This window comes from Myxine glutinosa, chromosome 2 (assembly GCF_964187855.1).
Source record: "Myxine glutinosa chromosome 2, kmMyxGlut1.1, whole genome shotgun sequence".
Classification (NCBI taxonomy): Eukaryota; Metazoa; Chordata; class Myxini; order Myxiniformes; family Myxinidae; genus Myxine; species Myxine glutinosa.
In genome coordinates, this window is record NC_136262.1 from 102,297,121 (window position 1) to 102,585,478 (window position 288,358).

General features: G+C 46.6%; 5 protein-coding genes across 18 annotated transcripts; 3 read left to right on the forward strand and 2 right to left on the reverse strand.

The window, feature by feature from the left end:
- Positions 1 to 12,407: 12,407 nt before the first annotated feature.
- PGPEP1 (pyroglutamyl-peptidase I) lies at positions 12,408 to 36,983 on the reverse strand. 4 transcript variants are annotated; one of them, XM_078772723.1, is made up of 6 exons: positions 36,823 to 36,975; positions 20,591 to 20,783; positions 20,335 to 20,387; positions 19,009 to 19,125; positions 17,946 to 18,178; positions 12,408 to 15,346 (listed from the first exon to the last, which is right to left on the reverse strand). In XM_078772723.1, exons 2-6 carry the CDS (start codon positions 20,691 to 20,693, stop codon positions 15,160 to 15,162), a joined length of 693 nt encoding a protein of 230 aa, XP_078628849.1. In that variant the 5' UTR covers positions 20,694 to 20,783; positions 36,823 to 36,975; the 3' UTR covers positions 12,408 to 15,159. The 4 variants fall into 4 exon arrangements, with proteins under 4 accessions (XP_078628849.1, XP_078628848.1, XP_078628851.1 ...); XM_078772722.1 differs by lacking the exon at positions 36,823 to 36,975 and adding an exon at positions 34,227 to 34,289; XM_078772725.1 differs by lacking the exon at positions 36,823 to 36,975 and adding an exon at positions 21,010 to 21,099 and having other exon boundaries at positions 20,591 to 20,903.
- An 8,501-nt stretch (positions 36,984 to 45,484) lies between these two features.
- Positions 45,485 to 117,593, forward strand: FAM169A (family with sequence similarity 169 member A). Of its 10 annotated transcripts, none has more exons than XM_078772731.1 (14): positions 45,968 to 46,022; positions 46,288 to 46,328; positions 57,264 to 57,406; positions 59,674 to 59,770; positions 62,504 to 62,589; positions 66,099 to 66,270; positions 80,528 to 80,707; positions 80,981 to 81,100; positions 106,881 to 106,993; positions 109,151 to 109,217; positions 109,325 to 109,436; positions 111,533 to 111,623; positions 113,172 to 113,325; positions 117,041 to 117,593. In XM_078772731.1, exons 3-13 carry the CDS (start codon positions 57,272 to 57,274, stop codon positions 113,316 to 113,318), a joined length of 1,320 nt encoding a protein of 439 aa, XP_078628857.1. In that variant the 5' UTR covers positions 45,968 to 46,022; positions 46,288 to 46,328; positions 57,264 to 57,271; the 3' UTR covers positions 113,319 to 113,325; positions 117,041 to 117,593. The 10 variants fall into 10 exon arrangements, with proteins under 10 accessions (XP_067963737.2, XP_067963740.2, XP_078628856.1 ...); XM_078772729.1 differs by having other exon boundaries at positions 46,007 to 46,063; XM_068107636.2 differs by lacking the exons at positions 45,968 to 46,022; positions 46,288 to 46,328 and adding an exon at positions 45,485 to 45,589 and having other exon boundaries at positions 109,148 to 109,217.
- Positions 117,594 to 117,771: 178 nt separating this feature from the next.
- SAC3D1 (SAC3 domain containing 1) lies at positions 117,772 to 131,864 on the reverse strand. Its single transcript, XM_068109314.2, has 2 exons — positions 131,131 to 131,864; positions 117,772 to 118,686 (listed from the first exon to the last, which is right to left on the reverse strand). The coding sequence occupies exons 1-2, from the start codon at positions 131,732 to 131,734 to the stop codon at positions 118,190 to 118,192; spliced, it is 1,101 nt and encodes a 366-aa protein (XP_067965415.2). The 5' UTR covers positions 131,735 to 131,864; the 3' UTR covers positions 117,772 to 118,189.
- Positions 131,865 to 132,037: 173 nt separating this feature from the next.
- LOC144890854 (uncharacterized) lies at positions 132,038 to 215,910 on the forward strand. Its single transcript, XM_078772733.1, has 5 exons — positions 132,038 to 132,054; positions 203,423 to 203,589; positions 206,336 to 206,463; positions 214,531 to 214,598; positions 215,434 to 215,910. The coding sequence occupies exons 2-5, from the start codon at positions 203,474 to 203,476 to the stop codon at positions 215,557 to 215,559; spliced, it is 438 nt and encodes a 145-aa protein (XP_078628859.1). The 5' UTR covers positions 132,038 to 132,054; positions 203,423 to 203,473; the 3' UTR covers positions 215,560 to 215,910.
- A 26,347-nt stretch (positions 215,911 to 242,257) lies between these two features.
- Positions 242,258 to 273,418, forward strand: CWC15 (CWC15 spliceosome associated protein). 2 transcript variants are annotated; one of them, XM_068107634.2, is made up of 7 exons: positions 242,258 to 242,341; positions 242,611 to 242,749; positions 260,938 to 261,047; positions 261,207 to 261,295; positions 262,090 to 262,185; positions 270,273 to 270,376; positions 273,160 to 273,418. In XM_068107634.2, exons 2-7 carry the CDS (start codon positions 242,619 to 242,621, stop codon positions 273,287 to 273,289), a joined length of 660 nt encoding a protein of 219 aa, XP_067963735.1. In that variant the 5' UTR covers positions 242,258 to 242,341; positions 242,611 to 242,618; the 3' UTR covers positions 273,290 to 273,418. The 2 variants fall into 2 exon arrangements, with proteins under 2 accessions (XP_067963735.1, XP_078628858.1); XM_078772732.1 differs by having other exon boundaries at positions 242,275 to 242,490.
- The last annotated feature ends 14,940 nt before the right edge of the window (positions 273,419 to 288,358 follow it).

The following is a 288,358-nucleotide window of genomic DNA, read 5'->3' on the forward strand; positions in this document are numbered from 1 at the left end:
TTCGGTTATTGTCACCCATTTCTTTGAAAGTAATTAAGTAATTGCACATTGTAAAGGCTTGAAATATTCTGTCTGCACCACTCCACTCCAACTCCAATTCATCTGCTCCCCTAACATTAAAGATATCGCTCGATTCCACGGCTGACGAGAGCCATGTTGCTCAGTTAACTGTAGTCTTCCAATACATGGAGCACGCGCGACACCAGTTGATCAATTTGTCACGTTTATGCCTAACCAGGGTCACAAGGCGGAGGACATATTTGATGGCTTGGTGGAATTCCGAGATACACACGAGATTGATATAAATAAATAGCCCTGAGTGGTGTGATATTGGGATTGACATGAATATTAATGAATGCATGATGAACCGGAAAGAATGAGGTATGACCAGTAGTGACGTGTACGAGCTGGGTGAGGAGTTGAGAAGGAGACACCATTGAAAGGTTGAGCTGGAGAACCTGCGTGTGGGCTGTCATTGTTATACAACATATTGGCGACGAGGATGGGATAGCTTACCTTGCTTGTACACCACCTGCTGTATTCCTACCGAGTACGGGTGAGCCTTCGATACATTTTACCTCATGGATGCGCATGTTTGAGAACTTCATTCTGGCAGTAAATGACGACGCACTGATGCGAGGAAGCGCACATTGCTTATACACCGCCTAGGAGCTGAAGGGCAGCGTTTATTCTATACTCTACCAGTTGCTGACGACACGTACTCTGCTGCTCTCACCGCATTAACAGTCTTTTTCATGCCAAAAGTGAACGTTGTTTTCGAACTGATATAAGTTTGCCAGCGAGCGCCAAAACCGGGGGAATCGACTGCTCAGTTCGTTGCTGCGTTACGTGAGATTGCAGTAAATTGCGAGTTTAGAGATCTCTCTGATGAAATGATACGAGATTAGCTCGTGGAAAAAACCCTTACAGCTCGCATACGTGAACGGATGCTTTTGGAACCAGAGCTTACACTGGAGAAAGCCCTTGTAATGGCGGAACAAATCGAATCAGCCATGGTGGAAGCGAAAGCGATTACATACGACACATGAACATCCTCTCAGGATGTAAATACAACACCTGCATCACTGCACATACCAGAGCGGAGCAATACAGACGTGACCCCATACACAGGGACACATCAAATGAACCTGCAAACCCAAAATTTTCACAGGTACGCCAAGAGAGTACCGGTTTTCGTTGTGGATCTGCAATGCACTTAACCAATTACCCCAAATTCCCTGCAAAATATGTAAATTGCAGGCAGTGTGGCAAACCTGGACATTTTGCTGAAGTATGTCGCAGTAAAGACCACAAATACCAAGTGCATAAAGTGACTGTGCCAGATGTAACTTTTTAGCATAAACACACATGCTGCTGAACAATTGGAGGGAACCTATTTTGTGATGTTCGTCTTTGCACACCTGATGGACAGGCATGCTCAACTAAATTACTGGTGGACACAGGTTCAGTCGTTTCAATACTTCCAGAGTCTACCAACCTGGAGCATTTCAAGAGTGCACTTCTTACAGAACCAAAATTATACTTGGTGACTTACCTGAAAAAATCAATCACTATGGCTTGTTGTCTTCACGTCCAGGTGCGACACAGCCATGTTTCTGTGCCTGCTAATTTCTTCATTGTGCCTTCTGGAACACCTATACTTGGCATGGACCTTTTCATGCTCTCAGACTGAATATTGTTAATGGATGTGTTGCTCCTGCACCAGTGCTAAGTACCTCTGTTCATCAAACATCGGCTTGTCGGACATCTAATCCTAACTCCATTGGAACTCATAAGACTCCTGATGAACTTCTACATGGACCTACATTGCACACCAAGTTGCACATTTGGGACCGTCAAACCAGCGTACCTGCTGCAAGACACGAGGATGTGAGATGCTGCGTTCAACAGAAACAAGAGAAGTCTAAACGATACACAGACAAGCGCCGGGGAGCAAAACCTTCCACCTTTCAATGTGGTTCTTTTGTGCGAGTTCGGAAACCTGGACTTCACAAGAAAGGACAAACCAAGTTCACCCAACCCCTCAAGATCATTGAACAGAGAGGTCCTGCTACCTACAGACTCTCTGATGGGAAAGTGTGAAATGCAATTCACCTCGCACCTGGAATACAGACCCCAAATGGACATGCTGGAGAAAGTATGACAGGTTTTGAGGATTATGGTGCACATGATCCTGTCCAACAAATGCCTCCACAAGTTATTACCCCAGGTGCTCATCGTGCCCCTGAATGGACCAAGGACTTTGTCATGTGACATGTTTACCTTCAATTCCATGCTTACTATGTTTTTTGTTTTCTTTACCAGTTGTTGTTATCTTCACGAAAAAAAAAAAATGGGATATGTGGTGTGGTGATACAGTATTCATTATATTTACCATCAATTACATGCTTACTATGTTCTTTGTTTTTTTTCATGCTTAGTTGTTATCTTCACGAAAAAAGGAATACGTGGTATTGGGAGTTACATGAATATTAATGAATGCATGTAGAACCGGAAAGGATGAGGCGTAACCAGTTGTGACGTGTACGAGCTGGGTGAGGAGTGGAGAAGGAGACGCCATTAAAAGGTTGAGCTGGAGAACCTGCGTGTGGGCTGTTATTGCTATACAACAGGTGGGCAGACGTAGTTGTTGTTCAGACCACTGCTGATTTTGGGGGGAGCAAAAAGTTAACGGACGGACGACCGGACAGACATCTGTACATCACGACCCATTTTATCTTAACAAAATGTTATTTTAAAATCTTATTATCTTTAAATAAAGTTAATCTCTTCGAGAATCGAGGTGAGATGACCTATATATTGTGGTCGCCAGTCGTACCATAAATGCTTCAGCCATGAGCGGAAAGTACAATGGCCTCAACGCCTGTTGGCAGTGGAGAACAACCTGGCGATATGGATGCTTTGTGCAGGGAACTCACTAAACCTGGTTAATTAATTAATACTGCAGCTTCCTTATGTGGAATGTGATAAACCAAAATGATCGTCATAACATCGTCAGTTGATAATTAACTACAAAGAATCTAGAAGAATTCTCATGTTTCTAAAAGTCATGTTAAGGTGTATTGGGCGGGTTAATAGGCCCTTCCATGGCATGGTATTCTAATTACAAATTAAATAACAAAATGAATGATAACATTGTAACAAAGCATTTATTTTCAATTAATACTAATAATATTAACAACAATAATAATAGTTGTATCATGTGGCAATAATAACAAGAAAAAGAGCAATCAGAGATTGCAAACCCTCGCCAGGATGTATTTTCAGTGGTTTTTAAGGCTTTTGTGTTAAAACAAATATGGCGGCCGAACCACGTGACCGATGACGTCATCATTATTTTTTTTCTCCACCAATTTATTCCTAGATTATGCTCAAGAAATTTTATCTTGATCGGATGACATTTTGTACTTGTCAAATTATGACGTCATAATGGAGGCACCTATGACATCATCATTCACAGATGTTATTCCACATGGAGAGTTTTTTTACAATGAGCCATGTCTCAATTTTTTCTATCCAGTGCTTTCGGAGATAGAGGTGCAGATTTTTCGTTTTTTCCAAGATGGCGGCCGAACCACATGACCGATGACGTAATTATTTTTTCCCCTCCACCAATTTATGCTGACATGACGCTCAAGAAATTTCATCTTGATAGGATGAAGTTTTGTACTTGTCGAATTATGACGTCATAATTGAGGCACCAATGACATCATCATTAACATCTTTTATTCCCCATGGAGAGTTCTTTACAATGAGCCATGTCTCAATTTTTTCTATGCAGCGCTTTCGGAGATATAGAGGTGCAAAGTCTTTCGGTTTTTCCAAGATGGCAGCCGAACTACGTGACCTATTACGTCATAATTATCATTAAAAAATTATATAGGTGGAGTTGAACTTATGGTGAAAATTTCCTGTCAATCGGACCAACGGTTGCAGAGAAAATCATATTTATTCTGTGCAGACAAACAAACAAACAGACAGACAAACAAACTCAAATGCGATACCCTCTCCTCAGGTGAGGGTAATAAGTGTATTTCAGGCGAATTCCCCTCCCATACCAATCCCTCCTCCCTCCTCCCCCCAACCCAAGAAGCACATCTGTGTTTGGTGAAAGGTAAGCCAACGCTCAAGCAGTCATTGCAGCAGGCAGGTATGCTACAAGGCTGTGAAGGCCCACAAAGAGACTTCGTCCGGCTTGCATAGACGCATTCGGTTCGGACTTCAGACCCTAGAAACGCTCGGGTTCACTTCCTTGTATTGCGCTCACCACACCAGGCACTGACAGACCAACACCAAAACCATTCCATGTTTAAACCTCACACAGACCTCACTTTTCGCAATTAACCAGAAATTAAAAATACATTCTTCTCACCTCTAATGACTACCCAGGTATCATTCCAGCACATGCCTTATGATGATCTGGCCCACCACTACAAAAAGGTGGCCGGCCACTGTTTAAATGACAAAAAGTCGTTATGCTCGGAAATCAAAATTGTAGTAGGTAGGGAGGAGTGAGAACTATTGTAATGGGATGACTTGTCAATCAATGCCCAGGGGCCTCCACAGTCCTAAACTGACCATGGGCCTCCAACAAACCCTTCACCTAAAGCTGATCTTCATCCAATCAGCTGCAAGGTCACATGATAGCCCACAAGCCAATAAGGCAGCAAGCAAGTCACAAAAACAACTGCTGTCAAACCCAGAATGAAATTCATTTTTCCTTTGGCCTTCATTGGACAGAAATGACAATTTCCATTTGTCAACTTCTGCACTACATCCTTCCAGCTTCCTTGACAAATATGAACTTCTCACAGCTCTAACATTACCTTTGCCCATAGCTAAATGGAGCACTGGTCTCCCCCATGGGCTGGTGACCCGGCTTCACACCTGTCTCTACCATAAATAAGTAAAAGCACAGTGCTTCCTGTTTAAAGAATGTAATTTGAGGGGTTTTGGGGTGGGGGACATTTGCTGCACAAAGTACCAACATCGCAAACCCCGAAGCTGTTAGGATATGACAGATTCATAGAGGGGAACACTTGAATATTTGAAAATTTAAGGTAATATTTGAAATTTAACTCGAAGTATAAGATACCACCTCCACCAGCACCACGATTCAATGTAAAAATTACATAACATACAACAACAACAACAACAACAACAACTACAACAACAACAACAACAACAGTGTTTGACAGAAAATATGGTGATAGTATGACGAGTGGTTAAATTAGATGTAAAACTATTCTGATTACATGAGACAACTTTGTCAAACTGTGCGCAAGGCCATTTTGGGGTGCGCTATTTTAAAGTAGGCCACCTGGGGGTGCTATGGTACAGTTGGTCGACTTGCAGACTCGTCGACATCCACACAGCACACATCTTGTCCTTCAGCTACCATTTCGGCCACACCACCACCCCAAGAAGGGGGAACAAAGTCAGTTTCCAACATGATACGTCACTGCGGTTTGGGACTGAACGAATGCACCGATCGAGTGGATCGAATCTGGTATATAGGAACATACCAGATTTGGTTGCTGCTCAAGTGTTTGTTGTTGCCGTTCTCTGTAGGGGGGGTCTCTTTCCAGGTCTAGCCTGCAGGTGGCATGCCATCTTGCCCGGGATGCAAATGCCAGCTCATATCACTTATACTTTGGCACTTTTGATTTCCTGAAGATCTTTACGAATCGCATCTCTTCACTTTCTCTTTGGACTGCTAAACTGATAATCTATCTACACATACAGTCACGTGAAAAAGTAAGTACACCCCATGTAAAGTTTTGACTTTTTCAACATATTTCAACATACAGCTATTTGATCTTCATTTCAACAATATTGGTAGATAAAGGTGATATAATATAACAAATATCATGAAACATTTACATTTTGTAGTCCATTGTATAATTTAAAGAAACATAAATGCAAATTTCGCATGTGGAAAAAGTAAGTACACCCTTACATTTACCACTACTTCAAATACCTAAAATTAGAATCAGGTGCACCAGCTCAGGTGCAAATGATTAGAACATCGTTAGAAAGGATCTTGGAGGAACCTGTCTTATTTAAACCTCAAACATTTAGTTTGGTTTGCTCTTTGTTGTTGAAGTGTGCGGCGTCACCATGCCTAGATCAAAAGAGCTCTCTGAGGCCTTCAGAAAGAAGTTTATAGATGCCTGCGAGTCTGGGAAGGGATTTAAAAAGATCTCTAAACAATTTGAAATCAATCATTCGACTGTCCGGAAGATCATCTACAAGTGGAGAAGATTCCAAACAACTGCCAACTTGTTCAAGCCAGGTCGCCCTAGCAAGTACAGCCTGAGAGCAGACCGCAAGATGCTGAAAGAAGTCTCTAAGAACCCCAGAATGTCATCACGGGACCTACAGGGAGCTCTTGCCACTGTTGATGTCAAAGTGCACGAGTCTACCATTAGAAAGAGGCTGCACAAATTTGATCTACATGGGAGGTGTGCCAGGAGGAAACCTTTGCTGTCCAGAAAGATCATCAGGGCAAGACTAAAGATTGCCAATGAACACCTAGGCAAAGACCAGCACTTCTGGAACAATGTGCTCTGGACAGATGAGTCAAAGGTAGAGCTATTTGGCCACAGTACCACAAGGCATGTTTGGCGAAAACCAAAGACAGCATTTGACCACAAGAACCTGATACCAACTGTAAAGCATGGTGGTGGAAATATTATGGTTTGGGGCCTGCTTTGTTGCATCAGGGCCTGAGCAGCTCACCATCATAGAATCCACTATGAATTCTTCATTGTACCAGAGGGTGCTTGAGGATAATGTGAGGCCATCTGTCGGAAAGTTGAAGCTCAACCGAAGGTGGACCTTGCAACATGACAATGACCCTAAACATACCAGTAAATCCACCAAGGAATGGCTGAAAAGAAAGAAATGGAGGGTTCTGGAATGGCCAAGTCAAAGCCCGGATCTAAATCCCATTGAGATGTTGTGGGGGGATTTGAAACGAGCTGTGCATGCAAGAAACCCCTCAAACATCGCACAGCTGAAAGAATTCTGCGTGGAGGAGTGGGCAAAAATTTCTCCCAGTTGATGTCAGAGACTGGTAGACAGTTATAAGAAACGCCTACTTGAGGTTGTTTCTGCCAAAGGGGGCAATACCACCTATTAGAGCCAAGGGGGTACTTACTTTTTCCACATGCAAAATTTGCATTTATGTTTATTTAAATTATACAATGTACTACAAAATGTAAATGTTTCATGATATTTGTTATATTACATCACCTTTATCTATCAATATTGTTGAAATGAAGATCAAATAGCTGTATGTTGAAATATGTTGAAAAAGTCAAAACTTTACATGGGGTGTACTTACTTTTTCATGTGACTGTATAAAAGAAAGTTTTTGTTTGTTTGTTTGTTTGTTTGTCTGTACGCGCTAATCTCCTGAGTGAAAGATAGGAGGAAACCTCTAAAACAAAACATGTCGGGACGGGCCCCGGGAAGGTTATCGGCTCAGTGGCGAGGCCGGTCGAGGCCGCTTCGGCCGGGCTGGGCCCATTTCGAAATTAAAAGCTGAGCTGAATTATAGTAGTCAATCTTCTACGGCCATGAGTAAAAGCTGAATTGTAGTAGTAAATTCATTCAAAAAGAACCCGGGCTACGCCGGGTGTTTTCAGCTCGTCTACTATATAAGAGAGCTGTTGGTCTATCTGTGTTGCCATTTTTCGCAGAGATGGCTTAACGGATCTTTGTCAAACTTTCAGAGGTTCATCAGTGAGTACCTGGGAGTGTTCTAGGCAAAACAAACAAAAAAAATTCTGAAATAAAAAAGGTCCATTATTTTTTGTTTAAAATAAATAAATAAATAAATAAATCGCTCAATAGTGCCTAAGCCTTTTTTATTATTATTAATTACAGTTATATGCAAGAACACATTCGCATAAATAAATACAAAACAATCACCAGACATTTGAACACAAATGAATCAAACAATTCCGGAAGTGTACGAAGTTGGTAGTAAGGCTTCTTCTTCCTGATATGCATCATACTTAACTCAGAAACGTGATGAACGGCACATTCACCCACCAGCATATATTCAACGAAAAGGTGATGAACCCCATTCCACTCCCCCCACTCCCTTCCTCACCCCTCCCTCTCCTGCCTCCTCAACTGAAGAAATTTCAGTATCTATTGCACCCCCCCTATCTAACACGTTGCATTGGTTCTTTGTACCTGTTGTTTGTGTCCTTTATGACGTCCTTAAAAACAGTACATTTCCTGTTTGGAATGATTTTCATGTTTGTTTGATTTCCAGGCAGCAGAGAGGGTAAAAATAATATCTCACTCCTCTCTGCGCATGTGTGATCAGGACGAATTCAGAAACAAAGTACGGTAAACAGCAAGTTTGTTTTCTGATTCATGCTCAAAATGTATTTCTGGTTTGTTCACAGCTAACAACGAGAACGGCACTCAGTCGAGAGCATACCTCCACCTGGTTGGCCCTATCACTCAATGGTGAAGAATCACTTAAAGAAATTCTACAAGCTGGAACCGGATCTTCAACAAAATTGAATCGATTCTTCCTTGTCACACACCCAACCTCTCCAACAAGTTTCGTCCAAATCCATCCATAACTTGAGATATCCTGCTATTTATCGTTTTGGCCCTATCTCCCAATGGTGAAGAATCACTTAAAAAATTCTAGGAGCCGGATGCGAATCCGGATCTTCACCAAAATCTAAACATTTCGTCCTTGTCACATACTCTACCTCTCTGCCAAATTTCGTCCGAATCCGTCCACAATTTTTTGAGATATTTTGTTCACAAACGGACAGACAAAGACAGACAAACAGACAGACAGGGGTGAAAACATAACCTCCATCCACCTTTGGTGGCGGCGTAACAACTGCAACAAGCCCCATGGTACTGCTCTCCCCTCGGGCTGGCACATCCATCGCTCTAGGATTGCATAGAATCTAAAGCTCAACATTATTGGCATCTCCCGCGATGATGCCGAAATACAGGATCCATTGCTCTCACATCGCAGAGAACACGATGGACTTTCTTTTTAATCGCTTCTGCTTCGGTCATGCTTATTCTGCTCTTTTAGCAGCAACCTTCACCAGCACACAGCACATGGCCACTTCCCAGTTCTTTCCACCTCACCACATGCTTTACCACTTGCCATCACCTTCGTCTTTCCGATATTCACCTTCAAACCTTTTGTCTCCATACATTCCTTCCACTTGTTCATCTTTTCCTTCAGTCCATCCATACTTTCCGCAATCAACACCAGATCATCTGCATACAACAACTCCCACGGTAAACCCTCCTTTACGTTCTGAGCCAGCACCTCCATCACAGCTACAAATAGTAGTGGACTTAGTACCGACCCCTGATGCACTCCCACCTTCACCTCAAACTAACCACTGTTTCCGTCCTTCGTCCTTACAGCTGTGCGCGCTCTTCTGTACATTGCCATCACGACTCCGATCAACCATTCCTCCACTCTTAACTTCCTCAATGCCCATGTCAATGCTTTGCGTGGAACCCTATTGAATGCTTTCTCCAGATCAACAAACCCAAGAAACAACTTCTTCCTCTTCTCCATGCACTTCTCCTGCAACTGCCTCACAATAAAAAGCACGTCTGTCGTTCCTCTTCCTGGCATAAATCCAAACTGCATTTCGTCGATCTTCACTTTCTTCCTTATCCTCCTCTCCAACACCCTTTCCAATACCTTCATTCCATGCTCCAATAACTTTATCGCTCGGTACGAGCCACACTCCAGAGGGTCACCTTTCCCCTTGTATAGAGGGACGAGGGTACTCAGTTCCCAATCCACTGGAATGCAGCCTTCTTTCACCACCAGATTACAGATCTCTGTCATTCTCTTCACACCCCAACTTCCTGCTGCCTTCAACATATCTCTCACAACTCCTGTTGGCCCTCCCACTTTTCTACTCTTCATTGCTTTTATCGCTTCCTCAACTTCCTTCTCAGTTATCTTCTCTGCCGGTCCTAAAACTGGGTTACTCTCTATGTTGCCATCCCATTCATTCTCTGTATTCAACAGCATTTCAATATATTGTTAGGGTTTTGAGAACCCTGCACTGTGTAAATTGTGTAAATATGCCCTTTGTAAATAATTCTTTTTGTAAATACCTCCATTCATTGTAAAGGTCAAAGGTCGTCCCCTAGTTAGTCCACATTGCAACACGTAGCGAATCATAGGCCCTCTTCATAGTTATTTCATTATTATGTGTTCCAGGTAAGGCTGTGTTTCCAATAGTTTGACCCTACGTTGCATCAATCAAATAAGATAGGCCCCATTTGGTCCATTTGCTCTCCCTCTCCCAATTGTGGTATGCGCCTCTGCCCGCCGCAGTCGCCTCAGCGCTCGCCCCAGACGCCATTGCCCATGTGCTTCATCTCAGAAAAGAAGGGGGGAGGAGCCGCCATAGCACAGGCGTGGCACCTCATCATCATCAAAGGTTGAGTCAGAAAGCCCTTAACCACCAATCAGCACTGTGGTGAGCCCACCGGTAGGCGTGTCAGCGGGGCCGGCGGCTTGATACGGCCAAGGCCAATAACATGGACTGCGAGGGACTGCTTAGGCAGACGAGTGAGGAGAGGCAGCAGATGAGCTTCAGAGAGACGTGTAAGGAGGCTGGTGACCAAGGAGGAAGAACCAGCGCTGATGACCGGGTTTTCGCCGCTGAACCAAGGGCGAGGGCGTGCCGCGATCCCTGGACCTCCCTGCCACCAGTTCCGTGGACCGTCTGCCCTTCTCATCCTTCCTGCCATTCCTGCCTGAAATTCCCATTTGTGCTGTTTGTATTGTCCTGGGTATAAGTAAGACTGTTTAAGGATTTGCGCTGTATCTTCTTCTTCTGTATATTGCTTTCGTTCCTTCTCTTTCTTTGGTTTTGTATAGTTAATTAATAAATACCTGTTCCGCCTTATTCTTTTGGTTTCATTCTCATCCGATCGCTTTAGTGATTTCCCAATTGAGTACCTGTGGCGCGATTTCGGCAGAACCGCTTATAATCGGGTCTGGTCCTTTGATTCAACAGCATTTCCATATATCTTTTCCATCTTCCATTAATTCCATCTGGGTCCACAACGATTTGTCCCACTTCATCCTTCAAGGATGACATCACACCAACGCCTCCCAACAGACTAGCTTTCATTGACATCCAACCACCTTCAAGCTCAACCACATCATCCTCGACCCTTCTCACCCTCTCTTTTAATGCCTCCCTTACTGTCACCTCTTTCAACCTCCACACCTTCATTCTCGGTTGGTACTTCACCCGCCGAGCTCTCCTCACACCTTTCACCCTTATGTCGCAGACAACCAAGTGGTGCTGTGAAACAGCCTCCTCCCCCCGGGATCACCTTTGTGTCCCGGAGGTGCCCCCTATCTCGCCTACGCACCATCAGGTAGTCAACGGTTGTCGTCGACCCACCTGACGTGTATGTAACAAGCTTATTATCCTCTTTCTGGAACTGAGTATTACAAATCAGCTCCATCAGCAAACTCCAAAATCCTTTCACCTTCTCCATTTGTCACACCATATCCGTAACCCCCATGAACTCCCTCAAAACCATCCATACTCCTTCCCACATGTCCATTTAGGTCTCCTCCAACCACAACAACTTCCTCATCTTTCACGTTTTCCATCAGCTTCTCTATCGTACACCAGAACTTGTCCTTCTCTTCGCATCGTTGAGAGAGAGGAAGACAAATGATGAATTGCGAAAGATGATGGGAATGGAGCCTGTGATTGATGCTGTGAAGAGGAACAGGTTGAGATGGTTTGGTCATGTGTTGAGGAAGGATGAAAGTGACTGGTTGAGAAGAGTGATGGAAATGAATGTAGAAGGAAGTAGAGGACGGGGAAGACCGAGAAAGACTTGACTAAAAATGGTGGAAGAAGAAATGCCGGCAAGGGGGTTAACAAGGAGAGATGCAGAAAATAGGGAAAAATGGAGAAGATTGTCATGGGACTGCAAGACTAACCCCCGCTCTTGCAGGGAAAATGGCCTTAAAATGCATGTTGTTGTCTTCACCAGCTCTTCCAGGAGACATATTCTTACAGTAACTCTCTCTTGGTTAAATTCCCAAAATCCAGGCTCAGTGTAAACCTACACTCTTTACTTAGTTCCTTTCTTCCATTAGTGGAACAGTCTTCCTGAGGCCGTGCTGTCACACTTCCTTCCAGGGCTTCAAGGAGGCGATACACGATACACCACCATCTCACATCACTCCCCCCTCTTATCCCATGATATTTATTACTCCCCATTAACTCTACCTACCTAAACCAACCCTCTTCTTTGGCATAAAATTAAATGCTGACTTTCTGGGAACCAGACCTCTCCCAAAAATTCATGTCGACCCAAATCAATCACTTTCAGGCCTCAAGTTTATTCATTTCCTACAAAACATACATTCAACACAAACAACAAACAACAACAGGCATTTTAAGGCCATTTTCCCTGCAAGAGCGGGGGTTAGCATTTAATTTAACATTTAACTACATTTAACACAGACACCAACAACAAATCAAATAGACGTTTTAAGCAATCCAAAATAAGCCCTTGAAATGTGATATAACGCTTGGCCGTCCCAAACATGACCATACTTATATGTTGCTGCAAAATATTGGACATTCCAAATGTTCAGATATCCAGCCATCTCGACAAGCGAATACCGAAAACAGAACGTCGTAGCACTTTGAACGCGGAAGCAAGAAAAATCAAAGCTAAAGTTACACCTAATTCATGTTTGGGCTTCTTCTAGCATTTCAATCAGAAATACCCATCAGGGCAAATTTCAATCCGATACATGTATACCTCACGTGGCGGTTGGTTGCCTCATTGCTAGGGGCATGGCTATGCTGCTGATGCTGTGACCCACACGCAGGTTAAGCCAGGAATTTGGAATTGGCCAGGGTGTCGACCATAATTTACCTACTCTTCGTCGAAAGACTACGTGGGATCATGAACCTCCGTCCTCCACCCGCTAATGGTGGGAGATGTCCATGTGAGGGAGAGCACTCCGAATCATGCAAAGGCCTTCTTATGAAGTTCCAGGTTGACGGTTTATAATCGGGTCGGGAATAAAATCCAGCTCATCCAGATGATATCCGGCTGAACGGCGAGATCACTATCTCCGAGATGTCCTGCCTGTTCAACAAGCAAATAGCACAAACTCCAGTCACTTCCATGTTAGGGCAACACCTTCATCCAATACACTAACTTCTCAAAGCGACGGTTACCTTTATCACAGAAGGTACGATTCTATGTATAATGCAGTGGCATCCTTTCATTTCATTGTTTATTTGTTAATGCTATATCAGCCTGTGGTCACCTCGGGTCCACCTGTTCCACACGGCCAATATTAGCAAAAATAAACTTCATCTTCCATCCTTTAGCTCGTCGATAAATATTGTTCAGAATTCAGTAAAGGTTTCTTCTTGTCCCGGTTAACAATGTGAAAGGAAGGATCTCTAAGGGTCGACTACCAAAAATAAAAATTAGATTAATGAACAGGATTATAAATAATTAAATTGATATATGTGGGAAAATTACATGCCCAGACCAGGAATGGAACCCAGATTCTCGGGAAAACCACACCAGTCCTCTGCCATCTGAGCTATCTGGGCGACCCTGACTGAGCATGCAATTGGCCCGCACATATGATTGCCACTCTCTTTCCGTCAATGCTTCCGGGGCACTCACTGCCAACCACAGGAGCACCAACAGCTTGAACACGAGAGGGTCTTCCCCCAATGGAGGGACAAATCCATGTCCGCTATTACAGACACCACTGGGGGCGTAGTGAAGCAATTATATTAATGAACAGGATTATAAATAATTGAATTGATATATGTGGGAAAATAGCACAGATGGCAGAGCACTGGTATGGTTTTCCAAAGGGCCTGGGTTCGATTCTTAGTTTGGGCATCTAATTTACCCACATATATCAATTTTAAAAATAAAAATGATAGAGAAGGAAAACACCAAAACGTTGCTTTGTGCTAAAAAAAAACAAAACAAAAAAAAAACAATTAGTTGAAAAGAAATTAGTAATACATCTGCCAAAGTGGTTGTTTTACTAAACAGCGCAACATAAAATGCGCAATCATGTTTAACATGGATAGTAGCTTTAGTGCCAATTTGCAGTGAGAATCGGCTCGTGATAGTTAATGCTTCCTGTAGGTGAACCAGGGACTCCTGCTGTCGATTTGAAAAGTTTAAATTGGTGTGACTATCTGTTCATCCCAAGCCAAATAAATTACTTTAACCTGTTAATGCTAATGCTGATCACCTGTGTAGTGTAGTATTAACACAACTTGTGGGAGGGGGTTTAAAAAGAGAAAATAAAAACGTTCTATGATAGTATATAGTATGAAAATGAAAAAAACTACAAATATAATCAGACCTTTTAAGTGGTGTATTAGCAGCTGCTAATACACCACTTAAAAGACAAGTTTATCACATTCGCTTATCTATACCTTTGTGCAAACATACAGCTCCACACATTGTGCAAGTGTCATAAGATGTGCATTAGGCAGACCCGCTTACCCCGCACACGTCCGATCGGTCTTACTGACCTGCTCGAAGCAACATTTGTTCAAAGCATCCGCTAGTGCGACTGGTTACAACCACCTTGTGAGTATTTTAGTCTCGAAGCATAAAAATATATTTTTTAATCTTAATTTAAGTGGGAAACCGAATTCTGCGAATTCCCCCATCAAATATAAGATTTCTGTTGCTTTGGGGCTTGTGTGTACATCCCTATTTTAGGCAAAATACACATTGCTTCCACTTTTTTGCGTATAAAAACCACTATTTCCACTGAAATCAACACTCAAGTGGGGTTGGGAGTTGTCGTAATCAATGAAACAAGAGTAAAACACCCCTATTTTCCCCAAAATTGGTTTGAACAGTGCAAATTTACCCACAAGTCTTATCGCAAGAAAATCTAGCAAAAAAAACAAAACATAACTTGAAATCTGTCAAATGCATAGCAATGCCATTGCTTATATGCTTCAGACAGGGAACTCTGATCGTAATAAAAATTATAATAAAGTGTGAAGGCCGAGCAGTCATTGCAAGTTTATAATGAAGGGCCAAGTTGATTGACCAGGTCCATCAGATGGAGCAGACATTGGACTCCGCTGAAGCGTCCAGCTGCTCGAGCATAGCCCAGATGATGGTCTGCAGGGCCTGAGCGAGCTCAAGAGCTGTGTAGGGTTTTCCCAGTGGTGGTACATGAATGAATGCAGTCATGCCTTTCCCAAAGTAAAGTGAGGTATAGTATGCATAATCACAAAGGTATCTACAAAGAGAAAGAAAGAACAATTTACGATTTGTACTCTGGGCAAGAGATTAAAATATGCTCACAATGTATTTGTTTAAAAAATAAAAACAAAAATTAGAACGACACTCTTCAACGTCACGACGTCGACCGATACGCCTCTGCCCACATTATTACATCATTATAATACTTGTACCAAGTTTGATTTAAATCCATTCAGCTGTTTTCAAGTTATCACATTTTACCTGACATGACCTTTGAACTTGAACTGATGTTTTTGACCGTGTGTTTACCTCTTGTAAATCTCTTGTAAACGAAACGAAACTTTACCGGTTTACCTTTGACCTCTGGACCCCAAAATTTATCAGTTCATGTTTACATCATTATACGAGGGTCAGTCAATAAGTAACCTTAAAATGCCGATATAAATTCGAGAATGTAATGTGTGTAGTTGTAGACGACATATGTTATATCTATGGGTAAGAGTCATGTTTTGCCTGTTTTAGATCTGGCAACATTGAGCGTATGATGTCAGTGAAGCAGTTCCAAGATGGCGGCTCCCTTTGAAGCATGCACCAGGGAGGATTAACGTGTCTGTCACCCGTTTCTTGGGAAGTGAGGGTATGAATCCCAGTGAAATCCATCGCAGAATGAAGATGCAATATGGTGACGCATGTTTATCGCTGCAGCAGGTGTACGACTGCGACATTAAGTTTACAATGGAGTGTCCAGTGTGACAGACGCTGCTCGCTTGGGCCAGCCTCACACAGCCGACACACCAGAAATGGTTGCAGGAGTTGAGCGCGTGCTAAGGGAAAACCGTCGCATTACGCTGGATGAAGTGGTCTCCGAATTGAACATGAGCCATGGTTCAGCACACCATATCATTCACAATGTGCTGGGGTTCCGCAAAGTGTCTGCAAGGTGGGTGCCTAGACAACTCACACCCGAACTGAAAGAACGGCGAGTGGACGCATGTGAAGAACTTCTGCGACGTTACGAAACAGAGAGTGACGCTTTCTTACAGCGTGTAGTGACTGAGGATGAAAGCTGGGTCCACCACTTTCAGCCAGAAACGAAGAAGGCAAGCAAAGTGTGGCGCCATTCAACTTCACCGAAGCCCAAAAAATTCCGCACACAGCTGTCCGCTGGAAAAGTGATGCTGCCGCTCTTCTGGTATAGCCGAGGCCCACTTGTAGAGCATTGCATGCCCAGAGGGTCCACAGTCACCAGTGCATCATACTGCGACCTCCTGAAAAAATCATCTGAAACCAGCAATCAGATCAAAACGTCGTGGACTACTCACTACTGGCGTTTTGCTGCAGCATGACAATGCTCGGCCCCATACTGCCCGCGCTACAGCTGCAACAATCGAGGACCTGCATTTTGAGTGTCTTCCTCATCCACCCTACTCGCCAGACCTCGCCCCTTCAGATTACCACATCTTTGGGCCACTTAGAGGTGCTTGGTGGAGCCACTTTCCGATCCAACAAAGAGGTCCAAGAGGCGGTGCATGAATGGCTACAGAAAGTCAAAATATTGTTGTTTTTTTTAGAGGAATCCAGGCCTTAGTAAAGTGTTGGGAAAAATGCATTGAACGCAATGGTGATTATGTTGAAAAATAGCAGTTGTTACACACGTACATGCAATAAACAAGTTGTGAAAAATATTTTAAGGTTACTTATTGACTGCCCCTCGTACATACCTGTACCAAGTTTTAATTTAAATCCCTTCAGCTGTTCACAAGTTATCACATTTTTACCTGACATGACCTCTGACCTCGGGACCCCAAATTCTAATCAGTTAATCTTTACATCATGATACACACCCTAACCAAGTTTGAATTAGATCACTTCAGCCGTTCTCAAGTTATAGACACATTACAGCCTTTGACCTTTGGCCTCTTGACCCCAAAATCTAATCAGTTAATCTTTACATCATTATACATAATTTTACCAAATTTGGTGAGAATCCCATCGCTGGTTCACAAGTTATCGGGGTAACAGGATTTGAACCTAACATAACCTCTGACCTTTGGCCGCGTGACCCCAAAATCTAATCAGTTAATCTTTACCTCATTATACATACCTGCACCACGTTTGAATTAGATCACTTCAGCCGTTCAAGTTATCGCGGTAACGAAAACCTATGACGGACAGCCAGACAACCTGAAAACATAATGCCTCTGGCGACTTCGTCAACGGAGGCATAAAAATCTTCATTTGAACATTCCTAAGTCACGGATTTGTTCACCAACACATGTCCTTTGTTTTGTCTTTTTTCTCTTCCCATTCGCTACCCTCCCCTCTCAGCAAAAGAATAGAGTTAACTCCGACGAAGGGTTAACAGCTAAAACGTCAGATCATCTTTGCTTCCCACGGAGGTTGGCATACCTCGATCAACGTTCTGTTCATTCCATCTATTGCTATACCTGCCTGCAGACACAGATCGACACTGCCCACATTCTATGGAAATATTACACCCACCCTTCATTTGTGAATTAAGCAATTCAAGGAGCAGTTTGTTTGGGGGCGTGGGGGCCGAATGTAATAAGGGTTGTGGGGAACGAGATAAATAGTCCAAGTGATACTTGTTAAAGCCAATCCAGAGTCAGAAATACCTGCCAGCATCATGTGACACACTCAGCTCGACATGCAGCCCAGCTGCCTGCACAGTTTGACGCACGTTCTCCATATCGATGGTGGAATCCAGGCAAGCAGGGCCACCCTCGACGCAACAATGGCTTCCGGGAGCCGAACACACATTATCTAGGCCCATGTAACCATGATTCTTTCCGCACTGCTCCAGCGCGACGGCATTAGCGACTCCTGAGACTCCGACGTGGACAACAATCTACGAAATGGCATGTAAAGACAAGTTGAGGGCAATCGGTGGTTTACATCTCTTTCACTGCAGTAAAGTTACTGTCAGGACTGTGGGCTATAACAGCTCAGTCATGTCAAACTTTTATAAATAAAAACAATTAAAAATAATAATAAGAAATCGGTTCAGTTTGGAATATTTAATATGAAATAGGCAAAGTCTAGAAAGGAATGAAACCCATTCGAATTCGCCTTTACAATTACCCTTTAGATCCCATTATAATTAGCCTTTAGAACTATCCTTTAACTCCCATTAGAACCCTTTAGAATTAAACACGGCGGGTTGAAAGGTTCTTCTTCTTCATTTTTGATGGAGGGACAGCAAAATATTGAAGTGGATAAACCGTTAAAAATAAAATGTTTTACCTACAAAAAGAAAACAAAGCCAACAGGATTGCGAACACATATCTACAACTTTACCAACATCCAGGTACTTCTCAAAGTGTGGACACTGGACAGCCCTGAAGTACAGCTGACGGAACACACCATTGACTTGGGAGCCAAACATTTGGACATCAGGGATTAAAATAAAATAAAAAGCAATAAAACATTTCACTCTCAAATCATTACTCACCACAATCCTCTTCAAGCATACACTGAGAAATCCAAACAACGCTACACCGTCCTGACAATAGTGCAGACAACAGAGCATACTCCGAAAACGGCTACACGAACACCAATAGGTAAAAACGATTACACAATAGCGTACAATCATTGGTACATCCCTCGACGCGCAGGGTAAATAGTTGGACACACCTGTGGGGCAGCACTTTTCCTGCACAGACCACCCATAATCCATACCCTGGGTTGATGCTCTTTCCATATTCTTGGCACGAGCTCTTGTACCTTCTGGTACTCTACGGGGATCTCGTACACCAGCAGCTGCACATCTTCTCCGAGACCCAGCTTGTTGAGCTCCTACGATCACACAACAGTCGCGGCTGCCTAGATGGGTCGAGTTTTCAAATCCACCACTTAGATCTATCAATTGTAAACGAAACAGTTAGCACCAAAATTATTTTACAAATCGCTCCATATCTATCTATAATTCCAGTAATCTCTGTCTGTACGTTTGTTTGTCTGTGACCGCTGTTTCTCGACAACCACGGGTCCGATATACTTTTAACTTGCCAGGTATATTGCTGGGGACCCGAGGATGTGCCTTTTCAAGGTTTCATATTAATCGGACAATTACTTACCGAGCTATGTCCAAAAAACGATTCAACCAATCAGAGAGCAGCGAACGATCGCGTGTGCCGGCGTTGCGAATGGACCAAACCATTCCATGTAAATAGAGGGGGGGGTTCTGTGGTCGTTGCGAATGGACGAAACCATTTCATGTAAATAGAGGGGGGGGGGGATTGTCACTGTACTCGCAAGCCGTTCGCCGTTCGCTTTGGCGTTGCGAATGGACCAAACCATTTCATGTAAATAGAGGGGGGGGATATAATTTTAGATAGATATATAGTACGGGCATATATATAGTACGGGCATGCCCTAGTCTATCTATAATTCCAGTAATCTCTGTCTGTACGTTTGTCTGTGACCGCTGTTTCTCGACAACCACGGGTCCGATATACTTTTAACTTGCCAGGTATATTGCTGGGGACCCGAGGATGTGCCTTTTCAAGGTTTCATATTAATCGGACAATTACTTACCGAGCTATGTCCAAAAAACGATTCAACCAATCAGAGAGCAGCGAACGATCGCGTGTGCCGAACGTGGCGGGCACACTCTGCCTCGGATGGCACATTTGAGAGCGTATTCATTTATTTCACGTTTGCAAACTATGTTGGCGTTAAACTATGTTTTACAACTAATAAAAACGAATTTGCGATTCATTCGCTTTCCTGCGCGTTTGTGCACGCGATGGCGATTTCTTTACCAAACTCCGGAAGCCGTTCGCTTTGGACCAAACCATTGCATGTAAATAGAGGGGGGGGATTGTCACCACTCGCAAGCCGTTCGCTTTGGACCAAACCATTTCATGTAAATAGAGGGGGGGGGATATAATTTTAGATATAGATATAGTACGGGCATGCCCTAGTTCACCAAATGGCAGCAATGCAAGGGTGGTTGACAAGTAATGAAGCAGCAAGATCACAAATGCCATCGCTGTAGCGTACCTGCACGGCAACCCAGCTTGCATTGACGTCATGCTCTCGGAACGGGCCGAATCCTGAAATACACAGCACCACAGAGGAAGTTGGGCGATAGCGCAATAACCTTGAAAAACAAGGCACTCTAAAGTGGCAGAGCGAGAGAAAAAGCAACAGTACATCTACAGCATGGTCCAACGTCATGCAAATGATGCGCACAAGCGGAAAACGTTTGATTACTTGTACAACAGCATAAGAAATGTTTGTTCTTGTGAGCAATTACCGTGATTTTCCAATTCATTGTCGTCATCTTGTTCATCCAAGTCACCTGATGCGTCATTTGATGGAAAAAAACGAGTTTCCCTGAAGCTGTTAACGATTGTCATTTTCTCCTCCCAGTCATCAGGCAGTTTGTGACCCAGAGGTGTTCTTGTTTGGACGCTGAGCGAAGAATACGATTGAAGAGACTGGGGAAGCTGGTTCCTCATGTGGGAAGAGAGAGGAATGAATGAGTTGAGGGTATCAGTGATTCTGGATTTTGGGAGTTTCACCAGAAAGGAGTTACTGGCAAACCAGTTACTGCACCCTGCACAAACCTAGGAGTTGGGGATGGGTGGACAGGAAAAGGCCAAAATGGAAATGGTGGAAGACAGACACCACCAACCTGTCTGCGATGTGAAAGAGATAGGCCCAAAGACTCACTTTCATTGTGAGAGATTCCAACAATTTTGAAAACCATCGTTTCCATGGCGTCAAGCTGAGCAAGGTGTGAAGCAGGGGCCCCAGTCCTGAGGGAGCAACAATATTCAAACAAACTGCAGATTAAGGCCTTGTAGGATGTAGGCGGATAGGAGTTCAGGTGTGCCAAGGAAGGACTTTGGTCATTCACCATCATGCAGTCGATGACTGGCTATGAAGGCCAACTTTGAAATGTGGTTTGTCCAAAAAGGATCAAGGCTGATAGTGAGACCCAAAAGTTTGAGTGACTGAACCTCAAGAGGAACGTTAAGAATGTAGATGGGAGGGTTTGTGGAATGGTCCTTTCAGAGAGAGGGAGAGTGGGTGTGTGGGATTTCTCAAGGTTGAAAGACTTATTCCAAGTGTTTGACCAGTTTGTGATTCTATCAAGGTCTGAAGAGAGGGAATAGATTCCTACCTGCCTATCAGAAGGATGAGGAATGTTACCGCAGAAGGTTAAGTCATCAGCAGAGTTAAAGAGGATTTTCCATTGAGGCAAAGAGATCGTTGACAAAGTGCAAGAGCAGTTGACAAAGTACAAAGATGTGCAAGAGCAGCAGAGCAGGTTTTTAGGACATGTGAGCTGATGCAGTCTGGGATAGTTGCCAGAAATTTATATGACAACCCAAGGTCGAGGATTGCACGAAACTTTTGCAGCTTCTTAGGTGCAAAAGACAGAGTCCATGAGTATTTGGGTACGACAGGGTAGGTTGCGCAAAGAGGTTGGTGACAAGAGTTGGAAGCAACCAGAATTGAGGCGTTTGGCCTTTTCACAAGCAGTCGGGCTTTCGTGCCATTTGAAGTGAAGGAAGGGATAGAGATGGGGAACATACTCCAGAGACAGACTTACCAATGCACAACCAAGTTTTTGAGAAAGAAGACAAGTTTGAAAGTTCAGTGCACCAAAGGCAGGAGGAATGGTATGATAACTAAGTCTATAACCCCACTTTGAACCTCCATTACCAAACCGGATGTAACACAATAGTGAAGAGGTAGAACACTTGCTTTTGAGCAGTTTAGACTGGAATAGATTCCTGACAGATTATAAAGTCAGATTGCCACTTTCCAAGCAGGGTGTTGTGTCACAGTGTGCCATCTCTTGGATGGACGTGAAGATTGGATTCACGTTATATCTGGTTGGCACGTTATATCCCATGGCATCTATCTTGAAGAACAGGTGAGGTATCACTGGTACATTGGGACAATATCCTAAATTCCTGAACTAACTACTTCTGCGAAGGTAAGGGCAAACCACCCAGTGCAATTCTTGCATGGGGCTGCTGTCGAGGTACTAGAACTGTCGGGCAGAGCACTGGAGAGAGAGAGAGATGGAGACGGAGACGGAGACGGAGAGAGAGAGAGAGATGTTGGGGAGAGAGAGATGTTGAGGAGAGAGAGGAGAGAGAGGAGAGAGAGGAGAGAGAGAGAGGATAGAGAGAGGAGAGAGAGAGGAGAGAGAGAGAGGAGAGAGAGAGGAGAGAGAGAGAGGAGAGAGAGAGAGAGGAGAGAGAGAGAGAGAGGGAGGGGGGCATAGAGAGAGAGTGAGAGAGAGAGAGAGGGGGGGGGGCATAGAGAGAGTGAGAGAGTGGGGGTGTAGAGAGAGAGAGTGAGAGAGTGGGGGTATATACAGTCACGTGAAAAAGTAAGTGCACCCCATGAAATGTTTTTTATCTTTTTAACATATGTGGACATATCAATATTTGATCTTCATTTTAACCTGGTGATGGGCTAGCGGCTAGGGTGCCAGCTTAGGATCCTAGGATCCTGGGTTCGAATCCCGGTCGATCGCTGAATTAACGCCAGGGGGGTTGACTCAGCCTGTCATCCTTCCGGGGTCAGCTAATTGAGTACTAGTTTACTGGTAATTCCCTGTTTGTCGTAAAAAGGTGACAAAAAAAAGAGTTGGCGGCAGGAAGGGCGTCCGGCCGTAAAACATTGCTTCAAAAAAGGGGACCAACAAAAACAACAACCACGGTGCCCGAAAAAGGCCAACCCCCGCTTTGCGGGGAAAAATGGCCTATAAAGGTGGTTTTATTTAAACAGTATCTATAGATAAAGGTGATCTAATTGAACAAAAAACAATGAAAAATTGACTTTGCAATAATTTATTCAACAAAAAATTAACAGAGATGCCATTTCCTTCTGTGGAAAAAGTAAGTACACCCTTGGCTCTAATAGGTGGTATTGCCCCCTTTTGCAGAAACAACCTCAAGTAGGCGTTTATTATAACTGTCCACCAGTCTCTGACATCGACTCGGATAAATTTTTGCCCACTCCTCCATGCAGAATTCTTTCAGCTGTGCGATGTTTGAAGGGTTTCTTGCATGCACAGCTCGCTTCAAATCCCCCCACAACATCTCGATGGGATTTAGCTCCGTGCATTGACTTGGCCATTCCAGAACCCTCCATTTCTTTCTTTTCAGCCATTCCTTGGTGGATTTACTGGTATGTTTAGGGTCATTGTCATGTTGCAAAGTCCACCTTTGGTTGAGCTTCAACTTTCCGACAGATGGCCTCACATTATCCTCAAGCACACTCTGGTACAATGAAGAATTCATAGTGGATTATATGATGGTGAGCTGCCCAGGCCCTGATGCAGCAAAGCTGCCCCAAACAATAATATTTCCACCACGATGCTTTACAGTTGGTATCAGGTTCTTGTGGTCAAATGCTGTCTTTGGTTTTCGCAAAACATGTCTTCTGGGACTGTGGCCAAATAGCTCTACCTTTGACTCATCTGTCCAGAGCACATTGTTCCAGAAGTGCTGGTCTTTGCCTAGGTGTTCATTGGCAAACTTTAGTCTTGCCCTGATGTTCTTTCTGGACAGCAAAGGTTTCCTCCTGGCACACCTCCCATGTAGATCAAATTTGTGCAGCCTCTTTCTAATGGTAGACTCGTGCACTTTGACATCAACAGTGGCAAGAGCTACCTGTAGGTCCCGTGATGATATTCTGGGGTTCATCGAGACTTCTTTCAGCATCTTGCGGTCTGTTCTCGGGCTGAACTTGCTGGGGTGGCCTGGCCTGAACAAGTTGGCAGTTGTTTGGAATCTTCTCCACTTGTAGATGATCTTCTGGACAGTCGAATGATCGATTTCAAATTGTTTGAAGATCTTTTTTAATCCCTTCTCAGACTTGTAGGCATCTATAACCTTCTTACTGAAGGCCTCAGAGAGCTATTTTGATCTAGGCATGGTGACGCCGCACACTTAAACAACAAAGAGCAAACCAAACTAAATGTCTGAGGTTCAAATAAGACAGGTTCCTCCAAGATTGTTGAGATGGTTGGTTGAGATGGTTTGGTCATGTGTTGAGAAAGGATGAAAGTGACTGGTTGAGAAGAGTGTTGGAAATTAATGTAGAAGGAAGTAGAGGACGGGGAAGACCGAGAAAGACTTAGCTAAAGATGGTGGAAGAAGAAATGCAGGCAAGGGGGTTAACAAGGAGAGATGCAGAAAATAGGGAAAAATGGAGAAGATTGTCATGGGGACCGCAAGGCTAACCCCCGCTCTAGCAGGGAAAATGGCCTTAAAATGCATGTTGTTGTTGTTGTGGTATATTTGTTATATTATATCACCTTTATCTTTCAATATTGTTGAAATGAAGATCAAATAGCTGTATGATGAAATATGTTGAAAAAGTCAAAACTTTACATGGGGTGTACTTACTTTTCACGTGACTGTATATATAGAGAGAGTGGGGGTGTCGAGAGTGGGGGTGTAGACAGAGAGAGAGAATGGGGGCATATATATTGTTGTGGTTTTGGAATAAAGGATAATTCCCCCTCGTAGGTAGACGCACCACAACATGAAGCCTCGCGATAGTTAAATGATTTCTTAGTGAATGTAAGCGTAGTCCTGTCCTGTGTTAGTTTTGCGTTGAGCAGGCCCGTCAGTAGGGCGGTCTTTTGGTGGCGATAGCATGCCACGTAGCAGGCCTGAACAAGTCTGGCGAGGCCGAAGGGAGGCGCTGCAGGAGGGTGTGGCCGGTAAGCAACGAGCCGCCAATCAGGGCTCGAGGGGAGTAGCTAACCACGACGATGAGAGGTGGGGTTTTGAAACATTAGAGTAAGGCCGGGGCGGAGCCATAAAACCCTGCTCCGAGCCCCCCCCCCCCCCCCCCCCCCCAGCTCAGATGAGTTCGGAGTTCAGTTGAGTCAGAGCCGGAGAGTATCGTGAGTTCAGTTTTTAATTTCTGAGTTCCCTGTGAGACGAGAGGAGATGAGTTCTTAGTTCAAGTCCTCAATTCAGTAGCTTCGGAGCCCCTGTGAGAGTGAGTGGAGTTGAGTTGAGTTGAGCATGAGAACGCACCGCAGAACGAGTGCATTGAATTGCCGATTACCGAGATTGCACACGAACTTGCCCCGTGCCCTGCGCTGTATTAATCGCGCGTTCGAGAGGACGACCCGTGCCGGGCCACAGACGCGCGATTTCCTCCTGCCTGCCTTCGCCTGCATATGTGCCGTGACCGCCAGAGAGCCACGCCGGGCGAGCTGCCCCGGAGCGACAGACGGCAAAGCGCGTTTGGCGCGCGAACTTCTTCTCTTCTTCTCCGCGTGTGCGTGAGTGGGCCCTGTGGCTGGGGATAAGTTAAATTGATTAAGCTTCTGCTCTGTGTCCCCTTTCCTTCATCCTGAATCATTGTACATTGTAAATAAATCGTGTTATTCCTCTGATTTGACCGTTCCCGTCTCTTCCATCAATTGGCCTCGCATGGTATGACTAAAACCGCTCAAATCAGGTTCCATAAAAGTAACGGCACAAGTCACGTGATACGCATACCACTCGGGCGTACTCGATTAAGCGTGGCTTGTGCGAGGTTCGGTCCCCGCTTTCGTGGCAGCGTGGGTTAAAGGTACGTGCGACGTTGACCCGATACCCTTTTTCACGCTTGCTCCGGAAGTGGAGATTCGGCCTCGTGGACCCAAAGACCCAGTGGGAAAAAAGGGGTTTAATCCCCCCTTTATAACGGGAACGGGCTTCGGGAGAACCGCAACAAATTGGTAGTCAGGAGTGGGATTTGAACCCTGGAAAAAAAGTTTGGACAAATTGGCCGCAACAAATTGGTGTCTAGGAGTGTGAGATAATTGGACCAAGAGTGCGCTTCACGCACTCTAAATTACGAGTGGATGAAATTTAGTTTTAAAAGCCAAATTAGGTTTGTACCATGGCTGGCCAAGGCGGTCAAATGGCGGTGGGAATAATAAAAGAAGAATGAATGACCCAGGACCAACAGGGACAGTTGGTAGTGGAGGAAGTTGAAGTAGGTGTGGCAGTTGGCGAAGGAAATGGCGGCGGCTCGCACGTGGCAGCGGCAGCCAAGCCCGCTGTACGAGCCGCATTTGACATTGAATTGTTCCTAATCCAAATGAATGCAAAAATGGACGCATTGGGTGTACGAAACAAAAGAATTTGGGTGCAACATGGACACAATGGGGGAGGAGATTGGGCGCAGGCCGAGCGGGAAGGTCGCGGTGGTACGCGACGAGGTGACGCGGTGTGGGGAACACATGGGGAGCGAGGTAGAGCGAAGAACAACTAAGTTGACCGGGGCTATGGGGGTCGCGACGCGGGGTGTCGAGGAGCCGACGATCGTCGAATTGGGAAATAAAATTTCAGGGGCGCCGGCAAAGGCAGAGTTGGAAAAAGAAATTTTATGGGCGCCGACGATCGTCGAGCTAGAAAAAGAAGAAACAATTGGAGCTGAAGAGACGGGAGAGCCAGAGAATAAACCACGGGAGAAGGAAGAAATGGAGCATGAACAAAGTCTGTGTTTGCACCGTGATGCCGGGCTTGCTAATGAAATAAAAAGTTTGCAGGTGCCGGCGGAAAAGGAGGGCTCCGAGGTGAGTGGAGAAAATGGCGCGAATGTGTTTGGCGCGAACGGGTGTTCGGCGCGCTTGGGACAGAGGCGAGACCCGGGCGTTCGCGATGGGCCCATTGTGCGGTGTACGAGGGCGACTGGTACGATTTGCGAAAGGCCCATTGTGCGGTATGAGAGGGCGTGCGTGGAGCGCGAGTGTGAGAGAGTGTGTGTTACTGAGTGTGTGTAGGAGTACACACCAGAGTGTGTTACAGAGTGTGTGCAGGAGTGCACACCAGAGTGTGTTACAGAGTGTATGCAGGAGTGTACGCCAGAGCGTGTTACAGAGTGTGTGCAGGAGTGCACACCAGAACGTGTTACGGAGTGTGTAACGGGAGAGTGCGCACCTGGGGGTGTGGAAAAAGAGTGTGCGATGGCCGAGTGTGCACCAGAGTGTGCGATGGCCGAGGGTGTTACGCAGTGTGTAAGAGAAACATGCACACCAGAGTATGAGCGGGACTGCGCACCTGCGGGTGTGGAAAAAGTGTGCGATGACCGAGTGTGTTACAGAGTGTGAGGGAGAATGCACACCGGACTGTGTGCGGGAAGAGTGTGTAAAGGAGTGTGTGGGAGGCGCGTGGGCGCCTGGGTGTGTGAGTGTGGAGTGGGTCGCGAGGTGTGAGGACGCGGCTCAAGCATCGACACCGACCGGGGTAGCGCCTAGCGGGACGGGTAGCAGACGCGAGCCCCCGGTGAGTTGTGTGCAGCAGGGACCGGAGGGAATCCGTGCTGCGTCGGTCTCACAAGGACCGGCGTGCACGATTCGTACCGCCCCCCCCCACTGTATGGTTGGTGCCGTGCCGTGGCGGCAAAGGCAATCGGCGAGGTTCAAGGGGAGATGGGAGTTTTCAGAGCCACGCACCCTTTCGGGTGCGGTGCTCTGACCGTGGCCGGCTGGGTCATCGCGCGTGGGACCAAAAGGCCCCACGCAGGGATGGAGCCCTGCACCTCGGCCCATCCATCCCTCCCCCCTTGGATCGAAAATGCCGGACGGACACCACATACAGGCGACCAACCACCCGCATGGATCGGTCGGCCCTTCGAGGCTGAGCCGTGACAATACCTCCATAGATGGGGGCTCAGAGTGTAGCGGACTGATGAGAGTAGTGTACCCCACGTGGGGGAATGGTAGTGTCACCATTCCTCACACGGGAGGGCCCAGGAGCATTAGTTTAGGGGGATGGCAGTGATAGGTCCATGGAGGGGCCAGCAATGGTTGCCTCCATGAGGCACCGAAGCTCGCCGAGGGAGGGCTAGGATAATTGTTAGGGAACTAGAAGACAGTAGAGACAGAGATTTAAGTAGTGACACCTGTACTGTAGAGGGGACGTAGGTAGCTAAGATGGATGTTGAAGAACAGGGAGTGCATAGTGTAAAGGGACGACGAGGGAAGCACGAGTTTTAGGGGAAGTAGATAGGTAGATGATGCTGTGTGTTTGAGAATAAACGGAATTGTGTGGGTGAGAAAAAGTGGAATTGTGTTTGAGGTGTGTGAGCACAAAAGGTGTGCGAGATAAGTAGTGTGGAATGCTTGGTGTGGAATGAGTGGCGTGGAGTGCATGGTGCGAAGGAGTAAATGGGGGAGAGTGGAACCCATTCACGGGAGCCTGGGGGGGGGGGGGGGGGTAGTGTAAAGCCAGGTAGAGGGCGTAGGTAAATTGCATGGATATTGATGCCTGTGGTGCGAGTAGTGGAAAAGAAGTGCTTTGTTGGGTGCAGTAGTCTGTGGAATGGCTGGGCGTGTGGCTTAATTGGTGCGTATAGTTATTGGGGCACTCCGCCACTGGTAGTTTGTCGGGCAGGTGAGGCCGCAGGTAGGCTCTGGGAGCCGGTTAGTGGTAGTTGTTGAGTGGGGCCGGAGGATCCCAGGAGAGGACCCGGGTTGCCCGATGCCAAGGTGGGTACAGAGGGGGTAAGTGCCAGGGAGGGCCTTCCCCAGTTAGGTAGTCGCGAGGAGCAGGTAAGCTCGGGTGGCGGCTTCAGTGGCGGATGTGCGCAGGTAGGTAGACCTGCTAGTGGAGCCACACGACCCAGCCCCGAAATTGTGCGAGGGCACAGATTGAAAATTTGTTGGGGGTGAGACCCAAATTCAGGATGGCACCACAGTGTGGGCAATGGGAATTCGGGTTCTTAGAACCACATAGTTTAAAGAGGCCGATTGGCAGGGTACAACCCCGCGTAGTTTAAATGTGTAATGTCAGTAGTGTAGTTAGGAATTGAGAAATCCCTTCGCACCATCCACAGCCAGTCACCGAGGAGGACGAGTTCCACACCAAGGCTCTGTGAACTGTTTGGATGTAAGACGCATCACGACGTAAAGGAGACTGTGTTTGTTCCATCCCTTCCTTCCTGGGAGGGTTTGGGAGACTAATTTGGAGATAGAGGATATGGGAGACAAGACATAGTGACTGATTGTGAATACAAGGGGGGCTAGGGTAGTGTAGCCAACGGTAGGGGGTACGGACGGTTAGGGACGAGACTGCTTTGCTCGCTCTTCCGCGTCCCTCATGCCACACCACCTTGTTTTTCTATGTGCCACTGTGTGCTTTCCGCTTGCTTGTTGTGCCTTGTCTCTTCCCCCCGCCCCAGGACCATTTTGGAGGCCGAACTGTGCAGCACCATCGACATGTGCAGCATCCCTTCTGCACCTTGCTGCCCTGTCATTGTTTCATCAGTGCAGCCGAACTGTGCAGCACCTTGCTGCCAGTCCTTTTGCTGCACCCTTGTTGCACCAGTGCAGCTGACCTGTGCAGCACTTTGCTGCCAAACACTTGGCTGCACCTTGTTACACTCATGGACCACAAGCCTTGTGGCCTTGCACCTCTGCTGTGCAGCATCTTGCTGCAAAATCATCTTGCACCTTCGGACCACTTGTTTGAGTGGCATTGATCCCACGCAGTTGGACCACGTGAGAACGGCCCTGCTGGCCAAATAAAAAGCATTTTTAAAATTATTGTGTGCTAGGGATAACGAAGCTCTGCAAGTTTAGATGGCCCTGATGCTTCAAATAGCCTGTATGCCGGTCAAGGGGCCAGCCGGTTTGTTAGACGCACACAGAAGAAGCAAGAAGCAAGATGCAAGATGCAAGCAGCAAGTGCCATTTTTGAGTGTTTTGTTGTGTTTTCTCTTCCCTCCAATCTTGTCTTCCAAAAAGAACAGGTCCTGGGTCATAGAATTGTAAATATACGTGCTTGTAAATATAAGAATGCTGCCCACCGGCTATGTGTTTAGTTTGAAAATTCCGGAAATACTCGGGTAGTTGTGGGCGTGAAACTGTTAGGTAGCTGCTCAATGCAATAGGAGGGACATATTTAGTGTTAAAACTGTCGCACACATGGGTCAGAATAAATGCTAGGGGGAACCACACCTATGTGTCACATCTAAAAGTAAGGTGAATTTTGCATGTCAGGCTCTACCGGTCGTTCCATTGGTGGGTTCGACTCGGGCCGAGTCTGGCGAGAGAGGGGTGTAGTGTTGTGGTTTTGGAATAAAGGATAATTCCCCCTTGTAGGTAGACGCACCACAACATGAAGCCTCACGATAGTTCAGTTATTTCTTAGTGAATGTAAGCGTAGTCCTGTCCTGTGTTAGTTTTGTGTTGAGCAGGCCCATCAGGAGGGCGGTCCTTTGGCGATAGCATGCCACGTGGCAGGCCTGAACAAGCCTGGCGAGGCCAAAGGGAGGCGCTGCAGGAGGGAGTGGCCGGTAAGCAACGAGCCACCAATCAGGGATCGAGGGGACTGGCTAACCACGACGATGAGAGGTGGGGTTTTGAAACATTCGAGTCAGGCCGGGGCGGAGCCATAAAACCCTGCTCTGAGCCCCCTCCCCCCCCCCCCCCCCCCCCCACCTCAGATGAGTTTGGAGTTCAGTTGAGTCAGAGCCGGAGAGTATCGTGAGTTAAAGTTCTGAGATCCCTGTGAGACGAGAGACCTGAGTTCCCTGTGAGACGAGAGGAGATGAGTTCTCAGTTCAAGTCCTCAGTTCAGTAGCGTCGGAGCCCTTGTGAGAGTGAGTGGAGTTGAGTTGAGCTTGAGAACGCACGAGAAAGCGCCGCAGAACAAGTGCATTGAATTGCCGATTATCGAGATTGTACACGAACTTGCCCCGTGCCCCGTGTCCTATGCTCTGCGCTGTATTAATCGCACGCTCGAGAGGACGACCCGTGCTGGGCCACAGACGCGCGATTTCCTCCTGCCTGCCTTTGCCTGCATACGTGCCGTGACCGCCAGAGAGCCACGCAGGGCGAGCTGCCCCGGAGCGACCGACGGCAAAGCGCGTTTGGTGCGCGAACTTCTTCTCTTCTTCTCTTCTTCTCCCCGTGTGCGTGAGTGGGCCCTGTGTCTGGGGATAAGTTAAATTGATTAAGCTTCTGCTCTGTGTCCCCTTTCCTTCATCCTGAATCATTATACATTGTAAATAAATCGTGTTATTCCTCCGATTTGACCGTTCCCGTCCCTTCCATCAATTGGCCTCGCATGGTATGACTAAAACCGCTCAAATCGGGTTCCATAAAAGTAACGGCACGAGTCACGTGATACGCATACCACTCGGGCGTACTCGATTAAGCGTGGCTTGTGCGAGGTTCGGTCCCCGCTTTCGTGGCAGCGTGGGTTAAAGGTACGTGCGACATTGACCCGATACCCTTTTTCACGCTTGCTCCGGAAGTGGCGATTCGGCCTCGTGGACCCAAAGACCCAGGGGGAAAAAAGGGGTTTAATCCCCCCTTTGTAACGGGAACGGGCTTCGGGAGAACCGCAACAATATATATAGAGAGAGTGGGGGCGTAGAGAGAGTGAGTGGGGGCGTAGAGAGTGAGAGAGTGCGTGGGGTGTAGAAAGAGAGTGGGGGCGTAGATGGAGTTTGGGGGGAGGGGGGCGGAAAGAGAGTGGGTGGGGGGGGGGGGGTGAAGAGAGAGAGAGTGGCGACATCGAAAGAGAGAGGTGGCGGTGTAAAGAGGTTGGGGGAAAGGGAGAGAGATTGTGTGGGGCGTAGAAAGAGAGTGGGGGTGTAGAGAGAGAGAGAAAGTGGGGGGGGCATAGAGAGAGAGAGAGAGAGAGAGTGGAGGGGGCATATAGAGAGAGAGTGGGGGTGTAGAGAGAGAGAGAGTGGTGGCATAGACAGAGAGAGAGAGAGAGTGGGGGCGACATAGAGAGAGTGTGGGGCATAGAAATAGAGTGGGAGGCGTAGAGAGAGTGGGTGGGGGGGCGTAGAGAGAGTGGGTGGGGGAGCCGAAGAGAGAATGGGTGGGGGGGGCAAAGAGAGAGAGAAAGTGGGGGGGGCAAAGAGAGAGAGAAAGTGGGGGGGCAAAGAAAGAGAGAGAGAGAGTGGATGGGGGGGCGAAGAGAGAGAGAGTGGTGGTGTAAAGAGATTGTGTGGAGGTAGAGAGAGAGATTGTGTGTGGGGGTAGAGAGAGAGAGATTGTGTGGAGGTAGGTAGAGAGAGATTGTGTGGAGGTAGAGAGAGAGAGATCGTGTGGAGGTAGAGAGAGAGAGATTGTGTGGGGGTAGAGAGAGAGAGATTGTGTGGAGGTAGAGAGAGATTGGGGGGTAGAGAGAGAGAGATTGTGTGGAGGTAGAGAGAGAGAGATTGTGTGGAGGTAGAGAGAGAGATTGTGTGGAGGTAGAGAGAGAGAGAGATTGTATGGACGTAGAGAGGGAGAGATTGTGTGGAGGTAGAGAGAGAGAGATTGTGTGGAAGTAGAGAGAGATTGTGTGGAGGTAGAGAGAGAGAGATTGTGTGGACGTAGAGAGAGAGATTGTGTGGACGTAGAGAGAGAGATTGTGTGGAGGTAGAGAGAGAGAGATTGTGTGGAGGTAGAGAGAGAGAGATTGTGTGGAGGTAGAGAGAGAGAGATTGTGTGGAGGTAGAGAGAGAGAGATTGTGTGGGGGTAGTGAGAGAGAGATTGTGTGGAGGTAGAGAGAGAGTTTGTGTGGAGTGTTACGGATTCATCACTTCCATTGTTGTGGTTCTCATCCACTGTAAACATTTTTGGTTGCATGTACTATTATTGTTATCGTTTAAGTGAGATATAAATAACTGTTTTCAAAAGGTAAAAAAGTTAGTGTTTGAAAAGAAACCGGAAACCAGATCGGGTACCAGACGAGGAAGAAGAGGAGGAAGAAGAGGAGAAGGAGGCGGAGCGAGTAAGGTGGAGCAGAAGCCGAGCTGTGTTGAAGTTTTTAGTCAGGTTCACTATGTTAACAAATATAATTTCGTTCAAAATTTTGGTAGATTAGCAAAACTATACATTTTTGGAATATTCAGAGCATGAGGAATCCAAAAATTAATGTTTACATTTGCGTAGACACCTTTGCGAAAATGACACTCAGGACAGTGATGAAGATAGTCAGGTTCACTATGTTAACAAATAGAATTTCTTTCAAAATTTTGGGATTAGCAAACCTGTACATTTTTGGAATCTTCAGAGCATGGAGAATCTGAAAATCAATGTTGGCATTTGCACAGACACCTGCATGGCCGCCATTTTGGATTTTTTAAATGGCCGCCATAAAATACATATTTTGCGTGATCTCGGCTTCTAGTCAACCTAGAGACTTAATTAAATATGCTAATCCTATGTTTTCTGGGTCAAGGAATCCAATAAAGGCCTCAAAATAGTGCTCAGGATTATAGAAAAGCAACAAACAAAGGTAATTGAAAACCATTGTCTTTATATTTGTGATATAACTGTATTACATAATACATGATATTGCAAGTCCTTTGAAGTTATAGGTTGTTATAGGAAGTTATAGGTAGTATCAGATTGAACTATAAGTCCTATACACAGGATCGACGAGGTCTATACCGTTCAGGAATATGCTTTTACAGATCTTCATCATTGTCCTGAGTGTCATTTTCGCAAAGGTGTCTACGCAAATGTAAACATTAATTTTTGGATTCCTCATGCTCTGAATATTCCAAAAATGTATAGTTTTGCTAATCTACCAAAATTTTGAATGAAAAAACATAGTGAACCTGACTATTTGAGCAAACGCTAGCGAACCGGGGTCACGAGTGAACTTTGGGGTTTCCTGGGAAAGGGATTCCTGCGACCGAGTTGTTATCGCTGTGACAGATAAACCTGCGTGACAGGTTTTTGTGGTCGATTCCGAAGAGAATCATTGGCGTGCCGTTACGTCTCGAGAACGGAACATTGGCCATTTTGCCTCGCGCCGGATTTCGCATCGCTCCAGGTTCTTCACCTCGCTTCAACCATTTTCACAACCATCCAGACGTTAATCTGGTGTGTGTGTGTAACGTGGATTTTGAGTGGGAATTTGCGGTTTGCCGTCTGTGAGCCGTTGAACATCCATACCCGAAGGTTAATTTGCGGTTCGCCGTTTGTGAGCCGTTGAACATCCATACCCGAAGGTGTGATTTCCCAATCGCCTCTTGAGGGCACCTTTGCCCATCTTTGGCAGTGTGACTGTCAACCGAGCAGGATTCTGGTCTCGATACAGCATCGTTCTGACGATCACTGGAGCATGGATCGACCTTGGCTTGAAGCCGGGATAGAGACATTGGGAATGTTATTTTCGCTCACTTGGAGCACAGTGAGTTATATTGTACGAAACTGATGGTACCATCACAGGAATGATATATTAGTTGTACAATTGATTAATATTGTTATTGTACTGTTATTCTTGTGGGACCTTAATACAATATTTGTTTGTTGGTAACAATTGGTGTGGTTTCACCATTGATCTTTGACACACAGAATAACACATCTTTCGGCCGTGACTCCTCTCGGGGCTCGGAGGTACACCGTGACCGGGGTTTGGGGAGGAGCATGTAACAGTAGGTAGAGAGAGAGATTGTGTGGGGGTAGAGAGAGAGAGAGAGATTGTGTGGAGGGACAGAGAGAGAGATTGTGTGGGGGTAGTGAGAGATTGTGTGGAGTTGGAGAGAGAGAGATTGTGTGGAAGTAGGGAGAGAGATTGTGTGGAAGTAGGGAGAGAGATTGTGTGGAAGTAGAGAGAGAGATTGTGTGGAGGTAGAGAGAGAGATTGTGTGGAGGTAGAGAGAGAGAGATTGTGTGGAGGTAGAGAGAGAGAGAGATTGTGTCGAGGTAGAGAGAGAGAGAGATTGTGTGGAGGTAGAGAAAAAGAGAGATTGTGTGGAGGTAGAGAGAGATTGTGTGGAGGTAGTGAGAGAGAGAGATTGTGTGGAGGTAGAGAGAGAGAGAGATTGTGTGGAGGTAGAGAGAGAGAGAGAGAGAGATTGTGTGGAGGTAGAGAGAGAGATTGTGTGGATGTAGAGAGAGAGATTGTGTGGAGGTAGAGAGGGAGATTGTGTGGAGGTAGAGAGAGAGATTGTGTGGAGGTAGGGAGAGGGAGATTGTGTGGAGGCAGAGAGAGAGATTGTGTGGAGGTAGAGAGGGAGATTGTGTGGAGGTAGAGAGAGAGATTGTGTGGAGGCAGAGAGAGATTGTGTGGAGGTAGAGAGGGAGATTGTGTGGATGTAGGGAGAGAGATTGTGTGGAGGTAGAGAGAGAGATTGTGTGGAGGTAGAGAGAGAGATTGTGTGGAGGTAGGGAGAGAGATTGTGTGGAGGTAGGGAGAGAGATTGTGTGGAGGTAGAGAGAGAAATTGTGTGGAGGGAGAGAGAGAGATTGTGTGGAGGTAGAGAGAGAAATTGTGTGGAGGGAGAGAGAGAGATTGTGTGGAGGTAGAGAGAGAGATTGTGTGGAGGTGGAGAGAGAGATTGTGTGGATGTAGAGAGAGAGATTGTGTGGAGGTGGAGAGAGATTGTGTGGGGTTAGGGAGAGAGAGATTGTGTGGGGGTAGAGAGAGAGAGATTGTGTGGGGGTAGAGAGAGAGACATTGTGTGGGGGTAGAGAGAGAGAGATTGTGTGGCGTTAGGGAGAGAGAGATTGTGTGGAGGTAGGGAGAGAGAGAGATTGTGTGGGGTTAGGGAGAGAGAGATTGTGTGGGGTTAGGGAGAGAGAGATTGTGTGGAGGTAGGGAAAGAGAGATTGTGTGGGGTTAGGGAGAGAGAGATTGTGTGGGGGTAGAGAGAGAGACATTGTGTGGGGGTAGAGAGAGAGACATTGTGTGGGGATAGAGAGAGAGACATTGTGTGGGGGTAGAGAGAGAGAGATTGTGTGGCGTTCGGGAGAGAGAGATTGTGTGGGGGTAGAGAGAGAGATTGTGTGGCGTTAGGGAGAGAGAGATTGTGTGGGGATAGAGAGAGATTGTGTGGAGGTAGAGAGAGAGAGATTGTGTGGCGTTAGGGAGAGAGAGATTGTGTGGGTGTAGAGAGAGAGAGATTGTGTGGGGATAGAGAGAGATTGTGTGGGGGTAGAGAGAGAGAGATTGTGTGGAGGTAGAGAGAGAGAGATTGTGTGGAGGTAGAGAGAGAGAGAGATTGTGTGGAGGTAGAGAGAGAGAGAGATTGTGTGGAGGTAGAGAGAGAGAGATTGTGTGGGGGTAGAGAGAGAGAGATTGTGTGGGGGTAGAGAGAGAGCGAGAGAGAGAGAGAGAGAGCGAGAGAGAGAGAGAGAGAGAGAGAGAGCGAGAGAGAGAGAGAGCGAGAGAGAGAGAGAGAGCGAGAGAGAGAGAGCGAGAGAGAGAGAGAGAGAGAGAGAGAGAGAGAGAGAGAGAGAGAGAGAGAGAGAGAGAGAGAGAGAGATTGTGCGGGGGTAGAGAGAGAGAGAGAGATTGGGGGGGGGGGGTAGAGAGAGAGAGATTGGGGGGGGGGGGGTAGAGAGAGAGATTGGGGGGGGGGGGAGCGGAGAGAGATAAAGATATAGTTATAGGGGTAGGGGAGGGGCTGTGGCAGGGAGAGAGAGTTGACCAAACTGGCAATCTAAGTTACGCTAAAGAGTTGCCGCATTGCCCCATGCACACAGTTATCTTCGATCCACCTGTGGTATCACACAGACACAGCGACCCCTTCGATTCGATTCGTACCTGTAACCACTACGGTTCTCTCCCGTGGAGCCATCACCACGTACTAATCCGTCATGGGGAACGCTGGATTTCCTGGACTTTTACAAGAAACATATATGGACGCGTGCGCACAGACACCAAACATCCATCGGGCAGTTCGTGCTGACGTGCAGCATCGCGGCGGGGTGACGTCATTACGCCGCCCGGAAGGTAAAGGCGCGACGTTGACATCGCACGAAACTTAAACTGCCGTAAATACTTTACTAGTACCCGACTGCAAAGCCGCAATGAGCCGGCGAAGCCAAAGCCTCTTGCCACTATTTTACCCATCACTATGGCATCAGTAGGTTAGGTAGTTGGTAGTAGGTAGGTGTAGTAGGTACCGTACCTAGTTCAAAATGACACCATTTCATTTGCATTCTGGATGAGATTAAAATTTATAAAATTTCCTTGATTAATTCGGTGAATTCCGTCTCAATTCGGATATTTCCGGCCGTGAAAAACTTTCCCCTACGGCCGCGAGATTTCTAAAAAATAATTCTTCGTCAATTTTAGAATATTTGACGCCGTTTTCAGCCTCCGAAACGCGTAATAAGCTTTTTTGAAATAATTTTTCAAATGCTCGAATCTCATTGGTTCCGGTAATTGGTGAGGATTTTCGTTGAAGATAACCAGGCCCGTTCGGGCCCGGCGAACGAGCTTGGTCTTAAAGTATTTTAATTACAAATTAGAGGTGCATAAGATTGTGAATCAAAAAAAGACGGGTGAAACAAACTCCTATTGAACTTTTTTCAATTTGTTATGCAAACTTACGCATCCGCAAGATGGCGGCCTCCATTGAGCGATTTGGTGCGTCAAAGCTTCGAAATTCTCAAGGGATCCAGCAAAATCGGGCTTTTCCACATAATACGTACGCTGAAGGAACTGCGCTCCAACGCGAGTCGAAAGAATTGACGCGACCAAAGACGGAATTCGTCCGAGTTGCTTTATTGAAACAAAACAGCTCAGGTATTCTGACAAGCCCGTTTTTCGGGCAACAATATATATACACATTTATGTCGGGAAGTTTGCCCGGCAAAAGCTATACCGGGCATGCCCGGGTATCAAGGGCGAGCCTTGGAAAGGCGAGTCTGGACCTGCCCGGGCGTGTTTGGCTGCGGCCTGGCAAGTCGAGGCTGGGCGTGCCCGGGCGCTCTGGGCGAGCACTGGAAAGGCGATAGCGGGCATGCCCGGACGCTCTGGACGAGCCCTGGAAAGGCGATAGCGGGCATGCCCGGACGCTCTGGGCGAGCCCTGGAAAGGCGATAGCAGGCATGCCCGGACGCTCTGGGCGAGCCCTGGAAAGGCGATAGCGGGCATGCCCGGACGCTCTGGGCGAGCCCTGGAAAGGCGAGAGCGGGCATGCCCGGGAAAGACGAGACCGGGCGTGCCCGGGAGGTTCGGGCGTGCCCGGGAACAGTGAGTCCGGGCATGCCCGGGAGAGGCGCGTCTGGCCGTGTTCTGGCCGGTGCAAGGCGATTATGTACATCCAGCGGTAACCGCTACACACGCCCCTCCAGAATCGACCTGCACCGGCAGGGTCAATTTAAGGGGGGTCCGGATGACCCGGCCGAAGCGACCCCTGGAGGGTCGTGGGGAGGGGTCTGACGTGGTGGTGGGTGGTCGAGCGGGGGGAACTGTGGACGGGGGGCGGCCTCGCCGCGGAGGAAGGGCCAACCGTGGTGGTCGGTCGACGTCCATGTGCGCCGGTTTGAGGAGGTCCACAGAAATCCGGTCCGGCCGGCCGCCGAAGTCGACGATGAAAGACTTGACGCCCCGTCGCAGGACCCGGAAGGGCCCGTCGTACGGCGGCCGGAGTGGCCCCCGGTGCGCGTCATGACGCACAAAGACGTACTCCGCTGTGCGAAGCGCCGGGGGGACGTAGGACTGGGGGCCACCGTGGCGGGACGTCGGCACGGGCGCAAATCGTCGGGCGGCCTCCTGGAGGTCCGAGCGCTGGCGAGCGGCAGACCAGGGACTGGTAGCGTCAGGCACGAATTCGCCCGGGACGCGGAGTGGCTGGCCGTAGACGAGCTCGGCGGCGGACGCCTGGAGGTCTTCCTTGGGGGCCGTGCGAAGGCCCAAAAGGACCCACGGCAGCCGGTCGGCCCAACCGTCGTCCTGAAGGCCGGCCATGAGTGCGGCCTTCATGGAGCGGTGAAACCGCTCGCACAACCCATTGGCTTGGGGGTGGTAGGCCGTGGTGCGGTGCAGCGTGACCCCCAACGAACGGGCGACCGCGCCCCAAAGCTCAGACGTGAACTGTGGGCCGCGGTCGGACGAGATGTCCGCTGGTGCGCCGAAGCGCGCGACCCAGGTGGCGATGAACGCCTGCGCCACGTCGGCGGTGGTGGTGGAGGTGAGGGGCACGGCCTCCGGCCACCTGGTGGTCCTGTCCACCATGGTGAGCAGGTGGGTGAACCCCCGCGAGGGGGGCAGGGGACCCACCAGGTCCGCGTGGACGTGGTCGAAACGCCGTTCAGGCACGGCGAAAGGTGCCAGCGGGGCCTGGGTGTGGCGGTGGACCTTGGCTCGCTGGCAGGCCGTGCAGGCGTTGGCCCAGTCGCGGATGTTTCGTCGAAGGCCGTGCCAGATGAAACGTGCCGACACCAGCTTCTGAGAAGCTTTCCGGCCCGGGTGAGAAAGGCCGTGGATGGAGGCGAAGATGCGGCGCTGCCAGGAAACGGGCACGATGGGGCGAGGCTGGCCCTGGGAGACGTCGCAGAGCAGGACGGTGCCCGCGAAGGGGATGTCGGCCAGGCGGAGGCCCGTGTCCGCCACGCGGAGTGCCTGCACCGAGGCGTCGGTGGTCTGGTCAGCCGCCATGAGCGTGAAGTCCACGCCGAGGTGGACCGCGTTCGCGCTGGCCCGCGAAAGGCAGTCGGCCACGGCGTTGTCTTTGCCGGCGACGTGCTGGATGTCCGTGGTGAACTCCGACACGGCGGAGAGGTGGCGCTGCTGGCGGGCCGACCACGGCTCCGTGACCTTAGCCATTGCGTAGACCAATGGCTTGTGGTCGACGAAAGCCGTGAACGGGCGGCCCTCCAGGAGGTGTCGGAAATGGCGAACGGCCAGGAATAGCCCGAGCAGCTCGCGGTCGAACGTGCTGTAGTTTAACTCGTTCGGCCGGAGTTGCCGGCTGAAAAAAGTGAGTGGCTGCCAAACCCCGTCCACCCATTGCTCATGGACGGCGCCCACCGCGTAGTTGGAGGCGTCCGTAGTGAGGGCGATGGGCGCGTTGAGCACCGGGTGAGCCAGCAGCGTTGCGTCGGCGAGGGCCCGTTTGGCACTGGCGAAAGCCGCGTCCATGGCCGCGGACCAAACAATGTCATGCTTGGCCGGCTTGCCCCGGAGGGCCTCGTAAAGGGGCCGCATGAGCTGAGCAGCGCGGGGCACGAATCGGTGATAAAAATTCACCATGCCGAGGAACTCTTGGAGGGCCTTGATGGAACGGGGACGCGGGAACGTGGTGATGGCCTCGACCTTGGTCGGCATCGGCACGACCCCGGTCTTGGTGATGCGGTGGCCCAAAAAGTCAACGGTCGTCGCGCCGAAGTGGCATTTGACCGGGTTGACAATTAAGCCGTGCTCGCTGAGGCGACCGAACAGTGTTCGGAGGTGGAGGAGGTGCTCGGCGCGGGACGTGCTGGCGACGAGGATGTCGTCCAGATAGACGAAAAGAAACGGCAGGTCGCGCAGCACGCCATCCATCAAGCGCTGGAACGCCTGCGCCGCGTTCTTGAGGCCAAACGGCATCCGCAAAAATTCGAACAGGCCGAACGGCGTGATGACGGCCGTCTTCGGGACGTCGGCCGCCCGGACAGGTACCTGGTGGTAGCCCCGTATCAGGTCAATTTTCGAAAAGATGACCCGTCCCGCCAAACGGGCGGAAAAGTCCTGAATATGCGGGATCGGGTACCTGTCGGGGGTGGTAGCGTCATTGAGACGGCGGTAGTCGCCACACGGGCGCCATCCACCCCCCGGCTTTGGCACGATGTGCAGTGGCGAGGCCCACGCGCTATCGGAGCGCCGCACGATGCCGAGGTGCTCCAACGCGTCGAATTCGGCCTTTGCCACGGCGAGCTTGGCTGGGTCGAGGCGGCGGGCCCTGGCGTAGACCGGCGGGCCCATAGTGGGTATGTGGTGCTCGATCCCGTGCCGCACCGCGACGGCCGAAAACGTCGGCCGCGTGAGGGCCGGGAATTCCACGAGCAGGCGAGCGAACTCGTTCGTTGCCGGGAGGGCGCACGCCAGTTCGGTCGGCGCGGAGCTGCTCATTGTGCACGCCAGGGAGCTGAAGGTCTCGGCGTGGACAAGGCGACGTCGTTTGACGTCGACCAGCAGCCCGTGCGCGCAGAGGAAGTCGGCGCCCAGCAAAGCCACGGGGACGCTGGCGGTAACAAAAGTCCATTGAAAGCGCTGGCTGCCGAAGCAGAGGGTGACGACGCGTGGGCCGAAAGTGCGTATGGCCGAGCCATTAGCAGCGACCAAAGAGGGGCCGCAAACTGCGTCCAGCCTGTCCTGCTCGGAGGCAGGTATGACGCTCAGTTGGGCGCCGGTGTCGCACAGGAAACGCCGTCCAGACGCTTTGTCCCGAATAAACAGCAAGTTGCCCGAGTGGCCGGCGCTCATGGCTGGGAATGAACGCCGGCCCGGCCGTTTCCCGACCTGCCGAAAGTGCACGGGGGCCGGCACGTCCGAGCCTTGTGTCCGAACCTGGCGTGGTAATAACACCACGCCCGGTCAGGTGGAGGCCCCGGCCGTCGTGTCGGAAGCGGGCGGTGCGGCGTGGCGGCCGCCAGTTGCACCGGCAGTTCGGCCTCCAACCGCGCAGGGCGCTCGGGCGTCGTGGGCGTCGCCTCGGACGGCGGCGGGCTCCAGGTAACCGCGCCGATGTGCTGGCCCGCCGAGGAGATCTTATCGGCTTCCCTGGCGAGGGCGCGGGAATCCGTGATCAACGTGCCAGCCAGGGCGAGGCGTACCGGGTTAGGTAGCTGACGGAGGAACAGCTCCTGGAACAGGAATGCCGGACAGTGCTCGCCGAGCAACGAGAGCATATAGTCCATGCGCTCGGACGGGCGCGTGTCGCCGAGCTCGGGCAGGTCAAGCAGGCGCCGTGCGCGTGCTGCCGGTGAGAGGGCGAAAGCGCCGAGGAGGAGCGTCTTCAGCGCGTCGTATTTGTCAGCAGCCGGCGGTTGCTGGAGGAGGCTCAAGGCGCGGGCTGCGGTGGCGGAACCGAGCGCCGCCACAACATGGTGGAAGCGGGTGTCGTCCGCGGTGATGCCTCGCAGGGCGAACTGGGAGTCCGCCTGGGCAAACCAAACAGCCGCGTGAGCCTCCCAGAAGGTAGGCAGTTTAAGCGTCACTGCCGTATCCATGTCGGTAGGTCACCAATGAAGGAACTGCGCTCCAACGCGAGTCGAAAGAATTGACGCGACCAAAGACGGAATTCGTCCGAGTTGCTTTATTGAAACAAAACAGCTCAGGTATTCTGACAAGCCCGTTTTTCGGGCAACAATATATATACACATTTATGTCGGGAAGTTTGCCCGGCAAAAGCTATACCGGGCATGCCTGGGTATCAAGGGCGAGCCTTGGAAAGGCGAGTCTGGACCTGCCCGGGCGTGTTTGGCTGCGGCCTGGCAAGTCGAGGCTGGGCGTGCCCGGGCGCTCTGGGCGAGCACTGGAAAGGCGATAGCGGGCATGCCCGGACGCTCTGGGCGAGCCCTGGAAAGGCGATAGCGGGCATGCCCGGACGCTCTGGGCGAGCCCTGGAAAGGCGATAGCGGGCATGCCCGGACGCTCTGGGCGAGCCCTGGAAAGGCGATAGCGGGCATGCCCGGACGCTCTGGGCGAGCCCTGGAAAGGCGAGAGCGGGCATGCCCGGGAAAGACGAGACCGGGCGTGCCCGGGAGGTTTGGGCGTGCCCGGGAACAGTGAGTCCGGGCATGCCCGGGAGAGGCGCGTCTGGCCGTGTTCTGGCCGGTGCAAGGCGATTATGTACATCCAGCGGTAACCGCTACAACGCGTTCATTCACAACACCGGCTTCGCCGGCTACTAGTACCCGACTGCAAAGCCGCAATGAGCCGGTGAAGCCAAAGCCTCTTGCCACTATTTTACCCATCACTATGGCATCAGTAGGTTAGGTAGTTGGTAGTAGGTAGGTGTAGTAGGTACCGTACCTGATAAGACTTGGTAAAAGAGAAGAGCAGACAGTCCTCCCCAATATCTACATACAATAAATGTCACAAGAAGCTTAAGGAAGTAACTATACGATGTGCTAGCTTCAGGCCTATTTTAAGAAATTTTAACTGGGCTTAACATACGTTTTCACAATATGTGTGTCGTCTTCTAACTTCAGTCGCTGTCAGGACTGGTTCTCTCAGGGCACTGCGGCTTCCCCCACCAGAAGAAGTTAGCTTGCAGTAAGATCAGTGCTGATAGGTCAGACGATAGCGCCGTTTCAACGGCAATGTGTGACTGTCGTTAATCAAACCGTGTCGATGGCGCTGATTGGCTGACCTAAAGTGATCGCTGATTGGTCAGCTTACAAAATTTCGCAAATTCAGACCTAAAATGACCTCATTTGCATTCTGGATGAGATTAAAATTGATAAAATTGACTTCTTGATTAATTTGGTGAATTCCGTCTCAACTTCGGATATTTCCAGCCGTGAAAAACTATTCCCTACGGCCGCGAGATTTCTAAAAAATAATTATTCGTCAATTTTAGAATATTTGACGCCGTTTTCACCCTCCGAAACGCGTAATAAGCTTTTTTGAAATAATTTTTGAAATGCTCGAATCTCATTGGTTCCGGTGTTTTGTGACGATTTTCGTTGAAGATAACGAGGTTGGTCTTAAAGTATTTTAATTACACATTAGAGGTGCATAAGATTGTGAATCAAACAAAGACGGGTGAAACAAACTCCTATTGAACTTTTTCGCAATTTTTTTATGCATACTTCCGCATCCGGAAGATGGCAGCCTCCATTGAGTGATTTGGTTTTAGAAATATTTTTTCAAATGCTCGAATCTCATTGGTTCCGGTGTTTGGTGACGATTTTCGTTGAAGATAACCAGGCCCGTGCGGGCCGAGGTTGGTCTTAAAGTATTTTAATTACAAATTAGAGGTGCATAAGATTGTGAATCAAACAAAGACGGGTGAAACAAACTCCTATTGCACCTTTTTCAATTTGTTATGCATACTTCCGCATCCGCAAGATGGCGGCCTCCATTGAGCGATTTGGTGCGTCACAGCTTCGGAGTTCTCAAGCCATGGGAGCCAGCAAAATCTGGTTTTCAACATAATACGTACGCGTTTATTGATATTCACAACACCGGCTTCGCCGGCTATGAGTGTAACAGAATAACAATGCAATGGCGTAATTGGATGGTACCTATGTTATTAAATGGCATTTTTCGTGTTCACGTCTGACAAGAAAAAAAATTTTTTGTAAGATTCCAGGAGCGATAAAACTACAAATGATTCTTCTTACAAAATGCCATGGCAAGTTGCTCATTTATTAGCCAATCATGCTGCTCGGGTTGGAAGGACTTGTGCTGTGAACGTTCGCCCCCCTTTTGTCGGTCCTTGGTCCACGGTCCAATTTTATTCCAGGTTAAACCTTCATTATTCCTTTTAATGGTTAAATTGAAATGCAGTTGGTGAATTGAAACAATTGCAGTTGGTTGGTGAGTTGGTTGGTGAGTTGGTTGGTGAGTTGGTTGGTGAGTTGGTTGGTGAGTTGGTGAATGCAGTATTGCAGTTGGTTGGTGAGTTGGTTGGTGAGTTGGTGAATGCAGTATTGCAGTTGGTTGGTGAGTTGGTGAATGCAGTATTGCAGTTGGTTGGTGAGTTGGTGAATGCAGTTGGTTGGTGAGTTGGTGAATGCAGTATTGCAGTTGGTTGGTGAGTTGGTTGGTGAGTTGGTTGGTGAGTTGGTTGGTGAGTTGGTTGGTGAGTTGGTGAATGCAGTATTGCAGTTGGTTGGTGAGTTGGTTGGTGAGTTGGTGAATGCAGTATTGCAGTTGGTTGGTGAGTTGGTGAATGCAGTATTGCAGTTGGTTGGTGAGTTGGTGAATGCAGTTGGTTGGTGAGTTGGTGAATGCAGTATTGCAGTTGGTTGGTGAGTTGGTTGGTGAGTTGGTGAATGCAGTATTGCAGTTGGTTGGTGAGTTGGTTGGTGAGTTGGTGAATGCAGTATTGCAGTTGGTTGGTGAGTTGGTGAATGCAGTTGGTTGGTGTTGGTGAAATTGAATGGTTAAAATGCAGATTTAATATTAGATTTTTATGAATGATACTCCTTACCTTACGTCGATGCTGCCGACGCAGTTTCTTGTCAAGGGCTATACACTAGGTGGTTTGCCGTTGCCTTCCCAGCGTTGATTATCCATTGTCTATCCTTTTGAAAATGCTGGCAGATTGCGGCTGCTGTTCCAACTCGTTAGTAAAAACTCGTTTATCTCACCTTTATCTTTAAGTTAAAAAACAAAATATGCTGGAAACGTAAATATTATGTTAACCGTTCGACATGTATGTAGGCGAAATCAAATTGACCAATAAAGAATGCAACGTACGGTCGTTATGTTGTTTCTGATTGGCTAATATAATAACGAACACGTGCTCGGCATCGCCGCCTTCACTGGCTCGAATACCAGAATCCATTGACGGTTGTGTTTTGTCGAGTTAGCTCGATGTTCGTGAGGTATAACTACCTTTAAATGTGAATGTCAAGATATTGCTTCCGTGAGTTTATCAGATACGAATTGAAAATTTCGTGCGGTGTATGATGAGCATATTATTGCATTGGTTTATTTTAGATATTTTTTTCTTCCAATGGAGGTAGATTACGTCCACCTGTTCAAATTCACGGTACAGGATGCTTTCCTGATGTGAAGTGTATATTTTACTATTCATGTATTTTTTTTTACATAGTTTCTAAAAATATGTTTTTCTTTCCAAAAACAATTTATCTTGATTTGTTTACCGATTACATGTCTTCATCATGTTGTTGTTAAAATTATTCATTACGTTTGGCCGTTTTGGGTGTTCAAAATGATGAACTTCTAATTTCCATGACCCCCGCCCCCAACCCTGAAGGAAAATATGAGGAAAGATAACGTCACGTGATGACGCGGGGATAATTCGGGCCGATCGTGAATGCAGTCGGAGGTGAAAGGTGATGCAGGTGCAGGTGCAGGTGTAGCCTCCTGAATAACGGTGCGTGTTGGGAGAGAATGTGGGGAATGAGCGTCGAATCCCCATGGAATGTATGGGTTGGGTGTTTTCCAGGCGGATTCAGCTGTCATCACTTTCAAGTTTGGGAGAACGATGGGGAGTCGGGGGGCTATGGGGAAAAAGATGGGGAGTCGGGGGGCTATGGGGAAAAAGATGGGGAATATTACTATAATTCACCAAATGTCTGTCCGTCCGTCTGTTCCCAGGTACCGCAAAAACGGCTGAACCGATCGCATCGAAATTTTGGGTGGGTAATCCTGGGACCCCCTGGAGTAAAATGGGCTAGATTGTTTTTCCAATTTTTTCCCGAAATTTTCCAGTTTTTCCAAACACGATGGAATAATATTTACCGATATGCACAGTGATGTGGCTTTTAATTTTATTGAAATTCTACAAATACTGTTTAGATTTTGATGATTTGCGTGTGATATGATTTAACGGATGTTTATATAAATCGTTTAAAATAATTTTTAAAAAGCCTTCAATTTCTGATATTTTGCCTTTTCATTTGGGCCTCCCAATTGAAGCCCCGCCCTTGGGGGCGGGTACCGTTGCTTGTAATAATGTACGGAGGAAACAGCAATGGGGATAAGGGCTCAAATTGTACAGAATTGAGGGGTAGGTGAAGGGGAGGGGGTGATATTGTGGGAAGGGGGGGGGGGGTGATGATATTGTGGAGTGGGAAGGGGAGGGGTGATATTGTGGGAAGGGGGGGGGGGGTGATGATATTGTGGAGTGGGAAGGGGAGAGGTGATATTGTGGGAAGGGGGGGGGGGTGATGATATTGTGGAGTGGGAAGGGGAGGGGTGATATTGTGGAGTGGGAAGGGGAGGGGGTGATATTGTGCGAAGGGGGGGGTGATGATATTGTGGAGTGGGAAGGGGAGGGGTGATATTGTGGGAAGGGGGGGGGGGTGATGATATTGTGGAGTGGGAAGGGGAGAGGTGATATTGTGGGAAGGGGAGGGGTGATATTGTGGAGTGGGAAGGGGAGGGGGTGATGATATTGTGGAGTGGGAAGGGGAGAGGTGATATTGTGGGAAGGGGGGGGGGGTGATGATATTGTGGAGTGGGAAGGGGAGGGGGTGATATTGTGGAGTGGGAAGGGGAGAGGTGATATTGTGGAGTGGGAAGGGGGGGGTGGGTGATGATATTGTGGAGTGGGAAGGGGAGAGGTGATATTGTGGAGTGGGAAGGGGAGGGGGTGATATTGTGGGAAGGGGAGGGGTGATATTGTGGAGTGGGAAGGGGAGGGGGTGATATTGTGGGAAGGGGGGGGGGTGATGATATTGTGGAGTGGGAAGGGGAGAGGTGATATTGTGGGAAGGGGGGGGGGGTGATGATATTGTGTGAAGGGGAGGGGGTGATATTGTGTGAAGGGGAGGGGGTGATATTGTGGGAAGGGGAGGGGTGATATTGTGGAGTGGGAAGGGGAGGGGGTGATATTGTGGGAAGTGGGGGGTGATGATATTGTGGAGTGGGAAGGGGAGAGGTGATATTGTGGGAAGGGGGGGGGGTGATGATATGATATTGTGGAGTGGAGTGGGAAGGGGAGGGGGTGATATTGTGGAGTGGGAAGGGGGGGTGGGTGATGATATTGTGGAGTGGGAAGGGTAGAGGTGATATTGTGGAGTGGGAAGGGGGGGTGGGTGATGATATTGTGGAGTGGGAAGGGGGGGTGATGATATTGTGGAGTGGGAAGGGGGTGATATTGTGGGAAGGGGAGGGGGTGATATTGTGGAGTGGGAAGGGGAGGGCTGATATTGTGGAGTGGGAAGGGGAGGGGTGATATTGTGGAGTGGGAAGGGGAGGGGGTAATATTGTGGAGTGGGAAGGGGTCGGGGGTGATATTGTGGAGTGGGAAGGGGTCGGGGGTGATATTGTGGAGTGGGAAGGGGTCGGGGGTGATATTGTGGAGTGGGAAGGGGTCGGGGGTGATATTGTGGAGTGGGAAGGGGTCGGGGGTGATATTGTGGAGTGGGAAGGGGTCGGGGGTGATATTGTGGAGTGGGAAGGGGTCGGGGGTGATATTGTGGAGTGGGAAGGGGTCGGGGGTGATATTGTGGAGTAGGAAGGGGTCGGGAGTGATATTGTGGAGTGGGAAATTTCTGGAGTCTGTCACAAATATCTGGGGTCTTGTGGATACTTAAAAGTACAGTAACATCCATAAAGTGGCAAATAAAGTTTGCGAATTCTGACATCAACTGCATCAAATTTAAATTTCAAACCCGTCTGACAGATGAGCATCTGAAGGACTCAATCACAATTGTCCTCAGGATACACACCAGGTTACGCAACACTGGTGGATAGCATGCGGTGTCACGTTTCAGACTGATGTAAAGATAAAGATTTATTTTCCTTCACTTTAAATATGAATTTTTCGTAATTTAACTGTAATCAAAAGTAGCTCGCATTGAAAAAAGGTTGGCGGCCCCTGGCCTAGAGCAAGGCCCATTTACACTTGATTTACATCATATCTCTGAGTAGAAGGCCAGGGTTAAATGGCAGTCTGAAAAAAGAAAAGGTGTTTTTTTGTCATCGCTTAATTTTGCCAATGTGGGAAAAAAAAAGACCGTCATTAGACCGTGGGCCGGGGGAAGCTTACCCTTGGTGGTTGTTTTGTGGTCACAGATATCTATGGTAGTTTGGTATTGTTGCTGCAGTGCTTGCCTCGTCATTTCATTCCACGTTGAAGGCTCATCAGAGAGTACGCGGAAAAAAAATGTCGCTCCCATCTGCTACATACAAAACTAAAGTTGGATTATCTTCTTTAAAAACTCACTTCGGCTACATAAATGAGAGCCTACCTGGTCTGTTCAGCTGATTGTCGAGGTAGGGATCACTTTTCAGTTCTCCAGAACAAGGCAAAAGCAAAATAAAGCGAAAAAACGAGATCGGTCAAACCCGGGAATTCATCTTCTTGTTCATAATAATAATCTTCTTCAGACGGCATATTTCTGAGCTGCCTCTATCAATGGCAATGATTCTGCTACCATTCAACAGAGTTTTACTTCTTGCACCATCCTTTGGTATTATAATTCTCGTAGCTTGAAAGGATTCCTCAAACTATAGAAAACTACATTCCTATGTAAAATAATAGGGCTGGGGTAGGCGTGGCTATGACTGTCAATCAGGTTGATGGGGGCGGAGCCACTAGACACATTTGCCTCGGTGTTGGCGTTATGCGTGATTGTCGCGGCTACCGCTGGGTATACACAATCGCCTTGCACCTACCGAGGACGCGGAGCGATCACCATGCCGGGCTCGCCCAGGACGCCCGGGCATGCCCGCTCTCGACTTGCCAGGCCTCGTCCGGGACGCCCGGGCATGCCCGCTCTCGACTTGCCAGGCCTCGCCCGGGACGCCCGGGCATGCCCGCTCTCGACTTGCCAGGCCTCACCCGGGCGCGCCCGGGCATGCCCGCTCTCGACTTGCCAGGCCTCGTCCAGGACGCCCGGGCACGCCCCCTCTTGCCTTTCCCAGGCAAACGCTCCGGGATCATGTGTATATATATTGCTGCCCGATAACCGGGCTTTTCAGAGTACCCGAGTTGATTTGACACAATAAAGAAACTCGGACGAATTCCAGCTTTTTGTCGCGTCCATTCTTTCGATTTACGTTGGAGCATAGATAGCTCCTACATTGATGACCCGACATGGACACGGCAGTTGCCCTCAAACTGCCTACCTTCTGGGAGGCTCACGCGGCGGTTTGGTTCGCCCAGGCGGACTCCCTGTTCGCCCTGCGAGGCATCACGGCCGACGACACCCGCTTCCACCATGTGGTAGCAGCACTCGGCTCAGCCACCGCGGCCCGCGCCCTGAGCCTCCTCGAGCGCCCGCCAGCCGCTGACAAATACGACGCGATTAAAAAGCTCCTCCTCGACCCTTTCGCCCTCTCATCAGCGGAACGCGCACGGCGCCTGCTCGACCTGCCCGAGCTCGGCGACACGCGCCCGTCCGAGCGAATGGACTACATGCTTTCGCTGCTCGGCGAGCACCCTCCGGCATTCCTGTTCCGGGAGCTGTTCCTCCGTCAGCTGCCTAGCCCGGTACACCTCGCCCTGGCAAGCACGACGATCACGGATCCCCGCGCCCTCGCCAGGGAAGCCGACAAGATCTCCGCGGCAGGCCAACGCATTGGAGCAGCGACCTGGAGCCCACCGCCGTCCGAAGCAATGCCCATGGCGCCCGAGCACCCGGCACGGTCGACGACCAAACTGCCGACGCAATTGGCGGCCGCTACGCCGCGCCGACCACCTCCAGCACGACGACCGGAGCCTCCACCTGACCAGGCATGGTGTTATTATCATGCCAGGTTCGGACAGAAGGCCTGGACATGCCGACCCCCGCGCACCTTCGGCAAGCCGGGAAACGGCCGGGCCGGCGTTCATTACCAGCCATGAGCGCCGGCCACACGGGCAACTTACTTTTCATCACGGACAAAGCGTCTGGACGGCGCTTCCTGTGCGACACCGGCGCCCAACTGAGCGTCATACCCGCCTCCGATCAGGACAGGCAGTCCGCGGTTTGCTGCCCCTCCTTGGTTGCGGCCAACGGATCGGCCATCCGCACCTTCAGCCCGCGTAACGTCACCCTCTGCTTCGGCGGCCAACGCTTTAATTGGACTTTTGTAACCGCAAGCGTGCCCATGGCTCTGCTGGGCGCCGACTTCCTCTGCGCACACGGACTGCTGGTGGACGTCCAACGGCGTCGCCTCATCAACGCCGAGACCTTCAGCTCCCTGGCATGCACATTGAGCAGCTCCGCTCCGACCGAGCTGGCATGCGCCCTCCCGGCGGCGAACGAGTTTGCTCGCCTGCTCACGGAGTTCCCGGCCCTCACGCGGCCGACGTTTTCGGCCGTCGCAGTACGACATGGGATCGAGCACCACATACCAACCACGGGCCCGCCGGTCTATGCCAGAGCCCGCCGTCTCGACCCAGCCAAGCTCGCCGTGGCCAAAGCTGAGTTCGACGCTTTGGAACACCTCGGCATCGTGCGTCGCTCCGATAGCGCGTGGGCTTCGCCACTACACATCGTCCCAAAACCAGGGGGCGGCTGGCGCCCATGTGGCGACTACCACCGCCTTAACGACGCTACCACCCCCGACAGGTATCCGATCCCGCACATCCAAGACTTCTCCGCCCGTTTGGCAGGACGGGTCATTTTTTCAAAGATCGATTTAATACGGGGATATCACCAGGTACCTGTCAGGGCGGCCGACGTCCCAAAAACGGCCGTCATCACGCCGTTCGGCTTATTCGAATTCCTGCGAATGCCGTTTGGCCTCAAGAACGCGGCTCAGGCGTTCCAGCGCTTGATGGACGGCGTGCTGCGCGACCTGCCATTCCTCTTCGTTTACCTGGACGACATCCTCGTCGCCAGCACGTCCCGGGCCGAGCACCTCCTCCACCTCCGAACACTGTTCGGGCGCCTCAGCGAGCACGGCCTCATCGTCAACCCAGCCAAATGCCACTTCGGCACGACAGCCGTTGATTTTTTGGGCCACCACATCACCAAGAACGGGGCCGTGCCGCTGCCAACCAAGGTCGAGGCCATCACCACGTTTCCGCGTCCCCGCTCCATAAAGGCCCTGCAGGAATTCCTGGGAATGGTGAACTTCTATCACCGCTTCGTGCCCCGCGCTGCTCAACTCATGCGGCCCCTCTATGAAGCCCTCCGGGGCAAGCCGGCCAAGCACGACGTCGTCTGGTCCGCAGCAATGGACGCGGCCTTTAAAAGCTCAAAGCGGGCCCTCGCCGACGCAACACTGCTCGCTCACCCGGTGCTCAACGCTCCCATCGCCCTCACCACGGATGCCTCCGACTATGCGGTGGGCGCCGTACATGAGCAATGGGTGAACGGGGTTTGGCAGCCACTCGCTTTTTTCAGCCGGCAACTCCGGCCGAACGAGCTCAAATATAGCACGTTTGACCGTGAGCTCCTCGGTCTACACCTGGCCGTTCGCCATTTCCGCCACCTCCTGGAGGGCCGACCCTTCACGGCGTTCGTCGACCACAAGCCGTTGGTTTACGCAATGGCCAAGGTCACGGAGCCGTGGTCGGCCCGCCAACAGCGCCACCTCTCCGCCGTGTCGGAGTTTACCACGGACATCCGGCACGTCGCCGGCAAAGACAACGCCGTGGCCGACTTTCTCGGGCCAGCGCGAACGCGGTCCACCTCGGCGTGGACTTTGCGCTTATGGCGGCGGACCAAACCACCGACACCACGGCCCTCCGGGCGGCGGACACGGGCCTCCGCCTGGCCGACATCCCCTTCGCGGACACTGTCCTGCTCTGCGACGTCTCCCAAGGCCAGCCTCGCCCCATCGTGCCCGTTACCTGGCAATGCCGCATCTTCGCCTCCCTCCACGGCCTTTCCCACCCGGGCCGGAAAGCTTCCCAGAAGCTGGTGTCGGCGCGATTCGTCTGGCACGGCCTTCGACGGGACGTCCGCGATTGGACCAGCACCTGCACAGCCTGCCAACAGGCCAAGGTCCACCGACACACCCAGGCCCCGCTGGCACCTTTCACCGTGCCCGAACGACGTTTCGACCACGTCAACGTGGACCTGGTGGGCCCCCTCCCCCCATCACGGGGTTTCACACACCTGCTCACCATGGTGGACAGGACCACCAGGTGGCCGGAGGCCGTTCCCCTCGTCTCCACCACCACCGCCGACGTGGCACAGGCTTTCATCGCCACCTGGGTCGCCCGCTTCGGCGCACCGGCGGACATCTCGTCGGACCGCGGACCGCAGTTCACCTCCGAGCTGTGGGGCACGGTCGCCCGCAACCTGGGGGTCAAGCTCTACCGTACTACGGCCTACCACCCCCAAGCCAACGGGTTGTGCGAGCGATTCCACCGCTCCATGAAGGCCGCGCTCATGGCCGGCCTTCAGGACGGCGGTTGGGCCGACCGGCTGCCGTGGGTCCTTTTGGGCCTCCGCACGGCCCCCAAGGAGGACCTCCGGGCATCCACCGCCGAGCTTGTCTACGGCCAGGCGCTACGCGTCCCGGGCGAATTCGTGCCCGACGCTACCAGTCCCTGGTCCGCAGCTCACCAGCGCTCGGACCTCCAGGAGACCGCCCGACGGTTTGCCCCCGTGCCAACGTCCCACCACGGTGACCCCCAGTCCTACGTCCCCCCAACGCTTCGCACAGCGGAGTACGTTTTTGTGCGTCATGACGCACATCGGGGGCCACTCCGGCCGCCGTACGACGGGCCCTTCCGGGTCATGCGACGGGACGACAAGTCGTTCGTCGTCGGACCGGATTGCGGTGGACCGCCTCAAGCCGGCGCACGTGGACATCGACCAACCGCCACGGTTGGCCCTTCCGCCGCGGCGAGGCCGCCCCCCGTCCACGGTGCCCCCCACTCGACCGCCCACCACCACACCGGACCCCCCCCCCCCCCCCCCCCCCCACGACCCACCAGGGGTCGCTTCGGCCGGGTCATCAGGACCCCCCTTAAATTGACCCTGCCGGTGCAAGTCGATTCTGGGGGGACGTGTGTAGCGGCTGCCGCTGGGTATACACAATCGCCTTGCACCTACCGAGGACACGGAGCGATCACCATGCCGGGCTCGCCCAGGACGCCCGGGCATGCCCGCTCTCGACTTGCCAGGCCTCGTCCGGGACGCCCGGGCATGCCCGCTCTCGACTTGCCAGGCCTCGTCCAGGACGCCCGGGCATGCCCCCTCTCGCCTTTCCCGGGCAAACGCTCCGGGATAATGTGTATATATATTGCTGCCCGATAAACGGGCTTTTCAGAGTACCCGAGTTGATTTGACACAATAAAGAAACTCGGACGAATTCCAGCTTTTTGTCGCATCCATTCTTTCGATTTACGTTGGAGCATAGCTCCTACATGATAATGTTATGTGGGATCAAATATCAGCAGAAATATCATGTCTCGGGAAATGCCTTGTTTTTCATTGTTGCATTTCTGAAAATAAAATAATAGCATGGTACCAGTGCTATACACCGCACACGGGACACATGATCACGAACCCTCTAGTCACTGGTCAAGGTAAAAGCAAACCACGTGATCAATAAACCTTCTCGAGTCACGGTTTCTCGGCACCTGATTCGTTACGTCGGTGCATCACTGATGGTGTCGTTTCAACAGCCTGAACAAGGAATCCTCGGGAATTGAAGTGTGTGCGCGTGTCATACTTTTTCACTTCTATTAATTCATTATGCACTATTCAAATGTGCCTTTTAACCCTTTAGACTGATGAGACACCTTAGACCTTGGCAGACCCTTTAACACTTGACCCAAAGGACCCAAAGTCCCCGGGGATCCAAATCGCCCAAAAGTCCCCGATGATCCACATCACCCAAAAGTCCTTTGACCCAAAAGTCCACGAGGACCCAAAAAACCCAGATGACCCAAAAGACCCAGATGACCCTGATGACCCAAAAGTCCCCGAAGATCCAAAAGTCCCCAATTAAAATTTGGTACAATGGACCATTTTAATAAATATTTGAACTGACATTTAGTGTTCCTTTCATCTTTGTTTTGGCATACTGCATCGCCTGGAGTGGTCAATGGACAATTAATTGATATAGGCTCCACCTCTTCCCTCTGTCCCCACCCTGGTTAAAGGGAAACCACACCAGTTATTTTGGCATTTCTAAGTGCAGGTCCTTGTGTGGCATGAGGCTGGATGAAGACATTACTCTTTGAGAAACGAGCAATAAGACAGAGCTGCAAGATACGGTCAGGGTTACGTAAGACAATATAGGAACACATGTGCAGTATTTGACATTGCTGACCAAGATATCTTGGCATTTTTGCTCCAGGATTGGGTATCCTCTGAGTACCATATACCATTGTGTTATTCTACATTGTAAAAAATTACAGAAACAAGTAAAGCTACATTCAAAGTACACCGCCCACATGCGAAATAATTAAATATCCTACAGCGCGCGGCATTGCCGGGGCGCCTCCGGCGCCCGGCAATACCGCAGTGCAGCTCATTGAGGCTGCATTGGGAGGGAGAGGTGTACACTAGTTGATTGATTAATTGTATAATTAAAATCAATAAAAGATTATCACAAAATATTTTCATAATCAATTGGCTAATAGCATAACTAAACCACCACTAGTGCTTCATCCGAAGATGTATCTTTTAGAAATGTAATTAAATAAGTCATTAATAAAAAATTAAATAATTGATTGATTAATCAATAAATAATTAATCGATTAAATGATTAATCAATAAATCAAAAATATCCTTGATAGCCACATCACTTGGTCACTGTCATGTCCAAATATTAGCTTCCCAGCTCAAAAGGTGCCTGAGATATTGGCCAAATAAGAAAGAAAATAAATAAATAATTAATAATGAAAATAAATAAATAATAATCATTAAAAAATTAAATTATTAATCAATTCGGTCACAGAACACATAAACCACCACCATTTCATCAGAATCTGTAACTGAAATTTTTTATTTTTTTTTAGTAATTAATCGAATAATTAATCGATACATTGATTAATTGATTAATCAATAAATCAAAAATATCCTTGATAGCCACATCACTTGGTGACTCATGTCCAAATATTAGCTTCTGAGCTCAAAAGGTGCCTGAGATATTGGCCAAATGAGAAAGAAGACAAATAAATGATTAATAATGAAAATAAATAAATAATAATCATTAAAAAATTAAATTATTAATCAATTCGGTCAGAGAACACATAAACCACCACCATTTCATCAGAATCTGACTTTAAAAAAAAAAAACTTTTTTTGTCATTAATCAAATAATTAAATAATTAATCAATTAATTGATTAATTGATTAATTAATAAATCAAAAATAGCCTTTGCAGCCAAATCACCTGGTCATTGGCATGTCCAAATATCAGCTTCCTAACTCAAAAGGTGCCTGAGTTAATTGTCAGAAGAGAAATGAAATTTAATTAATTAAATAAGTACTTAATTAATCGCTAATAATTAAATAACTCATCAATTAATTGATTAATCAAAAAACAAAAAATACCGTTTTTAACAAAGGACTTGCTCACTATTGTGCCGAAATTTCAGCTTCCTAGCTCAAAGGATGGCTGAAATATTGCCCGGACAAACAAACAAACAAACAAACAAACAAGAAAGAAAGAAAGCAAGAAAACAAACAACCAGAGTGAAAACTGAGTACTCCCTTTCAGCATGCGTCACTGCCGAGCCCCCTTCGGTGCCCAGCAATGACGATTTGCAATGCCTGGAGATGGCATAGGAAAGGAGCGGTGTACAACAAGTGAATGAAAAAATTATGCCAAATTAAAAAGGCAATGTAGGGAAGACAAACTACAGTCTAAAAAAGGTCCTAAACAAGATAGGGATGATGTTGGTTTAGAGAGTAGCTAACAGTATTGCCATCACATAACAATCCCGACATCACTTCCCCCAGACTATTGTCTCGGGCTAGGCCTAGCTAAAAGTATTAGAAGCTCCTATATTTCATTTCTGCATAAGTATAAGAAGCTCCAATATAATTTCAGGGACTTCTTGCAGCTTCAGTTGTCTTTCCTACTTTTCTTTTTTTTATCAACTTAGAGTAACCAATCACAAATGGAGATGATTATAGAATGCTGTTATTGGAGATGTTCATGCAGTTTGTAAGAAGTTGATGATCATGTACTGATATTATAACATTGTACTCCGGCTGCTAATTTGTAGAGTCTTAGTATGTTGCTACACTACAGGAGTAATCAAGTACTGTTGTAACCAGTGGAGTGTTTGTAGAAGTTTGAAGCAATAACTGATGAAGTGTAAATGAGGCAGTGATGTGGGGATTGTTATGTGATGGCAATACTGTTAGCTACTCTCTAAACCAACATCATCCCTTTCTTGTTTAGGACCTTTTTTAGACTGTAGTTTGTCATCCCTACATTGCCTTTTTAATTTAGCATACATTTTTTTATTCACTTGTATACTTTGTTTTGCACATTAGCTTCAAGTTATTGCTCTGCATGTAATATGTGTACAAGCTCCTCGACGAGATTTATTTGCCATTAAAATATAAACCGTCAATAATTTTGTTCATCTTTTGCCAGTTTTCCTAAATTTCCATGTTTCTTTTTTTGGGGGTCTTGTAAGGTGAAATGTAGCGTAATGTTGCTTTTTATGTCATTGGCACAGGCACTTTTTAAGAGCGGTGAAATTGTTTCCTACAGGCGGCGACATGCTTTACCCGGTGGATCTCTTATCCAGTTTGTCCTTCAACGATTTGGAGGAAGAAGCTATAGAGTACCAACAATCGCTGCTCTTCGATAACCCTTCCAAACCTACAACCCTAAACCTGAACAAGGGACACACGGTAACAATAGAAAATATCAATTTTCTTACACAGCCTGAGCAACATCTATCTATAATTCCAGTAATCTCTGTCTGTCTGTCTGTACGTTTGTTTGTTTGTCTGTGACCGCTGTTTCTCGACAACCACGGGTCCGATATACTTTTAACTTGCCAGGTATATTGCTGGGGACCCGAGGATGTGCCTTTTCAAGGTTTCATATTAATCGGACAATTACTTACCGAGCTATGTCCAAAAAACGATTCAACCAATCAGAGAGCAGCGAACGATCGCGTGTGCCGAACGTGGCGGGCACACTCTGCCTCGGATGGCACATTTGAGAGCGTATTCATTTATTTCACGTTTGCAAACTATGTTGGCGTTAAACTATGTTTTACAACTAATAAAAACGAATTTGCGATTCATTCGCTTTCCTGCGCGTTTGTGCACGCGATGGCGATTTCTTTACCAAACTCCGGAAGCCGTTCGCTTTGGACCAAACCATTGCATGTAAATAGAGGGGGGGGATTGTCACCACTCGCAAGCCGTTCGCTTTGGACCAAACCATTTCATGTAAATAGAGGGGGGGGATATAATTTTAGATATATATATAGTACGGGCATGCCCTAGTCTATCTATAATTCCACTAATCTCTGTGTGTATGTGTGTGTGTATGTATGCGACAACGATTTCTCAACAACTACCGGTCCGATATACTTGAAACTTGCCAGGTATATTGCTGGGGACCCGAGGATGTGCCTTTTCAAGGTTTGAAATTAATCGGACAAGTACTTACCGAGCTATGGCGATTTAGCCGTTCGCCGTTCGCTTTGGCGTTGCGAATGGACCAAACCATTCCATGTAAATAGAGGGGGGGGTTCTGTGGTCGTTGCGAATGGACGAAACCATTTCATGTAAATAGAGGGGGGGGATTGTCACTGTACTCGCAAGCCGTTCGCCGTTCGCTTTGGCGTTGCGAATGGACCAAACCATTTCATGTAAATAGAGGGGGGGGATATAATTTTAGATAGATATATAGTACGGGCATATATATAGTACGGGCATGCCCTAGTCTGCTAAATGTCACCACTTACCTGAACAGCTTGAACAACAAACTGGTACTTTAATGGACTAAGTGGCACCTGCTACCAGTTAATAGACTATTGTATTGCGAGCACTGCTTGTACAGTACCCACGAACAATCAAACTGTACACCACCAAACGATCTCCACACAAATGCAACCACGACCTGAACAACACATGCTATAACAATCCATAATACTGTTACCTGTAATGCCTGAACAACAGTTGTGACAATCACTAAGCTATGCAACACCCACAAACCATCAACAAACTATTCACAACAAACTATAGCAATTGATAAATTGTTATATTTACTGCCTGAAGAACAACCATGAACAGTCGACAAACTGAATCGTGCACTTCCTGAACTACACCAGATAGCAAGCGGTGCAAGATGCCAGATTGTGTCGAATTTTCAAGATATGTCCAGGGAGACGGACCTGATCTCATCTTTGAGCTTCAGGACATCCAACCCTTGCTGAGTGAGAAGAGCATCAGGATGTCCATAATTGAGTGGCCAGGATGGAATCCACACTGATGATCAGAGATGAGGCTGTTTGAAAATAAGGAAGATGACATCGACAGCAATGATGGATTCCATTATTGGGAAGTAAGCATTTGAGGATTTGTTTTTACACCCTTGTGGTGAATAGAATGTGATGGGCTACATTTCGATTAATTATCAGATTTCTGCTTTTTTGTCTACATTTGGTCAATTTATAGTTTATAAAACCACCTTTCTGTTGATGCCATGACGAGAGCCCGCTATGTCTGTTTCGTGATTCTTTTAACCAAATGTTAAATTCCCCTTTTTGCAAGTTCGATATTTTTCTGTCTGTCCTGATGCAGAAGGATTCAAACACATTCCTCTTCATTAACCCTCCGTTAGAGCGCCGGGGCTTCGGATATGGTTTCTAACATGCAAGAGGGGTTTGAGATACACCGCAACACTAACGGTTAAAAAACAAAAAACGATTTTCCACTTTTATATCAAACAAATAGCATTACCATATACTTTATTCACTTGCTGAACCACAAGTGACAACACCTGAGTAGTCCGTTTTGTCGCAAAATTGATCAGCCGTATATTATCGTGTAAACGTAATATGGTAAATGATGAGTTTGTCACATTCATAAGATATTGGAATTCTTTCTAGATGATCAATGAGTTTTTATTTATTTATAATTTTTCAATGTCTCTTGCTCAGATTCCCATCAGTTCAGGCACCACATCATTTGTCCCTCTGTTTGGAAACTGCACAGAAAGAAAAGTCTTGGCACTGTTTACTCCAGACGAATACACAGGTGAACGTGTGGATGCATTAAACAAAGGTGTTTGCCCTGCGTGAATTTAGATTTGATTACACAAATAGAGTTGAATATGGTATTAGCAATAACAATACAAGTTCCCTTGCAAAGAACTTCAAAACAGGAGGAGGCCATCAGGCCCATTAAAGTATGTGCTATAATTGCCAACCTGTGGTTGTTTGTTTGTTTGTTTCTCTTTTTCTTTTTTTTCTTCTTTTTTTCAAACGCTGAGCAGCCAACAAGGAAGCAGCATTTTTATTACTTGGTATGACTCTGTCAAGATTCCAACCACCGACCAACCAGACTTAGAGCGGACACTCTCACCATTATATCACCGAGTCTGGTATTGAAATATGTCTTTTATTAGTCCCCTACCTGGAGGGGACTCGGTTTTCTCTCTCTCGCTCGCTCGCTCTGTCTCTGTCTGTCTTTCCAAGATGTTCTATGGTAGTCTGTCTATCCATCCCACTTGTGTTTTTTCTGTACCTTTTCCCCATAACCTTTAACATATTCAACTGACACTTGGTTGGTACAATGCAAAGTTGCAGGCTTTACTATGCCAAGTTGCAGAACAAGCTTGAATTACGGGCCGTTTCGCCAATTTTTCACGGAGTTATTTCCTTTTTGCTTGGAACAAGAACATTTATTAGGACTGGTAGGGGACATGTATTACAAAGCGATTCTTACTCTTGGTTATTATACGGTACTTGAATTATGTTGTGCAGGTTGTGCTAAAAAAAATCCACAATACTCATTTTTATTCCGAATTACAAAATGTATCAATAAATATGTGCTACATTTTTTTGTGACAGGTGTATTAAATATCAGAACCGTAACTTGTAAGACTTTAGTTTGGCACTCAGTCGATCACATGCTCCAAATGTCCACCTCTGTGCTGAATACAGATTTTAACATGACGGTCGAAGTTGTTGATTACTTGCTGACATTCGGCAAGTGGGAAGGTCCTAATTTTGTCCATGATTGCTCATTTCATATGCCTCTTGGGTGATCCTTGTACACATTCTTTGAGATATCGCCAAAGAAAAAAACAAATTGGTGTGCCCACATCAGAGAATGTGGAGACCACCCGACGCTGTAGCATTGGCCAATCGCTCTCACCGAAGTGGCTTCTCACACACTCGCTGGACTCATTTGCGATGTGGGGGGTTTCCCCATCCTGCTGAAACCATTGTTCTCCTCGGATAAAGTTTTATGTCATCATGGAGAATCCTCCTGAGACTTGACACTGTCAGTCCGCATCCTTGACTGCGGCAGAAAAGTGACTTTTTTGGACTGATTACAAACGACTGTTGGACCCTCTCAATAATTTCAGGAGTTCTCAGCGGCAAAGGGCATTCAGAATGAGTCGGTCTGTCCATTGATTTTTTTTTTTTAGTTTAAGTTGTGCACAGTTCCTTGCTCTCAATTTCTTCATCCGTTTGACTATTCTCTCTTTGCAGAGAACATCTCTGCAGTTAGATTTTTCTTGAACTGTCTGAGTTTGGATGAAGGATTGCGTTTCGATGTAGGATTCTAGAGAAAAAGCCATTTCTTCATTTGTCCAGGAAATCGTTTCCTACAGGGCCTCAGCTATCATGATCTGAAATAAGAGGGAACAAAACGTGAAAAATAAATAATGAATAAAACAGAGGGTTTAGTTTTTTTTGGTTGTTTATTTTGGCACACCCAGCACATCCTCCCATCGACCTTTCACTTGTAAGAATAGCAAGGCACTATCCCATGGGCCTTTCATTGGTTTGATGGATGATACGCTGTACAGTCATCGCACCTATAATAAAGTCGTCCCTGCAATTATCAGTTTTAGGATCAACACATATCGTGGCCATCACTTACATTATGTACACCTGATTGAGGGTAGTGAATGGGAGAAAAGGAAGGGTAGGTGCTCTGGGCAGGAATTGGGAGAAAATGAAATGTCAGTCTTTCAGCTGACTTGATGAATTTGTTTGCTATTTGTTGGTGATACATTTTCTTTTGAAGCTCCATTACCTCCACCACCAAAGGTGGATGGAGGTTATGTTTTCACCCCTGTGTCTCTGTCTGTCTGTCTGTCTGTTTGTTTGTTTGTGAACAAGATGTCTCAAAAAGTTGTGGACAGATTCGGACGACATTTGTCAGAGAGGTAGTGTATGGGACAAGGATGAAATGATTAGATTTTGGTGAAGATCCGGATTCGGATGTGGCTACTAGAATTTTAAAGTGATTATTCACCATTGGGAGATGGGGCCAAAAACGATACATAGCAGGATATCTCAAAAAGTTAAAGATGGATTTGGACAAAACTTGGCAGAGAGGTAGAGTATGTGACTAGGAAGAATCTATTCAATTTTGGTGAAGTTCTGGATCCGACTAGTAGAATTTAAGTGATTCTTCACCATTGGGAGATAAGGCCAAAAACGATACAAAGCAGGATATCTCAAAAAGTTGTGGACGGATGATTTTGATTAAATGTGATTCTGTATTGTGATTTTTCTGGTCTACTCTAGGATACAAAACGTAAACTGTTCACCTGGCAGAGGTATGCTCTCTACTGAGTGCCATTCTAGTTGTACTTGTGCGGATTCCTTGTAAATTGTGATTTGGTGTTTTCGATGGTCAGAGCATTTTTTTTTTAGTGGTGGCTCTTTTGGTAGTTGCTGTCGGTAGATTAAGGGAATCATCATTGTTGTCTTTAACTTGCAACCGGGTTTGAACATTTGTGTTTTGCAGCTTCAGCGATTTATCTCGGGAAGAAATGGTGGACAGTAGAGGATATCTTAAGGACTTCAGATGATTCCCGGAAGGGCTTGGTTCCGGTAAGGGTAACCACACTTCATCAGAGTTATACTTTGCCTCTGTTTTTCATGTCTCGGTGCTTTCCACATGATGCCGTGACACCGGCTTGAAATCCCATGTACTCTTTTAATTTTCCCATTATCTTGCATACTCTGACTTCAAAAGGTCCTGCATATGACGTGATGCATTTTCATTCTTCAATAATCGTGAAATAGGCACTTGTTTTGTTAAATTTCTTTTCAGCTTATTCTGAAAAGTCAAATATTGCTGTTACTTAAAAATACAAAAGCTGTCTGGCAGAAAGACTCCACGGCATCACCAGGCATGAGATTAAAGCAACACCTGGTACTCATATATTACTAAAAGGTGTGTCTGTGTGTGTTCTGGGGACTAACCATCCTCAGAGGATTTGTCTTCCTCGACAAGGTAGTGCTGTAGTTAACTGAGATTTGGTGGAGATGTTGGGTATGTGACGAGGCCGAAATTATTAGATTTTGGTGAAGATCTGGATCCGGATCTGAGACTTTTTAAAGTGATTCTTCACAATTAAGAGATAGGTCAAAAACCGATATATAGCAGTATATCTCAAAAAGTTGTGAACATATTCAGACGAAATATGGTGGACCGGGTGGGTGTATAACAAGGAAGAATCAATCGGTTTTCGTGAAGATTCAAATCTGAAACAACTTGCCTTTGCCTCTTGGAAGGCTAATCCAACTGAAGGCAATCTCAGTTCCTTCCACCAAGCTCAGAACAACTACCCTCAGGAGTGCCAGGAAGCACTATCTCTCCACACTCAAGAATGAACTCTCAGACCTGTCTCCTTCCTCCAAATCCTGGTGGCGTCTGGTCAAATCCGTTTCTGGTGTTTGTTCCCCCTCCATGCCCTCCCTTACCTCAAATGGCTACACAGTTGACACCGCACGTGACAAAGCCGAATGCCTCAACTCTGTGTTTGCCTCAAAATCTTGTGTCCCAAACCCATCTCTCTCTGTTCCCACCTCACCCAGTCGAACCCAACTGCTCCTGGACTCTGTGTCCTTCTCTCCTGACAAGGTGGAGGAGTTTTTGTCAAACCTCGACTCTGATTCTGCAACTGGACCAGGCGGCATCAGCCCACGGGTCCTAAAATCCTGCTCTGCCGCTCTATCTCACCCTCTCTCTGTTCTTTTCACCCTCTCTTTTGCTCAAGGTCATCTGCCAGCATCCTGGAAATCAGCAAACATTACCACTTTACACAAAGAGGTGCAAAAACAGATCCTTGCAACTACAGACCAATCAGCCTGCTCCCAATTATCAGCAAAGTCATGGAATCCATCATTGCTTCGGATATCAAATCTTTCCTCTTCTCCAACGGCTTGATCTCTGATCATCAATTTGGATTCAGACCAGGTCATTCTACTCTGGTCATGCTGCTTCTGTTGTCTCAACAATGGATGGAGGTCCTCAATGCCAAACAGGAAATTAGAGCTGTCTCCCTTGACATATCACGTGCCTTCGATACGGTCTGGCACCCAGCTCTGCTCACCAAACCCTCCTCCTATGGTATCCATGGAAATCTCCTTGAATGGCTTGCAGACTTCCTCTCTGGTCGTAGTCAACGTGTGGCCCTGAATGGATTTCTCTCATCTCCCCTTCCTGTTCAGGCTGGAGTTCCCCAAGGCAGTGTTCTGGGCCCTGTGCTTTTTCTGGTCTTTATCAATGATCTCTCCGACTCTCTGGAAAATCCTCTCTATCTCTTTGCTGATGACTCCACTCTCTGCCGCTCCATTCCTCTTCCCTCAGATCGGCAGTCTGCAGCCTCCTCGCTCTCTGAAGACCTGGACAAAATCACAGCCTGGTCAAACAAGTGGAACATGTCTTTCAATCCTGACAAATCTGACACTCTTACTATGTCTCTCCGAAAAGATAGACTGGACAACCCTCCCATCTACTTTCTCAACAATCCTCTCCAAGAAGTTCTGTTGCTCAAGCTTTTGGGTCTCACTATCTGCCATGATCTTTCTTGGGAAAACCACATTTCCAAGCTGGCCTCCAAAGCCAGTCGCCGACTGGGCATCCTCCGTCGTGCGAAGTCCTTCCTTGGCACACCTGAGCTCCTCACCACATACAAGGCTTTCATCCACAGCTCAATGGAATACTGCTCTCCCCTCTGGGCTGGTGCTCCTGCCTCACACCTAGCTCGGCTTCACGCTGTTGAAACCAAAGCTTTCAGAATCATTGGAATCTCCCGCGATGAAGCTATCTCCGAGGGCCTTTCACCCACTCACCGTGAAAGTGAAGTGAACTTCACTTCACTTTCACCGTGAACTTCTCACTTTCACTCACTCACTCACCTCTCTGACCTTGCTCCCCCAGCTCTCTCTGTGCTTTGTCCCCCAAATATTCCTACAGGTCGCACAAGATCTGCCAGCAACCCTCTGATGGTTAAACTGCCGAAATCTCGGCTCTCTGCTCACCTTCACTCTTTCATTCCTCTTTTCTCCCGCCTCTGGAACAAACTCCCACACTCCCTTCAATCCCACTCCTCCCTCCAGGTCTTTAAAACAGCTGTTCACCACCATCTCTTATCTTCCCCCATCCAAAACCTTGATCTTTTCTGCCCCCGCTAATTCACCCCAGATCCACCTTGTTTGAAATTCCAACTTCTTTCCTGGAAGTCCTGGCAGTGTCCATATGTTTTATACCTCTCCCACCCTCCCTCCCCCCCTTCCCATGCCCCCCCCCCAAAGCCCTCTCCCTCCCATAGATCTCTCGATGTCCCTGCTCTTAAATGTTGTGTTTGTGTCCTTCCCTCTCTCTCCCCATCTTGTCTACCGCTCCCCATCATGTTATATGTTTTATGTGTCGGTTTGTCTTTCTGTGTGATTAATGTTCGCTCTTCCACGAGCCTCGATCTTGTACACAAAAAAGATATATATATATATATATCTGGATCAGAGAAATTTTTTTTTTTAGTGATTCTTCACCATTGAGTGATATCACAAAAAGTTGTTGACACACTATGACAAAACAAGATGGATGAGTTGGTTAGGTGACAAGAACAAGCCAATTTGATTTTGGGTCAGATCCGAATCCAGGTCTGGCCTATCAGTGGGATACAAAATGTAAACTGTTCAGCCTGGACTGAATGAATTGAAAACTGGTGGTTGTACTCTGCATGTGCCCAAGGTTTTGGGCAGCAACATAAGTTAATAGACCTGGGGATTTGCGGTGGGTGGTGCATCCCAATTCTCTCTCTGAATGTGTATCACATAGTACCGCTCCCGGTAGAATAGGGTTTTACAAGTCATCCCGTCGGTCACCCTGCATGAATTAACCCATACATAAGGACAGGTTCCTTGCTATTTACTCATTATTTTTGAATACCTCCTCTTGCTGATGGTTGCTTTGCACAGTGCAAGTCGATTGTTGTGATTTTTAGGTTGCCCTTCCAATTTACAAATTGAAGCATAGCACAGAGTGCAGTCTATCGATGTAAGGCAGGCTTGCTGTTTGCCTCTGTGAATCTCCTCCTGTGTATGACCAGGTGAAGAGCATGGGAGAGCATATAGTTCTGTACGTGTTGAACCGCATCATGTACAGAACTCGAGAGATGGAGCCCGGAGGACGCCCATTCCTTTTGCATGGCTCAGAAGATAGTGCCTCGGTGATGTGGCTAGATGGCGAGGCCGTGGGTTTCTACACCGTCAAAGCTACAGGCAAGCAATTGTGAGACAAATGCTTGTTTTATCTGTTAAAGACTCGGTATCATTATAGTTGAAGCGTCTGCCCTGAGTCTGGGAGGTCAGCGGTTCTAACCCTGGTCGAGTTGTACCAAATATTTTTAAATGGTCTATGCTGCTTCCGAGCTCGATATTCAGCATTTAAAAATGATAGAGCACAGACAAACAATGATCATGGTGTGTACCCCGATTTAGAATAGGTACACCATATTCCTGCGCATCGTAAGAGGCGACCAAGGGTTGGCGTCAGGAAGGGCATCTGGCCATAAAAACATTGCCACAAACAGGGAACCATGATTGTCATGGGGCCCGCGAGGCTAATAGTCTAGTAGGAAGACTAGGTCCCCCTGCACCCCCCGGAGATATACTTCTAATCAGTGTTTCTAGATTGGAAACAATGTGTAGAAAATGACTAGCTATGGCCCCAAGCTGAAAAAATGTCCCACATACCATTTTTATGCAAATTACTGCTGCCATTATCAAAAAAAGACTAGGTCCCCCTGCACCCCCCCGGAGATATACTTCTAACCAGTGTTTCTAGATTGGAAAAAATGTGTAGAAAATGACTAGCTATGGCCCCAAGCTGAAACAATGTCCCACATACCATTTTTATGCAAATTACTGCTGCCATTATCAAAAAAACGATTTTTGACATATCTCAGCCAATATTGCAGATAATTGAAAAATGAAGGTGTCTAGACCCATGTTTTGAAGGGCATAGATCATGATAGAACTATTCATAACATGATTACATGTGTCTATGGTATACTAGTATGCTAATTAGTGCTTTATTTACAAAATAATCACAGTTTTACGAAATAATAGACTCATATTAAGGTCCGTCTACACAGACGTTAACACAAAGTTTTATTTTTCTAAATACCCTGTGAAATTCACCGAATGCCCTGTGAAACCTGGGATTCTTCTCCAGCTTTTTCAAGGGCCCGACTTTTCCCTTCCCTTTGAAGGCACTGGTGCAGTCTTCTCCGCTGAACACATAGTACCCCAGGAGAGTGGCACAGTAGTCCTCTCCCAGGGATTCTGCCAGCTCAGAGACGTTGACAAGTTGGCGATGCTTCCCTGACCCTGTATCCAGGTACACCGTCAGCTTGATGTTGTGGGCATGGTGGAGCAGGATCAGGAGGATGTCTGTGTCCGGTGTTCTGACTACAGCGTTCTTGTATCCGATGGTAGCAGCATGATGGAGGTACAGAACCACCCTGGTATCAGTCTCTTCCTGGTTGCTGTAGATCGTGGGGAGTTCACGTACCTCGACCTGAAACACAAAAAGGCACCGCATTTCAATCACCAGTCACTGCCAGTTTCAGTATATCTCCGGGGGGTGCAGGGGGACCTAGTCTTTTTTTGATAATGGCAGCAGTAATTTGCATAAAAATGGTATGTGGGACATTTTTTCAGCTTGGGGCCATAGCTAGTCATTTTCTACACATTTTTTCCAATCTATAAACACTGATTAGAAGTATATCTCCGGGGGGTGCAGGGGGACCTAGTCTTTTTTTGATAATGGCAGCAGTAATTTGCATAAAAATGGTATGTGGGACATTTTGTCAGCTTGGGGCCATAGCTAGTCATTTTCTACACATTGTTTCCAATCTAGAAACACTGATTAGAAGTATATCTCCGGGGGGTGCAGGGGGACCTAGTCTTTTTTTGATAATGGCAGCAGTAATTTGCATAAAAATGGTATGTGGGACATTATTTCAGCTTGGGGCCATAGCTAGTCATTTTCTACACATTTTTTCCAATCTAGAAACACTGATTAGAAGTATATCTCCGGGGGGTGCAGGGGGACCTAGTCTTCCTACTAGACTATAACCCCCGCTCAGCGGGGAAAATGGCCTTAAAACGATCATTCATTCATTCATTCATTCACAGACAAACTAGCATATGTTGGCAATTAATGGGACTAATGGCCTTCACCTGCATTGCTGTTCCTTGTAAGGGAACTCGTATCAAAGACAGAATGTACCCCATCAGAGTGTGGCTCAGAAGATAGTAGTGGCTCAGTTCTTTACTCTTTCAAATTCAAATTCAATATTCAAATTCAAATAGCTTTCAAATTCTCCACTTGGTGTGGTTCGTTTAAATTTTTTTACTGCGTAGCCTATAGGGTAAAGCCGTCTAGAACAGTGTATGTAAGTACAGTCACGTGAAAAAGTAAGTACACCCCATGTAAAGTTTTGGCTTTTTCAACATATTTCAACATACAGCTATTTGATCTTCATTTCAACAATATTGATAGATAAAAGTGATATAACATAACAAATATCATGAAACATTTACATTTTGCAGTCCATTGTATAATTTAAATAAATATAAATGCAAATTTCGCATGTGGAAAAAGTAAGTACACCCCATGAAATGTTTTTTTAATCTTTTTAACATATGTGGACATATCAATATTTGATCTTCATTTAAACAATATCTATAGATAAAGGTGATCTAATTGAACAAAGAACAATGAAAAATTGACTGCAATAATTTATTCAACAAAAAATTAACAGAGATGCCATTTCCTTCTCTGGAAAAACGAAGTACACCCTTGGCTCTAATAGGTGGTATTGCCCCCTTTGGCAGAAACGACCTCAAGCAGGCGTTTCTTATAACTGTCTACCAGTCTCTGACATCGACTGGGAAAAAATTTTGCCCACTCCTCCATGCAGAATTCTTTCAGCTGTGCGATGTTTGAGGGGTTTCTTGCATGCACAGCTCGTTTCAAATCCCCCCACAACATCTCGATGGGATTTAGATCCGGGCTTTGACTTGGCCATTCCAGAACCCTCCATTTCTTTCTTTTCAGCCATTCCTTGGTGGATTTACTGGTATGTTTAGGGTCATTGTCATGTTGCAAGGTCCACCTTCGGTTGAGCTTCAACTTTCTGACAGATGGCCTCACATTATCCTCAAGCACCCTCTGGTACAATGAAGAATTCATAGTGAATTCTATGATGGTGAGCTGCCCAGGCCCTGATGCAGCAAAGCTGCCCCAAACCATAATATTTCCACCACCATGCTTTACAATTGGTATCAGGTTCTTGTGGTCAAATGCTGTCTTTGGTTTTCGCCAAACATGTCTTCTGGTACTGTGGCCAAATAGCTCTACCTTTGACTCATCTGTCCAGAGCCCATTGTTCCAGAAGTGCTGGTCTTTGCCGATGTGTTCATTGGCAAACTTTAGTCTTGCCCTGATGTTCTTTCTGGACAGCAAAGGTTTCCTCCTGGCACACCTCCCATGTAGATCAAATTTGTGCAGCCTCTTTCTAATGGTAGACTCGTGCACTTTGACATAAACAGTGGCAAGAGCTACTTGTAGGTCCCGTGATGACATTCTAGGGTTCTTAGAGACTTCTTTCAGCATCTTGCGGTCTGCTCTCGGGCTGAACTTGCTGGGGCGGCCTGGCCTGAACAAGTTGGCAGTTGTTTGGAATCTTCTCCACTTGTAGATGATCTTCCAGACAGTCGAATGATTGATTTCAAATTGTTTAGAGATCTTTTTAAATCCCTTCCCGGACTCGTAGGTATCTATAACCTTCTTTCTGAAGGCCTCAGAGAGCTCTTTTGATCTAGGCATGGTGACGCCACACACTTCAACAACAAAGAGCAAACCAAACTAAATGTCTGAGGTTTAAATAAGACAGGTTCCTTCAAGGTCCCCTCTAACGATGTTCTAATCATTTGCACGTGAGCTGGTGCATCTGAATATAATTTTAGGTATTTGAAGTAGTGATAAATGTAGGCCGTAGGGGTGTACTTACTTTTTCCACATGCAAAATTTGCATTTATGTTTATTTAAATTATACAATGGACTACAAAATGTAAATGTTTCATGATATTTGTTATATTATGTCATCTTTATCTATCAATATTGTTGAAATGAAGATCAAATAGCTGTATGTTGAAATATGTTGAAAAAGTCTAAACTTTACTTGGGGTGTACTTACTTTTTCACGTGACTGTATGTATGTATGTCCCCTCAAACATTCACCAATCAGAGCTGAGGATATGGTCACATGACAGGGGTGATGTGATGTGATTATGTCAGTGATGCCATCACAGCGTACGACGGATAACTCCACACACCGCCATTTTGATTCCAATTTCGTTCAGGCCGAACATATCATCGAACTTGTCATATATCACAATCGCCATGCTCTACCTTGACGTTTTTTATTCAGTGTGAAACACAAACAAACCGATTGCTGAAATGACCATCAAATATTGAAAACATAGGCATTGCAGGTCTTCCAACGACACAGTACATATAGGCCTTGGGCTTCATGCCATCATGCCTCACCGTCGTGCCGCTTTGTACAAATTAGCCCAGGTTTCTTAATACAGTGGTATCGTTTTCGTAATAATCTATATTATAAAAGTAGCCGTGTTTGTTTGTTTGTCATGTTACAACTTGAGAACGGATTAACGGATTTCAATAAATCCAACTACGGTGGATTCGTGTAACTCCCGGCAGTGTTTTTGATCCCAGAATGTATTTTTTTTTTTTTTGTAATGGGTACGTGGACACGTGTCAAAACTGTAAATGCCAACACGTGACATTGGTTATCCCTGCACGGAGAACAGGGTCTCCCAGGAATCCTTTCCCCCCCCCCCCCCCCCCCATGGATTACCTATCGCAGCAAAGATTGGTATTTCCGTCAGCCAAGCGACGGGTCTTGTATTCTAGTAATAATAATAATAGCGTTAATACTAATAATATAGTAAATATAATCATAACACTGCAATCTCTTTGTTATTCCAAAGTTGCTGGATTGAAGCGGCGTATGGTTCGTTCATAGCTGACTGGAAACATTGAATAAACCAGTGTCTCAATGCAATCTCTTCACTTCCATGGTGACAGACAGCTTAGAGATTTGGAGTACTTCAAAATAATTTAATACTCACATTATTTGCTAACTGGTATCTCCACCCAGGTCACACTACCCTCTTCAACTAAAGTATCAAACAAGCTCGGCTACGCTGCTGTTAGACTTTCGGTCTCGTTATTTCGTTTTGGAGTGTGTATAAAAAGCTATGATGAACAAATTTCCAACTACAACGGCACTCGGTGGAAAGCATACCTCTGCCAGGCTAAACAGTTTACTTTTTGTATCCCACTGATAGACCGGATCTGGATCTGGACCTAAACCAAAATGTAATCGGCTTGTTCTTGTCAGTTTAACCAACTAGTCCGCCTAGCCTGGTCAGCACCTGTCCACACCTTTTTGAAATATCGTGCTATATATCGTTTTTGGCATCATCTTTGAATGGTGAAGAATCACTGAAAATATAGTATCCGGATCTTCATCAAAATATCATCATTTCTTCCTTGTCAAACACTCAACCTCACCAAATTTCATCCAAATCTGTCCAACTTTTTGAGATATCCTGTTCACAGACAGGGGGGGAACTTAACCTCCTCCCTCCTTCAGTGGTGGAGGTAAGCACCATGGAATTAACAGGGTAGAACAATGTTCATGCCCAGGTTGTCAGATGATGTAGAGATTTCTAACAAGAGAGAGATGGAGCCGGGATTATTAAGAGCCCAATATGTTAAACGTGCGTACAAGTAACCTGGCTCCTTGAGTTACCATCGAGCCCTTGATATTGTTGCGAATATGGAATTTGGCCTCCATATCCGCTTGTAAATATTCCCCTATTTTCCCCAATACTCCCCAACTATCCCCAATCCCCCATTCCCTAGTCCCATTGTCTGTAAACAACAATCAGTAGAGCCGACCTTCCCCTTATTCCCCCATTAAATGTCGTGCCCAGGTCCACCGCACCACACGTAGACAACTTTCGGACATCTTCCTAGTTATTCTTAATCTATGTCAGTTAAGGACTCGTTTCCATTAATTCTGACTCTTCGTTGCACCAGAATGTGATTATATGGCATCAGTAGTGAGTTTAGGACCTTTCCCATACCTCCTTCCATCTTCTTCCCCAACAATTACAACAACAACAGAGGAGATGGCGGCGGCGCGGGGGAGGATGCGTCCTCACACCGGCTCGATTAGCGCCATAGACCATGCGCTCCACGGGGTTACCACAAAGGGGCTCCTTGTCAGCTCCTCGTCAAGGGCGGAGCCGGTAACCCCCCCGCACGCACCCAATGAGAAGCAACGTGCCGATTCCACGAGGCGGAGCTAACGAGCCGAGGGCGTGTCACTCCCCGCCGGATATACGCGGCCCCGCGCCGGATGTGACGTCAGATGCGCCCCCCCAGCTGAGGAGAAAGAAGTACCTGCGCGCGCTGAGTCAGAGGCGCCCCGCCTGAGAAAGAACGTTGCCTGCGATCGCGGAGAGGAAGCGAACCCACCTGAGAAAGAACGTTACCTCCGAGCGCTGTGACCTCCCCGCATCTTTGGACCGGACTGTACCCTGCTTTGAGCCAAGAGTGCACCTTGAGCCATCGCTATCTGCCTTTCCTGCCATCAACCCCCGTGTGAGTCAGCCTTGTCCCGTTTACCTGTCGTCTGTCCGGGGTTAATATAAGAGTGTCTAAGTGCCTGTCTTCCTGTAATATACCTCTAGCCCCTGTAATCTAACCTTTTCCGTACGAATATACTTGAGAATCGAAACATTGGTGTCTGTCATTATAATCCAGCCGTGTGTCTTCTTTTTCCTTATTGAGCCAGCGTGGCGCGGCTTCGTCAACGTTCGAGTACAATCGGGTAATTTGTGCGGACACGACGGCCATTCCGCTCGGCCCATCTTAACATCAAAGTCGTGTCTGTAACAATTGGTTGTCAGGAGTTGGATTCGAACCTGGGACTAAATTTATTTAGCCCAAATTTTGGACACCAATTGTGTTAGTACAGTAACAATTGGTGTCGAGGAGTGAGATTCGGACCCGGGACTAAATTAGTTAGGCCCAAATTTTGGGAGGGAAAATCGAGCCGGAGCGCGTACGGCGCTCGACCGAATCGATTCGGAGCGCGGTCCCGCGGTTACTGCGCTCGCCGAAATTATAACAAAAAAAAAAAAAAAAATATTGGATTTGTTTTACGAAACTCGAATTTTGCAAGTCGCGCTATGGCGGATCAAGACGGCTGGGGTCCGGTAGGGGAGAGTGAAGCAGGGTCGGTCCAGGACCAAATTGAGGGACGCGAGGAGAGCGAAGCAGTGAGGGTAGCAGGTTCGCAAAATAGCGCCGTCACGCACGAAGTAGCGGGCGCGCAAAATGGCGCCTCGCAGATGGCCACGGCGTCCACGCCCGCGACCGTGGCAGCGCCCCCGATGGATTGGGGCCTTTTTTTCATACAAATGAAGGCCCTTATGGCCCAGAATAGCGAGAAAATGAGGGAGGAAATGAGGGCTGATAATGAGCGGTTGGGAAACCGGATGGATGCTCAGAGTGAGCAATTGGGGGTAATGGGGAACCGGATGGATGCTCAGGGTGAGCAATTGTGGGTAATGAGGGACGAAGCGAGGGCTCGGAGTGAGCGATTGGGGGTAATGGGAAACCAGATGGGGGTAATGAGGGACGAAGCGAGGGGTACTGGTGAGAAGGTAGACAAAAATTTTAAGGGATTAGACAATAATTTTAAGGGATTAGACAATAATTTTAAGGGATTAGACAATAATTTTAAGGGATTAGACAATAATTTTAAGGGATTAGACAATAATTTTAAGGGATTAGACATGAAATTTGGGAAATTAGATGATAGATTAGGGGAAATACAGGAGGGGTTAACGGGGGTAGAAAACAGAATGGCCGCTCAAGAGAATCAAATGGAAGGGATGCAAAAGGGGTTAGAGGGGGTAGAAAATAGAATGGCTGCCCAGGAGAATCAGATAGAGGGAGTGAAAAATGGGTTAGAGGGGTTAGAAAACACCATGGAAGGCAAATTGAGGGACATGAGGGACCAAGCGGAAAGGGAAGTTAACCAAATGGGGCAGCAGATAGAGGGGGTCAGAATGGGGGTAGAAACCAAACTGGATGCTCACAGGGAGGAAATGGAGCAGATGAGGGTGGCATCTGGGCAGGAGATGCAAGTGATGGGAGAGGAGATCAGAAGAGGAGTGAGTGAGGAGGTCGGAGGAGTGCGCGAGGAGGTGAGGCACTGTAAGGAGCGCATGGAGAAAGAGGTGAGAAAGGGGACTGTAAAATTGCAAGGTGGTATAGAGGAGTTGACGCTGGGAGTAGAACAACTGACAGTGGGACAAAAGGAGTTGGGGGACCAGGTAAAGAAGAACACAGCGGTAATAGAGGGTTTAAAATCGACACAGAAGGAGATGAAAAAGGACGTAGGGGTAATTAAAAAAGAGTGCCAGACGGTACATGAGGACCTGACGAGGAAAATGGACAAGGTGGTAGAGGTAATGGAGGTTAAAGAGCGGGAGGTGCGGGAGCACATAGAAAAAAATAAAGTGGAGTTAGAGGAAGAACTTAAAGGGGCGCACGAAGAGATGAAGGAGATGAAGCAAAAATTAGAAGAAGTGGAAGAAGGGGTGAGCGAAATTAAGAAGCGACGGAGAGAGGATAAGAAAGAGATAAAAGAGGAGATGAAAGAATTGGTCCAAAGTCTGTGTTTGGATCGTGATGTGCTCATTAACCGGATGAGGGATTCGCAGGTGATGGAGGAGAAGCGAAGAGGAAGAAGACCTGGTGTAAGTGGTGACCAATATGGTCGTGCGTATGATGCGCCAGGTGATTTAATCAGCTTGGGGGTCGAGATAGACCCGGATGTTCGTGAGAGGCCACTGGTGAAGTGTGCGACAGGTCTGGTGTGCGAAAAAGGAGGTGTGCGAGAAAGTCCGACTCTGGGGTGTGTGAGGAAAAAGTGTGTGCCAAGGAGTGAGGGTGCTGGCGAGAGTGAGTCGGTCGTAGCGCGTGTGCGAGGGGGCACATGGAAGCGTGGTGTGGTGAGTGTTACAGAGGGTGTGATGGGAGAGTGTGCGCAAGAGTGTGCGCGAGAGAGGTGTGGGACGGACAGGTGCATGGGGAAAGAGTGCGCTGTCAAAGGCAAGGAAGAATGCACACCTGTGGTGAGTGTTACAGAGGGTGTAACGGGAGAGTGTGCGCGAGAAAGGTGTGTGACGGACAGGTGCATGGGGAAAGAGTGCGCTGTCAGAAGTAAGGAAGAGTGTCCACCTGTGGTGAGTGTTACAGAGGGTGTAACGGGAGAGTGTGCGCGAGAAAGGTGTGTGACGGACAGGTGCATGAGGAAAGAGTGCGCTGTCAAGAGTAAGGGTGAGTGCGCTGTCAGGAATGGAGGTGAGAGTAGTGAGAGTGACAAGGAGCGTGAGTTAGTTGTGACAGGTGAGCGAGGATGTACACCTGGGATGGAAGGATGCACACCTGGAATGGTAGAGCGTGAGTGGGAATGCACGCTGGAATTGGTAGTGAGACACGTGGTTGGGTGTGCGAATGAGGGCACACCTGTGATTGTCACAGAGGAGGTGACCGAGGAGGGGGCGCGAAGCGGTGTATTGGTGAGGTGTGCGAGCAACGAATGTGTGCCAAAGTGTTCGGTGGTCAGGTGTGTGACCAAGGCTGTGAGTGGAATGGGTGTACCTGGGTGTGTAAGGAAAGGTACGAGGAGCATGGGCACGGCTGGATGTGTGAGCAAGGAACGGGCTGCGGGGTGTAAGAATCCAGGTGAAGCATCGACGGTAACCAGGTTAGAGGTTAGGTCGACTTTTAGCCGAAGCGGGCCCTCGGTGCGTGCCGGGTTTCGCGTGCCACGAGAACCAGCGGGGATCCGAGCCACGGCGGGTTCGAAAGGACCGCCGTGCGCGACCCACGCTGGGCCTCGCTTTGAACGGCCGCGTCCGTGCTCCAATAAGCGGAGCAGGCAGCCCGATAGAAAGAGTCGTCATGGCGACCACTTTTTGTTGAGGCAGTCCGGCAGGTCGAGATCGGGACATTGGATGGCTCCGTGCCGAGATGGTGCGTGGGATCTCGGCCCGGGTAAACCTCCTTCCCTGCACCGAGTGCCGGACGCATCCAGCCGCTGGCACAAAACAACCAGCATCCATTGCTTGGCTTTACGAAGCCGGGCTTTGGACAGGGATTGGCGCACCGAGAGGTATTAGTGAGTCGACTGGGTGATGAGGTTAGTGTTTTGGACCCAAAATTAGAGAAAAACAAAATTTGATGATTGGCAAGGGATTGGCAGTAGTGATTGGCAGATGATGGGTAGTGATTGGCAAATTTTTGATTTATTGAAATTTGATGTGCAAAATTGGTAGTGAGAGACCCCCGATGTGGTGGGATGGCAAATCCACCATCCTTCCCATGTGGGGGCAAAGGAGCAATAGCTTATGGGGTGTATGGCAGTGAAAACTAGCCCGGGTGGGTTAGGATATGGTGTGTAGGGATCTAGCGAGGATTGACATTAGGTAACGTTAAGATTAGTTAGTGACTGATACCTGTAGTGGGGACGCAGGTAGATTAGTATGGATGATAATGACGAGGGAGCGCAATAGTTTAAAGGGACGACTGGGAAGCGCAAGTTTCAGAAGGGAGTAGTTAGATGAGATGATGCCGTGTGTGTGTGAGGATGGAACAGGTGTGATTGCACAGGTGTGCAACTGGACAGGTGTGTGGAACAGTGTATGAGTAGTGAGTGAGTGGATCAGCGCGAATGCGCTTGGGGAGAGAAGGGTGCAGGTGGCACCAGGTGTGAGAGCACAGGTGTGCAGGTACAGGTGTGTGGAGAGAGTTGGAGTAAGTGGTACGGAGTGGTGTGCATGGTGCGAAGGTGTGGATGGGGGAAGAGTGGACCCCTTTCACGAGTACCTGGGGCGGGTAGTGTAAGTGTTAGGTAGAGGGTACAGGTAAATTGTGGTTGGATATTGGCATTTGTGGTGCGGTTGCAGAATGGTGTTGTGGATGGGTGCATTAGTGTTGTGGAAATGGCTGGGCGTGTAGCCTGTTAGTATGTGTAGTTGGTTGGGCACTCCACCACTGTGAGGATGTCGGCCAGGTGAGGCCGCAGGTGGGCTCTGGGAGCCGGTAGTTGTTGTGGATGGGGCCCGAGGATCCGGAGGATGGACCCGGGTAGCCCAGTGCCAGAGAGGGCACCGAGTGGGGAGAGTGCCAGAGGGCCTTCCCCAGGTAGTTAGGTTAGGGCAAGGAGCAGGTAAGCTCGGAGGCAACTGCAGTGGTGGAGGTGTGCAGGTGGGTAGACCCACTGGGAGAGGTACACGCCGCAGCCCAGAAATTGTGCGAGGGCACCGGGAGATGAATCGGGGGAGTGAGACCCCAAATTGAAGCGCACCACAGTTTGGCCAATGGGAATTGGTTTTTAGAACCCATAGTGTAAGAGGGCCAATGGTTTGGCCGGAGAAAGACCCCGGGTAGTGTAAAGTTGTTAAAGTCACTTAGGAAATAGTTAGGATTGATGAACCTGTCGCACCATACGCAGCCACTTACCTGTGGTGATGATGATGACTCCACACCTGTGTTTTCTTTGTTCTGTGTGCAGGAAATGAGATTGCTGTGGATTTGTGAGACGCATCACGACGTGGATGAGACATTGGGGTGATTCCATCTCTCCCTCCTTAGGAGGGACTGATGATGAATTGGTGATGGCAAATTTTGATGTGCAGTTGAAAATGGCAAATTTGATTGGTTAGGAGGGAGAGAAGACGAATTTGGTTTATGGGAGGAACGGGGAAGACAGTAGGGATGTTTGTTGATTTGTAAAATAGATGTTTATGGGTAGTGTTGTGTTTTGTGGATACAGTAAGGGGTAAGGGAGGGGCCATGTAGGTTACCTGGTGGGGGGGGGCGTACGATAGGAACGTACCTGTCTCACCTGGTTCCCATGTGCCCCCAGTGTGCATCACCTTACATTGCGTGCACTTTTGCGCCCTTACCACCTTACTCACTTGTCTGCTTCTTTTGTCTCCCACCTCCGAGGATCTGGCTTTGGGGTAGAGAGAGAGGAGAGAGAGGTGCTGGCTGCGCAGTTGTGGGCCTGCACTTTCGCTGTTCGCTGCCTGGATCGGTACACCATATGGACCGCAATGTTTGTGGCCACCCACAATGGACCGCAGTTCGTTTGCGGCCAAGCACCACCCGTTGATGGACCTATGGGTCAACGTGGCACCTATGCCATAAAGGTGAACCACTGTTAATTAACACCACTGAAGGCCACACGAAGAGCAAGAGACACCTGCAGGGTTAGGGGTTGTCGAATTTATTTTTATTCCAATGAACAATGGTGACTGCACCGATTGGTGGTGGGGTGGTGCTTTTGATGCTGGGACGGGGTGCTCTGCACGTTATTAAAGGCCGTCGGCCACAGAGCACTCGTGGGTTGGTGTATCGATGCTGGCAAGCGCGCTCTCTCTATGCATAACATCTGCATGTGTTCCTCCAAAGACAGGTCCTGGATCGTAGTGTAGATATCAGCGTAATCTTGTAAATAATGCTCCCTACCGGCTGTATGTTTAGTTTGCGAATTCTTTCCGGATTCGGTTATCCTGTGGGTGTGTTTCTGTGAGGAGAAGGGTGCAACGTCGCAGGGGGACATATTTACTCATTTGTGAATATCTGTAAAACTGTCGCACTCAGGGTAGAGTTAATAGTAGAGGGAACTACATTGCGTGCCACACTAAAGTAGGTAAAAATTTATCGGGTCGGGACGCCCCGAGGGTAGAGAAGGGTGCAATGTTGCGAATATGGAATTTGGCCTCCATATCCGCTTGTAAATATTCCCCTATTTTCCCCAATACTCCCCAACTATCCCCAATCCCCCATTCCCTAGTCCCATTGTCTGTAAACAACAATCAGTAGAGCCGACCTTCCCCTTATTCCCCCATTAAATGTCGTGCCCAGGTCCACCGCACCACACGTAGACAACTTTCGGACATCTTCCTAGTTATTCTTAATCTATGTCAGTTAAGGACTCGTTTCCATTAATTCTGACTCTTCGTTGCACCAGAATGTGATTATATGGCATCAGTAGTGAGTTTAGGACCTTTCCCATACCTCCTTCCATCTTCTTCCCCAACAATTACAACAACAACAGAGGAGATGGCGGCGGCGCGGGGGAGGATGCGTCCTCACACCGGCTCGATTAGCGCCATAGACCATGCGCTCCACGGGGTTACCACAAAGGGGCTCCTTGTCAGCTCCTCGTCAAGGGCGGAGCCGGTAACCCCCCCCCGCACGCACCCAATGAGAAGCAACGTGCCGATTCCACGAGGCGGAGCTAACGAGCCGAGGGCGTGTCACTCCCCGCCGGATATACGCGGCCCCGCGCCGGATGTGACGTCAGATGCGCCCCCCCAGCTGAAGAGAAAGAAGTACCTGCGCGCGCTGAGTCAGAGGCGCCCCGCCTGAGAAAGAACGTTGCCTGCGATCGCGGAGAGGAAGCGAACCCGCCTGAGAAAGAACGTTACCTCCGAGCGCTGTGACCTCCCCGCATCTTTGGACCGGACTGTACCCTGCTTTGAGCCAAGAGTGCACCTTGAGCCATCGCTATCTGCCTTTCCTGCCATCAACCCCCGTGTGAGTCAGCCTTGTCCCGTTTACCTGTCGTCTGTCCGGGGTTAATATAAGAGTGTCTAAGTGCCTGTCTTCCTGTAATATACCTCTAGCCCCTGTAATCTAACCTTTTCCGTACGAATATACTTGAGAATCGAAACATTGGTGTCTGTCATTATAATCCAGCCGTGTGTCTTCTTTTTCCTTATTGAGCCAGCGTGGCGCGGCTTCGTCAACGTTCGAGTACAATCGGGTAATTTGTGCGGACACGACGGCCATTCCGCTCGGCCCATCTTAACATCAAAGTCGTGTCTGTAACAATATGTTTGAGTTACGTTTCATTTGTTGTAGTTTCCTGGGGGTTTTGTTTTTGGTTTTTTTCCCCTGTGAATGCCTTTTACATGAATGTACTAATTGTTCTTTCTGAAAGGACTGGAAATATACACGTGCTCCAAAAGATTAGCTTTTCTCATAATGGAGTTACTCGTCTTCTTTTTTCGTTGGAGTTGAATATTTAACACAAATGCATTTTCAAAATGATTTTCACCACATGCATCTGAAGCAAGATGGTGGATACATGTATCGATTGTGAGGTCTAGGTACATATTGCTGAAGTGTTGTTAAACTGGTGATTGCCCTTAAATTGGCCTTTCTTTGGCTCGTATTTAGTTGAGGATGTAATTGATTTTAGTATACCCATTGATGGTCTTTCCTCTCTCCCTCCCCTAACCCCTCTACACCCCTTCTCCAACGTTTTCGTCCGACTGCTAGACACTCTATGCACGGGCTTTGTGAATCAGTGCTACGAGCTGCACGTGTTGTACTCGATATATGTGCGACGAGCTTGGAGACGACGGGGATTTGCACTACGTATGCTCGAGGATTACGTGGACAAATTTGATGACGAACGGTTGGGAATCAAATTCCCTCTCTCGGCCGCCATGTATCATGGTGAGTTTTTACTGTGTTATCAACATTTCTCCACAGAATACACAAAACATCACTGTTGAAACGAGGCATCATTGCTATCTGACGTTTTCTCTTTAAATAAACTGGTTTGTTTATGTTTATAGGTGGTAAGATGCAAATCAAATATAATTGGCACGTGTGTATGTCTGTGCGGCACCTGTGTTGTCTAAGAGGCGGAGAACTTCCTGCATATATTGTTCATGTGCTTGTAACAGCCCTGGCGTTGCATGTGTCTCTGCGAACGTCTCTGTGCAGTGTGCAAGAAGCATCTGGAGATGCATCCTGGTGACAGAGACGTTCTCTGGGAGGTGATCATGAGGCAAGGGAAGTTATTCCACCATGAGAATATCTGGGAATGTCTCCAGCAGACTTGGAGTGAGCGACGTCTTTACATTTACACGAGTATCGTTCAGAATCCATTTAAAGTGTCATTTTTTGGGGCTCTTTTGTTCATTACTTTGTTTTCTTTGTTCAGTGCGTGGGATATATCGGCTTTGATTTGCAGTCCATGAGACATATAACCCTTGGAGGGAATGCAAGGATAGGTTTCACCCCACATCTGGTTGCAGCAAAGTGAATGTGGTAAACTGTGCATGGAATCGTGCTGCTGTGATTGAACTCGTTTTGAATTACAAAGAAAAAGGTTTTTTTTTTTTTTTGTTTGTTTTTTTTGTAAACCGAGTTTGGAGCAAACAGAGCAATTACTACAGACCCACAAAGGCACGCAAGCTTGAGTTTTTATTGCTATTTATTCATAGCATTAGTATTGTTATTTTTATCATGCTTCCAAGCGAACAGGCGGGAAGCCTATTGTTCTTGTTAGGATTATTATTATTATTCTAGTTATTATTATTCGTATATACAGATACGAAGGCTCATAGACCATGTATTAAATGTATATTCTGCCATCTTGTCTTTTGAGGCCATCCTGATTTCCTGTACAAGCTCCTCTCTCTGAAACAGTTATTGGGGGATTAAAACGGTCAGTCTTATCTGATTGATTATGAAGGATAGCTTCCTCGTGGTTATTTTTTAGGTTTACTCTCCATGAAATGGAGAGTAACCTATTATTACTGCTAGAGTTTTTCTTATTATTATTCTTCCGCCCTATTTTGCACCTCCGAAAACTTCATAATTAATGTTCTCAGCAACCGCTGGTCGGATTGACAGGAAATTTTCATCAAATGATCGTCTCGGCTCCGAGAATTTTTTAATGCTAATTATGACGTCATAGGTCACGTGGTATGGGCGCCATCTTGTAAAACAAATTCAACTTTTCCCCTCTGTATCTCCGAAACGCCTCAATGGAAAAATTTGAGGAATGGCTCATTCTAAAGAACTCTTCAATGGGAACAAAAGACATGTGTATCGAGTATATTAAAAATGCTAACGTTAAGAGGTTAGAATTCGTCAAACAAAAAATTTTCTCCCCCGAAAATGGGATTTTTTCCCCAGATGCTTCGTTAAAAAAAAACTCAGAATGCAAAATTTTTCGAAGTCATACGTCACATGGTTCGGCCGCCATCTTGTTTTTCGTGAAAAAGCACAAAAAACCATTTTTCACCGCAACGGCTGAACGGATCGAGCCCAAGCTTGGCATGCATATTCGCATACCCATGACGAACAAAAAAGTCAGCGAGCACGACGTCATCCGACACATGGTTTCAGAGTTATGACGTTTTAAAGCTCAAACTAGAAATGGAATCACCTCCATAATTTGTGGAGATATCGAGTGGAAACTTTACACAAATGTTCCTCATGGGGGGATGTTTCAACGTTACTTGAGACGTTTTGATAAGTCACATAGTTTGGCCGCAATAAATAATGGAAGTTAAATTTTAAAAAGCTTGTAACTCTTGAACCACTGCATGTATCGACTTGAATTTTTAATGCAATGTAGCTCTCATCAAGCGGAACAAGTGTGCAAAATTTCAAGATGATTGTATGTACGGTCTCGAAGCTATAAGTCTTTATTGTTGAAAGAAGAAGAACCACACCGATTGTCTTTCCAGAATGTGATCACGATAACGCGATCTCCCGCGGTCATTTGAACCTCCAAAAAAATTATAATTGCAGATTTGTCAATAGATGAGGCATATTAACAAATGAATGAAATAGATTTGCTCAAATTCTGACTATTTTTAACTCGATCGTATTTCACTCAAAGTTGTGAGCGACTGAAGAAGAAGATGTCCATCCAGGACGTCATCACTATAACGCGATCTCTCGCGGTCATTTCAACCTCAAAAAAAATTATAATTGCAGATTTGTCAATAGATGAGGCATATTAACAAACGAATGAAACAGATTTGCTCAAATTCTGACTATTTTTAACTCGATCGTATTTCACTCAAAGTTGTGAGCGACTGAAGAAGAAGATGTCCATCCAGGACGTCATCACTATAACGCGATTTCCCGCGGTCATTTCAACCTCAAAAAAAATTATAATTGCAGATTTGTCAATAGATGAAGCATATTAACAAACTAATGAAACAGATTTGCTCAAATTCTGATTTTTTAAAATCGATCGCATTTCACATAAAGTTTGAGGTACTAAAGAAGAAGAAGATTCGTTTAGCTTCTCAGATAAAATAAATAATTCTGTCTGCAATTTCAGGTTAATTTTCTTTTTAAAATGGCTTTTTCTGCAATCAGTGCATGGATTGACATGTGTGGGTGTGGGGGTGGGGGGGGGGGGGAGGGGTGTGTGTGTGTGTGTGTGTGGCGGGGGTTGGTGTGGGGGTGGGGGGGGGGGAGGGGGTGTGTGTGTGTGTGGGGCGGGGGTTGGTGTGGGGGGGGGGGAGGGGTGTGTGTGTGTGTGTGTGTGGGGCGGGGGTTGGTGTGGGGGGGGGGGGGTTGGTGTGCGCATGTGTTAGGGGGGAGGTGTGGGTGTGTTTGTGTGGGTGGGTGTGGTGGGGGGGGGGGGAGGGTGTGTGTGTGTGGGCGTGTATGCGTGTGGGGGGGGGGGGGTGGATATGTGTGCATGTGGAGGAGGGGGTTGGATGTGTGTGTGTGTGTGTGTGTGTGTGTGTGTGTGTGTGTGTGTGTGTGTGTGTGTGTGTGTGTGTGTGTGTGTGTGTGTGTGTGTGTGTGTGTGTGTGTGTGTGTGTGTATTAGGGGTGGGGGGGGAGTGTTTTGTGTTGTGTTGTGGGGGGTGGGGTGTGTTGTGTTGTGTTGTGGGGGGTGGGGGGAGTGGATATGTGTGTATGTGGGGGGGGGGGGGGTTGGTATGTGGGGGGGGGGGGGGTTGGTGTGTGCGTGTGGGGGGGGGGGGTTGGGTGTGTGTGTGTGTTAGGGGTGGGGGGGGGGTGTTTTGTGTTGTGTTGTGGGGGGTGGGGTGTGTTGTGTTGTGTTGTGGGGGGTGGGGGAGTGGATATGTGTGTATGTGGGGGGGGTTGGGGTGTGCGTGTGGAGGAGTATGGGGTTGGATGTGCGTGTGTGTGGATATCTGTGTGTGTGTGTGTGTGGGTGGGTGGGGGGGGGGGGGTGGGGGGGTGGGTGTGGGTGGGTGGGTGGGGGGGGGAGAGAGAGTGTTTTGTGTTGTGGGGGGTGGGTGTGTTGTGTTGTGTTGTGGGGGGGTGGGGGAGTGGATATGTGTGTATGTGGGGGGGGGGGGTTGGGGGTGTGCGTGTGGAGGAGTATGGGTTGGATGTGCGTGTGTGTGGATATCTGTGGGTGGGGGGGTGGGTGGGTGTGTTGTGGGTGGTGGGGGGGGGGTGGGTGTGGGTGTGTGTGGGTGGGTGGGGGGGGGGAGTGTTTTGTGTTGTGTTGTGGGTGTGTTGTGTTGTGTTGTGTTGTGGGGGTGGGGGAGTGGATATGTGTGTATGTGGGGGGGGGGGGTTGGGGTGTGCGTGTGAAGGAGTATGGGTTGGATGTGCGTGTGTGTGGATATCTGTGGGTGGGGGGGTGGGTGGGTGTGTGTGGGTGGGTGGGGGGGGGTGGGTGTGGGTGTGGGGTGGGTGGGGGGGGGGGGGGAGTGTTTTGTGTTGTGTTGTGGGGGGTGGGGTGTGTTGTGTTGTGTTGTGTTGTGGGGGGTGGGGGAGTGGATATGTGTGTATGTGGGGGGGGGGGGGGGTTGGGGTGTGCGTGTGAAGGAGTATGGTTGGATGTGCGTGTGTGTGGATATCTGTGTGTGTGTGTGTGTGTGGGTGGGCGGGGGGGTGTGGGTGGGGGCGGGGGGGGGGGGGGGGGGGTGTGGGTGGGGGCGGGGGGGGGGTGTGGGTGGGTGGGGGGGGGGTGGATGTGTGTCGGGGGGGGGGTGGATATGTGTGTGTGGAGGTTGGAGGGGGTTGGGGTGTGCGTGTGGAGGAGGGAGGGTTGGATGTGTGTGTATGTGTGTGGAGGGGTGTGTGTGTTTGTGTGTGTGCATGTTTGTGTTTGTGTGTGTGTGTGTGTGTGTGTGTGGAGGGGTGTGTGGTGTGTATATGTGGAGGGGTGTGCGTGTGGGGGAGGGGTGTGGGGGTGTTTGTGTGTGGGTGTGTGGGTTTGGGGGGGTGGATATGTGTGTATGTGGGGGGGGGGGGGGTGTGTGAAGGAGGGGGGGTTGGATATGTGTGTGTGTGTGTGTGTATGTGTGGAGGGGTGTGCGTTGTGAGGGGAGGGGGGATGTGTGTGTGTGTGAAGGGGGGTTGTGTGTGTGTGTGTGTGTGTGTGTGTGTGTGTGTGTGTGTGTGTGTGTGTGTGTGTGTGTGTGTGTGTGTGTGTGTGTGTGTGTGTGTGTTTATCAGGGTTGTATCCAAGGGGGTTGTGGCAAAGCATGTCCAATGAAAGTGGGGTTGTATCAAAAGTGGGGTTGTATCAAAAGTGGGTGCGAGTAAACCGGTCATCACTGCCAGCAGTTTTAAAGTGGCAGTTCTAGTTATTATTATTTTTTTATTTTTTAGAAACATCAAGGGTGAGATTTTTATGGTCATCTTCTTTCGTATGCATGACTGCGGGTAGCATCGACTTTTACTGGGGCACAGCTGTGCCACTGATGCAGAGCCCCTGTAGGTTCGAGCAGCCGTTTGACATTTGGCCAGTGTGCCGGTGATTGCTTCCTGAATCTTTGCAAAACTCTATAATGTCCACTGATTAAGGATGCCCAGTTGAACTAATGCTGGAAGAAAGGATGCTCAGTTGAATCTTCATCCAAGGAATGGTACAGACATTGATGAATCACCCTGCCTGTAAAACAGTTTGAATGACAGTTTTATAGCTGGGTAAGGATTTGAACCCAGGCTCGAGAGCTCAGAAGTGAATATGTATACCTCTGGGCTATGCTGCCAGCCAGCTATTTGAAGTTGTGATGGGATTGCGTTAAAAAAAACTGGAGAGTTCATGGAACATGATGCACTCCATGCAGTGTTGAAGTATACACTTTAGTTTTAATGAAACAATTATTTTAAATAAAAAAAAAATCCGGAAGTATAGCGCTAGTTATGCAGTGTTGTGCACCACCTTATAAAACATGTCCAAGTACTGTAAAAATACACGATTAGGCAATTAGGGGTTCTACAGTGTTTAACTATTTAATTCAACTTAAATAAAGGTTTGAAGGCGTATAAATAAATGAATTCTGGGTTTTACTGCCGTTGACACAGTGTCTATTGCACCACCCTATCTAACACATTACACTAGTTATTCGTGTCTGTTGTTTGTGTCTTTTAGGACATCATTAAAAACAGTAAGTTTCCTGTAAATTATTTTCAATTACGGGCAGACCGAGTAAAAAATATTATCTCGCTTCTTTCTGCACATGCACGATCGGGATAAATTCAGAGACAAAGTACAGTAAAACGGCAAGCTTGCCTTCCGATTCGTGTTCAAAATGTAACATTCAATTTTAGTAAATTGTCAAAAAAAAATGGGGGGGATATTGCAATTGGCTCTATCTGTCTGTCTGTCACGCTATCTCCTCCTAAACATTCGCACAGAAATTCACCAAACTTCGTAGTTCTGATTACCACATAGCCAAGAAGGTGTAAGCAGTATAATTTCCCCCTTCCACCCCCTCCCCTTTCCCCACCCCCCGTGACATGGGTGGGATCAAAAGGTGAAAAAATCCCAAAAATGTTATTAAGGGCACATTTAAAATATATATTCCAATGAAACTTTGTATATGCAATCGACATTGGAGGACGCATGAAATATGTAAATTTTTTGGATTTGACCCTAGCTCATGTCCAATGGGGTAGGGACGTAGGGTCACAGTGGTCAAAACAGAAAATTTTATTTTTAACTCAAATTTGATATTGGGTCATTCCTGGTGGAACGTTTTGCCATCTTTCAATTTGCTTTCGGTGGGAAGTATGGGGATTTGTGATGGCGCTCCATCGATTTCGCTCTCGTTATGTTTTTATAATGCCTGGTGTTGGGCTAGTGGCTAGGGTGCCAGCTTAGGATCCTAGGATCCTGGGTTCGAATCCCGGTCGATCGCTGAATTAACGCCAGGGGGGTTGACTCAGCCTGTCATCCTTCCGAGGTCGGCTAATTGAGGACCAGTTCACTGGTAATTCCCTGCTTGTCGTTAAAGGCGGCAAAAAGGGTTGGCGTCAGGAAGGGCATCCGGCCGTAAAACATTGCTTCAAAAAGGGGACCGAAAAACAACAACAACCACGGTTCCCGAAAAAGGCCAACCCCCGCTTGCGGGAAAAATGGCCTCTAAAGGTGTTTTTTTTTTTTTGTTTTTTTTTTATGTTTTTATAATGCACCGACTTTTTCAGGATTTTACACTCGTACACACCTTGTTAAATCCCCAACACCACAATATGATGGACATCTCATGAGAATGTCAATAATTATGAACAGCCCTTCAATTAGATCATTTGAAATTATTTCTTGATAAATTTTCATCAAAGTTTTCAATACAGAGCACGAGATCTTCTACTCGCCTCAACTTTGTATGTGAAAATTTCTAAAAAGCCTGGGGATTCCCTCACATTTTCCAACCATTGCATTGCTGATAGCACCATTTTAACTGCAAACCTACCCTCGTATTGAACATTAAAAAGTAAACATAAGGTCTCCTGCAGGCTGACACAGTAGATGCTGCCTGCGACAGTCCCCAAGAGGTAATCTGCAACCACACCATTTTTGTTAGTCAGTTCGCTGGGGGAAGGAGGGAAGGAACGTCACCTGCGTACACATTTCGGGCTGTATTATAAACCCGAGAGCTCTTATTCATGTTTCGTGAAACGGGATATTTTCTCTAAAACTGTCCTGTGGGCCAAATAACATTTGCATGTGGCAGGTACTCTAGAATCGATGCAGGTACTCGAGAATCCATGCAGCAGTGGCCAATCTCTCCTTTTTCTCCCTTTCCCCCCCCCCCCCCCTTCCTCTTTTGAGCAACCTATATACTTTTACTGTAGATAATATTGGCAGCACAGATATGCAAATAGCAACAAAATATTTACATTAATTTCCAATTGGTGCACTAACGACCACTTTCATTTTTATATCCAAGCATTTAAGGCTTATGGAGAAGCTTGTACACATTGCAGATAGGATAATGACATCAGCAGACTACGTACAAATCAACATGGTATATGGGACTTGAACCTGGGCTACTAGCATCATCCATGCCCTCACGAAGGAACGTCAAGTAAGCAAACTCATTTGGAAGCTTCAATCAAAGAATTTCACCATTGTAGTGTACAGGACTGCTAATTTGCTAATTCTAATGGACTTTCTTACCGACATGTTTCGTACTGTACCCTGTTTGTCCACAATATCTACTGTTACAGCGTGTTTATCACTCGTCTGAAAAGCTACTCCATTCAAATTCTTCTTCTTTTTTTTATTACAGGAACGAGGTCCATGGAGGAGCATGGTAAAGCTGACGGTGTCACATTGGGACAAATGTCAAGGGAATGAACAAACAGGAAATAAGAAAGGGAGGAGGGGAGAAAACACTGAAACTGGCAAATAAAATCGGTAAAGGTTACAATTGAAAAAGAGCCGAAAAAGAGCATACATGAAAAAGAGCTAGTCGGTAGAGCCGACATTTCGGTGAGAATCCACTCTGCTTTGTCAAGGCAGATGTGATAGTGAAGAAGAAGCTTGAAAATGACCGTGACCTCAAGCGTTGGTAGGGTGAATTGGTCTGTAGACCAATTCAGGCGTCACGTGAGTAGGTGATAAATGTTGCTTCTGGGACACCTCCGTTTAACATGGGAAATCCCTATCTAATGTCATTTACCCCCCTGTTTTTAAAAAAATCATAAACACCTCTATTTCTCCCTCTATGAACCTATAATCCTTCTCGCCTTATGAACCTATAATCCTTCTCGCCTTATGAACCTATAATCCTTCTCACCTTATGAACCTATAATCCTTCTAGCCTTATGAACCTATGATTTTCTTCCTTTATGAATCTATAATAATCCTTCTAGCCTTATGAACCTATGATCCTTCTCACTTCCATGTAATTTTTACCCTATTCCCCCCACTACTCCCTTAATGTAGTTCCTTAGACCACTCTACTAATGAGCCTATAAATATATTATCTCTTTCTAACTTTTTTAAGAGTTCCATTCTCCTATATAACTCATCCCCATCAAGTATATTTATAAAGTATACAGGTTCCTTAACCTTTTGTTGTGAAAGTATAAAGTGGTATGTTTCACGGAGGGTTCTTGTTTGACCTCCTCCTCTCCCACATACCATTTTAAAATTATAATATTTATTATCCGATTGATAACCATTAAAGTTCTCACTCCACTCTAATATATTTTTCTTCCCGCCCTCCATTACCCCACTTAACAAATGAATACGTTTATCCGTCTTGAGAACCTTCTGACCAGTGATTCTCTCAACCTCTTGAATCTGATATTTTTCACATTCGTTATGTTTTCCATTTATATACCAAGGTTGATTACACCTCCACTCTTTAGTCTGGTTGATACTTGGTTCTATCATTTATATAATAGTAAAAAAGGTGGCGGTAGCCCGTTAAAATCCCTAACCCCCCTTTTTAACTTATCACTTATATATATATCTTATCACTTATATATCTTATCACATATATCTTATCACTTATATCTTATCACTTATATCTTATCACTTATATCTTATCACTTATATATCTTATCACTTATATACTTATATAACCATAAGGGAGACTATCAATTCCATTTTCTAAAATAAACCTCTTATCATCAAAAGCCCCCAATGCTTTCTTATTCACCTCTTCTGAATATAATTGATGTTTATAACTTCTTATTCCATTAATCTTTCTAAACTCTTCTTTCTTTGTTGTTAAACAGTTATAATAATCCTTAAAGTTTATTGTTTCTTTAATGACATTTTTCTTTACACCTTTTAACTTCTTATCAGTCTTTTCAACGTTATTCACAATGTATTTATAAGCATAAGCCTTCGACCTCAATCCCACAAATTCACTCATAACATTTCCCCCCAATTCATCCTTGAACTTTCCAATCACCTTTTTATTTTTAGAAGAGAACAACTCACTCTCTGGACTGTAATTACTTGTATCATAGATATTAATGTCCTTTTTCATGTCTGAATAAACATCATCAGTATTAATTTTCAAAATAAAACTATCAGTATCCATATACAACAATGACACATTATCCTTATACTTTGATTTTAGATTAATATAAAAGTAATCATACATTAATGACTTTGACAAGTCAAGAATTGATGTTCCAATGTAAATAGGTTTGTCCATTTCAATACTCTCTTTAACCAAATGGATCGCACAAAAGTTCTCAGTAAAGACCTCAGCTCTAGTAAAACTCGGTCTATTAATTAATTTTGATGCTTGTTCCCAAGATGTTGCTAGTTTGATATTTTGTCTTTTCCTCACATTCTCCATGGTCTTACCAAAGACCGCATTATTCATCAATTTATAAAAGTCTTTCTCAAAATCTGTTTTTGACTCTGTTCTTCTTTGTGTATTAAAATCAATGTACCCCTTTAACCAATGACTTTGATTGAACTTTAGAACCCTGTGGATCTTCTCTACTCTTAGACCTTTTGATAAATATTGTCGCAAATTTCTTTGGTGTAGTACATAATTTTTCTTGTTATATAATGTAGTAAGTAATTTTTCTGTTGATTCACCTATATCAAACGATCGTTGATAATCACTCAACCATTCTTTCTTTGGACTTTCTTTCTCACAAGCAAATGGAAGATCTTTATGTTTGATATGAAGTTCTTCAGGATATTTTAAATCGACCTCAAAATAATAACCAACCTTTGAATCATCCAATTGTTTTTGTGTAGAGATACATACATCTTGTAAAACCTTTGTGTAGTCTTTTTCCTTTACCCATCTTAGTTTCCCATAAGGAAGAGCTTGAGACATTGCCCAGCCATACAAGTTGTTTGCGTCATAGTACATCAAGTAAGAACTCTCTTTCGTTGAATCATAATTTGGAAGATATTTGTTATTTGCTTTTGCGTATCTGCTCGAGCATACTTGTGAAATTCCACCTCTTTTTGCCTTTTCAATCATCAAAAGCATATCGACATCGGTTATCAAATCCAAATCTTGTTTTGTCATTTTCAACATCGCGCTCCAAGCCAATCCAGGTGCTGTGTAGTAGTGAGCAGGATCCAATCCATATCCAGTGCGACAAACAGATCTAAAGGCTTCAAATACATCGGCCAATAAAAGCACATCAGTTTTGAGATACAAATCGTGATACTCACCAAGATTCTTGATGTTATATTTTTCCCAAACATTTTGTGCGTGTACATAATCTTTATCAGATATATGACTGTTGTTTAATTTGTTATCGAAATTTTCTTTTAAAGGAAGTTGTGTTTCATTGAATCTCTCAAATGAGTCCATATAGTCATAGGGGTAAATTCCCTTTTGTGTTAGAAAATCTTTATCTGAAAAATACTCTGAAAGACATGGAAACTCTTTTAGATTTTGAACCAAGTTAGCCAATGGACTTGCCATGAATTTAAATGTATCAAGAAATCTGATATGAGTAATAGGAGATGTGTGAATTGTTTTTGTGAATGAAATGTATTTCTGATCTGTGTTAGGAATTGCTGAAATGTGTCCAGATGTCTTTGAAAGTTCATTAATAAATAGATGTGTATCATAATGAGCATTGTTATGAAGAAAGACAGGAATGAAAGAGGGGAGTTGATAATTAATATTACAACTTTGATGAGCTGGACCTCTATATTTACCAGTGAGATGACAATGATCTCTAACCTTTAGACCTTCACCAATTTTTTCCTCACAAATATGACAAACATTGTTTTTTCTAAATTCCCTTTTCTGTTCACTCGTCAAGGACATTGGTTTATTAGTTTCTCTCATTATCTTGGTTAATCGAACACAGTCTTTTTCTAGTCGTTTCACAAACTCCTCTGGGGTATTTGAGCCTCTATACTCCTCTAACTTGTTATATTTATCACCAACGGATGATTTGATATAATAACAAAAACCGCAAGGAGTATGTTTTTGATATTTATTTGTGTATGAATCTTTTGGATCTGGAGAAGCAGTATCTATTTTTTCTAGAATACTTTCAAAATCAGCATATATAACAAATGGATGTTTGATCTTTTTCTTTTCATCTTTGAATGTGATATTTGAGCCTTCTTTAGGCATATTGATTACCGTTGATTTATGTTCACCACAATAATTTGAATGTTTATCTAATCTTTCTTGTGTATGGAAGAAGTTAAGACAACGCAAACAAATATATATTTTATTTGTTCTTTTACATACTTGTGGTTTTATTAATTTAGCAATATCTTTAATGTATGTATAATGTGAATTTTCCTCTGAATTAAAATATAGAAGATTAATATGAGTTTGTTTACAATTGTCAGAAAGCTTTAAAACCTGAATGCTGTTTGTTTCTGTTAGACCATAAACATTAACTGATAAATTATTTATCTTTTCAAATTTAGGAATATCATTTAAAGCCATCGGAAACTTTAGATCTTTCGTATTTAATGTATTCTCATATTTTTTATAATGAGATACTCTTTCATCATGAAAATGTGGAGGATGTAAGTGTGCTAGAATAGACCAGAGAAAACATTTATTGTCTTTATTTTTGATATTGATAACTGCTTTTCTATTTTTGATAACACTGGGTAAATCAATGTAGGAAGAAGCTTTTAGAGGATCTGATTTAAGAATATGAATGTCTATGTAAATAATTTTTCCTATATTGAATCCACTTCCTACGATTGAATTATCCACATCTTGCTCTTGTTTAATAAGTTCATCATAGACTCCTGATGTTTTAAAATCTTGATATGAAGATATAAAGTGTGGCTCAGTTCTCATGTATGGTGTATCTATAACTCCTTCGTCCTTTGTCATTTCTAATTTTACTCCCATATAAAATTTAAGTGGTTTCATTTCTTTTAGTGTTTTTTCAATCAACGTTTGAACAACAGGTTTAACTATTTCTACAGCATCAACTATAGACTCTGGTTCAGGAGGTTTGAAGTTAAAGACTTATTTTAATATGTTCTTTGAATGCGCCATCAGAGTTTTTAGTTGTGATAAAATTTGATAAATGTAGAATTGTTTTAAGATGTATTTCGAAGCCTTTCTTGAGGATATTTTTATTACATGCAGAACAGTGTTTTGTTTCCTTCTGAATAGGAGATAGTAGGTGAAGTAGATTAAATGTGTGTTTGTTAGTTTTAAGGTGTCTTTTGTATTGTTTATATTCTTGTTCACAAACATCGCAATACGTTGCTTTGATCATATTTATTTATATAGTAAAATTATACTTAAAACAAAGTGCCTTTTTTAGAGGCTTTTTTAAAGATGAAACTGTGCTTAAAGTAAACACCTTTGAGCTTTTCAACTCGTTTTATGTATATAACTTTACTTAAAGTAAAATACCTTTGAGCTTTTCAACTCGTTTTATGTATATAACTTTACTTAAAGTAAAACACCTTTGAGCTTTTCAACTCGTTTTATGTATATAACTTTACTTAAAGTAAAACACCTTTGAGCTTTTCAACTCGTTTTATGTATATAACTTTACTTAAAGTAAAACACCTTTGAGCTTTTCAACTCGTTTTATGTATATAACTTTACTTAAAGTAAAACACCTTTGAGCTTTTCAACTCGTTTTATGTATATAACTTTACTTAAAGTAAAACACCTTTGAGCTTTTCAACTCGTTTTATGTATATAACTTTACTTAAAGTAAAACACCTTTGAGCTTTTCAACTCGTTTTATGTATATAACTTTACTTAAAGTAAAACACCTTTGAGCTTTTCAACTCGTTTTATGTATATAACTTTACTTAAAGTAAAACACCTTTGAGCTTTTCAACTCGTTTTATGTATATAACTTTACTTAAAGTAAAACACCTTTGAGCTTTTCAACACGTTTTATGTATATAACTTTACTTAAAGTAAAGCGTCTATGTATTAGCCAGAAAGTTTAGATACTCTAGTTCATCAATTTCAATTTCACTATCTGAGTCATCAATAAAGCTACTCTCATAACTATCATTTGAACACAAACTATTAGTATCATAACTATCTTCAGATCCTAGACTCTCAGTATAATAACTCTCAGAGTATTGACTGTTAATATCACTCATTTACATACCATTAAACTTCCATCAATATCTATATATTTTCTTTCATTAGAACTAATAACCACAATATTTTTTACATTAAATGTTATTTTCAAATAATCTCTAATAATCAGAGTACGGAATGATAGTTCACCACTAATATTCATATTATTAATTTCACCCACATCTTTGGGTCTATTAAAGAATATACAAATGTTTCCTCTAGAATCGTTGATGGTCTTATCATTCATTTTCAAAGCTTCTTTATCAATGACCTTTTCAAGCTTTGAGTAAATTGTTAGTAGTAGTGGAGAAACTTTTGCCAAATTTACTTTAATAGAGTTATTAATTAACATAGCTTGTCCCGTAAATTTAATAAAAGGACACATGTTATTCTCCATTATGGGTTTAATCCAAAAATTTCCATATTTATCTTTGTTCAATTTAACATCTTTAACATATTTTTCTATATCTTCCACCGAAGTAGAGATTGATTGAAATTTGTCTTTTGTGTTTTGAAACATTGTATTTATTAGCTATTAAATTTGCGTTTACTTTAAGTAAAGTTATATACATAAAACGAGTTGAAAAGCTCAAAGGTGTTTTACTTTAAGTAAAGTTATATACATAAAACGAGTTGAAAAGCTCAAAGGTGTTTTACTTTAAGTAAAGTTATATACATAAAACGAGTTGAAAAGCTCAAAGGTGTTTACTTTAAGCACAGTTTCATCTTTAAAAAAGCCTCTAAAAAAGGCACTTTGTTTTAAGTATAATTTTACTATATAAATATGATAAATTCTGAAGGATATTTAGAATTTCCAGACTCTCCATATGATAAATTAGAGAATTGTCCGGCTTGTGGTAGAGTGGGGCTTAATACAGAATCAGAAGCATATAAACAATGTATTTTCTGTGATTATCTTCTAATTAATGATAATAAAAAATATAGAAAAATATATAACTCTTTTAAATTAGAACCAAAAATGAATTACTTTACAAGATTAATAAGAGAGATGAATGTTAAGTATTATGGTGATAATACACCATTTCTTACAAGGGAAGAGACTATTTGTATTGAGGAAATGTATAAGGGTTTAATGATATTTATTATTCAAAATAATTTTAATGGAAATGTTAATACAAGATACTATATAAACAAAATAATGGATTATTTTGAAATTAAACCTGAACTCAGGATAAAATATAGAGTTTCTCAAAAAACTCAAAAAAAGTTAGATGACTTGTTTTCCAAATATATAAATGAATGATTTTTTACCTGTTTGGGAAAATAAGATAAAATTTAATAACCATAAAAATCTTCCAAATTCATTGAGATGTCTAATAGTCGGTTCAAGCGGATGTGGAAAAACCTGTTTACTTTTAAAGATGCTCCTTAGTCCTAATTTTTTAGATTATGATAATTTAATAATTTTTACAAAGTCAAGTTTTCAACCTGAGTATCAACTACTCTCACAGGGTTTTAATGCGGGTCTTAAAAAGGAAGACATTATCGGTTTATTTAAACTTCAAAACAAACTAAATGATTATAATATTGATGATATAATACAATTATTTTGTGATACACAGAAATCAAAATCAAAACTAAAACCCATAACTTGTATTCTCAGTGATAATACGGATGATATACCTTCACCTCAAGATTTAGATAAATCAAAAAAGAACCTCGTTATCTTTGATGATTGTGTTAATGAGAGAAACCAAACAGTAATGGATAGCTACTATACAAGAGGGAGACATTCTTCTTGTAATTGTATTTATCTTAGTCAGTCATATTTTCAACTCCCTCGGCGCTCAATAAGAAACAATGCTAATACTTTTATTTTATTTAAGTTAAATTCAATAGATACAAATAATTTTTGGAGAGATAATTGTTCTACATTACGTAGTAAGAAGGAATTTGAAAATAATATGAAACACACGATCGGAAAATATAAATATATTGTTGTGAAACAAGATGAGATACTAAATGATATTTTTCAATAAATAAATACAGAAAATGAATACCGAAGAAAGAGTAAGAAAGTTTAAAGAACATCAAGAGTTGGTTTCAAAAGTTGTAAAGCAACAGGAAGACATAAAGAAGAAAAGGAGACAGAAACTAACTGGTGAAGAAGCCTTTGAAAGAAAACAAGAGAAATTTTTTAAACCACTTTTAAAAACTCAACAAACGATTTCACCTACAGTTCCCATGGTAGAATTTACTCCAAAAAAATTTCAAATGCTCAAAGATTTTAGTCAAATGACAGAGCAAGAACTTGGAGAATTAGAATATGATGATGAAGGATTATTTCGGCATCTTGAGAAGGTAAATAAACTTTCCAATTATATTGTAGAAGCTCTTCAAAACAATGAATATTTGAAGGGTTCAAAAACCAGAGCAGGTCTCATTCCAACAGAAGAACCAGCACAGTTCCATCTTGTGAAAGAAAAGTTATTGATATTTAATGATAAATTGGTGTTCTTAAGTTCTGACCAACCAAATGTTGAATTAACCCCAAGATTAATGTTTCTTCTAACAAAAGATGGACATTCTAATTCACCTTATTTTGATGAACCGCTTGATATGGAAAGAGAGGAAGATAGAGAGTATATTGAGTTGCTAAACGCACTTGATTATGGAGTTTCTGTTGCTGGTAAAAGTAAGAAGAATGAGAAGGAGAAACATATTATTGATGCTTTAAGTAAGCTTGGTTCGGGTGTTAGTTTTCTTCCAAATGACCCATCACAATTAGTTAATAGGTTATTATTGTTGTTAGGTAGTAAGAAGGCTGGAAACAACAATTGTTTTAATGAAGCATCCGCCATTTTAGATCAGTTGATGAATATGAAAATAATTAATAAATGTCAATACAAAGATATTTTATTAGATATTAAATAAGATGAGAAGCACAATTCTTAGTTTTAATTTCACAACGAGTGATTACACAGCTTCATTCCCTTACCCACTACAACTTGACCCCAAAAAAGAATATGAGGCTTCTTTGTTGTCAATGGAGACTTACAATACCCTTTTTAATATCACAGAGAAAAACAACAAGTTTAGTTATAATCCAGGAAGTGGATATAAAACTATAACCGTTTCACCCGGTGCTTACGAGATTTCTCAAATATCTTCAGAAGTCTCTCGCCTTATGAAAGAAAAAGGTGATGAACCAAAAAATATTGTAATAGATATTCAAAAACACACTTCAAAATCAACTATTAAACTTAAAAATAATTATAAAGTTGATTTCACGATTGAAAATTCGTTCAGAGAGCTATTGGGGTTCTCTTCTAAAAAGATTGAAACTAACGGAACGTTTTACAGTGATAATGTCATTCAAATATCCTCCGGTATAAATTCAGTATTAATTCATTGTGATTTGATTGATGGTGCTTATAACGATGGAATAAGAACAAATACAATATTTTCATTCAGCGCATACTCAACCCCGATTGGTTATAAATTTAATATGGAACCAAAAAATCTTGTCTATTTACCTGTGTCAGGAAAAACCATATACAGAGTAAATTTTAGGATAACCGACCAAGATAATCGTATGATATCCTTTAATGATGAAATTATATCCATCAGAATTCACCTACGTGAAGTTTTTCAATAAATAAATAATGGTTATTGTGAGAAAACACGAGTTGGGAAAATATAAAATAATTACAGGGGATGGGATGTTCCTTTCACCATACTATAAGGGTGAAGGTATGTTTCTTGGGAGAGGATACTATAAACCAAAGAGACAACGGGGTGTGGGACATCAATTTAGAAATAAAGGAGATGGGATAATTGATACTCTAATGGGTATTGGTTCAACCATCCTTAAACATAAAGACCTAATTGGTTCAACTGCTTCAGCCGTGGGCTCAGTTGCGGGTGCTATAAAGAGTATAAAAGATGCTCAAAAGGAGTCTCATAAATTACAAGCAATCAAAGAAATTAAAAAAGGTAAAACTCAACTATCTTCACAAGAACGACAAAAAATCATTAAAATACTTGGGTCAGGGTTTCAACGATTTTAATGCTATATAAATACAAGTATGGAAGCGATTGATAGTATCTATGATTTGGATGATACGATTATCATTTCAAACTCCACTAAAAAGGAAGACTATTTTAAGGTAAATGCTATAACAGGAACAGACTGGAATTCAAACGGAACAAAAAGTTTTGAAATAAATAATCAACAAACTTACTTGAATATAGCTGATAGTTTCTTGCTGTGTAAATTTAAATTCACTAAGGCTGCGAATAATACTAATGCTACACTCGTAAATGATTTCTTCTGGAAAATGTTTGACAGTGTCCGCCTGTATATTGGAACACAAGAGGTTGAAGCGGTTGATTATGTCTCTGCTACATCTGAAATGATGAAATTTACACTATATTCGTTTAGTGATAGAATGGGTAAGGGAGCTGTTGAAGGTTTTATTCCTGATATGTCAACAGGAACAAACGCAGACCCTGGTTATAGTCAAAGGAAGTCAATGTATAATGATGACGCAAAAGCAGAGAATAGTTTTACGGTAGCAGTACCTCTGAAAGGTATATTTGGATTTTGTGATTATGATAAAGTTTTGTATGGGCTTAAAATTAGATTTCAACTACAAAGGAATGATAATGTAAATAGGTTGCTTTTTGGGGTTGAAAATGCTTTTGGAGAAAATAATAAATTTGTTATTAATGATTTGTGTTGGTATATCAGTGAATATACTCCTAATCTTAAAACGGAAGAGATGTTAAATAGAAGACTTAACTCAAAGAAACCGCTAAATGTATCATACCTTAAAAGAAGATGTCAACACGTTAAACTGGAACACACTACCTACACCTGGAATTTGGGTGTTCTTGAAGGAAAGCCACGATACCTCTGGCTCATTTTTAAGAAACCAGATGGAGAGGAGGGTACTAATAAGAATAATGCCCTGAGTGATAATGCTAAGGTGAAACAACTTCGGGTTTCTCTTGATGGGACATTTTATCCGCGAGATAGATTGGAAATTGATTGGGAAAAAAATGATTATGCGGAAGCCTACAAGTCTTACCAAAAGGTGTGTGAAAGCAACGGTAATAATGAACCTATTTTGGATATGGTTGCGTTTCAAAAACTTTATACAATCTACACAATTGACCTGAGTTCTCAAAAGGAAACTATAAAGTCTAATAGAGTGGATACTTCTCTATACATTGAAAGAGGAGAGAATGAAGAAGTTGATGCTTATTGTTTGCTTTTGGAGGAAACAGAATTACAGATTAATACAGATAATGGTGTTATGATTAATATCACATAGGTTTTTTCTCATAAATAAATGGTAGGGGTATATGTTAATCAAATCAATCTTGATAAATTAACATCTTGTATTCAAAATCAAAAGCCTTGTATTATTAATGTTAATACATTTCAAAGAAAAGGAGCAGTAAGAATTGATGTTTTACTCACAAGAGAGCAGGTGAAAACACTAAATGATGCTGGATCACTTAAAATTAAAATGACAAAACCTATGTTAAAGAAATATTCAATAGACGAGTCAAGAGGAGGATTTCTCCCATTTCTAATTCCTTTATTTGCTGGTTTAAGTGCGGCGGGAGCATTGACTGGTGGTATTTCAGCAGCGATAAAAACTGCTAACGAAAGGAAAGCACAACTAAAAGCTCAAAAAGAATTGGAAAGACATAACAAGGAGTTGGAGAAACAAATTAGTGGAAGTGGTGTAATTGTAGATTTTGCTCAAAAACTTGAAAGTCTACCTGATAAAGCTAGATTGTTAGTTGGAGATATGCTTTCCTCTATCGCTCAAGCGGGTGTTAAACTAACTAAACGGGGTAATGGATTGTATCTTTCTCATAAATAAATGGATAAATGGTTTAAACAATTTGGAAAGAATACAACGTCAAATATAGAACTAGCTAAGTATTGTAAAACACTAAAAATTGATAATGTGGTTATTTGTATGAGAGATGAATTAAAAAAGTTGTCCAAGAATACAATGAATATTATTATGAATTTAGACACACAGAATGGTTCTCATTGGGTTTGTATTCATAATAGTCAGGATAAATATTATTTTGATAGTTATGGTATGCCACCACCTGTTGAAGTAATACAATTCTTACAGAATGGTGTTTATCAAACATTTCAAGTTCAAGAAATTAATTCTAAATGTTGTGGTCAATTATGTTTATATGTATTATTTCAACTCAACAATAATGAAAATTTTTATGATATCATTTTTAATCTAATATAAATGACTTATGTTGGAAAAGATGGTTCTATCTTTGGAAAATCCTCTCAGGATATTGATTTATCAAATTATTATACAAAGGCACAGGCTGAACGACAAAAATATAGTGTAAGTAAAAATATTAATATGAAGAATACTTATAAATTAATCAATTATCCAAACCCTACAGATGCGAATGACTTAATTAGATTAAGTGATTTATCACAATATATATTTTTAAAGAAAACAGCACGTTTTGTTAAACAAGTAAAATTTACAACCACAACACCTGGTTATACTGACCATACACCTTTCCTCATTGAATTTAACTACCTGCTTACAATTGAATTTTATAAAGAAGGACATTTAGTTAATATGCGAATTAATAAATGGGGGTATGATATGCCTGATTTAGGGTATAATTGGTCTTTTTCAATAAACATAGAAGACCTACATGATTTAAATCAGTCTCGTAAAGAAGAATATTATCCACTTGGTGAAGATAAGGATTTATGTGGAAGTACAATTAGCAAACAACAAATACGTGATTTTAAGAAAAGAAAAATATATGATAGTATAGCGATGGTTCGCATGACAAAGAAGGAAGGTAATGAGATAAGGATAGAAAGCCGAGGAATACAAACCGATTTGGTAGTGGGAAGATGGGGTGGTATTACCTGTCATAATATTAATCTCACATATATTTCTGATACATAAATGGCAGGAAGAAGACTACAAGAGAATTATAATTTTTGTATTCAAGGATACCTACAAGAAAAGGGTGCTCGGTATTACATACCTTATGATTTGGAGCATATACATGGGAATTTTGTCATTAAAAACTGGCCTTATACTGATATTGTTAAACCCACAAATAGAGACTTGTTTAAAATATTAAATAAAAATGAACTTCTCAAAGTTATGAAATATAAAACTCTTTTAGAAATCGTCAACAAATCTTATTGGTATCCTATTATGAGAAAAATAATTATAGATACAAGAATATCTCAAAATCCAGATGAGTATATGTATAATATTCTTTGGGGTTCAAACTCAAGGGTAGCAAGGGATGAGGAAGGAGTTGAAGAAGAGAAGGAGGAAGGAGTTGAAGAAGAGAAGGAGGAAAGAGAGAAGGAGGAGAAGGGGGAAAGGGAGAAGGAGGAGAGGGAGGAAAAGGAGAAGGAGGAGAAGGATGAAAGGGAGAAAAAGGAGGAGGAGAAGGATGAAAGGGAGAAAAAGGAGGAGGAGGAGAGGGAGGAAAGGGAGAAAAAGGAGGAGGAGGAGAGGGAGGAAAGAGAGAGGGGGGAAAAATATAAAAATATGACCATTCCTGAGATTAATGAAAGATTGAAGGTATTACGACAAATAAATAAATCTCAACGCACTGAAGAGGAAAATAAAGAATTAATGACTCTTCCGAACTTATTGGTTTTTAAATTTGCTATAATGAATTCAGAGCGCAGATATACAACATATAGTTGATGATGTTGGTGTTATTGACTTTAGTTAGTTTTATTTGTAAATAAATGGAGGAGAGAGTGAAGTCATTTCTAAGGATTCTTTATGTTTTAAAAATCAAGATAGAAATGTATATGTTGAAAACCAAAAAGGTTTTGGCACTATGTAGAACTTTTTCTCATAAATAAATATGAGTTATTGTCTCAAATGTAAAAAGAAAACTAAATCTAAAAATATCTCTTATGTTAAAGCTAAAAATAATAGAGTTTATCAAAAAGGAATATGTCAAGTGTGTGGCTCTAAAAAGTGTCAATTCATCTCTCCTAAAAGTGGAGGAGACATACAAAAGTTTTTGTCAGGTAGCAAATTTACAACAACTGGAATTCCAGGGGAATTACACCTTCCAGGGTATTCTTTCTGTGGCCCAGGAACAAACTTGGATAAAAGATTAGATGAGGCTGACAATCCTAAACCTTGGTCTAAACCTACAAATAGGGTTGATGAAGTGTGTATGAAGCATGATATTGCTTATGGGAAAACCACTACATTGACTGAAAAACATAAAGCCGACAGAGAAATGTTGTATAATTTGTCTTTGATACAAAATCCAACGTTGAGAGAGAAAGTTGATAGGTTTATTGTGAGAAATTTGATAAATGCTAAATTGAAACTTGGCCTTGGTTATTCACCCTCAAAAAACTATTAGGCTCTCATGATGTCATCAAGACTGAGGAGCTTTTGGCTGATGAATTACATAAACCTATAATCACAAAGTTTAAAAGAAGGAAAGTTTATTCTAAATACACCGACCACATATGGTCCGCTGATTTAATCGAACTAAAAAATGATAAGGGATACAAGTATGCTTTAACCGTTATTGATTTGAGGAGTAGATTTGCTTGGGTTGTTCCTTTGAAAAACAAGAGAGGTTATACTCTGAAGTTAGCCTTCCAACAGATATTTAATAAAAGTAAAAGAAAACCAAAGAAACTGTGGACCGATGAGGGAACAGAGTTCTATAACAAAATATTTATGAAATTTCTTAAGGGGGAGGGTATTAAATTATACAGCACCTTTAATGAAGGAAAAGCAGTTGTTATTGAGCGTTTTAATCGTACTTTAAAAGAGAAATTATATAAAAAATTCACACAACTCGGTTCCCAAAAATGGGTGTATTTTATTCAGGATATTGTAGATAATTACAATAATACAGTTCATTCATCAACAAAATCAAAACCATCAGAAACATTTACAAAATTAGAATATGAAAAGGAGATTAATTTGAGAAAGCCCAAGTTCAAAGTTGGTGATATTGTAAGAATATACAGATGGAAAAGTCATTTTGAGAAAGGTTATACAAAGAGATGGACTAATGAATTATTCAAAATCGTTGATGTAATGGATACTATGCCTTGGACTTACAAATTATATGATATGAATTGGGAAGAAATCTTGGGTTCATTTTACTCACAAGAATTACAAAAAACAAAACTGATAATTCATTAAACAACAACCATCCATACTTTCATCCACCCAGATTAGCTAATTTAATTAGTAGTAATAAAAAAAATTAAATAAATAAATAAAAATCATAAGCCACACCCACACAGACCCCACCCACAAACCCCACCCACACAGACCCCACCAACAAACCCCACCCACACAGACCCCACCCACACAGACCACACCCACACAGACCACACCCACACAGACCACACCCACACAGACCCCGCCCACACATAAGAAAGCATTGGGGGCTTTTGATGATAAGAGGTTTATTTTAGAAAATGGAATTGATAGTCTCCCTTATGGTTATATAAGTATATAAGTGATAAGATATATAAGTGATAAGATATAAGTGATAAGATATAAGTGATAAGATATAAGTGATAAGATATATGTGATAAGATATATAAGTGATAAGATATATATATAAGTGATAAGTTAAAAAGGGGGGTTAGGGATTTTAACGGGCTACCGCCACCTTTTTTACTATTATATAAATGATAGAACCAAGTATCAACCAGACTAAAGAGTGGAGGTGTAATCAACCTTGGTATATAAATGGAAAACATAACGAATGTGAAAAATATCAGATTCAAGAGGTTGAGAGAATCACTGGTCAGAAGGTTCTCAAGACGGATAAACGTATTCATTTGTTAAGTGGGGTAATGGAGGGCGGGAAGAAAAATATATTAGAGTGGAGTGAGAACTTTAATGGTTATCAATCGGATAATAAATATTATAATTTTAAAATGGTATGTGGGAGAGGAGGAGGTCAAACAAGAACCCTCCGTGAAACATACCACTTTATACTTTCACAACAAAAGGTTAAGGAACCTGTATACTTTATAAATATACTTGATGGGGATGAGTTATATAGGAGAATGGAACTCTTAAAAAAGTTAGAAAGAGATAATATATTTATAGGCTCATTAGTAGAGTGGTCTAAGGAACTACATTAAGGGAGTAGTGGGGGGAATAGGGTAAAAATTACATGGAAGTGAGAAGGATCATAGGTTCATAAGGCTAGAAGGATTATTATAGATTCATAAAGGAAGAAAATCATAGGTTCATAAGGCTAGAAGGATTATAGGTTCATAAGGTGAGAAGGATTATAGGTTCATAAGGCGAGAAGGATTATAGGTTCATAAGGCGAGAAGGATTATAGGTTCATAGAGGGAGAAATAGAGGTGTTTATGATTTTTTTAAAAACAGGGGGGTAAATGACATTAGATAGGGATTTCCCATGTTAAACGGAGGTGTCCCAGAAGCAACATTTATCACCTACTCACGTGACTTGCAGACTATGTAGGAGAGATGTTGTAGTCTTGTCCCACGTGCATGACAGATTAAATCGCAAAATGCCTCTTTTGTTGAAATGGCGATGCAACTCTTCCCCAAATTGATTCCTTTACACCTTGAGCAAACTACTTTTTTATTTGTCTAAGATGAACACTTCACTGTTCTTGAAGCTGTGACCATGCAGGGTCAAGTGCTTACATACAGCATAGTTCAACGTGTCTTCATAAGAGATGGACCGCGATGTTGGTTCATCGATGGGGTTTTTTGTTGTTGTTTTTCGTGTTGCTTGTTCTGAATTGATGAAAAACGTTCCCTTCGTTTTTGTCCAGTGAAAGGACCCATAAACCCTTTTAGACCCTAAAGGGTCTAAGTGGTCTAAAGAGTTTAAAGGGTCTTAAAATGTATAAAGGGTTTATGGGATGGATCTAAGGGGTCTAAAGGGTATGTAAATTCCAATCGTAAAAGGTCTAAGGGGTTTAATGAATCCTAAAGGGTGAAGGGATCTAAGCATCCTAGAGGGTCTAAAAAGTGTTGTGTCAAAGTGTCTAATAATCTATAGGTCTCGCGGTCCAAATGATGCATTCCAACAGTAGTTTGGGTCTCAAATGTCGAACGATCTTAAAAGGGACCAAAAAAGGACCGTCACTTCTCTGCCCCCCTCCCCACGCCCCCAAATCTCTATCCTCCCCTTCCCCATTCCTTTTCCGTTCATCAAAGCAAGAGGGCATTAACGACATACAGGTTAAAATTTCATCAAGACATTCAATTATGTTCAACCCTCAGTTAGTGCGGCAGGTATCTCAAACCCCTGGGGATGTTGCTAACCATGGCCAAAGCCCCGTCGCACTAACCGAGGGATATGAAATAACTTCATTTCATTCACAATCTCATGCGATTACAGAATCTCATGATATGTGATGGACATGCAAACATAGATTACATTTTGAGTTAATTAGTTAATTATCTCACCACATTTTGGGAAATTGTAGAAAAAAAGAAAAGCATTTGTTTTTTGCGCATAAACGTCCTGAATCAACATGCTGAGCTTAAAAACAATCATCTGAGCCATCTCGGAGGAATAGGTAAAAAAGCGAAGAAATGTTAATGGACCTAACGGAAGGATGGACGGACAGAGTGACTAAAGGACATCACTCTGGCTTTAACGGCTCATCTCGACTCCATCGTAGACGAGCCAAAAACAGCTTTATATAGGTTTTCAGTTGCACCAGTAAAATGTTGAATTTGAAAATCTCTCAGTCCCTCCTCTTCCACTCGAAGTTGCTACTTGCATGAAAATTGTTTCAAAATGTGAATGGCACCCTTTTAATTGTAGATATTCATGATTAAAGGTTGGCAGATTTGTCTAAACTTACTTTTATAAATTGCATGTGTCATGCATTTCGTGGTGGGAGTGAGGAGGGGAGTTGAGCATTGAAATGAGGAAGATGGCTCGCTGCATCCGAAGGCGAGCATGATCTATGAAGTTGCAAAACGTGACTGATGCATTCAATAATACCACAGGGTGGGTATTTGTTGCCAGCTTGGTTTGGCTTTGCTGTTGATGGTCTCGTGAGTTACGAAGATTTGTCCCACATTGATCATCGTAATCATCCATGCCGTATATACAGTGTCGCTTCTTCTGGAGCAGTTTCTTGGCTGGGCCACTCTGAGGCAGGATACACTGGTGAGAATGCAGGAATTTCGAATTTGGCCAAGATGCTGGTGATTGCTCGTCTACTTTTGACGAAGGACACTGTGGGATCTTTAATGTCCACCAACTAATGCTTGCAGACACTCCTTCCGAGAGACGGTGGACACATGGAACCGCGCACATTGAGTCGAGTGTACATCCCTCTAAGTTATTATGCCAGCCTCCATAATCAAACGCCAATGGAAAAATCTCCAGTACAGTTATTTGACCTGGAATGGCCATTTTCTCGACTTGATCACATGATTTGATGCTGAAATGTGACTGGACAACTCGCACATAATTGATGCTGAAATGTGATTGGACAACTCGTAGACCCATCCTGGGTTACCAAGCATGAATAGTGTGCTTTGTTTACAGCCTTATTGTTTCTCTTACCATTGCCATGTATTGTTCTTTATTTATAATCTCCAGAAAAGAAACTCGCTTTCAGATCGTGTGAGGCAGACATTTGCTTTCCGGAAGGAATCCAGGTCACGATGTCGCCCAGACCGGCCATAAAATGTACTGCGAAAAAGCCAAGTATGGTGCGTACTCTTTCTTTCTTTCTTTTCTGTACAAAGTTTAGGCTCATGTTGGAGTGCGGTGACGGAGGGTAGAAGATTATGTACTAACAGGCATTGGAAAACGTGGATGCAACAAGGGGATTATCAAGTGGGAAAGAGAGAGAAGAGGAAAGGAAACGGTAAACTGCAAGTACATGAGGAGACATGGGGGGTGGTGAATAAGGATATAAAGAGACCATTGGTAGGGATGGAGGTATACTACCAAGTATCTTGAAACCTGACAAGGAAAAATGAGATTGAACAGACTGAGGAAGGGGTGGGAAAGGAGCAAGCCTGGGTTTTTATTTTGTGGGAAATGGCAATGTTGTGGAATTGCACAGCACAATGCGAATTTTTTTTTATACATGGTCGAGGCTCATGGTAAAGCCAGAGCAGAACAGAAGGGAACAAAATGGAAAGGGGGAAACGCCAACAGCCGAGTAGAGGCATGAGTGACATAAAGGGGAGGCGGTGGGGTTGAACAAGCTGTACACGAGCTGAATGAAACGCAGCAAAAAAAGGAAGGGAAAGTGGGGGTGAGACATAAAAGGAACATAAAAGAGAGACATAAAATGAGACATAAAAGGAAAGACCTTGCATTGTGGAGGATGCCTAGTTGGTGGCTAGCTTTTGGAGCCATCTTGGAAATATGGTCTGCCCAATAAAGATCATGGCTGATGGTGAGACCTAAAAGTATAAGTGACTTATCTTCAAGTGGTTTGTTTAAGAAGGAGATGGGAGGGTTTGCCAAATGGTGCTTTGAGAGACAGAGTGTGTGGAATTTGTTGGGGTTGAAAGTCATATTCCACGTGTTGGACTAGTACCTAATTATATCAAGGTCTGCAGAGGGCAAAGGCGAGATTATTCGGTAAGACATGAGGATTTTCCAGGAAATCAGAAAGATCATTGAAGAAGATTAAGGAGAATGACTGGGCCCAAGGCACCCCAGCCTTGAGGGGGAGAGGTGAGAGAATCCCATTAAGAGCTACACTCTGGTTATGTGAGTGGTGGAAGTCAGTGATTCATTAGAGGCGGTTCAGATAGACCAAGGAATGGCTCGGCCTTGGTTGCCATAAGCAGAAGGTTTGGAGATATATTTGCCAAACTGTATCAAATGCTTGAAATGTGTCCAGAGAGATGGCCCTGATCCCCATGTCTAAGATTGCAGGCTTTCATCCATCGTTGGGAGGGTAGAAGCAAAGCAGCATGTGCATTGTGCATGGTAGAATGTCTGAGTCTGAAACTGAACTGATGATCTTCAATCAGACCATTGAAGAATAGGAAATCGTCTGCAAAAACGAAAACTGCATTTTCCATATCAGAAATGTCGTTAATGTAAACCAGGAACAGGACTGGGTCCAAGCCACTACCTTGGCGTACCCCAGCCTTTACCAGGAGAGCAGAAGAGAGGATTTTGGTGAAATGTATACGCTAACCGCATAACTTGAATGGAGGAAGTCAGCAAGCCGGGAAAGAAGGTGGTCATTATTCCACAGTAAGAAAGGTCATCAATTTCCTTGGTTGTGCGGAATGCTTAGGACGTGTCCGGCGATACGGTCCTGACCTCTTGTTTGACATCCAGGGCCTCCAACCATTTATGAGAGAAGCAGCAGTATGTTTAGATTTGAATAACCAGGACACAATCCAAACTGATGGTCAGAGATCAGGTCGTTTGAGAAAGGAAAGACCATGTTAGCTGAGATGATGAATACCCTGGCTGTACTTGTAAGTAGAGGTAAGCTAAGTGACCAAGAGGTGAGAGGTTATGTTTCTGCATCCTTATTTTGGTGCATTCCTGTGACACTGCAGCTGTGAGTGGGGCTAAGGTGAAGGACAGGCTGATGATGGCATACAGTACAAATCAGAACATCAAACGAGAATTTGAGAATTCAGGCATGTACGTTAGAGACAGATTCAAACATATCACTTTTTACAACAAAAAAAATCTTAAGATTATATCATTATCAACCCATATTATCAATTACTTGTAATAATTTTCCCTTTGTCGATGAGGGGTATCACCACTCCGTTTTGGACTTTGATGGAGGGTGTCGAAGGATGATTGTTTTTCTTGCATTTAAGGTTCTAAACAGACAATCTGTTGATTTATGAAATTATTTTTATACTACTCTGAAGCAGGTTGCTTGTGGACCGATTGCTTCAACACCTCAGAAGCCACCAGTCATCGCACCACTCTGTGGTGGAGGTTTGTATTATTAACTGACCTTGTGATGCTATTTCTCACCACCAATCTATAACCATACCCCTCACCTTGTTCTTTATATATCATTGTAATACTATTTTTATTTTCAGGTGAGGACATCCCAGGTCCATCTTCGAGACTCGGGCACAAAGCTGAAATCCACATGGATGACTCGGCTGATTGTACAGACCGTCCTTTGGATGGACACCCATCAAGCAGCAGGTCATTGGTGCACTTGTGTCATCACCAAACTTACAAAGCAGGAACTGTTAATTCTCAATGTTATGTTGATTGGGAAGCTGTGATCTGGTACTGGATTCATCTGTTGATGAGTTTGGAGTTTCGACCATTAATTCATGTTGGTGGGGTTGAACTGTATCACAAAACAAACAAGAAAGAGCAATCAGAGATTGCAAACCCTTGCCAGGATGTATTTTAAGTGTTTTTTAAGGCTTTTGTGTTAAAACAAATATGGCGGCCGAACCACATGACCGATGACGTCATCCTTTTTTCTAAACTAATTTATTCCTACATTATGCTCAAGAAATTTCATCTTGATCGGATGAAGTTTTGTACTTGTCGAATTATGAAGTCATAATGGAGGCACCTATGACATCATCATTAACATATTTTATTCTCCATGGAGAGTTCTTTACAATGAGCCTTGTCTCAATTTTTTTCTATTCAGCGCTTTTGGAGATAGAGGTGCAAAGTTTTTCGGTTTTTCCAAGATGGCGGCCGGAGCACGTGACCTATGACGTCATAATTATCATAAAAATATTCCACCGGTGGAGTTGCACCTTTGGTGAAAATTCCCTGTCAATCGGACCAACGGTTGCAGAGAAAATCATATTTATTCTGTGCGGACAAACAAACGAAACGGACTCAAATGCAATACCTTCTGCTCTGGCGAGGGTAACTAGAGATTTCATAGAACACCTTACCCTGCGCAGTGTTTAAATCTATATTGGAATAAAATAATGGTTTTAAAGGTCGGATTGACGAAATGCGGAATTTTAGCGCCGTTGATGCAGTCTTATACACCACCTTGTTTAACATGTCCAAGTACTGCAAAGCTAGAGGTTTTTGGAAGTGGTAAGAAGGCAATTTGTGTTCCAGTGTTCAAGTATATCATTAATTAAATCGAAATAAAATAGATTGTAAAGGTCATATAAAAAATTCATTCAAGAATTTACCCCCGTTGACGCAGTGGCCGTTACACCACCTTATTTAAGACGTTCCGTGCCGTTAAATAACTCCAGGTGGGTTTCCTCAGCCTGTCATCCTTCCGAGGTCTGCAAAATGAGTATCGGCTTACTGGAAACGAGGCACTGTCGAAGGTAAGCAGATGTTGAAGACCAAGCAGCCAGTTACCAGCTATTCCTTAACAACGGTTACCAATGGAGTGCTTGCTTGAATACTGAAGCCACTTGGCGATCGATCAATCGCTCTGCAAGAAACTTTGTAACTGAACACAATCCCGACGTTCGAGGCCTGAGCCTAGATCTACTGTAATCTATATTTCCCAGAGGATAATAACAAGACCCTTCCTGCAGCTCCTTTACAGAGTGGATGTACTCATTCATCTAAATGTGGCATTATTGGTAGGGGGTGAATACTTTATCATTATTGTCTGTTTCATGACTATAATTAGTTGTAAGTGTTTTGCCTTGTTGCTGGATCGTAGAGTAAACAAAGGTGTTGAGGGTAAATTGCACCATTTGCAGTGAATAGCTTCACTTCATATTTCAACAGTCAGTGCAAAAAGAGTTGGACCCCCTGCCAATATTTTATACCCCCATTTTTTAGGGTAACCATCTGCTATTGTATTTAACCCAACACTCTTACTTGCAGGTTCTATTTTCTTATCTGCTCTGTCTTTTCATGTTCTGCGATTTCCTTACTTATGATTCCTATCATTGCCCTACTGCTCGACTGTCAGTATGCTAAGTTTTTACCCTGTTAAATCGCTATTCTATGAGCCTCTATTTTGGATTAAAGATAAAAAATGTTGGCTGGCACCACACGCAGGGCAGACCAAACTATAGACAGATTCCCTCTCCCCGATTAAGGTCATGCTTGGATTTCACCGACATCAGAAAGCAAAGGTTGATTCCTTCAAAAATATCTCGGGCACCAGAGTCTTGGGATTCCATCATTGATGCGGTTGCCATCAGTTGGATTTGAGCCCACAATAGATAGTACTGTTTAATTTTTTTTTATGAAGGGGGGGAGGGTGAAGGAGGGGGATTTTAAGGTGTTGGAGGAGTTGATAACCAGTGTCTTAATGTACCAATACTACGGCCTCCATCTCCCAGTGCCAAGCGGAGAAAGGGTCACTCAGAAGAAGCTTCAGTTCAGGAAGACCTGGTGAATGGAAAAACAGTTGCACATCTAGCAGACAATGGGGTAATGTACATTCTACTGTCATATGTTTTCATTTCAACCTTTTCCTTTTCATTTAAGTTGGCCAGGGCAATTTTTAACATTCATATTTGGAAGATGATATTTCTTTTGGCCTCGTGTATTCCCCAGAATGTTTTATTTTCACTCACAATGTACAACTTTGGAATGTTGTGCTCAAAGGGTGGTGCAACCTTGGCTAGGCTCGCCCTTGTGGGTGAGCATCCTGAGTTTGGAGCGCACCCTCGCGGTGTGCAATTTGAGCTTTGAGAGTGCCCTCATGGTGCGTGACCTGGGCTTTGAGCGTGCCCTCACTGGTGCGTAAAGTGAGCTTGGAGCATACCCTCGCGGTGCACAATTTGAGCTTGGAATGCGCCCTCGTGGTGCGTGACCTGGGCTTGGAGTGCATCCTCGTGTGTGCGTGACCTGGGCTTTGAGCGTGCCTTTGCTGGTGCGCAACCTGAGCTTGGAGCGTGCCCTCGTGAGTGTGTAACCAAAGCTTGGAGTGCATCCTCACGAGTGCGCAAACTGAGCTTGGAGCGCACCCTCGCAGTGCGCAATTTGAGCTTTGAGAGTGCCCTCGTGGTGTGTGACCTGGGCTTTGAGCGTGCCCTCACGAGTGCGCAAACTCAACTTGGAGCGCACCCTCGCAGTGTGCAATTTGAGTTTGGAGAGTGCCCTCGTGGTGCGTGACCTGGGCTTTGAGCGTGCCCTCACTGGTGTGTAAAGTGAGCTTGGAGCGTGCCCTTACGGGTGCGTAAAGTGAGCTTGGAGCGTGCCCTCGCGGTGCGCAATTTGAGCTTGGAATGCACCCTCGTGGGTGTGTGACCTGGGCTTGGAATGCGCCCTCGTGGGTGTGTGACCTGGGCTTGGAATGCGCCCTCGTGGGTGTGTGACCTGGGCTTGGAATGCGCCCTCGTGGGTGTGTGACCTAGGCTTGGAATGCGCCCTCGTGGGTGTGTGACCTGGGCTTGGAATGCGCCCTCGTGGGTGTGTGACCTGGGCTTGGAATGCGCCCTCATGGGTGTGTGACCTGGGCTTGGAATGCGCCCTCGTGGGTGTGTGACCTGGGCTTGGAATGCGCCCTCGTGGGTGTGTGACCTGGGCTTGGAATGCGCCCTCGTGGGTGTGTGACCTGGGCTTGGAATGCGCCCTCGTGGGTGTGTGACCTGGGCTTGGAATGCGCCCTCGTGGGTGTGTGACCTGGGCTTGGAATGCGCCCTCGTGGGTGTGTGACCTGGGCTTGGAATGCGCCCTCGTGGGTGTGTGACCTGGGCTTTCAGCATGCCATCGCGGGTGCGCGACCTGGGCTTTCAGCGTGCCATCGCGGGTGCGCAATCTGAGCTTGGAGCGTGCCATCACGGGTGCTCAACCCAAGCTTGAAACGTGCCCTTGCCGGTACACAACCTGAGCGGGTGCGCCTTCGTGGGAGCACAACTTTGGAGCTTGGTCAGGATTGCTTTGATAACCATGCACACAAAGGGCTCAATGTGGGATAGTCCTATTTGTTGTATTCATGGTGGAGCTGAAGAGCCGTCCCCTGGCTTGGTGCAGGGTGCTGAAACGCATTGCGAGACTCTGCTGGAGAAACAAAATGGTTCCAGTCCACCCGCTCAGATGTCACTACATGCTGTGGACATTTCAGGCAAGATGAGTCTGAAACTATCAAACGTCAGTTCTACTGCCTCAAATGGGAGATGAAAAAAAGGTAAAATAATTTTTTATTGCTGTGCCAATTAGAGGTTTTCTTTTCTTTCTAGTAAAGTTTGATCATCCAGCATTTCGTTGAAAAGTGTCTGCAGCACCACGACAATTAATTTTGCTTTTAAATTTATGCACGCATCGTCATTATCATGGTTATAATTTACGCCTCATTTGCACTGAAGAACATTCCAGCAGAGCTTTCTACATCTTCATGAAGTGTGGGCATTGTGTATGGTTCCAAAATATAGCATGGAGTAGTTTCTCATAGTACTGACATGTATTTTGCTCCTTTATATGCAAATTTGGACCACGTTTCATCCCAATATTGCTGTACAGGACGAGGTGTGCCTTTGGATACATACTGCAATGAAATGCAAATGAGCACCTTTTCACTATTTCATTGTGATACCAGTTCAGTCTGTGTCTTCTCTTATGCCCAAACCACCAAGTCTTAAATCTCCAAAGAGCCATGGAGGCTTTCCTTCATCTGCCATTTTCTTTTCCATGGTGTTACTGGGGGTTGTGGATTTGATATTGCTAGGACCTACAAACCTCCAACCTGCACTGGACCAAGATAGGAGAGCATCCCAAGGGAACACTTCACTTACCTAGTGGAGGGCAAGGTTTCCTTGTGGAAGATGAAGAAGGCAGGCTTAACCTGTTGCAGCACAGGAAAAGCTCATAATACGAATGAAGCATTTATATCTCGTTCAAACTGCAAAGCATTCCATTCCCGGAACAACTTGAGCACCACCACTTATCCACTTAAATCCCGCCTTCTGCAAGGAAATCCCACCTTCAACCTGGCTGTTCTGGCGGAACGCTTTCACAGCTTGTCCTGCCTAAGGACCAGCGTACATTTTTATCAAATGTTTCCAGCCCTCAGTCATCACACACATTGCAAGGCTGTACACCCTGCTGCTCCTGACACTGTAAGCTGTACTGCTTCATCCATATAATTTTGCTGTTTAGGATGCATTTCCTGCACTTTCAACACCTTATCTTTCTTTAAATGACTACATTAAATCTGTACTCCACACGATGAGCAGTTCAGGAAAAAAAGATTACTTTGTGGATCTGGAAGACGGTGGCACTAAGAGCAGCAACAATAAAGGCTGTGGGTTTGTGAGAACAATTGTCAGGAAGATTGAAGGAATGAAGAGGGTATATAGGAGGATGGCCGAACTTAAGGAGGAGATTTGTGTGCAGACAAGCTTGACTGGAGGATTGGTCAAGAACCGGCCGAAGTGGGAAGGGTACCTGGTGCGTATGGAGGAACTTAGACTTCTGAAGAAAGCAGATGTGTTGAAAGATTGAAGCAGTAGAAAATGTGGTGGACTGCACTTGAGATGGTATAGAATTGTGAGGGACATCATAAAGGTGGAGGTGTATGGAGAGTGGTGAGATATGGCTGGTTAAAGAGGGCAGTGGAGAAGTCTTGTGGCTGGCAGAGTAGCAGCTTATTACCTACAAGTTGACCGTATCTCATGTAAAGGGATTTTGAGGAAGAACGTGTGTCAAAGCATGTTGGGCATGTGTAATTATATAATTGATAGAGGGAGACTCGGAGAAATACAGTCGTCGCCAATAATATTGGCCCCCTTGCACTTTTTGCAAATAACTCACAATTTTCTCTAAAAATAAGTTGAAATTGACAAATGTTTTTGGTCTCCACAATTCTATATTTCACTGTTGATATTACAGAACCTTTGTTTTTGATTCAGAACTTAATATATCCTTTCAAATCAGAAAATAAAAATAAATGGCATTGACAAAATTATTGACACCCTTGACTTCTTATTTGGTAGCACCAAATAATTTGGTTTGTTGCCTTTGGACAAAGCAACTGCAGTCAAGCACTTCCTATAGCCATGAATACGCTTCCTACACCTCTCTACTGGCAGTTTGGCCCACTCTTCTTGTGCAACCTGCTCCAGTTCTCCCAGATTTGAAGGGTGCGTTCTCCCAACTGCTGTTTTCAGATCTCCCCACAGGTGTTCAATGGGATTTAGATCCAGACTCATTGCTGGCCACTTCAGAACAGTCCAGCGTTTTGTCTTGAACCATTCCTGGGTGCTTTTTGAAGTGTGTTTGGGGTCATTGTCCTGTTGCAAGACACATGACCATTGACTGAGACCCATCTTTCTGACACGGGGTTGAACATTGTGCTCCAAAATACCTTTGTAATCTCCTGATTTAATGATTCCATGCACACATTCAAGGCACCCAGTGCCAGAGGCAGCACAGCAACACGAAAACATCACTGAACCTCCTCCATGTTTGAATGTAGGGAAGGTGTTCTTTTCTTTGAAGGCTTCATTTTGTTTTCTGTAAACATAGAGATGATGTGTTTTACCAAAAAGCTCTAATTTGGTCTCATCTGTCCACAGGATATTCTCCCAGAAGGATTTTGGCTTGTTGAGGTGGGTTTTGGAAAATTCCAGTCAGGCTTTCTTATGTATCTCTCTCAGCAGTGGCGTCCTCCTGGGTCTCCTACAATGGAACCCCCTTTCATTGAGTTGGTGACAGATGGTGCGAGTTGAAACTGTCGTACATTGTGTCTGAAGGTCAGCTTGAATCTGTGTGGCAGTTGATCGAGGTGCTTTCTCCACCATTCAAACAATCCTTCGCTGCAATATTCGATCAAGTTTTCTCTTGCGTCCACATCCAGGGAGGTTGGCTACAGTGCTATAGGCCTTAAACTTCCTGATAACATTGCGTATGATGGACACAGGAACATCAAGGTCTCTGGAGATGGACTAGTAGTCTTGAGATTGTGCATGCTTGGTTACAATCTTGTCTGACCTCCTCAGACAATTCTCTGGTTTTCTTTCTTTTCTCCATGCTCATTGCGGAACACACACTGCCACAAAACAGCAGAATGACTCCTTTTCTCTATTCAAACTGGTTGAATGAATGATTTTTATATTGCATGCACCTGCAACTCACCACAGGTGAGTTCAATTGCAAAGTAAAGGAGAATCACCTGCTTGAAATCTAATTGTTTCTAACAACTTCTAAAAGGTGCCAATAATAATGTCCGGGACATTTTAGGATTTCTGTGCGGAATAAGCTAAGATTTAGTTTTTTTTTTTCAGATTTTTTTTTGTTTTGTTCCACTGCAAACCAAATAAACACATACGTGGATACCAAAAGATTTTTTTATTTCAACAATTTTCTGGAAGAAATGGTGCATTATTTGAAGAAAGTGCAATGGTGCCAAGGGCCACGACTGTGAGGGATGTGGGAAAGAAATGAGGACAAGGAGGATGCACGGGGTGGAGAAGAGGGAAACAGCCGCAAACATTCAATAGTACAAGTGGAAGGAAAATCCTCTTACAGAAGAGGATTTATCGAATCTTCTTCAATTTATTTGGCAAGTTCTCTCCATGAGGAATTCCATTTACTCAATTCTTACTTGTTCTATACTGCAGAATAAATATTTTGGGCACAGAAAGCGTCCATGCCAAATTTTGTCAATCCCTAATCCTGTGAATCCGTCCATGTCAATCCTCAATCCTGTAATTCTAACTTCATCCCCTCCCTTCATTACCGTTTTCTACCTGAAAACTGCACAGGTGCCCTGTTGATATTGTTTTTTTTTGTTGTTTTTTTTTACTTTAACTAACGTAATACTCGAAACCACAATTTTAGAGAAAAATAAATACACTGTAACCCACAAGTGTGATACACAGCTCTGCACTTTTCTTGCCTTGCAGTTCATGGTTCTTGAGGAGGCTTTGGCCCACGGGACAGTGAGCGTGGGAAGCGTGCTGTGAATCGCATGTGGCTGCACAAGATGGCTTTTGCCTTTATTTAATCAAGTTGTTCACTTTATCATTTATTTGGTTCAATTGTTGGAAATGCTTCATTGGTGGGATTATTTTTGCACAATACGTTTCATCTTATTTAACTGGTTTCAGATTTTAAGTAATTTATCGTGTTTCATTAAAGGCTTTGTCTCAAAATTGTCGAAATGTTTAATTTTGTACCAAACTGTGACAAATTAATGGGCAAACTATTTCTATCTCCCCTTTCTAAGACACATTGATCTACCCTTTTTAAGAGTTTTGAGTCACCATCTGTGCCACATCTGTCCCTATGTACTCGGAGTAGCGACAAGGCGCATCCCAAAAATATCTACTCATGAGTGCCATTTTGTTGCCATTGATAGCTCGTTATTCTTTGTAAAATCACAGGATACTGTGACAGTTGTCAGAAGGGAAAAAAAATGTTGGGTAAATAAAGTTGCTCGTCTGAGGTGGAAACCAATTTTGGTGTGGTTTGTGCCAAGTAAGTTGTAGTTCCGTGTGTGTTTGTGTGGTATTGCAATCATATTATAGTTGGCAGTTGTATATAACTCGTAAAAGGACATCATGGAAATATCTATAGATAATTTATAACATATCAAGAACATCGTGGCAAAGTTGCTTATAAGTAAGCGCATCAATTGTGTCTGTAACGTAACTTTGTTTATTTATTTGAATTAGTCTGCGTTGTAGTTAACATTGGTTAACAACATGCCATGGTTAATTCCAAAATAAGTCAGGATCCTTCAGCCTCAACCTTGTTGGAAAACAGCACAAGTACAGTTTTGTATTGAAGATTTGTTGCCTCCAAACAATTTGATAGATGAATCAGAAAATTGGGAGAAAACTATGCATTGCAATTTTTACGAGTTACCCCCATCATATTCTGCAGTCAAGATCATCCTCCCCAGCTCTTTTCTCCCCCCCCCCCCACCCATCCTTTCTCCCCCCCCCCCCTCCCTCCTTCTTCCCCACACCTCCCCCCTTCTTTCCCCCCAAAGATAGAGAAGTGTGGGTGCGTCAGTTTGGTGTGTGCACAAAATCCAGGAAACGGTTTTGTCACCTGACCAGCTTTTCTTCTCCATTGGCCCTTCCGCTGTGCATAACCTGGTGCAGGCATGTGCCTCCTTGCTTGTTCCCAACAAGCTTTGCAGCACTGCGGAGGGAAGGTGACGGTGGCCCACCCTGAACGTATTTTCTTTTAAATGTCACTGTATGATCATCTGCGGACAGTGTGAGACCAAAATGGCGACACAAAGCGATGCCTTGAGTCACGCCATCCAGTGCGAGCCATCCCACGAGCTTATCCAGTGGTACGGAGCCATTACGGCTGGTGAAGGCGCTTTTGTAGTGATGCACAGCAGCAGTGCGCAGAGTGGTAAGGTGACGATACAAGGCGCACGAGTGCAGGAAAGGTAAACGCAGTGCCAAACGAAACAATCGCACATAGTTGCTCTCCATGAAAGCTCTGTTTATCTCCCAGGCCATTTTCAGAACAGGACGATCCCGTGCTTGACGACGAAGCTTCAGCATCGACTGCAAAGCGTGGAATGAACCTGCAACAACGAAGGTGTTAACTCTACTCACTGACTCCCAAAATGTAGATCCAAAGGAAATTATTACTTTTGATGGAACTGGATCACAATACTACAGGAGTGGTAGGGAAGGTGGATGTAGGAGGCGGCGGAGGGTGAGGGGTGGGTGCAGGAGGGTGAGGAGGGGGTGGGTGCAGGAGGGTGAGGAGTGGGTGGGTGCAGGAGGGTGAGTGGGTGGGTGCAGGAGGGTGAGAAGTGGGTGGGTGCAGGAGGGTGAGGAGTGGGTGGGTGCAGGAGGGTGAGGGGTGGGTGGGTGCAGGAGGGTGAGGGGCGGGTGGGTGCAGGAGGGTGAGGGGCGGGTGGGTGCAGGAGGGTGAGGGGCGGGTGGGTGCAGGAGGGTGAGGGGTGGGTGGGTGCAGGAGGGTGAGGGGTGGGTGCAGGAGGGTGAGGAGTGGGTGCAGGAGGGTGAGGAGTGGGTGGGTGGGTGCAGGAGGGGGAGGGAAGGTGGATGTAGGAGGCGGCGGAGGGTGAGGGGTGGGTGGGTGCAGGAGGGTGAGGAGTGCAGGAGGGTGAGGAGTGGGTGGGTGCAGGAGGGTGAGGAGTGGGTGGGTGCAGGAGGGTGAGGGGTGGGTGGGTGTAGGAGGGTGAGGAGTGGGTGGGTGTAGGAGGGTGAGGGGTGGGTGGGTGTTGCAGGGTGAGCGGTGGGTGGGTGTAGGAGGGTGAGGGGTGGGTGGGTGTTGCAGGGTGAGGGGTGGGTGGGTGTTGGAGGGTGAAGGGTGGGTGGGTGTTGGAGGGTGAGGGGTGGGTGTTGGAGGGTGAGGGGTGGATGTAGGAGGGTGAGGGGTGGATGTAGGAGGGTGAGGGGTGGGTGGGTGGATGTAGGAGGGTGAGGGGTGGGTGGGTGTAGGAGGGTGAGGGGTGGGTGGATGTAGGTGGGTGAGGGGTTTGAGGAGTGGGTGGATGTAGGAGGGTGAGGGGTGGGTGGGTGTTGGAGGGTGAGGGGTTTGAGGGGTGGATGGGTGTAGGAGGGTGAGGGGTGGCTGCGTGTTGGAGGGTGAGGAGTGGCTGGGTGTTGGAGGGTGAGGGGTGGGTGGGTGTAGGAGGGTGAGGGGTGGCTGGGTGTTGGAGGGTGAGGGGTGGCTGGGTGTTGGAGGGTGAGGGGTGGCTGGGTGTTGGAGGGTGAGGGGTGGCTGGGTGTTGGAGGGTGAGGGGTGGCTGGGTGTTGGAGGGTGAGGGGTGGCTGGGTGTTGGTGGGTGAGGGGTGGATGGGTGTAGGAGGGTGAGGGGTGGCTGGATGTTGGAGGGTGAGGGGTGGCTGGGTGTTGGAGGGTGAGGGGTGGGTGGTGGGTGGGTGTTGGAGGGTGAGGGGTGGATGGGTGTAGGAGGATGAGGGGTGGCTGGGTGTTGGAGGATGAGGGGTGGCTGGGTGTTGGAGGGTGAGGGGTGGGTGGGTGTCGCAGGGTGAGGGGTGGGTGGGTGTCGGAGGGTGAGGGGTGGGTGGGGGTCGGAGGGTGAGGGGTGGGTGGGTAGGTGTCGGAGGGTGAGGGGTGGGTGGGTGTCGGAGGGTGAGGGGTGGGTGGGTGTTGAGGGGTGGGTGGGTGTTGAGGGGTGGGTGGGTGTTGGAGGGTGAGGGGTGAGTGGGTGTTGGAGGGTAAGGGGTGGGTGGGTGTTGGAGGGTGAGGGGTGGGTGGGTGTTGGAGGGTGAGTGTTGGAGGGTGAGGGGTGGGTGGGTGTTGGAGGGTGAGGGGTGGGTGGGTATTGGAGGGTGAGGGGTGGATGGGTGTTGGAGGGTGAGGCGTGGGTGGGTGTTGGAGGGTGAGGCGTGGGTGGGTGGATGTAGGAGGGTGAGGGGTGGGTGGATGTAGGAGGGTGAGGGGTGGGTGGATGTAGGAGGGTGAGGAGTGGGTGGATGTAGGAGGGTGAGGAGTGGGTGGGTGTTGGAGGGTGAGGGGTGGATGGGTGTTGGAGGGTGAGGCGTGGGTGGGTGGATGTAGAAGGGTGAGGGGTGGGTGGATGTAGGAGGGTGAGGGGTGGGTGGATGTAGGAGGGTGAGGGGTGGGTGGATGTAGGAGGGTGAGGGGTTTGAGGAGTGGGTGGATGTAGGAGGGTGAGGGGTGGGTGGGTGTTGGAGGGTGAGGGGTGGGTGGGTGTTGGAGGGTGAGGGGTGGATGGGTGTAGGAGGGTGAGGGGTGGCTGGATGTTGGAGGTTGAGGGGTGGCTGGGTGTTGGAGGGTGAGGGGTGGGTGGGTGTTGGGTGTAGGAGGATGAGGGGTGGCTGGGTGTTGGAGGGTGAGGGGTGGCTGGGTGTTGGAGGGTGAGAGGTGGCTGGGTGTTGGAGGGTGAGGGGTGGGTGGGTGTTGCAGGGTGAGGGGTGGGTGGGTGTTGGAGGGTGAAGGGTGGATGGGTGTTGGAGGGTGAGGCGTGGGTGGGTGGATGTAGAAGGGTGAGGGGTGGGTGGATGTAGGAGGGTGAGGGGTGGGTGGATGTAGGAGGGTGAGGGGTGGGTGGATGTAGGAGGGTGAGGGGTTTGAGGAGTGGGTGGATGTAGGAGGGTGAGGGGTGGGTGGGTGTTGGAGGGTGAGGGGTGGATGGGTGTAGGAGGGTGAGGGGTGGCTGGATGTTGGAGGTTGAGGGGTGGCTGGGTGTTGGAGGGTGAGGGGTGGGTGGGTGTTGGAGGGTGAGGGGTGGATGGGTGTAGGAGGATGAGGGGTGGCTGGGTGTTGGAGGGTGAGGGGTGGCTGGGTGTTGGAGGGTGAGAGGTGGCTGGGTGTTGGAGGGTGAGGGGTGGGTGGGTGTTGCAGGGTGAGGGGTGGGTGGGTGTTGGAGGGTGAAGGGTGGGTGGGTGTTGGAGGGTGAGGGGTGGATGGGTGTAGGAGGGTGAGGGGTGGCTGGATGTTGGAGGGTGAGGGGTGGCTGGATGTTGGAGGGTGAGGGGTGGCTGGGTGTTGGAGGGTGAGGGGTGGGTGGGTGTTGGAGGGTGAGGGGTGGATGGGTGTAGGAGGATGAGGGGTGGCTGGGTGTTGGAGGGTGAGGGGTGGCTGGGTGTTGGAGGGTGAGGCGTGGGTGGGTGGATGTAGGAGGGTGAGGGGTGGGTGGATGTAGGAGGGTGAGGGGTGGGTGGATGTAGGAGGGTGAGGAGTGGGTGGGTGTTGGAGGGTGAGGGGTGGATGGGTGTTGGAGGGTGAGGCATGGGTGGGTGGATGTAGGAGGGTGGTGGGTGGGTGGATGTAGGAGGGTGAGGGGTGGGTGGATGTAGGAGGGTGAGGGGTGGGTGGATGTAGGAGGGTGAGGGGTTTGAGGAGTGGGTGGATGTAGGAGGGTGAGGGGTGGGTGGGTGTTGGAGGGTGAGGGGTGGATGGGTGTAAGAGGGTGAGGGGTGGCTGGGTGTTGGAGGGTGAGGGGTGGGTGGGTGTTGGAGGGTGAGGGGTGGATGGGTGTAGGAGGATGAGGGGTGGCTGGGTGTTGGAGGGTGAGGGGTGGGTGGGTGTCGCAGGGTGAGGGGTGGGTGGGTGTCGGAGGGTGAAGGGTGGGTGGGTGTCGGAGGGTGAGGGGTGGGTGGGTGTCGGAGGGTGAGGGGTGGGTGGGTGTCGGAGGGTGAGGGGTGGGTGGGTGTCGGAGGGTGAGGGGTGGGTGGGTGTCGGAGGGTGAGGGGTGGGTGGGTGTCGGAGGGTGAGGGGTGGGTGGGTGTCGGAGGGTGAGGGGTGGGTGGGTGTCGGAGGGTGAGGGGTGGGTGGGTGTCGGAGGGTGAGGGGTGGGTGGGTGTCGGAGGGTGAGGGGTGGGTGGGTGTCGGAGGGTGAGGGGTGGGTGGGTGTCGGAGGGTGAGGGGTGGGTGGGTGTCGCAGGGTGAGGGGTGGGTGGGTGTCGGAGGGTGAGGGGTGGGTGGGTGTCGGAGGGTGAGGGGTGGGTGGGTGTCGGAGGGTGAGGGGTGGGTGGGTGTCGGAGGGTGAGGGGTGGGTGGGTGTCGGAGGGTGAGGGGTGGGTGGGTGTCGGAGGGTGAGGGGTGGGTGGGTGTCGGAGGGTGAGGGGTGGGTGGGTGTCGGAGGGTGAGGGGTGGGTGGGTGTCGGAGGGTGAGGGGTGGGTGGGTGTCGCAGGGTGAAGGGTGGGTGGGTGTCGGAGGGTGAAGGGTGGGTGGATGTCGGAGGGTGAGGAGTGGGTGGGTGTTGGAGGGTGAGTGTTGGAGGGTGAGGAGTGGGTGGGTGTCGGAGGGTGAGGGGTGGGTGGGTGTCGGAGGGTGAGGGGTGGGTGGGTGTCGGAGGGTGAGGGGTGGGTGGGTGGGTGTCGGAGGGTGAGGGGTGGGTGGGTGGGTGTCGGAGGGTGAGGGGTGGGTGGGTGTCGGAGGGTGAGGGGTGGGTGGGTGTCGGAGGGTGAGGGGTGGGTGGGTGTCGGAGGGTGAGGGGTGGGTGGGTGTCGGAGGGTGAGGGGTGGCTGGGTGTTGGAGGGTGAGGGGTGGGTGGGTGGGTGTCGGAGGGTGAGGGGTGGGTGGGTGTAGGAGGATGAGGGGTGGCTGGGTGTCGGAGGGTGAGGGGTGGCTGGGTGTCGGAGGGTGAGGGGTGGGTGGGTGTCGCAGGGTGAGGGGTGGGTGGGTGTCGCAGGGTGAGGGGTGGGTGGGTGTCGCAGGGTGAGGGGTGGGTGGGTGTCGGAGGATGAGGGGTGGGTGTCGGAGGGTGAGGGGTGGGTGGGGGTCGGAGGGTGAGGGGTGGGTGGGTGTCGGAGGGTGAGGGGTGGGTGGGTGTCGGAGGGTGAGGGGTGGGTGGGTGTCGGAGGGTGAGGGGTGGGTGGGTGTCGGAGCGTGAGGGGTGGGTGGGTGTCGGAGGGTGAGGGGTGGGTGGGGGTCGGAGGGTGAGGGGTGGGTGGGTGTCGGAGGGTGAGGGGTGGGTGGGTGTCGGAGGGTGAGGGGTGGGTGGGTGTCGGAGGGTGAGGGGTGGGTGGGTGTCGGAGGGTGAGGGGTGGGTGGGTGTCGGAGGGTGAGGGGTGGGTGGGTGTCGGAGGGTGAGGGGTGGGTGGGTGTCGGAGGGTGAGGGGTGGGTGGGTGTCGGAGGGTGAGGGGTGGGTGGGTGTCGGAGGGTGAGGGGTGGGTGGGTGTCGGAGGGTGAGGGGTGGGTGTGTGTCGGAGGGTGAGGGGTGGGTGTGTGTCGGAGGGTGAGGGGTGGGTGGGTGTCGGAGGGTGAGGGGTGGGTGGGTGGGTGTCGGAGGGTGAGGGGTGGGTGGGTGGGTGTCGGAGGGTGAGGGGTGGGTGGGTGGGTGTCGGAGGGTGAGGGGTGGGTGGGTGGGTGTCGGAGGGTGAGGGGTGGGTGGGTGGGTGTCGGAGGGTGAGGGGTGGGTGGGTGGGTGTCGGAGGGTGAGGGGTGGGTGGGTGGGTGTCGGAGGGTGAGGGGTGGGTGGGTGGGTGTCGGAGGGTGAGGGGTGGGTGGGTGGGTGTCGGAGGGTGAGGGGTGGGTGGGTGGGTGTCGGAGGGTGAGGGGTGGGTGGGTGGGTGTCGGAGGGTGAGGGGTGGGTGGGTGGGTGTCGGAGGGTGAGGGGTGGGTGGGTGGGTGTCGGAGGGTGAGGGGTGGGTGGGTGGGTGTCGGAGGGTGAGGGGTGGGTGGGTGGGTGTCGGAGGGTGAGGGGTGGGTGGGTGGGTGTCGGAGGGTGAGGGGTGGGTGGGTGTTGGAGGGTGAGGGGTGGGTGGGTGTTGGAGGGTGAGGGGTGGGTGGGTGTTGGGAGGTGAGGGGTGGGTGGGTGTTGGGAGGTGAAGGGTGGGTGGGTGTTGGAGGGTGAGGGGGTGGGTGGGTGTTGGAGGGTGAGGGGTGGGTGGGTGTTGGAGGGTGAGGGGTGGGTGGGTGTTGGAGGGTGAGGGGTGGGTGGGTGTTGGAGGGTGAGGCGTGGGTGGGTGTTGGAGGGTGAGGCGTGGGTGGGTGGATGTAGGAGGGTGAGGGGTGGGTGGATGTAGGAGGGTGAGGGGTGGGTGGATGTAGGAGGGTGAGGAGTGGGTGGGTGTTGGAGGGTGAGGGGGTGGATGGGTGTTGGAGGGTGAGGCATGGGTGGGTGGATGTAGGAGGGTGGTGGGTGGGTGGATGTAGGAGGGTGGTGGGTGGGTGGATGTAGGAGGGTGAGGGGTGGGTGGATGTAGGAGGGTGAGGGGTTTGAGGAGTGGGTGGATGTAGGGTGAGGGGTGGATGGGTGTAAGAGGGTGAGGGGTGGCTGGATGTTGGAGGGTGAGGGGTGGCTGGGTGTTGGAGGGTGAGGGGTGGGTGGGTGTTGGAGGGTGAGGGGTGGATGGGTGTAGGAGGATGAGGGGTGGCTGGGTGTCGGAGGGTGAGGGGTGGCTGGGTGTCGGAGGGTGAGGGGTGGGTGGGTGTCGCAGGGTGAGGGGTGGGTGGGTGTCGGAGGGTGAGGGGTGGGTGGGTGTCGGAGGGTGAGGGGTGGGTGGGTGTCGGAGGGTGAGGGGTGGGTGGGTGTCGGAGGGTGAGGGGTGGGTGGGTGTCGGAGGGTGAGGGGTGGGTGGGTGTCGGAGGGTGAGGGGTGGGTGGGTGTCGGAGGGTGAGGGGTGGGTGGGTGTCGGAGGGTGAGGGGTGGGTGGGTGTCGGAGGGTGAGGGGTGGGTGGGTGTCGGAGGGTGAGGGGTGGGTGGGTGTCGGAGGGTGAGGGGTGGGTGGGTGTCGGAGGGTGAGGGGTGGGTGGGTGTCGGAGGGTGAGGGGTGGGTGGGTGTCGGAGGGTGAGGGGTGGGTGTTGGAGGGTGAGGGGTGGGTGGGTGTTGGAGGGTGAGGGGTGGGTGGGTGTTGCAGGGTGAAGGGTGGGTGGGTGTTGCAGGGTGAAGGGTGGGTGGGTGTTGGAGGGTGAAGGGTGGGTGGATGTTGGAGGGTGAGGAGTGGGTGGGTGTTGGAGGGTGAGTGTTGGAGGGTGAGGAGTGGGTGGGTGTCGGAGGGTGAGGGGTGGGTGGGTGTCGGAGGGTGAGGGGTGGGTGGGTGTCGGAGGGTGAGGGGTGGGTGGGTGGGTGTCGGAGGGTGAGGGGTGGGTGGGTGGGTGTCGGAGGGTGAGGGGTGGGTGGGTGGGTGTCGGAGGGTGAGGGGTGGGTGGGTGGGTGTCGGAGGGTGAGGGGTGGGTGGGTGGGTGTCGGAGGGTGAGGGGTGGGTGGGTGGGTGTCGGAGGGTGAGGGGTGGGTGGGTGGGTGTCGGAGGGTGAGGGGTGGGTGGGTGTCGGAGGGTGAGGGGTGGGTGGGTGTCGGAGGGTGAGGGGTGGGTGGGTGGGTGTCGGAGGGTGAGGGGTGGGTGGGTGGGTGTCGGAGGGTGAGGGGTGGGTGGGTGTCGGAGGGTGAGGGGTGGGTGGGTGTTGCAGGGTGAGGGGTGGGTGGGTGTCGGAGGGTGAAGGGTGGGTGGGTGTCGGAGGGTGAAGGGTGGGTGGGTGTCGGAGGGTGAGGGGTGGGTGGGTGTCGGAGGGTGAGGGGTGGGTGGGTGGGTGGGAGGGTGAGGGGTGGGTGGGTGGGTGTCCGAGGGTGAGGGGTGGGTGGGTGGGTGTCGGAGGGTGAGGGGTGGGTGGGTGGGTGTCGGAGGGTGAGGGGTGGGTGGGTGTTGCAGGGTGAGCGGTGGGTGGGTGTAGGAGGGTGAGGGGTGGGTGGGTGTTGCAGGGTGAGGGGTGGGTGGGTGTCGGAGGGTGAGGGGTGGGTGTCGGAGGGTGAAGGGTGGGTGGGTGTCGGAGGGTGAGGGGTGGGTGGGTGTCGGAGGGTGAGGGGTGGGTGTGTGTCGGAGGGTGAGGGGTGGGTGTGTGTCGGAGGGTGAGGGGTGGGTGGGTGTCGGAGGGTGAGGGGTGGGTGGGTGGGTGTCGGAGGGTGAGGGGTGGGTGGGTGGGTGTCGGAGGGTGAGGGGTGGGTGGGTGGGTGTCGGAGGGTGAGGGGTGGGTGGGTGGGTGTCGGAGGGTGAGGGGGTGGGTGGGTGTCGGAGGGTGAGGGGTGGGTGGGTGGGTGTCGGAGGGTGAGGGGTGGGTGGGTGGGTGTCGGAGGGTGAGGGGTGGGTGGGTGGGTGTCGGAGGGTGAGGGGTGGGTGGGTGGGTGTCGGAGGGTGAGGGGTGGGTGGGTGGGTGTCGGAGGGTGAGGGGTGGGTGGGTGGGTGTCGGAGGGTGAGGGGTGGGTGGGTGGGTGTCGGAGGGTGAGGGGTGGGTGGGTGGGTGTCGGAGGGTGAGGGGTGGGTGGGTGGGTGTCGGAGGGTGAGGGGTGGGTGGGTGTCGGAGGGTGAGGGGTGGGTGGGTGGGTGTCGGAGGGTGAGGGGTGGGTGGGTGGGTGTCGGAGGGTGAGGGGTGGGTGGGTGGGTGTCGGAGGGTGAGGGGTGGGTGGGTGGGTGTCGGAGGGTGAGGGGTGGGTGGGTGGGTGTCGGAGGGTGAGGGGTGGGTGGGTGGGTGTCGGAGGGTGAGGGGTGGGTGGGTGTCGGAGGGTGAGGGGTGGGTGGGTGGGTGTCGGAGGGTGAGGGGTGGGTGGGTGGGTGTCGGAGGGTGAGGGGTGGGTGGGTGGGTGTCGGAGGGTGAGGGGTGGGTGGGTGGGTGTCGGAGGGTGAGGGGTGGGTGGGTGGGTGTCGGAGGGTGAGGGGTGGGTGGGTGGGTGTCGGAGGGTGAGGGGTGGGTGGGTGGGTGTCGGAGGGTGAGGGGTGGGTGGGTGGGTGTCGGAGGGTGAGGGGTGGGTGGGTGGGTGTCGGAGGGTGAGGGGTGGGTGGGTGGGTGTCGGAGGGTGAGGGGTGGGTGGGTGGGTGTCGGAGGGTGAGGGGTGGGTGGGTGGGTGTCGGAGGGTGAGGGGTGGGTGGGTGTTGGAGGGTGAGGGGTGGGTGGGTGTTGGAGGGTGAGGGGTGGGTGGGTGTTGGGAGGTGAGGGGTGGGTGGGTGTTGGGAGGTGAGGGGTGGGTGGGTGTTGGAGGGTGAGGGGTGGGTGGGTGTTGGAGGGTGAGGGGTGGGTGGGTGTTGGAGGGTGAGGGGTGGGTGGGTGTTGGAGGGTGAGGCGTGGGTGGGTGTTGGAGGGTGAGGCGTGGGTGGGTGGATGTAGGAGGGTGAGGGGTGGGTGGATGTAGGAGGGTGAGGGGTGGGTGGATGTAGGAGGGTGAGGAGTGGGTGGGTGTTGGAGGGTGAGGGGTGGATGGGTGTTGGAGGGTGAGGCATGGGTGGGTGGATGTAGGAGGGTGGTGGGTGGGTGGATGTAGGAGGGTGGTGGGTGGGTGGATGTAGGAGGGTGGTGGGTGGGTGGATGTAGGAGGGTGAGGGGTGGGTGGATGTAGGAGGGTGAGGGGTTTGAGGAGTGGGTGGATGTAGGGTGAGGGGTGGATGGGTGTAAGAGGGTGAGGGGTGGCTGGATGTTGGAGGGTGAGGGGTGGCTGGGTGTTGGAGGGTGAGGGGTGGGTGGGTGTTGGAGGGTGAGGGGTGGATGGGTGTAGGAGGATGAGGGGTGGCTGGGTGTCGGAGGGTGAGGGGTGGCTGGGTGTCGGAGGGTGAGGGGTGGGTGGGTGTCGCAGGGTGAGGGGTGGGTGGGTGGGTGTCGCAGGGTGAGGGGTGGGTGGGTGGGTGTCGCAGGGTGAGGGGTGGGTGGGGTGGGTGTCGCAGGGTGAGGGGTGGGTGGGTGGGTGTCGGAGGGTGAAGGGTGGGTGGATGTCGGAGGGTGAGGGGTGGGTGGGTGTCGGAGGATGAGGGGTGGGTGGGTGTCGGAGGGTGAGGGGTGGGTGGGTGTCGGAGGGTGAGGGGTGGGTGTCGGAGGGTGAGGGGTGGGTGGGTGTCGGAGGGTGAGGGGTGGGTGGGTGTCGGAGGGTGAGGGGTGGGTGGGTGTCGGAGGGTGAGGGGTGGGTGGGTGTCGGAGGGTGAGGGGTGGGTGGGTGTCGGAGGGTGAGGGGTGGGTGGGTGTCGGAGGGTGAGGGGTGGGTGTTGGAGGGTGAGGGGTGGGTGGGTGTTGGAGGGTGAGGGGTGGGTGGGTGTTGCAGGGTGAAGGGTGGGTGGGTGTTGGAGGGTGAAGGGTGGGTGGATGTTGGAGGGTGAGGAGTGGGTGGGTGTTGGAGGGTGAGTGTCGGAGGGTGAGGAGTGGGTGGGTGTCGGAGGGTGAGGGGTGGGTGGGTGTCGGAGGGTGAGGGGTGGGTGGGTGTCGGAGGGTGAGGGAGGGGTGGGTGGGTGTCGGAGGGTGAGGGGTGGGTGGGTGGGTGTCGGAGGGTGAGGGGTGGGTGGGTGGGTGTCGGAGGGTGAGGGGAGGGTGGGTGGGTGTCGGAGGGTGAGGGGTGGGTGGGTGGGTGTCGGAGGGTGAGGGGTGGGTGGGTGTCGGAGGGTGAGGGGTGGGTGGGTGTCGGAGGGTGAGGGGTGGGTGGGTGTCGGAGGGTGAGGGGTGGGTGGGTGGGTGTCGGAGGGTGAGGGGTGGGTGGGTGTCGCAGGGTGAGGGGTGGGTGGGTGTCGGAGGGTGAAGGGTGGGTGGGTGTCGGAGGGTGAGGGGTGGGTGGGTGTCGGAGGGTGAGGGGTGGGTGGGTGTGGGAGGGTGAGGTGTGGGAGGGTGAGGGGTGGGTGGGTGGGTGTCCGAGGGTGAGGGGTGGGTGGGTGGGTGTCGGAGGGTGAGGGGTGGGTGGGTGTCGGAGGGTGAGGGGTGGGTGGGTGGGTGTCGGAGGGTGAGGGGTGGGTGGGTGTTGCAGGGTGAGGGGTGGGTGGGTGTTGCAGGGTGAGGGGTGGGTGGGTGTTGGAGGGTGAAGGGTGGGTGGGTGTTGGAGGGTGAGAGGTGGATGGGTGTAGGAGGGTGAGGGGTGGCTGGATGTTGGAGGGTGAGGGGTGGCTGGGTGTTGGAGGGTGAGGGGTGGGTGGGTGTTGGAGGGTGAGGGGTGGGTGGGTGTTGAAGGGTGAGGGGTGGATGGGTGTAGGAGGATGAGGGGTGGCTGGGTGTTGGAGGGTGAGGGGTGGCTGGGTGTTGGAGGGTGAGGGGTGGGTGGGTGTTGGAGGGTGAGGAGTGGGTGGGTGTCGGAGGGTGAGGGGGTGGGTGGGTGTTGAGGGGTGAGGATGGGTGGGTGTGTGAGGGTGGGTGGGTGTTGAGGGGTGAGGGTGGGTGGGTGAGGGGTGGGTGGTGTTGGAGGGTGAGGGGTGGGTGGGTGTTGGAGGGTGAGGGGTGGGTGGGTGTTGGAGGGTGAGGGGTGGGTGGGTGTTGGAGGGTGAGGGGTGGGTGGGTGTTGGAGGGTGAGGGGTGGGTGGGTGTTGGAGGGTGAGGGGTGGGTGGGTGTTGGAGGGTGAGGGGTGGGTGGGTGTTGGAGGGTGAGGGGTGGGTGGGTGTTGGAGGGTCAGGTGTTGGAGGGTCAGGTGTTGGAGGGTGAGGGGTGGGTGGGTGTTGGAGGGTGAGGGGTGGGTGGGTGTTGGAGGGTGAGGGGTGGATGGGTGTTGGAGGGTGAGGGGTGGATGGGTGTTGGAGGGTGAGGGGTGGGTGGGTGTTGGAGGGTGAGGGGTGGGTGGGTGTTGGAGGGTGAGGGGTGGGTGGGTGTTGGAGGGTGAGGGGTGGGTGGGTGGGTGTTGGAGGGTGAGGGGTGGGTGGGTGGGTGTTGGAGGGTGAGGGGTGGGTGGGTGGGTGTTGGAGGGTGAGGGGTGGGTGGGTGGGTGTTGGAGGGTGAGGGGTGGGTGGGTGTTGGAGGGTGAGGGGTGGGTGGGTGTTGGAGGGTGAGGGGTGGGTGGGTGTTGGAGGGTGAGGGGTGGGTGGGTGTTGGAGGGTGAGGGGTGGGTGGGTGTTGGAGGGTGAGGGGTGGGTGGGTGTTGGAGGGTGAGGGGTGGGTGGGTGTTGGAGGGTGAGGGGTGGGTGGGTGTTGGAGGGTGAGGAATGGGTGGGTGTAGGAGGGTGAGGGGTGGGTGGGTTTAGGAGGTGGTGGAGGGTGAGGGGTGGGTGGGTTTAGGAGGTGGCGGAAGGTGAGGGGTGGGTGTAGGAGGAGGGTCAGGGGTGAGTGCAAGAGGAGATGGTGGGTGAGGGGCAGGTGAGTGCAAGATGAGTGGGTGGGTGTAGGAGGAGGCGGTGGGTGTAGGAGGAGGCGGAGGGTGAGAGCGAGTGGGTGTAGGAGGAGGCGGAGGGTGAGGGCGAGTGGGTGTAGGAGGAGGCGGCAGGTGAGGGCGAGTGGGTGTAGGTGTAGGAGGAGGCGGAGGGTGAGCGGTGAGGGCAAGTGGGTGTAGGAGGAAGCAGAGGATGGTGTAGGAGGAGGTGGGTCGAGAATGAGGAGGGGGTGTAGGAGGGGAGGATTTATTCCTGCTTTCCCATTGTAAGTTGCCAGAGAAATGAAAAGTTGAGTCCTGCACAAGTTAAAATGCATATTGAGTCCATGTACGTGTGAGGGGTGGGTGGCCAGTTTTTGCCCTTGCAAATATTTTCGCAACCAAGAACATCCAGCAAAGAAAACGTCGGGAAGGAGGTTTAATTGGCCCCGGTAACGATGTGAAGAAAAAAATATTTTGCTGGCACCAGAGCAGTTGGGAAAACCTTTAAGGGTTAAAAAAAAATGCGTAACGAGTGCAGTGAGTACCGAGGTTGTACAGGAGGTAGACCGCGTGCCATTCGCCCTCGCCGATCACATCGTCTTCGTCCAAGCTCTGAAGGACCCGCAATAAGGTCTCCTGGGTCTGCTGTTCGTTCAACTTCTGATCGTGGTGGATGTGCTCAGGTGATGGTGGGTCGGTGTCTAACAGGTAACCAGCGACCAGCAAGAACCGTGCGGACTTCTCCAGTACCGGGAGACGCTCGGGACCCGAGATTCGTTGAATCACCAGGTCTTGTCGCACGGCTCGCAGACGATCGGACACGAAGGCGTAAACTTCGCGGAACGACGCGTCCTTGCGGCTTACCACTTCGTCCAACAGGTGGTCCACGGTACGCATCAGTACCGGGGCCACGCGCAGATCTTCGGGCCGTGTGCTCGCCTTTCCCGCAGCCGGGCGGGAATATTCCTTCACGGTGCGCTGGGGATCTGCGCGAGGAGAACTAACGGAACCTGAGGAGTGGGATTTCCCTACCGGTTCTTCCTCAAAGCGGTGTAAACGGCGCTGCCTCTCCCGCTGAACCCTCTCTGCGATTGGACACATGTCCAAACACATCCCGAGCACCGCTTTGTCTTCGGGAGGCGAACCCATCGTTTTACCGGAGGCGTTAACGTTGTCGTTGCATTTGCTCGGTCCTTCCGTCCTCACGACGATATTGAGCCGACACACTGTACAGTGTACAGTACGCTACTGTACTTGCGAGAAAAAACATGGAGTGAAGACGAGGAATTGACTTGGAAGTGTTGAATATGACGAGGAAGACGCAATCCCTCCGTTTACAAATAGCTCGCGATATAAACCGCGAAAAATGTAAATTATTTTTGATCAAATTTTACCAAATCGTCGCGCGAATGGTTGTGCTTCTTCTTCTTTCATCACGACCGAAATGATTATTCCCACGTCCTCGTCAGGTTCGTCAGGCAAAGTTAACACCCAGCACGTCTTTCATGAAACGGCTGGTCAGACCTGACGTTTGATTGACTAGTTAAGGCACGAATTCGTGATTTGTTGAGGGTGCCGGCGATATGTCGCCTCCTCTTTAATAAGAAGAGGACCGTGGGATCTTTAACGTCCACCAAGTAATTGCGGCAGATGGTCAGCCGGTTTAACTTAACGTCCATCCGACACTCGTTTTGTTTTCTTCACTGCATAAGTTGATCATCACCATCCTGACATGACTGCACTTCATGCTACTAGTACCCGACCCGACTGCAAAGCCTTTTGCCACTATTTTACCCATCACTATGGCATCAGTAGGTTAGGTAGTTGGTAGGTGTAGTAGGTACCGTACCTAGTTCAAAATGACACCATTTGCATTCTGGATGCGATTAAAATTTATTAAATTTCCTTCTTGATTAATTCGGTGAATTCCGTCTCAATTCGGATATTTCCGGCCATGAAAAACTATTCCCTACGGCCGCAAGATTTCTAAAAAATAATTCTTCGTCAATTTTAGAATATTTGACGCCGTTTTCAGCCTCCGAAACGCGTAATAAGCTTTTTTAAAATATTTTTTCAAATGCTCGAATCTCATTGGTTCCGGTGTTTGGTGACGATTTTCGTTGAAGATAACCAGGCCCGTGCGGGCCCGGGGAACGAGGTTGGTCTTAAAGTATTTTAATTACAAATTAGAGGTGCATAAGATGGTGAATCAAACAAACGGGTGAAACAAACTCCTATTGAACTTTTTCGCAACGTTTTTTTATGCATACTTCCGCATCCGGAAGATGGCAGCCTCCATGCAGTGATTTTGTTTTTGAAATATTTTTTCAAATGCTCGAATCTCATTGGTTCCGGTGTTTGGTGACAATTTTCGTTGAAGATAACCAGGCCCGTGCGGGCCGAGGTTGGTCGTAAAGTATTTTAATTACAAATTGGAGGTGCATACGATTGTGAATCAAAAAAAGACGGGTGAAACAAACTCCTATGGAACTTTTTTCAATTTGTTATGCATACTTCCGCATCCGCAAGATGGCGGCCTCCATTGAGCGATTTGGTGCGTCAAAGCTTCGAAATTCTCAAGGGATCCAGCAAAATCTGGCTTTTCAACATAATACGTCCGCGTTCATTCACAACACCGGCTTCGCCGGCTATCACCGATTGCTGCCAAGCAGCTCGGTTACACAGGTCCCATTGTGGAAGGCCACACAGCTGGTTGCCACCACATTTTTCTCAACATCAATGGTAACACATTGTTAATGGAGGCAATCACTTTAAACTCAGACTTCCGAAGAAGAGGGGAAAGAACCCCTTCCCCCTATCCTCCTCCCCTCCCCCTGCCCCCCCCCCTCCCTCCTCCCTTCAAAAAAAGGTTGAGATTCAAGTCGATGTGTCCACTGGCCAGACCAAGCAGTAAGAATTATTCTCAAAACTAAAAATCAAAATTTCCAAATGCAGATCCTTGCAACTGCAGACTTCCATCAGGGAGATCTCTCTGTTCTCTTCACCCTCTTTTGCTCAAGGTCATCTGCCATTAACTTGTAAATCAGCCAACTTTACAGCTTTACACAAAAAGGTGCAAAAACAGATCCCTGCAACGACAGACAAATGAGGCTGCTCCCAAACATCAGCAAGGTCATGGAATCTATCATCGCTTCTGATATTAAATCCTTCCTCTTCTACAATGGCTTGATCGCTCATCATCAACATGGACTCAGACCAGGCCACTCTACTCTGGACATGCTGCTTCTGCTGTCTCAACAATGGATGGAGGTCCTCAATGCCAAACAGGAAATTAGAGCAGTCTCCCTTGACATATCTCATGCCTTCGATACGGTCTGGCACCCCGCTCTGCTCACCAAACTCCTCTTATGGTATCCATGGAAATCTCCATGCATGTCTCACGGATTTTCTCTTGTCGTATTCAACATGGGGCTCTAAATGGAATTCTCTCATCTCCTCTTCCTGACCAGGCTGGAGTTCCCGAGGCAGTGTTTTGGGCCCTGTGCTTTTTCTAATCTTCATCAATGATCTTAATGAACTCTGGAAAATCTTTATCTTTTTGCTGATGAATCCACCCTCTATCATTCCATCTCTCATCCTTCAGATCGACGGTTCCGGGGGAAAAGCAGCCTCTTAACTCTCTGCAGACTTCGAGAAATTACAAGCTGGTCAAACACATGGAACATGTCTGTCAATCCTGATAAATCTCACACTCTCACCTTGTCTCTTCAAAAAGACCGTCTGAAAAAATCTCACATCTACTTTCTCAACAATCCTCTTTGAATACGTTCTGTCACTCAAGCTTTTTGGTATCACGATCTACCGTGACCTTTCCTGGGAAAGCCACAAGTCCAAGCTGGCCTCCAAAGCCATTCCCCAACTGGGCATCCTCCATCCTGCGAAGTCCTTCCTTGGCACTGCTGAGCTGCTTACCACCTGCAAAGGTTTTATCCGCACCTTAATGGAGTCCTGATCTCCCCTATGGCCTGGTCCTCTTACCTCATACCGACTGCGGCTTCACGATGTAGAAACCAAGGCTTTTTTTTAATGGTTATGGCGGCGGGCTTGGGATCTGAAGGTCCTGAGTTCCAATCCCGTTGAATTGACGCCAGGTGGGGTTGACTCAGCCTGTCATCCTTCCGAGGTCGGCAAAATGAGTACCTGGTTATAGAGAGGCAGTGGCAGACGTGCCCACAGAAATGATGCAACCAGCAGCCGGGTGGCTGCACATGAACCACCCACCTTCTCTCATCGCAGCCAGCTTGGCGGTTGTTCTATCTTCTATCGACTCCTCTCCGGCTTTGCTCCCCCTGCTCTCTCTGGGCTCTGTCCCCCAAATATTCCTGCAGGACACACAAGATCTGCCAGTAAACCGCTTCTGGTGAAACTGCCAAAATCAAAATTCTCTGCTCACCTTCACTCCTTCATTCCTCTGTTCTCCCACCTTTGGAACAAACTCCCTCACTCTCTTCAATCCCACTCCTCCCTCCAGGTCTTTCAACCAGGTGTTCATCACCTTCTCATATCTTCCCTCATCCAAAACCATGATCTTTTCTACCCCCGTTAATCCACCTTAAATCCACCTCCTTCAAATTCCGATTTCTTTCCTGAATAAAACGTCCCTGTGGTGTCCATCTTGTTTATCCTAATTATCTTGTTTATATACCCCAGCCCAGCCCTCTCTCTTTCACAGATCTCCCGATGTCCCTGTTCCCTACTGTTGTACCTCCCTCTCTCTCCCTCTGTTGTCTCCCGCTCTCCTTGTAATATGTTCCAAGTGTTAGCCGAGACCAAGTATACAAAAAAAAAGAAAAAAAAGATTAACTGTCTACCCTTCTGTCCAACACTGTTGTTGGTCAGTTTCTCACAATGTGTGTGTGTTTGACTGCAAGTGGAAGAGAATGAACATGAGGGATAATTGTTGTTCTCCCAGGAAGAATTTGAGTATGGCGACGGCCTGTACGCATGGAAACTTGTCCCTCCTCTCAATTCTGCACAGTCTGGTTGACTATATATTTGTGATCGGCTCAGTTCCGGAAACAAAGAAATTAATGACTCCGGTGGCACTACTATATCGTCAGACTTGGCCTTGTTCTGAACCATCAACTCTGAAATTACGTTGAAGGCAATTACTACCCTGCGCCCGCGAAGCGAAAAGCGCGGTTAACCATTCAGTTGCGTACGTGTGCTGTGTGCCGTGTGCCGTACTTGTCTGCATTTAAAAAATTCATTTTCTCGGCAACCGTTGGTCCGATTGACACGAAATTTTACCATAGAAGCGCCTCCGCCTGTATAATTTTTTAAAAATTCATAATTATGACGTCATAGGTCACATGGTACAGACACCATCTTGGAAAAAATTTACACCTCGAAATCTCCCAAACCACTCGATGGAAAAAATTTGAACATGGCTCATTGTCAAGTACTCACCATGCGGAATGAGATATGTTGATGGTGATGTCATCGGTGCCTTAATTATGATGTCATAATTCGACAAGTACAACGCTTGATCTGATCAGTATGAATAAAACAAAAATTCCTCTGCAACTGTTGGACCGATGGACACGAAATTTTCAGAATATGTGCACCTCCTCCTGTGGAATTTTTGAATCATAATTATAACGTCACAGGTTACGTGGTACAGACGCCATCTTGGAAAAAAATCGAAAAAAGTTGCACCTCTATATCTCCGAAACGGCTCCATGGAAAAAATTGAAACATGGTTCATTGTCAAGTACTCCCCTTGGGGACTAAGATATGTTAATGATTATGTCATCTGTGCCTTCGTTATGACGTCATAATTCGACAAGTACAACAAGTATCCAATCATTGTGAAAAAGTTTTCTCAGCAATTGTTGGTATGATGGGCAATAAATTTTCGCCATTGGAGCGCCTCCTCATGCAGAATATTTTAATGACAATCATGACATCATAGGTCATGTGGTACAGGCGCCATATTGGAAAAACCGAAAAATGTTGCACCTTTAAATCTCCAAAACCGCTCCATGGAAAAAATTGAAATGTGGCTGATTGGAAAGAACTCCATATGGGGAATAGGTGTTGTTAACGATGACGTCATTGGTGCCATAATTATGACGTCATAATTCGATAGGGACAACGTTTAGTCTGATCAGTTTGAAATCCATTGAGCGTGATCTATGCAACAATTATATTAGAGAATATATAATTATGATGTCATCGCTCACGTGGTCTGGCAGCCATATTGGATCAAAGAAAAAAAATGTTCAAAAACAGAAGAGTTGGCTCACAACAAGTTGACTGCGCAGGGTAAGTATTCTATGAATACCATCTAGTTCATTATTCCACTTAAGAGAGAGATATGAGAGTGGTGGAGAGAGAAGGAGAGTGGTGGAGAGAGAGAGGGGAGAGTGGTGGGGAGAGGGGAGAGTGGTGGAGAGAGAGGGGAGAGTGGTGGGGAGAGGGGAGAGTGGTGGGGAGAGAGGAGAGTGGTGGAGAGAGAGAGGAGAGTGGTGGAGAGAGAGAGAGGAGAGTGGTGGAGAGAGAGAGAGTAGAGTGGTGGAGAGAGAGAGAGGAGAGTGGTGGAGAGAGAGAGGAGAGTGGTGGAGAGAGAGAGGAGAGTGGTGGAGAGAGAGAGGAGAGTGGTGGAGAGAGAGAGGAGAGTGGTGGAGAGAGATGAGAGTGGTGGAGAGAGAGAGGAGAGTGGTGGAGAGAGAGATTGGTGGTGGAGAGAGAGAGGAGAGTGGTGGAGAGAGAGAGAGAGAGAGAGAGTAGAGTGGTGGAGAGAGAGAGAGAGTAGAGTGGTGGAGAGAGAGAGAGAGAGGAGAGTGGTGGAGAGAGAGAGGAGAGTGGTGGAGAGAGAGAGGAGAGTGGTGGAGAGAGAGAGGAGAGTGGTGGAGAGAGAGAGGAGAGTGGTGGAGAGAGAGAGGAGAGTGGTGGAGAGAGAGAGGAGAGTGGTGGAGAGAGAGAGGAGAGTGGTGGAGAGAGAGAGGAGAGTGGTGGAGAGAGAGAGGAGAGTGGTGGAGAGAGAGAGGAGAGTGGTGGAGAGAGAGAGGAGAGTGGTGGAGAGGGAGAGGAGAGTGGTGGAGAGAGAGAGGAGAGTGGTGGAGAGAGAGAGGAGAGTGGTGGAGAGAGAGAGAGGAGAGTGGTGGAGAGAGAGAGAGGAGAGTGGTGGAGAGAGAGAGAGGAGAGTGGTGGAGAGAGAGAGGAGAGTGGTGAAGAGAGAGAGGAGAGTGGTGGAGAGAGAGAGGAGAGTGGTGGAGAGAGAGAGGAGAGTGGTGGAGAGAGAGAGGAGAGTGGTGGAGAGAGAGAGAGGAGAGTGGTGGAGAGAGAGAGGAGAGTGGTGGAGAGAGAGAGAGAGGAGAGTGGTGGAGAGAGAGAGAGGAGAGTGGTGGAGAGAGAGAGAGGAGAGTGGTGGAGAGAGAGAGAGGAGAGTGGTGGAGAGAGAGAGAGGAGAGTGGTGGAGAGAGAGAGAGGAGAGTGGTGGAGAGAGAGAGAGGAGAGTGGTGGAGAGAGAGAGGAGAGTGGTGGAGAGAGAGAGGAGAGTGGTGGAGAGAGAGAGGAGAGTGGTGGAGAGAGAGAAGAAGGGGGTGGCTCCTCACGTGGTCTGACAGCCATATTGGATCAAAAAAAACAAACGTTCAAAAACAGAAGAGTTGGCTCACACCGAGTTGCCCGCGCAGGGTAACTATTCTATGAATACCATCTAGTTCATTATTCCACTTAATCGGCTTTTTTTTTACCAATACTAACTTCACCCCTTAATTTTATAATAGTCCCGTCCAGTTAAACATCAGAGGAAAACGTTTTTTCAAATCGATTAATCTTTTAATTCTTTACAATAAGTATTCCATGAATACCATCTCGTTAGGAATGGCATACCACCACCACCACCACCACCACCACAACCGGTGAGATAGAGGGGTGTAGCATGAGAAACGACAGAATATCAGGCTGCTCAAATAGTCCACTTTTTATGAAACACCCTGTACTTCCAGTATGATGCTAATGATACACCATCTATATGGTTTATTTAAAAACCGTTAAACTACAATCCTATTTCAAAATATAATGAAGCGTACGAACCACCCCCCCCCCCCCGCCCCCCTCCCCTTCCCCCAAAAACAGAGGGAACACACCTGTGTCTTGACAGGCCGTAAATAAATAATACATAAAAACGTAAAGTAGGTTTTGTTTATTAAATATTTGAATTTTGTTACAATCACCTTGACGAAGGTTCAATGACCGGAGCCGGATTTTGTGACCGGAGCCGGAGCCGGAGCCGGATCTTGAACAACGAATATTAGGTAACTATGGAAACGTGTATCAAACAAATCAGTTGTTCTGGCGATGTTCCGTTCATTCAGTGGATGCGCTCATTGTGACATCTGTGGATGTTTTACTGTCCTCGCTCGAAAAGTTAAATGCCGTTTTTAGCCGCGTCGCAGACGCTGCTCATAGAGTGCCCTCTGCTGTTGTTGTTGTTGTTGTTCTTGTTAGCCGCGTCGCAGACGCTGCTCATAGAGTGCCCTCTGCTGTTGTTGTTGTTGTTCTTCTTCTTGTTCTTCTTGTTCTTGCAGAGAAGACAAAACCTCAAAGCTCCACCCATTCTGGGAACCATAGCTCCACCCATTGTGGGAGAGGCTTCATATAAACAAATATCCACCATTTTATTAACTCGCATAGCTTTGAGGCCTGTTTTGTAGGCCCGTGGTGTCTTCCTCTCTCACACAGTTTTATTTCAAATCAAATTCGATATATCATTTCATTTTTCACAGTCGCTAACATAGTTTTAGACTCGGTTGAAAAAAAACGGGAAGAAAATCCGATGAAAGTTGCCCTTTATAGAACGAAATGAATTCTCAAAGGCCTGTAACTTCAAGTCCATTGAGATTTTTTTTTTTTATCGCGGCATGGTCAGTCATACACCGCCCGAAATAACAGACGGGAAAATGCCGAGATATATATATTTTGTTTAAATCGCGGCATGGTCAGTCATACACCGCCCGAAATAACAGACGGGAAAATGCTGAGATATATAAAAAATTCGTCCATTTGATGACAATCGTCACGATGAAATATTTAATTTATACGTCGTCACAATAATGTGGAGAGAGGAGCATAGCTTCGTTCACGTGTCGCCACACACGGGAAATTGCCGAGATATATTTTTTTTAAATCGCGGCATGGTCAGTCATACACCGCCTGAAATAACAGATGGGAAAATGCCGAGATATATTAAAAATTCGTCGCCACACACGGGAAATTGCCGAGATATATTTTCACTTTGCACAAAAACAAGTGAATCCTCTTGGATTGCGCTGAGGTTCGGGCTTGGAATTTCTAGGAGGAAGTATAATTTGTATGCAATGAAAGTACATGTAATATGGGATCGAGTAAGATCGAGTAAGCTTCACCAGTGCGCGTGCGCGAATTTACGTCACGTCGGCAGCGAGAAGGCGTTCCCCAACACGAACCAATCAGGAACTGCCACGCCCACTTATATGATCTCCGAATTCCTGTGACAGGAATTAGCGTTACACTGGCTGGAAGTCAATCGCTAAAGGCGCTTCCTCAGCGCCAATCACCAGTGCGCGTGCGCGAATTTACGTCACGTCGGCAGCGAGAAAGCGTTCCCCAACACGAACCAATCAGGAACTGCCACGCCCACTTATATGATCTCCGAATTCCTGTGACAGGAATTAGCGTTACACTGGCTGGAAGTCAATCGCTAAAGGCGCTTCCTCAGCGCCAATAACATCAAGTAATCGAATCAATAGGAATGTCCTGTGCCTATAACATCGACGTTATAGGCACAGCTGCATCTAGGCATTGTGTAACATCGACGCGGCTTTTGTTTTAATAAAAACTTTTTGTACTTGTTTCCATTAAAATTATGAGTTCAAGTTCAACGGATGATCTTCCCGGAACACGACGTGGTCTCCAAGAGGTAAGATGGTTATTTATCACGGAATGCCAAGCCTGATCTTTGTACCTCCGATAATAATCTGCTAAACGCAGGAAGTATCAAACTGTAGCGGTTACCGCTGGGTGTACACAATCGCCTTGCACCTACCAAGGACGCGGCCAGGGAGCAATCACCATGCCGGGCTCCTCCAGGCCGCCCGGACAGGCCCAGACGTGCCTTTCCAGGACTCGCCCTTGACGCCCGGGCATGCCCGGTCTCGCTTTTCCCGGGCAAACGCTCCGGCATAATGTGTATATATATTGCTGCCCGATAAACGGGCTTTTCAGAGTACCCGAGTTTGATTTGTGCAATAAAGCAACTCGGACGAATTTCCGTCTTTGGTCGCGTCAATCCTTCCGACTCGCATTGGAGCTGTGGAAGTGTAACTCAGTGTAACTTATCTCTTGGCACTGGTAACTTATTAATTAACACTGGTAACGAAGCAGATACATTTTACCTGCAAACTCTGTGAAAGACGAGTTCGTAAATGAGTGTCAGGAATGTGCCCGAACATGATAATCTCTTGTCCACCTGGTCACAGCCCCTGGCTGGAGCACCCCCCTATCGTTTGGTAAATGGAACTCACAGCAGGAGGGGAGCGAGCTGATGCCAGGACTTGGTGCATGCATGACCTCGGGGCATTAGCGGAGAAAGGATTAACGTTCAGCGGACAGGGGATTAAGTCCAGTTTGTCCATATAAACGAGAGCAAACGTTGAGTAAAGAGGACTTGTCACCAGGAGCTCTGACCGACGGAACGGACGAGCACTCCTCATCATCAGACCCTCTGCCCGACGGGAGTGGCGGAGGAACATCGGCCGAACGAGAAGGACCATGCGAAAAGAGTTAACCTGGTCCATTGAATTAAGCGGTATTATTTGGTAATTGGAATGAAGTGAATAACCAGTTAATAAACCAGACCTTTTGTAAAACCTGTGTCCGGTCATTGGAGTCTTGAGTCTCCACCAATACTTCCCCTACAATTTGGAGGCACCGCTGACATCAATTGTACAAACAAGTCTTTAAAAGGTGAGTGTGGCTTGTTTTTGTCCAATATGATTTACGAACTTGGAAATAGTTTTGTACATACATGGGGGAGAAGGTGGTTCTGGGGGTTCCGTGCGCACCGATGCCGCGATAGGTGGCGTGACCCATCACGAATGGTACTTCGATAAACAACTGTAGCTATTATTCGTGTTTTCCTAAATGATTTCTGTAAATACGTATTTTTTGCGCTGTCTAAATAAAATGCACAAGGTCGGCGCTGGTCATTAAAGGCCTTACTGTGACCTGGGAGCAAACGGAGCATGCGTGCACCATGCGACCATTTGCTTCCAAGACGTGTAAGGCCGGTACACTCGTTTACACACCCGTACACGTGTAAAGTAGTTTTTTTTTTTTTGCACTTGTTCAAAGCACGCGACTTGCTCGGCGTGCGACAGGGAACCGGGAAATGGAATTATATTTATATATATATATTTTTACCTCATTCCAATTTATGGTATTGCGACAAAACGGCTTATATCTTTGGAACGACTCTTTTGTGGAAGAGCAATGGCAGACCACCCATTGTCACCACTTTCATGAGCTCAGAGAAATAAAACAGCTAGTGGAAATCGGCAGCAGAGTGGGAATCGGCAGACAATGGAACAGCTAGCGACGAGTGTTTGTGAGTAACAACCACCCTCTGGTCGAGGCTCATAGGAGGGGTGATGCTTACTGATTCGGCACGCTTACAATAGGTGTTAATGGTGGGATGTCAGAGGTTTTGGTGTGGTTTAATGTTCACACTGTTTTGGAAAATAATGCTCGATGCAACATGATCCTAAAAAGAACCCATCCCTACATCGAAGGATCAGGAAGGGAAGGAATGGAAAATTTGAAGTATTAAAGTTACGGAACTCAAAATGTCTGGGTTTGGATGTAGTCATTAAAGGATTGAGTCATTCATTGGTGTGATGATGGTCCTAATATTTTGATAAATGTTTGATAATGGTCCTGGTAATTTTAGTCCTAGGAATAATATTGCTAGTGGTTTGTCTGAAGGTTTTAATGGGATCGGATTTTTATCTATCTATAATTCCAGTAATCTCGGTGTGTGTGTCGGTCTGTCTGTATGCGACCGCTGTTTCTCGACAACTACCGGTCCGATATACTTGAAACTTGCCAGGTATATTGCTGGGGACCCGAGGATGTGCCTTTTCAAGGTTTGAAATTAATCGGACAAGTGGGTCCCAAGGTATGGTCACCGTACTCGCAAGCCGTTCGCTTTGGCTTTGCGAATGGACCAAACCATTTCATGTAAATAGAGGGGGGGGGGGGGGTTCTGTGGTCGTTCGCTTTGGCTTTGCGAATGGACCAAACCATTTCATGTAAATAGAGGGGGGGGGTTCTGTGGTCGTTACTGCCACGTGGTTTCAAAGTTTTTTGTTGTTGTTGTTCGCACGCATGTTTTTTTGCAAGCACGTACGGGCAAGCACGTACGTGCGGGCACGCCCTAGTATATATAAATTGAGGTAATATTGAGTTATGGAATTAATTGCTTTCAACAATGCAAAGGGTGACAAGATATGGGATTTTAATGGGATTTTAATGGGATTTTAATGGGATATTGGTTTAGGAATGTTTAGAGGTCATTGCAATGTGATAATTACTTGTGATCATTTGTTGTTGCAACGTTTTGCTCCAACGTTTTGTGAACATTTAAATGTTGGGTTTTGCTGACGTTTCCACAACGTCGCCACAACGTTTCACTTTCGTTGTTGCAACGTTTTGCTCCAACGTTTTGTGAACATTTAAATGTTGGGTTTTGCTGACGTTTCCACAACGTCGCCACAACGTTTCACTTTCGTTGTTGCAACGTTTTGCTCCAACGTTTTGTGAACATTTAAATGTTGGGTTTTGCTGACGTTTCCACAACGTCGCCACAACGTTTCACTTTCGTTGTTGCAACGTTTTGCTCCAACGTTTTGTGAACATTTAAATGTTGGGTTTTGCTGACGTTTCCACAACGTCGCTACAACGTTTCACTTTCGTTGTTGCAACGTTTTGCTCCAACGTTTTGGGAACATTCAAATGTTGGGTTGTGCTAACGTTTCCACAACGTCGCTACAACGTTTCACTTTCGTTGTTGCAACGTTTTGCTCCAACGTTTTGGGAACATTCAAATGTTGAGTTTTGCTAACGTTTCCACAACGTCGCTACAACGTTTCACTTTCGTTGTTGCAACGTTTTGCTCCAACGTTTTGGGGACACTCGAATGTCAAGTGAACCGAATGAAAATTAAGGATTTTTCAAATTGTTGTGGACTTTTGGCCTATGTTGAATAAAATAGTTGTTGATTGAACTAGTTGACGGATATATAAATCCCATTCGAATGTCAAGTGAATCGAATGAAAATTAAGGATTTTTCAAATTGTTGTGGACTTTTGGCCTATGTTGAATAAAATAGTTGTTGATTGAACTAGTTGACGGATATATAAATCCCATTCGAATGTCAAGTGAATCGAATGAAAATTAAGGCTTTTTCAAATTGTTGTTGACTTTTGGCCTATGTTGAATAAAATAGTTGTTGATTGAACTAGTTGAGGGATATATAAATCCCATTCGAATGTCAAGTGAATCGAATGAAAATTAAGGATTTTTCAAATTGTTGTTGACTTTTGGCCTATGTTGAATAAAATAGTTGTTGATTGAACTAGTTGAGGGATATATAAATCCCATTCGAATGTCAAGTGAATCGAATGAAAATTAAGGATTTTTCAAATTGTTGTGGACTTTTGGCCTATGTTGAATAAAATAGTTGTTGATTGAACTAGTTGACGGATATATAAATCCCATTCGAATGTCAAGTGAATCAAATGAAAATTAAGGCTTTTTCAAATTGTTGTTGACTTTTGGCCTATGTTGAATAAAATAGTTGTTGATTGAACTAGTTGAGGGATATATAAATCCCATTCGAATGTCAAGTGAATCGAATGAAAATTAAGGATTTTTCAAATTGTTGTGGACTTTTGGCCTATGTTGAATAAAATAGTTGTTGATTGAACTAGTTGACGGATATATAAATCCCATTCGAATGTCAAGTGAATCGAATGAAAATTAAGGCTTTTTCAAATTGTTGTTGACTTTTGGCCTATGTTGAATAAAATAGGTGTTGATTGAACTAGTTGACGGATATATAAATCCCATTCGAATGTCAAGTGAATCGAATGAAAATTAAGGCTTTTTCAAATTGTTGTTGACTTTTGGCCTATGTTGAATAAAATAGTTGTTGATTGAACTAGTTGAGGGATATATAAATCCCATTCGAATGTCAAGTGAATCGAATGAAAATTAAGGATTTTTCAAATTGTTGTTGACTTTTGGCCTATGTTGAATAAAATAGTTGTTGATTGAACTAGTTGAGGGATATATAAATCCCATTCGAATGTCAAGTGAATCGAATGAAAATTAAGGATTTTTCAAATTGTTGTGGACTTTTGGCCTATGTTGAATAAAATAGTTGTTGATTGAACTAGTTGAGGGATATATAAATCCCATTTGAATGTCAAGTGAATCGAATGAAAATTAAGGCTTTTTCAAATTGTTGTTGACTTTTGGCCTATGTTGAATAAAATAGTTGTTGATTGAACTAGTTGAGGGATATATAAATCCCATTCGAATGTCAAGTGAATCGAATGAAAATTAAGGATTTTTCAAATTGTTGTTGACTTTTGGCCTATGTTGAATAAAATAGTTGTTGATTGAACTAGTTGAGGGATATATAAATCCCATTCGAATGTCAAGTGAATCGAATGAAAATTAAGGATTTTTCAAATTGTTGTGGACTTTTGGCCTATGTTGAATAAAATAGTTGTTGATTGAACTAGTTGAGGGATATATAAATCCCATTTGAATGTCAAGTGAATCGAATGAAAATTAAGGATTTTTCAAATTGTTGTTGACTTTTGGCCTATGTTGAATAAAATAGGTGTTGATTGAACTAGTTGACGGATATATAAATCCCATTCGAATGTCAAGTGAATCGAATGAAAATTAAGGATTTTTCAAATTGTTGTTGACTTTTGGCCTATGTTGAATAAAATAGGTGTTGATTGAACTAGTTGACGGATATATAAATCCCATTCGAATGTCAAGTAAATCGAATGAAAATTCAGGAATTATTTCATTATTAACGATTAATGAAGTACTTATTTAATTAATTACATTTCTTATTAAATTACAGTAATTACATTACAGTAATTACCTGAGGTAATTACAGTAATTACAGTTCCGGTAATTACAGTAATTACAGTAATCATTACAGTAATTGCAGTAATCTTATTACAGTAATTACATTACATTAACTCAGGCACCTTTTGAGTAAGGAAGCTGATATTTGGACATGACACTGACCAAGTGATGTGGCTGTCAAGGAAAATTTTGATTTATTGATTAATCATTTAATAAATTAACTCGTTGATTTATAAATGACTTATTTAATTAAAAGTCCTCAGAGATACATCTTCGGATGAAATACTTGCAGATTGGTTATGCTATGAGCCAATTGATTAAGGAAAATATTTTGTGGCTGTCATATTGGCCATATTGGCAATTTCGTGGCCATATTCGTGGCAACTCAGTTAGTGCCACTGCACCTTTAAAATGCATCCCTGCGTTCATTTTTCGATCGATTGAGTTGAAATTTTGAACAATCGGATCTGGACTGTCGTTATTAACGACTCTAGCACGCACTCGTCCAATCAGGATGGAGCGGTATGGTCCCCGGATCATCACTGCCCGCAGTTTTTAATTAATTTTACTTTTTCTCTTGGTCATATAATTTTGAAGACATGCATGTCATGATAGAGGAAATGTTTGTTCTGTTAAACGGAATAAATGTTGTTTATTTGTGTGGGTGTGTATTCTTGTGTATTTGGGATATATTTTCACGACTAATTCCAGTTATCGTCCTGCAAAATGTCTGCTCGTTCTTTTCCTTTGAGTCGTAAATTCCTGTTGAATTCTCATTAAAATGCGGAATTAAGTACGCTGTGTGATGATGGAGATCCTTGATGACGAATCAGGAATAGTGAATGAGCAAACAAATATCACGGATGGTACACCGGATAAGGAAAATGTAGATGAAACCCCTTTTGCTCAGGTGCTGTGCAGCGCTGCACAAAGATCCATATGAGCGGGGCCTGGGTGCTGTGTAATTAGTACACAAAGAACCAATTACTAGGGTGCTGAATAAACACAAAGATCCATTTTTGGAGCTGGTTCTCCCGGTGCTGTGATTTATTCAAAGAACCAAATTTTGTAAGAATTAAGATACGATTTGTCGACATTATAAATACTTTAATATATGTAACGATTTTGTAACGATCGTCCTGCAAAAGGTCTGCTCGTTCTTTTTCCTTTGAGTCGTAAAATCCTGTTGAATTCTCATTAAAATGCGGAATTAAGTACGCTGTCTGATGATGGAGATCCTTGATGCGAATCAGGAAAAGTGAATGAGCGGACAAAATTTGGGAGAGGTCTTACACACGGTTTTATCTATTATTCGTGTTTTTTTTTTTTCTCTAGCGATCTGTACATAGATGATATGATTAGATATTCTTCACACTCAGGAAGAAGTTGAATGATATGATTGGATATTCTTCACACTCAGGAAGAAGTTGAATGATATGATTGGATATTCTTCACACTCAGGAAGAAGTTGAATGATATGATTGGATATTCTTCACACTCAGGAAGAGGTTGAATGATATGATTGGATATTCTTCACACTCAGGAAGAAGTTGAATGATATGATTGGATATTCTTCACACTTATGGAAGAAGTTGAATGATATGATTAGATATTCTTCACACTCAGGAAGAAGTTGAATGATATGATTGGATATTCTTCACACTCAGGAAGAAGTTGAATGATATGATTGGATATTCTTCACACTCAGGAAGAGGTTGAATGATATGATTGGATATTCTTCACACTCAGGAAGAAGTTGAATGATATGATTGGATATTCTTCACACTTATGGAAGAAGTTGAATGATATGATTGGATATTCTTCACACTCAGGAAGAGGTTGAATGATATGATTGGATATTCTTCACACTCAGGAAGAGGTTGAATGATATGATTGGATATTCTTCACACTTATGGAAGAAGTTGAATGATATGATTGGATATTCTTCACACTCAGGAAGAGGTTGAATGATATGATTGGATATTCTTCACACTCAGGAAGAGGTTGAATGATATGATTGGATATTCTTCACACTTATGGAAGAAGTTGAATGATATGATTGGATATTCTTCACACTCAGGAAGAAGTTGAATGATATGATTGGATATTCTTCACACTTATGGAAGAGGTTGAAGGATATGATTGGATATTCTTCACACTCAGGAAGAAGTTGAATGATATGATTGGATATTCTTCACACTTATGGAAGAAGTTGAATGATATGATTGGATATTCTTCACACTCACGAAGAGGTTGAATGATATGATTGAATGTTCTTCACACTTATGGAAGAAGTTGAATGATATGATTGGATATTCTTCACACTCAGGAACAAGTTGAATGATATGATTGGATATTCTTCACACTCAGGAAGAAGTTGAATGATATGATTGGATATTCTTCACACTTATGGAAGAAGTTGAATGATATGATTAGATATTCTTCACACTCAGGAAGAAGTTGAATGATATGATTGGATATTCTTCACACTCAGGAAGAGGTTGAATGATATGATTGGATATTCTTCACACTCAGGAAGAAGTTGAATGATATGATTGGATATTCTTGACAATCATGGAAGAAGTTGAATGATATGATTGGATATTCTTGATTGATTGAATCTAATTGATTGAATTTAATTGAATAAATTGAACTGAATAAATTGAACTGAATAAATTGAATTGAATATATTGATTGTTTGATTGATGAAAATGTGGTCTCAAGAAAGAAGCTTTGATATCTTTGCGAGATATTATCAATGTGGAGACAGCCTGGGAAAATTGAGCAAGGTGGTGAGTTTATATACAGATATATATGTGCGGTTACCATTGTGTGATTTCCCCGTCAACAGAGCGGACACCTGAGGATTCACCCATTTCATACTGACCCTCCGGCTCATCTGCAAATACTGATCTGTCAGATTGGATTGTGCAAAAGCCACAACTGAGGGAGACTCTCTGGAAATCACCGTGTGAACAGGTGGAGAGATCCTTCCTGGAGGTACGAGTGAAGCTTTAGAGGAACCTGGAACAAGCTACAACACATCCAACGCTACTTTGATAAAAGGCAGAATGGGAAATGGAGCCTGCAAGAATACACAAGGACAACCAGAGATTCCACAAAAAGGTACTTGTACACATCATATGTACGACCGTTATGGTGCCGAAGCTATAAGGCAGGTCGAGAATTGGTATTTGTGGACAAAGGGACATGATGAGGAGTTTCCAAGAGATGGTACATTTGAGCGAAGTCGATTGGAAAGATTGGAACAAAGATTGAAAGCCAGGAAGAGACAGAATCTAACGGTAGACTGGCTTGCATTCCATCTTTGGGATGGTGAATCCAGACAACGGGAACAGCAAGAACGGATAACGGATCTAGAACTTAAAATAAAAAGGATACAGGATACAGTGGAGGAGACAAATGCACAACTGCCCTCGAAATTAGGAATGAAAGTGACAGTTGTCCCATCTGATTTCCAGTTGTCTCCCCAAAAAGGACGGTACAGAGAATTTTTTCGTGTTTCAGGAGACAACGAGAGATTGCAGTGGCAACCCAGGGATGTAGAGATGCAGCCCAGCAATACAAATGCACAGGTGCACAGACCAGGAAACGACAGAAACCGGTGTTTCGAGTGTGGAAAGATGGGACATTGGAGAAGAAGATGTCCGTATGTCAACAGGAGGACAAGGTCATGGGGCAAACCAAGATCAAGGGTACCAGTGCGTACCGGTACCTCAGACAATGATTAGGCCTTCATTGCTGCAAATCCCAAATGATGATTGGCCTCAACAGATTCGATTACTGGACAAACATGAATAACTGTCGATGATTCTTGGGTCTGAAAAGTTTTCGGAGCAAGAATTATTCATTTTTTCTTTTGCTTGTAAGCAAATTAGTAATTAATTGATCACATGCCGAAATTGGATCTTTTATGTTGGGCACACAATTTTAAAATTTACAAAGTTGGAACAATTGCTTTGCAAATTTTAAACCAAGGGACAAGGGTCACATGATGATCAGGTGGGAATTTCGGACTATTGTTTCGCATGATTGATAGGTCAGTGGTCGACTGACATATAAATGGGTGTGTAGTCAAATTTGGATAAATTATTGTGGGAACTGAAAGGGTAATTTCAATGTGACATCATAGGGGTTTTCTAAGAATAAACTTTTTGGTCCATTTGTGTATTAGCATTTCTAAAATTGAAGGACAAATTTTATGAAATTGAAATAAAATTGACACCCATCTTGATCTGTAAATAATAGTTCCAACGCAAACAAATACGCATAATGCATGTGTGTGTGTATTTTTGTGTGTCAATGTTAGTGTTTTTTATTGTTTTGTGTATCAATCTTACAAGATTGTTGACACCGACAGTGTGGCTGTCTGGAAATGGATAGTTTTATGTGGATAGGATTGAATATGCAGAGAATCCGTAAAATAAAATAGAAATATAATTTGATTATGAACATTATCTCTTTTGTCAAGGGAGATGGAATATAAAGATTTGATGTGCTGGGTTATGAGCAGCCATTAATTAATAGTAAAATTGTGAGTAATTTGGGGATTCCATTTTTGATAGAATTTATATGAGAATAACAGCTATTTATGGATACTAGGGCATGCCCGTACTATATATACACAAAGAATTAAGTTAAGCACCCCCCCCGTTTTTTTACAACCTCGCACATTACAAGTTTGTTGTCGTCAAAACAGTGTAATATACCCATGATATTGCTATATTTTCTGGAGAAGTGATATTATGGTCACATAAAAACATAACAATCATGCCGTTTTCAATATTTTATTCTGAATAATTTAAGGTGAAATTTTTTGGGAATTTTAGGCATATTTTCACCTCAATTTAAGTATGGAGCTATAGGTCCATCACGGACAGTGTGGATGACGTTTATGTTTTCTAACGTACAGTCATTGTTCTGAGAAGACCTCTAGCGATCTTTGCGTCAATAACGTGTGTAGGACCCACGTGATCGGATCACTGACTCAACCAATCACTTTTTTCACTTTGATCACTCAATTTCATCAATGGATAATTGCTAATGTCATACCAATCATTATTTGATCTCACATACCTTAGAATATATGCCAATGTATACATATACACAAAGAATATATATTAGGGGGTGCTTACCTTAATTCGTTGTGTAGGGGTGCTTAACTTAATTCTTTGTGTATATATAGGACGTGCCCGTAAGTGCGTGATGTTACCGTACAATGAATGTATCGTCCCGACGCCGCAGCTCGGATGGCGCTGCAGTTAATCGGGCCCCCAAATTCCTCATCGACGATAACTAAACAATATATTATATGAATCGCACCGTACATACCTCCTTCTAGATCTTGTTCTTGTCTTGATATACTCACTCAGGCTCACTCTATCACGCCTGAGTCCTCCCAGCTCCTCCAAATGGCGCCCGCTAGCCGCTACGTAAGTCCGGAAGTGACGTCCTCATTTGACTGTCCGGAAGGTCGCAAATCGCAGTTACGATGAATCGCAAATTAGTTTTAATTAGTTTTAAAACATAGTTTAACGGCAACATAGTTTGCCGACGGGAAATAAATGAATACGCTCTCAAATGTGCCATCCGAGGCAGAGTCTGTTCGCCACGTTCGGCACACGTGATAGCTCGCTGCTCTCTGATTGGTTGAATCGTTTTTTGGACATAGCTCGGTAACTACTTCTGCGATTAATTTAAAACCTTGAAAAGGCACATCCTCGGGTCCCCAGCAATATACCTGGCAAGTTTCAAGTATATCGGACCGGTAGTTGTCGAGAAACAGCGGTCACAGACAAACATACATACAAACATACAAACATACAAACATACAAACATACACACAGAGATTGCTGGAATTATAGATAGATGAGCTTCATAAAAAGAAATGAGGGAGTACAAAATTAGCCAAATTTGGGAGAGGTCTTACACTGACTTCCCAGAATACCCTGCTCACGGATTTATATATATATATATATATATATATAAACTTGAATTTTATCAGCATATAAATTGTGCTGCATGTATGGTTGTGTATTAGGCATAGATGATATGGGAAAATAGTAAAGAATATCTTGCTGGTTGGAACTATTGTGAGTTTTAAAACGGAATGCATTGTGAATCTTAAACCAAGGGGCAGACATGAACGCGCTGTTACGTTATTTATACTCAGAACGCGATGTCACGTGTACCTGCAACATATTTGTTAAACTCGCACACCTATATTGGCATACTGGTGTCAGTAGTACTCACTGGGTGCATAGAAATGGATGAGCAACAGTTAAGGGGGTTTAAAATAAAAACACTTACTTGGATATTTTCTACAAAAGTATGGGTTTCAATAAGTGGTAGCTGTACACATGGGATTCATCAAATTAAGTTTTGGAGTTCTAACAAAGTCACTGGTTAACAGATGGGAATGGATAGTAAATAAATTCTTTGATGCTGGGTAAATGAAGTGAGATATTACAAAGACTTATTAGAGCTATTGTTCTTCCTTGCAGCAGTGGGAGAAAATTTAGATCCAACATAATGAATCTATAAATGAATGTGATAGGGATAATATCCTCAATTTGTACTAATTATTTGATTGTGGGTAAAGGAATTAATTTATCGTAGTGGATTGTTAACAAGCAGCCTGAAATGTCCTGAGAGTGTGCATCCATGTAATCAGAAATCCCAGATTTGTTTTTTACAAACAACATTTTGGTAGAGATCTTATGTGGACGAATACTTGGTTGGTAGATAAAAACGGTACTGCATGTTGGCAGCCACTTCGGTGGCCATTTAGGCCGAACAAATAGGAAAAAACTGTAATTGAATATGTAATTTACAGATGAGTATTTGGGAAGTAAAAAGGGAATTTATTGATTTGGGAGACATTTTTCGAAGGTTTATTAAAGTGTTGCAATATGACATTTGGCAAGGAAAATTATTGGATGGGAAAATTAGATCTGTTTATAAAATGAGTTTGTTGACCCATTGAAGTTAATTCTTTGAATTGTTGTTTAATTAGCATTTTGAGTTCAAATTGGAAATAGTTTGGTAGAGCTTTGGTTAAAACCTTTGGTTGCAGTGTTTTGGAACAAATTGATAAACCGTAGGAGGTTGATAAGAATAGAAACAAATATGGACCTAAAATAGAAAGATTGTTATGATGATATGAATAATACCGAGATTAAAAGAATGAATCAAGTGATGTTGCAAATGAATAGTGAATACAGTAGAATTAAGATAATGGCATAACGACAATGTTATGAGTTGTGTCAATTACAATATCAGTGAACTCATATCACCACGAGTGACACACTGTTAGGAAAAAAAGAGGGAAAAGAAAAAGTGGAGAGGAATTATGGTAATAATACATTATGTTTAATTTGTTGGTTTGGGAAAATTGTTGTTGGGAATTAGGTATTCCCGTTTGTGATTGTAATCATAAACAATGCTATTCTTAGTTTAGTAATAAAATACATACCTGATTGAATATTATTTGTGTGACGCATATAAATGAATATAACTTTTGTGTTAAGGAAAAACAACAAATTGTTGAATGTGAAACTGTCGGAAGATATACATGATTATGCTGATTTCATGGTAAGATGTACCCTATCTGATTCAGTGTGTGCGGAAAGCAGATTCAGATGTGACTGAGCATAAGGATAAGATGAGATCACATTTTGGAGGGATTGCTAACGGAATTGGGAAGAAGTTCGAGAAAGAAAATTTGTGGCTAAAAAATGAAGTTAATCATGGCATACACCCTCTTTCTCAAAGAATGATGAAGACATTCTCCCGTGTAACTTGGAGATGAATGCTTACCTTCACCAAGGAAATTTATGTGACCATTTGCCTGGATCACACTGCAACATATGAAAGAAAGGCGATCACTTACTCTTGTTCGAAGGCTTCGAACATTCACCACATCAGAAGTTGCAGGATAACGACATTTTACCTGCAACCTCTGTGAAATGCGGGGACATATGTTATTACTTCACCAACGTCTGGGGAACCAGCATGGAGCTGCAAAAAACGGCTGTGCCCTTGTCACAACAGCTGTGCACGATTCTGCTGGTTGCTCCTGGTAAGGACCATGAATGACCTGAACACCATGGTCCCAACATCATTGTGGATGCATCCGGCATCCCTGTTCCACATCTTGCTGGCCAATCAACGTCACACCAATACTTGCTGCCCACTCACAATGAGGGAGGAGGCAAGTCGACTACAACTGGGTGAAGGCCTTGTTCAGGAATTACTATGGTTTACAGCAAAAAGTGGCAAGAATGCTACAAGGAGAGCAGGGTCAGTCTATGACTCAGCAATGTTACCACAACAGCGAAATCCTACACGAAGTAGTGCAGGAGCTATGAAGACATTAGGAGAAAATGTTTCATACCAGGATTCAAACACAAATGATCAGCCCTTCCTTTCAAACAAAGTCAACATTTGTGTGGAGGCAAACGTTTTTGCCAGATGGTGCAGATGCTTTACAAAACTTGAAAATGAAGTGAAATTGTTGTATCTTGGTGATGGTGAAGTGTTGTTTTGAAAATATATTTGTGATGCAAATGCAATAGATTGAACGATATGGAAGGAGTCAATGACCAACGAAATGTTTTGTGATTCTTGCAGGATGACGGTGTATGCCCAAGGGAATTTGATTACCAAAGTGATTGATTATTTACTTATACTTGTAATGATGTTTACTTGTAGTGATTGATTGTTTACTTATATTGATGTTTAGATTAATGGTTAATATAAACAAAAACAAAAAGATGAGGGAATTGTGGAAGTGTAACTCAGTGTAACTTATCTCTTGGCACTGGTAACTTATTAATTAACACTGGTAACGAAGCAGATACATTTTACCTGCAAACTCTGTGAAAGACGAGTTCGTAAATGAGTGTCAGGAATGTGCCCGAACATGATAATCTCTTGTCCACCTGGTCACAGCCCCTGGCTGGAGCACCCCCCTATCGTTTGGTAAATGGAACTCACAGCAGGAGTGGAGCGAGCTGATGCCAGGACTTGGTGCATGCATGACCTCGGGGCATTAGCGGAGAAAGGATTAACGTTCAGCGGACAGGGGATTAAGTCCAGTTTGTCCATATAAACGAGAGCAAACATTGAGTAAAGAGGACTTTTCACCAGGAGCTCTGACCGACGGAACGGACGAGCACTCCTCATCATCAGACCCTCTGCCCGACGGGAGTGGCGGAGGAACATCGGCCGAACGAGAAGGACCATGCGAAAAGAGTTAACCTGGTCCATTGAATTAAGCGGTATTATTTGGTAATTGGAATGAAGTGAATAACCAGTTAATAAACCAGACCTTTTGTAAAACCTGTGTCCGGTCATTGGAGTCTTGAGTCTCCACCAATACTTCCCCTACAGAGCATAGCTCCTTCATTGGTGACCCCGAACATGGACACGGCAGTTGCCCTTAAACTGCCTACCTTCTGGGAGGCTCATGCGACTGTTTGGTTCGCCCAGGCGGACTCCCAGTTCGCCCTGCGAGGCATCACCGCCGACGACACCCACTTCCACCATGTGGTAGCAGCGCTCGACTCCGCCACCGCGGCCTGCGCCCAGAGCCTCCTCGAGCGCCCGCCAGCTGCTGACAAGTATGGCATGATCAAGACGCTCCTCCTCGATGCTTTCGCCCTCTCACCGGCGGAACGCGCACGACGCCTGCTCGACCTGCCCGAGCTCGGCGACACGTGCCCGTCCGAGCGAATGGACTACATGCTCTCGTTGCTCGGCGAGCACTCTCCGGATTTTCTGTTCCGAGAGCTGTTCCTCCGCCAGCTGCCTAACCAGGTACGCCTCGCCCTGGCAGGCACGTCGATCACGGATCCCCGCGCCCTCGCCAGGGAAGCCGACAAGATCTCCTCGGCAGGCCAGCACATCGGAGCGGCGACCTGGAGCCCGCCACCGTCCGAGGCGACGCCCATGACGCCCGAGCGCCCTGCGCCGGTTGGAGGCCAAACTGCCGGTGCAACAGGCGGCCGCCACGTCGCGCTGACCGCTTCCAACATGATGGCCGGGGCCTCCACCTGACCAGGCGTGGTGTCATTACCACGCCAGGTTCGGACACAAGGCTCGGACATGCCGACCCCCGTGCACTTTCGGCAAGTCGGGAAACGGCCGGGCCGGCGTTCATTACCAGCCATGAGCGCCGGCCACTCGGGCAACTTGCTTTTTATTAAGGACAAAGCGTCCGGGCCTCTGTGACACCGGCGCCCAACTGAGCGTCATACCCGCCTCCGAGCAGGACAGGCAGAACGCTGTTTGAGGCCCCTCCTTGGTCGCTGCTAATGGATCGGCCATACGCACCTTCGGCCCGCGCAACGTCACCCTCTGCTTCGGCAGCCAGCGCTTTCAGTGGACCTTTGTGACCGCAAGCGTCCCCATGGCTTTGCTGGGCGCCGACTTCCTCTGCGCGCACGGGCTGCTGGTCGACGTCAAACGGCGTCGCCTTGTGAATGCCGAGACCTTCAGCTCCCTGGCATGTACGATGAGCAGCTCCGCGCCGACCGAACTGGCATGCGCCCTCCCGACGGCGAACGAGTTCGCTCGCCTGCTCACGGAATTCCCGGCCCTCACGCGCCGACGTTTTCGGCCGTCGCAGTGCGACATGGGATCGAGCACCACATACCCACTACGGGCCCGCCGGTCTACGCCAGAGCCCGCCGCCTCGACACGGCCAAGCTCGCCGTGGCCAAAGCCGAGTTCGACACGTTGGAGCGCCTCGGCATCGTGCGGCGCTCCGATAGCGCGTGGGCCTCACCACTGCACATCGTGCCAAAGCCGGGGGGCGGATGGCGCCCGTGTGGTGACTACCGCCACCTCAACGACGCTACCACCCCCGACAGGTATCCGATCCCGCACATCCAAGACTTTTCCGCCCGTTTGGCGGGACGGGTTATTTTTTCAAAAATTGACCTGATACGGGGATACCACCAGGTACCTGTCAGGCCGGCCGACGTCCCAAAGACGGCCATCATCACGCCGTTCGGCCTGTTCGAATTTTTGAGGATGCCGTTTGGCCTCAAGAACGCGGCCCAGGCGTTCCAACGCTTGATGGACGGCGTGCTGCGCGACCTGCCATTTCTTTTCGTCTATCTGGACGACATCCTCGTCGCCAGCACGTCCCGAGCCGAGCACCTCCTCCACCTCCGAACGCTGTTCGGACGCCTCAGCGAGCACGGCTTAATTGTCAACCCGGCCAAATGCCACTTCGGCACGACGACCGTTGACATTTTGGGCCACCGCATCACCAAGACCGGGGCCGTGCCACTGCCGACCAAGGTCGAGGCCATCACCAAGTTCCCGCGTCCCCGCTCCATCAAGGCCCTGCAAGAGTTCCTCGGCATGGTGAATTTTTATCACCGATTCGTGCCTCGCGCTGCTCAGCTCATGCGGCCCCTTTACGAAGCCCTCCGGGGCAAGCCGGCCAAGCATGACATCGTCTGGTCCGCGGCCATGGACGCGGCATTCACGAGCGCGAAGTGGGCCCTCGCCAACACAATGCTGCTGGCTAACCCGGTGCTCAACGCTCCCATCGCCCTCACTACGGACGCCTCCAACTACGCGGTGGGCGCCGTCCATGAACAATGGGTGAACGGGGTTTGGCAGCCACTTGCTTTTTTCAGCCGGCAACTCCGGCCGAACGAGTTAAAATACAGCACGTTTGACCGCGAGCTCCTCGGTCTATTGCTGGCCGTTCGCCATTTCCGCCACCTCCTGGAGGGCCGCCCGTTCACGGCTTTCGTCGACCACAAGCCATTGGTTTACGCAATGGCCAAAGTCACGGAGCTGTGGTCGGCCCGCCAGCAGCGCCACCTCTCCGCCGTGTCGGAATTTACCACGGACATCCGGCACGTTGCCGGCAAAGACAACGCCGTGGCCGACTGTCTTTCTCGGGCCAGCACGAACGCGGTCCACCTCGGCGTGGACTTCGCGCTCATGGCGGCCGACCAAACCACCGACACCGCGGTGCAGGCCCTCCGGGCGGCGGACACGGGCCTCCGCCTGGCCGACATCCCCTTCGCGGACACTGTCCTGCTCTGCGACGTCTCCCAAGGCCAGCCTCGCCCCATCGTGCCCGTTACCTGCAGCGCCGCATCTTCGCCTCCATCCACGGCCTTTCTCACCCGGGCCGGAAAGCTTCTCAGAAGCTGGTGTCGGCGCGTTTCGTCTGGCACAGCCTTCGATGGGACATCCGCGACTGGGCCAACGCCTGCACGGCCTGCCAGCGGGCCAAGGTCCACCGCCACACCCAGGCCCCACTGGCACCTTTCACCGTGCCCGAACGGCGTTTCAACCACGTCAACGTGGACCTGGTTGGCCCCCTTTCCCCTTCGCGGGGTTTCACACACCTGCTCACCATGGTGGACAGGACCACCAGGTGGCCGGAAGCCGTTCCCCTCGTTTCCACCACCACCGCCGACGTGGCACAGGCTTTCATCGCCACCTGGGTCGCCCGTTTCGGCGCACCGGCAGACATCTCTTCGGACCGCGGTCCGCAGTTCACCTCCGAGCTGTGGGGCGCGGTCGCCCGCAACCTGGGAGTCCAGCTCCACCGTACCATGGCCTACCACCCCCAAGCCAATGGGTTGTGCGAGCGTTTTCACTGCTCCATGAAGGCCGCGCTCATGGCCGGCCTTCAGGACGACGGTTGGGCCGACCGGCTGCCGTGGGTCCTTTTGGGCCTCTGCACGGCCCCCAAGGAGGACCTCCAGGCGTCCACCGCCGAGCTCGTCTACGGCCAGCCGCTCCACGTCCCGGGCGAGTTCGTGCCCGACGCTATCAGTCCCTGGTCCGCAGCTCGCCAGCGCTCAGACCTCCAGGAGGCCGCCCGACGATTTGCCCCCGTGCCAACGTCCCGCCACGGTGGCCCCCAGTCCTACGTCCCCCCAGCGCTTCGCACAGCGGAGTACGTCTTTGTGCGTCATGATGCACACCGGGGGCCACTCCGGCCGCCGTACGACGGGCCCTTCCGGGTCCTGCGACGGGACGACAAGTCATTCGTCATCGACTTCGGCGGCCGGTCGGACTGGATTTCAGTGGACCGCCTCAAGCCGACGCACGTGGACGTCGACCAACCACCACGGTTGGCCCTTCCTCCGCGGCGAGGCCGCCCCCCGCCCACAGTTCCCCCCACTCGACCACCCACCACCACATCGGACCCCCCCCCCCCCACGACCCTCCAGGGGTCGCTTCGGCCGGGTCATCAGGACCCCCCTTAAATTGACCCTGCCGGTGCAAGTCGATTCTGGAGGGGCGTGTGTAGCGGTTACCGCTGGGTGTACACAATCGCCTTGCACCTACCAAGGACGCGGCCAGGGAGCAATCACCATGCCGGGCTCGTCCAGGCCGCCCGGACACGCCCAGACGCGCCTCTCCCGGGCATGCCCGGACTCGCTGTTCCCGGGCTCGCCCGAGCCACCCGGGCACGCCCGGTCTCGTCTTTCCCGGGCATGCCCAGACTCGTCTTTCCAGGGCTCGCCCAGGACGCCCGGGCATGCCTGCTCTCGCCTTTCCAGGGCTCGACCAGGACGCCCGGGCATGCCCGCTCTCGCCTTTCCAGGGCTCGCCCAGGACGCCCGGGCATGCCCGCCCTCGCCTTTCCAGGGCTCGCCCAGGATGCCCGGGCAGGTCCAGACTCACCTTTCCAGGACTCGCCCTTGACACCCGGGCATGCCCGGTCTCGCTTTTGCCGGGCAAACGCTCCGGCATAATGTGTATATATATTGCTGCCCGATAAACGGGCTTTTCAGAGTACCCGAGTTTGATTTGTGCAATAAAGCAACTCGGACGGATTTCCGTCTTTGGTCGCGTCAATCCTTCCGACTCGCGTTGGAGCATAGCTCCTTCAAAACTCTCCTTTCTTCTTTGTCCTAAAACATTCCTGTGTCCACGTTCCTGTTTCAGCATCTGTGAGTTCACGGTATATCCTCGGTGTGAATGTCGGGGTTACATTTGTCACAAGTTCATTAAGAGCGTACGGTATGTCCTCTTGCTCTGGAGAGATCCGGTCAGAGAGAACATATATGATGTCCAAGATCGGTGTTAATACAAACATATGAACATTCATGTTAACTGTGTATTGTTCTGGGATCACAGGATAGAGGGAGAGGAAATACTCAATCTTCTCTGAGTTGTCTGTCTTGGGTTCCAATCACCACCCAACTCTAAACTCTCGTCCTGGCGCCCACAGGTGCAGGTCGAGGTATCGATCATCAATGTGTTCTTCTCCAGTGAGACAGAAAGTTCTCGTTCTTATTTTAGTTTCGGGACTGCTACGGCAGAACCGACTCCAAAAAGCTGGGAAATTGTGTAATGTTGTTTGTCCATTTAAGCCGTGTGGCCCGATGTGGTGTGTGATGTCTGATGTGGTGTGTGATGTCTGCTGTGGTGTGTGATGTCTGATGTGGTGTGTGATGTCTGATGTGGTGTGTGATGTCTGCTGTGGTGTGTGATGTCTGCTGTGGTGTGTGATGTCTGCTGTGGTGTGTGATGTCTGATGTGGTGTGTGATGTCTGATGTGTTGTGTGATGTGGTGTGGTGTATTTCTAGCTCTTCTCATGCAGTTTATGTTAGTTTCAATGGGAATGTAGAAACGTGCTTCAGCTTCTTAGCTCAAAGAATGGCTGGGATATCGCCCGGACAAACAAGAAAATAAACAAGAAGACGATACTTGCAAAATACCCCCCCCCCCCCTCCCCAAGAAAAAAATTCCATTGATAGAGCAAATTGTCCATTTCATCAAGACTAAAATTGACAATCTTGATCAAAGCTCAGGTCAATAGGAAGAAAAGTGACGATTTTTCAGATGAAAAATGATGATTTTGGAAGGTTGACCTTGAGTTCATCTTTGACCTTTTGACCTAAAAAAAAAGTATCTTTCCCAATTTAGTGACGATATGCAAATGCTGTTCAATTTTCAAGTCAATCGGTTGAGAATTGACGGCTTTTTAGATGAACATTGATGATTTTTAAAATTTGACCTTAAGTTGACCTTTGACCTTTTGACCTCAAAAATAGTATGTTTCCCAATTTAGTGACTTGATATACAAATGCTATTCAATTTTCAAGTCAATCGGATTTAAAATGGCGATTTTAGAAATTTGACCTCCTGGTGACCTTCTTTTTTTTTCTTTTTTTTTGTATACTGAATCGAGGCTCGTGAAAGAGCTGACATTTACTTCACAAACAAATCAACCAGACAAACAAAATATATAAAAAGAGGGAGCGGAAGACAAGAGAATGGGAAGCACGCAAACACTTGAAAGCACACAACATTTAAGAGCAGGGAGATGTGTGGGAGGGAGAGGGCTTGGGGAGAGGAGGCGTGGGAAGGGGGGGGGGGGGGGTGGGAGAAGTATAAAACACAAGGACACCAAGGACTTCCAGGACAGAGGTTGGTATTTCAAAAAGTGGAATTGGGGTGAAATTATCGGGGATAGAAAAGATCAAGGTTTTGGATGGGGGAAGATGGTGTATTTGTTGGGAAGATGATGGGAAGATGGTGGTGAACAGCTGTTTTAAAGACCTGGAGGGTGGAGTGGGATTGAAGAGAGTGAGGGAGTTTGTTCCAGAGGCGGGAGAAAAGAGGAATGGAGGAGTGAAGGTGAGCAGAGAGTCTTGATTTTGGCAGTTTAACCATAAGAGGGTTGCAGGCAGATCTTGTGCGACCTGTAGGAATATTTGCGGGACAGAGCCCAGAGAGAGCTGGGGGGGGCAAGGCCAGAGAGGAGTCGGTAGAAGACGGAAAGACCACCAACCTGCCTGCGGTGAGTGAGTGAGAGGCCCTTGGAGTTAGCTTCATCGCGGGAGATTCCAATGATTCTGAATGCTTTGCTTTCAACAGCGTGAAGACGAGCTAGGTGTGAGGCAGGAGCACCAGCCCAGAGGGGAGAGCAGTATTCCATTGAGCTGCGGATGAAAGCCTTGTACGTGGTGAGGAGCTCAGGTGTGCCAAGGAAGGACTTCACACGACGGAGGATGCCCAGTCGGCGACTGGCTTTGGAGGCCAGATTTGAAATGTGGTTTTCCCAGGAAAGATCATGGCAGATAGTGAGACCCAAAAGTTTGAGTGACAGAACTTCTTGGAGAGGATTATTCAGAAAGTAGATGGGAGGGTTGTCCAGTCGTTCTTTTTGGAGAGACATCGTAAGAGTGTGAGATTTGTCAGAATTGAAAGACATGTTCCACTTGTTTGCCCAGTCTGTTATTTTGTCCAGGTCTGCAGAGAGTGAGGAGGCTGCAGACTGCCGATCTGAGGGATGAAGAATGGAGCGACAGAGAATAGAGTCATCAGCAAAGAGATAGAGAGGATTTTCAAGAGAGTCGGAGTGATCATTGATGAAGACCAGAAAAAGCACAGGGCCCAGAACACTGCCTTGGGGAACTCCAGCCTGAACAGGAAGAGGAGATGAGAGAAACCCATTCAGGGCCACACGTTGACTACGACTAGAGAGGAAGTCCGCCAGCCATGCGTGGAGGTTTCCATGGATACCAACAGAGGAGAGTTTGGTGAGCAGAGCGGGGTGCCAGACCGTATCGAAGGCACGTGATATGTCAAGGGAGACAGCTCTAATTTCCTGTTTGGCATTGAGGACCTCCATCCATTGCTGAGAAAGCAATGCTTTGACCTCAAAATCAATAGGCTTTTCAATTGGGACGACTTATACAACGTGGTGAAGTTTCGTGACGATCGGTTTAGAATTGTGACCAGTAGGCCGGTGACAGACAAACAAACAGACAGACAAATAGACAGAACCACAAACGGAACCGACCAATATACTTGAAAAATCTTCGATTTTGCAAGTAACAAGAAAGAAAACAAGTACAGATACATTCAAAGTACACCGCCCCCATGCCAAATAATTAAATATCCCACAGCGCGGCATTGCCAGGGCGACTCCGGCGCCCGGCAATACCGCAGTGCAGCTCACAGAGACTGCATTGGGAGGGAGAGGTGTGCAATAATTGATTGATTTATTGCATAATTAAAATCAATAAAAGATTATCACAATATATTTTCTTTATCAATTGGCTAATAGCATAACTAAACCACTAGTGCTTCATCCGAAGATGTATCTTTTAGAAATTTTATTAAATAAGTCATTAATAAAAAAAAGTAAATTATAATTAATTGATTAATCAATAAATAATTAATCGATTAAATGATTAATCAATAAATCAAAAATATCCTTGATAGCCACACCACTTGGTCACTGTCATGTCCAAATATGAGCTTCCCAGCTCAAAAGGTGCCTGAGATATTGGCCAAATGAGAAAGAAAATAAATAAATGATTAATAATGAAAATAAATAAATAATAATCATGAAAAAATTAAATTATGAATCAATTCGGTCAGAGAACACATAAACTACCACCATTTCATCAGAATCTGTAACTTAAAAAAAAAATTTTTTTAGTCATTAATCAAATAATTAAATAATTAATCGATTAATTGATTAATTGATTAATTAATAAATCAAAAATAGCCTTTGCAGCGAAATCACCTCGTCATTGGCATGTCCAAATATCAGCTTCCTAACTCAAAAGGTGCCTGAGTTAATGGTCAGAAGAGAAAGGAAATTTAATTAATTAAATAAGTACTTAATTAATCGCTAATAATTAAATAACTCCTCAATTAATTGATTAATCAAAAAACAAAAAATACTGTTTTTGACAAAGGACTTGCTCACTATTGTGCCGAAATTTCAGCTTCCTAGCTCAAAGGATGGCTGAGATATCGTCCGGGCAAACAAGAAAGCAAGAAAACAAACAAACAAACAAACAACCAGAGTGAAAACTGAGTACTCCCTTTCAGCGTGCGTCACTGCTGAGCCCCCTTCAGTGCCCGGCAATGACGTTATGCAGCGCCTGGAGATGGCATAGGAAAGGTGCGGTGTACAACAACAACAGATACATTCAAAGTACACCGCTCCCATGCCAAATAAATAAATAACATATCCTCCAGCACGTGGCATTTCCGTGGCGACTCCTGCGCCGGGCGCTGCTGCCACGCAGCACATAGAGACAGTATTGCAAGGGTATTCAATTGGTTAATAGCACACCCAAACCACCAGTGTTTCATCTGAAGCTGTAACTTTTTGAAAATTAATTAAACATTTATTTAATCGAAAACATTAAATAAATAATTGATTAATCAATAAATCAAAAATATCCTGTATAGTGAAATCACTTGGTCACTGTCATGTCCAAATATCAGCTTCCTAGCTCAAAAGGTGCCTGCGATATTGCCCACATGAGAAAGAAAATAAATAAGTACTTAATAAATCGATAATAATTAAGTAATTATACAATTATTTGATTCATTAAAAAAAAAAATTCTTAACATTTTTTCAAAGCACGTGCTCTCTATTGTGGCCGAATTTCAGCTTCCTCGCTCAAAGGATGGTTGAGATATCATTTGGACAAGCAAACAAAAAAGAAGACGTCAAGCAGAGCGTGACACTTGCAAAATCCACCCCTTCCCCAAAATATAAAGTTGCCATGGATGCATCAAATTGTCCATTTCATTAAGATTAAAATTGACAATCTCAATCAAAGCTTGGGTCAATCGGATTAAAATTGATGATTTTTCAGATGAAAATTGATATTAGAAGTTTGACCTTGTGATGACCTTTGACCTTTTGCCCTCAAAAAATAGTTGGTTTCCCAATTCAGTGAGACATTGTGCAATTTCTGTTTAATTTACAAACCAATCGGATGAAAATTGAGGATTTAAAAAACTTGGCCTATGTTGACCTTTTGGCTTATGTTGCCCTCAAAAATACTTGGTGGTTGAATTCAGTGACCATATATGTAAATCCTCTTTGAATTTCAAGTCAATCAAATGAAAATTGGTGATTTTAGAAATTCAGCCTATGTTGACCTTTTGGCCTATGTTTACCTAAAATATAATTTGTGGTTGAATTCAGTGACCAGATATGCAAGTCCTATTCAAATTTCAAGTCAATCAGATGAAAATTAAGGATTTTAGAAATTTGGCCTATGTTGACCTCTTGGCCTATGTTGACCTCAAAAATACTTGGTGGTTGAATTCAGTGACGAGATATGCAAGTCCTCTTCAAATTTCAAGTCAATCGGATGAAAATTGAGGATTTTAGAAATTTGGCCTATGTTGACCTTTTGGCCTATCTTGACCTCAAAAATACTTGGTGGTTGAATTCAGTGACCAGATATGCAAGTCCTCTTCAAATTTCACGTCAATCGGATGAAAATTGAGGATTTCAGAAATTTAGCAAAGTTGGTGACCTTTGGCCTATGTTGACCTTTTGACCCCAAAAACAATAGGCTTCTTGATTTTGACCAACTCTGCCATTTGCTGAAGTTTCGAGAATATCGGTTGAAAATTGTGACCTGTAGGCCGGTGACAAACAGACAAACAGACAGACAGACAGAACCACAAACGCAACCGACCAATATACTTGAAAAATCTTCGATTTTGCAAGTAATAAATCAAGAAAGATGTCGTGCCTGGCATTTTCTTCATTGATCCAGCACTGTCCGCACTGTAGTGTACTGTAGATCAGGTGATTATCATCCCACGCCCAATTGGCTCAATAAAGAGCGGCTGTTCACCAGGTGGTAGCTCGGCCACCCTCATTACAAGATCTACTTCAGATAAGAGTGCTGAATAGCCGAGGACGCAGATCCCTGCCAGGAGGTCGTAGCGGTCAGTTAAACAGTACCATCAGACAGCGGACACTGAAACGCGCGATTAGCTGCTTGGCATATGCGGTTGATTAACAACCTGCCGCAGCATGGAGTTATTAGTGCGTGGTATCCTCAGGCCCGGTAAGCTCGGGAGGGAACTGAGGCTAACCCCCTCGTAGTAGACCCGAAACCCGGGGCCGCAACAATATATATAGATTGCATTACAGATTAAACAATACAATTCCAAATTATACTCGTAGTTTATCATGATACTTGTAAGAAATATAATTTCAGGGTAATCTTGTCTTTACTACTAATCATAGTAGTTGCCATCATGTCTTGTTCCTTATGACAAAAATAAATAGGCTTGTTCCTTATGTCCAACTCTAGCATTTGGTGAAGTTTAATGAAGATCGGTTTAAAAGTAATCCTGTTTTTACGACTAATCATAGTACCCAAATGTCAAACTTGTGCTTTGACAGGAAACAGAACGTGCGGAGCGGAATTGGAAACGAGTTTTCCTTGGGACTTTGAAGATGTTCACGTTTTGGTAAGAACCACAGTCTGGCTCATATCCTATTCAAGGGTCTCAGTCTTGTTTGCATGACACAGAAAGTCGGGGCTAATACCCCCACAAAGATTTTCTTATGGCCATGTGTTCCTGTACATCTTTGCAGAAACAGTCATCCATAGTTAGCTTCCACTCCTTTTTAAAAGCACACGTTTTTTTGCAATCACAACGCTCAGATTTCAACTGTGGAATGGATGTGTTGTCTTCCTCTACCACAACTACTACCCAAGTTACTCTTGTCTTTTTGGGTTGATTGGAGAATGATTTTGGCCCAAGTCTTTCACGAACAGGCTACCCAGGCCCGGCGGTTGAGTGTAGGTGATGTGGGAAGGAATTTGTAATTTATACAGGGTGTCAAAGATAACTCACCTACTCTTCACGAAACACATCATGGAAGCTTCAACATTCACCAAGGATGAGTGCCTGCAGACTTGTCCTCCAGCTTAACATCCTTCTGATGGATAATGGATATTCATGAAGAGTTAACCATGAGAAACACCAGGTTGACAGATTCTAGCTGTGTAAGGATTCAAACCCAGGTGAGACAGCTCAGAGGTGTGTGCATCCCTCTCGGGTATCCTGCCAAAGAAGAAAACCACCATTATTCCACAGTAAACACCATTCCATAACCATTCCTAATATGGCAAACATTTCAAGAATATAAAGGAAAATATTGTTGTAGTATTTACAGAACATTTTGTTCACTTTGATAAACTCAAACTCTTCTGTTTCTTGTGTGAAACTTTAATCTAAGCAAAACAACATATCTGCATCTGAACCTCTCTCTCCCTACTTGTACACCCTTGCCTTCCAGGTTCTGTTTGATGTGGGTAATTTTGAACATTGGAAACTTGGCTTTGGAGATGTTCATTTCAGTCATTCTTCACTGCAACCCTCATGTCCTCCACCACGAACGCTCGACTATCTGCGCAGTCATTGAACCCTTTTTTCCATTCAATTTGCACATTCCAAACCCAATATGACATTGCTTGGACCTTGCGGTCATTTGGTGGATGTGCCGTGTGAACGCAGACAATGATTTTACCTTCCTCACTCGAGGGTTTAAATTCCCTCCAAAATCAATGACTTTAAATTCAGCAGACGATCTTCCTGGCTAACATTTTTGCGTTGCCACAACGTTGCTACAACGTTTCACTTACGATGTTGCAACGTTTTGCTCCAACGTTTTAAGAACATTGCAATGTTGAGTTTTGCTGACGTTTCCACAACGGTTTATGTTTCATAACTTTATGGTTTAACATTCAGAAATCAATAAAAACAGGACACTGAGATTTTGTTTGTGACATTTATTTTGTACTTGTTTTTTTGTGTTTGTGTGAAAAATGAAGAATTCAAATTTGAATTGTAATTTGAAAGCAGGTCGGCTGGGCAGGTCGATGCTGTTCTTCAGAAATCACCATCATCCTCACACCTGTCACAAATCACCATCATCCTCACACCTGTAGTCCATCTGCACTGTATGAACTATACACCTGAAGCAGTCGACATCTGAAAAAAAAAAAAATCAACAAAAGTGCTTTTTTAATTATCAAGAGGAGAGAGAATAATCATTCTTCGTAATTATCCAAAACATGTATTACCCTTTATTTGAAGCATATATGAAAGGTCGTAGTTATCCAAAACATGTATTACCCTTTATTTGAAGCATATATGAAAGGTCGTAGTTATCCAAAACATGTATTACCCTTTATTTGAAGCATATATGAAAGGTCGTAGTTATCAAAAACATGTATTACCCTTTATTTGAAGCATATATGAAAGGTCGTAGTTATCCAAAACATGTATTACCCTTTATTTGAAGCATATATGAAAGGTCGTAGTTATCCCAAACATGTATTACCCTTTATTTGAAGCATATATGAAAGGTCGTAGTTATCCAAAACATGTATTACCCTTTATTTGACGCATATATGAAAGGTCGTAGTTATCCAAAACATGTATTACCCTTTATTTGAAGCATATATGAAAGGTCGTAGTTATCCAAAACATGTATTACCCTTTATTTGACGCATATATGAAAGGTCGTAGTTATCCCAAACATGTATTACCCTTTATTTGAAGCATATATGAAAGGTCGTAGTTATCCAAAACATGTATTACCCTTTATTTGAAGCATATATGAAAGGTCGTAGTTATCCCAAACATGTATTACCCTTTATTTGAAGCATATATGAAAGGTCGTAGTTATCCAAAACATGTATTACCCTTTATTTGAAGCATATATGAAAGGTCGTAGTTATCCAAAACATGTATTACCCTTTATTTGAAGCATATATGAAAGGTCGTAGTTATCCCAAACATGTATTACCCTTTATTTGAAGCATATATGAAAGGTCGTAGTTATCCCAAACATGTATTACCCTTTATTTGAAGCATATATGAAAGGTCGTAGTTATCCAAAACATGTATTACCCTTTATTTGAAGCATATATGAAAGGTCGTAGTTATCCCAAACATGTATTACCCTTTATTTGAAGCATTTATGAAACGTCGTAATTATCCAAAACATGTATTACCCTTTATTTGAAGCATATATGAAAGGTCGTAGTTATCCCAAACATGTATTACCCTTTATTTGAAGCATTTATGAAACGTCGTAATTATCCAAAACATGTATTACCCTTTATTTGAAGCATATATGAAAGGTCGTAGTTATCCAAAACATGTATTACCCTTTATTTGAAGCATTTATGAAACGTCGTAATTATCCAAAACATGTATTACCCTTTATTTGAAGCATATATGAAAGGTCGTAGTTATCCAAAACATGTATTACCCTTTATTTGAAGCATATATGAAAGGTCATAGTTATCCAAAACATGCATTACCCTTTATTTGAAGCATATATGAAAGGTCATAGTTATCCAAAACATGTATTACCCTTTATTTGAAGCATATATGAAAGGTCGTAGTTATCCAAAACATGTATTACCCTTTATTTGAAGCATATATGAAAGGTCATAGTTTTCCAAAACATGTATTACCCTTCATTTGAAGCATATATGAAAGGTCGTAGTTATCCAAAACATGTATTACCCTTTATTTGAAGCATATATGAAAGGTCATAGTTTTCCAAAACATGTATTACCCTTTATTTGAAGCATATATGAAAGGTCGTAGTTATCCAAAACATGTATTACCCTTTATTTGAAGCATATATGAAAGGTCGTAGTTATCCAAAACATGTATTACCCTTTATTTGAAGCATATATGAAAGGTCGTAGTTATCCAAAACATGTATTACCCTTTATTTGAAGCATATATGAAAGGTCATAGTTTTCCAAAACATGTATTACCCTTTATTTGAAGCATATATGAAAGGTCGTAGTTATCCAAAACATGTATTACCCTTTATTTGAAGCATATATGAAAGGTCATAGTTTTCCAAAACATGTATTACCCTTTATTTGAAGCATATATGAAAGGTCGTAGTTATCCAAAACATGTATTACCCTTTATTTGAAGCATATATGAAAGGTCGTAGTTATCCAAAACATGTATTACCCTTTATTTGAAGCATATATGAAAGGTCGTAGTTATCCAAAACATGTATTACCCTTTATTTGAAGCATACATGAAAGGTCGTAATTATCCAAAACATGTATTACCCCTTATTTGAAGCATATATTAAAGGTCATAGTTATCCAAAACATGTATTACCCTTTATTTGAAGCATGCATGAAAGGTCGTAGTTATCCAAAACATGTATTACTCTTTATTTGAAGCATATATGAAAGGTCATAGTTATCCAAAACATGTATTACCCTTTATTTGAAGCATATATGAAAGGTCATAGTTATCCAAAACATGTATTACCCTTTATTTGAAGCTTATATGAAAGGTCATAGTTATCCAAAACATGTATTACCCTTTATTTGAAGCATATATGAAAGGTCATAGTTATCCAAAACATGTATTACCCTTTATTTGAAGCTTATATGAAAGGTCATAGTTATCCAAAACATGTATTACCCTTTATTTGAAGCATATATGAAAGGTCATAGTTATCCAAAACATGTATTACCCTTTATTTGAAGCATATATGAAAGGTCGTAGTTATCCAAAACATGTATTACCCTGTGGCGGACACGAAAGCCCACTGGCGTGGTGACATCATTCCGCGCACAAAGTGGGCGGCGGCCACACCCGAGGGGTAGGCGTGGCCTCAGGATATACACCGGGCTCGCAGCCCGGAGCGCGCCAGTGCTACAGTGAGCTCTTTTAATAAAGACTCTTAAACTCACCGCGTTGTCTGCTTCCTTCTTGTTGTGCAAGCAAGCGCGCATAGCACCGCGCTTCATTTGGTGACCCTCCGACGTTCTGGTCAGCCGTCGCTGACCACCCGAATACGCCATCGCAATGGCAAACAGCGCGGTCCAAATGAAACTCCCCGAGTTCTGGGAGACTCAAGCCGAAGTCTGGTTCCTGCAGGCAGAAGCCCAGTTCCGACTTCGAGGCATCACAGTGGACGAGACCAGGTACTGCCACGTGGTTGCTTCCCTCGGGCCCGGCATGGCCGGCCGCGTCGTGTCGGTCCTGAGGAACCCACCGGCCGACGGCAGGTACGAGGCGATCAAGCGTCTCCTCCTCGCTACGTTTGGGCTCACGGTGGACGCTCGGGCCGACCGCCTCCTGGACCTCCCCGAGCTCGGTCACACGCGACCGTCGGTCCGCATGGACCATATGCTGTCGTTGTTGGGCGACGAAACCCCGGACGCTCTATTCCGGGCGTTGTTTCGATGCCAGCTGCTGGCACGAGTCCGCCTCGCGTTGGCCGGTTTTGCGACGACGGAACCCTGGGCTCTCGCTGCAGAGGCCGACAGGTTCTTCGCGTCTTTGGACACCCAGGCGAGTTTTGGCGCGGCCGTCGCGGCTATCGGGGCTGATGATGATGCTGATGCTGATGCACCACACATCGTGGATCTCGAGGCTGATGCGCATTTCGTGTCCGCCGCCACGCCCCACCCACCACCGCCGCCACCGCAAAGAAAACCGCGGCCTCCGCCGCCGCAGCCGCCCACCTGGTGTTTCTTCCATGCCAAGTATGGCCACGAGGCTCGGCAGTGTCGCCCGCCGTGCTCATTCGGCAGGTCGGGAAACGGGCGAGCCGACGCTCGGTGGCGGCTTTGAGCGTCGGCAATTCAAACAGCCTCCTGTACATAATGGACACCTTGTCCGGGCGCCGTTACCTATGCGACACGGGAGCGCAGGTGAGTGTCATTCCTGCCGGTACGTCCGACAAGCAAACCGCGGGCCGAGGTCCCGCGCTGCTTGCGGCCAGTGGTACGTCTATACGCACGTACGGAAAACGCTGTCTCTCTCTGCGGTTCGGAGGGCAGGTTTTCCGTTGGTCGTTCGTTACGGCCGACATGCCTATGGCACTGCTCGGCGCGGACTTCTTATGTGCTAATGGATTACTGGTGGATGTAAAGCGCAGAAGGCTTGTCCAGGCTGAGACGTTCAGCTCGCTCGCGTGCACGCTGCCCGGCTCGTTGAGCAGCTCACAGAGCGGCTCATCGAGCGGCTCGCCGAGCGGCTTGCTGAGTGGTTCAGTTCCGGCCAGGTTCATCTGTACGCTTCCGGCAGCGGATGAATTCGCCCGCCTCCTCGCGGGTTTCCCGGCCCTCACGCGGCCCACTTTCTCAGCGGGGGCCGTCAAACACGGGGTGGAACACCACATTCCCACCGCCGGGCCACTGGTCTACGCCCGGGCATGCCGCCTCGAGCCGACGAAGCTCGCCGTAGCAAAAGCGGAGTTCGCTACGCTGGAGCGGCTCGGCATCGTGCGGCGCTCCGAGAGCGCGTGGGCGTCACCGCTCCACATCGTGCCCAAGCCCAGCGGGGGATGGCGACCGTGCGGGGACTACCGACGCCTCAACGACGCCACCACCCCGACCGCTACCCCGTCCCCCACATCCAGGACTTCTCTGCCCGGTTGGTGGGGATGTCCTTCTTTTCAAAGGTGGACCTCGTACGCGGCTACCATCAGGTCCCTGTCAGGCCGGAGGACATCCCGAAACAGCTGTCATCACACCATTCGGGCTTTCCGAATTTCTTCGGATGCCCTTTGGTTTGAAAAATGCGGCTCAGGCGTTCCAGCGCCTAATGGACAGCGTCTTGCGCGGCTTGGATTTTTTGTACGTCCTCGTCGCCAGCGCGTCCCGCGAAGAGCACCTTCATCACCTCCGCACGCTCTTCGAACGCCTGGGCCAGCATGGCCTCATCGTGAACCCCGCCAAGTGCCGGTTCGACGTCACCGGCATCGACTTTTTGGGGCACCGCATCACCAGGCACAGGGCCGTCCCCCTACCGGCCAAGGTGGAGGCGGTGAAGGGGTTTCCGCGCCCCCGCATGATCAAGGGGCTCCAGGAGTTCCTGGGCATGGTAAACTTTTACCATCGGTTCCTGCCCCGCATCGCCCAGCTCCTGCGCCCCTTACACGAGGCCCTTCGAGGAAAGCCGGGCAAAGGTGACGTTACCTGGACCGAGCAGATGGATGCGGCGTTCTCGGGCGCGAAGCTCGCCTTGGCCAACGCCACCATGCTCGCGCACCCGGCGCCCGATGCACCGATCGCCCTCACCTCCGACGCCTCGGACTATGCGGTGGGCGCGGTGTACGAGCAATGGGTGCGTGGTGCCTGGCAACCGCTGGCATTCTTCAGCCGGCAGCTTCGCACACCCGAACGCCGTTACAGTACCTTTGACCGCGAGTTGCTTGGGCTTCACCTGGCGGTCAGACACTTCCGCCATCTGCTCAAGGGCCGTGCGTTCACGGCCTTCGTCGACCATAAGCCGCTGGTTTTCGCGATGGGCAAGGTCGCCGAGCCGTGGTCGGACCGGCAACAGCGTCACCTCGCGGCCGTGTCCGAGTACACGACGGACATCCGGCACGTCACGGGAAAGGACAACCCGGTGGCCGATTGCCTTTCCCGGGCCGTCGCCCACGCCGTCCACCTTGGCATCGACTATGCCCGGATGGCGGTGGACCAGGCCACCGACCCCGGGGTCCAGGCTCTGCGGACTGCCGTCACGGGCCTCCGCGTCACCGAGGTGCCCTTCGACGCCGGTGCGGGCACGGCCCTCGTTTGCGACGTCTCCCTCGGGCGGCCTCGCCCCATCGTGCCCGCAGGCTGGCAGTGCCAGGTTTTGGACGCCATCCACGGCCTGTCCCACCCGGGCACGAAGGCCTCCCAGAGGTTGGTCGCTGACAAGTTTGTCTGGCATGGCCTCCGGAAGGCCGTCCGCGGCTGGACCAGGACGTGCCTCGCGTGCCAGCGCGCGAAGGTGCACTGGCATACCCAGGCCCCATTGGCCCCGTTTACGGTGCCGGCACATAGGTTCGACCACGTGCACGTGGACCTGGTGGGACCTCTGCCCCCCTCGCGGGGTTTCACCCATGTCCTACCATGGTGGACCACACCACCCGGTGGCCGGAGGCCGTGCCTTTGGCGGCGACGATGGCGGCACACGTCACGCAGGCGTTCATCGCCACCTGGGTCGCCCGGTTCGGCGCCCCCTCGGACATCTCGTCCGACCGCGGCCCCCAGTTCACCTCGGAGCTCTGGCCCGCGGTCGCGTGGGGGCTCGGGGTCCAGCTGCACCGAACCACGGCCTACCACCCCCAGGCCAACGGCCTGTGCGAGCGGTTCCACCGCTCGTTGAAGGCCGCGCTCCGGGCCACCCTCCGCGACGGCGGCTGGGTCAACAGGCTCCCCTGGGTCCTGCTGGGCCTCTGGACGGCGCCCAAGGAGGACCTGCATGCATCCGCGGCGGAGTTGGTCTTTGGACAACCGCTGCGGGTGCCGGGCGAGTTCCTCCCTGACCCCACGGCACCTTGGTCCACGGCGCAGGAGCGCTCCGCGCTGCAGGAGACTGCCCGGAGGTTCGCCCCGGTGCCGACGGCGCACCACGGGCACCCACCCACGCACGTCACCCCGGAGCTTCGCACCGCGGAGTATGTCTTCGTCCGGCACGATGCCCACCGGACACCACTGCGGCCCCCGTACGACGGGCCTTTCCACGTGCTGGAGACCGGGGTGAAATACTTCACCTTGGACATCGGCGGTACTCCCGACCGCGTCTCGGTGGATCGACTCAAGCCGGCCCACCTCGACGTGGACCACCCACCGCCGGTGGCTCAGCCCCCGCGTCGGGGCCGCCCCCCGGCGGGCGGACCTCCGGCACCGCCCAGCACCGCCGGCACGCCGCCTCCCGGTCCGGCACCCATCCCGGGTACAGCCGGGGGCATCCCAGCTGGCATCCCTGCACCCCGGACGCCGCCAGTCGCCAGAGGGCGCTTCGGCCGGGTCATCCGTTTGCCCCGCAAACTGGCCCTCCAGGTGCGCGGGAATTCTGGGGGGGCGCGTGTGGCGGACACGAAAGCCTACTGGCGTGGTGACATCATTCCGCACACCAAGTGGGCGGCGGCCACGCCCAAGGGGTAGGCGTGGCCTCAGGATATACACCGGGCGCGGAGCCCGGAGCGCGCCAGTGCTACAGTGAGCTCTTTTAATAAAGACTCTTAAACTCACCGCGTTGTCCGCTTCCTTCTTGTTGTGCAAGCAAGCGCGCGTAGCACCGCGCTTCAACCCTTTATTTGAAGCATATATGAAAGGTCATAGTTATCCAAAACATGTATTACCCTTTATTTGAAGCATATATGAAAGGTCTTGCAAATAAACGTTTTTATAAGAAACTTGTAGTGAAACAAAAATCTTGCCGGGTCAATGTCACCAACTTCTGTATCTAAACTGTTAACGAATTTCAACGAAACCACTGTGTCAGCTTAAGTGAACACATCACATCAGTTATCCCTCCCTCCCCCAATAAAGCTGTTTTAATTTAAGGCATCACGTGCAAGGGCCCACAATGCATAGCGAGTCCTTCAGCGCTAATCTACTGCACCTAAAACTCCCAAACACAAATAGAAAACGAACAAATGAATCCATAATGCCAAAAATTACCTTTTTATGCTCAAACCCTTATAGGAATGTATTAGGATCTGAAAAGTGAAAGTATCGCATTGGAACCTCAAAATTATCGTATTTTCAGAAATCGTATCGAGCAGTCAAATTATAAACCCAATAATGATGGTAATAATCTATATAATAATAGCGTAAGGACTCGAATTTGTTATCCCTTTTACGCCGCACCCAGTGACCCGATGCCCACGGCACTAATGGATTTACGATCTACGAACCGCGCTCTTTGTTTATCACGTACAGCCATACTCGAAAAATCTGAATTAGCCGACGTTGGGGCCCAAAAGCATCCGATTAACTGCCGATACGATGCCATCTTACGACACCATCGTATTGGCGTCTGCTGGGCGAAGGCGAAGCAAGCCGTCCGCTGATTGGACAGGCGAAGGCGAAAGCAAGCCGTCCACTGAGTGGACAATCCAGAGCATGCATTTGTGCCGGTGTCGGCGATCGTTGTTCATATACGCACTCTTCATTCTCATCTTTCTTCCTAACTCTTACTCGGACAAGCAAATCCCCTATGCCATCCATAATGGTACACTCTATCCATACACCACATCCTCCCTTCCGTGGATGTTCCACGGGTTTCGGCTAGTTATTATTATTATAATAGATCTTATTATAATAGATCTATCTTATTCTAATAGAGCAAACGTATATGGATATGTATGTATGTTTATATGCGACGAAAACGTCGTCTTCTTCAAATAAAATTACCACCCTCTTAATTAACCCTCTTAATTGCGTTAAGACTGCTGAGACCCCTCAGACCTTTGATGACCCTTTAATTCTCCCAAAACCCTGCAGACCACCAAGACCACTGAAGACCAGAAATACCCTGAAGACCCCCAAAGACCCAAAATACCCTTCAAGGCCCTGAGGCTCAAAAAGAGCCAAAACACCCCGAAGACCCAAAACATCCCAAAGGCCCAAAACACCCCGAAGACCCAAAACGCCCTGAAGACCCAAAACACCCAAAAGACCCAAAAGACCCTGCAGACCAAAAAGACCCTGAAGACCCAAAAGACCCTGAAGACCAAAAATACCCCAAAGACCCAAAAGACTCTGAAGACCCAAAAAGACCCACAGACCCTTAAAGACCATGAAGAACCAAAAGAACCTTAAGACCCAAAAGACCCAAAAGCCTCTGAAGACACAAAAGACCCTGAAGACCCAAAACACCTCAAAGACCCAAAATACCCTTAAAGGCCCAGAGGATCCAAAAGACCCTGAAGACCCAAATGGCCCTGAAGACCCAAAACACCATGAAACCCAAAAGACACCAAAATGGTCAAAGATGCCTCCCCCTCTGAAACAACGTGTGGTGAGGCGTGTGGAGCGTGCCGAGTCACCCTAGTATATATTAATGGAGCCAATGTATGTATGTATGTATGTATGTATGTATGTATGTATGTATCTATGTATGTATGTATGTATGTATGTATGTATGTATGTATGTATGTATTGTTACGTGCTCCTCCCCAAACCAAAGACCCAAAAGACCCTGAAGATGCAAAACACCTCAAAGACCCAAAATACCCTGAAAGGCCCAGAGGATCCAAAAGACCCTGAAGACCCAAATGGCACTGAAGACCCAAAACACCATGAAACCCAAAAGACACCGAAATGGTCAAAGATGCCTCCCCCTCTGAAAGAACGTGTGGTGAGGCGCACGGAGCGCGCCGAGTCACGCTAGTATATATTAATGGAGCCTATGTATGTATGTATATTGTATGTATGTATGTATGTATGTATGTATGTATTGTTATGTGCTCCTCCCCAAACCCCAGTCACGGTGTACCTCCGATCCCCGAAAGGAGTCACGGCAGAAAGACGTGCTATTATGTGTGCCAATGACCAATGGTGAAACCACACCAATCAATCGATACAAAAACCAAGTAGTATTGCATTAAAATCGCACAATAATAACAACTTGTGCAAGTACAAGAAAACCTCAATTGCACAGTAAACATCATATAATTCCTATGATGGTACCACCAGTTTCTTAACTCAATAACTCATGGTACTCCACGTGAGTGAACTGTAACACCCCCAAAGTCACTGTCACGACACCAGGCCAAAGTCGATCCACGCTCCGGTGATCACAAGAAAAAAAGGTCGTACTGAGACTTGACCCCAGGACGGCTGACAGTCGATGCTGCAGAAGAGCCACTGGGTGAGAGGTCGGGTCGACGTCGGTCAGGTAAAAGTTCACCCAAAAGTCGACTGGGAATTCACACCTTCGGTTCACCAGACAATGATGCTGACATGAACGAGCAGCAGTTCCCAAGCGGAGAACCGCGAAGAACCGCGGGTTTCCAAGCGAAATCCACGACACACACACGGGAACCAGGCGAATGGCTGGTGCGAGGTGAAATGGCGGACGGGCTGGTAATGGAGGCGTGCCTGCTCTCCAGCGATGATTCACTTTCGGAACCAAAAGCAAAACCCGTCACGCAGGTTTATTTGCCACATCAATAACGACACTGTCACAGGAATCCCTTTCCCGGGGAAACCAATATGCGCTCACGACCAATGTCCACAAGCGTCCGCTCGACACCACGAAGCAGTTAGGCCTTTTCTTTCCCGATCTCACTCGATCCGCTCCAGCCTCTTTTTCCTCCTCTTCCGGTTTCTCCCGATCCATCCATTTCGTTTTTCTTTTGAAACACTAATTTTACCTTTGAAGACAGTTATCTCCATTTCACACTGAAACCGTAACAATAATAGTATATGAAACTAAAAATGCTTCCAGTGGATGAAAACCACAAAGACGGAAGTGACGAATCTGTAACACTCCCCACCCTCAAAAAAAAAAAGTTTGAACATCGTGAAAACTTTCTTTTCATGCAAAAACCCCCTTTAACAAACAAAAGTGAAACTCACACCCAAAACTACCAATCAACCTATGGCTGATCAACTCACATGAGCAATAATAACTAATATTCCCCAGAAGAAAGCAACAAAACTTCCAAACAACCTACAGGAATTTTCAAAGTTAGTTCACTCTGGATAAAGCATCGGCAACGACATTGTCCCTGCCCTTTACATGCTAAATTTCCAAGTTAAAATCCTGCAAAGACAAACTCCATCTCATCAACCTTTGATTTTTATTTTTCATTTTTTGAATGAAGGTTAAGAGGTTGTGATCAGTGAAGACTTATATAGGAAAGGTAGTAGTTCCCAGATACACCTCATAATGCTGAAGCGCTAGCAGGAGAGCAAGGGTCTCTTTTTCCACAGTGGCATAATTTGCCTGATGTTTGTTAAACTTTTTCGAATAGTAGCACACCGGGTGATCCACGTCATCATCCTCTTCCTGTAATAGAACTGCCCCAGCCCCCACATCACTTGCATCAATGGCCAACTTGAATGGTTCTTGAAAATCCGGGGCTGCTAGGACAGGAGAGCTCATTAATATTGCTTTGACGTGGGCAAAGGCAGCCTGGCATTTGTCATCCCAAACAAACTTGGTCTCTTTCCTCAGCAAATTCGTTAAAGGGGCTACCACATCAGAAAAATTCCTGCAGAACCGCCGGTACCAACCAGTCATACCCAAGAATCTCAAAAGCTCCTTCTTCCGACACTTTTGTGTGTCGGTTTGTCTTTTTGTGTGATTAATGTTTGCTCTTTCACGAGCCTCGATCTTGTATACAAAAAAAAAAAAAAAAAAGAAAAAAAAAAAATTCCCTTTTGGAACTTGGAAGTGATCAATGGCTTCTATCTTGGCTGTCACCGGTTGCACCTGATCCTGACCTACTACATGGCCTAGGAACACCACCTGTGCTTTTATAAACTCACTCTTAGATAAGTTGATGGTCAACCCTGCCTCGGTCAGTTTCTTGAAAAATGCATGAATTTGTTTAAGATGATCTTCCATGGTCATGGTGTGGGTGATGACATCATTCAGATAACCGTCCACCCCCTCAAGGTCTGCAATAAGCTTATTAATCAGCCGTTGAAATGTAGCAGGCCCGTTTTTCAATCCAAAGGGAAGAACCTTGTACTGATACAACCCATTTGGTGTGACTAAAGCCGAGATTTCCTTGGCTCTATCAGTAAAAGGAATCTGCCAATACCCTTTCAGCAAGTCAAACTTAGTTACAAATTTAGCTGGGCCTATTCTATCAATACAGTCATCAATCCTCGGGATGGGATATGAGTCGGTCTTGGTCACTGCATTAACCCGTTTTAAATCCGTACAACAGCGAAAACTGCCATCGGGTTTTGGAACCAACACACATGGTGAGCTCCATTCACTGCTGCTTGGTTCGATGATGTCATTCTCCAACATATACTGAACCTCCTGCCGAAGATACTCCATCTTCACAGGGTTCATCCGATAGGGGTGTTGTTTCACAGGAGTGGCTTCCCCCACCTCAATATCATGATATACTAAGTCAGTACGACCAGGTACATCTGTGAACAAATGTGCAAACTCAGAAATTAGGCTGGATAGTTGTCCTTGTTGTTCCCTCGTCAAATGACCTAATTTCTCATCTAAATTACTCAACACTTCCGTGTTCGTCAATCTGGGACAAGCCTGGTCATCAAAGTTATCAAACTTTACACCGGCCTCAACCTCTGGATTCTCTTGCACCCCGAGTACAGGCACGACAGGTGAGACAGGAACCATTTTTTCCACAGGCTTCCTCTCATAATATTTCTTCAGTCAGTTGACATGACACAGCTGCCGCTTTTTCGTCGATCGGGAGTTGTCACCACGTAATCCGTTTCATTAACCCTCCTTTTGATTGCATATGGACCAAAATACCTAGCCTGTAGTGGCTGACCTGGAACAGGAAGCAACACTAACACTCGGTCCTCAGGCCTGAAATTTCTTATCTGAGATTTCTTGTCATGTCTCACTTTCATTTTGTCCTGTGTCACTTTCAAGTTTCCTCTCGCAACTTCACAAGCCTTTGCCAATCTGTGCCTAACCGTTGACACATACTCCACCACTGTTGACTGTGACTCCTCCTGTAGCCATGTTCTTTCACCAATTTCAATGGTCCTCGAACTGCGTGTCCAAACACAAGTTCAAAAGGACTGAATCCCAATGACTCCTGAACAGATTCCCTCGTAGCAAATAACAATAAGGGCATTCCCTCATCCCAATCCTTGTCACATTCAAAACAGTACGTTCTGATCATATTCTTCAATGTCTGCTGAAACCTTTCCAAGGCCCCTTGGCTCTCGGGATGGTAAGTACTTGATCTTACCTGCTCCACTCCCAACAGGTGTACCACTTGCTGAAAAAGCGTTGACATGAAATTGGAACCCTGATCAGACTGGATGCCCTTAGGTAGGCCAACCAAAGTGAAAAATTTAATCAAAGCCTTCACAATAACTGCCGCAGTAATTTTCCGAAGAGGCACTGCTTCTGGGAACCTCGTGGAAGCGCACATGATTGTCAGCAGATACTGATGTCCAGCCTTAGTTTTAGGTAAAGGGCCTACACAGTCAATAATGACACGGCTGAATGGCTCTTCAAAAGCTGGAATTGGTTTTAAAGGTGCAGAACGGACTTTCTGATTAGGTTTTCCCACCAGCTGGCAAGAATGGCAAGATTTACAGAACTCCGCCACATCATGTCGCAATCCTGGCCAGAAAAAATGTACCAAAATTCTGTCACATGTCTTGTTCACTCCAAGGTGCCCGGCCAAAGGTGTCTCATGTGCCAAACTCAATATCTCCTTCCGTTACGGCGGTGGCACCACAATTTGATAATGAACTTTCCACTCATCATTTGCTGGCACCTCCGGTGGTCTCCATTTTCTCATGAGTATTTCCCCTTTCATGAAGTAACCAACAGGTACCTTCCTAGCCTCTTCCTCTGTAATGGCTTTACCAATCAAACTCCGGAGCTCCGAATCTCTGTGTGGTTCTTCAACAAGTCTCTTTCGGACAAGCACCGTTTGTTCAGCCTCGTTCCCAGATGTCTCCGACGGACACTCCATTTTCTCTTTTGGTCCAGTTGCCACCCTTTCCTTAGGTTCCTTGATGTCACTCCCTTTCCTATTACCTCTTTCAGACTTTTCCTCCAATATCTCTATGGAACCCAAATCAACATCACCATCCTTCTCCTTCTCTTCAGAGCACGTCCTACCCATAGCACGAGTCACTGCACAGGATGGAAAGATACCCGGAATCTCCTGCTCTAACTGTGCTGTGTTATTTTCCATACTGGGCTTTTCAACCAACATCGGATTACCAGAAACTCGACCCCCGGCCAAATCATTCCCGATAATAAAAGAGATTCCCTCTACAGGAAGAGTGGCTTGTAACCCCACAGTGACCGGTCAGGACACCAACTCAGACTTTAAATGGATGACATGAAGAGGAGCTTTAACATAGCCACCAACCTCCTGTAAGAGAACACTAACCCCAGTTGCCGTCTTCTCCGACAATGGCAAAATGCCCTCAAGCATCAAAGATTGATGTGCTCCTGTGTCCCTCAATACCCTAACAGGTCTCTGGTTCGTTAAGTCCTCATCCAGTGACACAAACCCCTCAGAAATAAAAGGTTTGTAACCCTCTTGGACAAGGTCGTTCTGTGATGCCGTAACTTTGGCACGGGAACCTTCACCAGGCACTGTCCTCCAAGGACGATTTCTCGCATTGGCCAACGCATTCGGAGTTGCACTAGCCTGACCCCGATCCTGATTTTTCCTTTTCAGGGCGTAACATTGGGACATCAAATGCCCAGGTTTCTTGCAAAAAGCGCAAGTCGGCCCGGAGGAAAAACTCGTGGTCTGCCTCGGCCCCCCCCCCCCCCCCCCGGAAGATAGCTCTGCCTTGAAATTGCAGTCTTCTGATCCCTAAAAGTCACAGTATCAGATTTTTTTCCTGTAGTCCTCTCCAGGCCACCTCCATGAAAATTTGTTCTCCGAACCTGATTTACCGTAACTCCCCTGGCTAACTCTAGGTGGAAAGTTATGTTTGTGGAACCCCATCCTGTGGGTCAAGGCATAATCATCTGCCACTGTTTCTGCCTCATACAACTCCGGTACCTTTTTTTCATCCAGATGCACTTTAATGTCCACGTGGACACACTGTTTAAATTCCTCCACCAATATCAATTGTCATAAATGGTTGAAGTCTTTCCCAATCTCCTTCGAGTCAGACCACCTATCAAACATAGTTTCCTTCATTCTGGCAAACTCCACATGGGTCTCACTCTCCCTCTTCCTGGCATTCCTAAATTGTTGTCGATATACTTCAGGAAAATTTTGGGAATGTTTGGAAATTCTATCCCGGACGAGCCCCCAATTTCTGTTACGTACTCCTCCCCATACCCCGGTCACGGTGTACCTCCGAGCCCCGAAAGGTTCACGGCAGAATGATGTGCTATTATGTGTGCCAATGACCAATGGTGAAACCACACCAATCAATCGATACAAAAACCAAGTATTGTATTAAAATCGCACAATAATAACAACTTGCACAAGTACAAGAAAACCTCAATTGCACAGCAAACACCATATAATTCCTATGATGGTACCACCAGTTTCTTAACTCAATAACTCACGGTACTCCACGTGAGCGAACTGTAACACCCCCAAAGTCACTGTCACGACACCAGGCCAAAGTCGATCCACGCTCCGGTGATCACAATAAAAAAAGGTCGTACTGAGACCTGACCCCAGGACGGCTGACAGTCGACGGCGCAGAAGAGCCACTGGGTGAGAGGTCGGGCCGACTTCGGTCAGGTAAAAGTTCACCCAAAAGGCGACTGGGAATTCACACCTTCGGTTCACCAGACAATGACGCTGACATGAACGAGCAGCAGTTCCCAAGCGGAGAACCGCGAAGAACCGCGAGTTTCCAAGCGAAATCCACGACGCACACATGGTAACCAGGCGAATGGCTGGTGCGAGGTGAAATGGCGGGGTGGCTGGTAATGGAGGCGTGCCTGCCCTCCAGCGATGATTCACTTTCGGAACCAAAAGCAAAACCCGTCACACAGGTTTATTTGCCACAGCAATAACGACACTGTCACAGGAATCCCTTTCCCGGGGAAACCAATATGCTCACTCGATCCGCTCCAGCCTCTTCTTCCTCCTCTTCCGGTTTCTCCCGATCCATTTCATTTTTCTTTTGAAACACGAATTTTACCTTTGAAGACAGTTATCTCCATTTCACACCGAAACCGTAACAATAATAGTATATGAAACTAAAAATGCTTCCAGTGGATGAAAACCACAAAGACGGATGTGACGAATCCGTAACAGTATGTATGTATATATGCATGTATATATGTATGTATATATGTATGTATATAATATGTATGTATATATGTATGTATATATGTATTGTTACGGATCTTGGCCGTCGGCGCTCCCCTTATCCCCTTATCAAGGTGGGGTTAATCCCCTTGTCTTCTACTGACCGACCCGAGTCCTTAGAAGTTATAACGTTCCTTCCGGTCGGTGGTAAGTAGGGTTGTTGGTCGAGTCTTAGTCCAATTACCTAAGTACTACCACCGGCCGTAAAGCAAGGAGATAACTGCCGCTCGAACCACGGATAAGATGGAAAATGCCGAGCGGATAGCAATCCGCGATCCGAGCCGTTAACAATGAGACTAAACCCGATTCTAGTGGTTTCAATCGTGCCACGTTTACCCAATGATAGAAAGGACGGATGCAATCGGATGGAGAGGAAACCAGAAGGTAGGAAGAACAAAGATGGGTTTATTAATTATTTAGAAGAAAGAAGAAGAGGAAACGACAGAATGGACAAGATAGGAAGAGGAAGAAGCAGAACACAGGGCAGTCTTAAACAGTCTTACTCTTAATACCCAGGACAAACATACACACTCACACGGGGATTGTAGATGGTTGATGAAAGGTCCGGCGATGGGGTCCAGGCTCCGGTCTAGCGGCGAAACCCGGCAGGCAGCTCCGCGTATATTGGAACGCGTCCGGACAATTTATATAACGGGGGGAAGCTGGTGTCCTATGGCGTACGTAATATGTGCACCCCCGTGCCAAACGCACCCTCTCCAATGTTCTCTTTAACAGCGTGCCGTATATCTCTTCTTCAAGCCCTTTGATCAGCGCCGCGTGCACGCGAGTCCTTTAAGAGTCCTGTGTAGGTGAGCTCTCTCACACAGTCCTTTTACAATGCGCGCGCCTCCAACCCATCCTTGTAACGAGCGCGCCTTCAACAAGTCCTTTCTCAAGAGCGCCGCTGAATAAGTCCCTTCTCAAGAGCGCCGCTGAATAAGTCCTCTGAAAGGGCTTTGCGTTCGTGCTTATATATCTCGACCAGCAAAACGCTCCGCGAGCCAAACTGCCACACCTGCCAGCGATGTTCCTTCAGCCCTGGTTGGCTGGTGAGGGCTTACCGGCCACGGCTTTGACAGCTGGATGACGTGGCCACACCTTCATCTTGGCGTTCTGCCCCCTTTCTCGGGCCTATCCTCGTGGCTTATGGTGGCTGGGGCGAGCGCTAAGGCAGCGAACGCTGCTAACAAAGGCGCGTAACAAATTGGGAGAGCCATGAGGCACCAACTGTAGGGGCGCGTAATGGCGTCGCGCTTGGAGAGGGAGGTCGCAAAATGAACGGAATGGGGGACCTACTCTTATTTGATCGACACAACGCAGATTCAACTATTGGAAACACGGCCTTATCTAAAACACCTATTAATGAAATAACTGAAGTCCTATGGTGGCCTACGTGTTGCTTGTGGACGAACTAGGGGTGCTACCTTTAACCATTTAATAATGTCATATTTACAAGTGTGGGTTCTAAAACCGCACAGTATGTATATATGTATATATGTATATATGTATATATGTATATATATATATATATATATGTATATATGTATATATGTTCGCACTTCACCCATTGGTTGATGGCTGATGGGGGATTGTGATGGGATGGGTCATGGGGGAGTGGGGTAAGGTGTTCATGAGTATTGTTAGTTTGGGTGACCTGGACAAAATCACAGACTGGGCAAACAAATGGAACATGTCTTTCAATCCTGATAAATCTCACACTCTTACGATGTCTCTCCGAAAAGACCGACTGGAAAACCCTCCCATCCACTTTCTGAATAATCCTCTCCAAGAAGTTCTGTCACTCAAGCTTTTGGGTCTCACTATTTGCCATGATCTTTCCTGGGAAAACCACATTTCAAATCTGGCCTCCAAAGCCAGTCGCCGACTGGGCATCCTCCGTCGTGCGAAGTCCTTCCTTGGCACACCTGAGCTCCTCACCACATACAAGGCTTTCATCCGCAGCTCTATGGAATACTGTTCTCCCCTCTGGTCTGGTGCTCCTGCCTCACACCTAGCCCGTCTTCACGCTGTTGAAACCAAAGCGTTCAGAATCATTGGAATCTCCCGCGATGAAGCTAACTCCAAGGGCCTTTCACTCACTCACCGCAGGCAGGTTGGTGGTCTTTCCGTCTTCTACCGACTCCTCTCTGGCCTTGCCCCCCCAGCCCTCTCTGGGCTCTGTCCCCCAAATATTCCTACAGGTCGCACAAGATCTGCCTGCAACCCTCTTATGGTTAAACTGCCAAAATCAAGACTTTCTGCTCACCTTCACTCCTTCATTCCTCTTTTCTCCCGCCTCTGGAACAAACTCCCTCACTCTCTTCAATCCCACTCCACCCTCCAGGTCTTTAAAACAGCTGTTCACCACCATCTCTTATCCTCCCCCATCCAAAACCTTGATCTTTTCTATCCCCGCTAATTTCGGCCCCCTTGTGTTTTATACTTCTCCCACACCCCCCCCCCCCCCTTCCCCACGCCTCCTGCCCCCAAGCCCTCTCCCTCCCACACTTCTCCCTGCTCTCAAATGTTGTGGTTGTGTGCTTCCCTTTCTCTCCCCATCTTGTCTTCCGCTCCCTCTTTTTGTATACTTTGTTTGTCTGGTTGAGTTGTTTGTGAAATAAATGTTAGCTTTTTCACGAGCCTCGATTCAGTATACAAAAAAAAAAAAAAAAAAGTTGAAGGGGGATTGTGGGGAGAAGTGGAGTGGGGGAAAAGGGTGTGGGCTTCACCCATTGGTTGGACAGCTGACCTGACTCCACCCACAAATGTAACCTGAAATACTTAACCTCAAGTACCCAGCAGACCCAAAAGACACCCTCCCCCAATCCCCCCCCCCCCCCCCCCCCAAGGACTCAAAATACCGAGAAGTCCCGGAGAACCCAAAATACCCCAAGCACCCTAAATACCCCAAAAGATCCCGAAGACCCCAAATACTGAAAAGACCAAAAACACCCCAAAGACACAAAAGACCAAAAAAGACCCCAAAAGCCCCAAAGACCTAAAATACCCCAAATACTGAAAAGACCCCAAAGACTAAAAAGACCCAAAAGACCCGAACACCGAAAAGACCCCAAAGACCCAGAAGACCCCAAAGACTGAAAATACCCAAAAGTCCCTGAAGATTGAAAAATCCCAAAGACCCAAAAAGACCCCAAAGACCCAAAAGGCCCCAAAGACCCAAAAAACCCCAAAGATCTAAAATACCCCAAAGACTGAAAAGACCCTGAAGACCTAAAGGCCACCGAACACCAAAAAGACCCCAAAGACCCAAAAGACCCTAAAAACTCCTAACGCCGAAAATACCCCAAAGACCTAAAATAATGAAAAGACCCCGAAGACCCAAAATATCCTGAAGACCCCAAAAAACCCCAAAGGACCCCAAAGGACCTCGAACACCAAAAAGACCTCAGAGACCCAAAATACCCCAAATACCCTTAAACACCCTGAAGACCAAAACATCCAAAAACCAAAAAGACGCTGAAGACTGAAAAGACACCAAAGACAAAAAATACTACAAACGCCCTGAAGACCGAAAAGACTGAAAAGCCACTGAAGACCCAAAAGACCCTTAAAGGGGAACCCAATTTTTTTTTCTTTCTGAAAACCATTGACAATCAATCACAGTCTAATTTGAAGGGGATTATATTTTATTTGTGAATCACAAAGTTAAAAAACCCCAGTGTCGATTTTCGAGTTTGCCAATGACATCACATTGTGAACTCCCTGTGATCCTGCTGGTGACAGTACATAGAGACAGTGCATTCCGAGCTGCTCGGATTCCGATAATGATTGGGGATGTTGGAGGGGGTGGGGGTGTGTGGGTTGGTCATGGGTATTGATACCGTATTGTTAGCTAGGGTGATGGTTGTTGGGGGATGGTATGGGGTGGTCGTGAGTATCCTTAGTTGCGGAGATAGTTTATGGGGGATTGTGTAGTGGTGGTGAGGGGTGGTCGTGAGTATTGTTGGCTAGGGTGACAGTTGCAGGGGGATTTTGAGGGCATGGTGGAGGGGCAGGGGTGGTGGGAGAGGGAGAGAGAGTGTAGGTTGGTCATGGGTACTGTTAGCTAAGGTGATCGTTGATGGTTTGTTTGGTTTTTTTTTGGAAAATTGGGAAGCCTCAAAGCCCAAGGCCACCTAAGTTGAACAGAGAGATGGTGTGGGATGGTCGTGAGTATTGTTAGCTAGGATGATGGTTGATATGGGATTGTGAGAGGATGGTGGAGGAGAGGAAAGAGAGTGTTGTGGCGTTGTCATGGGTACTGTTAGCTAGGGTGATGGTTGATGGTATGTTTTTTTTGGGGGGGGGGGGGGGAATTGGATGCCTCAAAGCCCAAGGCCACCTAAGTTGAACAGAGAGATGGTGTGGGATGGTCGTGAGTATTGTTGGCTAGGGTGAGGGTTGATCGGGGATTGTGAGAGGATGGTGGAGGAGAGGAAAGAGAGTGTTGTGGGGTTGTCGTGGGAATTGTTAGCTCGGGTGATGGTTGAAGAGGGATTTTGAGGAGATGGTGGAAGGGGGAGGAGGGGGGAAGAGGTGAGTGTGGTTTGGTCGTGGGTGTTGTTAGCTAGGGTGACGGTTGATATTTGTTTTTTTGTCTGGAAAATTTAGATACTTCAAAAACCAAGGCCACCTAAGTTGAACAGAGATCCAGCAATATTACCAAAGGAAATAATCAAGTAATCCAAGTCAAATCAGTTGTATCAGCAGAAAATATCCTCCAATAACAGATGCAGAAAATGTGTTGTATGCTTGGAACAAGAAAGCCCATAGGGTCGCCCATAGGGCGGGTACTCTGCTAGTTCAAATAACGAGCTAACTAATTATTGTGTTTACATAATATAACTAACTAATTATTATGTTTACATATTATAACTAACTAATTATTATGTTTACATATTATAACTAACTAATCATTGTGTTTACATATTATAACTAAGTAATTATTATGTTTACATATTATAACTAACTAATCATTGTGTTTACATATTATAACTAAGTAATTATTATGTTTACATCATATAACTAACTAATTATTATGTTTACATATTATAACTAACTAATTATTATGTTTACATATTATAACTAACTAATCATTGTGTTTACATATTATAACTAAGTAATTATTATGTTTACATATTATAACTAACTAATCATTGTGTTTACATATTATAACTAAGTAATTATTATGTTTACATATTATAACTAACTATTGTGTTACAATAATAACAAAAAAATATGCACGAAAAATTTGCAAATTTGCGAAATAAAGTTTGAACTTTTCATGTCACTTTTTGTCGAGGAAAACCATTGTAACCATTTTTAAATGATTCGGTAACTTATTTAATCGGTAAATCGTGTTTAAAAATCGGTTAAAACGATATTCATTTATGTTCCAGTTCATTCATTTTAGGTGGGGCAGGATCATAAGAGGACAAAGTGTAATTAAAATAATCCATTTAACACTTTGATATTACTCAATGTTCATTGGACGTTTAATAGAAACCCCTAAACCTAACCCTAAAGTGGGTCCAGTACCTAACTAAAACGTTTAGGGAACGTTTTCCTGCAACAATGGAATAATGTTGTTGTAAAACGTTTCCACAATGTTGTTTCAACGTTTTTCACGTTACTTAACGAAATGGCAGGATAATACGTTTTCTCCACCTTCCCCAACATCTCGCACCCCTGGAATGTTCGCAAAGTTGAGCAGAATGTTTTTAGTTCACAACACATTGATTGGTATAACATCGGCCCAATATCTAACTGAAACGTTTCGGGAACGTTTTCCAGCAACATTGAAATAATGTTGTTGTAAAACGTTTCCACAACGTTGTTTCAACGTTTTTCACGTTACTTAACAAAATGGCAGGAATACGTTTTTTCCACCTCCCCGGACATCTCACACCCCTGGAATGTTCACAGTTGAGCGGAATATTTGTAGTTCGCAACACGTTGATTGGTATAACGTCGGTCCAGTACATAACTAAAACGTTTAGGGAACGTTTTCCTGCAACAATGAAATAATGTTGTTGTAAAACGTTTTCATAACGTTGTTTCAACGTTTTTCACGTTACTTTCCTGCAACATTGAAATAATGTTGTTGTAAAACGTTTCCACAACGTTGTTTCAACGTTTTTCACGTTACTTAACAAAATGGCAGGAAATACGTTTTTTCCACCTCCATCAACATCTCCCACACCTGGAATGCTCGCAAAGTTGAGCGGAATGTTTGTAGATCACAACACATTGATTGGTATAACGTCAGTCCAGTACCTAACTAAAACATTTGGGCAACGTTTTCCTACAACATTCAAATAACGTTGATATAAAAACGTTTCCATAACGTTGTTTAAAGGTTAACATGTTTGAAGGTAAAAGTAAAACGTCCTTAAAACATTTATAGAACGTTGTTTTTTTCGTTACCTAATTAGGATGTTCCAGCAACGTTGTGATTACGTTATGTGTTTGCCGGGTATGTCTCTTCGAAAAGACCATCTGGACAACCCTCCCATATACTTTCTCAACAATCCTCACCAAGAAGTTCTGTCACTCAATCTCTTGGGTCTCACAATCTGCCATGATATTTTCTGGGAAAAACACATTTCCAAGCTGGCCTCCAAAGCCAGTCGCCGACTGGGCATTCTCCGTCGTGCGAAGTCCTTCCTTGACACACCTGAGCTCCTCACCACATGCAAGGCTTTCATCCGCAGCTCAATGGATTACTGCTCTCGCCTCTGGGCCGGTGCTCCTGCCTCACACCTAGCTCGTCTTCACGCTGTTGAAACCAAAGCTTTCAGAATCATTGGAATCTCCGGCGATGAAGCTGATTGTGAGGGCCTTTCACTCACTCACCGCAGGCAGGTTGTTTGGTGAAGTTTCGTGAAGATCGGCTTAAGATTGTGACCTGCAGGCAAGTATAAGTGAGCGGACAAACAAACACACAAATTAAAAATCACTCATAGAGCAACACTTGGCAAAAGAGAACAAAGCAGAACGGCACTCAGTAGAGCATCCTTTTGACCTCAGAAATAATTGGTGGTTGACTTCAGTTAGCTGATATGAAAATCCAATTCAAATGTCAAGTCAATCAGATGAAAATTGAGGCTTTTAGAAATTTGAAAAAAGTGGTTAACCTTCCGCCTATTTTGACCTTTTGGCCTAAAATGATCTCAAAAATAGTTGGTGGTTGAATTCAGTTAGCTGATTTGTAAATGCTATTCCAGCAATAAGGATTTTAGTAATTTGAAAAAATGTGGTTGACCTTTGGCCTATGTTGACCTTTTGACTTCAAAAATATATAGGATTTTGTCGGAACACGAACTCTACCATTTGGTGAAGTTTCGTGAAGATCAGATAAAAATTGTGACCTGTAGGGAAGTATAAGTGAGTGGACACACAAACACACATATTAAAAATCACTCATAGAGCAACACTTGACAAAAGGGGACAAAGCAGAATGGCACTCAGTAGAGCATCCTTTTGACCTCACAAATAATTGGTGGTTGAATTCAGTTTGCTGATATGTAAATACAATTCAAATTTCAAGTCAATCGGATGAAAATTGAGGATTTTAGAAATTCGAAAAAGTGGTTGACCTTTGGCCTATGTTGACCTTTTGGCCTATGCTGATCTCAAAAATAGTTGGTGGTTGAATTCAGTTCGCCGATATGTAAATCCTATTCAAATTTCAAGTCAATCGGATGAAAATTGAGGATTTTGAAATTCGGAAAAAGTGGTTGACCTTTGGCCTATGTTGATCTTTTGACCTTTTGACCTCAAAAATATATAGAATTTTGTCGGATCACGAACTCTACCACTTGGTGAAGTTTCGTGAAGATCGGTTTAAAATTGTGACGTGGGCAAGTATAAGTGAGCGGACAGACAAACACACACACACACAAACCGGAGTGATCAACATACTTGCAAAAAAATTTTTTTTTTTTTTTGCCAAGTAACAAACGGACTCAAATGCAATACCCCCTCCTCAGGCGAGGGTAATGATTCCCGACCCTATTCTTTAGTGGGTGTAGGGAAGTGTTTTGGGCACCCACAAAAATATACCGAGCAACGCTGGGTACCCCTGCCAGAATTAAATTTTAATAACACGAACTTGTGTAAGAACGGGAATTTAAAAAAATTAATACATTCAGGAAAATGGCACCCAGGTTTGTCTGTTGATTATTTTCCAATCCTCTTTCGCTTCCCTTTTATTTCTTCTATTTTCGTTCCATATCCTTCAATCTCCTTCGCTTCCGGTATCTTTCATGTTGCTTCGTTCCTTTTCGCTGAGGAGCCGCATCGCAACAAACCAAACTCAAGCGAAATATTTATTCTCTGCGACTTATTGTCAAAACTTGTTCTTTTTAAGCAGTAGTTTGTAAAATGCATGAGTTTCGGTGCAATTATTGTAAGTTTTATTTATTTATTGGTAAGGAAATCCTTCACATAAACAACAACAACAACAACAACAACAAGGATTACATTACGGAAGTGGCTTTGGTGTGGAAATCTTAGTGAGGTTGATGAATTTTTCGTGTTTGCTTTTTATTGCTATTGCTTGAAAAATCAACTTGTATATCTCGAATGATGTTTATTCATTACAGTTGTTTTTACAAGGAAGTTGTGCAGCGGAAACCATCAGATCGACAGATGCGATGTTGTGAAGCGGTGGGATTGCGGCCTTGGTGGTTTTTGGTGTCTAGAGGATTTTGTGCAAAGATTGCCATATAGAGACCACCCGGTATTTAAAATCCCGTAATCTCCCGCTATTTTCGCTTTGTTTGCTAGGCCTCAGCATGACAACTGCAGCGAGGCCCACTTTTGAGCCGGCCAAGGGTGGCCGCGGGAAGGGTGAGGGCGAACTCAGCGCTTTGAGCAAGCAGTACAGCAGCCGCGACTTACCTGGCCATACCACCATTAAATACAGGTATTATTTACCAAATATGGACGACTTGGGAAGCACTAAATTCACGATGATTATATGAATTTAATTCTCCAACTCCGGTGCCATCATTTGGAGACCACTCGCCGAGCAGCTGTTTCATTGGACCTTCGTGAAGCCCTGAAGCTGGAGTTGTACATTAATAAATAAATAAATATGTCTTTCTGATAAGTGTTGGGCGATGCGATTTGTCAGACCCTGCACAATGACAATATGATTGAGTTTTGGGGATTTCTGATGCCACACTTTTTTTTTCTTTTTTTTTGTATACTGAATCGAGGCTCGTGAAAGAGCTAACATTTATTTCACAAACAAATCAACCAGACAAACAAAATATATAAAAAGAGGGAGCAGAAGACAAGATGGGGAGAGAAGGCGAAGCACACCAACATAACATTTGAGAGCAGGGAGATGTGTGGGAGGGAGAGGGCTTGGGGGGGGGGGGGGAGGAGGCGTGGGAAGGGGGTGGGAGAAGTATAAAACACAAGGACTTCCAGGACAGAAGTTGGTATTTCAAAAAAGTGGATTTGGGGTGAAATTAGCGGGGGTAGAAAAGATCAAGGTTTTGGATGGGGGAAGATAAGAGATGGTGGTGAACAGCTGTTTTAAACAACTGGAGGGTGGAGTGGGATTGAAGAGAGTGAGGGAGTTTGTTCCAGAGGCGGGAGAAAAGAGGAATGAAGGAGTGAAGGTGAGCAGAGAGTCTTGATTTTGGCAGTTTAACCATAAGAGGGTTGCAGGCAGATCTTGTGTGACCTGTAGGAATATTTGGGGGACAGAGCCCAGAGAGAGCTGGGGGGGGGGGGGCAGGCCAGAGAAGAGCCGGTAGAAGACGGAAAGACCACCCACCTGCCTGCGGTGAGTGAGTTAAAGGCCCTTGGAGTTAGCTTCATCGCGGGAGATTCCAATGATTCTGAACGCTTTGGTTTCAACAGCGTGAAGACGAGCTAGGTGTGAGGCAGGAGCACCAGCCCAGATGGGAGAGCAGTATTCCTTTGAGCTGCGGATGAAAGCCTTGTATGTGGTGAGGAGCTCAGTGTGTCAAGAAAGGATTTCGCACGACGGAGGATGCCCAGTCGGCGACTGGCTTTGGAGGCCAGATTTGAAATGTGGTTTTCCCAGGAAAGATCATGGCAGATAGTGAGACCAAAAAGCTTGAGTGACAGAACTTCTTGGAGAGGATTATTCAGAAAGTGGATGGGAGGGTTGTCCAGTCGGTGTTTTTGGAGAGGCATCGTAAGAGTGTGAGATTTGAGATTTCTTTTGTGAGATTTGAGATTTCTTTGAATTTAGCATTGGTTGTTGCATGTTTGGTAAGGGGATCTGTATGGATTATATTAATAGGATGGCAAGCATGTTGAGATGGTTGATGGCTGACTGCTCGACGACGACAGTTGGAAGTTACTTTTGTCGTGGTGTGGCTTGAGCTTGACGATGACTGTTGCTTGATGATGACTGTTGCTTGACGATGACTGTTGCTTGACGATGACTGTTGCTTCACGATGACTGTTGCTTCACGATGACTGTTGCTTGACGATGACTGTTGCTTGACGATGACTGTTGCTAGACGACGACTGTTGCTCGACGACGACTGTTGCTCGACGACGACTGTTGCTCGACGACGACTGTTGCTCGACGACGACTGTTGCTCGACGACGACTGTTGCTCGACGATGACTGTTGCTCGACGATGACGGTTTGTTGCTTGACGGCGACTGTTTGTTGCTCGACGGCGACTGTTTGTTGCTCGACGGCGACTGTTTGTTGCTCGACGGCGACTGTTTGTTGCTCGACGGCGACTGTTTGTTGCTCGACGGCGACTGTTTGTTGCTCGACGGCGACTGTTTGTTGCTCGACGGTGACTGTTTGTTGCTCGACGGTGACTGTTTGTTGCTCGACGGTGACTGTTTGTTGCTCGACGGTGACTGTTTGTTGCTCGGCGGTGACTGTTTGTTGCTCGGCGGTGACTGTTTGTTGCTCGACGGCGACTGTTTGTTGCTCGACGATGATTGTTGCTCGACGATGATTGTTGCTCGACGATGATTGTTGCTCGACGACGACTGTTGCTTGACGATGACTGTTGCTCGACGGCGACTGTTTGTTGCTCGACGGCGACTGTTGCTCGACGATGATTGTTGCTCGACGATGACTGTTGCTCGACGACGACTGTTGCTCGACGACGACTGTTGCTAGACGACGACTGTTGCTCGACGACGACTGTTGCTAGATGACGACTGTTGCTCGACGACGACTGTTGCTCGATGACGACTGTTGCTCGACGACGACTGTTGCTCCACGACGACTTGCTTCACGATGACTGTTGCTTCACGATGACTGTTGCTTCACGATGACTGTTGCTTCACGATGACTGTTGCTTCACGATGACTGTTGCTTCACGACGACTGTTGCTTGACGACGACTGTTGCTCGACGACGACTGTTGCTCGACGACGACTGTTGCTCGACGACGCCTGTTGCTCGACGACGCCTGTTGCTCGACGATGACTGTTGCTCGACGACGACTGTTGCTCGACGGCGACTGTTTGTTGCTCGACGGCGACTGTTTGTTGCTCGACGGCGACTGTTTGTTGCTCGACGGCGACTGTTTGTTGCTCGACGGCGACTGTTTGTTGCTCGACGGCGACTGTTTGTTGCCCGACGGCGACTGTTTGTTGCTCGACGGCGACTGTTTGTTGCCCGACGGCGACTGTTTGTTGCTCGACGGCGACTGTTTGTTGCTCGACGGCGACTGTTTGTTGCTCGACGGCGACTGTTTGTTGCTCGACGGCGACTGTTTGTTGCTCGGCGGCGACTGTTTGTTGCTCGACGGCGACTGTTTGTTGCTCGACGGCGACTGTTTGCTGCTCGACGGCGACTGTTTGCTGCTCGACGGCGACTGTTTGCTGCTCGACGGCGACTGTTTGCTGCTCGACGGCGACTGTTTGCTGCTCGACGGCGACTGTTTGCTGCTCGACGGCGACTGTTTGCTGCTCGACGGCGACTGTTTGCTGCTCGACGGCGACTGTTTGCTGCTCGACGGCGACTGTTTGTTGCTCGACGGCGACTGTTTGTTGCTCGACGGCGACTGTTTGTTGCTCGACGGCGACTGTTTGTTGCTCGACGGCGACTGATTGCTGCTCGGCGGCGACTGATTGCTGCTCGGCGGCGACTGTTTGCTGCTCGGGGGCGACTGTTTGCTGCTCGGCGGTGACTGATTGCTGCTCGGCGGCGACTGATTGCTGCTCGGCGGCGACTGATTGCTGCTCGGCGACGTCTGTTTGCTGCTCGGCGACGTCTGATTGCTGCTCGGCGACGACTGATTGCTGCTCGGCGACGACTGATTGCTGCTCGGCGACGACTGATTGCTGCTCGGCGACGACTGATTGCTGCTCGGCGACGACTGATTGCTGGTCGGCGACGACTGATTGCTGGTCGGCGACGACTGATTGCTGCTCGGCGACGACTGATTGCTGCTCGGCGACGACTGATTGCTGCTCGGCGACGACTGATTGCTGCTCGGCGACGACTGATTGCTGCTCGGCGGCGACTGTTTGCTGCTCGGGGGCGACTGTTTGCTGCTCGGCGGTGACTGATTGCTGCTCGGCGGCGACTGATTGCTGCTCGGCGGCGACTGATTGCTGCTCGGCGGCGACTGATTGCTGCTCGGCGACGTCTGTTTGCTGCTCGGCGACGTCTGATTGCTGCTCGGCGACGACTGATTGCTGCTCGGCGACGACTGATTGCTGCTCGGCGACGACTGATTGCTGCTCGGCGACGACTGATTGCTGCTCGGCGACGACTGATTGCTGCTCGGCGACGACTGTTTGCTGCTCGGCGGCGACTGTTTGCTGCTCGGCGGTGACTGTTTGCTGCTCGGCGGTGACTGTTTGCTGCTCGGCGACGACTGATTGCCGCTCGGCGACGACTGATTGCCGCTCGGCGACGACTGATTGCCGCTCGGCGACGACTGATTGCCGCTCGGCGACGACTGATTGCCGCTCGGCGACGACTGATTGCCGCTCGGCGACGACTGATTGCCGCTCGGCGACGACTGATTGCCGCTCGCCGACGACTGATTGCCGCTCGACGACGATTGATTGTTGCTCGACGATGCATGTTACATTGGATCTTTGTACTTTCAATGACTTGGGTTTGAAATTGAATTTTGAATAAACCTTGTGTGCTCGAAATGAAAAGCAAATAAGGTTGCTGAAAAGCAAATAAGGTTGCTTGGCAACATCAAGTGCCTAGGTTTATGTAAACTTTTTTTTGTCTATTTTTGAAACTGCTAATCGATATCTATTTACATATTTTCAAGTGTTTGTACGTCATTGTTTCACGGCCCAACCATAGCACTGGAGGCCCCAAAATTTGGGTGTCTGTACTTCAGCATCTGGGCAAGGATTTAAGCTATGGCACGTTGGGCGTGACATCCGTTTTGAGGCCAAATCCCACTTTAAAGTGTATATTGGGATGTGGGGTCAGGCAGTGCTGCCTTCGGCTCGCAGGCAAAAAGCAACCACCATGAGGCCATTAACTCCATAGCTTTTTCATGTCCAACACATCCCAAAACCACCGCCTGGCAACGCTGGGTATCCCCTGCTAGCCTTGACATATTTGCATTGTCACCTTGTTACATATTTATGTGAATGTATGTGAATTACCATTCAGGTCTTTGCTTATCCATGCGTAGTAGATTAAGGGTTGTTGTGGTTGGAGGGTCAGGAGCCCTTCTGAAAAAGTGTCCGGAAACGGAAGTGACCGGAAACGGAAGACAAAAAAGACATGAGGAAGAAAAGCGACGAGTATTCTTCTTCCTCGCCCCGCTCCGACGAAAGGTGGGATCGACCTTGCGCTGCGTGGAAAAGCGGCGTTCCGAAGCCCGTCTGGCGAGAGGAGTTACCGGGACGTGTACCTACCCGGTGGAGACGTCAAGTTGACGTGGGGCCGTGCATCGACCCCGCGTCTGGCACCGTTCGCGGCACCGTCTAAACAGACGCGTACGGGTCGCACGTGGGGCCTAACACGCCTTGCAAGCGGCGTGGGGCTTTTGGCTTGATTTACCGTACCCGCTTCGCGTGGCCACGAGGGGCTGCAGCCGCGGTGCCTGGTACGATACCTGCCCGGTGGAAACACGTCCACCCGGGGTTCGTTCAACCGCCCGAGAGCGGCGACGCCGACCAGCATCTCGGTCAGGAGGGGCCCAGAGACATTGTGAGGGGCAGAGACCAAAAGGGGGTCGTGAGTACAGAAGTGGACACACCTATATAAGATGGCCAGCTTAAGCATATAGGGAATTGATTGTGGATTGGGGAATTGTTGATGGTTGTTTGTTGTTGATTGCTCGGGGAATATCCGTGATTGTATCATTGAAATCGTATGCTATCCTTACCCTGGAAATATATCATTGCACATCAGTTTCTCTTGGGTGGAATTCATAGGGATTGCGTTGCGAAAGCGCATATATATAATACTACTTGCTGGCGAAGGTCCTCTCACGGTCCGGGGGTCACCAAGACCAGGTAGTCACCAAGGGGACCACGTAACAGAATTGGGGGCTCGTCCGGGATCTAAAAGTGTATTTGTATAAAATAATAAAATAATATTTTTATTAATTAAAATTTATTAATTAAGTATTAATTGGAAAATTTTTGGGTAAAATTGGGGTAAAGTCTTGGGTGAAGGTTAACAGGTGTTAACGATAGTCACCATGGCGTTTGTGGCACAGAACGTTGCGGTAACACCGAGTGAGGCACAGTTCCGAGCGTTACTAAAGTCGGACCTCTTGAAATTGGCCAAACATTTTAACTTGGAGGTCCGAACTAATTTGAGGAAGGCAGAGTTGCAGGCCACGGTGATACAATCTATGGTGGGATTAGGAACATGGGACGAGTTAGCCTGGGAGTGGCTACCCGAAGAACCAGAAGACGTTGAGCTCCGGAAACTGGAGTTGCAATTACGGAGCCAGGAACGGATTAAAGAAGAAGAAAGGAAAGCAGAAGAGAGGAGAGAAGAGAAACAAGCAGAGGAAAGGAGAGTGGAACGAGAACTCCAGGAAAGGTTAGCAGAAGAAGAAAGGAAAGCAGAAAAGGAAAGAGCAGAAGAAGAAAGGAAAGCAGAAAAGGAAAGAGCAGAAGAAGAAAGGAAAGCAGAAAAGGAAAGAGCAGAAGAAGAAAGGAAAGCAGAAAAGGAAAGAGCAGAAGAAGAAAGGAAAGCAGAAGAGAGGAGAGAAGAGAAACAAGCAGAGGAAAGGAGAGTGGAACGAGAACTCCAGGAAAGGTTAAAAGAAGAGGAAAGGAAAGCAGAAGCGAGGAGAGAAGAGAAACAAGCAGAGGAAAGGAGAGTGGAAAGAGAACTCCAGGAAAGGTTAGAAGGGAGAAAAGCAGAGGAGAGGAGAGCTGCAAGGGACCTCGAAGCAGAGGAGAGAAAAGCGGAAAGGGAATTAAAGGAACGTGACATGGAGCTTCAGCAAGAAATCAAATTCAAGGAGCTGGAGTTAATGAGAGAACGGGGAGAGGCACCACCCTTGCTGACGGGGTCGACACCTAACCAGAAAACCTGGGATGTGGGCAGACATGTGAGGCTGGTTCCACCGTTCAGTGAAAAGGAAGTCGCGAAATTTTTTCCACACTTTGAGAAAGTGGCTCGACAATTAAACTGGCCGGAGGAGGCCTGGACCATACTCGTGCAAAGTGTGCTGGTGGGGAAAGCTCAGGAAATTTATTCGGCGCTACCAATGGACCAATGTGCAGATTATGAGGTACTGAAGAAGCACATCCTCAAAGCCTATGAGTTGGTTCCGGAAGCCTACAGGCAAAAATTCAGGAATGCCAGGAAGAGGGAGAGTGAGACCCATGTGGAGTTTGCCAGAGTGAAAGAAAACATGTTTGATCGGTGGTGTGAGTCAAAAGGAGTCGGGAAAGACTTCGAAACATTGCGTGACTTGATCCTGGTGGAGGAATTTCAGCAGTGTGTCCACGAGGACATCAAAGTGTACCTGCAGGAAAAGAAAGTACCAAAGTTGTGGGACGCAGCCACCATGGCAGATGATTATGCTTTAACCCACCGAATAGGGGTCCACGAACCTAACTCCTCGCCTAGATCTCCGCAGGGGAGGTGGGGAACAGCAGGTGCGGAGAACGACAATACCTGGCGGCGGCCTCGAGAGGAGTATGGGGACAACGCGGATACCCCACCTGTTCGAAATCAGAGGGATGCGGGCCCAAGACAAACTTATATTTCGGGGGGCCCGAGGCAGACCACGAGTTTTTCCTCCGGGCCTACTTGCGCTTTTTGCAAAAAACCGGGACACTTGATGTCCAGTTGTTACCGCATGAAAAGGGAAGACCCAGAGCGGAGTCCGACTATTACGACTCCAAATGCAATGGCCATTGTGAGAAATCGCCATCAAAAGGGTTACCAACCATTTATTTCAGAGGGGTTTGTGTCACTGGATGGAGCCTCGACTAACCGGAGACCGGTTAGGATATTGAGGGACACAGGAGCACATCAATCTTTAATGCTTGAAGGCATTTTGCCATGGTCCGAGGAGACGGCAACGGGGGATAGTGTTCGTTTACAGGGGATCGGGGGCGGTGTTAGTGCTCCACTTCATGTCATCCATTTGGAGTCCGATTTGGTGTCAGGACCGGTCACCGTCGGTTTACAAGCCACGCTTCCTGTAGAGGGTGTATCTGTGGTTATCGGGAATGATTTGGCCGGGGGTCAAGTTTATGGTAACCTGAGGGTTGGTAAAGAGCCCAGCAGGGAAAATAACACCACACCAGCTCGGGAGGGCGACAAAAGTACCAAGTTATTTGTAGGGGGACTGAACTTCAAAACAGAGGAAGAAGTTCTGACCTCTGTCTTCAACAGATATGGGCCGCTGGTGGAAGTGCGGTTGGTAAGAGACAGGGAAACGCAACAGTCAAGAGGGTTCGGCTTTGTCACGTTTGCAAGCACAAAAGACGCCAGAGAGGCAGAGAAGAATTGGAATGGCAAGGATTTGGAGGGTCGGACCATAACAGTAGGGAAGGCATTTCGTAGGCGTCGAGAGGTCTACAGGAGAGGACAACTGGGCGGTAGTGTTGGTGGTGGCCGCAATCAATATTATTATGGAGGCTCCCTGAGTTACGGCAGCTCCCGAAGGAAGGATTGTCAAAGTAGTGGCCGAGAAGGAGACCGCTATTCATGGGACTACAGGGACAAGCGGTCCCACCATAATTATTAGGGAAGTTCTGAGAAGTTGAAGCACTGAAGGCGGCGGAGCCGCCGAGCCAAGATTCCTACACGGATTAACCGTGAACGCCGTTCCTAAAGGCGTCCAGGTAGTGAACTTTCATGCACGGACTAACCGTGAACTCCACGTTCCTCAAGGCGCCCATGTAGAGAACTTTCCTGCACGGACTAACCGTGAACTCCACGTTCCTAAAGGCATCCATGTAGTGAATACTCGGCTTGGCCTCCCGGAAAAAGTGCTATCGAGTTGCTTAACTTTGGATCTTTGATCAACCCCTTAACCTTCATTCACAAGAAACTGACAGTCAAAGTCAGAGGGTCATGAGATGGAGTTTGGCTTGACAGGAGTCCAAGGAGAAATTGAACATGTAAAGGGCAGGGACAATGTCGTGGCTGGTGCTTTGTCCAGAAGGAATTACCTTTGAAAATCTCTGGGGGTTGTGTGAAATTTTGTTGCTTTATTGTTAAGTGATAACGGTGCCCGGGGGGAACTGATAAGGTGGGGGGGTTGAGTTATCTGGTTTGTTTATCCAAATTGGCCGGCAAAGAAAGTTTTCGCTGGGTTCAAACTTTCTTTCTTGAAGGGGGGGAGTGTTACATATTTATGTGAATGTATGTGGATTACCATTCAGGTCTTTGCTTATCCGTGTGTAGTATATTAAGGGTTGTTGTGATTGGAGGGTCAGGAGCCCTTCTGAACAAGTGGCCGGAAACGGAAGTGACCGGAAACGGAAGAGGAAAAGACACGAGGAAAAAAGGACGAGTATTCTTCTTCCTCGCCCGATCCGACGAAAGTGGGGATTGATTGAGCCGTGTGGAAAAGCGGCGTTCCCGAGCCTGTCTGGCGAGAGGAGTTACCGGGACGGATACCTGCCCGGTGGACGTCAAACGGTCGTGTGGCCGTGCACCGACCCAGCGTTGGGCGCCGTTCGCGACACCGTCTAAAAAGACGCGTACGGGTCGCCCGTTGGGGCCTAACACGCCTTGCAAGCGGCGTGGGGTTTGGCTTGCTTTCCCGTACCCGCTTCGCGTGGCCACGAGGGGCTGCAGCCGGGGTGCCTGGTAGTGGTACGATACCTGCCCGGTGGAAACACGTCCACCCGGGGTTCGTTCAACCGCCCGAGTGCGGCGACGCCGACCATCATCTTGGTCAGGAGGGGCCCAGAGACATTGTGCGGGACCGAGACCAAAAGGGGGTCGTGAGTACTCACCGGGACACACATATATAAGATGGCCATCTTAATCCTAGGGAATTGATTGTGGATAGGGAATTGTTGATGGTTGTGTATTGTTGATTGCTCGGGGAAAATCTCTGTGGTTGTGTCATTGAAATTGTATGGTATCCTTGCCATTGAAATATATCCTTGAACATCAGTTGTCTCTTGGGTGAAATTCATATGGATTGCGTGGCGAAAGCGCATATATAATACAGCTTTCTGGCGAAGTTCCGCTCACGGTCCGGGGGTCACCGAGACCAGGTATTCACCGAGGGGACCACGTAACACAAGTAAAAAGAAAACAAACAAACAGAGTGAAAACTGAGTGCTCCCTTTCAACACGCGTCATCGTCCCTCGTTGGGCCTCCTTCGGTGCCTGGTGATGACGTCATGCCGCGCCTGGAGAGGGAATAGGAAAGGAGCGGTGTGCAAAAGTCAACGGGTGTGAATATTCTCGCAAGGCACTGTATTTAACATGTCCAAGTACTACAAAATGGATGAGTTTTGAAAGTGACAAGAAGGTGATTTGTGTTTAGCAGTGGTGAAGTATTGGTCCACGAGTTATCAAGTGACCACTATATTCGTCATGTGTGTGCGTCTGTCTGTGTGTGTGTCTGTCTGTCCGCAGCATAACTACCCGATGATATCATCCGATCTTGATGAAACTTGGGTGGGAGGTTGATATCATGATCTAGTTGTGTCCTGCCTAGAGTGGGCGTATTGCGCCCATTGTGGGCGGAGCGACGCCCGAAAAAGATGTCTTTTTAGGGTGTAATCGATTTCAAGCTACATCTTCTCCGAGGGGTTTGGTGGAATCTGACAGGGGTTTCGATATTTCGTTAGGCCAATGTCATGTGTCTAGCCCCACGGAGCTCGATTTTTCATTTTCTTTTTTTTTTCTTTTTTTTTTTTTCCCCCATTTCTTTTTTCACCGAATTTTCGGTATTGTGTAGCTAACTAACCTCATAACTGATTATACATCATTTTCTATCTCATTTCAAGGTCAGTAACCTTCGTTTTGACATTTCTGGGCCTGGCCTCTCCGGGCCTGTTTCGGTTATAGTCCGTCCTTTGTCATTGAATACCGCTCGCTCGTGAACCATCGTCGTCTCCTGACTTGTATAATTCAATTTCAATAAAATAAAGATTGCAAAAGTCGTATAAATTAATAAATTCCTGAATTCACTACCGTTGACGCAGTCAGTGTCTATTACACCACCATATGTAACACGTCACATTAGTTATTTGTGCCTGTTGTTTGTGTCCTTAATAACGTCCTTAAAAACAGTAACTTTCCTGTTTCAAATTATTTTCATTTTTGTTTCATTGCCAGACAGACAGACAGCATCAAAAATTACTCACTCCTCTCTGCGCATGCGCAATCGGGACAAATCCAGACCCAAATTACTGTTCAACGGCAGGTTTGATTTCGGATTTGTGTTTCAATTTGTGTTTAAAATATAACATTCAATTTAAATTAGTTGTTCCTCGATCATAAACTGACGGTTGTTGACGGACAGATGGACAGACAGAAGTTAACCAGTTGCTTAACCCTGCTTTTCACTCCACATGCGTGAGATAAATAAACTGTATTTGGCTTAGAGTGATTGTTTTATGGCCACATACCTTCTACGCTTATATCTTTATCCTTTCACCATTCTCTCGCATTTATTCTTACAGAGATGGCAACAGATCGAACATGCTGCCCATAGATTGATCGACTATCACGGCATGGCTGAAAACTCCATTGAGCAGTTCTCATCTTTAACATCAATGAACTACAGCATGGCAGTTGATCAACAGTTACAATTAAATAAGAGGAGAATGGAACAGCTCAACATTCAACAGTACGTTTCTGTATTTTTTTTTTTGTGTGTACAAGATCGAGGCTCGTGTAAGAGCTAACATTAATCACAAAAAGACAAACTGACACATAAAACATAAGATAAAGGGAGCGGGAGACAAGATGGGGGGGGGAGAGGGAAGCACACAAGTACTGTACAACATTTGAGAGCAGGGACATCGGGAGATCTGTGGGAGGGGGAGGGAGGGGGTAGGAGAGGTAGAAAAAACACATGGACACTGCTAGGATTTCCAGAAAATAAGTCGAAATTTCAAAAAAGTGTATCTGGGGTGAATTAACGGGGGTAGAAAAGATCAAGGTTTTGGATGGGGGAAGACAAGAGATGGTGGTGAACAGCTGTTTTAAAAACCTGGAGGGATGAGTGGGATTGAAGGGAGTGTGGGAGATTGTTCGAGAGGCGGAAGAAAAGGGGAATGAAAGAGTGAAGGTGAGCAGAGAGCCGAGATTTTGGCAGTTTCACCAGAAGAGGGTTGCAGGCAGATCTTGTGCGACCTGTAGGAATATTTGGGGGACAGAGCACAGATAGAGCTGGGGGGGCAAGGCCGGAGAGGAGTCGGTAGAAGACAGATAGACCACCAACCTGCCTGCGGTGAGTAAGTGAAAGGCCCTCGGAGTTAGCTTCATCGCGGGAGATTCCAATGATTCTGAAAGCTTTGGTTTCAACAGCGTGAAGCCGAGCTAGGTGTGAGGCAGGAGCACCGGCCCAGAAGGGAGAACAGTATTCCATTGAGCTGCGGATGAAAGCCTTGTATGTGGTGAGGAGCTCAGGTGTGCCAAGGAAGGACTTCGCACGATCGAGGATGCCCAGTCGGTGACTGGCTTTGGAGGCCAGCTTGGAAATGTGGTTTTCCCAGGAAAGATCATGGCAGATAGTGAGATATTAATAATAATAATAATAATACATTTATTTTATATAGCGCTTTTCAAGAAGCCCAAACGCGCTTTGACAGAGTACAAAAAACAAGTGCAAAAAGACAAAAATCAATAGGTAAATAATCAAAGCAAAAGGAAGGAGAAGGAGAAGAGATAGTCAGGGGTTAAATGCTGTCGGTTAAATGTTGAATGCAGTGTTGAACAGGTGGGTCTTGAGTGATGTTTTGAATGTGGTGAGTGAGGACGAGTCTCTGATGGTGTGAGGTAGTGAGTTCCAGAGGGTGGGAGCAGTGATGGAGAAGGCCCTGTCCCCCCAGGATCTGAATTTGGTCCGGATGGGGGGGGGGGGGGGGTCAGGAGGTTGGTACCAGCAGAGCGGAGGTTGCAGGTGGGAGTGTGTCTGGAGAGGAGGTCAGCCAGGTAGGATGGGGCCAGGTTATGGAGGGCTTTGTCGGTCAAGAGGAGGATTTTGTACTGGATTCTCTGGGGGATGGGGAGCCAGTGAAGCTTGTAAAGGACGGGGGTGATGTGGTCACGGGTCTGGGAATGGGTGAGTAGACGGGCAGCGGAGTTCTGAATGTATTGGAGTTTATTGGTGATTGTTGAGGCTGAACCATAGAGGAGGCTATTGCAGTAGTCCAGACGGGAGATGAAGGCGTGGATGAGGGTTTCTGCAGCCACGGAGGAGAGGGATGGACGGAGACGGGCGATGTTTTTCAGGTGAAAGCAGGCTGTCTTTGTGATCTGTTTAGTGTATTTGTCGAAGGAGAGGGTTTGGTCAAAGATGATGCCAAGATTCTGGATGTGAGGGGAGGTGGATACTGGGAAACCGTCGATGTTGAGGGCAAAGTTATGGGTGGATTTGGTGAGCGTTTTTGGGCCAATGATGATTATTTCAGATTTATCACAGTTAAGTTTCAGGAAGTTGATTTGAAGCCAGGATTTTATTTCAGTGATGCAGTTTGTCAGGATAGAGTTACACTATATCACACTGGAATGTTTCTTTCTAGTATACATGGTACAGTACATACAGTATGTGCTGCCAGAACATATTTGAGGTATGCACACCTGCCCCTGAGATGTCTAACCTGGGTTAGAATCTCGACCCTATCTATAACATGTGGGCTTAGTGTTTTACATGCGCTCCGATGGATCAATGTCTTGGGGATCAATGTCAAAAAGTCTTTTGCACATCCTTCTTGCTTCACTTGAAGCCAAAAGGTAAAAACCTTCACATAGTCTGTTTATAATTTGCAATATAATGCACCAAACAATAGGTCGAACACAACATTAATCATTTCATGAACAACAGTTTATAGACACCATGAACATTTACATGAGGTGAATCTTTTTGTCTGCCAATTTACAGAATTTTGTCTGCCAAAATTTACTTGTTTCCTTTTTAATGCAGACAATTTCTATTTAAATAGAGCACTTGTATATCTCTTGTCCACATTTGGTAGTTCCTATCTCAACACAAATATTCAATGAATTTTTGCACACATGGTCTTGACACCTAGTTTTGGGAATTGATCGCTTCCTGTCCTTGCAGTGTCAGGTTAAAGCAAGGGTGTGCACCTACTACGAGCATGATGGCCAATTTTATGTATCGGTATTTTCAGCAGTAGGAAGTTGAATAAGGAGTTCTCTGATATATTATAGTCTGAGGTGGCTTAGACCTTGAATGGGTGAATTGTTGGGTTGATAATCATCGGAACTTTTGAAATTGTCTCGGCTACAAATTGACCATTGGTGTTCTCATCGGGGTTATCTCGATGGTCACCTTGTTTAAAATACAGACATCGATGAGGAACGTTCATTCCATTGTGATAACATGTCGCTCTCCGTTGTTGCAGATGTCTGCATGAGAAACTGCTACTCCAGCAAGCTCAAGCTGAAGAAGCGCTGCGCCATCTCTCGACTGAATGGAATAAAGAGGTGGCAATCAGTGAAGACATTGCAGCCAGAAAGAGGATTTGTAAAGGTATGTGAGACGCTTGCTTTCCATGGGACGATGGCTTCAGTCATGAGCGTCATGCAATTGAGGCATTATGTTTTCGGGTTGTCTGTTCCACCGGTTGTCTGTACTTCCGTCCGTCCTTCTATACTGGCGAAACCTCATTTTTCTCAGCAACCACATGTCCAATTGAGACGAAACTTTCAGGGTAGGAGTGACACCCATGCACAATGTTTTTATAATTGTGACGTCATAGGTCACATGCTTTGGCAGCGACTTTGGATTAAACGTAAACACTGTAATGAAAAAAATATTTCTCGGAAACCGCTGAATGCAAAAATTTGAAACTTGGTGACATTCGATAATGATGACATCATAGGTGAAGTGGTGTACCAGGCAAAAATGTTTTAATCGAATTCCTTATTGTAAAAATCTGAAATTGCATGCACATTATATGATCTATGACCCATTTGTATTGAAATATTAAATTTATGACGTCATAGATCACATGGTTTGGCAGCCATATTGGATTTAACCTAAAACCTTAAAAAAACATCTTCTCCCAAACCACCAAATTGATTGACTCAAAACTTTACGTGTGTCATTGACTACGCATTGCGATTAAAAGTTAATCACGGAAGTATCATTGGTTGCATGGTGTGGCAGCCATATTGGATTTAACCTAAAACCTTAAAAAAACATCTTCTCCCAAACCACCAAATTGATTGACTCAAAACTTTACGTGTGTCATTGACTACGCATTGCGATTAAAAGTTAATCACGGAAGCATCATTGGTTGCATGGTGTGGCAGCCATATTGGATTGAAGGAAAATATTAAATAATTATATCTCTGAAATCGCTTACCCTATCGATGCGAAATTTTACAAATGTCATCTAACACCATTGTTGCATATAGTTTGAAAATGATTATGTCGTAGGTCACGTGGTTTGGCAGCTATTTTGGATAGAAAAACGAACCTTATCCGATCAACACCAAACTTCACAAACATGATCCCTTACCCATACATATGCAGTGTACATTTTAAAGGTCATATGTCATGTGGTATGGCAGCCATATTCGCTTGAAAGCCAATATTTAAAAAAATCTCTTCTCTGAAACCGCTTCACCGATTGTTGTGAAACCTGTCATGGCTGATGAAAATGTGATACTTGAAAGCAGCTGAAGGGATTTAAACCAAACTTTTTTTATTTTTAGAACACTGAACGAGGGCATCTACCCTTGACATGCGGAGGCATATTGGCGACACAGTCCCATGGAAGCATCCATGGAAGCATTTCACATGGCTGATGAAAATGTGATACTTGAAAGCAGCTGAAGGGATTTAAACCAAACTTTTTTTATTTTTAGAACACTGAACGAGGGCATCTACCCTTGACATGTGGAGGCATATTGGCGACACAGTCCCATTGCTCTAGATTGCTACGTTTTCGACCAGATTATGCAGTTTCACATGCTTCGGCTCAATGTGGACACCAACAATAACCTCACACGCTCAAGCGTCAAAAGTTCTCTAGAGCTCCATTCCATACAAGCTTTCCACAATGTGTCAGAGGGCTTTATGAACAATGAGCATCTGGCTACATGGCCTGTGAAAAGGAAATACATTTTGGCAAAATTAATAATTCATTTTAAACGCTGGAATTTACCACAGGATTTACGGTGCAGCCGAAGCAGTCCCATGGCGAGGAATTCCCATGGTGGTGTGCCCTTGACTTCCCATACAATGTGCACTTAGAAAATACATTACAGAATCATTTTCATGCTTTCACACCCCTCCTCACTCCCATCTATCTATAATTCCAGTAATCTCTGTGTGTTTGTTTGTTTGTACGTTTGTACGTTTGTTTGTCTGTGACCGCTGTTTCTCGACAACCACGGGTCCGATATACTTTAAACTTGCCAGGTATATTGCTGGGGACCCGAGGATGTGCCTTTTCAAGGTTTCATATTAATCGGACAATTACTTACCGAGCTATGTCCAAAAAACGATTCAACCAATCAGAGAGCAGCGAGCTATCGCGTGTGCCGAACGTGGCGGACACACTCTGCCTCGGATGGCACATTTGAGAGCGTATTCATTTATTTCACGTTTGCAAACTATGTTGGCGCTATGTTGGCGTTAAACTATGTTTTAAAACTAATAAAAACCCCGGGGGGATTGTCACTGTACTCGCAAGCCGTTCGCCGTTCGCTTTGGCGTTGCGAATGGACCAAAACATTTCATGCACCAAACCATTTCATGTAAAGCGTTCGCCGTTCGCTTTGGCGTTGCGAATGGACCAAAACATTTCATGAACCAAACCATTTCATGTAAATAGAGGGGGGGATATAATTTTAGATATAGATATAGTACGGGCATGCCCTAGTACTCTCCAATGTGATCAACTTCAAAATTCTCAAAAGTCAATGATGAGCAGAAATGAGCAAAGCTTTGGAATCTCCATGAGCAATTGTATGCTCCTGCAGCGTTGGACATCTTCATTCACATCATTTGGATCACACATATCAACACGGCAGGACTCATCTTCACCATCTGGCAGCACCAGTTATGACACCTCTTCTTCACTGCCATCATGCAAACCAAAATAAAAATCGTGATTTTTGATAAATAATTATTCCTTATTTGTGGCAATGATGGAGGTTTTACCAACACAAAATTGCTTTTGTCTGGTTATGTTTTCAAGGTGTATGCTGACGCCTGTCACATGCCCTTTAAATTCACATTAATGATGAGATGTAAAATTCCATAAATGGCCAGATTGGTATTAATTCCACCTTTTGAAGACCCTGCTCCTTCAAACTGCCCAAACGTAGTTCATTTTTGGATCATGAATCCCCCCCCCCCCACCCCCACAGCCATAAATAAGTTTTCTTCACATAAACTGGAAAATATTCCAAGGCTTTTTGTCTGTAAAGTAAAACTTTTGGTAAAGAGATCAGTAAAATATGGGATTTCTGAATATTTCGCAGACCAAGTTGTGATCAAAGTATCATTAAATGAATGATCAAAGTATCATCTACCCCCGCTAATTTCGGTCCCCTTGTGTTTTATACCTCTCCCCCCCCCCCCCTCCCTCCCCTTCCCACGCCTCCTGCCCCCAAGCCCTCTCCCTCCCACACTTCTCCCTGCTCTCAAATGTTGTGGTTGTGTGCTTCCCCTTCTCTCCCCATCTTGTCTTCCGCTCCCTCTTTTTGTATATTTTGTTTGTCTGGTTGATTTGTTTGTGAAATAAATGTTAGCTCTTTCACGAGCCTCGATTCAGTATACAAAAAAAAAAGAAAGAAAAAAAAGAGTATGTTGATTCAGGGCTGAGAAGATGGTCTTGGGGTTTGCACACTCTCCTCGAAGTTCTCGAGGCTGGATTTGAATCTCGGCCCAGCTACAAACTGTCACCCTTGTGTTTCACAGGCATGGTCATTCATTAATGTGTGTGCCGTCCCTCAGATGGATGTTAAACTGGGGGTACCATCTGACCGGATTAGTTAATGGACGTTAAAAAGCCCACGCCATTCTTTAAGACGAGGCGAATTGTCGCCAACACCATGGCGAAATTCCTGCAAATTGATCGATGGTTCCCACTGGAAGCCTATTGTTCTTGTCAGGATTATTATGCTCACACAATTTGTGGAGATGATTATGAGAAAACAGTTATAAGTAGATCTATGAAACTTTAACTCATCATAGATACCAATGTAACTTAGTGCATCATGAATTTTGCTTTTGCAATTTCGACTTACATTGGTTGACATTGCCCATGACGTCATAAACTTTAAACATCATCTCCAGAACCGTTGAACGGATCAACGCGAAATTTTATAAATATGATTGCCTGGCCATGGGGATAAAAGTTTGCAAAAGAAAACGTCATCAGTCACATGATTTGGCGGCCATATTGGATTTAAAAATAAAACTTTAAAAAGCCACTTCTCCAAAACCTCTTATCAGATTGACACGAAACTTGAAGCACATGTTTACATTCCGATCGGGGAAAATATTTGCAAACTATGACGTCATCAGTCATGTGGTTTGGCCGCCATATTGAATTTAAGCAAAAAATTAAATATTTTCCCGAGTACCGCTTACCGGATCAATGCAACATGTCACACATATGATCAACTGCTGATGTGGGAAAAATATTTGTAAACTATAATGTCATCAGTCACGTGATAGGGCAGACATCTTGGATTTAAGAAAAACCTTTAAACATCTTTTTCTCCAGAACTGCTGAACGCATCAATCCAAAATTTCACATGTATGATCAACTCCCCATGAGGAAAAATGTTCCTGAACTATGACAGCATCAGTCACGTGGTATGGTGGCCACCTTGGATTTAAGGAAAAATATTTGAAAAACAATATTTCCAGAACCACTCAACGAATCAATCTTAAACTTCATACATATGATTGACGACATATGAGGATTTTATTTTTTTTGCAAACTATGACATCAGTCACATGGTATGGCAGCCATCTTGGATTTAAGGAAAAAAATGGAAAATCTATATCTCCAGAACCGCTTAACCGATCGAAACCAAAATTTACAGATATGATCAGTTACCCATGGGGAAAATCTATTGAAATGATGACGTCATCAGGCATGTGGTATGACGGCCATGGCTGGAAGCCAGCCTATCATCACTGCTCGCAGTTCCAGTTCAGATTATTATTAATATTACCTATGGAGAAAACAAGCTTGATACCAATAACGTCATGTGCCACATGTCCGATCAAAGTGGGGATGGGTTGGGCCCCGGCATAACTTCTCACACTTATAAAGTATGTGTCTAGTTATTATTAGTCCTCGTTGGACTTCGTCCAAAACGGGGGTCAATGCATTCGGTCTCGTTCGTCCGTTTGCAACCACATCTCAGACATGTATGCACCGATTTTATTGATACTTGGCACAAAGACAACACATGATGTTATACATAAGCACATCATTTTGTTTCGTGATGTGATCAAAGATGGCCGACCGGCAGCCATTTAGGTTGTGAAAAACCCGATGTTGAACACGTCCTCAACCACTTCTTGGACTTGCATTTACTAAACTTGTTCAAACTTAGCACACAGATAATGAATGATGGCTTACATATGCACATCGTTTTTTTTTTAGTTGAGATCCAAGATGGCCAACTGGGAGCCATTTGGTTACTTAATCGTGCCCCGATCTATTTATTGAACATGTATGGTTAGATTTTGGTCAAACTTGGCATAAGCGCAGTACCCGATGGCAAACAAGAGCACCTCACTCTATTGTGCGATCTGATCAAAGATGGCCGATTGGTCGACTGGCAGCCATTTTAGTTGTAAAAAACACGGTATTGAACGCGTACTCAACTATTTATCTGACATGCATTCACTGATCTTGTTCAAACTTGGCAAACAGATCATGAATGATGGCTTAAATATACACATCATTTTTTTTTTCGAGATCAGATCCAAGATGGCCTGCTGGTGACCATTTTGTTACTTAAACATGTCCCTAACCATTTATCAGACATGTTTGGACTGATGTTATTCAAACTTGGCACAAAGACAACACATGAGAGTATACATATGCAGAAGATTTGGTTTTGTAATCCGACCAATGATGGCCGACTGGCAGCCTTCAACTCCGTACAGCAAAATTACTAAAACCACACGGGCTTTGATATTTGATGTATTTTTCTCCTTGTTCTGATTAGTTTCTCGTACAAAGAGTCTAGCCTCCTAGAGAAGGTACAACATAGAACAAAAACTAGAACGGCACTTGGTAGAGCGCATACTCCAGGCTGAACAGTTTACGTTTTGTATCCCACTGATAGGCCAGATCTGGATTCGGACCTGAACCAAAATCTAATCGGCTTGTTCTTGTCACATAACTGACAATAATTTTTTTAACTTAAATAATTAATGGATACTTGATCAATCAATAAATCACAAATACAATTTAGTCAAATCACTTGGTCACTGTCGTGTCCAAACATCAGCTTCCAAGCTCAAAGGGTGCCTAAGATATTGCCCAGATGAGAAAGAAAATAAATAAGTACTTAATCGATCAATAACAATTATGTAATTTATCAATTAATTCATTAATCAAAAAAACCGTTTTTGATAAAGGAACTTTTTTTTCTTTTCTTTTTTGTATAAAACATCGAGGCTCGTGTAAGAGCTAACATTGATCACAAAAAGACAAACTGACAACATAAAACATATGATAAAGGGAGCAAGAGACAAGATGGGGAGAGAGAGGGAATCAATTAATCTAAAAATCGAAAATACTGTTTTAACCAAAGCACTTGTTCATTATTGTGCCCAAATTTCAGCTTCCTTACTCAAAGGATGGCTGACATATCATTGGGACAAACAAACAAACAAGAAGACGTCATGCGGAGCACGATACTTGCAAAATCCGCCCCCCCCCCCCAAAAAAAAAGGTTTTCCATTGATACAGCAAATTGTCCATTTCATGAAGATTAAAATTTACGATCTTGAACAAAGCTCGGGTCAACAGGATGAAAAGTGCCTTTTTTCAGATGAAAAATGATTTTAGAGGTTTGACCTTGACTTGACCTTTGACCTTTTGACCTCAAAAATAGTTGGTTTTCCTATTTAGTGAAACAATGTGCAAATGCTGTTCAATTTTCAAGTCAATCGGATGAAAATTGAGGATTTAAAAAACTTGGCCTATGTTGACCTTTTGGCTTATGTTGCCCTCAAAAATACTTGGTGGTTGAATTCAGTGACCATATATGTAAATCCTCTTTGAATTTCAAGTCAATCAAATGAAAATTGGTGATTTTAGAAATTCAGCCTATGTTGACCTTTTGGCCTATGTTTACCTAAAATATAATTTGTGGTTGAATTCAGTGACCAGATATGCAAGTCCTATTCAAATTTCAAGTCAATCGGATGAAAATTAAGGATTTTAGAAATTTGGCCTATGTTGACCTCTTGGCCTATGTTGACCTCAAAAATACTTGGTGGTTGAATTCAGTGACCAGATATGCAAGTCCTCTTCAAATTTCAAGTCAATCGGATGAAAATTGAGGATTTTAGAAATTTGGCCTATGTTGACCTTTTGGCCTATCTTGACCTCAAAAATACTTGGTGGTTGAATTCAGTGACCAGATATGCAAGTCCTCTTCAAATTTCACGTCAATCGGATGAAAATTGAGGATTTCAGAAATTTAGCAAAGTTGGTGACCTTTGGCCTATGTTGACCTTTTGACCCCAAAAACAATAGGCTTCTTGATTTTGACCAACTCTACCATTTGCTGAAGTTTCGAGAATATCGGTTGAAAATTGTGACCTGTAGGCCGGTGACAAACAGACAAACAGACAGACAGACAGAACCACAAACGCAACCGACCAATATACTTGAAAAATCTTCGATTTTGCAAGTAATAAATCAAGAAAGATGTCGTGCCTGGCATTTTCTTCATTGATCCAGCACTGTCCGCACTGTAGTGTACTGTAGATCAGGTGATTATCATCCCACGCCCAATTGGCTCAATAAAGAGCGGCTGTTCACCAGGTGGTAGCTCGGCCACCCTCATTACAAGATCTACTTCAGATAAGAGTGCTGAATAGCCGAGGACGCATATCCCTGCCAGGAGGTCGTAGCGGTCAGTTAAACAGTACCATCAGACAGCGGACACTGAAACGCGCGATTAGCTGCTTGGCATATGCGGTTGATTAACAACCTGCCGCAGCATGGAGTTATTAGTGCGTGGTATCCTCAGGCCCGGTAAGCTCGGGAGGGAACTGAGGCTAACCCCCTCGTAGTAGACCCGAAACCCGGGGCCGCAACAATATATATAGATTGCATTACAGATTAAACAATACAATTCCAAATTATACTCGTAGTTTATCATGATACTTGTAAGAAATATAATTTCAGGGTAATCTTGTCTTTACTACTAATCATAGTAGTTGCCATCATGTCTTGTTCCTTATGACAAAAATAAATAGGCTTGTTCCTTATGTCCAACTCTAGCATTTGGTGAAGTTTAATGAAGATCGGTTTAAAAGTAATCCTGTTTTTACGACTAATCATAGTACCCAAATGTCAAACTTGTGCTTTGACAGGAAACAGAACGTGCGGAGCGGAATTGGAAACAAGTTTTCCTTGGGACTTTGAAGATGTTCACGTTTTGGTAAGAACCACAGTCTGGCTCATATCCTATTCAAGGGTCTCAGTCTTGTTTGCATGACACAGAAAGTCGGGGCTAATACCCCCACAAAGATTTTCTTATGGCCATGTGTTCCGGTACATCTTTGCAGAAACAGTCATCCATAGTTAGCTTCCACTCCTTTTTAAAAGCACACGTTTTTTTGCAATCACAACGCTCAGATTTCAACTGTGGAATGGATGTGTTGTCTTCCTCTACCACAACTACTACCCAAGTTACTCTTGTCTTTTTGGGTTGATTGGAGAATGATTTTGGCCCAAGTCTTTCACGAACAGGCTACCCAGGCCCGGCGGTTGAGTGTAGGTGATGTGGGAAGGAATTTGTAATTTATACAGGGTGTCAAAGATAACTCACCTACTCTTCACGAAACACATCATGGAAGCTTCAACATTCACCAAGGATGAGTGCCTGCAGACTTGTCCTCCAGCTTAACATCCTTCTGATGGATAATGGATATTCATGAAGAGTTAACCATGAGAAACACCAGGTTGACAGATTCTAGCTGTGTAAGGATTCAAACCCAGGTGAGACGGCTCAGAGGTGTGTGCATCCCTCTCGGGTATCCTGCCAAAGAAGAAAACCACCATTATTCCACAGTAAACACCATTCCATAACCATTCCTAATATGGCAAACATTTCAAGAATATAAAGGAAAATATTGTTGTAGTATTTACAGAACATTTTGTTCACTTTGATAAACTCAAACTCTTCTGTTTCTTGTGTGAAACTTTAATCTAAGCAAAACAACATATCTGCATCTGAACCTCTCTCTCCCTACTTGTACACCCTTGCCTTCCAGGTTCTGTTTGATGTGGGTAATTTTGAACATTGGAAACTTGGCTTTGGAGATGTTCATTTCAGTCATTCTTCACTGCAACCCTCATGTCCTCCACCACGAACGCTCGACTATCTGCGCAGTCATTGAACCCTTTTTTCCATTCAATTTGCACATTCCAAACCCAATATGACATTGCTTGGACCTTGCGGTCATTTGGTGGATGTGCCGTGTGAACGCAGACAATGATTTTACCTTCCTCACTCGAGGGTTTAAATTCCCTCCAAAATCAATGACTTTAAATTCAGCAGACGATCTTCCTGGCTAACATTTTTGCGTTGCCACAACGTTGCCACAACGTTTCACTTACGATGTTGCAACGTTTTGCTCCAACGTTTTAAGAACATTGCAATGTTGAGTTTTGCTGACGTTTCCACAACGGTTTATGTTTCATAACTTTATGGTTTAACATTCAGAAATCAATAAAAACAGGACACTGAGATTTTGTTTGTGACATTTATTTTGTACTTGTTTTTTTGTGTTTGTGTGAAAAATGAAGAATTCAAATTTGAATTGTAATTTGAAAGCAGGTCGGCTGGGCAGGTCGATGCTGTTCTTCACAAATCACCATCATCCTCACACCTGTCACAAATCACCATCATCCTCACACCTGTAGTCCATCTGCACTGTATGAACTATACACCTGAAGCAGTCGACATCTGAAAAAAAAAAAAATCAACAAAAGTGCTTTTTTAATTATCAAGAGGAGAGAGAATAATCATTCTTCGTAATTATCCAAAACATGTATTACCCTTTATTTGAAGCATATATGAAAGGTCGTAGTTATCCAAAACATGTATTACCCTTTATTTGAAGCATATATGAAAGGTCGTAGTTATCCAAAACATGTATTACCCTTTATTTGAAGCATATATGAAAGGTCGTAGTTATCAAAAACATGTATTACCCTTTATTTGAAGCATATATGAAAGGTCGTAGTTATCCAAAACATGTATTACCCTTTATTTGAAGCATATATGAAAGGTCGTAGTTATCCCAAACATGTATTACCCTTTATTTGAAGCATATATGAAAGGTCGTAGTTATCCAAAACATGTATTACCCTTTATTTGACGCATATATGAAAGGTCGTAGTTATCCAAAACATGTATTACCCTTTATTTGAAGCATATATGAAAGGTCGTAGTTATCCAAAACATGTATTACCCTTTATTTGACGCATATATGAAAGGTCGTAGTTATCCCAAACATGTATTACCCTTTATTTGAAGCATATATGAAAGGTCGTAGTTATCCAAAACATGTATTACCCTTTATTTGAAGCATATATGAAAGGTCGTAGTTATCCCAAACATGTATTACCCTTTATTTGAAGCATATATGAAAGGTCGTAGTTATCCAAAACATGTATTACCCTTTATTTGAAGCATATATGAAAGGTCGTAGTTATCCAAAACATGTATTACCCTTTATTTGAAGCATATATGAAAGGTCGTAGTTATCCCAAACATGTATTACCCTTTATTTGAAGCATATATGAAAGGTCGTAGTTATCCCAAACATGTATTACCCTTTATTTGAAGCATATATGAAAGGTCGTAGTTATCCAAAACATGTATTACCCTTTATTTGAAGCATATATGAAAGGTCGTAGTTATCCCAAACATGTATTACCCTTTATTTGAAGCATTTATGAAACGTCGTAATTATCCAAAACATGTATTACCCTTTATTTGAAGCATATATGAAAGGTCGTAGTTATCCCAAACATGTATTACCCTTTATTTGAAGCATTTATGAAACGTCGTAATTATCCAAAACATGTATTACCCTTTATTTGAAGCATATATGAAAGGTCGTAGTTATCCAAAACATGTATTACCCTTTATTTGAAGCATTTATGAAACGTCGTAATTATCCAAAACATGTATTACCCTTTATTTGAAGCATATATGAAAGGTCGTAGTTATCCAAAACATGTATTACCCTTTATTTGAAGCATATATGAAAGGTCATAGTTATCCAAAACATGCATTACCCTTTATTTGAAGCATATATGAAAGGTCATAGTTATCCAAAACATGTATTACCCTTTATTTGAAGCATATATGAAAGGTCGTAGTTATCCAAAACATGTATTACCCTTTATTTGAAGCATATATGAAAGGTCATAGTTTTCCAAAACATGTATTACCCTTCATTTGAAGCATATATGAAAGGTCGTAGTTATCCAAAACATGTATTACCCTTTATTTGAAGCATATATGAAAGGTCATAGTTTTCCAAAACATGTATTACCCTTTATTTGAAGCATATATGAAAGGTCGTAGTTATCCAAAACATGTATTACCCTTTATTTGAAGCATATATGAAAGGTCGTAGTTATCCAAAACATGTATTACCCTTTATTTGAAGCATATATGAAAGGTCGTAGTTATCCAAAACATGTATTACCCTTTATTTGAAGCATATATGAAAGGTCATAGTTTTCCAAAACATGTATTACCCTTCATTTGAAGCATATATGAAAGGTCGTAGTTATCCAAAACATGTATTACCCTTTATTTGAAGCATATATGAAAGGTCATAGTTTTCCAAAACATGTATTACCCTTTATTTGAAGCATATATGAAAGGTCGTAGTTATCCAAAACATGTATTACCCTTTATTTGAAGCATATATGAAAGGTCGTAGTTATCCAAAACATGTATTACCCTTTATTTGAAGCATATATGAAAGGTCGTAGTTATCCAAAACATGTATTACCCTTTATTTGAAGCATACATGAAAGGTCGTAATTATCCAAAACATGTATTACCCCTTATTTGAAGCATATATTAAAGGTCATAGTTATCCAAAACATGTATTACCCTTTATTTGAAGCATATATGAAAGGTCGTAATTATCCAAAACATGTATTACCCCTTATTTGAAGCATATATTAAAGGTCATAGTTATCCAAAACATGTATTATCCTTTATTTGAAGCATATATGAAAGGTCATAGTTATCCAAAACATGTATTACCCTTTATTTGAAGCATATATGAAAGGTCATAGTTATCCAAAACATGTATTACCCTTTATTTGAAGCATATATGAAAGGTCGTAGTTATCCAAAACATGTATTACCCTTTATTTGAAGCATATATGAAAGGTCATATTTTTTCAAAACATGTATTACCCTTTATTTGACGCATATATGAAAGGTCATAGTTTTCCAAAACATGTATTACCCTTTAATTGACGCATATATGAAAGGTCATAGTTATCCAAAACATGTATTACCCTTCATTTGAAGCATATATGAAAGGTCATAGTTTTCCAAAACATGTATTACCCTTTAATTGACGCATATATGAAAGGTCATAGTTATACAAAACATGTATTACCCTTTATTTGAAGCATATATGAAAGGTCGTAGTTATCCAAAACATGTATTACCCTTTATTTGAAGCATATATGAAAGGTCATAGTTATCCAAAACATGTATTACCCTTTATTTGAAGCATATATGAAAGGTCATAGTTATCCAAAACATGTATTACCCTTTATTTGAAGCATATATGAAAGGTCATAGTTATCCAAAACATGTATTACCCTTTATTTGAAGCATATATGAAAGGTCATAGTTATCCAAAACATGTATTACCCTTTATTTGAAGCATATATGAAAGGTCATAGTTTTCCAAAACATGTATTACCCTTTATTTGACGCATATATGAAAGGTCATAGTTATACAAAACATGTATTACCCTTTATTTGAAGCATATATGAAAGGTCGTAGTTATCCAAAACATGTATTACCCTTTATTTGAAGCATATATGAAAGGTCATAGTTATCCAAAACATGTATTACCCTTTATTTGAAGCATATATGAAAGGTCATAGTTATCCAAAACATGTATTACCCTTTACTTGAAGCATATATGAAAGGTCATAGTTATCCAAAACATGTATTACCCTTTATTTGAAGCTTATATGAAAGGTCATAGTTATCCAAAACATGTATTACCCTTTATTTGAAGCATATATGAAAGGTCATAGTTATCCAAAACATGTATTACCCTTTATTTGAAGCATATATGAAAGGTCGTAGTTATCCAAAACATGTATTACCCTTTATTTGAAGCATATATGAAAGGTCGTAGTTATCCAAAACATGTATTACCCTTTATTTGAAGCTTATATGAAAGGTCATAGTTATCCAAAACATGCATTACCATTTATTTGAAGCATATATGAAAGGTCATAGTTATCCAAAACATGTATTACCCTTTATTTGAAGCATGCATGAAAGGTCGTAGTTATCCAAAACATGTATTACTCTTTATTTGAAGCATATATGAAAGGTCATAGTTATCCAAAACATGTATTACCCTTTATTTGAAGCATATATGAAAGGTCATAGTTATCCAAAACATGTATTACCCTTTATTTGAAGCTTATATGAAAGGTCATAGTTATCCAAAACATGTATTACCCTTTATTTGAAGCATATATGAAAGGTCATAGTTATCCAAAACATGTATTACCCTTTATTTGAAGCTTATATGAAAGGTCATAGTTATCCAAAACATGTATTACCCTTTATTTGAAGCATATATGAAAGGTCATAGTTATCCAAAACATGTATTACCCTTTATTTGAAGCATATATGAAAGGTCGTAGTTATCCAAAACATGTATTACCCTGTGGCGGACACGAAAGCCCACTGGCGTGGTGACATCATTCCGCGCACCAAGTGGGCGGCGGCCACACCCGAGGGGTAGGCGTGGCCTCAGGATATACACCGGGCTCGCAGCCCGGAGCGCGCCAGTGCTACAGTGAGCTCTTTTAATAAAGACTCTTAAACTCACCGCGTTGTCTGCTTCCTTCTTGTTGTGCAAGCAAGCGCGCATAGCACCGCGCTTCATTTGGTGACCCTCCGACGTTCTGGTCAGCCGTCGCTGACCACCCGAATACGCCATCGCAATGGCAAACAGCGCGGTCCAAATGAAACTCCCCGAGTTCTGGGAGACTCAAGCCGAAGTCTGGTTCCTGCAGGCAGAAGCCCAGTTCCGACTTCGAGGCATCACAGTGGACGAGACCAGGTACTGCCACGTGGTTGCTTCCCTCGGGCCCGGCATGGCCGGCCGCGTCGTGTCGGTCCTGAGGAACCCACCGGCCGACGGCAGGTACGAGGCGATCAAGCGTCTCCTCCTCGCTACGTTTGGGCTCACGGTGGACGCTCGGGCCGACCGCCTCCTGGACCTCCCCGAGCTCGGTCACACGCGACCGTCGGTCCGCATGGACCATATGCTGTCGTTGTTGGGCGACGAAACCCCGGACGCTCTATTCCGGGCGTTGTTTCGATGCCAGCTGCTGGCACGAGTCCGCCTCGCGTTGGCCGGTTCTGCGACGACGGAACCCTGGGCTCTCGCTGCAGAGGCCGACAGGTTCTTCGCGTCTTTGGACACCCAGGCGAGTTTTGGCGCGGCCGTCGCGGCTATCGGGGCTGATGATGATGCTGATGCTGATGCACCACACATCGTGGATCTCGAGGCTGATGCGCATTTCGTGTCCGCCGCCACGCCCCACCCACCACCGCCGCCACCGCAAAGAAAACCGCGGCCTCCGCCGCCGCAGCCGCCCACCTGGTGTTTCTTCCATGCCAAGTACGGCCACGAGGCTCGGCAGTGTCGCCCGCCGTGCTCATTCGGCAGGTCGGGAAACGGGCGAGCCGACGCTCGGTGGCGGCTTTGAGCGTCGGCAATTCAAACAGCCTCCTGTACATAATGGACACCTTGTCCGGGCGCCGTTACCTATGCGACACGGGAGCGCAGGTGAGTGTCATTCCTGCCGGTACGTCCGACAAGCAAACCGCGGGCCGAGGTCCCGCGCTGCTTGCGGCCAGTGGTACGTCTATACGCACGTACGGAAAACGCTGTCTCTCTCTGCGGTTCGGAGGGCAGGTTTTCCGTTGGTCGTTCGTTACGGCCGACATGCCTATGGCACTGCTCGGCGCGGACTTCTTATGTGCTAATGGATTACTGGTGGATGTAAAGCGCAGAAGGCTTGTCCAGGCTGAGACGTTCAGCTCGCTCGCGTGCACGCTGCCCGGCTCGTTGAGCAGCTCACAGAGCGGCTCATCGAGCGGCTCGCCGAGCGGCTTGCTGAGTGGTTCAGTTCCGGCCAGGTTCATCTGTACGCTTCCGGCAGCGGATGAATTCGCCCGCCTCCTCGCGGGTTTCCCGGCCCTCACGCGGCCCACTTTCTCAGCGGGGGCCGTCAAACACGGGGTGGAACACCACATTCCCACCGCCGGGCCACTGGTCTACGCCCGGGCATGCCGCCTCGAGCCGACGAAGCTCGCCGTAGCAAAAGCGGAGTTCGCTACGCTGGAGCGGCTCGGCATCGTGCGGCGCTCCGAGAGCGCGTGGGCGTCACCGCTCCACATCGTGCCCAAGCCCAGCGGGGGATGGCGACCGTGCGGGGACTACCGACGCCTCAACGACGCCACCACCCCCGACCGCTACCCCGTCCCCCACATCCAGGACTTCTCCGCCCGGTTGGTGGGGATGTCCTTCTTTTCAAAGGTGGACCTCGTACGCGGCTACCATCAGGTCCCTGTCAGGCCGGAGGACATCCCGAAACAGCTGTCATCACACCATTCGGGCTTTCCGAATTTCTTCGGATGCCCTTTGGTTTGAAAAATGCGGCTCAGGCGTTCCAGCGCCTAATGGACAGCGTCTTGCGCGGCTTGGATTTTTTGTACGTCTACCTGGACGACATCCTCGTCGCCAGCGCGTCCCGCGAAGAGCACCTTCATCACCTCCGCACGCTCTTCGAACGCCTGGGCCAGCATGGCCTCATCGTGAACCCCGCCAAGTGCCGGTTCGACGTCACCGGCATCGACTTTTTGGGGCACCGCATCACCAGGCACAGGGCCGTCCCCCTACCGGCCAAGGTGGAGGCGGTGAAGGGGTTTCCGCGCCCCCGCATGATCAAGGGGCTCCAGGAGTTCCTGGGCATGGTAAACTTTTACCATCGGTTCCTGCCCCGCATCGCCCAGCTCCTGCGCCCCTTACACGAGGCCCTTCGAGGAAAGCCGGGCAAAGGTGACGTTACCTGGACCGAGCAGATGGATGCGGCGTTCTCGGGCGCGAAGCTCGCCTTGGCCAACGCCACCATGCTCGCGCACCCGGCGCCCGATGCACCGATCGCCCTCACCTCCGACGCCTCGGACTATGCGGTGGGCGCGGTGTACGAGCAATGGGTGCGTGGTGCCTGGCAACCGCTGGCATTCTTCAGCCGGCAGCTTCGCCCACCCGAACGCCGTTACAGTACCTTTGACCGCGAGTTGCTTGGGCTTCACCTGGCGGTCAGACACTTCCGCCATCTGCTCAAGGGCCGTGCGTTCACGGCCTTCGTCGACCATAAGCCGCTGGTTTTCGTGATGGGCAAGGTCGCCGAGCCGTGGTCGGACCGGCAACAGCGTCACCTCGCGGCCGTGTCCGAGTACACGACGGACATCCGGCACGTCACGGGAAAGGACAACCCGGTGGCCGATTGCCTTTCCCGGGCCGTCGCCCACGCCGTCCACCTTGGCATCGACTATGCCCGGATGGCGGTGGACCAGGCCACCGACCCCGGGGTCCAGGCTCTGCGGACTGCCGTCACGGGCCTCCGCGTCACCGAGGTGCCCTTCGACGCCGGTGCGGGCACGGCCCTCGTTTGCGACGTCTCCCTCGGGCGGCCTCGCCCCATCGTGCCCGCAGGCTGGCAGTGCCAGGTTTTGGACGCCATCCACGGCCTGTCCCACCCGGGCACGAAGGCCTCCCAGAGGTTGGTCGCTGACAAGTTTGTCTGGCATGGCCTCCGGAAGGCCGTCCGCGGCTGGACCAGGACGTGCCTCGCGTGCCAGCGCGCGAAGGTGCACTGGCATACCCAGGCCCCATTGGCCCCGTTTACGGTGCCGGCACATAGGTTCGACCACGTGCACGTGGACCTGGTGGGACCTCTGCCCCCCTCGCGGGGTTTCACCCATGTCCTACCATGGTGGACCACACCACCCGGTGGCCGGAGGCCGTGCCTTTGGCGGCGACGATGGCGGCACACGTCGCGCAGGCGTTCATCGCCACCTGGGTCGCCCGGTTCGGCGCCCCCTCGGACATCTCGTCCGACCGCGGCCCCCAGTTCACCTCGGAGCTCTGGCCCGCGGTCGCGTGGGGGCTCGGGGTCCAGCTGCACCGAACCACGGCCTACCACCCCCAGGCCAACGGCCTGTGCGAGCGGTTCCACCGCTCGTTGAAGGCCGCGCTCCGGGCCACCCTCCGCGACGGCGGCTGGGTCAACAGGCTCCCCTGGGTCCTGCTGGGCCTCTGGACGGCGCCCAAGGAGGACCTGCATGCATCCGCGGCGGAGTTGGTCTTTGGACAACCGCTGCGGGTGCCGGGCGAGTTCCTCCCTGACCCCACGGCACCTTGGTCCACGGCGCAGGAGCGCTCCGCGCTGCAGGAGACTGCCCGGAGGTTCGCCCCGGTGCCGACGGCGCACCACGGGCACCCACCCACGCACGTCACCCCGGAGCTTCGCACCGCGGAGTATGTCTTCGTCCGGCACGACGCCCACCGGACACCACTGCGGCCCCCGTACGACGGGCCTTTCCACGTGCTGGAGACCGGGGTGAAATACTTCACCTTGGACATCGGCGGTACTCCCGACCGCGTCTCGGTGGATCGACTCAAGCCGGCCCACCTCGACGTGGACCACCCACCGCCGGTGGCTCAGCCCCCGCGTCGGGGCCGCCCCCCGGCGGGCGGACCTCCGGCACCGCCCAGCACCGCCGGCACGCCGCCTCCCGGTCCGGCACCCATCCCGGGTACAGCCGGGGGCATCCCAGCTGGCATCCCTGCACCCCGGACGCCGCCAGTCGCCAGAGGGCGCTTCGGCCGGGTCATCCGTTTGCCCCGCAAACTGGCCCTCCAGGTGCGCGGGAATTCTGGGGGGGCGCGTGTGGCGGACACGAAAGCCTACTGGCGTGGTGACATCATTCCGCACACCAAGTGGGCGGCGGCCACGCCCAAGGGGTAGGCGTGGCCTCAGGATATACACCGGGCGCGGAGCCCGGAGCGCGCCAGTGCTACAGTGAGCTCTTTTAATAAAGACTCTTAAACTCACCGCGTTGTCCGCTTCCTTCTTGTTGTGCAAGCAAGCGCGCGTAGCACCGCGCTTCAACCCTTTATTTGAAGCATATATGAAAGGTCATAGTTATCCAAAACATGTATTACCCTTTATTTGAAGCATATATGAAAGGTCTTGCAAATAAACGTTTTTATAAGAAACTTGTAGTGAAACAAAAATCTTGCCGGGTCAATGTCACCAACTTCTGTATCTAAACTGTTAACGAATTTCAACGAAACCACTGTGTCAGCTTAAGTGAACACATCACATCAGTTATCCCTCCCTCCCCCAATAAAGCTGTTTTAATTTAAGGCATCACGTGCAAGGGCCCACAATGCATAGCGAGTCCTTCAGCGCTAATCTACTGCACCTAAAACTCCCAAACACAAATAGAAAACGAACAAATGAATCCATAATGCCAAAAATTACCTTTTTATGCTCAAACCCTTATAGGAATGTATTAGGATCTGAAAAGTGAAAGTATCGCATTGGAACCTCAAAATTATCGTATTTTCAGAAATCGTATCGAGCAGTCAAATTATAAACCCAATAATGATGGTAATAATCTATATAATAATAGCGTAAGGACTCGAATTTGTTATCCCTTTTACGCCGCACCCAGTGACCCGATGCCCACGGCACTAATGGATTTACGATCTACGAACCGCGCTCTTTGTTTATCACGTACAGCCATACTCGAAAAATCTGAATTAGCCGACGTTGGGGCCCAAAAGCATCCGATTAACTGCCGATACGATGCCATCTTACGACACCATCGTATTGGCGTCTGCTGGGCGAAGGCGAAGCAAGCCGTCCGCTGATTGGACAGGCGAAGGCGAAAGCAAGCCGTCCACTGAGTGGACAATCCAGAGCATGCATTTGTGCCGGTGTCGGCGATCGTTGTTCATATACGCACTCTTCATTCTCATCTTTCTTCCTAACTCTTACTCGGACAAGCAAATCCCCTATGCCATCCATAATGGTACACTCTATCCATACACCACATCCTCCCTTCCGTGGATGTTCCACGGGTTTCGGCTAGTTATTATTATTATAATAGATCTTATTATAATAGATCTATCTTATTCTAATAGAGCAAACGTATATGGATATGTATGTATGTTTATATGCGACGAAAACGTCGTCTTCTTCAAATAAAATTACCACCCTCTTAATTAACCCTCTTAATTGCGTTAAGACTGCTGAGACCCCTCAGACCTTTGATGACCCTTTAATTCTCCCAAAACCCTGCAGACCACCAAGACCACTGAAGGAAATACCCTGAAGACCCCCAAAGACCCAAAATACCCTTCAAGGCCCTGAGGCTCAAAAAGAGCCAAAACACCCCGAAGACCCAAAACATCCCAAAGGCCCAAAACACCCCGAAGACCCAAAACGCCCTGAAGACCCAAAACACCCAAAAGACCCAAAAGACCCTGCAGACCAAAAAGACCCTGAAGACCCAAAAGACCCTGAAGACCAAAAATACCCCAAAGACCCAAAAGACTCTGAAGACCCAAAAAGACCCACAGACCCTTAAAGACCATGAAGAACCAAAAGAACCTTAAGACCCAAAAGACCCAAAAGCCTCTGAAGACACAAAAGACCCTGAAGACCCAAAACACCTCAAAGACCCAAAATACCCTTAAAGGCCCAGAGGATCCAAAAGACCCTGAAGACCCAAATGGCCCTGAAGACCCAAAACACCATGAAACCCAAAAGACACCAAAATGGTCAAAGATGCCTCCCCCTCTGAAACAACGTGTGGTGAGGCGTGTGGAGCGTGCCGAGTCACCCTAGTATATATTAATGGAGCCAATGTATGTATGTATGTATGTATGTATGTATGTATGTATGTATCTATGTATGTATGTATGTATGTATGTATGTATGTATGTATGTATGTATTGTTACGTGCTCCTCCCCAAACCAAAGACCCAAAAGACCCTGAAGATGCAAAACACCTCAAAGACCCAAAATACCCTGAAAGGCCCAGAGGATCCAAAAGACCCTGAAGACCCAAATGGCACTGAAGACCCAAAACACCATGAAACCCAAAAGACACCGAAATGGTCAAAGATGCCTCCCCCTCTGAAAGAACGTGTGGTGAGGCGCACGGAGCGCGCCGAGTCACGCTAGTATATATTAATGGAGCCTATGTATGTATGTATATTGTATGTATGTATGTATGTATGTATGTATGTATGTATTGTTATGTGCTCCTCCCCAAACCCCAGTCACGGTGTACCTCCGATCCCCGAAAGGAGTCACGGCAGAAAGACGTGCTATTATGTGTGCCAATGACCAATGGTGAAACCACACCAATCAATCGATACAAAAACCAAGTATTGCATTAAAATCGCACAATAATAACAACTTGTGCAAGTACAAGAAAACCTCAATTGCACAGTAAACATCATATAATTCCTATGATGGTACCACCAGTTTCTTAACTCAATAACTCATGGTACTCCACGTGAGTGAACTGTAACACCCCCAAAGTCACTGTCACGACACCAGGCCAAAGTCGATCCACGCTCCGGTGATCACAAGAAAAAAAGGTCGTACTGAGACTTGACCCCAGGACGGCTGACAGTCGATGCTGCAGAAGAGCCACTGGGTGAGAGGTCGGGTCGACGTCGGTCAGGTAAAAGTTCACCCAAAAGTCGACTGGGAATTCACACCTTCGGTTCACCAGACAATGATGCTGACATGAACGAGCAGCAGTTCCCAAGCGGAGAACCGCGAAGAACCGCGGGTTTCCAAGCGAAATCCACGACACACACACGGGAACCAGGCGAATGGCTGGTGCGAGGTGAAATGGCGGACGGGCTGGTAATGGAGGCGTGCCTGCTCTCCAGCGATGATTCACTTTCGGAACCAAAAGCAAAACCCGTCACGCAGGTTTATTTGCCACATCAATAACGACACTGTCACAGGAATCCCTTTCCCGGGGAAACCAATATGCGCTCACGACCAATGTCCACAAGCGTCCGCTCGACACCACGAAGCAGTTAGGCCTTTTCTTTCCCGATCTCACTCGATCCGCTCCAGCCTCTTTTTCCTCCTCTTCCGGTTTCTCCCGATCCATCCATTTCGTTTTTCTTTTGAAACACTAATTTTACCTTTGAAGACAGTTATCTCCATTTCACACTGAAACCGTAACAATAATAGTATATGAAACTAAAAATGCTTCCAGTGGATGAAAACCACAAAGACGGAAGTGACGAATCTGTAACACTCCCCACCCTCAAAAAAAAAAAGTTTGAACATCGTGAAAACTTTCTTTTCATGCAAAAACCCCCTTTAACAAACAAAAGTGAAACTCACACCCAAAACTACCAATCAACCTATGGCTGATCAACTCACATGAGCAATAATAACTAATATTCCCCAGAAGAAAGCAACAAAACTTCCAAACAACCTACAGGAATTTTCAAAGTTAGTTCACTCTGGATAAAGCATCGGCAACGACATTGTCCCTGCCCTTTACATGCTAAATTTCCAAGTTAAAATCCTGCAAAGACAAACTCCATCTCATCAACCTTTGATTTTTATTTTTCATTTTTTGAATGAAGGTTAAGAGGTTGTGATCAGTGAAGACTTATATAGGAAAGGTAGTAGTTCCCAGATACACCTCATAATGCTGAAGCGCTAGCAGGAGAGCAAGGGTCTCTTTTTCCACAGTGGCATAATTTGCCTGATGCTTGTTAAACTTTTTCGAATAGTAGCACACCGGGTGATCCACGTCATCATCCTCTTCCTGTAATAGAACTGCCCCAGCCCCCACATCACTTGCATCAATGGCCAACTTGAATGGTTCTTGAAAATCCGGGGCTGCTAGGACAGGAGAGCTCATTAATATTGCTTTGACGTGGGCAAAGGCAGCCTGGCATTTGTCATCCCAAACAAACTTGGTCTCTTTCCTCAGCAAATTCGTTAAAGGGGCTACCACATCAGAAAAATTCCTGCAGAACCGCCGGTACCAACCAGTCATACCCAAGAATCTCAAAAGCTCCTTCTTCCGACACTTTTGTGTGTCGGTTTGTCTTTTTGTGTGATTAATGTTTGCTCTTTCACGAGCCTCGATCTTGTATACAAAAAAAAAAAAAAAAAAAAAAAAAAAAAATTCCCTTTTGGAACTTGGAAGTGATCAATGGCTTCTATCTTGGCTGTCACCGGTTGCACCTGATCCTGACCTACTACATGGCCTAGGAACACCACCTGTGCTTTTATAAACTCACTCTTAGATAAGTTGATGGTCAACCCTGCCTCGGTCAGTTTCTTGAAAAATGCATGAATTTGTTTAAGATGATCTTCCATGGTCATGGTGTGGGTGATGACATCATTCAGATAACCGTCCACCCCCTCAAGGTCTGCAATAAGCTTATTAATCAGCCGTTGAAATGTAGCAGGCCCGTTTTTCAATCCAAAGGGAAGAACCTTGTACTGATACAACCCATTTGGTGTGACTAAAGCCGAGATTTCCTTGGCTCTATCAGTAAAAGGAATCTGCCAATACCCTTTCAGCAAGTCAAACTTAGTTACAAATTTAGCTGGGCCTATTCTATCAATACAGTCATCAATCCTCGGGATGGGATATGAGTCGGTCTTGGTCACTGCATTAACCCGTTTTAAATCCGTACAACAGCGAAAACTGCCATCGGGTTTTGGAACCAACACACATGGTGAGCTCCATTCACTGCTGCTTGGTTCGATGATGTCATTCTCCAACATATACTGAACCTCCTGCCGAAGATACTCCATCTTCACAAAGTTCATCCGATAGGGGTGTTGTTTCACAGGAGTGGCTTCCCCCACCTCAATATCATGATATACTAAGTCAGTACGACCAGGTACATCTGTGAACAAATGTGCAAACTCAGAAATTAGGCTGGATAGTTGTCCTTGTTGTTCCCTCGTCAAATGACCTAATTTCTCATCTAAATTACTCAACACTTCCGTGTTCGTCAATCTGGGACAAGCCTGGTCATCAAAGTTATCAAACTTTACACCGGCCTCAACCTCTGGATTCTCTTGCACCCCGAGTACAGGCACGACAGGTGAGACAGGAACCATTTTTTCCACAGGCTTCCTCTCATAATATTTCTTCAGTCGGTTGTCATGACACAGCTGCCGCTTTTTCGTCGATCGGGAGTTGTCACCACATAATCCGTTTCATTAACCCTCCTTTTGATTGCATATGGACCAAAATACCTAGCCTGTAGTGGCTGACCTGGAACAGGAAGCAACACTAACACTCGGTCCTCAGGCCTGAAATTTCTTATCTGAGATTTCTTGTCATGTCTCACTTTCATTTTGTCCTGTGTCACTTTCAAGTTTCCTCTCGCAACTTCACAAGCCTTTGCCAATCTGTGCCTAACCGTTGACACATACTCCACCACTGTTGACTGTGACTCCTCCTGTAGCCATGTTCTTTCACCAATTTCAATGGTCCTCGCACTGCGTGTCCAAACACAAGTTCAAAAGGACTGAATCCCAATGACTCCTGAACAGATTCCCTCGTAGCAAATAACAATAAGGGCATTCCCTCATCCCAATCCTTGTCACATTCAAAACAGTACGTTCTGATCATATTCTTCAATGTCTGCTGAAACCTTTCCAAGGCCCCTTGGCTCTCGGGATGGTAAGTACTTGATCTTACCTGCTCCACTCCCAACAGGTGTACCACTTGCTGAAAAAGCGTTGACATGAAATTGGAACCCTGATCAGACTGGATGACCTTAGGTAGGCCAACCAAAGTGAAAAATTTAATCAAAGCCTTCACAATAACTGCCGCAGTAATTTTCCGAAGAGGCACTGCTTCTGGGAACCTCGTGGAAGCGCACATGATTGTCAGCAGATACTGATGTCCAGCCTTAGTTTTAGGTAAAGGGCCTACACAGTCAATAATGACACGGCTGAATGGCTCTTCAAAAGCTGGAATTGGTTTTAAAGGTGCAGAACGGACTTTCTGATTAGGTTTTCCCACCAGCTGGCAAGAATGGCAAGATTTACAGAACTCCGCCACATCATGTCGCAATCCTGGCCAGAAAAAATGTACCAAAATTCTGTCACATGTCTTGTTCACTCCAAGGTGCCCGGCCAAAGGTGTCTCATGTGCCAAACTCAATATCTCCTTCCGTTACGGCGGTGGCACCACAATTTGATAATGAACTTTCCACTCATCATTTGCTGGCACCTCCGGTGGTCTCCATTTTCTCATGAGTATTTCCCCTTTCATGAAGTAACTAACAGGTACCTTCCTAGCCTCTTCCTCTGTAATGGCTTTACCAATCAAACTCCGGAGCTCCGAATCTCTGTGTGGTTCTTCAACAAGTCTCTTTCGGACAAGCACCGTTTGTTCAGCCTCGTTCCCAGATGTCTCCGACGGACACTCCATTTTCTCTTTTGGTCCAGTTGCCACCCTTTCCTTAGGTTCCTTGATGTCACTCCCTTTCCTATTACCTCTTTCAGACTTTTCCTCCAATATCTCTATGGAACCCAAATCAACATCACCATCCTTCTCCTTCTCTTCAGAGCACGTCCTACCCATAGCACGAGTCACTGCACAGGATGGAAAGATACCCGGAATCTCCTGCTCTAACTGTGCTGTGTTATTTTCCATACTGGGCTTTTCAACCAACATCGGATTACCAGAAACTCGACCCCCGGCCAAATCATTCCCGATAATAAAAGAGATTCCCTCTACAGGAAGAGTGGCTTGTAACCCCACAGTGACCGGTCAGGACACCAACTCAGACTTTAAATGGATGACATGAAGAGGAGCTTTAACATAGCCACCAACCTCCTGTAAGAGAACACTAACCCCAGTTGCCGTCTTCTCCGACAATGGCAAAATGCCCTCAAGCATCAAAGATTGATGTGCTCCTGTGTCCCTCAATACCCTAACAGGTCTCTGGTTCGTTAAGTCCTCATCCAGTGACACAAACCCCTCAGAAATAAAAGGTTTGTAACCCTCTTGGACAAGGTCGTTCTGTGATGCCGTAACTTTGGCACGGGAACCTTCACCAGGCACTGTCCTCCAAGGACGATTTCTCGCATTGGCCAACGCATTCGGAGTTGCACTAGCCTGACCCCGATCCTGATTTTTCCTTTTCAGGGCGTAACATTGGGACATCAAATGCCCAGGTTTCTTGCAAAAAGCGCAAGTCGGCCCGGAGGAAAAACTCGTGGTCTGCCTCGGCCCCCCCCCCCCCCCCCCCCGGAAGATAGCTCTGCCTTGGAATTGCAGTCTTCTGATCCCTAAAAGTCACAGTATCAGATTTTTTTCCTGTAGTCCTCTCCAGGCCACCTCCATGAAAATTTGTTCTCCGAACCTGATTTACCGTAACTCCCCTGGCTAACTCTAGGTGGAAAGTTATGTTTGTGGAACCCCATCCTGTGGGTCAAGGCATAATCATCTGCCACTGTTTCTGCCTCATACAACTCCGGTACCTTTTTTTCATCCAGATGCACTTTAATGTCCACGTGGACACACTGTTTAAATTCCTCCACCAATATCAATTGTCATAAATGGTTGAAGTCTTTCCCAATCTCCTTCGAGTCAGACCACCTATCAAACATAGTTTCCTTCATTCTGGCAAACTCCACATGGGTCTCACTCTCCCTCTTCCTGGCATTCCTAAATTGTTGTCGATATACTTCAGGAAAATTTTGGGAATGTTCGGAAATTCTATCCCGGACGAGCCCCCAATTTCTGTTACGTACTCCTCCCCATACCCCGGTCACGGTGTACCTCCGAGCCCCGAAAGGATCACGGCAGAATGATGTGCTATTATGTGTGCCAATGACCAATGGTGAAACCACACCAATCAATCGATACAAAAACCAAGTATTGTATTAAAATCGCACAATAATAACAACTTGCACAAGTACAAGAAAACCTCAATTGCACAGCAAACACCATATAATTCCTATGATGGTACCACCAGTTTCTTAACTCAATAACTCACGGTACTCCACGTGAGCGAACTGTAACACCCCCAAAGTCACTGTCACGACACCAGGCCAAAGTCGATCCACGCTCCGGTGATCACAATAAAAAAAGGTCGTACTGAGACCTGACCCCAGGACGGCTGACAGTCGACGGCGCAGAAGAGCCACTGGGTGAGAGGTCGGGCCGACTTCGGTCAGGTAAAAGTTCACCCAAAAGGCGACTGGGAATTCACACCTTCGGTTCACCAGACAATGACGCTGACATGAACGAGCAGCAGTTCCCAAGCGGAGAACCGCGAAGAACCGCGAGTTTCCAAGCGAAATCCACGACGCACACATGGGAACCAGGCGAATGGCTGGTGCGAGGTGAAATGGCGGGGTGGCTGGTAATGGAGGCGTGCCTGCCCTCCAGCGATGATTCACTTTCGGAACCAAAAGCAAAACCCGTCACACAGGTTTATTTGCCACAGCAATAACGACACTGTCACAGGAATCCCTTTCCCGGGGAAACCAATATGCTCACTCGATCCGCTCCAGCCTCTTCTTCCTCCTCTTCCGGTTTCTCCCGATCCATTTCATTTTTCTTTTGAAACACGAATTTTACCTTTGAAGACAGTTATCTCCATTTCACACCGAAACCGTAACAATAATAGTATATGAAACTAAAAATGCTTCCAGTGGATGAAAACCACAAAGACGGATGTGACGAATCCGTAACAGTATGTATGTATATATGTATGTATATATGTATGTATATATGCATGTATATATGTATGTATATATGTATGTATATAATATGTATGTATATATGTATGTATATATGTATTGTTACGGATCTTGGCCGTCGGCGCTCCCCTTATCCCCTTATCAAGGTGGGGTTAATCCCCTTGTCTTCTACTGACCGACCCGAGTCCTTAGAAGTTATAACGTTCCTTCCGGTCGGTGGTAAGTAGGGTTGTTGGTCGAGTCTTAGTCCAATTACCTAAGTACTACCACCGGCCGTAAAGCAAGGAGATAACTGCCGCTCGAACCACGGATAAGATGGAAAATGCCGAGCGGATAGCAATCCGCGATCCGAGCCGTTAACAATGAGACTAAACCCGATTCTAGTGGTTTCAATCGTGCCACGTTTACCCAATGATAGAAAGGACGGATGCAATCGGATGGAGAGGAAACCAGAAGGTAGGAAGAACAAAGATGGGTTTATTAATTATTTAGAAGAAAGAAGAAGAGGAAACGACAGAATGGACAAGATAGGAAGAGGAAGAAGCAGAACACAGGGCAGTCTTAAACAGTCTTACTCTTAATACCCAGGACAAACATACACACTCACACGGGGATTGTAGATGGTTGATGAAAGGTCCGGCGATGGGGTCCAGGCTCCGGTCTAGCGGCGAAACCCGGCAGGCAGCTCCGCGTATATTGGAACGCGTCCGGACAATTTATATAACGGGGGGAAGCTGGTGTCCTGTGGCGTACGTAATATGTGCACCCCCGTGCCAAACGCACCCTCTCCAATGTTCTCTTTAACAGCGTGCCGTATATCTCTTCTTCAAGCCCTTTGATCAGCGCCGCGTGCACGCGAGTCCTTTAAGAGTCCTGTGTAGGTGAGCTCTCTCACACAGTCCTTTTACAATGCGCGCGCCTCCAACCCATCCTTGTAACGAGCGCGCCTTCAACAAGTCCTTTCTCAAGAGCGCCGCTGAATAAGTCCCTTCTCAAGAGCGCCGCTGAATAAGTCCCTTCTCAAGAGCGCCGCTGAATAAGTCCTCTGAAAGGGCTTTGCGTTCGTGCTTATATATCTCGACCAGCAAAACGCTCCGCGAGCCAAACTGCCACACCTGCCAGCGATGTTCCTTCAGCCCTGGTTGGCTGGTGAGGGCTTACCGGCCACGGCTTTGACAGCTGGATGACGTGGCCACACCTTCATCTTGGCGTTCTGCCCCCTTTCTCGGGCCTATCCTCGTGGCTTATGGTGGCTGGGGCGAGCGCTAAGGCAGCGAACGCTGCTAACAAAGGCGCGTAACAAATTGGGAGAGCCATGAGGCACCAACTGTAGGGGCGCGTAATGGCGTCGCTTGGAGAGGGAGGTCGCAAAATGAACGGAATGGGGGACCTACTCTTATTTGATCGACACAACGCAGATTCAACTATTGGAAACACGGCCTTATCTAAAACACATATTAATGAAATAACTGAAGTCCTATGGTGGCCTACGTGTTGCTTGTGGACGAACTAGGGGTGCTACCTTTAACCATTTAATAATGTCATATTTACAAGTGTGGGTTCTAAAACCGCACAGTATGTATATATGTATATATGTATATATGTATATATGTATATATATATATATATATATGTATATATGTATATATGTTCGCACTTCACCCATTGGTTGATGGCTGATGGGGGATTGTGATGGGATGGGTCATGGGGGAGTGGGGTAAGGTGTTCATGAGTATTGTTAGTTTGGGTGACCTGGACAAAATCACAGACTGGGCAAACAAATGGAACATGTCTTTCAATCCTGATAAATCTCACACTCTTACGATGTCTCTCCGAAAAGACCGACTGGAAAACCCTCCCATCCACTTTCTGAATAATCCTCTCCAAGAAGTTCTGTCACTCAAGCTTTTGGGTCTCACTATTTGCCATGATCTTTCCTGGGAAAACCACATTTCAAATCTGGCCTCCAAAGCCAGTCGCCGACTGGGCATCCTCCGTCGTGCGAAGTCCTTCCTTGGCACACCTGAGCTCCTCACCACATACAAGGCTTTCATCCGCAGCTCTATGGAATACTGTTCTCCCCTCTGGTCTGGTGCTCCTGCCTCACACCTAGCCCGTCTTCACGCTGTTGAAACCAAAGCGTTCAGAATCATTGGAATCTCCCGCGATGAAGCTAACTCCAAGGGCCTTTCACTCACTCACCGCAGGCAGGTTGGTGGTCTTTCCGTCTTCTACCGACTCCTCTCTGGCCTTGCCCCCCCAGCCCTCTCTGGGCTCTGTCCCCCAAATATTCCTACAGGTCGCACAAGATCTGCCTGCAACCCTCTTATGGTTAAACTGCCAAAATCAAGACTTTCTGCTCACCTTCACTCCTTCATTCCTCTTTTCTCCCGCCTCTGGAACAAACTCCCTCACTCTCTTCAATCCCACTCCACCCTCCAGGTCTTTAAAACAGCTGTTCACCACCATCTCTTATCCTCCCCCATCCAAAACCTTGATCTTTTCTATCCCCGCTAATTTCGGCCCCCTTGTGTTTTATACTTCTCCCACACCCCCCCCCCTTCCCCACGCCTCCTGCCCCCAAGCCCTCTCCCTCCCACACTTCTCCCTGCTCTCAAATGTTGTGGTTGTGTGCTTCCCTTTCTCTCCCCATCTTGTCTTCCGCTCCCTCTTTTTGTATACTTTGTTTGTCTGGTTGAGTTGTTTGTGAAATAAATGTTAGCTCTTTCACGAGCCTCGATTCAGTATACAAAAAAAAAAAAAAAAAAGTTGAAGGGGGATTGTGGGGAGAAGTGGAGTGGGGGAAAAGGGTGTGGGCTTCACCCATTGGTTGGACAGCTGACCTGACTCCACCCACAAATGTAACCTGAAATACTTAACCTCAAGTACCCAGCAGACCCAAAAGACACCCTCCCCCAATCCCCCCCCCCCCCCAAGGACTCAAAATACCGAGAAGTCCCGGAGAACCCAAAATACCCCAAGCACCCTAAATACCCCAAAAGATCCCGAAGACCCCAAATACTGAAAAGACCAAAAACACCCCAAAGACACAAAAGACCAAAAAAGACCCCAAAAGCCCCAAAGACCTAAAATACCCCAAATACTGAAAAGACCCCAAAGACTAAAAAGACCCAAAAGACCCGAACACCGAAAAGACCCCAAAGACCCAGAAGACCCCAAAGACTGAAAATACCCAAAAGTCCCTGAAGATTGAAAAATCCCAAAGACCCAAAAAGACCCCAAAGACCCAAAAGGCCCCAAAGACCCAAAAAACCCCAAAGATCTAAAATACCCCAAAGACTGAAAAGACCCTGAAGACCTAAAGGCCACCGAACACCAAAAAGACCCCAAAGACCCAAAAGACCCTAAAAACTCCTAACGCCGAAAATACCCCAAAGACCTAAAATAATGAAAAGACCCCGAAGACCCAAAATATCCTGAAGACCCCAAAAAACCCCAAAGGACCCCAAAGGACCTCGAACACCAAAAAGACCTCAGAGACCCAAAATACCCCAAATACCCTTAAACACCCTGAAGACCAAAACATCCAAAAACCAAAAAGACGCTGAAGACTGAAAAGACACCAAAGACAAAAAATACTACAAACGCCCTGAAGACCGAAAAGACTGAAAAGCCACTGAAGACCCAAAAGACCCTTAAAGGGGAACCCAATTTTTTTTTTTCTGAAAACCATTGACAATCAATCACAGTCTAATTTGAAGGGGATTATATTTTATTTGTGAATCACAAAGTTAAAAAACCCCAGTGTCGATTTTCGAGTTTGCCAATGACATCACATTGTGAACTCCCTGTGATCCTGCTGGTGACAGTACATAGAGACAGTGCATTCCGAGCTGCTCGGATTCCGATAATGATTGGGGATGTTGGAGGGGGTGGGGTGTGTGGGTTGGTCATGGGTATTGATACCGTATTGTTAGCTAGGGTGATGGTTGTTGGGGGATGGTATGGGGTGGTCGTGAGTATCCTTAGTTGCGGAGATAGTTTATGGGGGATTGTGTAGTGGTGGTGAGGGGTGGTCGTGAGTATTGTTGGCTAGGGTGACAGTTGCAGGGGGATTTTGAGGGCATGGTGGAGGGGCAGGGGTGGTGGGAGAGGGAGAGAGAGTGTAGGTTGGTCATGGGTACTGTTAGCTAGGGTGATCGTTGATGGTTTGTTTGGTTTTTTTTTGTAAAATTGGGAAGCCTCAAAGCCCAAGGCCACCTAAGTTGAACAGAGAGATGGTGTGGGATGGTCGTGAGTATTGTTAGCTAGGATGATGGTTGATATGGGATTGTGAGAGGATGGTGGAGGAGAGGAAAGAGAGTGTTGTGGCGTTGTCATGGGTACTGTTAGCTAGGGTGATGGTTGATGGTATGTTTTTTTGGGGGGGGGGGGGGAATTGGGATGCCTCAAAGCCCAAGGCCACCTAAGTTGAACAGAGAGATGGTGTGGGATGGTCGTGAGTATTGTTGGCTAGGGTGAGGGTTGATCGGGGATTGTGAGAGGATGGTGGAGGAGAGGAAAGAGAGTGTTGTGGGGTTGTCGTGGGAATTGTTAGCTCGGGTGATGGTTGAAGAGGGATTTTGAGGAGATGGTGGAAGGGGGAGGAGGGGGGAAGAGGTGAGTGTGGTTTGGTCGTGGGTGTTGTTAGCTAGGGTGACGGTTGATATTTGTTTTTTTTGTCTGGAAAATTTAGATACTTCAAAAACCAAGGCCACCTAAGTTGAACAGAGATCCAGCAATATTACCAAAGGAAATAATCAAGTAATCCAAGTCAAATCAGTTGTATCAGCAGAAAATATCCTCCAATAACAGATGCAGAAAATGTGTTGTATGCTTGGAACAAGAAAGCCCATAGGGTCGCCCATAGGGCGGGTACTCTGCTAGTTCAAATAACGAGCTAACTAATTATTGTGTTTACATAATATAACTAACTAATTATTATGTTTACATATTATAACTAACTAATTATTATGTTTACATATTATAACTAACTAATCATTGTGTTTACATATTATAACTAAGTAATTATTATGTTTACATATTATAACTAACTAATCATTGTGTTTACATATTATAACTAAGTAATTATTATGTTTACATCATATAACTAACTAATTATTATGTTTACATATTATAACTAACTAATTATTATGTTTACATATTATAACTAACTAATCATTGTGTTTACATATTATAACTAAGTAATTATTATGTTTACATATTATAACTAACTAATCATTGTGTTTACATATTATAACTAAGTAATTATTATGTTTACATATTATAACTAACTATTGTGTTACAATAATAACAAAAAAATATGCACGAAAAATTTGCAAATTTGCGAAATAAAGTTTGAACTTTTCATGTCACTTTTTGTCGAGGAAAACCATTGTAACCATTTTTAAATGATTCGGTAACTTATTTAATCGGTAAATCGTGTTTAAAAATCGGTTAAAACGATATTCATTTATGTTCCAGTTCATTCATTTTAGGTGGGGCAGGATCATAAGAGGACAAAGTGTAATTAAAATAATCCATTTAACACTTTGATATTACTCAATGTTCATTGGACGTTTAATAGAAACCCCTAAACCTAACCCTAAAGTGGGTCCAGTACCTAACTAAAACGTTTAGGGAACGTTTTCCTGCAACAATGGAATAATGTTGTTGTAAAACGTTTCCACAATGTTGTTTCAACGTTTTTCACGTTACTTAACGAAATGGCAGGATAATACGTTTTCTCCACCTTCCCCAACATCTCGCACCCCTGGAATGTTCGCAAAGTTGAGCAGAATGTTTTTAGTTCACAACACATTGATTGGTATAACATCGGCCCAATATCTAACTGAAACGTTTCGGGAACGTTTTCCAGCAACATTGAAATAATGTTGTTGTAAAACGTTTCCACAACGTTGTTTCAACGTTTTTCACGTTACTTAACAAAATGGCAGGAATACGTTTTTTCCACCTCCCCGGACATCTCACACCCCTGGAATGTTCACAGTTGAGCGGAATATTTGTAGTTCGCAACACGTTGATTGGTATAACGTCGGTCCAGTACATAACTAAAACGTTTAGGGAACGTTTTCCTGCAACAATGAAATAATGTTGTTGTAAAACGTTTTCATAACGTTGTTTCAACGTTTTTCACGTTACTTTCCTGCAACATTGAAATAATGTTGTTGTAAAACGTTTCCACAACGTTGTTTCAACGTTTTTCACGTTACTTAACAAAATGGCAGGAAATACGTTTTTTCCACCTCCATCAACATCTCCCACACCTGGAATGCTCGCAAAGTTGAGCGGAATGTTTGTAGATCACAACACATTGATTGGTATAACGTCAGTCCAGTACCTAACTAAAACATTTGGGCAACGTTTTCCTACAACATTCAAATAACGTTGATATAAAAACGTTTCCATAACGTTGTTTAAAGGTTAACATGTTTGAAGGTAAAAGTAAAACGTCCTTAAAACATTTATAGAACGTTGTTTTTTTCGTTACCTAATTAGGATGTTCCAGCAACGTTGTGATTACGTTATGTGTTTGCCGGGTATGTCTCTTCGAAAAGACCATCTGGACAACCCTCCCATATACTTTCTCAACAATCCTCACCAAGAAGTTCTGTCACTCAATCTCTTGGGTCTCACAATCTGCCATGATATTTTCTGGGAAAAACACATTTCCAAGCTGGCCTCCAAAGCCAGTCGCCGACTGGGCATTCTCCGTCGTGCGAAGTCCTTCCTTGACACACCTGAGCTCCTCACCACATGCAAGGCTTTCATCCGCAGCTCAATGGATTACTGCTCTCGCCTCTGGGCCGGTGCTCCTGCCTCACACCTAGCTCGTCTTCACGCTGTTGAAACCAAAGCTTTCAGAATCATTGGAATCTCCGGCGATGAAGCTGATTGTGAGGGCCTTTCACTCACTCACCGCAGGCAGGTTGTTTGGTGAAGTTTCGTGAAGATCGGCTTAAGATTGTGACCTGCAGGCAAGTATAAGTGAGCGGACAAACAAACACACAAATTAAAAATCACTCATAGAGCAACACTTGGCAAAAGAGAACAAAGCAGAACGGCACTCAGTAGAGCATCCTTTTGACCTCAGAAATAATTGGTGGTTGACTTCAGTTAGCTGATATGAAAATCCAATTCAAATGTCAAGTCAATCAGATGAAAATTGAGGCTTTTAGAAATTTGAAAAAAGTGGTTAACCTTCCGCCTATTTTGACCTTTTGGCCTAAAATGATCTCAAAAATAGTTGGTGGTTGAATTCAGTTAGCTGATTTGTAAATGCTATTCCAGCAATAAGGATTTTAGTAATTTGAAAAAATGTGGTTGACCTTTGGCCTATGTTGACCTTTTGACTTCAAAAATATATAGGATTTTGTCGGAACACGAACTCTACCATTTGGTGAAGTTTCGTGAAGATCAGATAAAAATTGTGACCTGTAGGGAAGTATAAGTGAGTGGACACACAAACACACATATTAAAAATCACTCATAGAGCAACACTTGACAAAAGGGGACAAAGCAGAATGGCACTCAGTAGAGCATCCTTTTGACCTCACAAATAATTGGTGGTTGAATTCAGTTTGCTGATATGTAAATACAATTCAAATTTCAAGTCAATCGGATGAAAATTGAAGATTTTAGAAATTCGAAAAAGTGGTTGACCTTTGGCCTATGTTGACCTTTTGGCCTATGCTGATCTCAAAAATAGTTGGTGGTTGAATTCAGTTCGCCGATATGTAAATCCTATTCAAATTTCAAGTCAATCGGATGAAAATTGAGGATTTTTGAAATTCGGAAAAAAGTGGTTGACCTTTGGCCTATGTTGACCTTTTGGCCTATGCTGATCTCAAAAATAGTTGGTGGTTGAATTCAGTTCGCCGATATGTAAATCCTATTCAAATTTCAAGTCAATCGGATGAAAATTGAGGATTTTGAAATTCGGAAAAAGTGGTTGACCTTTGGCCTATGTTGACCTTTTGGCCTATGCTGATCTCAAAAATAGTTGGTGGTTGAATTCAGTTCGCCGATATGTAAATCCTATTCAAATTTCAAGTCAATCGGATGAAAATTGAGGATTTTTGAAATTCGGAAAAAAGTGGTTGACCTTTGGCCTATGTTGACCTTTTGGCCTATGCTGATCTCAAAAATAGTTGGTGGTTGAATTCAGTTCGCCGATATGTAAATCCTATTCAAATTTCAAGTCAATCGGATGAAAATTGAGGATTTTGAAATTCGGAAAAAGTGGTTGACCTTTGGCCTATGTTGATCTTTTGACCTTTTGACCTCAAAAATATATAGAATTTTGTCGGATCACGAACTCTACCACTTGGTGAAGTTTCGTGAAGATCGGTTTAAAATTGTGACGTGGGCAAGTATAAGTGAGCGGACAGACAAACACACACACACACAAACCGGAGTGATCAACATATGTACTTGCAAAAAAAATGTTTTTTTTTTTTTGCCAAGTAACAAACGGACTCAAATGCAATACCCCCTCCTCAGGCGAGGGTAATGATTCCCGACCCTATTCTTTAGTGGGTGTAGGGAAGTGTTTTGGGCACCCACAAAAATATACCGAGCAACGCTGGGTACCCCTGCCAGAATTAAATTTTAATAACACGAACTTGTGTAAGAACGGGAATTTAAAAAAATTAATACATTCAGGAAAATGGCACCCAGGTTTGTCTGTTGATTATTTTCCAATCCTCTTTCGCTTCCCTTTTATTTCTTCTATTTTCGTTCCATATCCTTCAATCTCCTTCGCTTCCGGTATCTTTCATGTTGCTTCGTTCCTTTTCGCTGAGGAGCCGCATCGCAACAAACCAAACTCAAGCGAAATATTTATTCTCTGCGACTTATTGTCAAAACTTGTTCTTTTTAAGCAGTAGTTTGTAAAATGCATGAGTTTCGGTGCAATTATTGTAAGTTTTATTTATTTATTGGTAAGGAAATCCTTCACATAAACAACAACAACAACAACAACAACAACAACAACAAGGATTACATTACGGAAGTGGCTTTGGTGTGGAAATCTTAGTGAGGTTGATGAATTTTTCGTGTTTGCTTTTTATTGCTATTGCTTGAAAAATCAACTTGTATATCTCGAATGATGTTTATTCATTACAGTTGTTTTTACAAGGAAGTTGTGCAGCGGAAACCATCAGATCGACAGATGCGATGTTGTGAAGCGGTGGGATTGCGGCCTTGGTGGTTTTTGGTGTCTAGAGGATTTTGTGCAAAGATTGCCATATAGAGACCACCCGGTATTTAAAATCCCGTAATCTCCCGCTATTTTCGCTTTGTTTGCTAGGCCTCAGCATGACAACTGCAGCGAGGCCCACTTTTGAGCCGGCCAAGGGTGGCCGCGGGAAGGGTGAGGGCGAACTCAGCGCTTTGAGCAAGCAGTACAGCAGCCGCGACTTACCTGGCCATACCACCATTAAATACAGGTATTATTTACCAAATATGGACGACTTGGGAAGCACTAAATTCACGATGATTATATGAATTTAATTCTCCAACTCCGGTGCCATCATTTGGAGACCACTCGCCGAGCAGCTGTTTCATTGGACCTTCGTGAAGCCCTGAAGCTGGAGTTGTACATTAATAAATAAATAAATATGTCTTTCTGATAAGTGTTGGGCGATGCGATTTGTCAGACCCTGCACAATGACAATATGATTGAGTTTTGGGGATTTCTGATGCCACACTTTTTTTTTCTTTTTTTTTGTATACTGAATCGAGGCTCGTGAAAGAGCTAACATTTATTTCACAAACAAATCAACCAGACAAACAAAATATACAAAAAGAGGGAGCAGAAGACAAGATGGGGAGAGAAGGCGAAGCACACCAACATAACATTTGAGAGCAGGGAGATGTGTGGGAGGGAGAGGGCTTGGGGGGGGGGGGGGAGGAGGCGTGGGAAGGGGGTGGGAGAAGTATAAAACACAAGGACTTCCAGGACAGAAGTTGGTATTTCAAAAAAGTGGATTTGGGGTGAAATTAGCGGGGGTAGAAAAGATCAAGGTTTTGGATGGGGGAAGATAAGAGATGGTGGTGAACAGCTGTTTTAAACAACTGGAGGGTGGAGTGGGATTTAAGAGAGTGAGGGAGTTTGTTCCAGAGGCGGGAGAAAAGAGGAATGAAGGAGTGAAGGTGAGCAGAGAGTCTTGATTTTGGCAGTTTAACCATAAGAGGGTTGCAGGCAGATCTTGTGTGACCTGTAGGAATATTTGGGGGACAGAGCCCAGAGAGAGCTGGGGGGGGGGGGGGCAGGCCAGAGAAGAGCCGGTAGAAGACGGAAAGACCACCCACCTGCCTGCGGTGAGTGAGTTAAAGGCCCTTGGAGTTAGCTTCATCGCGGGAGATTCCAATGATTCTGAACGCTTTGGTTTCAACAGCGTGAAGACGAGCTAGGTGTGAGGCAGGAGCACCAGCCCAGATGGGAGAGCAGTATTCCTTTGAGCTGCGGATGAAAGCCTTGTATGTGGTGAGGAGCTCAGTGTGTCAAGAAAGGATTTCGCACGACGGAGGATGCCCAGTCGGCGACTGGCTTTGGAGGCCAGATTTGAAATGTGGTTTTCCCAGGAAAGATCATGGCAGATAGTGAGACCAAAAAGCTTGAGTGACAGAACTTCTTGGAGAGGATTATTCAGAAAGTGGATGGGAGGGTTGTCCAGTCGGTGTTTTCGGAGAGGCATCGTAAGAGTGTGAGATTTGAGATTTCTTTTGTGAGATTTGAGATTTCTTTGAATTTAGCATTGGTTGTTGCATGTTTGGTAAGGGGATCTGTATGGATTATATTAATAGGATGGCAAGCATGTTGAGATGGTTGATGGCTGACTGCTCGACGACGACAGTTGGAAGTTACTTTTGTCGTGGTGTGGCTTGAGCTTGACGATGACTGTTGCTTGATGATGACTGTTGCTTGACGATGACTGTTGCTTGACGATGACTGTTGCTTCACGATGACTGTTGCTTCACGATGACTGTTGCTTGACGATGACTGTTGCTTGACGATGACTGTTGCTAGACGACGACTGTTGCTCGACGACGACTGTTGCTCGACGACGACTGTTGCTCGACGACGACTGTTGCTCGACGACGACTGTTGCATGACGACGACTGTTGCTCGACGACGACTGTTGCTCGACGACGACTGTTGCTCGACGACGACTGTTGCTCGACGATGACTGTTGCTCGACGATGACGGTTTGTTGCTTGACGGCGACTGTTTGTTGCTCGACGGCGACTGTTTGTTGCTCGACGGCGACTGTTTGTTGCTCGACGGCGACTGTTTGTTGCTCGACGGCGACTGTTTGTTGCTCGACGGCGACTGTTTGTTGCTCGACGGCGACTGTTTGTTGCTCGACGGCGACTGTTTGTTGCTCGACGGTGACTGTTTGTTGCTCGACGGTGACTGTTTGTTGCTCGACGGTGACTGTTTGTTGCTCGACGGTGACTGTTTGTTGCTCGACGGTGACTGTTTGTTGCTCGGCGGTGACTGTTTGTTGCTCGGCGGTGACTGTTTGTTGCTCGACGGCGACTCTTTGTTGCTCGACGATGATTGTTGCTCGACGATGATTGTTGCTCGACGACGACTGTTGCTTGACGATGACTGTTGCTCGACGGCGACTGTTTGTTGCTCGACGGCGACTGTTGCTCGACGATGATTGTTGCTCGACGATGACTGTTGCTTCACGACGACTGTTGCTCGACGACGACTGTTGCTCGACGACGACTGTTGCTCGACGACGACTGTTGCTCGACGACGACTGTTGCTCGACGACGACTGTTGCTCGACGACGCCTGTTGCTCGACGACGCCTGTTGCTCGACGATGACTGTTGCTCGACGACGACTGTTGCTCGACGGCGACTGTTTGTTGCTCGACGGCGACTGTTTGTTGCTCGACGGCGACTGTTTGTTGCCCGACGGCGACTGTTTGTTGCCCGACGGCGACTGTTTGTTGCCCGACGGCGACTGTTTGTTGCCCGACGGCGACTGTTTGTTGCCCGACGGCGACTGTTTGTTGCTCGACGGCGACTGTTTGTTGCTCGACGGCGACTGTTTGTTGCTCGACGGCGACTGTTTGCTGCTCGACGGCGACTGTTTGCTGCTCGACGGCGACTGTTTGCTGCTCGACGGCGACTGTTTGCTGCTCGACGGCGACTGTTTGCTGCTCGACGGCGACTGTTTGCTGCTCGACGGCGACTGTTTGCTGCTCGACGGCGACTGTTTGCTGCTCGACGGCGACTGTTTGCTGCTCGACGGCGACTGTTTGCTGCTCGACGGCGACTGTTTGCTGCTCGACGGCGACTGTTTGTTGCTCGACGGCGACTGTTTGTTGCTCGACGGCGACTGTTTGTTGCTCGACGGCGACTGTTTGTTGCTCGACGGCGACTGTTTGTTGCTCGGCGGCGACTGATTGCTGCTCGGCGGCGACTGATTGCTGCTCGGCGGCGACTGTTTGCTGCTCGGGGGCGACTGTTTGCTGCTCGGCGGTGACTGATTGCTGCTCGGCGGCGACTGATTGCTGCTCGGCGGCGACTGATTGCTGCTCGGCGGCGACTGATTGCTGCTCGGCGACGTCTGTTTGCTGCTCGGCGACGTCTGATTGCTGCTCGGCGACGACTGATTGCTGCTCGGCGACGACTGATTGCTGCTCGGCGACGACTGATTGCTGCTCGGCGACGACTGATTGCTGCTCGGCGACGACTGATTGCTGCTCGGCGACGACTGATTGCTGCTCGGCGACGACTGATTGCTGCTCGGCGACGACTGATTGCTGCTCGGCGACGACTGATTGCTGCTCGGCGACGACTGATTGCTGCTCGGCGACGACTGATTGCTGCTCGGCGGCGACTGTTTGCTGCTCGGGGGCGACTGTTTGCTGCTCGGCGGTGACTGATTGCTGCTCGGCGGCGACTGATTGCTGCTCGGCGGCGACTGATTGCTGCTCGGCGGCGACTGATTGCTGCTCGGCGACGTCTGTTTGCTGCTCGGCGACGTCTGATTGCTGCTCGGCGACGACTGATTGCTGCTCGGCGACGACTGATTGCTGCTCGGCGACGACTGATTGCTGCTCGGCGACGACTGATTGCTGCTCGGCGACGACTGATTGCTGCTCGGCGACGACTGTTTGCTGCTCGGCGGCGACTGTTTGCTGCTCGGCGGTGACTGTTTGCTGCTCGGCGACGACTGATTGCCGCTCGGCGACGACTGATTGCCGCTCGGCGACGACTGATTGCCGCTCGGCGACGACTGATTGCCGCTCGGCGACGACTGATTGCCGCTCGGCGACGACTGATTGCCGCTCGGCGACGACTGATTGCCGCTCGGCGACGACTGATTGCCGCTCGCCGACGACTGATTGCCGCTCGACGACGATTGATTGTTGCTCGACGATGCATGTTACATTGGATCTTTGTACTTTCAATGACTTGGGTTTGAAATTGAATTTTGAATAAACCTTGTGTGCTCGAAATGAAAAGCAAATAAGGTTGCTGAAAAGCAAATAAGGTTGCTTGGCAACATCAAGTGCCTAGGTTTATGTAAACTTTTTTTTGTCTATTTTTGAAACTGCTAATCGATATCTATTTACATATTTTCAAGTGTTTGTACGTCATTGTTTCACGGCCCAACCATAGCACTGGAGGCCCCAAAATTTGGGTGTCTGTACTTCAGCATCTGGGCAAGGATTTAAGCTATGGCACGTTGGGCGTGACATCCGTTTTGAGGCCAAATCCCACTTTAAAGTGTATATTGGGATGTGGGGTCAGGCAGTGCTGCCTTCGGCTCGCAGGCAAAAAGCAACCACCATGAGGCCATTAACTCCATAGCTTTTTCATGTCCAACACATCCCAAAACCACCGCCTGGCAACGCTGGGTATCCCCTGCTAGCCTTGACATATTTGCATTGTCACCTTGTTACATATTTATGTGAATGTATGTGAATTACCATTCAGGTCTTTGCTTATCCATGCGTAGTAGATTAAGGGTTGTTGTGGTTGGAGGGTCAGGAGCCCTTCTGAAAAAGTGTCCGGAAACGGAAGTGACCGGAAACGGAAGACAAAAAAGACATGAGGAAGAAAAGCGACGAGTATTCTTCTTCCTCGCCCCGCTCCGACGAAAGGTGGGATCGACCTTGCGCTGCGTGGAAAAGCGGCGTTCCGAAGCCCGTCTGGCGAGAGGAGTTACCGGGACGTGTACCTACCCGGTGGAGACGTCAAGTTGACGTGGGGCCGTGCATCGACCCCGCGTCTGGCACCGTTCGCGGCACCGTCTAAACAGACGCGTACGGGTCGCACGTGGGGCCTAACACGCCTTGCAAGCGGCGTGGGGCTTTTGGCTTGATTTACCGTACCCGCTTCGCGTGGCCACGAGGGGCTGCAGCCGCGGTGCCTGGTACGATACCTGCCCGGTGGAAACACGTCCACCCGGGGTTCGTTCAACCGCCCGAGAGCGGCGACGCCGACCAGCATCTCGGTCAGGAGGGGCCCAGAGACATTGTGAGGGGCAGAGACCAAAAGGGGGTCGTGAGTACAGAAGTGGACACACCTATATAAGATGGCCATCTTAAGCATATAGGGAATTGATTGTGGATTGGGGAATTGTTGATGGTTGTTTGTTGTTGATTGCTCGGGGAATATCCGTGATTGTATCATTGAAATCGTATGCTATCCTTACCCTGGAAATATATCATTGCACATCAGTTTCTCTTGGGTGGAATTCATAGGGATTGCGTTGCGAAAGCGCATATATATAATACTACTTGCTGGCGAAGGTCCTCTCACGGTCCGGGGGTCACCAAGACCAGGTAGTCACCGAGGGGACCACGTAACAGAATTGGGGGCTCGTCCGGGATCTAAAAGTGTATTTGTATAAAATAATAAAATAATATTTTTATTAATTAAAATTTATTAATTAAGTATTAATTGGAAAATTTTTGGGTAAAATTGGGGTAAAGTCTTGGGTGAAGGTTAACAGGTGTTAACGATAGTCACCATGGCGTTTGTGGCACAGAACGTTGCGGTAACACCGAGTGAGGCACAGTTCCGAGCGTTACTAAAGTCGGACCTCTTGAAATTGGCCAAACATTTTAACTTGGAGGTCCGAACTAATTTGAGGAAGGCAGAGTTGCAGGCCACGGTGATACAATCTATGGTGGGATTAGGAACATGGGACGAGTTAGCCTGGGAGTGGCTACCCGAAGAACCAGAAGACGTTGAGCTCCGGAAACTGGAGTTGCAATTACGGAGCCAGGAACGGATTAAAGAAGAAGAAAGGAAAGCAGAAGAGAGGAGAGAAGAGAAACAAGCAGAGGAAAGGAGAGTGGAACGAGAACTCCAGGAAAGGTTAGCAGAAGAAGAAAGGAAAGCAGAAAAGGAAAGAGCAGAAGAAGAAAGGAAAGCAGAAAAGGAAAGAGCAGAAGAAGAAAGGAAAGCAGAAAAGGAAAGAGCAGAAGAAGAAAGGAAAGCAGAAGAGAGGAGAGAAGAGAAACAAGCAGAGGAAAGGAGAGTGGAACGAGAACTCCAGGAAAGGTTAAAAGAAGAGGAAAGGAAAGCAGAAGCGAGGAGAGAAGAGAAACAAGCAGAGGAAAGGAGAGTGGAAAGAGAACTCCAGGAAAGGTTAGAAGGGAGAAAAGCAGAGGAGAGGAGAACTGCAAGGGACCTCGAAGCAGAGGAGAGAAAAGCGGAAAGGGAATTAAAGGAACGTGACATGGAGCTTCAGCAAGAAATCAAATTCAAGGAGCTGGAGTTAATGAGAGAACGGGGAGAGGCACCACCCTTGCTGACGGGGTCGACACCTAACCAGAAAACCTGGGATGTGGGCAGACATGTGAGGCTGGTTCCACCGTTCAGTGAAAAGGAAGTCGCGAAATTTTTTCCACACTTTGAGAAAGTGGCTCGACAATTAAACTGGCCGGAGGAGGCCTGGACCATACTCGTGCAAAGTGTGCTGGTGGGGAAAGCTCAGGAAATTTATTCGGCGCTACCAATGGACCAATGTGCAGATTATGAGGTACTGAAGAAGCACATCCTCAAAGCCTATGAGTTGGTTCCGGAAGCCTACAGGCAAAAATTCAGGAATGCCAGGAAGAGGGAGAGTGAGACCCATGTGGAGTTTGCCAGAGTGAAAGAAAACATGTTTGATCGGTGGTGTGAGTCAAAAGGAGTCGGGAAAGACTTCGAAACATTGCGGGACTTGATCCTGGTGGAGGAATTCCAGCAGTGTGTCCACGAGGACATCAAAGTGTACCTGCAGGAAAAGAAAGTACCAAAGTTGTGGGACGCAGCCACCATGGCAGATGATTATGCTTTAACCCACCGAATAGGGGTCCACGAACCTAACTCCTCGTCTAGATCTCCGCAGGGGAGGTGGGGAACAGCAGGTGCGGAGAGCGACAATACATGGCGGCGACCTCGAGAGGATTATGGGGACAACGCGGATACCCCACCTGGTCGAAATCAGAGGGATGCGGGCCCAAGACAAACTTACATTTCGGGGGGCCCAAGGCAGACCACGAGTTTTTCCTCCGGGCCTACTTGCGCTTTTTGCAAGAAACCTGGACACTTGATGTCCAGTTGTTACCGCATGAAAAGGGAAGACCCAGAGTGGAGTCCGACTATTACGACTCCAAATGCAATGGCCATTGTGAGAAATCGCCATCAAAAGGGTTATCAGCCATTTATTTCAGAGGGGTTTGTGTCACTGGATGGAGCCTCGACTAACCGGAGACCGGTTAGGATATTGAGAGACACAGGGGCACATCAATCTTTAATGCTTGAAGGCATTTTGCCATGGTCCGAGGAGACGGCAACGGGGGATAGTGTTCGTTTACAGGGGATCGGGGGCGGTGTTAGTGCTCCCCTTCATGTCATCCATTTGGAGTCCGGTTTGGTGTCAGGACCGGTCACCGTCGGTTTACAAGCCACGCTTCCTGTAGAGGGTGTATCTGTGGTTATCGGGAATGATTTGGCCGGGGGTCAAGTTTATGGTAACCTGAGGGTTGGTAAAGAGCCCAGCAGGGAAAATAACACCACACCAGCTCGGGATGGCGACAAAAGTGCCAAGTTATTTGTAGGGGGACTGAACTTCAAAACAGAGGAAGAAGTTCTGACCTCTGTCTTCAACAGATATGGGCCGCTGGTGGAAGTGCGGTTGGTAAGAGACTGGGAAACGCAACAGTCAAGAGGGTTCGGCTTTGTCACGTTTGCCAGCACAAAAGACGCCAGAGAGGCAGAGAAGAATTGGAATGGCAAGGTTTTGGAGGGTCGGACCATAACAGTAGGGAAGGCATTTCGTAGGCGTCGAGAGGTCTACAGGAGAGGACAACTGGGCGGTAGTTTTGGTGGTGGCCGCAACCAATATTATTATGGAGGCTCCCTGAGTTACGGCCGCTCCCGAAGGAAGGATTGGCAAAGTAGTGGCCGAGAAGGAGACCGCTATTCATGGGACTACAGGGACAAGTGGTCCCACCCTAATTATTAGGGAAGTTCTGAGAAGTTGAAGCACTGAATGCGGCGGAGCCGCCGAGCCAAGATTCCTACACGGATTAACCGTGAACGCCGTTCCTAAAGGCGTCCATGTAGTGAACTTTCCTGCACGGACTAACCGTGAACTCCACGTTCCTAAAGGCATTCATGTAGTGAATACTCGGCTTGGCCTCCCGGATAAAGTGCTATCGAGTTGCTTAACTTTGGATCTTTGATCAACCCCTTAACCTTCATTCACAAGAAACTGACGGTCAAAGTCAGATGGTCATGAGATGGAGTTTGATTTGGCAGGGACAATGTCGTTGCTGGTGCTTAGTCCAGAGTGAGTAATCTGGAGGGGTTGTGGTGAAATTTTGGTTGCTTTATTTTTAAGTGATAACTGTGCCCGGGGGGAACTGATAATGTGGGGGGGTTGAGTTATCTGGTTTGTTTCTCCAAATTGGCCGGCAAAGAAAGTTTTCGCTGGGTTCAAACTTTCTTTCTTGAAGGGGGGGAGTGTTACATATTTATGTGAATGTATGTGAATTACCATTCAGGTCTTTGCTTATCCATGCGTAGTAGATTAAGGGTTGTTGTGGTTGGAGGGTCAGGAGCCCTTCTGAAAAAGTGTCCGGAAACGGAAGTGACCGGAAACGGAAGACAAAAAAGACACGAGGAAGAAAAGCGACGAGTATTCTTCTTCCTCGCCCCGCTCCGACGAAAGGTGGGATCGACCTTGCGCTGCGTGGAAAAGCGGCGTTCCGAAGCCCGTCTGGCGAGAGGAGTTACCGGGACGTGTACCTACCCGGTGGAGACGTCAAGTTGACGTGGGGCCGTGCATCGACCCCGCGTCTGGCACCGTTCGCGGCACCGTCTAAACAGACGCGTACGGGTCGCACGTGGGGCCTAACACGCCTTGCAAGCGGCGTGGGGCTTTTGGCTTGATTTACCGTACCCGCTTCGCGTGGCCACGAGGGGCTGCAGCCGCGGTGCCTGGTACGATACCTGCCCGGTGGAAACACGTCCACCCGGGGTTCGTTCAACCGCCCGAGAGCGGCGACGCCGACCAGCATCTCGGTCAGGAGGGGCCCAGAGACATTGTGAGGGGCAGAGACCAAAAGGGGGTCGTGAGTACAGAAGTGGACACACCTATATAAGATGGCCATCTTAAGCATATAGGGAATTGATTGTGGATTGGGGAATTGTTGATGGTTGTTTGTTGTTGATTGCTCGGGGAATATCCGTGATTGTATCATTGAAATCGTATGCTATCCTTACCCTGGAAATATATCATTGCACATCAGTTTCTCTTGGGTGGAATTCATAGGGATTGCGTTGCGAAAGCGCATATATATAATACTACTTGCTGGCGAAGGTCCTCTCACGGTCCGGGGGTCACCAAGACCAGGTAGTCACCGAGGGGACCACGTAACAGAATTGGGGGCTCGTCCGGGATCTAAAAGTGTATTTGTATAAAATAATAAAATAATATTTTTATTAATTAAAATTTATTAATTAAGTATTAATTGGAAAATTTTTGGGTAAAATTGGGGTAAAGTCTTGGGTGAAGGTTAACAGGTGTTAACGATAGTCACCATGGCGTTTGTGGCACAGAACGTTGCGGTAACACCGAGTGAGGCACAGTTCCGAGCGTTACTAAAGTCGGACCTCTTGAAATTGGCCAAACATTTTAACTTGGAGGTCCGAACTAATTTGAGGAAGGCAGAGTTGCAGGCCACGGTGATACAATCTATGGTGGGATTAGGAACATGGGACGAGTTAGCCTGGGAGTGGCTACCCGAAGAACCAGAAGACGTTGAGCTCCGGAAACTGGAGTTGCAATTACGGAGCCAGGAACGGATTAAAGAAGAAGAAAGGAAAGCAGAAGAGAGGAGAGAAGAGAAACAAGCAGAGGAAAGGAGAGTGGAACGAGAACTCCAGGAAAGGTTAGCAGAAGAAGAAAGGAAAGCAGAAAAGGAAAGAGCAGAAGAAGAAAGGAAAGCAGAAAAGGAAAGAGCAGAAGAAGAAAGGAAAGCAGAAAAGGAAAGAGCAGAAGAAGAAAGGAAAGCAGAAGAGAGGAGAGAAGAGAAACAAGCAGAGGAAAGGAGAGTGGAACGAGAACTCCAGGAAAGGTTAAAAGAAGAGGAAAGGAAAGCAGAAGCGAGGAGAGAAGAGAAACAAGCAGAGGAAAGGAGAGTGGAAAGAGAACTCCAGGAAAGGTTAGAAGGGAGAAAAGCAGAGGAGAGGAGAACTGCAAGGGACCTCGAAGCAGAGGAGAGAAAAGCGGAAAGGGAATTAAAGGAACGTGACATGGAGCTTCAGCAAGAAATCAAATTCAAGGAGCTGGAGTTAATGAGAGAACGGGGAGAGGCACCACCCTTGCTGACGGGGTCGACACCTAACCAGAAAACCTGGGATGTGGGCAGACATGTGAGGCTGGTTCCACCGTTCAGTGAAAAGGAAGTCGCGAAATTTTTTCCACACTTTGAGAAAGTGGCTCGACAATTAAACTGGCCGGAGGAGGCCTGGACCATACTCGTGCAAAGTGTGCTGGTGGGGAAAGCTCAGGAAATTTATTCGGCGCTACCAATGGACCAATGTGCAGATTATGAGGTACTGAAGAAGCACATCCTCAAAGCCTATGAGTTGGTTCCGGAAGCCTACAGGCAAAAATTCAGGAATGCCAGGAAGAGGGAGAGTGAGACCCATGTGGAGTTTGCCAGAGTGAAAGAAAACATGTTTGATCGGTGGTGTGAGTCAAAAGGAGTCGGGAAAGACTTCGAAACATTGCGGGACTTGATCCTGGTGGAGGAATTCCAGCAGTGTGTCCACGAGGACATCAAAGTGTACCTGCAGGAAAAGAAAGTACCAAAGTTGTGGGACGCAGCCACCACGGCAGATGATTATGCTTTAACCCACCGAATAGGGGTCCACGAACCTAACTCCTCGTCTAGATCTCCGCAGGGGAGGTGGGGAACAGCAGGTGCGGAGAGCGACAATACATGGCGGCGACCTCGAGAGGATTATGGGGACAACGCGGATACCCCACCTGGTCGAAATCAGAGGGATGCGGGCCCAAGACAAACTTACATTTCGGGGGGCCCAAGGCAGACCACGAGTTTTTCCTCCGGGCCTACTTGCGCTTTTTGCAAGAAACCTGGACACTTGATGTCCAGTTGTTACCGCATGAAAAGGGAAGACCCAGAGTGGAGTCCGACTATTACGACTCCAAATGCAATGGCCATTGTGAGAAATCGCCATCAAAAGGGTTATCAGCCATTTATTTCAGAGGGGTTTGTGTCACTGGATGGAGCCTCGACTAACCGGAGACCGGTTAGGATATTGAGAGACACAGGGGCACATCAATCTTTAATGCTTGAAGGCATTTTGCCATGGTCCGAGGAGACGGCAACGGGGGATAGTGTTCGTTTACAGGGGATCGGGGGCGGTGTTAGTGCTCCCCTTCATGTCATCCATTTGGAGTCCGGTTTGGTGTCAGGACCGGTCACCGTCGGTTTACAAGCCACGCTTCCTGTAGAGGGTGTATCTGTGGTTATCGGGAATGATTTGGCCGGGGGTCAAGTTTATGGTAACCTGAGGGTTGGTAAAGAGCCCAGCAGGGAAAATAACACCACACCAGCTCGGGATGGCGACAAAAGTGCCAAGTTATTTGTAGGGGGACTGAACTTCAAAACAGAGGAAGAAGTTCTGACCTCTGTCTTCAACAGATATGGGCCGCTGGTGGAAGTGCGGTTGGTAAGAGACTGGGAAACGCAACAGTCAAGAGGGTTCGGCTTTGTCACGTTTGCCAGCACAAAAGACGCCAGAGAGGCAGAGAAGAATTGGAATGGCAAGGTTTTGGAGGGTCGGACCATAACAGTAGGGAAGGCATTTCGTAGGCGTCGAGAGGTCTACAGGAGAGGACAACTGGGCGGTAGTTTTGGTGGTGGCCGCAACCAATATTATTATGGAGGCTCCCTGAGTTACGGCCGCTCCCGAAGGAAGGATTGGCAAAGTAGTGGCCGAGAAGGAGACCGCTATTCATGGGACTACAGGGACAAGTGGTCCCACCCTAATTATTAGGGAAGTTCTGAGAAGTTGAAGCACTGAATGCGGCGGAGCCGCCGAGCCAAGATTCCTACACGGATTAACCGTGAACGCCGTTCCTAAAGGCGTCCATGTAGTGAACTTTCCTGCACGGACTAACCGTGAACTCCACGTTCCTAAAGGCATCCATGTAGTGAATACTCGGCTTGGCCTCCCGGATAAAGTGCTATCGAGTTGCTTAACTTTGGATCTTTGATCAACCCCTTAACCTTCATTCACAAGAAACTGACGGTCAAAGTCAGATGGTCATGAGATGGAGTTTGATTTGGCAGGGACAATGTCGTTGCTGGTGCTTAGTCCAGAGTGAGTAATCTGGAGGGGTTGTGGTGAAATTTTGGTTGCTTTATTTTTAAGTGATAACTGTGCCCGGGGGGAACTGATAATGTGGGGGGGTTGAGTTATCTGGTTTGTTTCTCCAAATTGGCCGGCAAAGAAAGTTTTCGCTGGGTTCAAACTTTCTTTCTTGAAGGGGGGGAGTGTTACATATTTATGTGAATGTATGTGAATTACCATTCAGGTCTTTGCTTATCCATGCGTAGTAGATTAAGGGTTGTTGTGGTTGGAGGGTCAGGAGCCCTTCTGAAAAAGTGTCCGGAAACGGAAGTGACCGGAAACGGAAGACAAAAAAGACACGAGGAAGAAAAGCGACGAGTATTCTTCTTCCTCGCCCCGCTCCGACGAAAGGTGGGATCGACCTTGCGCTGCGTGGAAAAGCGGCGTTCCGAAGCCCGTCTGGCGAGAGGAGTTACCGGGACGTGTACCTACCCGGTGGAGACGTCAAGTTGACGTGGGGCCGTGCATCGACCCCGCGTCTGGCACCGTTCGCGGCACCGTCTAAACAGACGCGTACGGGTCGCACGTGGGGCCTAACACGCCTTGCAAGCGGCGTGGGGCTTTTGGCTTGATTTACCGTACCCGCTTCGCGTGGCCACGAGGGGCTGCAGCCGCGGTGCCTGGTACGATACCTGCCCGGTGGAAACACGTCCACCCGGGGTTCGTTCAACCGCCCGAGAGCGGCGACGCCGACCAGCATCTCGGTCAGGAGGGGCCCAGAGACATTGTGAGGGGCAGAGACCAAAAGGGGGTCGTGAGTACAGAAGTGGACACACCTATATAAGATGGCCATCTTAAGCATATAGGGAATTGATTGTGGATTGGGGAATTGTTGATGGTTGTTTGTTGTTGATTGCTCGGGGAATATCCGTGATTGTATCATTGAAATCGTATGCTATCCTTACCCTGGAAATATATCATTGCACATCAGTTTCTCTTGGGTGGAATTCATAGGGATTGCGTTGCGAAAGCGCATATATATAATACTACTTGCTGGCGAAGGTCCTCTCACGGTCCGGGGGTCACCAAGACCAGGTAGTCACCGAGGGGACCACGTAACAGAATTGGGGGCTCGTCCGGGATCTAAAAGTGTATTTGTATAAAATAATAAAATAATATTTTTATTAATTAAAATTTATTAATTAAGTATTAATTGGAAAATTTTTGGGTAAAATTGGGGTAAAGTCTTGGGTGAAGGTTAACAGGTGTTAACGATAGTCACCATGGCGTTTGTGGCACAGAACGTTGCGGTAACACCGAGTGAGGCACAGTTCCGAGCGTTACTAAAGTCGGACCTCTTGAAATTGGCCAAACATTTTAACTTGGAGGTCCGAACTAATTTGAGGAAGGCAGAGTTGCAGGCCACGGTGATACAATCTATGGTGGGATTAGGAACATGGGACGAGTTAGCCTGGGAGTGGCTACCCGAAGAACCAGAAGACGTTGAGCTCCGGAAACTGGAGTTGCAATTACGGAGCCAGGAACGGATTAAAGAAGAAGAAAGGAAAGCAGAAGAGAGGAGAGAAGAGAAACAAGCAGAGGAAAGGAGAGTGGAACGAGAACTCCAGGAAAGGTTAGCAGAAGAAGAAAGGAAAGCAGAAAAGGAAAGAGCAGAAGAAGAAAGGAAAGCAGAAAAGGAAAGAGCAGAAGAAGAAAGGAAAGCAGAAAAGGAAAGAGCAGAAGAAGAAAGGAAAGCAGAAGAGAGGAGAGAAGAGAAACAAGCAGAGGAAAGGAGAGTGGAACGAGAACTCCAGGAAAGGTTAAAAGAAGAGGAAAGGAAAGCAGAAGCGAGGAGAGAAGAGAAACAAGCAGAGGAAAGGAGAGTGGAAAGAGAACTCCAGGAAAGGTTAGAAGGGAGAAAAGCAGAGGAGAGGAGAACTGCAAGGGACCTCGAAGCAGAGGAGAGAAAAGCGGAAAGGGAATTAAAGGAACGTGACATGGAGCTTCAGCAAGAAATCAAATTCAAGGAGCTGGAGTTAATGAGAGAACGGGGAGAGGCACCACCCTTGCTGACGGGGTCGACACCTAACCAGAAAACCTGGGATGTGGGCAGACATGTGAGGCTGGTTCCACCGTTCAGTGAAAAGGAAGTCGCGAAATTTTTTCCACACTTTGAGAAAGTGGCTCGACAATTAAACTGGCCGGAGGAGGCCTGGACCATACTCGTGCAAAGTGTGCTGGTGGGGAAAGCTCAGGAAATTTATTCGGCGCTACCAATGGACCAATGTGCAGATTATGAGGTACTGAAGAAGCACATCCTCAAAGCCTATGAGTTGGTTCCGGAAGCCTACAGGCAAAAATTCAGGAATGCCAGGAAGAGGGAGAGTGAGACCCATGTGGAGTTTGCCAGAGTGAAAGAAAACATGTTTGATCGGTGGTGTGAGTCAAAAGGAGTCGGGAAAGACTTCGAAACATTGCGGGACTTGATCCTGGTGGAGGAATTCCAGCAGTGTGTCCACGAGGACATCAAAGTGTACCTGCAGGAAAAGAAAGTACCAAAGTTGTGGGACGCAGCCACCATGGCAGATGATTATGCTTTAACCCACCGAATAGGGGTCCACGAACCTAACTCCTCGTCTAGATCTCCGCAGGGGAGGTGGGGAACAGCAGGTGCGGAGAGCGACAATACATGGCGGCGACCTCGAGAGGATTATGGGGACAACGCGGATACCCCACCTGGTCGAAATCAGAGGGATGCGGGCCCAAGACAAACTTACATTTCGGGGGGCCCAAGGCAGACCACGAGTTTTTCCTCCGGGCCTACTTGCGCTTTTTGCAAGAAACCTGGACACTTGATGTCCAGTTGTTACCGCATGAAAAGGGAAGACCCAGAGTGGAGTCCGACTATTACGACTCCAAATGCAATGGCCATTGTGAGAAATCGCCATCAAAAGGGTTATCAGCCATTTATTTCAGAGGGGTTTGTGTCACTGGATGGAGCCTCGACTAACCGGAGACCGGTTAGGATATTGAGAGACACAGGGGCACATCAATCTTTAATGCTTGAAGGCATTTTGCCATGGTCCGAGGAGACGGCAACGGGGGATAGTGTTCGTTTACAGGGGATCGGGGGCGGTGTTAGTGCTCCCCTTCATGTCATCCATTTGGAGTCCGGTTTGGTGTCAGGACCGGTCACCGTCGGTTTACAAGCCACGCTTCCTGTAGAGGGTGTATCTGTGGTTATCGGGAATGATTTGGCCGGGGGTCAAGTTTATGGTAACCTGAGGGTTGGTAAAGAGCCCAGCAGGGAAAATAACACCACACCAGCTCGGGATGGCGACAAAAGTGCCAAGTTATTTGTAGGGGGACTGAACTTCAAAACAGAGGAAGAAGTTCTGACCTCTGTCTTCAACAGATATGGGCCGCTGGTGGAAGTGCGGTTGGTAAGAGACTGGGAAACGCAACAGTCAAGAGGGTTCGGCTTTGTCACGTTTGCCAGCACAAAAGACGCCAGAGAGGCAGAGAAGAATTGGAATGGCAAGGTTTTGGAGGGTCGGACCATAACAGTAGGGAAGGCATTTCGTAGGCGTCGAGAGGTCTACAGGAGAGGACAACTGGGCGGTAGTTTTGGTGGTGGCCGCAACCAATATTATTATGGAGGCTCCCTGAGTTACGGCCGCTCCCGAAGGAAGGATTGGCAAAGTAGTGGCCGAGAAGGAGACCGCTATTCATGGGACTATAGGGACAAGTGGTCCCACCCTAATTATTAGGGAAGTTCTGAGAAGTTGAAGCACTGAATGCGGCGGAGCCGCCGAGCCAAGATTCCTACACGGATTAACCGTGAACGCCGTTCCTAAAGGCGTCCATGTAGTGAACTTTCCTGCACGGACTAACCGTGAACTCCACGTTCCTAAAGGCATCCATGTAGTGAATACTCGGCTTGGCCTCCCGGATAAAGTGCTATCGAGTTGCTTAACTTTGGATCTTTGATCAACCCCTTAACCTTCATTCACAAGAAACTGACGGTCAAAGTCAGATGGTCATGAGATGGAGTTTGATTTGGCAGGGACAATGTCGTTGCTGGTGCTTAGTCCAGAGTGAGTAATCTGGAGGGGTTGTGGTGAAATTTTGGTTGCTTTATTTTTAAGTGATAACTGTGCCCGGGGGGAACTGATAATGTGGGGGGGTTGAGTTATCTGGTTTGTTTCTCCAAATTGGCCGGCAAAGAAAGTTTTCGCTGGGTTCAAACTTTCTTTCTTGAAGGGGGGGAGTGTTACATATTTATGTGAATGTATGTGAATTACCATTCAGGTCTTTGCTTATCCATGCGTAGTAGATTAAGGGTTGTTGTGGTTGGAGGGTCAGGAGCCCTTCTGAAAAAGTGTCCGGAAACGGAAGTGACCGGAAACGGAAGACAAAAAAGACACGAGGAAGAAAAGCGACGAGTATTCTTCTTCCTCGCCCCGCTCCGACGAAAGGTGGGATCGACCTTGCGCTGCGTGGAAAAGCGGCGTTCCGAAGCCCGTCTGGCGAGAGGAGTTACCGGGACGTGTACCTACCCGGTGGAGACGTCAAGTTGACGTGGGGCCGTGCATCGACCCCGCGTCTGGCACCGTTCGCGGCACCGTCTAAACAGACGCGTACGGGTCGCACGTGGGGCCTAACACGCCTTGCAAGCGGCGTGGGGCTTTTGGCTTGATTTACCGTACCCGCTTCGCGTGGCCACGAGGGGCTGCAGCCGCGGTGCCTGGTACGATACCTGCCCGGTGGAAACACGTCCACCCGGGGTTCGTTCAACCGCCCGAGAGCGGCGACGCCGACCAGCATCTCGGTCAGGAGGGGCCCAGAGACATTGTGAGGGGCAGAGACCAAAAGGGGGTCGTGAGTACAGAAGTGGACACACCTATATAAGATGGCCATCTTAAGCATATAGGGAATTGATTGTGGATTGGGGAATTGTTGATGGTTGTTTGTTGTTGATTGCTCGGGGAATATCCGTGATTGTATCATTGAAATCGTATGCTATCCTTACCCTGGAAATATATCATTGCACATCAGTTTCTCTTGGGTGGAATTCATAGGGATTGCGTTGCGAAAGCGCATATATATAATACTACTTGCTGGCGAAGGTCCTCTCACGGTCCGGGGGTCACCGAGACCAGGTAGTCACCGAGGGGACCACGTAACAACCTCATCTTTTAAGATAATGGTTTGGTATTTAATTACCCTCGTCTGAGGAGAGGTTATTGCAATTGAGTCCGTTTGTCTGTTTGTCCGCACACAATAAATATGACTTTCCCTGCAACCGTTGGTCCAATGGACAGGAAAATTTCAGCAAAGGTGCAACTGCACCTGTATAATTTTAAAATGATAATTATGACGTCATAGGTCACGTGGTATGGCAGCCATCTTGGCAAAAACCGAAAAACTTTGCACCTCTATATCTCCGAAAGTGCTGCATAGAAAAAATTGAGACACGGCTCATTGTAAAGAACTCTCCACGGGGAATAAAATATGTTAATGATGATGTCTTAGGTGCCTCCATTATGACGTCATAATTCGACAAGTACCAAACTTCATCCGATCAAAATGAAATTTATTGAGCGTCATTTAGGAATAAATTGGTGGAGAAAAAATTTATAATGATGACATCATCGGTCACGTGGTTCGGCCGCAATATTTGTTTGAACACAAAAGCGTTATGACGTGGTTTTGACCACAAAGTACACCAAGCAAAACGTGGAACTGCATAATTCATTCATGGATATTATTTGCATACAGGCAGAGCAGCCAGGATGTCCCAGAAGAGGTCAGGGGAAGAGACCTACGGAGGGAACTTGAAGTAAGGGAAAGGACTGCAAGAGAAAAAGGAAGGGAGCGGAGTAGCAGAGGTGAGGGCACAGTGAGATTAAGTCATGTGTTGTTTACCAACTGTGGAATTTGAATGTCCTCATTTTGAGTGTGTTATTACTTGAGACTCTTGTAAATAAATAACATCATGTCAGTTCTTGTGATGTGTTTGGTGCAGTCATGTGTTGTGCTCTTTGCAGATCACACGAATGCTTCCTCTACCAAACGTCTGCGGCTGGAGCAGGTTCCAGCTGCTAACTTGGATGCTGATGACCCAGCAGATAGTCAGGTGTCTCCTTACCTTGCATCTCTATATCCTTCCTTCCTCTGCCCTTTATTTGAATTTGAAATTCCTGCTATTTAATATAACATTGTGGAAACCTGTTGTTGAAAACCTTAGCTTTGGCGTTGTTCTTCTTTCGTATATATCGACTTTTCACTTCAGAAAGTAGGCGATTATGAGGGAGTCTGATTGAGATGTTTAAGATAATGAAGCATAGGCCTATAGATAATAGTGCGGAGGTTTTTCAGCAGAATGGATAGTTACGAACATTTTTACACCACGTGCAAAGTGAAAAGCAGGTTGAAGCAATTATTGGTTCACTTATTTCGTATGCAGAACCAGGCTGTGGGGTAACGTCATTGGCTGAGGGCATTATCTGTGCTGCTGATCTAACGCTCTCTGTAGGTTCGAGCGGGAATTGGTAATTTGGTCAGGGTGCCAGCGACAGCTCACCTACTCTTCACGAAGGATACCGTGGGATCTTTAACTTCCACCAACTAATGTCTGCAGACGGGACGCCCGTTTAACGTCCCTTTGAGGGATGGTACACACATTGATGTATCACCCTGCCTGTGTAACACCAAATTGAGAGTTTATAGCTGTGCCTGAGATTCTAGCCCGGGCTAGACAGCTCAGAAGTGAGTGTGCATACCTCTAGGCTGTCCTTGCAGTGACATTTTGTCCTCAATGTCATGCAAAATATTTTTAAATACGTACGAGATTCTTGACCATAGATATGATCACTCATCTGATTGCGGTTTGCTTAATTCCACCTCTTCCCACTTCCCATAACTCATCAGGGTTCTTCTGATGAGGACAGTGAAGATGAGTCTGTGGCTTTACTTGCTGAACTACAGCGAATAAAGAAAGAACGAGCAGAGCAAGCAGCCCGCACAGTAAGTTATTTATACCCTCGCACATCATTGAACGGGTGGCCTGTTTTTGGAAGATGTAGCAGATGCTAAACTTGATCGGCACTTGGTACAGTGCATACCCACCCCAGGCTGGACAGTTTACGTTTTTTAGCCCACTGATGGGCTACATCTGCATCCGTACCTTAACCAAAATATAATCAGCTTGTTCTTGTCCCCTACCCAAATCACTCACCAAGTTTTGAACGAATATGTCCAAAACTTTGAGATGTTGTGCTATATATCCTTTTTTGGCTCTATTTCTCAATGGTGGAGCATCGCTTTAAAATTCAAAAAATTTCTGACCAGAACCAAATCCAGCCTGCCCTACACCAAAATTGAACCAATTGGTCTTTGTCACACATCCAACCTGTTCACCAATTTAAATCTGAATCCGGCCATAACTTTGAGATATCGTGCCCAAAGACAAACAAACAATAAAGATGTCATGCACACCATGATACTTGTAAAATCCAAATTAAAAAATAGTTGCCATGGAAACAGCAATTTGATAATTTGGAAAATTTCATCTATTAAGTGTTTTACATGATGGAATGTTGTGCATAACAAATCTGGTTGATACATTTTCTAATTGCCACCTAATAGGTGTTTCCATGATTGGTTTGGATGGCATTGACCTTGCTTGACCTATGACTAATTTTGAACAGATTTTACACACATATACTACACATGCGTACAAATAAGCTGTGTAAGTTTAAATGTGATATATTGAAACATTCCCGAGGGTTGGCAATAAAAAAAAAAATTTAAATCCCATTTGATTACAATGGGAGTGAAATTGTTGTCATGGACATTTTTCCATGACATTGCCATGAATTGTTTTCTCTTTGCCAGGTGCGACTTACCTCTTTTCCACATGGGACTTGCATCCTATGATATTAGGGTCTAAAGGGGTCTTCAGGGTCTACAGCTCTTTGGGGTATAAAGTCTCTTATTGGACTAATACTCCAAGTGGTCTTAAAAGGTCCAAAGGTTAAAAATGGACGAAAGGTGTCGAAGAGGTATAAAGGTCTCTAAAGGTCTACATGTTCAGACAGTACGTAATTAATAGACACACTCGCAGGGGTTGACCAAGAATTCACCATAACAAGGGTTCACTGTCCACCCATGTTTTTCAGTTTTATACACAGTGTATACAAAAAAAAATTCCATATCTGTGTATCATCCGCACCCCTAACTTTTAACTTTTTGCCGATTTAAAAAAGTGCGGTTAATACACCAAAAAATATGGGGGGGAGGGGAGGAGGGAAGGGGAGGAGGGAAGGGGAGGAGGGAGGGGAGGGGGAGGGGAGAAGGGGGGAGGGTAGGGTGGAGGGGGTAGGGGAGGGGAGGGGGAGGGGGGAGTCAAGTCGGAAGTCATTGTCAATTGAATGTCGCATTTATTTTTTATTCCCTGTCAAATGGCATTGGTCCCGCATTCCGAACCCGGAAGTCGGAAGTCATTGTCGTCAAATAAATGTTTCACTCTCTGTCACATGCCGTTGGTCCCATGTCAATCGGATGAAGTTGAAAAATTAACGTTACGAAGTTTCTCTGGGACGTACTGATTCCGAATATGAAGTTGAAAAATTAACGTTCCGAAATACGCTGATGACGTCATAATTTTAAAACGCAAAGTTTTTTAAATTTTAAGGTGTGCTGTAGTTGCTCTGAGATGTACTGATTCCGAATATGCCTTTGGTTTTGCTCTGCGATGAGTAGTTCTCGAGTTATAAGAGGACAAACAAACATACTTTACTGCTTTATATATACTAGGGCATGCCCGTACGTGGGTGCCCGTTCCTTTCCAAAAAAAAAAAAAAACGCTACCCGTACGCTCTACCCCGCCCGTACGCCCGTAAACAAAAAAAACAACGCTCTTCGCTTCCGCCCTTCGCTCTGGGAGAAATAATGCGCATAAGAAATCGAGAAATTATTATTTTCTCCGGAAGAAATCGAATTACGAACCGTAATGGCGCACGCGCTCGGCTCGGCTCGCAACAACGCGTTCTGTGATTGGCTGCCGGAAGTGAAGTCTTCACTGTCCGGAAGGTCGCAAATCGCAGTTACGATGAATCGCAAATTAGTTTTATTTAGTTTTAAAACATAGTTTAACGGCAACATAGTTTTCCAACGTGAAATAAATGAATACGCTCTCAAATGTGCCGTCCGAGGCAGAGTCTGTTCGCCACGTTCGGCACACGTGATAGCTCGCTGCTCTCTGATTGGTTGAATCGTTTTTTGGACATAGCTCGGTAACTACTTGTCCGATTAATATGAAACCTTGAAAAGGCACATCCTCGGGTCCCCAGCAATATACCTGGCAAGTTTAAAGTATATCGGACCCGTGGTTGTCGAGAAACAGCGGTCACAGACATACATACATACATACATACATACATACATACATACATACACACAGAGATTACTGGAATTATAGATAGATATAGATAGATAGATATATATATATATATATATATATATATATATATATATATATATATATATATATATATATATATATATATTAGGGTGGTCCCCAAATGAATGGGAAAAAAATTAAATTCATAAAAACATTATGACCACCATGCCATTTTTTTACATAGACTTAAAGAAGTTAACATACAAAATTTCAGCAAAATTGGTTAATATTTAGAGGTGCCACAAGTGGCCACTAGTAAGGTGAGGAATGGTCCCGGGTAGACCAATCTGAAGAACTTCTCCAAACCCTTAAACAGCTCCAGAATTGGCCATTAATCGGAAAACTATCCGCCAGTCAAGAAGGACATTAAGATTAGATGCTGCTACTTCTGATAAGAACACTTGCAATCTGGACCCAGGAGTTAAAGTTGTTGTCCACTGGGATGGGAAGCTACTCCCGGACACAGCAGGGGGCCAGGACAAATACGACCGGTTGCCAGTGCTTGTATCCTATGATGGTACAGATAGGTTGCTGGGTGTCCCAAAGTTGCCAACTGGATCTGGAGAATCAATGGCCGTTGCAGTCAAACAAGCTCTGAATGAATGGAAACTAGAAGACAAAGTTGTGGCAATGGGTTTTGATACAACTAGCAGCAACACAGGATGCTGGGCAGGAGCGTGTCACCTCCTCGAGGTTCAACTGGAAAAGGAACTTCTGTGGTTGGCGTGCCGGCACCATATACTTGAACTAGTGATTGGTGCAGTATTTGACAATGCAATGGGACCTTCATCTGGGCCTGAAACACGGATGTTCAAGCGGTTTCAAGCACACTGGTCAGATGTAGTGCAAGACAATTATAAAACTGCAGCAAGTGACCCTTCAATGGAGGTTCATATTGCACCAGAACGTGATTCTTTGCTGATGTCTGCAAAGAAATACCTCCGTACACTACAACCAAGAGACGATTACCGATAATTTTTGGAAATAATTGTACTCTTCCTTGGTGGAATGCCAGGCCAGGGTCGTTTGGTTTTCAGAAAGCCTGGAGCTTTCCACAGAGCCAGGTATATGGCCAAAGTCCTTTATTCTCTTAAGATTTGGATGTTTCGGTCACAGTTCAAACTGACAGCACGGGAAAAGAACGGGCTTGCAGAAGTCGTGATGTTCACAGTCTTGGCATACTTCAGAGCCTGGTTTGAGGAACCAGTAGCCGTTTCAGCACCAGCCAATGACCTGGCCTTCTTGAAAAAGCCGATAGCTTATGCCTCCGTCAACAATAGTGTCTCCAAGGTGACGTGCAGAAAATTCCTCAACCACCTTTGGTACTTGAGTGAAGAAGTCGTGGGTTTTGCGTTCTTCGATGATGGTATTGATGAAGAAACAAAGCAATGGATGGTCAATAACCTGGAAAAGCCTGAACAAGGCAGTCGCACCATCAAAACCAGCTTGACAATGGAGGAAATTGAAGAAAGTGGCATGGCAGACTTTGTTTCAGCAAGGACAATGCAGTTCTTCAAATCTCTGAATTTGTCCACCGATTTCTTGTCCTTGGCACCGTCATTGTGGCATTCTGATGATGGCTACTGTGAGGGACAAAATAAAGTAACACAGTTGAGAGTATTAAATGACACAGCTGAGAGAGGTGTTGCTCTCATTCAAGACTACATTCATTTCCTCACGAAAGATGAAGAGCAAAGGCAATGCCTTCTTCAAGTGGTGGCCAACCACCGAAAGAACTTCCCTGATGCAAAGAAAAGACTTGTTGCTGGGTTGTAAGAACTCGAATAAGATCTGAATAGGCCCCTGCTGTGGTCAGTTATAAGAGAAAAAGTTTAGTTGTCACAGACACATTTTAGGCATTGCTATAAAGCTTTTTTAGTTGAACAAAAGTGGTTAATTTGATGCATCGTTTGTATTAACATTAAATAACAAATACACTGGAGTGTACTGTATACTGTTGTGAGCTCAATCTGCAATGGCTTTGTGGCACCTCTAAACGTTGTCCAATCTATACCAAATTTTGTATTCTAACTTCTTTCAGAGCATGTAAAGAAATGGAAAGGTGGTTGCAATAAAATCTTCAACTTCATTTTTCGGGACCACCCTAAATTATATTGTTACGGATCCGGGGGACGGCACTCCCATTAGCAAGGGGGGGGTTAATCCCCTTGTCCTGTTAAGCTGGCCGTCCGACCGGTCCTGGTACTCGTAACGCTCTTTTGCGGGGTGGGATTGATCAGGGTTATTGGTCCAGGTGTTATCCCGAATACCTTTATCAATCCCTCCGCAAAACAGGGAGACAAGTACCGCTCGAACCACAGACAAGATGGTATTTGCCAAGCGGTTTAGCAATCCGCGGTTCGAGCCGTTATCAAGCGACTAAACCCGATTCCGAGCGTTGGCCAAATCGTGCCACAGGTACTCAATCGACAGAAGGGACTAAAGCGATCGGATGAGAATGAAACCAAAGAATAAGAAGGAACAGGTGGAATTTATTAATTTATATACAAAACCTGATTGAAATGAGGAGGAATGAAAGTAATTTACAGAAGGGAAAGCAGATACACAGGGCAATTCTTAACTATACAGGCTTAACTTATCCCCAGGACAATACAGACAGAACGAACACACTTACACGAATGGGAGAAATGGCAATGGTAAAGATGGCAGGAGGAGAAGAGTCCAGGCAGATGGTTCGGGAGGAAGGTCTGGGGCAGATGGTTCAGGCGTTGAGGTCCACGCTCGCGGTTCACGCTCTGGGCTCGAGGCGAAACCCGGCAAACAGCTTCGCGTCTCACCGACCGGCAATAGGGCCTAGAGGGTCTCGGCCTATTGCCGCAATACGAGCACCCCCTCACATCTCTCTCTTTCGATTCGGCTGGATCACTCCTCTCTTTGTCCTCTCGGCTCTTCCTCCTCTGTCTCTTTCAGCTGGATCACTCATCTGCGGTCATCTCGGCTCTTCCTCCTCTGTCTCTTTCAGCGGGATCACTCATCTTCTCTCCCAACTCCAACTCTCCACCGACTCCCCGAAGCAGTCCCTTGCAGTTGCTTTTATTGCTCTCTCCGAAATCAAGCTGCCAGCTCTGAGAACACGCCTACCGATTGGCTCACCGCGATGCTGGTTGGCTGGTTCGGGCTTACCGACCACGCCCCTGGCGGGTTGATGACAGGGCCACGCCTCTTCCTCGCGTTCCGCCCCCTTTTTCCTGTCCTTGGCCTCGTGCGTAATGGAGTTCTGGCTTGCTGGTAAAAGAACCCTTACTGCCATCGAGGATAGAAAACCATTCGCACTGATGTTGTAGAAAACCATTCGCACTGGTGTTGTAGAAAACCATTCGCACTGGTGTTGTAGAAAACCATTCGCACTGGTGTTGAAGGGAACGAAAGGGACCTATCTTATTTGATTAATGCAACGCAGATTCAACTATTGGAAACACAGCCTTACCTGAAACACATAATAATGAAATAACTACGAAGAGGGCCTATGGTTCGCTACGTGTTGTTCATGGACTAACTAGGGGACGACCTTTGACCTTAACAAGAAATGGAGGTATTTACACAGAGAATTATTTACAGAGGGTATATTTACAACAATTTACAAGTGCAGGGTTCTCAAAACCCCAACAATATATATATCTATCTATAATTCCAGTAATCTCTGTGTGTGTGTCTGTGTGTATGTCTGTGTGTCTGTGTGTATGTCTGTGTGTCTGTGTGTTTGTCTGTGACCGCTGTTTCTCGACAACCACGGGTCCGATATACTTGAAACTTGCCAGGTATATTGCTGGGGACCTGAGGATGTGCCTTTTCAAGGTTTCATATTAATCGGAGAAGTAGTTACCGAGCTATGGCGATTTCTTTACCAAACTCCGCAAGCCGTTCGCTTTGGACCAAACCATTTCATGTAAATAGAGGGGGGGGGGGGATTGTCACCGTACTCGCAAGCCGTTCGCTTTGGACCAAACCATTTCATGTAAATAGAGGGGGGGGGGGGATTGTCACCGTACTCGCAAGCCGTTCGCTTTGGACCAAACCATTTCATGTAAATAGAGGGGGGGGATTGTCACCGTACTCGCAAGCCGTTCGCTTTGGCTTTGTGAATGGACCAAACCATTTCATGTAAATAGACGGGGGGGATATAATTTTAGATATATATATAGTACGGGCATGCCCTAGTATATCAAACCCCAACAGGCAGCGTCTGTCCTGTCCTGTGTTGTCCTGTGTTGTGTTGTGTTGTCTTGTCACTGAACTACTTTCTCAAACTTTTGTGAAATCGTACCAAACTTCTGGTATGCACATATCTCTCCCGTCGGTATGTCCTAAGGGTATTTTCTTTGAAAAATTTTCCAATATTTTTATTATTATTTTTTGGAATTTTTTTGGGAATGTTTTTTTTTTTCAACTTCAGTTTTCAACTTCAATTGTTTATAAAATGTGATATCACGTATATTACAAATACATTTGTGCAAAATAATTGATTGAATTATGATTGGTTTAAAACATGACAAAACGGCAACTCAGGTACAGCCATTTATCTATATATCTACACATCTGGGTAGTGTCTGTGTTGTCACTTACCGACTCCCTCAAACTTTTGTTTCCGTGGTTGTGGTGTTTTTAATAACGTTGTGGTGGTTTTGAATCACGTGGTGGTGAGGTATTTTGAATTATGTGGTGGTGAGGTGTTTTTAAATCACATGGTGGTGAGGTGTTTTTAAATCACATGGTGGTGAGGAGTTTTGAATTATGTGGTGGTGAGGTATTTATAATTACGTGGTGGTGAGGTGTTTTTAATTATGTGGTGGTGAGGTGTTTTGAATTAGTTGGTGATGAGGTGTTTTGAATTACGTGGTGGTGAGGTGTTTTGAATTACTTGGTGGTGAGGTGTTTTTAAATGACATGGTGGTGAGGTGTTTTTAATTTCGTGGCTGTGAGGTGTTTTCAATTTCGTGGTGGTGAGGTGTTTTTAATTTTGTGGTGGTGAGGTGTTTTGAATTACATGGTGGTGTGCAATCGTCCCAAACCAGTCTGCACCTACCCCTCCCCTATGTGTGTGCTGAGGGGTTCTTTCTTGAAAAAGAAAACATTCAACCTAAATCTTCAACCTAAATTGCCAATAAAAATGTAATATCACAAACACAACAAATACAATACATTTGTGCAAAGTAATTGTTTGTATTATGATTGGTGTAAATCATGACAACACAGCAACTCAGGTAGTCATTAGCCTCAGCTAAAATAAGCCCGTTCCTCAGTAACGACGCTTGGTGAGGCGAGCGCAGCGAGCCGAGCCAAGCTAGTATATATATATATATATATATATATATATATCTCTCAAAATATTGTGGATGGATTATGACAAAACTTGGTGGATGAGTTGGTTAGATCACGAGAACACGAACCGATTCGATTCGATTTTCGTTCAGGTCGGCAGATCCGATTTGGTGGGATGTAAAATTTCTTGCCAGGCAGTGGCATGATGAGGAATTTCAGTCCTAAGTGCTGTCCTCGACCTTTATTTAATTAATTTATGTGTGTTGATCTTTCCTTATCCTTTCCCCAGGTAAGAATCATTCATTATACAAACTTATCTTGCCTTAAACCTAGCTTTATTAGTCTAACCTACTGCGTTATTGTCCCACAGGAACGGGAGGCAAAGGTGGAGGAGGAACGTATTCGTACAGAGACCATCCTAAGTGGGAACCCTCTGATCCAGCTCCAAGCACCTAACTTCAAAGTAAAGCGAAGGTTGGTCTCCATTTTCTCTGATTGCCTCTTCTTTTTGTTGATGAGGGCTTTTAGCTGTGCACTATTTTTTGCAGATCAGTGTAATCAGGAAATTTCTCATACACCCTCTCTCTCTCATACACCCAAACCACACGCAAGCTAGCATCTAAAGTTCTCGATACACATGTATCACCTACTTTCTAAAATATGCACTGCAGAGCATTGGGACTCCAGCTGTTTCCAGTAATTCCAAGGGAAGTGCGTATAATTGCATGGCTGGTAATTATACAACATTCACAGAATATGTGCATTGGCAAAGGATTTAAACTAGCATTAATCTTTGGTTATAACTTGTACCTTGAAATGAGTTCTTGAAAAAACTATCAGCTAGGTTTATCATGTATAACTAGTCTATGAAATACTGTATACACGTTTTCTCTCAAACCTATATAATCTCGACAGGATAAAACTAGTGTGAGGTTATCGCAAATCCCTACACTTCCCACCTAAAGCAAAGTTGAAAGATGGCAAAAAGTTCCACCAGGAATGACCCAATATCAAATTATGAGTTAAATTCTTTCTTCTGTTTTGACTTGAACCATGTGACCCTTGAACCCTGTGACCTGGTGCATGAACTGGGGTCAAATCCAAAAAATCGTCACATACTTCACGATTCCTCTAAATGTTGATTGCATATACAAAGTTTCATTTTAAAATGTGCCCACAATTGCATTTTTTGGACCTTTAAACCCCACCCCAGAAGTTGGGGCCAAAAGTGATACTGCTCTTGCATCAAAACCCTCACTTTGAATATTGCAACATTTCTTAAATTGACAAGTGGTCCTCAAACATATTTAAGCTAGAAGAGCACTCGGTAAAGTGCATACTCCCGCCAGACTGAACAGTTTACGTTTTGTATCCCACTGATAGGTTGGATCTGGATCTGGATCTGGAACTGGACCTGAACCAACATATAATTGGCTTGTTCTTGTCACCGAACCAACTCATTTATCTAGTTCTTTCCTAACCTGTCCACAACTTTGAGATATCTATGATTCTATGCTATATATAATTTTTGGCCCAATAATTCAATGGTTTCCTTGCTTCAGACCGATTTTCAAACTTTCAGAGGAAGCTGCATTGTTCTGAATTTGGCCCAGCACGTTGAACCACTCACAACCTATCAATAAAATGAAAAGTGGAGTTCCTCCACAATTTACTTGGCAAAGACTATAATTCATTAAGGATCGGAGGGTGGGTGCACTGTTTAACTGACATTTAGAAGTAAAACTTTGAAACTATCTCTGGTGTCGGTATAAGTATTTATTTGCACTATTCAATTCAGCCTGGTGTTGGCTTAGCGGTTAGGGGTTCGGTTAGGTTAGGCTTGGGATCCTAGGATCCTGGGTTCGCATCCCGGTCGATCGCTGAATTAACGCCAGGGGGGTTGACTCAGCCTGTCATCCTTCCGAGGTCGGAAAATTGAGTACCAGCTTGCTGGGATGAATGATCACGGTGTGTACCCCGATTTAGAATAGGTACACCGTATCCCTACGCATCGTAAGAGGCGACCAAGGGTTGGCGTCAGGAAGGGCATCCGGCCATAAAAACATTGCCTCAAACAGGGAACCATGATTGTCATGGGGCCGGCAAGGCTAACCCCCGCTCTAGCGGGGAAAATGGCCTTAAAACGATCATTCATTCATTCATTCATTCAATTAATAAAACTAGAACGACACTCTTCGACGTCACGACGTCGACCGATATGCCTCCGCTCACATTGGTACAAGTATTATAATGATGCAATAAGTTTGATGTAAATCCATTCAGTTGTTCTCAAGTATCACTTTTTTTTTTACCTGATGTGACCTCTGACCTTTGACTTCTTGACCCCAAATTTAATCAGTTCATGTTTACATCATTATACATACCTGTACCAAGTTTTCTACCCCCGTTAATTCACCCCAGATCCACTTTTTCGAAATATCGACTTCTTTCCTGGAAGTCCCAGCAGTTTTCATGTGTTTTATACCTCTCCCACCCTCCCCCCCCCCCCCCCCCTGCGCCTCCCCTTCCCATGCCTCCTTACCCCAAGCTGTCTCCCGATGTCCCTGTTCTCTGCTGTTGAACTTGTGTGCTTCCCTCTCTCTCCCCATCTTCTCTTGTCACACACTCCCTTTATTGTATGTTTTGTGTGTCCGTTTGTTATTATTATTATTTTTTTGTTTTTTTTTGTGATTGATGTTATCTCTTACACGAGCCTCGATCTTGTAAACAACAACAAAGAAAAATTTTAATTTAAATCCCTTCAGCTGTTCACAAGTTATCACATTTGTACCTGACATGACCTCTGACCTTTGGCCTTTGACCTCGGGACCCCAAAATCGAATCAGTTAATCGTTAAATCATTATACATACCTGCACCAAGTTTGAATTGGATTATTTCAGCGTTTCTCACGTTATAGACCTATAACAGACTTTGACCTTTTACCTCTTGGTCCCCAAATTCTAATCGGTTAATCTTTACATCATTATACATACCTATACCAAGTTTGAATTATATCACTTCAGCCGTTCTCAAGTTATCGCGGTAACGAAAACCTATCACGGACGGACAACCTGAAAACATAATGCCTCTGGCGACTTCGTCGGCATAGGCATAAAAACAGGAAGTTAATAATGGTTATTGCCTTTTCCTCTGCGTGGCTGAGTGATAACACCTCAGAGCCCGAATTTTTCACTTAAAAAAAGAACAATCTTCTCATTCCTGAGATCTATGCATCTTTGCCTTCTTCTCCTCCCAGGTGGGACGACGACGTTGTGTTCAAGAACTGTGCACGAGGTGGGAGAGATGGTTTACGGCGAGAGGGTTTTATTAACGATACTTTGCGCTCAGATTTCCACAAAAAGTTCATGGAGAAGTACATAAAGTAAAACGTCAAATTGAGATACTCTGTTATTTGTGAGGAGTCCTTGTACAACATACCTTCATTCTCTGTACACGCTTTGTATCGATACTTGTTCTCCTGTAATTCTTTAGTTTAAAATAAATGTATAACTGCATCTGATGGCAGCCGTGATGAAACGGTTGTAAAAATATCATGTCGAAGTATCTCGCCCTTTTAGCACAAAGCAGCCTTAGGCCAACCTGTGCTGTGGAGGTGGTGATTTTCTGGCCTCCTTGAGTTTAAAGGTGAAGGCCCCAAGCCTCGGGGAATGTGTAGAGGTGTAGAGGCTTGTATTTGAAATCACCCACACTGTATTTCTGCACCACATGTGAAGTAGCATCAAAAATATTTTTTAACGAAAATGGACTCATCGTTTAAAGGGCTAGTTGGTCGATCAGTTATATCGTAATTTGAATTTTTCCAGTAGATTATTGTAAACCCCAAGTATTTAGCAGGACTATATCTCCCCTCAACCTCCCTGCATTTTTCACTGTTAAATGTGCTTATTTCTTATTAATTTATTTTTGATTAATACCGTTTTACCCTATCTTCTCACCGGCCTCGCAACCGACTGCCCTTGAGCCGCATAACGCACGTTTTTCAATTGAATCGGATGTTTCGAGGATGTGCTCAAGTCGGGAAACCAATGGGTGTGCAAGATGATGTCGGGAGGGATTGTTTTTTTTTTTGTTTTTTTTTGGATACAAGATCGAGGCTCGTGAAAGAGCGAACATTAATCACACAAAAAGTCAAACCGACACATAAAACACAAAATAAGGGGAGTGGTAGACGAGATGGGGAGCGAGGGGGGAGGCCACAAACACAACATTTGAGAGCAGGGACATCGAGAGAACTGTGGGAGGGAGATGGCTTGGGGGGAGGTGGGAGAGGTATAAAACATATGGACACTGCAAGGACTTCCAGGAAAGAAGTTGGAATTTCCCCAAAAAAAATTGACCTGGGGTTCTGAGGATAAAGTTCTGTTGAGAACTGGGAATCTTATGGGTTCATGTCATAAGTTCATCCTTCATGGTTCATCCTTGCCACGAGTTTGAGCTGAGAATCTGAAGAGTGAGGAGCTTGTGCTGTCTCTAACAGCCTCTCCATGGAAGAACTTACCAAAGCATCGTCAGCATTCTTCAGATCATCCCCCCCTCCTCCGTAGTATAAAGAGGAACTGGTCCTGTGAGGTTTTCCCAGACCGGCGGGAGACCCACACCACAGCACGTCGTGTGTGGTAAAGCTGCAGCCTGTTCGTCCCATTGATTCCAGGTGAGGGTGCCTCACTCACCTTGAACGGGCTTGAACCACTTTATATCGTTCAGCATCATCTTCCAACCTTTTTCTCCCGTGTCCAACTATTCCTTGAGTGAATCTGTATGCTTAATGATATAGGTTGTTTGATTAGACAGATCTTTATAGTTTACAAGCGTGATCTTTCTGATTAGGACGTCCTCTTCTTCTTCACTTTTTTCTGAAACCTTCCCTGGTTTCTTATACATTTTAAAATCAAACTTTATTATTTATTATAACTGGCTTCTGGGATCTATCATTTCCTCATACGTGAGCAAAATTATCAGCGGGTACGTGTGAGTTATGTTCTCAGCCTGTGCAAGCAAATAGAGAATTAAATAATTTTCCCAGAGCCGCCATTTGGTGAGCGGCCAGTGTAATTTAAAATGCCTTCTGAACAATTGAGTTAAAAGGTGGAAGAGGTGATAAAGATGCTCTAGTGAAGCCAAGTGGCAAAAAAGAGCACTGTAATGGTCCTATTTGCACATCTGTACAATTTTCTAGTTTTCTTCAGCTGCCATTGAGATATGTGCAGGAGTTACATTATCAGACGAGGAAACAGGTAATACATGTCAGACATGATCAGTGAAATTGTTTGTACTTTCCATCTGTCCTTACTTAAACATGTAATGGAACACGTAGTTACCTCCACACTGAAGGTGGTCATGTGATCATTATGAGAGTCAAAAACGACTCGGCCAATCTCCGCCAAATTTTGCATACCAAGCTCAGGTCATTGGCCCAAAATACTTAATGGGTAGCGACTTGTGATTTTCACCTGCACATGGAGAATAGGGCAAGTGGTTTAACCACTGACGGAGGGAGCAGGTGTTGACAACATTTTTCGCTCGTGGAGGAAATGGGAGTTTTTTTTGTTTGTTTTTTCTGTATACAAGATCGAGGCTCGGGTAAGAGCTAACATCAATCACAAAAAAACCCAAAACGAATGGACACAAAACATATAATAAAGGGAGCGGGAGACAAGATGGGGAGAGAGAGGGAAGCCACAAGTACAACACAAATACAGAGTTGCTATTACGAAAAGGAAATACGTCCGTAATGTGAAGAAACAGGATCTTGAGCACGCAGGGGATATTGACGCCATAATGTCACTGCCAGTGGGAGCAGGTATTACTAGTTCATAGATGAAACGGAGTAACTAGAACAGCACTCGGTAGAGCACATAGTTCCACCAGCCTGAACAGTTTATGTTTTGTATCCCACTGATAGGCCGGATCGGGATCTGGGCCTGAACTGAATTCAATAAGCTTGTTCTTGTCACCTAACGAACCCATCCACCAACTTTTGTCATAACCTGTCCATAATTAAGTATTGTGCTTGTATATCGTTTTTGGTCCCATCTCTCAAGGGTGAAGAATCACTTAAATTCACGTATCCCGATTTGGATCTTCACCAAAACCTAATCAATTCTTCCTTGTCACGCACCCAACCTCTCCACCAAATGGCGTCCAAATCCGTCCATAACTTTAAGATATCCTGTTCACAGACAAAAGGTGAAAACATAACCTCTGTCCACCTTAGGTGGCAGAGTTAATGAAGAAATTAAATACAAACAGAAAAGGCAACAGATTTTTTTTGAGATTGAGTTGCAGAAAGAGTTAGCGTAAGGGAAGATGGAAACATGGGGTCAGAATGAAAACAGTCAGCATGCATAGCAAACATGGAGATGGACAAATGAACCAAGTGGGCTTAGCCGAGCATTATGTAAGCAGACTGGAAATGCTGACAAACTCTACGTGGAAAAGTGTGGGTGGATATGATATGAGAGGAAAGTGCGAATAGGAATAAGGGAATGTGTGGTTGCAATGGATCTCCGTTTTAAAGGAGTGGAGAGAAAATAACTGGATAGGCTCGGGGAAGCGATTCCACAGTTGAAAGATGAGTCTTGAGCCTTGATTTGGGGTCAACTATTGTTTGGTTGTTAGCTGAATGAGTGCCACTTGATTAGACTCAAAGGTCGGCATGTGGGGTGACACCAGAAATGAGGCGATAGAAAACTCCTCCCACCAAACCACTCTTTTATGGGAGATGAGTACCTTACACCACATCCTCCTGTTGAGGAACTCCCTTAAGCCTTAGGGAGCCTTGGATTCCATTGCTTTCAGGGAGCAAGGTGAGATCTGACAGCACCAGCCCAGAGAACGTCAACAATCCATGCACTTTTTGTGCTGAGGAATGACATAGCTCTATGGACGATTCCAAGATTCCTTATGGCCTTAGTTTTACAATTACGGATTCCATAGCTGTAAGTTACAGGTTCTGCTCAAATAAATGCATGTTGTGGCTGAGTAGAACAGCTTCGTTGGTATGCATTTTTATTTACGAGTTGAATAGTCAGTTTTATCCCTGAGGAACCCGGATTAGACATGAATAAAGCCGGATCATTCACAGGACAGATTGAGCCGGGTGTCTCATCAGCAATCCGACAACCATTGAGGTTTCCAGCAGGACAGATATTTTGGCAGGCACAGTCAATTCTGTCTAATCTTTGGTAAGTACGTATCCCATAGAAGAAGAGGGTTCACAGGTAGCCCTAGATGGATGCATACTCACCTCCAAGCCGTCTAGCTTAGGTTTGAATCCTGAGTCCTGACCCAGCTATAAACTGTCATCCTGGTGTTTTACAGGCAGGGTGATTCATCAATGTGTGTGCCGTCCATCGGATGGACGCTAAACTGGGCTTCCCATCTGCCAGCATTCATTGGTGGATGTTAAAGATCCCATGGTGTCCTACGCAAAGAGTATGCGAGCTATCGCCTGCACCATGAACAAATTCCAAATTCCTGGCCTATCCAGAATTGGGCACTGCATCAGCAGCACAGCGTGCACCCTCAGCCAATCACGCTACCCCGCAGCCTTATGCTGCATACGAATGAAGAAGAAGAAACCAAAAAACAAACGTGAAACTTGGTCCATTGGTCATATATTGTCCTGTGGATGGCTCTATTAAGACAGAGCACCGACGGATGACCAATCGAGCTTACTTTGAGGCGACGATCAAATACGGATTTCACTCGACAAGGACGGGAGGAAAAGAGAAGAAAAAGCAGGAGCTTTATTTGACGCGATCCGCGCGCAGTCTTCAACCCTGCAAATTAATAAATCAAACCAAAGACGGAATTCATGTACAAAAATAAACACGGCTTTATTGCCGGACCCCGTGAACAAAGAACACGATGATATCTAAAACCCCTAATGAGCGCTCCTATATACAGACTTCAAACACGTACAGATGGGGAGGATATGAAAGAAAACACATCGGGTGCGTGTTGGTGCTGGCTTAGCTCTATCTGGAGTGTCAATGCTCATCAGGGATCGTCCAGCTCCAAGGGCAGGCGTCCGACACGGCTCCGGTCGGCGGGGAGTAGGCCTCGACGCGCCTTTGTTCACTAGGCCTCGACAAGGCCCCTCGCGCTAAGCGAGGGAGCGGCGTGCAACCCGCCTCCTCAGTCGTGCAATGTCCTCCCGGATTCGGCACGGAACTGTGATGCACCGAATGTTCGGGTCAGAAAGGAGAGAGGGTCGAGGGTGAAGGAAGACGTAAGGGCAGGAGGTCGGAGCAGAGGAATTGTGAGGGCAAGAGCGAAGGAGGTCCAAGCACCAAGGTCTTCAACGAGCAGGGACGAGAGAGAGAAAATGTCAGTCTCCTTCACTTTTTGTCAACCCCTCTTGACATCATCGCTCTCTTTGCCAATCCCTGCCGGCCAACATCACAGGCTCAATTCTCCACCAATGACCGCGTCACGTCTCTCATCCCATCGGTCGGTTGCCAATCAGTCTGTCGCTTCCCCCTGCTCTTGCTTCACCACTCAGCGAGCTGCTTCTTGCTTTTGCCTTGACCAATCACGCAAGGTTGGCGTGGCTATTGCCTGGCTTCCTCGATGTGTGTTGCAATGCCAGCTGGTGATGTGGCTGGCTGTGGCTGCATCGGCAGTGCCCCGAATTGGCTTCCGGTGAGTTTTATAGCCATTGTGGCAGAGGGGAGATCTAAGTAGTGTTTGTGTGGTGTAACTATTGGGCCTAACTGATGTCTATGGTGCAATGCCATACGGGACAAAGGAATGATCACAGAGGGAACGACGTACAAGAGAATTAACATAATCCCTACAACTACTTAACATGCCCTATTCCTCGTAATGTGGACGAAGATACACTTAATCTGACATACGGGCTAGACAGGTCCTCTACTTATTTACATCGAGATGGTTCTTGCTACCCACGATCATCGGAGCATCTACCTATGCAGATTTACCTAAATCTATATATCCCCCTACCCCAAAATTCATAACAATATTGTTGTTTGTGGGGGTAGTGATATGTAGAGTCAGGTAGATTTGTGTAGGCATCATGCTCCAACTGTCGTGAAGAAGAAGAACCACCCCATGTAATAAGTAGAGGACTTGTGTAGACCGTGTGTTCGGATCAAGTTGTATATTTGTCCCCGCCACGAGGGGGCAGGCATAAGAGTAGATTAGCCCTGTTTGTCTTACCCTATGTGATTTGTCCGTTGTCCCTTTTGGCACCACACCACAGACACTAGTTAGAATCCCACATTTAAATGCCCATTAAATAAATCAAATAAACAATAAAACCCAACGGGAAGCCAGGCATCAAGCACCAGGGCTAACAATCCCACCTGGCAAGCACACATAGCTCAGGCGGGCCGAGAGCCACGCCCAGGAGGGAGTGATTGGGCGGGAGTTGACCAACAGGCTAAGAAGGGACTCGCTGATTGGCCAGGGCAGAGCAAGAAGGACTCGCCGGTTGGGAAAAGAAGGAGGAGCAGTAAGCAGCGTGCCGATTGGCAAAGACCACCACTGACGTCAGAGGCGGAAGGCGCGCTGATAGGTGGAGAACTGGACAAGGTAGTGTTGGACTGCGCTGAGTGGAGTAGAAGCGCCGGTGACGTCACGAGACGGCCGATAAAAGAACTGCCTGGCCGACATTTTCGCTCTCTTATGCTTGCCCTCGACGACCTCTTGCCCTTCCTTGCCTCTCGCTCACCCTTGGTCCTCGACACCCTTGCTGACACCGGAATAGTCTCCTCGTTCCCCTGTTCGACTGACGCGAGGAGAAAGCCATGGACGGAGAGCTGCAGTTTACCAGGCAGAAACGACGTGTGGACGAACGCTCGGGCCTGCACGCTCGAGGCCTGTTTCACGCCAATGACCGGGAGGTTCCCGCCAATGCCCTGGACGACCTTTGGCGACCCTGACGAGATCCCATGAGCTGATCGGAGCTAAATGCACGATAACCCACACGTTTTTATTTTATCTAGTTCACCTTTCCCTTCGTCTGTGTTTCAAGTCTGTTCTGGGAGTGCTCCATTTCGGACATTTATTTTACTGTCGCGTTTATTGTTATCGGGATCCGTGTTAATAAACCCTTTCATTATTTTACCTGTACATTTGTAAATCCGGTTTCGTGTGAGTTTATTTTCCGCAGGTTTGAGGACTGCGGTGGGATCCGTGCAGGTAAGGCTCTTCAGCTTCTTCTTCTTCTTCTCTTTCCTCCTCCAATGAAATAAATGAACTGACTCCTCCCAATGAAATAAAATCCACATTTGAACTGAACGCCTCGAAGTAACGCTCGATTGCCTTCCGTGCTACCCTGCGGTTTTCACCAAGGATAGTCACACGACTATATATATCTATATATATATATATATATATATATATATATCTATATATATATATATATATATATATATATATATATATATATATATATATATATATATATATATATATATATATATATATATATATATTGCGGATTTGAGAATCCTGTAATTGTAAATATCACCCTGTGTAAATGTAATGATCCTTGTAAATACCTCCGTTAATTGTAAAGGTCAAAGGTCGTCCCCTTAGTTAATCCATCGCATGCACGTAGAAAATCATAAGCCCTTCTCTATAGTTATTTCTTATTCTATGTTAGTTTAAGGCTCTGTTTCTCATTAATTGACCCTGCATTGCACCGAATCGAATAAGATAGATCCCCTTGTTCAAATTCCCCCAAAACCTCCATTTCCAACTGCATCATTGCCATTCGCATTGCCAACTACATTTGCCGCCATTACGGCGAGGTCATCTCGGAGAAGAAGGTGGGAGGAGTCAACCAAGCACCAGGAACAAGGCGTGGCTTTGCCAACGCCTCATCAAGGGGGCGGGATCGGTGAGCCCTCGCGACCAATCCAGGCCGAGGCGAGCTCACCGATGGGCGTTTCTAAAAGGCCGGCAGCTTGATCGCCACGCGCCTTATAAAAGGAAGTTGGGAGGGACTGCTTAAGCAGATGACCGAGGAAGCTCCCACGAGCAGATGACCAAGGAAGCCCCCCACGAGCAGATGAGTGAGGAGTCCACCGCAGCTGAGTTGAGTTGAGAAGGAGTTGAGCTTTAACGGCATTTCGACCCACGGCCGCGAAGCAACGCTGCCGTACGAATGAGATTGAGGAGGGTCGGCGGCTGCTCACCTCGAGCCTTGCCGTTGACACAAACCGGACCCGCACCCTTCCAGCCCTGTGGTCCCACCTCCTCATCCGTCCAGCCATCCACCTCCTGCCATTCCTGTCATCATCATCCCCGTGTAAGTCTGACTGTCGTCTGTTTGTCTGTGTTGTCCCTGGGGTATAAGTAAGCCTGAATAGATAAGCTAGTATTGCACTGTGTCTTCTCCTTCTGTCATTATTTTCGTTTCTTTCCTTCTCCTTGGTTTCTTTGGTTTTGTATATAATTAGTAATAAATTCGTGTTCTTCCTACCTTTGCCTTCTTTCCTTTACATCCGTTCGTCCTTGTCTTTTCCATCATTGAATACCTGTGGCACGATTTGGCCAACGCAGAGGAATCGGGTTTAGTACTTGCTAATGGTTCGAGCCGCGGGCTGCTAATCCGCTCGGCAATATAACATCTTGTCCGCGGTCTCGAATGGGGTTGCCCCCCTGCCTCTCTGGAGGGAGTGGGGTGGCTTCAGGAGCGGAGACGGCCAGTGAAAATAAAAGGGGGGATTAACCCCCCCCCCCCCCGCTAAGGGGAAGCGCCATCCCCGTTTCCATAACAATTGGTGTTGGGAGCGAGATTCGGACCTGAAGTGCGCTTAGCGCACTCAAAATTACGAGTGGTCGAAATTTTATTTAACATCCAAATTTAAAATCGTGCCATGGATAATCAAGGCGACCGGATGCCGGTGGGGGTAGAGTTAGAGGGTTTAGAATCGACCCAGGACCCCAGGGAGGAAATGGAGGAGGAGAGCAATGAGGATGTGGTTGCGGAGGGTTCAGGTGCACAAGATGGCGCCCTCGCGCACGAGGTTTCAGGCGCACAAAATGGCGCCTCGCACGTGGTCGCGGCAGTCGAGCCCGCGTTGTCAACAGTCTGGGATCCATTTCTTGCAAATTTGTTGAAATGTTTGACCCAGTGGAATGGGGAAAACAAAATGTATGCCCAGGGGCTCATATCCACCAGGGAAATTAACGACATGGGTGTTCAAATGACTAAGGAACTAAAATAAATGAATGCAGAGACAAAAAGGAAGATGGGGACCAATTTGACAATAGGGGAGAACCTTGGGAGCAGATCGGGCGAGAAGGTCCCAAGGGTGCGCGACGGGGTAACGCGGGTCGAGGAGCGCAGGTTGAGCGAGTCGGAGCAAGGCACAGGTAACTGGACCGGGGTAGAAATCGCGACCAGGGGTTTGGGGAAGCCGGCGACCGCTGAGGTGGAAGAGGGAATTTCAATAAAGCCAGCGGTCGTCGAGGTGAATAAAGAAAAACAAGTAGTGGGAATTGATATTGTAGAGACGACAGACTTACAAGAGAAACAGTTGGAGGAAGGAATGGAAATTGCTCAAAGTCCGTGCTCACATCACGATGCTGTGCTTATTAACCCAAATGAAAGTTTGCAGGTGCTGGAGCGAAGGAGAAGAATCCCCCAGGTGAGTCGGCCTGTATATTGTGCGGGGAGATTTTGTAGAAGGATGTTTGGCGGAAAAAGAATTTTCGCGCGCTTGGGATCGAGAAAGCACCCGGGCGTTGGTGGAGGGTCCGTGGTGCGCTGTGTGAGTGGAAATGGCCCGCTTGTGGGAAAAAAGTGTGCGTCGGAGCGAGAATGCACGACAGAGTGTGACACGGAGAGTGAGTTGGTGGTGGCGCAGGTGCGAGAGGGCACATCGGAGCGCGAGTGTGAAACCGAGTGCGAGCGAGAATGCACGTCGGAGTGTACGGAGTGTGACACGGAGAGCGAGTTGGTGGTGGCGCAGGTGCGAGAGGGCACATCGGAGCGCGAGTGTGAAACCGAGCGAGAATGCACGTCGGAGTGTGACAGAGAGTGAGAGCGATACGGAGTGTACGTGCGAGGGTGAGAGTGACCCGGAGAGTGAGTTGGTGGAGGAGCGGGTGTGAGGATGCACGCTTGGGATGGACGGTAAGAGTGTGCGAGAAAGCACACCTGAGTTGGTTGTGGCGCGGGTGTGGGAGAGCCCATTGAAGCGCGTGGGTGGATGCGAGAGTGCACGCCCATGGTGAGTGTTACGGATAACGTAACGGAGGAGAGGTGTGGAACGAAGTGTGCGAACGACGAGTGTGCGCAAGAGGTGTGGTGTGTAACAGGGAGTGCGGTGGTGGAATGGACGGAGTGTGTGGAATGTACGGGCGGCGTTGGGACGCTGGGTTTGGTGAGTGTGAAAAGGGTCGTGTATGCGTGTGAGCATGCGAGTAAGGCGTCGACGTTAAACGGGGCAGCATTTAGGGCGACGGATAGCCGACGCGGGCACTCGGGGCGCGGTGTGCTTTGTTGGATGCGAGGCCCGGCGCGGATCGGTGCTGCGTCGCTTCTCTTCGAAGCGTTGTTGCCGATTTGGGCCTAGCCCCGCCACGCACGGTCGAGTCCGGGCCTCGCCGGGCAAGGCGACCGGTCCGGTTCAAGGGCAGGTAGGAGGGATCGGAACGGTGCCCCCTTGTGGGGGCGGGGTCCCGACCGGGCGAGATTGAGCCATCGGGCCGGAGGCCGCAAGGATCCACGCCGAGATGGTGCGTGGAATCTCGGCCCGACCAAACCGCCTCCCCTGAACCGAATCCCGGACGGATTCAACCTGCAGGCGATCAAACCACCCGCATTCATTGCTCGGCTTTGCGAAGCCGAGTGTTAATGATGTGACGACGCACCGAGGCTCAGATATAGTGGACTGTGATGATAATAGTGTTTTGGACCCGAAAGTGAGGATAGGGAATTTGTGATTGGAAAAAATGTGATGATTGGCAGATGATTGGTAGAATGATTGGCAGTGATTGGCAGATTTTTGATTGGCTGGAATTTGATGAGCAAAATTGATAGTGGGAGATACCCGATGTGGTGGGATGGCCAATCCACCATCCATCGCACAACGGGGGCAAAGGAGCTATAGTTTTATGGGGTTTGGCAGTGAAAACTAGCCCGGGGGGTTTAGGATAAAGTGTGTAGGGACCTAGAAATGACCATAGGTAACGGTAAGTTTAAGTAGCGACATTGGACAGGTAGTGGGGACATAGAGAGGGTAGTTGGATTATAACGACGAGGGAGCGCAATAATGTAAGGGGCGACGGGGAAGCGCAATAATGTAAGGGGCGACGGGGAAGCGCGAGTTTTAGAGGGAAACCAGGTAGGTCAGATGATGCCGTGTGTGTGTTTAAAGGTGTACTCAGAAGTGTATTGTGAAAAGGTGATTGTGAGTTGTATTGAGCGTGGAAGTGTATGAAGCAGCGTATGAGGAATAATTGATTGTGCATTGTATTGAATGATTGAGGGAGCCTGGGAGGAAGGAGGGTGCAGGTGGCACCAGGTGTGATTGCACAGGTGTGCAAGTGAACAGGTGTATGGAGCAGTGTATGAGTGAATAATTGTGATTGGGAGTTGTATTGAGCGTGGAAGTGTATGGAGCAGTGCATGAGGAACGATTGTGGTTGTGCATTGTATTGAGTGATTGAAGGAGCTTTGGAGGAAGGAGGGTGCAGGAGGCACCAGGTGTGATGACACAGGTGTGCAAATACAGGTGTATGGAGAATGGTTGTATGGAATAAATGGTCTGGAATACATGGAGTATGGAATATATGGAGTATGGAATGGATGGGGTGGAGTGAGTATGGTGGAAACTGTGGAGTGGAGTGGATGGTGCGAAGGTGTGTATGGGGAGGATGGACCCCATCACAAATACCCGGGGAGGGTAGTTTAAGAGTTAGGTAGAGGGTGTCAGGTCTCAGATTTGTTACTGCTTAATGCTCAATTATAAATGCCGGTTGACTGACGTATTACCACGTAAGCTATGTTATAAAATGCTGTTCTATAATGTTATTTCATGAGTTAATAAAATGTATTCGAACCTTAGGTAGGCTGCTTGAATCGTAGACATAAATCCTTTGATAAATTGCCAAAAACATTAACTGTTTTGTTTAATGACAGTGACGCCTGAGTTACAATGAGGTTTTTGCTTCGCTTTCATTTAAAATGAGGAAAGGCTCGCTTCAGTCGTGTTGGACAAATTGTATACGTGTGCACTTTCGAGGCTAGATAAGGCCGGTCGTAAAATCCCTATCATGATTCTCAGACGGCGCCTCGAGCCGCGGGCAGGAGAACGCTCACATGCGCGTGATTTTGCGTAACACTAGCAGAATGTTTAGGTTGCAGACATAAAACCTATCGTGAACCATATATATTTTGTATTAATCACAGCGACGCTTGACTCTGTATAAACATGCTCTGAATTACTCATTTTGAACAAACCCATATACTTTATGGGTTTGTCGAAGCCAAGAATGCACCCTCCCTTTAATGAGTTATATTTTCTGCCTCGTCGGAGTTTTGAAATCACATCTGGTCCGAATGATAAGGTGCGTGCTGCACTCCCCCGAATGACAGAGCGGATAACGGTGGGGGCTAGGAATGACGGGGAGGGACTCTCGCCAGTCGCTTTGTTCTCTCGGAGATTTTCTGATAATCGTATTCATATATAAATGAATGAGAATCAATGTGTTTTCAGGAAGGCTTGACTTGGCATGTTCTTGCTGTAGCTTGCTGTAGATGTCTGTCTCCTCCGGATCCGTATAAAGTGTTATTTTAATAAAGGTCTCGTCATTCTCAAGCCTGTTGGTGGAACTCTACTTCGATCAGAAAGGGTGGTTTCTGACATTTGGTGCCGTGACTCGGATTGCAGCAGACAGAGGACAGAGAGAGCGGACCCCGAGCGACAGAAGGAAGGCTGTCCGAACGCCGGGACGCCGGCACGTCGTACCTTCCTTCCTGGAGCGGGTTCAGCCCGTTCCTTTCTGCCTTCTGCTCTGCCTGCTCTCCGAACAGAAATTGTAAGTAGAGGCTCATTTCAGGCCACAGAATGACGTGTCTTTGTTGAAATCACCTGGATATCATTTAAGAGTAACGTTACAATATTTGCGCTGGATAAACATTAAGAGTAAAGCTAAGGATAGATTTAGCGCTGGATATTATTTAAGAGTAACGTTACAATATTTGCGCTGGATATTATTTAAGGGTAACGTAATAATTAACAAGGACGAGGGGGAAAGTGAGGTCGGACAGCCGTAAAGGTTGAGTAGGCCGAGAACTTTCCAGGAAGGATCAGCCCAGAGCAACAAGATGGGAAACAAGCTAACGAAAGAAGGGGAACCCCTCAAGGGAACCCCGGCATCTTTCATGTTTAAGAGGCATCATTTTGCCGCGGTAAGACCAATAAAGGACTGGGCTGTGCTAACTAAAGATTTAAGTCATCCCTGGCCAGAGGAGGGATCGTTTGCACTTGACAAATTGGAAGTGTTGTACGGAGCTTTGGATAAGCTAGAAAAGGAAAAGAAACACTTCCCACCCGATTATTGGAAGGTGTTTGGGTGGTGGGAAAAGGAAGGAATGAAGCGATTGGCGGCCACAAGACAGGCTAGCCTGGCAGGGGAAGTACTGAAGCTTCAGGACCAAAAGAAGCAAGCAGACAAGGTTCAGGACAAAACAATTAGGGAGGTAGTTAAGCAAGCAAATCAGCGGCTAATGCCGCTCGTCCAAAATCCGGACCAAGACCCCGCGGTAGGGGAGGCAGCTGCCATGCCCCCACCCCCCCAAGCCCTGAGCCCTGTCCCCGGGCTACAGGCGCCACCTCTCCCACCCCCGCCCCTGTTCCCCCAGGGGTTAGACCCCCATAAAACTAGACCAGCCGCCCCTCAGGTTCACCTTAGCCCGGGCAATCCTTTTAGAGGACAAGAAATTAATGGGGCGGACAGCGGGTTCACGGCCCCAGAGGGGCCAGGAGAACTGTACCCCCCATTGGAAGGGTGCACGGAATCAGAGAACCCACAACCTGCAATTGGGATGTGTCCTTTAAAAACAATAGGACTGAACAGGGGGGCACCCATTAACATCAGGATACCCTGGAGGGAATCAGATTTGGCGTCTATGCAGGAGCGGGTGAGAACCCTGCTGGCTGAACATCCCGGTCAGATACCGGAATTTATGCGTATGTGGATACAAAATACAGGTGCAGATTGGCGGGACGTCTGCCACATGGGGAAGGCTGTATTGCCCGCGCGGGTGTGGGACCAGGCCAAAGTACACGCACGCTGGCCAAATGTAGCACCGCCCCCGGCCGCAACCGCGGCCCAGACCCTCGCCGATTGGGAGGCCCTGGTCGACCTATTGTTGGCCGGGGTATACACCGCACTGATGCCAGCCGCAGGGCCAGATTGGAATAAAATATACGGCCTAAAACAGAAGCATGGCGAAGCAGCCATCGATTGGAGAGAGAGGGTAGAAAGAGCAGTGTTAAAGTGGGGAGGACTGGGCCAGGTGCGGGCACAAGATCTCCCTCACGCTGTAGTGAACAACTTTTTGGTAGAAGGGATGAGACCGGCAGTTAGGAAGCGCATTCAAACGGCTATGATAGGATGGAGAAACACCCCAACCGACCAACTAGTTGAAGCGGCCGAACAATGTGGCGACGGAGACGATAAGAAGGTCGATGTTAAGGACGACATGTTGCAAATGCTGGTCCAGGAAAAACGGGCCCAACTCAACCAAAAAGAGAAGGGGAATCGAGGCCAAGGACGGGCCCAGAATCGGAACACTAGGATAGAGCCCAACGAAGAGTGGGGCCGCGATAACGAAAACGACGACGACGTCGACGATAACGACAGGGGACGAGTCGACATGCGGACACAAGGACCCCCTCCCCAGAATTGGAACACACAAGGACCCCCTCCCCAAAACTGGAACATGCAGGGGCCCCCTCCACAGCCGCAGAGCTGGGCCATGCAAGCACCCCCTCCACAGACCTGGGCAGTACAAATGCCCCCTCCCCAGAACGGGTATCCACAGGGACCCCCTTCCCAAATCGATGGGCCTCCCCCAAGTTATTGGGCCCCAAGCGGAGCGAACGGGAATGGGCCGCCACAATGGGACCAACGGAACCAACAGCCTGCGAGGCGTCCGACGCAACAGGGTCAGCGCAATAGCAACAGGTACCCCGCATCCACCGCTCCACAGGGGGCGTGCTTCCGTTGCGGACGGACGGGACATTGGAAACGCGATTGCCGGGGGCCCCGCCAGGGGTACCCGCCACAGAGAAATCAAGTAGCCTATTGACAGGAAGCCGGCGGGCCGCCCGTAGAATGTCCCCTCTTGACTATGACACCAACCGAGGAGCCGACCTTGACACTAGACGTAGATGGGCAACAGGTAGACTTTCTCGTCGATACGGGCGCTACTCGCAGTACTA

Coding starts and splice junctions, on each gene's coding strand:
- PGPEP1 (XM_078772725.1), bottom strand. Junction 20,388..20,590: donor CAATGAATTGGAAAATCACG/GTAATTGCTCAC, acceptor TGTGTATTTCAG/GATTCGGCCCGTTCCGAGAG. Junction 15,347..17,945: donor GTGTCACATGATGCTGGCAG/GTATTTCTGACT, acceptor TTCTCTTTGTAG/ATACCTTTGTGATTATGCAT.
- FAM169A (XM_078772726.1), top strand. CDS start 46,004: ATGCAGTCGGAGGTGAAAGGTGATGCAG. Junction 109,218..109,324: donor CGCACCACTCTGTGGTGGAG/GTTTGTATTATT, acceptor TTTTATTTTCAG/GTGAGGACATCCCAGGTCCA. Junction 111,624..113,171: donor CACATCTAGCAGACAATGGG/GTAATGTACATT, acceptor GGCTTGGTGCAG/GGTGCTGAAACGCATTGCGA.
- SAC3D1 (XM_068109314.2), bottom strand. CDS start 131,734: ATGGGTTCGCCTCCCGAAGACAAAGCGGTGCTCGGGATGTGTTTGGAC. Junction 118,687..131,130: donor CTACCTCCTGTACAACCTCG/GTACTCACTGCA, acceptor TCGTTGTTGCAG/GTTCATTCCACGCTTTGCAG.
- LOC144890854 (XM_078772733.1), top strand. CDS start 203,474: ATGGCTGAAAACTCCATTGAGCAGTTCTCATCTTTAACATCAATGAAC. Junction 203,590..206,335: donor GAACAGCTCAACATTCAACA/GTACGTTTCTGT, acceptor CCGTTGTTGCAG/ATGTCTGCATGAGAAACTGC. Junction 206,464..214,530: donor CAGAAAGAGGATTTGTAAAG/GTATGTGAGACG, acceptor GTGCTTTGACAG/GAAACAGAACGTGCGGAGCG.
- CWC15 (XM_068107634.2), top strand. CDS start 242,619: ATGACAACTGCAGCGAGGCCCACTTTTGAGCCGGCCAAGGGTGGCCGC. Junction 242,750..260,937: donor CATACCACCATTAAATACAG/GTATTATTTACC, acceptor ATTTGCATACAG/GCAGAGCAGCCAGGATGTCC. Junction 270,377..273,159: donor AACTTCAAAGTAAAGCGAAG/GTTGGTCTCCAT, acceptor TTCTCCTCCCAG/GTGGGACGACGACGTTGTGT.